This window comes from Hyperolius riggenbachi, chromosome 2 (genome assembly GCF_040937935.1).
Source record: "Hyperolius riggenbachi isolate aHypRig1 chromosome 2, aHypRig1.pri, whole genome shotgun sequence".
NCBI lineage: Eukaryota > Metazoa > Chordata > Amphibia > Anura > Hyperoliidae > Hyperolius > Hyperolius riggenbachi.
Genome location: NC_090647.1, coordinates 511,956,884 through 512,245,241, shown reverse-complemented (window position 1 = coordinate 512,245,241; position 288,358 = coordinate 511,956,884). Strand labels below are relative to the sequence as shown.

Sequence of the window (288,358 nt, the reverse complement as noted above, 5' to 3'; positions counted from 1 at the left end):
ATCGAGAATCTGTGACAAGATCTGAAAACTGCTGTTCACAAAGGCTATCCATCTAATTTCACTGAGCTGGAGCTGTTTTGCAAAAAAAGAATGGGCAAGTATTTCAGTCTCTAGATGTGCAAAGCTGGTAGAGACATACCCTAAAAGACTGGCAGCTGTAATTGCAGCAAAAGGTGATGCTACAAAGTATTGACTCAGGGGGCTGAATAATTACGCACACCTCACTTTGCAGTTATTTATTTGTAAAAAATGTTCGGAATCATGTATGATTTTCGTTCCACTTCTCACGTGTACACCACTTTGTATTGGTCTTTCACGTGGAATTCCAATAAAACTGATTCATGTTTGTGGCAGTAATGTGACAAAATGTGGAAAACTTCAAGGGGGCCGAATACTTTTGCAAGACACTGTAAATAGTTACCTTAGGGACTGAACTCTTTAAATATTTATGTCAAGAGGGTATAACACTGTTACTTTATAAACTATGGGCTTGTAATTAGGGATGGACGCAAAACTGAAAAAAATGCACCTTTATTTCCAAATATTGGCGCCAAACATTGTGATAGGGACATCATTTAAATGGTGTAATAAAGGGGACAAATGGGCAAATACATTTCATGGATTTTAATTACAGTAGCATGCATTATTTAAAAACTATAATGGCCGAAAACTGAAAAATAATGATTTTTTTCCCACATTTTTTTCCTATTTTCCCATTAAAACACATTTAGAATAAAATAATTCTTGGCATAATGTCCCACCTAAAGAAAGCCTAATTGGTGGCAAAAAAAACAAGATATAGTTCATTTCATTGCGATAAATAATGACAAAGTTATAGACGAATGAATGGAAGGAGAGCTGAAAGGTGTAAATTGCTTTGGTGCTACAGGGGTAAAACCCCTCAGTTGTGAAGTGGTTAAAGTGTGAGGACCTGCTGGGGCTCAGTAAATATTTTTTTCACCCTGTAGTGTAAAATAGTCTTTGTCTAAAAACCTAAAAACAAAATGCTGTGGTGTCCTTGGCTCAGAGAGTATGCCTGCCTACCCATGTCCTGGGTGGTACTTGAACCGCTAAACTTGTGATTAGCAGGCACTGACATTTACTCTCTCAACCATCTCATCCACCTGACATCATCATCAGCTAAACTGCCTTATGGCAGGTGAAAGTGACAGTTGAAATTTTCCAACTGCTGTCACACTCAGTTTTGAATTTTTGCTCAGTGGCATAATTTAATCACAAAAGTATTAATGTCAGAGTCCAATTACTTTGTATAGTTAATCACAATGCCACAGGGGAAGGGGAGGGGTGTGTGTAAAATGTTGAAACTGTGTGAACAACACCCAATCAAATTTCACCTATTGTTTTTCAATGGAGAGATTCAAACTGCTCCCATTTTTACATTACTGATGCCAAGAACCCCAAAGTTAACACAGTTGGTTATTGGTTGACTTTGTTTTAGGGTACGTTTCCACTTGTGCGTTGCGTTTTTGACACGAAAATCGCGTCAACGAATTCACATGCGGATTCGTTCGCGTTTCCATGCGGATTTTCACACGAAATCGCTTGCAGTTTGCGCTATGCGATTTTAACCATGTCAATGCCAGTAAGCATTGACATGGGTTTTTATGCAACGACGCACGCGAAAACGCATGGAAAACCGCAAGACAAAAACGCTTGCGGTTTTCCTATTAAATTACATTACCAGCGATTCACGTGCGGGTGTGCGGCATGCGAAATCTGACGGGTCTGCCGAACAGATTTTTTTCTGCACAGCAAACCACACAAACTTCCTGACAAGTGGAAACAGACCCATCCACTTGTATTGGTTATGCAAATTTGCATGCGGACAACGCATGCGAATTCGCGTTAGTGAAAACATGCCCTTTGGGCCTGAGCCCACTAACGCAGTTTTATCCGCTTCTGTCCGCTTTTCTGCATCTGTAACATTGATGTGTAACTGAAAAGCGGACACGATTGCATCAGTGGGCTCTGGCCCTCAGAGTTAGCAAGTGGGCGGAGCCACCAACCAATCAAATTTCACTCATTGCTTTTCAGTTGAGAAAGGAAAACTGCGGCCATTTTTACACTTTGAACTCCTGGCTTCCCAAACTTTAAAGTGTTGGTCACTGGGTGACTGGGGCTAATAGATTGGGAAAAATAAAAAGGTGGGCCAATAAAACAGCCAATCAGATTTTAGTCATTGACTTCAATCAGAAAAAAAGTACTGCTGCCGTTATCACATTTGAAATGCCAAGCTTTCTAAACTTTGCACAATTACTCACTGGATGTCTGTGGTCAAAATTTAGCTATACACAGTAGGTTTTCATCAACTCCTGTGCGACCGCCTAATGCCGCAGAGTGGCTCCTCCAGGACCGCCAAATGCCGATTGGTGTCAAGTCCTGGAGGGCGGAGATTAGCAGGGAATGCACACGCGCATGCGCACGTGTTCCCTGCTCGTAAACAGAGCGGGGATCCGTGATTAGAGATGTGGCGAACATCTCTAAATCCATGGGCCTCTTACTACTTCTGGGTCGCAATGACCCGGAGTAGTACGCCTGCGCTGCCCGGCGGAGCGCGTCCTAGATCGCGCTCCCGTTGCCGGGCACTCTCTGCGCATGTGCGTGACGTCATGAGTGACGTCACGCTCATGCGCAGAGAGTGCCCGGCAACAGGAGCGTGATCTAGGACGCGCTCCGCCGGGCACGCAGGCGTACTACTCCGGGTCATTGCGACCCAGAAGTAGTAAGAGGCCCAGAGAGGTTCGCCAGGCGAACTGTTCGGCCCAACACTATCCGTGATCAGCCAGCCAGCCACGACTGGAGCGTGTAGTGATTGGATGTACATTATCTTACTCATGGATCTACATTATCTTACTCAAATTATGTTGTGGTTGGATCTCGAGGGAGGGAGACAAAAAAAAATAAAATTATTTTTTTTAAAAAAATTGATATCGCAGCAGCAATCAGATACCACCAACTGCAAGCTCTGTTGGTGGGAAAAAAGGAGGCAATATTAATTTGGCTGCTAAGTTGTATGGCCGAGTAACTGTTAAAGCTGCAGAGTGCTGAATTGTAAAAAAAAAAAAATCGCCTGGTCACTAGGGGGATGTAAACCTGTGGTCCTCAAGTGGTTAATTTCCACCAGCAAAGGCAAAAGAGCGCTCATATGGGGTACTGTGGAAGAACCCCATATGCAAATTTTAATTTAACCACCTTACCCCCACAGGTGCAGATATCTCCGCTCCTTTTTCCATCCTTTCACAACCAGGGACGGAGATATCCGCACCCCCCGCTGCTACCGCCGCTGTCCGCGCTCCCGCTCGCTCGTGCGTGCGCTCCCACGCGCCGCCGCTCGCCTGGAGATCAGTGAACGGGAAAAACTGTTCCCATTCATTGATCTTAGCCCCCCGCAATGATCGGCTGTTTCTATGAAAAGCAGCGCGATCATTGTGAAGAAAAAAAAAGTTTCCCAGCCTCATTGACCTTCCTCTAAGCGTCCTTCTGACGCTCACAGGACCATTCACAAAAAATTACTGTGGCCATCTTGTGGCCAAATAGTAAAACTACACCCGAAAGCATTTTTTCATATATAACTATATAGTTTTACATTATAAATAAACTCATTACCCCCCACACTCCCCATATTTTTTTTTGTAATAAAAAAAAATTACAATAAAAAAAAATACATACAGTGGCTTGCAAAAGTATTCGGCCCCCTTGAAGTTTTCCACATTTTGTCACATTACTGCCACAAACATGAATCAATTTATTGGAATTCCACGTGAAAGACCAATGCAAAGTGGGATACACGTGAGAACTGGAACGAAAATCATACATGATTCCAAACATTTTTTACAAATAAATAACTGCAAAGTGGGGTGTGCTTAATTATTCAGCCCCCTTTGGTCTGAGTGCAGTGAGTTGCCCATAGACGTTGCATGATGAGTGCTAATGACTAAATAGAGTGCACCTGTGTGTAATCTAATGTCAGTACAAATACAGCTGCTCTGTGACGGCCTCAGAGGTTGTCTAAGAGAATATGAGAATATTGGGAGCAACAACACCATGAAGTCCAAAGAACACACCAGACAGGTCAGGGATAAAGTTATTGAGAAATTTAAAGCAGGCTTAGGTTACAAAAAGATTTCCAGAGCATTGAACATCCCATGAAGCACTGTTCAAGTGATCATTCAGAAATGGAAGGAGTATGGCACAACTGTAAACCTACCAAGACAAGGCCGTCCACCTAAACTCACAGGCCGAACAAGAAAAGTGATGATCAGAAATGCAGTCAAGAGGCCCATGGTGAATCTGGATGAACTGCAGAAGTCTACGGCTCAGGTGGGGGAATCTGTCCATAGGACAACTATTAGTCATGCACTGTACAAAGTTGGCTTTTATGGAGGAGTGGCAAGAAGAACGCCATTGTTAACAAAAAAGCATAAGAAGTCCCGTTTGCAGTTTGCCACAAGCCATGTGGGGCAGTAGCGTCCCTACCATAGGGTGGCAGGGGGCGCCCCGCACCGGGTGTCGGGCGCCCCAGGGGGTGTCATCAAGGCCTCCCACAGAGGCCTGTGCAGGACAGGAGAGGGAAGCAGCACGGAAAGAATGGGGGGCGGGGAAGGCGGCGGGTCCCCTCCTTCTGGCGCTTCCCCCTCCTAATTAGCAGCAGCGGGCAGCAGCGGGCAAGAGGACTTACTCACCTCCTTCCTGCGTTCCAGGCGATGGCAAATAGCGTCATCGTCACGTGACGCTGGTCTCCGCCTTCTCCACCGCTCACTGTGCTTCCTGATTGGCGGAAGCACAGTGAGCAACAGAGAAGTCGGAGACCAGCGTCGCGTGAGGATGACGTTATGCGCCGCCGGTATCGCCAGGAGCAGGTGAGTGAGTCTTCTTCGCCGCTGCTGCCCGCTGCTGCTAATTAGGAGGGGGAAGCGCCAGAAGGAGGGGGACCCAGGTGAGGGAGGTGGGGGGTCCTGCCCCCCTCCCCGCCACCCCTCCTTCCAGGCTTTCCTCACACTGGGGGCAACTATACTAGCTATACTGGGGTCGGGGGCAATTATACTAGCTATTCTGGGGGCAATTATACTAGCTATTCTGGGGGCAATTATACTAGCTATTCTGGGGGCAATTATACTAGCTATTCTGGGGGCAGGGGCGTAGCAATAGGGGGTGCAGAGGTAGCGACCGCATCGGGGCCCTTGGGCCAGAGGGGCCCCGAAGGGCCCTCCCTTAACTACAGAATTAGCTCTCTATTGGTCCTATGCACATAATAATGACTTCTATAGATACTTTGAATAGTGGTAATCATTAACAAGCTGTTCCTCATCCCCTTCTTGCACCTCTGACACTGTAGTTGCCATTGGCAGGTTTTGGTACGCCGTATCAATTGTTATGTACAGAGTGCTTGGGGGGCCCCAATGTAAAACTTGCATCGGGGCCCACAGCTCCTTAGCTACGCCACTGTCTGGGGGCAATTATACTAGCTATTCTGGGGGCAATTATACTAGCTATTCTGGGGGCAATTATACTAGCTATTCTGGGGGCAACTGTACTGGCTATACTGGGGGCAACTAAACTAGCTATACTGGGGGCAACTAAACTAGCTATACTGGGGGCAGCTATACTTGGGGCAGCTATACTAGCTATACTGGGGGCAACTAAACTAGCTATACTGGGGGCAGCTATACTGGGGGTAACTAAACTAGCTATACTGGGGGCAACTAAACTAGCTATACTGGGGGCAGCTATACTAGCTATACTGGGGGCAGCTATACTAGCTATACTGGGGACAGCTATACTGGGGGCAGCTATACTAGCTATACTGGGGGCAGCTATACTAGCTATACTGGGGGCAGCTATACTAGCTATACTGGGGGCAGCTATACTAGGGGCAGTTATACTGGGGGGCAGCTATACTAGCTATACTGGGGGCAGCTATACTAGCTATACTGGGGGCAACTATACTAGCTATACTGGGGGCAGCTATACTAGCTATACTGGGGGCAGCTATACTAGCTATACTGGGGGCAACTATACTAGCTATACTGGGGGCAGCTATACTAGCTATACTGGGGGCAACTATACTAGCTATACTGGGGGCAGCTATACTAGCTATACTGGGGGCAGCTATACTAGCTATACTGGGGGCAGCTATACTAGCTATACTGGGGGGCAGCTATACTGGGGGCAGCTATACTAGCTATACTGGGGGCAGCTATACTAGCTATACTGGGCGGCAGCTATACTGGGGGCAGCTATACTAGCTATACTGGGGGCAGCTATACTAGCTATACTGGGGGCAGCTATACTAGCTATACTGGGGGCAGCTATACAGGGGGCAAATATACTAGCTATACAGGGGGCAAATATACTAGCTATACAGGGGGCAACTATACTAGCTATACTGGGGGCAACTATTGACGATTGAAGTGTTTTGTGGACAGGCCTGCCACACGATTGCATGTATTTTCTGGGCAAATCTGCCGACATGATTGCATGTATTTTCTGGGCAAATCTGCCGACATGATTGCATGTATTTTCTGGGCAAATCTGCCGACATGATTGCATGTATTTTCTGGGCAAATCTGCCGACATGATTGAACGTATTCTCTGGGCAAATCTGCAGACATGATTGCATGTATTTTCTGGGCAAATCTGCCGACATGATTGAACGTATTCTCTGGGCAAATCTGCAGACATGATTGGATGTATTTTCTGGGCAAATCTGCAGACATGATTGAACGTATTCTCTGGGCAAATCTGCAGACATGATTGAACGTATTCTCTGGGCAAATCTGCAGACATGATTGCATGTATTTTCTGGGCAAATCTGCAGACATGATTGAACGTATTCTCTGGGCAAATCTGCAGACATGATTGCATGTATTTTCTGGGCAAATCTGCAGACATGATTGCATGTATTTTCTGGGCAAATCTGCCGACATGATTGAACGTATTCTCTGGGCAAATCTGCAGACATGATTGCATGTATTTTCTGGGCAAATCTGCAGACATGATTGAACGTATTCTCTGGGCAAATCTGCAGACATGATTGAACGTATTCTCTGGGCAAATCTGCAGACATGATTGCATGTATTTTCTGGGCAAATCTGCAGACATGATTGAACGTATTCTCTGGGCAAATCTGCAGACATGATTGCATGTATTTTCTGGGCAAATCTGCAGACATGATTGCATGTATTTTCTGGGCAAATCTGCCGACATGATTGAACGTATTCTCTGGGCAAATCTGCACACATTACGTGTATTTTCTTGAGAAAACCTGCACAATTATGTGAATTTTCTGGGGAAAGGGTCACCAAAACTTGTGCCCACTGTCTTTGCATTGCACTTTTAAAGGGAACCCGAGGTGAGAATAATATTGAGGCTGCCATATTTATCTCCTTTTAAGCAATACCAGTTGCCTGGCTGCCGTGCTGGTCCTCTGCCTCTAATTCTTTCAACCACAGACCCTGAACAAGCATGCTTGTTTCTGGTGTGATTCAGTTCACTACTGCAGCCAAATAGATTAGCAGGGCAACTAGTATTGTTTAAAAGGAAATAAATATGGCAGCCTCCATATCACTCTCACCCGGGTTCACGTCAAATTACAGTTAGCTCCGCCCTCAACCGGTCGTGGCCACGCCCATTTTTTTTGCCATGTTGTAACGCCACCCATTTTTTGCCCCTTTTTTTTGGGGGGGTGTCTTATAATACCCAGCACCGGGTGTCAAATGCCCTAGGTACGCCACTGATGTGGAGGACACAGCAAACATGTGGAAAGAAGGTGCTCTGGTCAGATGAGACCAATATGGAACTTTTTGGCCAAAATGCAAAACGCTATGTGTGGCAGAAAACTAACACTGCACATCACTTTGAACACTTTATCCCCACTGTCAAATATGGTGGTGGCAGCATCATGCTCTGGTGGTGCTTCTCTTCAGTAGGGACCGGGAAGCTAGTCAGAGTTGATGGGAAGATGAATGGAGCCAAATACAGGGCATTCTTGGAAGAAAACCTCTTGGAGTCTGCAAAAGACTTGAGACTGAGGCGGAGGTTCACCTTCCAGCAGGACAACGACCCTAAACTTAAAGCCAGGGCAACAATGGAATGGTTTAAAACAAAACATATCCATGTGTTAGAATGGCCCAGTCAAAGTCCAGATCTAAATCCAATCGAGAATCTGTGACAAGATCTGAAAACTGCTGTTCACAAAGGCTATCCATCTAATTTCACTGAGCTGGAGCTGTTTTGCAAAAAAAGAATGGGCAAGTATTTCAGTCTCTAGATGTGCAAAGCTGGTAGAGACATACCCTAAAAGACTGGCAGCTGTAATTGCAGCAAAAGGTGATGCTACAAAGTATTGACTCAGGGGGCTGAATAATTACGCACACCTCACTTTGCAGTTATTTATTTGTAAAAAATGTTCGGAATCATGTATGATTTTCGTTCCACTTCTCACGTGTACACCACTTTGTATTGGTCTTTCACGTGGAATTCCAATAAAACTGATTCATGTTTGTGGCAGTAATGTGACAAAATGTGGAAAACTTCAAGGGGGCCGAATACTTTTGCAAGACACTGTAAATAGTTACCTTAGGGACTGAACTCTTTAAATATTTATGTCAAGAGGGTATAACACTGTTACTTTATAAACTATGGGCTTGTAATTAGGGATGGACGCAAAACTGAAAAAAATGCACCTTTATTTCCAAATATTGGCGCCAAACATTGTGATAGGGACATCATTTAAATGGTGTAATAAAGGGGACAAATGGGCAAATACATTTCATGGATTTTAATTACAGTAGCATGCATTATTTAAAAACTATAATGGCCGAAAACTGAAAAATAATGATTTTTTTTCCCACATTTTTTTCCTATTTTCCCATTAAAACACATTTAGAATAAAATAATTCTTGGCATAATGTCCCACCTAAAGAAAACCTAATTGGTGGCAAAAAAAACAAGATATAGTTCATTTCATTGCGATAAATAATGACAAAGTTATAGACGAATGAATGGAAGGAGAGCTGAAAGGTGTAAATTGCTTTGGTGCTACAGGGGTAAAACCCCTCAGTTGTGAAGTGGTTAAAGTGTGAGGACCTGCTGGGGCTCAGTAAATATTTTTTTCACCCTGTAGTGTAAAATAGTCTGTAGTGTAAAATAGTCTTTGTCTAAAAACTAGTGACCTAAAAACAAAATGCTGTGGTGTCCTTGGCTCAGAGAGTATGCCTGCCTACCCATGTCCTGGGTGGTACTTGAACCGCTAACCTTGTGATTAGCAGGCACTGACATTTACTCTCTCAACCATCTCATCCACCTGACATCACCATCATCAGCTAAACTGCCTTATGGCAGGTGAAAGTGACAGTTGAAATTTTCCAACTGCTGTCACACTCAGCTTTGAATTTCTGCTCAGTGGCATAATTTAAAAAAATGCTGCCATTCACAAAAGTATTAATGTCAGAGTCCAATTACTTTGTATAGTTAATCACAATGTCACAGGGGAAGGGGAGGGGTGTGTGTAAAATGTTGAAACTGTGTGAACAACACCCAATCAAATTTCACCTATTGTTTTTCAATGGAGAGATTCAAACTGCTCCCATTTTTACATTACTGATGCCAAGAACCCCAAAGTTAACACAGTTGGTTATTGGGTGACTTTGTTTTAGGGTACGTTTCCACTTGTGCGTTGCGTTTTTGACACGAAAATCGCGTCAACGAATTCACATGCGGATTCGTTCGCGTTTCCATGCGGATTTTCACGCGAAATCGCTTGCAGTTTGCGCTATGCGATTTTAACCATGTCAATGCCAGTAAGCATTGACATGGGTTTTTATGCAACGACGCACGCGAAAACGCATGGAAAACCGCAAGACAAAAACGCTTGCGGTTTTCCTATTAAATTACATTACCAGCGATTCACGTGCGGGTGTGCGGCATGCGAAATCTGACGGGTCTGCCGAACAGATTTTTTTCTGCACAGCAAACCACACAGACTTCCTGACAAGTGGAAACAGACCCATCCACTTGTATTGGTTATGCAAATTTGCATGCGGACAACGCATGCGAATTCGCGTTAGTGGAAACATGCCCTTTGGGCCTGAGCCCACTAACGCAGTTTTATCCGCTTCTGTCCGCTTTTCTGCATCTGTAACATTGATGTGTAACTGAAAAGCGGACACGATTGCATCAGTGGGCTCTGGCCCTCAGAGTTAGGAAGTGGGCGGAGCCACCAACCAATCAAATTTCACTCATTGCTTTTCAGTTGAGAAAGGAAAACTGCGGCCATTTTTACACTTTGAACTCCTGGCTTCCCAAACTTTAAAGTGTTGGTCACTGGGTGACTGGGGCTAATAGATTGGGAAAAATAAAAAGGTGGGCCAATAAAACAGCCAATCAGATTTTAGTCATTGACTTCAATCAGAAAAAAAGTACTGCTGCCGTTATCACATTTGAAATGCCAAGCTTTCTAAACTTTGCACAATTACTCACTGGATGTCTGTGGTCAAAATTTAGCTATACACAGTAGGTTTTCATCAACTCCTGTGCGACCGCCTAATGCCGCAGAGTGGCTCCCCCAGGACCGCCAAATGCCGATTGGTGTCAAGTCCTGGAGGGCGGAGATTAGCAGGGAATGCACACGCGCATGCGCACGTGTTCCCTGCTCGTAAACAGAGCGGGGATCCGTGATTAGAGATGTGGCGAACATCTCTAAATCCATGGGCCTCTTACTACTTCTGGGTCGCAATGACCCGGAGTAGTACGCCTGCGCTGCCCGGCGGAGCGCGTCCTAGATCGCGCTCCCGTTGCCGGGCACTCTCTGCGCATGTGCGTGACGTCATGAGTGACGTCACGCTCATGCGCAGAGAGTGCCCGCAACAGGAGCGTGATCTAGGACGCGCTCCGCCGGGCAGCGCAGGCGTACTACTCCGGGTCATTGCGACCCAGAAGTAGTAAGAGGCCCAGAGAGGTTCGCCAGGCTAACTGTTCGGCCCAACACTATCCGTGATCAGCCAGCCAGCCACGACTGGAGCGTGTAGTGATTGGATGTACATTATCTTACTCATGGATCTACATTATCTTACTCAAATTATGTTGTGGTTGGATCTCGAGGGAGGGAGACAAAAGAAAATAAAATTATTTTTTTTTAAAAATTGATATCGCAGCAGCAATCAGATACCACCAACTGCAAGCTCTGTTGGTGGGAAAAAAGGAGGCAATATTAATTTGGCTGCTAAGTTGTATGGCCGAGTAACTGTTAAAGCTGCAGAGTGCTGAATTGTAAAAAAAAAAAAAAATCGCCTGGTCACTAGGGGGATGTAAACCTGTGGTCCTCAAGTGGTTAATTTCCACCAGCAAAGGCAAAAGAGCGCTCATATGGGGTACTGTGGAAGAACCCCATATGCAAATTTCAATTTAACCACCTTACCCCCACAGGTGCAGATATCTCCGCTCCTTTTTCCATCCTTTCACAACCAGGGACGGAGATATCCGCACCCCCCGCTGCTACCGCCGCTGTCCGCGCTCCCGCTCGCTCGTGCGTGCGCTCCCACGCGCCGCCGCTCGCCTGGAGATCAGTGAACGGGAAAAACTGTTCCCATTCATTGATCTTAGCCCCCCGCAATGATCGGCTGTTTCTATGAAAAGCAGCGCGATCATTGTGAAGAAAAAAAAAGTTTCCCAGCCTCATTGACCTTCCTCTAAGCGTCCTTCTGACGCTCACAGGACCATTCACAAAAAATTACTGTGGCCATCTTGTGGCCAAATAGTAAAACTACACCCGAAAGCATTTTTTCATATATAACTATATAGTTTTACATTATAAATTAACTCATTACCCCCCACACTCCCCATTTTTTTTTTGTAATAAAAAAAAATTACAATAAAAAAAAATACATACAGTGGCTTGCAAAAGTATTCGGCCCCCTTGAAGTTTTCCACATTTTGTCACATTACTGCCACAAACATGAATCAATTTTATTGGAATTCCACGTGAAAGACCAATGCAAAGTGGGATACACGTGAGAACTGGAACGAAAATCATACATGATTCCAAACATTTTTTACAAATAAATAACTGCAAAGTGGGGTGTGCGTAATTATTCAGCCTCCTTTGGTCTGAGTGCAGTGAGTTGCCCATAGACATTGCATGATGAGTGCTAATGACTAAATAGAGTGCACCTGTGTGTAATCTAATGTCAGTACAAATACAGCTGCTCTGTGACGGCCTCAGAGGTTGTCTAAGAGAATATGAGAATATTGGGAGCAACAACACCATGAAGTCCAAAGAACACACCAGACAGGTCAGGGATAAAGTTATTGAGAAATTTAAAGCAGGCTTAGGTTACAAAAAGATTTCCAGAGCATTGAACATCCCATGAAGCACTGTTCAAGTGAGCATTCAGAAATGGAAGGAGTATGGCACAACTGTAAACCTACCAAGACAAGGCCGTCCACCTAAACTCACAGGCCGAACAAGAAAAGTGATGATCAGAAATGCAGTCAAGAGGCCCATGGTGAATCTGGATGAACTGCAGAAGTCTACGGCTCAGGTGGGGGAATCTGTCCATAGGACAACTATTAGTCATGCACTGTACAAAGTTGGCTTTTATGGAGGAGTGGCAAGAAGAAAGCCATTGTTAACAAAAAAGCATAAGAAGTCCCGTTTGCAGTTTGCCACAAGCCATGTGGGGGACACAGCAAACATGTGGAAGAAGGTGCTCTGGTCAGATGAGACCAATATGGAACTTTTTGGCCAAAATGCAAAACGCTATGTGTGGCAGAAAACTAACACTGCACATCACTTTGAACACTTTATCCCCACTGTCAAATATGGTGGTGGCAGCATCATGCTCTGGTGGTGCTTCTCTTCAGTAGGGACCGGGAAGCTAGTCAGAGTTGATGGGAAGATGAATGGAGCCAAATACAGGGCATTCTTGGAAGAAAACCTCTTGGAGTCTGCAAAAGACTTGAGACTGAGGCGGAGGTTCACCTTCCAGCAGGACAACGACCCTAAACTTAAAGCCAGGGCAACAATGGAATGGTTTAAAACAAAACATATCCATGTGTTAGAATGGCCCAGTCAAAGTCCAGATCTAAATCCAATCGAGAATCTGTGACAAGATCTGAAAACTGCTGTTCACAAAGGCTATCCATCTAATTTCACTGAGCTGGAGCTGTTTTGCAAAAAAAGAATGGGCAAGTATTTCAGTCTCTAGATGTGCAAAGCTGGTAGAGACATACCCTAAAAGACTGGCAGCTGTGATTGCAGCAAAAGGTGATGCTACAAAGTATTGACTCAGGGGGCTGAATAATTACGCACACCTCACTTTGCAGTTATTTATTTGTAAAAAATGTTCGGAATCATGTATGATTTTCGTTCCACTTCTCACGTGTACACCACTTTGTATTGGTCTTTCACGTGGAATTCCAATAAAACTGATTCATGTTGGTGGCAGTAATGTGACAAAATGTGGAAAACTTCAAGGGGGCCGAATACTTTTGCAAGACACTGTAAATAGTTACCTTAGGGACTGAACTCTTTAAATATTTATGTCAAGAGGGTATAACACTGTTACTTTATAAACTATGGGCTTGTAATTAGGGATGGACGCAAAACTGAAAAAAATGCACCTTTATTTCCAAATATTGGCGCCAAACATTGTGATAGGGACATCATTTAAATGGTGTAATAAAGGGGACAAATGGGCAAATACATTTCATGGATTTTAATTACAGTAGCATGCATTATTTAAAAACTATAATGGCCGAAAACTGAAAAATAATGATTTTTTTCCCACATTTTTTTCCTATTTTCCCATTAAAACACATTTAGAATAAAATAATTCTTGGCATAATGTCCCACCTAAAGAAAGCCTAATTGGTGGCAAAAAAAACAAGATATAGTTCATTTCATTGCGATAAATAATGACAAAGTTATAGACGAATGAATGGAAGGAGAGCTGAAAGGTGTAAATTGCTTTGGTGCTACAGGGGTAAAACCCCTCAGTTGTGAGGTGGTTAAAGTGTGAGGACCTGCTGGGGCTCAGTAAATATTTTTTTCACCCTGTAGTGTAAAATAGTCTGTAGTGTAAAATAGTCTTTGTCTAAAAACTAGTGACCTAAAAACAAAATGCTGTGGTGTCCTTGGCTCAGAGAGTATGCCTGCCTACCCATGTCCTGGGTGGTACTTGAACCGCTAACCTTGTGATTAGCAGGCACTGACATTTACTCTCTCAACCATCTCATCCACCTGACATCATCATCAGCTAAACTGCCTTATGGCAGGTGAAAGTGACAGTTGAAATTTTCCAACTGCTGTCACACTCAGCTTTGAATTTCTGCTCAGTGGCATAATTTAAAAAAATGCTGCCATTCACAAAAGTATTAATGTCAGAGTCCAATTACTTTGTATAGTTAATCACAATGTCACAGGGGAAGGGGAGGGGTGTGTGTAAAATGTTGAAACTGTGTGAACAACACCCAATCAAATTTCACCTATTGTTTTTCAATGGAGAGATTCAAACTGCTCCCATTTTTACATTACTGATGCCAAGAACCCCAAAGTTAACACAGTTGGTTATTGGGTGACTTTGTTTTAGGGTACGTTTCCACTTGTGCGTTGCGTTTTTGACACGAAAATCGCGTCAACGAATTCACATGCGGATTCGTTCGCGTTTCCATGCGGATTTTCACGCGAAATCGCTTGCAGTTTGCGCTATGCGATTTTAACCATGTCAATGCCAGTAAGCATTGACATGGGTTTTTATGCAACGACGCACGCGAAAACGCATGGAAAACCGCAAGACAAAAACGCTTGCGGTTTTCCTATTAAATTACATTACCAGCGATTCACGTGCGGGTGTGCGGCATGCGAAATCTGACGGGTCTGCCGAACAGATTTTTTTCTGCACAGCAAACCACACAGACTTCCTGACAAGTGGAAACAGACCCATCCACTTGTATTGGTTATGCAAATTTGCATGCGGACAACGCATGCGAATTCGCGTTAGTGGAAACATGCCCTTTGGGCCTGAGCCCACTAACGCAGTTTTATCCGCTTCTGTCCGCTTTTCTGCATCTGTAACATTGATGTGTAACTGAAAAGCGGACACGATTGCATCAGTGGGCTCTGGCCCTCAGAGTTAGGAAGTGGGCGGAGCCACCAACCAATCAAATTTCACTCATTGCTTTTCAGTTGAGAAAGGAAAACTGCGGCCATTTTTACACTTTGAACTCCTGGCTTCCCAAACTTTAAAGTGTTGGTCACTGGGTGACTGGGGCTAATAGATTGGGAAAAATAAAAAGGTGGGCCAATAAAACAGCCAATCAGATTTTAGTCATTGACTTCAATCAGAAGAAAAGTACTGCTGCCGTTATCACATTTGAAATGCCAAGCTTTCTAAACTTTGCACAATTACTCACTGGATGTCTGTGGTCAAAATTTAGCTATACACAGTAGGTTTTCATCAACTCCTGTGCGACCGCCTAATGCCGCAGAGTGGCTCCCCCAGGACCGCCAAATGCCGATTGGTGTCAAGTCCTGGAGGGCGGAGATTAGCAGGGAATGCACACGCGCATGCGCACGTGTTCCCTGCTCGTAAACAGAGCGGGGATCCGTGATTAGAGATGTGGCGAACATCTCTAAATCCATGGGCCTCTTACTACTTCTGGGTCGCAATGACCCGGAGTAGTACGCCTGCGCTGCCCGGCGGAGCGCGTCCTAGATCGCGCTCCCGTTGCCGGGCACTCTCTGCGCATGTGCGTGACGTCATGAGTGACGTCACGCTCATGCGCAGAGAGTGCCCGCAACAGGAGCGTGATCTAGGACGCGCTCCGCCGGGCACGCAGGCGTACTACTCCGGGTCATTGCGACCCAGAAGTAGTAAGAGGCCCAGAGAGGTTCGCCAGGCGAACTGTTCGGCCCAACACTATCCGTGATCAGCCAGCCAGCCACGACTGGAGCGTGTAGTGATTCGATGTACATTATCTTACTCATGGATCTACATTATCTTTCTCAAATTATGTTGTGGTTGGATCTCGAGGGAGGGAGACAAAAGAAATTAAAATTATTTTTTTTTAAAAATTGATATTGCAGCAGCAATCAGATACCACCAACTGCAAGCTCTGTTGGTGGGAAAAAAGGAGGCAATATTAATTTGGCTGCTAAGTTGTATGGCCGAGTAACTGTTAAAGCTGCAGAGTGCTGAATTGTAAAAAAAAAAAAATCGCCTGGTCACTAGGGGGATGTAAACCTGTGGTCCTCAAGTGGTTAATTTCCACCAGCAAAGGCAAAAGAGCGCTCATATGGGGTACTGTGGAAGAACCCCATATGCAAATTTCAATTTAACCACCTTACCCCCACAGGTGCAGATATCTCCGCTCCTTTTTCCATCCTTTCACAACCAGGGACGGAGATATCCGCAGCCCCCGCTGCTACCGCCGCTGTCCGCGCTCCCGCTCGCTCGTGCGTGTGCTCCCACGCGCCGCCGCTCGCCTGGAGATCAGTGAACGGGAAAAACTGTTCCCATTCATTGATCTTAGCCCCCCGCAATGATCGGCTGTTTCTATGAAAAGCAGCGTGATCATTGTGAAGAAAAAAAAAAGTTTCCCAGCCTCATTGACCTTCCTCTAAGCGTCCTTCTGACGCTCACAGGACCATTCACAAAAAATTACTGTGGCCATCTTGTGGCCAAATAGTAAAACTACACCCGAAAGCATTTTTTCATATATAACTATATAGTTTTACATTATAAATTAACTCATTACCCCCCACACTCCCCATTTTTTTTTTGTAATAAAAAAAAATTACAATAAAAAAAAATACATACAGTGGCTTGCAAAAGTATTCGGCCCCCTTGAAGTTTTCCACATTTTGTCACATTACTGCCACAAACATGAATCAATTTTATTGGAATTCCACGTGAAAGACCAATGCAAAGTGGGATACACGTGAGAACTGGAACGAAAATCATACATGATTCCAAACATTTTTTACAAATAAATAACTGCAAAGTGGGGTGTGCGTAATTATTCAGCCTCCTTTGGTCTGAGTGCAGTGAGTTGCCCATAGACATTGCATGATGAGTGCTAATGACTAAATAGAGTGCACCTGTGTGTAATCTAATGTCAGTACAAATACAGCTGCTCTGTGACGGCCTCAGAGGTTGTCTAAGAGAATATGAGAATATTGGGAGCAACAACACCATGAAGTCCAAAGAACACACCAGACAGGTCAGGGATAAAGTTATTGAGAAATTTAAAGCAGGCTTAGGTTACAAAAAGATTTCCAGAGCATTGAACATCCCATGAAGCACTGTTCAAGTGAGCATTCAGAAATGGAAGGAGTATGGCACAACTGTAAACCTACCAAGACAAGGCCGTCCACCTAAACTCACAGGCCGAACAAGAAAAGTGATGATCAGAAATGCAGTCAAGAGGCCCATGGTGAATCTGGATGAACTGCAGAAGTCTACGGCTCAGGTGGGGGAATCTGTCCATAGGACAACTATTAGTCATGCACTGTACAAAGTTGGCTTTTATGGAGGAGTGGCAAGAAGAAAGCCATTGTTAACAAAAAAGCATAAGAAGTCCCGTTTGCAGTTTGCCACAAGCCATGTGGGGGACACAGCAAACATGTGGAAGAAGGTGCTCTGGTCAGATGAGACCAATATGGAACTTTTTGGCCAAAATGCAAAACGCTATGTGTGGCAGAAAACTAACACTGCACATCACTTTGAACACTTTATCCCCACTGTCAAATATGGTGGTGGCAGCATCATGCTCTGGTGGTGCTTCTCTTCAGTAGGGACCGGGAAGCTAGTCAGAGTTGATGGGAAGATGAATGGAGCCAAATACAGGGCATTCTTGGAAGAAAACCTCTTGGAGTCTGCAAAAGACTTGAGACTGAGGCGGAGGTTCACCTTCCAGCAGGACAACGACCCTAAACTTAAAGCCAGGGCAACAATGGAATGGTTTAAAACAAAACATATCCATGTGTTAGAATGGCCCAGTCAAAGTCCAGATCTAAATCCAATCGAGAATCTGTGACAAGATCTGAAAACTGCTGTTCACAAAGGCTATCCATCTAATTTCACTGAGCTGGAGCTGTTTTGCAAAAAAAGAATGGGCAAGTATTTCAGTCTCTAGATGTGCAAAGCTGGTAGAGACATACCCTAAAAGACTGGCAGCTGTGATTGCAGCAAAAGGTGATGCTACAAAGTATTGACTCAGGGGGCTGAATAATTACGCACACCTCACTTTGCAGTTATTTATTTGTAAAAAATGTTCGGAATCATGTATGATTTTCGTTCCACTTCTCACGTGTACACCACTTTGTATTGGTCTTTCACGTGGAATTCCAATAAAACTGATTCATGTTGGTGGCAGTAATGTGACAAAATGTGGAAAACTTCAAGGGGGCCGAATACTTTTGCAAGACACTGTAAATAGTTACCTTAGGGACTGAACTCTTTAAATATTTATGTCAAGAGGGTATAACACTGTTACTTTATAAACTATGGGCTTGTAATTAGGGATGGACGCAAAACTGAAAAAAATGCACCTTTATTTCCAAATATTGGCGCCAAACATTGTGATAGGGACATCATTTAAATGGTGTAATAAAGGGGACAAATGGGCAAATACATTTCATGGATTTTAATTACAGTAGCATGCATTATTTAAAAACTATAATGGCCGAAAACTGAAAAATAATGATTTTTTTCCCCACATTTTTTTCCTATTTTCCCATTAAAACACATTTAGAATAAAATAATTCTTGGCATAATGTCCCACCTAAAGAAAGCCTAATTGGTGGCAAAAAAAACAAGATATAGTTCATTTCATTGCGATAAATAATGACAAAGTTATAGACGAATGAATGGAAGGAGAGCTGAAAGGTGTAAATTGCTTTGGTGCTACAGGGGTAAAACCCCTCAGTTGTGAAGTGGTTAAAGTGTGAGGACCTGCTGGGGCTCAGTAAATATTTTTTTCACCTTGTAGTGTAAAATAGTCTGTAGTGTAAAATAGTCTTTGTCTAAAAACTAGTGACCGAAAAACAAAATGCTGTGGTGTCCTTGGCTCAGAGAGTATGCCTGCCTACCCATGTCCTGGGTGGTACTTGAACCGCTAACCTTGTGATTAGCAGGCACTGACATTTACTCTCTCAACCATCTCATCCACCTGACATCATCATCAGCTAAACTGCCTTATGGCAGGTGAAAGTGACAGTTGAAATTTTCCAACTGCTGTCACACTCAGCTTTGAATTTCTGCTCAGTGGCATAATTTAAAAAATGCTGCCATTCACAAAAGTATTAATGTCAGAGTCCAATTACTTTGTATAGTTAATCACAATGTCACAGGGGAAGGGGAGGGGTGTGTGTAAAATGTTGAAACTGTGTGAACAACACCCAATCAAATTTCACCTATTGTTTTTCAATGGAGAGATTCAAACTGCTCCCATTTTTACATTACTGATGCCAAGAACCCCAAAGTTAACACAGTTGGTTATTGGGTGACTTTGTTTTAGGGTACGTTTCCACTTGTGCGTTGCATTTTTGACACGAAAATCGCGTCAACGAATTCACATGCGGATTCGTTCGCGTTTCCATGCGGATTTTCACGCGAAATCGCTTGCAGTTTGCGCTATGCGATTTTAACCATGTCAATGGCAGTAAGCATTGACATGGGTTTTTATGCAACGACGCACGCGAAAACGCATGGAAAACCGCAAGACAAAAACGCTTGCGGTTTTCCTATTAAATTACATTACCAGCGATTCACGTGCGGGTGTGCGGCATGCGAAATCTGACGGGTCTGCCGAACAGATTTTTTTCTGCACAGCAAACCACACAGACTTCCTGACAAGTGGAAACAGACCCATCCACTTGTATTGGTTATGCAAATTTGCATGCGGACAACGCATGCGAATTCGCGTTAGTGGAAACATGCCCTTTGGGCCTGAGCCCACTAACGCAGTTTTATCCGCTTCTGTCCGCTTTTCTGCATCTGTAACATTGATGTGTAACTGAAAAGCGGACACGATTGCATCAGTGGGCTCTGGCCCTCAGAGTTAGGAAGTGGGCGGAGCCACCAACCAATCAAATTTCACTCATTGCTTTTCAGTTGAGAAAGGAAAACTGCAGCCATTTTTACACTTTGAACTCCTGGCTTCCCAAACTTTAAAGTGTTGGTCACTGGGTGACTGGGGCTAATAGATTGGGAAAAATAAAAAGGTGGGCCAATAAAACAGCCAATCAGATTTTAGTCATTGACTTCAATCAGAAAAAAAGTACTGCTGCCGTTATCACATTTGAAATGCCAAGCTTTCTAAACTTTGCACAATTACTCACTGGATGTCTGTGGTCAAAATTTAGCTATACACAGTAGGTTTTCATCAACTCCTGTGCGACCGCCTAATGCCGCAGAGTGGCTCCCCCAGGACCGCCAAATGCCGATTGGTGTCAAGTCCTGGAGGGCGGAGATTAGCAGGGAATGCACACGCGCATGCGCACGTGTTCCCTGCTCGTAAACAGAGCGGGGATCCGTGATTAGAGATGTGGCGAACATCTCTAAATCCATGGGCCTCTTACTACTTCTGGGTCGCAATGACCCGGAGAAGTACGCCTGCGCTGCCCGGCGGAGCGCGTCCTAGATCGCGCTCCCGTTGCCGGGCACTCTCTGCGCATGTGCGTGACGTCATGAGTGACGTCACGCTCATGCGCAGAGAGTGCCCGGCAACAGGAGCGTGATCTAGGACGTGCTCCGCCGGGCACGCAGGCGTACTACTCCGGGTCATTGCGACCCAGAAGTAGTAAGAGGCCCAGAGAGGTTCGCCAGGCGAACTGTTCGGCCCAACACTATCCGTGATCAGCCAGCCACGACTGGAGCGTGTAGTGATTGGATGTACATTATCTTACTCATGGATCTACATTATCTTACTCAAATTATGTTGTGGTTGGATCTCGAGGGAGGGAGACAAAAGAAAATAAAATTATTTTTTTAAAAAAATTGATATCGCAGCAGCAATCAGATACCACCAACTGCAAGCTCTGTTGGTGGGAAAAAAGGAGGCAATATTAATTTGGCTGCTAAGTTGTATGGCCGAGTAACTGTTAAAGCTGCAGAGTGCTGAATTGTAAAAAAAAAAAAAATCGCCTGGTCACTAGGGGGATGTAAACCTGTGGTCCTCAAGTGGTTAATTTCCACCAGCAAAGGCAAAAGAGCGCTCATATGGGGTACTGTGGAAGAACCCCATATGCAAATTTCAATTTAACCACCTTACCCCCACAGGTGCAGATATCTCCGCTCCTTTTTCCATCCTTTCACAACCAGGGACGGAGATATCCGCACCCCCCGCTGCTACCGCCGCTGTCCGCGCTCCCGCTCGCTCGTGCGTGCGCTCCCACGCGCCGCCGCTCGCCTGGAGATCAGTGAACGGGAAAAACTGTTCCCGTTCATTGATCTTAGCCCCCCGCAATGATCGGCTGTTTCTATGAAAAGCAGCGCGATCATTGTGAAGAAAAAAAAAAGTTTCCCAGCCTCATTGACCTTCCTCTAAGCGTCCTTCTGACGCTCACAGGACCATTCACAAAAAATTACTGTGGCCATCTTGTGGCCAAATAGTAAAACTACACCCGAAAGCATTTTTTCATATATAACTATATAGTTTTACATTATAAATTAACTCATTACCCCCCACACTCCCCATTTTTTTTTTGTAATAAAAAAAAATTACAATAAAAAAAAATACATACAGTGGCTTGCAAAAGTATTCGGCCCCCTTGAAGTTTTCCACATTTTGTCACATTACTGCCACAAACATGAATCAATTTTATTGGAATTCCACGTGAAAGACCAATGCAAAGTGGGATACACGTGAGAACTGGAACGAAAATCATACATGATTCCAAACATTTTTTACAAATAAATAACTGCAAAGTGGGGTGTGCGTAATTATTCAGCCCCCTTTGGTCTGAGTGCAGTGAGTTGCCCATAGACATTGCATGATGAGTGCTAATGACTAAATAGAGTGCACCTGTGTGTAATCTAATGTCATTACAAATACAGCTGCTCTGTGACGGCCTCAGAGGTTGTCTAAGAGAATATGAGAATATTGGGAGCAACAACACCATGAAGTCCAAAGAACACACCAGACAGGTCAGGGATAAAGTTATTGAGAAATTTAAAGCAGGCTTAGGTTACAAAAAGATTTCCAGAGCATTGAACATCCCATGAAGCACTGTTCAAGTGAGCATTCAGAAATGGAAGGAGTATGGCACAACTGTAAACCTACCAAGACAAGGCCGTCCACCTAAACTCACAGGCCGAACAAGAAAAGTGATGATCAGAAATGCAGTCAAGAGGCCCATGGTGAATCTGGATGAACTGCAGAAGTCTACGGCTCAGGTGGGGGAATCTGTCCATAGGACAACTATTAGTCATGCACTGTACAAAGTTGGCTTTTATGGAGGAGTGGCAAGAAGAAAGCCATTGTTAACAAAAAAGCATAAGAAGTCCCGTTTGCAGTTTGCCACAAGCCATGTGGGGGACACAGCAAACATGTGGAAGAAGGTGCTCTGGTCAGATGAGACCAATATGGAACTTTTTGGCCAAAATGCAAAACGCTATGTGTGGCAGAAAACTAACACTGCACATCACTTTGAACACTTTATCCCCACTGTCAAATATGGTGGTGGCAGCATCATGCTCTGGTGGTGCTTCTCTTCAGTAGGGACCAGGAAGCTAGTCAGAGTTGATGGGAAGATGAATGGAGCCAAATACAGGGCATTCTTGGAAGAAAACCTCTTGGAGTCTGCAAAAGACTTGAGACTGAGGCGGAGGTTCACCTTCCAGCAGGACAACGACCCTAAACTTAAAGCCAGGGCAACAATGGAATGGTTTAAAACAAAACATATCCATGTGTTAGAATGGCCCAGTCAAAGTCCAGATCTAAATCCAATCGAGAATCTGTGACAAGATCTGAAAACTGCTGTTCACAAAGGCTATCCATCTAATTTCACTGAGCTGGAGCTGTTTTGCAAAAAAAGAATGGGCAAGTATTTCAGTCTCTAGATGTGCAAAGCTGGTAGAGACATACCCTAAAAGACTGGCAGCTGTAATTGCAGCAAAAGGTGATGCTACAAAGTATTGACTCAGGGGGCTGAATAATTACGCACACCTCACTTTGCAGTCATTTATTTGTAAAAAATGTTCGGAATCATGTATGATTTTCGTTCCACTTCTCACGTGTACACCACTTTGTATTGGTCTTTCACGTGGAATTCCAATAAAACTGATTCATGTTTGTGGCAGTAATGTGACAAAATGTGGAAAACTTCAAGGGGGCCGAATACTTTTGCAAGACACTGTAAATAGTTACCTTAGGGACTGAACTCTTTAAATATTTATGTCAAGAGGGTATAACACTGTTACTTTATAAACTATGGGCTTGTAATTAGGGATGGACGCAAAACTGAAAAAAATGCACCTTTATTTCCAAATATTGGCGCCAAACATTGTGATAGGGACATCATTTAAATGGTGTAATAAAGGGGACAAATGGGCAAATACATTTCATGGATTTTAATTACAGTAGCATGCATTATTTAAAAACTATAATGGCCGAAAACTGAAAAATAATGAATTTTTTCCCACATTTTTTTCCTATTTTCCCATTAAAACACATTTAGAATAAAATAATTCTTGGCATAATGTCCCACCTAAAGAAAGCCTAATTGGTGGCAAAAAAAACAAGATATAGTTCATTTCATTGCGATAAATAATGACAAAGTTATAGACGAATGAATGGAAGGAGAGCTGAAAGGTGTAAATTGCTTTGGTGCTACAGGGGTAAAACCCCTCAGTTGTGAAGTGGTTAAAGTGTGAGGACCTGCTGGGGCTCAGTAAATATTTTTTTCACCCTGTAGTGTAAAATAGTCTGTAGTGTAAAATAGTCTTTGTCTAAAAACTAGTGACCTAAAAACAAAATGCTGTGGTGTCCTTGGCTCAGAGAGTATGCCTGCCTACCCATGTCCTGGGTGGTACTTGAACCGCTAACCTTGTGATTAGCAGGCACTGACATAGGGACAGGACAATGGCAAACAGGCAAGACAAGACAGAACAGGCAATACAGATAATACAACCTGACTGGGCTAGAAGGGGAGCTTAAAGCAACCCCCAGAAATTAACTATACTAGATAGCAATGGCTGACACTCCAGCAGTGTCCATCAGGAACAGACCATGGAAAGGAAATGACCAGCGAAGCATTGTGGGAAAGACATAGTACTTATAGTACACGCCTCCAATGAATGTGGCCAGGCAATTTGCATGACAACGTATGCAAATTCCTCTGCAAGCACAAGCTGCAAAACTGACAGACGCTTCTTTCCAGAGTCCTGCAGCATGCAAACCTACACAATGGTCAAAGGGCTGCCTGCCTGCACAGGCAGCTGAGCAAATCATCACACAAATTCAACGTACAGACAAATGTGCTCTCAGAGAAGTATATAGGTACAGTACAAGGGAGTAACTACAAATCATGTCCCAAAGAGTCCTGGAGCTGGTAAATATTAAACTGCTCCACTGTGCTACTCTGCAGAAGGGAGAGGAGCAGGTCCCCCACAGTCTCTAAAATTATGCCTCTTAGTTTGAGACAATACATGTTAACTCTTAAAGGACACATCAGAGAACTGAAAAATAAAAAAAAATCCACTTATCTGGAGTTTACTCCAGCACCTTGCGCCTTCCTGTGCCCTCGCCGCAGCTCCGCTCCCTGCTGGTTGCCCGGGGTCCCCTCCAGTACAAGCTGTCCACTGCGCCTGCGCAAGCGGCTCTTAGCAGGGTCGGACTGGGACACTAAGGGCCCTGCGAGGAAGTTTCAGCCTGGGCCCCCCCCCCTCCCCGCCACTCTGTGTGCCCACTGCCCCCCCTACCAAGCTGGGGGGGATATTAGACCTACCTAACTGGGGACACCTGTGACCTGCCTACCTAAAGGGGGGGGGAGCTCCAGGTGAGGGAGGGGGGAGCTCCAGGTGAGGGAGGAGGGGGGAAGCTTCCCCCCTCCCCGCCGCTCTGTGTGCCCAATTTCCCCCCTTCCTGCGCTGTGCCGGCTCTGGGGCCCCCTGGGGCCCCCAGGAGGCGGAGCCCACCGATGGAATCATTTGCAGTTCGGTGGGTCAGTCCGAGGCTGGCTCTTAGAGTCGTGCTGACATCATCCGGACTGTACTGCACAAGCGCAGTAGTTCTGCTCCTGCGCAGCACAGTCCGGATGACGTCAGTACGACTCAGTGAGCCGCATTGGGAAGCGCAAACAGATGCCGACCTAGCGAGGTCGGCATCTGCACCAGAGGGGACCGGGAGCCACCTGAGCTGCAGCGAGGGCACAGGATGGCTACAAGGGGCAGGAGGAATCCCGAGGTAAGTGGATTTTTTATTTTTCAGGTGCTCGAACCTTCACTTTAACCTATTTGGCCCGCGACTTGCATGACTGTGTTGGACACCCCTGCCCTATAACCATGCGTGGCAAAGCTATAGCGATTTGGCGGAGGCTTCACAGAAGCATGGGTGCTGCCACGTCGGATTTAGAAACATATGCGGCACCCAGTGAAAATAAGCCCTTAAAGTGAGCTGAGTACCATTTTTTAGCACACATGGCATCTCAATAGCACATTAAAAATGCATGCTAACAATATGGCTCATTACAAAAAAAAAATCCATTCTACCTATTCCTTTTAAATTTAAATGTTTGTTAGAGGCTTTCATTGCCCTACTGCCGTCTGCAGAAAGGGACTGCTGTAATTAGCAGTAGCAATGAGCAAAAGCTTTCATCAGCAGGGGTAAGGGGTGGGGTGATAGGACACTGTGCTTCAAACACACACTTTATTACCTTCACACCTTCCCCTTGATAAATAAGGGCAGACACAAGGGGAGGAGGGAAAACGGCAGCTCCTACAGCTATTAGAAACCAGGAAAAAATACTGCTTGGGTCCCCATTGGTCCCTAAATATCATTGATAATGATCAGTCTTATTAAAAATCTGGTGACTGTAACAGTCAGTCAATTCTGTAATACTGGCCGGATGGAAGCCTAGCTGCACATTAAATTGTCTGATGCAAAGATCGATCCATGGTCACCAGATAAGATTGGATTTTTCTTTATGCCTACCCTAAATTCAAACAAAAAAATCCGACTTTGCTAACAATGCTGATGAAACAGGTGAAGTTTAATTTACTACATTATGGCACTACTTTTAAGCTCTTAAAAAGTCAAATTTAAAGCCCAGAGACAGATGGATGTGCTCTTTGTTGATCATATTTCATACTACATCTTGGCTATTTGATCTCTGCGACATAAGAAATCCATATTTTTATCATAAATCCTCCCCAAAGCGCTTAGTAATTCAATTTGATTGTCCCCGATCATTCCTCCGAAGAGAAGAGATGCCGCGGAATAGGTTTGGTTTCCAGTAGAACATGTGCCGCTATAGTTCTCGGCTTCGAGATTATCCCACAAATCATTGCAAAACTCTTCTCCTTCCAGAGTAATTCACTTATAGAAATTCTCTGACAATCCCTTTAGAGCACAGAGCTAAACTTCCCCAAATGAAAGAATAAGTCCACCAACATTTTTTACAGCTAAGTGCAACGTAAACCCAGTAGAATTTCCACCTTTATTGTTTGCCTTATTTTTCAATTTTCTTGAATTAAGGTTTAAGGCCATCCACAGAACTGAGACAGCTGAAGCTCAATTCCATCCAAATTTATTATTATTATTTTTTTTTTCTATTTTGGGCTGGAAAGGGTTAGAACTACACAAAAGTCCTTATTCCATTCACTTTGTCTCCTAAAGGTGGCCAAACATTTCCTGATTTTACAGCCCGATCAACCTTCTGATTTGATAATTTTAACAAGTCTTGCTGTAAGATATTTGGATTGAATTTGGGCTGAAATTGGTTAAAAGCATGAATCAGATGTGCTGGAACATTTCGTTTGCATGTGCTTGATTGGGTGCAAGGTGGTAACACCGTGCGATATTGCAAAGACCAATGTACAGCAGGGGCAAACCCAGGATTTTCAAGGGGGAGGGGGGGGGATTCTTGAAAGGTCTCAGTTAGCCACACATGATACAGTATAATAATATGGTAGGATATCATGCTGGGTACACATAATGCAATTACCCATCCTACCGACCAACCAACAACGGGATCGATCAGGAGCAGTTTGGATGCAGATTGATAATAATGAGGACAGTCGACATTGCTAATGAAGGGGAGAGTGAATAATTCACACAGCAGGGCACAGGGCTGTGCTCATACCTGACTCTGTTAAGTCCCACAGAGCTGCTCCATGCTCTGTACATGCGCTGATGCTCCATGCTCTGTACACACTGCTGCTCCATGCTCTGTACACACGCAGAGACGGATTTCTACTCTTTACCGCCCTAGGCCACTGTCACCAGCCGCCCCCCTTCCAGTATAGGTAGCGAGATGACCCCTCACCCTTTCCTTCTAGTATAGGAAGCCTGATGACCCCCCCCCCCCCCCCAGTATAGGTAACCAGATGACTCCTACCCACTTTCCCTCCAGTATAGGTAGCCAGATTCCCACTTCCCTCTAGTATATGTAGCCAGTTGACTCCTCCCCCCTTTCCTTCCAGTATAGGTAGCCAGATGACTCCCTTATTCCCTCCTTTTCCCACCCCCCACCTTCTAGTATAGGTAGCCAGCTCGCTTTCACACCGCAGCAGCCATCTGTGTTGCTCATTTCTCAGCTCATCTCCAGTGCCGAAGTTTCCTCTTCCTTTCCATCTCCAATGCTGCCCAAGTCCATAGCCGCTGGCCACAATGCAAACTTGCACAGAGAGCAAGGTGGCTGCTGCAGAGGCGGCTAGCAGCAGAGTACCGCGGTCAGGCGCTTGCCCAATCTCTATGCAATGCAGCATTTGCATGCTTGCAAATGCTGCACCAGTTTAGCCTGCTGCTTTGGTGTCCTTTCCCCTGTGGTGCCAAAGGCCATGGCCTAGGTGGCCTTGGCCAAAATCCGGCCCAGTACACATGCTGCTGCTCCATGCTCTGTACTAGTGTTGGGCGAACAGTGTTCGCCACTGTTCGGGTTCTGCAGAACATCACCCTGTTCGGGTGATGTTCGAGTTCGGCCGAACACCTGACGGTGCTCGGCCAAACCGTTCGGCCATATGGCCGAACTAAGAGCGCATGGCCGAACGTTCCCCGAACGTTCGGCTAGCGCTGTGATTGGCCGAACGGGTCACGTGGTTCGGACCCGAACGCGCTCTGATTGGCCGAACGGTCACGTGGTTCGGGTAAATAAATACCCGAACCACGTCATATCTCCGCCATTTGTCTGTGGGTTTAGCTTTGGGTAGGCAGGCAGGGTAGTTCGCGCTCCAGCCACGCTAGCCAGGGTCCCCCCTGTCATTGTGTCACTGCTGGGAACAGTAGTACACCGCTTGCTCAGCCACACTATATAGCATTCTGTTTACTGCCACTCTGTGTACCTCGCTCAGCCACACTATATAGCATTCTGTTTACTGCCACTCTGTGTCTGCTGGGAATAGTAGTACACCGCTTGCTCAGCCACACTATATAGCATTCTGTTTACTGCCACTCTGTGTACCTCGCTCAGCCACACTATATAGCATTCTGTTTACTGCCACTCTGTGTCTGCTGGGAATAGTGGTACACCGCTCGCTCAGCCACACTATATAGCATTCTGTTCACTGTTCTGTGTCTGCTTGGAATAGTGGTACACCGCTCGCTCAGCCACACTATATAGCATTCTGTTTACTGTTCTGTGTCTGCTGGGAATAGTGGTACACCGCTCGCTCAGCCACACTATATAGCATTCTGTTTACTGTTCTGTGTCTGCTGGGAATAGTGGTACACCGCTCGCTCAGCCACACTATATAGCATTCTGTTCACTGTTCTGTGTCTGCTGGGAATAGTGGTACACCGCTCGCTCAGCCACACTATATAGCATTCTGTTCACTGTTCTGTGTCTGCTGGGAATAGTGGTACACCGCTCGCTCAGCCACACTATATAGCATTCTGTTTACTGTTCTGTGTCTGCTGGGAATAGTGGTACACCGCTCGCTCATCCACACTATATAGCATTCTGTTCACTGTTCTGTGTCTGCTGGGAATAGTGGTACACCGCTCGCTCAGCCACACTATATAGCATTCTGTTCACTGTTCTGTGTCTGCTGGGAATAGTGGTACACCGCTCGCTCAGCCACACTATATAGCATTCTGTTCACTGTTCTGTGTCTGCTGGGAATAGTGGTACACCGCTCGCTCAGCCACACTATATAGCATTCTGTTTACTGTTCTGTGTCTGCTGGGAATAGTGGTACACCGCTCGCTCAGCCACACTATATAGCATTCTGTTTACTGTTCTGTGTCTGCTGGGAATAGTGGTACACCGCTCGCTCAGCCACACTATATAGCATTCTGTTTACTGTTCTGTGTCTGCTGGGAACAGTAGTACACCGCTCGCTCAGCCAGAGTATATAGCATTGTGTTTACTGCCACTCTGTGTACACCGCTCAGCCAGACTATATACCATTGTTTACTGACACTCTGTGTACACCGCTCAGCCAGACTATATACCATTGTTTACTGACACTCTGTGTACACCGCTCAGCCAGACTATATACCATTGTTTACTGCCACTCTGATTCTGCTGGGAACAGTAGTACACCGCTCGCTCAGCCAGACTATATAGCATTGTGTTTACTGCCACTCTGTGTACACCGCTCAGCCAGACTATATACCATTGTTTACTGACACTCTGTGTACACCGCTCAGCCAGACTATATACCATTGTTTACTGACACTCTGTGTACACCGCTCAGCCAGACTATATACCATTGTTTACTGCCACTCTGATTCTGCTGGGAACAGTAGTACACCGCTCGCTCAGCCAGACTATATACCATTGTTTACTGACACTATATAGCAGACTATATAGCATTGTGTGTACACCGCTCAGCCAGACTATATACCATTGTTTACTGACACTCTGTGTACACCGCTCAGCCAGACTATATACCATTGTTTACTGCCACTCTGATTCTGCTGGGAACAGTAGTACACCGCTCGCTCAGCCAGACTATATACCATTGTTTACTGACACTCTGTGTACACCGCTCAGCCAGACTATATACCATTGTTTACTGCCACTCTGATTCTGCTGGGAACAGTAGTACACCGCTCGCTCAGCCAGACTATATAGCATTGTGTTTACTGCCACTCTGTGTACACCGCTCAGCCACACTATATAGCATTGCGTACTCTGCCAGTCAGTGTGTATATTGCTGGGATCAGTAATACTCCACTCACCGTCAACCACTATATGAGCTCAACATGAGTTCCCCAGAGACCTCCGCTGTGAGCAGCACTCCCAACAACAGCAACAGCCAACGCCCCACGCAAGCTATAACATCCACCCCAGCAGCCAGTGGTCAGCAGCAGCCCTCCCCGGAGGAGAACGTTGTGTCCATCAGTCCGTCGCCAGAGCGATTAATGAGGGCTGCCATTGAGGAGATGATGGGGCCTGATGTGGAGGAGGAGGTCTGGCTCAGGCCAGCATCCCAAGTTAATGTTGAGGACGATGAGGGGTCTGTGTCTGGGGATGTTGGGGTGGCAGAGGTGGTGGGTGGGTCAGACTCAGGAGAAGAGTTGTATGATGAGGATGATGATCGGGACCATCTGTATGTGCCTCAGAGTCCGACCCCGGAAAACATGTTGTATCGTGTGTTTAGGTACTAAAATCTGCGTTCCCTCCCAGTAGTGTTGGGCGAACAGTGTTTGCCACTGTTCGGGTTCTGCAGAACATCACCCTGTTCGGGGTGACTATATAGCAGACTATATAGCATTGTGTTTAATGCCACTCTGTGTACACGGCTCAGCCACACTATATAGCATTGTGTTTACTTCCACTCTGTGTCTGCTGGGAACAGTAGTACACCGCTCACCCGCCACTGTATAGCATTGTGCTCTGTGTCACTGCTGACAATAGTGGTACACCGCTCACCCACCACTGTATAGCATTTCTGTACTGCCACTGTACTGCTGCCAGTCAGCGTGTACTTTAAGGATAAGTGAAATGAGGAAGAAATCCGGTGAAAGAGGGAGGGGCAAGGGAAGAGGTGTTTCCCCTGACGGTTCACGTACAGGCCACAGGGGAGCACCCAAGAAAACCCACTCAATACTGCCCATGTTGTCCAGGACAACAACCCTCACAGATCCAAAAGAACAGGACCAGATAATTACTTGGATGACCTCTCAAGCGTCCAGCAGTGGGTTAAGCAGCACCAGCACATCACGCACGAGGTCCGAGTCCTCAGCCAGTTAAAGTCTGGGCTTTCTTTGAAGACTGCACTGAGGATGTTACCATGGCGATTTGCAAGGTGTGCAAGACCCGCCTGAGCAGGGGGAAAAGTATTAACAACCTCTCCACCACCAGCATGAGCCGCCACATTCTATCCAAACATCCCACTCTGTGGGCAAACGCGGCAGGACAGGGTACCACCAGCAACACTGCCTCCCTTGGGTTCACCAGACTCACCACCAGACCCGCCTCAGCAGCAGCAGTAGCCCAGCCATTGCGTGGTTCACAACATTCACAAACATCAGACGATGCTGACACTGTCACTTTCCGGACTAGTGCTCTTGAGGTCTCCCAGTGTTCATCAAACACAACAACCAACAGCCCTTCGGTGTGCAGCGCTACGGTTGAGTTGTCTGTCTCTGAGATGTTTGAGCACAAGAGGAAATTGCCAGCAAATGACCCCCGGGCCGTGGCAGTAACAGCCAGCCAGCATAGCCAAGCTTCTGGCCTGCGAAATGCTGCCATATCGAGTGGTGGAGACAAACAGCTTCAAGGGCATGATGTCAGTGGCCATCCCACGTTACGTGGTTCCCAGCCGCTACCACTTTGCGCGCTCTGCAGTGCCTGAGTTGCATGAGCACGTGGTCAGCTAAATAACCCGAAGCTTGAAGAATGCCGTTGCCTGCAAGGTTCACCTCACCACTGACACCTGGACGAGTGCGTTCGGCCAGGGTCGATACATCTCCCTTACCGCGCACTGGGTGAACCTTGTGGAGCCTGGCAGCGATTCCTCACCTGCTACGGCGCGGGTGTTGCCCACGCCGCAAACAGCTGGATAACAACAGCAGCACCTACCTCTCTGACTCCTTCTCCTCCAACGCATCTCAAAGCTGTACCTCATCCGGAAATGCTAACCCAGCACCAGCAGCAGTAGGATCGTGGAAGCAGTGCAGCACAGCTGTTGGCATGCGTCAGCAAGCGTTGCTGAAGCTGATCTGCCTTGGGGATAAGCAGCACACAGGGGAGGAAATTTGGAGGGGAATAAAGGAACAGACGGATTTGTGGCTGGCACCGCTGGACCTGAAACCGGGCATGAAGCTAGACACCTGGCACGAACTGGCAATGTACGCAATAGAGGTGCTGGCTTGCCCGGCAGCCAGCGTTATGTCGGAACGCTGTTTCAGTGCTGCCGGAGGCATCATCACAGATCGGCGTATCCGCCTCTCCACAGAAAATGCAGACCGTCTGACTCAAATTAAAATGAATCAATCCTGGATTGCAAACGACTACGCAACACTCCTGGACCCCAACCAAGTAACATGACCGATGAACATCTGGGATGGTTTAGCGTTTCCGGTCCCTGTTTATTGAACCTCTCATCTGTATTACATTTATGACTGCATGGCGGCAAAAAGCATTGCTGCTATATCCGCACGCTTTTTGTCCTCATGCAAGGCCTGGGTTGTTGTGTCTCACAAAGCGTGGCCTTCTCCTCCTGCGCCTCCTCCTGTTCCATCACGTGTGCTGCTGCTGCTGCTGCTGCTGCTGGGTTACCGTTGCCGGTCCCTGTTTATGGAACCTCTTATCTTTATTACATTTATGACTACATGGCGGTACAAAGCATGCTATCCGCACGCTTTTTGTCCTCATGCAAGGCCTGGGTTGTTGTGTCTCACAAAGCGTGGCCTTCTCCTCCTGCGCCTCCTCCTGTTCCATCACGTGTGCTGCTGCTGCTGCTGCTGGGTTACCGTTGCCGGTCCCTGTTTATGGAACCTCTTATCTTTATTACATTTATGACTACATGGCGGTACAAAGCATGCTATCCGCACGCTTTTTGTCCTCATGCAAGGCCTGGGTTGTTGTGTCTCACAAAGCGTGGCCTTCTCCTCCTGCGCCTCCTCCTGTTCCATCACGTGTGCTGCTGCTGCTGCTGCTGCTGCTGCTGCTGCTGCTGGGTTACCGTTGCCGGTCCCTGTTTATGGAACCTCTTATCTTTATTACATTTATGACTACATGGCGGTACAAAGCATGCTATCCGCACGCTTTTTGTCCTCATGCAAGGCCTGGGTTGTTGTGTCTCACAAAGCGTGGCCTTCTCCTCCTGCGCCTCCTCCTGTTCCATCACGTGTGCTGCTGCTGCTGCTGCTGCTGGGTTAGCGTTGCCGCGTGGTCCCTGTTTATTGAACCTCTTATCTTTATTACATTTATGACTACATGGCGGTACAAAGCATGCTATCCGCACGCTTTTTGTCCTCATGCAAGGCCTGGGTTGTTGTGTCTCACAAAGCGTGGCCTTCTCCTCCTGCGCCTCCTCCTGTTCCATCACGTGTGCTGCTGCTGGGTTAGCGTTGCCGCGTGGTCCCTGTTTATTGAACCACTTATCTTTATTACATTTATGACTGCATGGTGGTGCAAAGCATGCTATCCGCACGCTTCTTGTCCTCATGCAAGGCCTGGGTTGTTGTGTCTCAAAGCGTGGCCTTCTCCTCCTGCGCCACCCTCCTCCTGTTCCATCACGTGTGCTGCTGCTGGGTTAGCATTACCGGTCCCTTTTCCTGGAACCTCTTATATGTATTACATTTATGACTGCATGCCGACAAAAAGCATGTTACCTGTGCAAAGAAAACAGACATTTCCCGCATTTAAAAGACAGTTTTCCCTTTGAAACTTTAAAATCGATTTTCTCAAAAACTATAAGCTCTTTTTGCTAAATTTTTTTTTCCTCTTGTACCCACTCCCAAGATGCACATACCCTGTAAATTTGGGGTATGTAGCATGTAAGGAGGCTTTACAAACCACAAAAGTTCGGGTCCCCATTGACTTCCATTATGTTCGGAGTTCGGGTCGAACACCCGAACATCGCGGCCATGTTCGGCCTGTTCGGCCCGAACCCGAACATCTAGATGTTCGCCCAACACTACTCTGTACACACTGCTGCTCCACACTCTGTACACACACTGCTGCTCCATGCTCTGTATACACGCTGCTGCACCATGCTCTGTACACATGCTGCTGCTCCATGCTCTGTACATACACTACTGCTCCATGCTCTGTACACACACTGCTGCTCCATGCTCTATACACATGCTGCTGCTCCATCCAAAGTCAACTGTAGCCGTAAAAGAAAGAGGGTGGTGCTGTGAGCTGCAGGACACCTGCAGATATTCTGGTGTCTCAACTTGTTCCTGTCCCCAGACACTGCACTGGTCCTGGTCTGAGGCGGGATTCTGGGCAACTGCAATCCCCCCTGTGTTTGCCTATGGTGCAGGACGGACCACCGGTGGCTGTCCCTCCAAGTGTCAAATGCTGCCCAGACCCCCCTACCCCCCCCCCCCCCCCCGTAGCCATGCTCTGTAAATTCTCACTTGTCCGATGGTGCGACTCCTGGCCTCCTCTGCCATTGCTCCCATGGCCACCATTACCATGGGGGCCTATATCACGTGGCTCCAGGTGTGTGTGTACAAGCACTCATGGTAACGTCTGTTAGAAGGGAAAAAAAACAAGAAAATGAATACTTAAAGATTTTGGAAGAAGGAGTCCAAGCAAAATGGAAGCCAGCCTTGGGTTCTCTGCTAGCTTCAGTGGTGGTCAAAATGGAGAACTGTGCTGCACCTCAGCCTCTCTGCTCTTGTAAGATGCTGCTCTGGGGGGGGGGGGGGGGGGGCAGACTCAGGCACTGTCCCTGGGCCCAAGGCTGGACACCCCTGAAATTTGGGGGAAAAGTCAATCCCAAATATAGGACTTGTCTATATCTCAGGTAATATTCATCGCACACAAATAATAATAGCAAATTCTAAAACCTCAAAGAATATTGATTACATTTATACCATACATAAATCGTGCGTGACATTCCCGTCCTGAAAGTTTAATTGCGCTGTTGCTGTTTATGTCAGCCCCCTGAAAGAGATATGAAAATGCTCGTCAGGTTACTAGCAATCAAACTATATACTTTTCATACAGGTCAAAAGTACAGCATCTCAAAAAGGCACAATAACAAAGTTCAGTTATTGAATGTGACCAGGCTCTGTCTCCTCTTTGTCTGTCACTTGCTGTGCTTTAGGGCTTCCTTGGCAGCAGGAGAGCCAAATGATCCTTTTCAAGCAGGGTGTTCACGCTGTCTGACTGAAGAATGCTCTTTTACTCTAGGTAATTAAAGGGAATCTGAAGTGAAAATAAACTTATGAAATAATGAATTTAATGTGTAGTACAGCTAAGAAATTAAGAAATACAACATTAGTAGTAAATGAAAGAGTCTCAAATTGTTTTCATTACAGGAAAAGTTAAGAAACTTCATTTATCTATGCAAAAGAGCTTCTCTGAGCTCTTAGATCGAACTTGGGTTGGAGGCAGTCCTATTTTCTGAAGCACTTATACATCAGAAAGAAACAGGGAGACACAGCTTCAGATAAGGTTTTATTGCAGGGGAGTTCAAAGGGTCATTAGCTCTGCTCAGTTTCATAGTTTAAAATACAGAGTGTGGTTTGTAATTGCTAATTTGTAAAAACACTGTTACTTTATAAACTATTGGCTTGTAATTAGGGATGGATGCAAAACTGAAATAAATGCACCTTTATTTCCAAATAAAATATTGGCGCCATACAATGTGATAGGGACATAATTTAAATGGTGTAATAACCGGGACAAATGGGCAAATACATTTCATGGATTTTAATTACAGTAGCATGCATTATTTAAAAACTATAATGGCCGAAAACTGAAAAATTATTTTTTCCCACATTTTTTCCTATTTTCCCATCAAACCACATTTAGAATAAAATAATTCTTGGCATAATGTCCCACCTAAAGAAAGCCTAATCGGTGGCGAAAAAAACAAGATATAGTTCATTTCATTGCGATAAGTAACGATAAAGTTATAGACAAATGAATGGAAGGAGCACTGAAAGGTGAAAATTGCTCTGGTGCTCAAGTGGTGAAAGCAAACCTGAAGTAAAAAATATATGATATAATGAATTGTATGTATAGTACAGATAATGTATAGAACATTAGTAACAAAAAAAGTAACATTTTTATTTTCACTTATGAAGCTAATTTTTATAACATTGCATCATACTGTCATATTTGCAGTCTTAAACCATCCTCTGTATTTTAAAGAGAGCCCGAGGTGGGCTCAAAAAATGAAAAAAAAAGTAGGCTACCTATTCCAGGGGGTGAGGGGATCAGGTAGCCACAAAAAACGCTGCTCCCTGCCACTCCCATGGACCGCAATGGACCACTTTCACTTTTGTGACCTATAGGTCACAACGCTGCACTGAGAGACTGTGTGTCTCTCATAGCGTGCAGGGAGGCAGGGGGAGTGGCAGGGGGCGCAGCCAGGGAGAGAGAGCTGCCCAATGGCAGCTCTGGAAACCCTGCAGGAATGCCCATGGCGAGATATTTGAACAGGGAATTCCTCTCCCCTGTGTTCACCTCCGAGTTTGTGACAAATATATATTGCTAATCTCAAGGGCAATAGTGCAGCAGTGGGGGGGGGGGCAGAGAGCAGTGGTTGGGGGGCGCTGAGACATGTCATGATGCAGAGAACATGCCTCTGTGTCCCCCCCCCACCTCACAAATAACCACCTCATGTTCTCTTTAAGATATATAAGATTAAAAACAAAGCAGAAATAATGACCCTTTGAACTTTCCTGCAGTAAAACCTTATTTCAAGCTGTCTCTCGCTGTTTCTTGACTGTGTAAGAGCTTCAGAAGACCAGACTGTAAGCGGATCCACCAAACCAAACATTTTTTCAATTCAAAATATTTAGTTGCACCACTCTGACACATACAAAGATAAATAAACACTCCTTCAAGCCTGTGAGCATTTCAGCACATGCTTTTCACCCTTTTCTTTTCATAACTAGAGTTATATAGGTGGCAGCTATTACTTCTGAGCTTAGTAGGAGGTTTAAGCTCAGGGGTGTGTTTGTCATCAGCTACCCTCTTTCACAGGGGCGTCGCCTATGTGAAATCTCACACAAGCTGAGATCACCTCCCCTGTGACATCATCAGTAGCAGCCTGTGTTTTGTTTTTGTTTTTTATCTCCTCCACTAGTCTGCCGGATTCTGTCCCGGCAATATGAAAGGAAGGGAGGGGTTCCTCCAATAAATGTAAAATATTTATTTTATATGTGTCATCATGCAGCTGAAAAAGGCTGCTATTTATTATTATAAGTTAGAAAATGGATTTTATTTCTGAAATGTTGTATTTTTAAGGGTTTTTTTTAACTCTCCATGCCATGGAATATGTTGGCGCTTTATAAATCAATAATAATAATAATAATCACTCTGAACTGGAAAACAATACAAGACTCTTTTCCTTGCTACTAATGCTGTTGTTTTTTTTTTTTTTTTTTCTATTAAATTCTTAGCTGTACTACAGCAGTTGCTTGAACTGCTCCAGCATATAAACCACTGCACTGTGCGGTAATACAACACATTAATGAATGCAAACACAGTGCCCCTGTAATTCAGTGGGCACGTTCACAACTTTGCATCAAAACGATCCGGATTTCATTAACCTAATGCCCTGTCTACAGTGCAGAAAAACTAGCTGATCCCCATAAGTGACATGAACAGCTGGGCAGCCTCTGGTATTCAGGAGAGAAGGGGGCAGAAGGTGATTGGTTAGTCAGATTTTGGGGGGAATGACATCAGGATGGATGGATTCCTGACATCTAAAAATATCAGAGCATATGAACGTTGGAGTTCACAGCTTTATGTGTAAGTTATCTTTTGTTGGTAAAGTTGTTTTTCCTCATGCGCTGAGGGGTATACAATAAATCTTTGCTGTGCACATTCAGAGGAAAGTCAGTGTAGTGATTAAGTGCTACATGGATTAAGTGCCCAGCGAGGATAGCTAGTCCACAGAAAACAGATTTACTGACACATTGATATCACTATTATTTTAGATGTCAAGGAAATTCTAAGTTTTAGAGGGAGTTCTGTGGGCACAATATTTGTGCCAACTACCGATGGGTGTTTGGTGTTACAAATGCACACATTTAAAAGGATATGCAGTACAGTTCTTTTTTATATAAATAGCAGGCTCCTTAAAGTGGTATAAAACTCAGCATTTCTTTGCTCTAAAACAGGGGTGTCAAACTCAAAACACAAATTAGGCCGAAAATGAGCTGTTGTGACCAAGTCACGGGCCAAACTCAATGTCTAGTAGCCACCTCTCTCCCTTATAAAGTTTCCTGGTGTCTAATAGCCCCCCCCCCAACTCCTATACACCTCCCTAGTGTCCAGTCCATCCCACCTTCCATTATATTATTCCCTGGTGTCTAGTGGCCGTCCTTCCTTCCTCATCTATACAGTTCCCTGGTGTTTAGTGGAATTCCGTCCCTCCCCTATACTTTTTACTGGTGTCTAGTGGCCCCCTCTCTTTCCTCTATACAGTTCCCTGGTGTCTAGTTGCCCCCCCCCCCTCTCCTCCACAGTTCCTTAGTACCTATGGTTTTTCCCCTCCATGTATGGCTTCCCTGGTGATCTAGGGCTAACCCCCAATATAGCTTCCCCGGTGGTCTATAGTGGGCCAAACATAATGCAAAGTGGAGAAACCACTGGTGGGCCAAATTTGATGTCTCCGAGGGCCAGATTTGGCCCAATGGTCGGAGTTTGACATGTATGCTCTAAAAAATTATTTACAGCATATAATATACTTTTTTTAAAAATGTTTTTATTTTTTTTAGCACAACAGCATTCAAACTGTTAAACACAGGACTTTTTTTTAATAGAAAGCTCCCTGCAGTGAGATCAGAATCCGAATAGGTGATAACATTATCTTGTGTTTACTTAAAGCCAATGGGTACCGCTATAAAAAAAAAAGTCAGATACTCACCTAAGGAGAGGGAAGGCTCGGTCCTAATGAGCCTTCCCTCTCCTCTCCCGGTGCCCTCGGTGCTGCGCTGGCTCCCCCAATTTGCGTCCGCCGCCGCAGGGACTTCGGAGGTCTTCGGGAGCACTCGGGCTTCCGAAGACGGGCCGCTCCATACTACGTACGCGCGAGCGCGTCATAGAGGGCGCTCGCGCATGCGTAGTATGGAGCAGCCCCGTCCTCGGGAGCCCGAGTGCTCCCGAAGGCTTCCGAAAGCTCCCTTCGGCATGCGGAAGTGGCAGTATTTGACCGAACTGGTCGAATACTGCCACGGGGGATCCTGCGCGGGACCGGGCACCGGGAGAGGAGAGGGAAGGCTCATTAGGACCGAGCCTTCCCTCTCCTTAGGTGAGTATCTGACTTTTTCTTTTTTGAAACGGTAAACATTCACTTTAATTGTGGCAAGAGAGGAATGTAAACATTCCCTGGCAGTGCTGAAACTCCTTCTAATGTGTGCAGATCTGACACAGCTCAGAAATAATCACTGGCTACATAACAATATATAAATACTGTAGCTATGAATAAAATGCAATGGCAGTGTTCAGAGCACATAAACTATACTTTGGAAACGTGTAATTTCTAAATGAATAATAATAACTGTGCACAAAAGCAAATATGATAACTGTATGGGTTATAAAAAGTAGGAAAGCACATTTTTATGAAATGTTATGTCAGAGTTAAGTACCGCTTTATTTTATCCATCTTTGGTTCTCCTGACCCGCATGTTTGCTAACCCAAAAGTCAGGAGAGACATGAGGGCAGTGGTGTAGCAATAGGGGGTGGAGAGGTAGTGACCGCACCAGGGCACCTGGACCAGCGGGGCTCAGTAGGGGCTGTCCTTAAACCACTTTATTAGCTCTTTATTGGTGCTTAATAGCAAAGCCCTTATACATGCTATCACCAAAATTGCGACAAATGTTAAGGAGAATAGTGGGTAGTGGTACAAGTCAAAGTAAAAAAAAATGTCAAAAAGACCTTGTTGTTTTTAGGGTTGCTCGTAAGAAGCAAACTACGATCACGTTTAATTACGCATAATTTTCCGCAATTACGTGTAGTGGAATTATGTAGGTGTAACCAGCCTTCACCTACGGTCAGGGCCGGGCTGAGGCGAGAGAGGCTCCAGCCTCAGGGCGCAGTGTAGGAGGGGGCGCACAACTCGCGCAGCTATCTGTTTGAAGCAGAGAGAAATAAGAAAAGGGGATAGATCATGGCAGTGACTGCCAGCCAGATAATTAGAGATTAAGGTGTTGGTGGCCCTGGGGCACCTCTTAGTCTAATAGCAGTCAGTGTGTGACGGCTGGGGAGGGTGGGATGGAGGGGCACACTTTGGTGTCTCAGCCTTGGATATATGCATATAGCCAGAGCCGGATTTCTACTCTTTTACCGCCCTAGGCCACTGTCACCAGCCTCCCCCCTTCCAGTATAGGTAGCGAGATGACCCCTTACCCCTTCCTTCTAGTATAGGAAACCTGATGACCCCTCCCCCCAGTATAGGTAACCAGATGACTCCTACCCACTTTCCCTCCAGTATAGGTAGCCAGATTCCCACTTCCCTCTAGTATATGTAGCCAGTTGACTCCTCCCCCTTTCCTTCCAGTATAGGTAGCCAGATGACTCCCTTATTCCCGCCTTTACCCACCCCCCCACCTTCTAGTATAGGTAGCCAGCTCGCCTTCACACCGCAGCAGCCATCTGTGTCGCTCATTTCTCCGCTCGTCTCCAGTGCCGAAGCTTCCTCTTCCTTTCCATCTCCAATGCTGCCCAAGTCCATAGCCGCTGGCCACAATGCAAATGTACACAGAGAGCAAGGTGGCTGCTGCAGAGGCGGCTAGCAGCAGAGTACCGCGGTCAGGCGCTTGCCCAATCTCTATGCAATGCAGCATTTGCAAGCTTGCAAATGCTGCACCAGTTTAGCCTGCTGCTTTGGTGCCTTTCCTCTTGTGGTGCCCTAGGCCATGGCCTAGGTGGCCTTGGCCAAAATCCGGCCCTGCATATAGCACATTCATAAGTGACTTCACAATATACTTGTCAACTACACGTAACAGCCGTAATTACGCATAGCGGTAGATTTTATGTGGAAATTCGTAAGCGTAATTTACAAACTTTGCTTTACAATTATGATGAGTTATTACTAGGAATTACGATGCGTAATTAGGAATTACGATGCGTAATTACGTTTGGGCGTAGTTTCTGCTCACCCCTAGTAGTTTTTGAGAAAATAGATTTTAAAAATACAAAGGGAAAATGGTTTTCCCTTTGTAATTTGTAAACTGTAATTTTCCTAAATTTAAAAAATTCCTGAAAGGTCTCCCTCAGCCACTCACAATACAGTATAATAATATGGTATGACATCACGCTGGATACACACAATGCAATTTCCACCCAACTGACAGAATCTGACGATTATTTCCGACATGACCTATCTTCTCCCGATTGACAAAGGGATCGATCAGGAGCAGTTTGGATACAGATAATAATGAGGACAGCCAGCATTGCTAATGAAGGGTAAAGTAAAGCATTCAAAGAGCAGGGCACAGGGCTGTGCTCATAACTGACTCTGTTAAGTCCCCCGGAGCTTTTCTCTGTACACACACTGCTGCTCCTTGCCCTGTACACACGCTGCTGCCCCATGCTCTGTACACACACTGCTGCTCCATGCTCTGTACAAACGCTGCTGCTCCATGCTCTGTACACCCGCTGCTTCTCCATGCTCTGTACACACGCTGCTGCTCCATGCTCTGTACACACACTGCTGCTCCATGCTCTGTACACACACTGCTGCTCCATGCTCTGTACACACACTGCTGCTCCGCGCTCTGTACACATGCTGCTGCTCCATGCTCTGTACATACGCTGCTGCTCCACGCTCTGTACACACGCTGCTGCCCCATGCTCTGTACACAGGCTGCTCCTTCATGCTATATACACACACTGCTGCTCCATGTTCTGTACACAGGCTGCTGATTCATGTTCTGTACAAACACTGCTGCTCCATGCTCTGTACACACACTGCTGCTCCATGCTCTGTACACACACTGCTTCTCCATGCTCTGTACGCACACTGCTTCTCCATGCTCTGTCCACACACTGCTGTTTCATGCTCTGTACGCACACTGCTTCTCCATGCTCTGTCCACACACTGCTGTTTCATGCTCTGTACACACACTGCTTCTCCATGCTCTGTACACACACTGCTGTTTCATGCTCTGTACACACACTGCTGCTCCATGCTCTGTACACACACTGCTGCTCCATGCTCTGTACACACACTGCTGCTTCATGCTCTGTACACAGCTACTGCTACAGCCAAAGTCAAGAAAGGGGGCACTGCTGTGAACTGCAGGATGTCTGCAGATATTCTGGTGTCTCAACTTGTGCCTGTCCCCAGACACTGCACCGGCCCTGGTGTCTGAGGGGGGATTCTGGGCAGTAGTTCTGAGCCTGCGCAGTAAAGCCCGGAGGACGTCCGATGACGTTAGCGCGCCGCCGTGAGGCGCATTTTGGAACGCGGAAGGAGCCCGACCTGGCCGCCAGCCTGGCCAGGTCGGGTCGGCCACCGGAGACCACCGGCAGCCTGCAGAGCAGCTCCGAGGGCAGCTCCTGCCTGCCACGGGCTGGAGGAAGCCCCAGGTAAGTGGATGCGGATTTTTATTTTTTTTAACAGTCCCTAAACCTTCCCTTTAAAGCTAATGGAAACCAGTTTTTTTTTTTAAAGTCAGATACTCACCTATGGAGAGGGAGGCTCTGGGTCCCATAGAGCATTCTCTCTCCTCTCCCGGTGCCCGCTGCTGTCCTGGCTCCCCCCATAGCGGTATTCGACCGTTTCGGTCAAATACCGCTGTCTCCCGGCCGAAGGGAGGCTTCTGAAATGCTTCGGGAGCCCGAGTGCTCCCAAAGACGGGCCGCTCTACACTCGGACGCACTCACGTGTGCGCCGCCTGTCTTCGGGAGGACTCGGCTCCCGAAGACTTCCAAAGTCCCCTTGGCGGGGGATACGAACGGAGGAGCCAGTGCAGCACCGGGGGCACCGGGAGAGGAGAGGGATGGCTCATTAGGACCGAGCCTACCCTCTCCTTAAGTGAGTATCTGCCTTTTTCTAAAACAAAAAACGGGGTTACATTAGCTTTAAGGGACATTTGTGATGAAGTTTTCTCAAACAGAAAATGCAATGCGGGAAATGTCACAAGGACAATGCGCAATTTTCATAAGCGCCAAGTGGTTTCGCCAAGCCCCCTGTCAACTTTTTGGTCTATGTAAAGCTGAATTTAAATTATACAATGTGTAACATAAACAGTTTTTTAATGTACATTTCTTGGGGTTGAGATAAATGATAAATAAAGGAACTCCTGAGCATTCCCTCATGAGGAGATGGACTATTCCAAAACCAGTCAGATCTGTCAGATATTGACTACGTACTGTAAGCGACAGGAACATAGGAGGATGTTAATTTATAGTGCATTTTGTTCTGTGAGAAGTGTACGTTTTTAAGTATGGGTAAGCCTATGTTTTAAGTTTTCAAATTTTTTGTTATAGTGGTCCTGTAACCTCCTTAGCGGTAACCCCGTGTGTGACACGGGGTAAGCCGCCAGAGGGTGCCGCTCAGGCCCTGCTGGGCCGATTTACATAATTTTTTTTTTTGCTGGACGCAGCTAGCACTTTGCTAGCTGCGCCAGCACACCGATCGCCGCCGCCCCGCGCCCGATCGCCGCTATCCGTTGCGGCGCACCCCCCCCCAGACCCCGTGCGCTGCCTGGCCAATCAGGCCGAGGGGTGGATCGGGACTCCCAATGACGTCCTGACGTCGCTGATGTCGGTGACGTCATCCCGCCCGTCGCCATGGCGACGGGGTAAGCCCTCCAGGAAATCCCGTTCTTTGAACGGGATTTCCTAATCGGAGATCGCCGAAGGCGATCGAAGCGGGCGGTGGGATGCCGCTGAGTAGCGGCTATCATGTAGCGAACCCTGGGCTCGCTACATGATTTAAAAGCCACAGCCGGATTTCTACTCTTTTACCGCCCTAGGCCACTGTCACCAGCCTCCCCCCTTCCAGTATAGGTAGCGAGATAACCCCTTACCCCTTCCTTCTAGTATAGGAAACCTGATGACCCCTCCCCCCAGTATAGGTAACCAGATGACTCCTACCCACTTTCCCTCCAGTATAGGTAGCCAGATTCCCACTTCCCTCTAGTATATGTAGCCAGTTGACTCCTCCCCCTTTCCTTCCAGTATAGGTAGCCAGATGACTCCCTTATTCCCGCCTTTACCCACCCCCCCACCTTCTAGTATAGGTAGCCAGCTCGCCTTCACACCGCAGCAGCCATCTGTGTCGCTCATTTCTCCGCTCGTCTCCAGTGCCGAAGCTTCCTCTTCCTTTCCATCTCCAATGCTGCCCAAGTCCATAGCCGCTGGCCACAATGCAAATGTACACAGAGAGCAAGGTGGCTGCTGCAGAGGCGGCTAGCAGCAGAGTACCGTGGTCAGGCGCTTGCCCAATCTCTATGCAATGCAGCATTTGCAAGCTTGCAAATGCTGCACCAGTTTAGCCTGCTGCTTTGGTGCCCTTCCTCTTGTGGTGCCCTAGGCCATGGCCTAGGTGGCCTTGGCCAAAATCCGGCCCTGCATATAGCACATTCATAAGTGACTTCACAATATACTTGTCAACTACACGTAACAGCCGTAATTACGCATAGCGGTAGATTTTATGTGGAAATTCGTAAGCGTAATTTACAAACTTTGCTTTACAATTATGATGAGTAATTACTAGGAATTACGATGCGTAATTAGCACTTTGCTAGCTGCGCCAGCACACCGATCGCCGCCGCCCCGCGCCCGATCGCCGCTATCCGTTGCGGCGCACCCCCCCCAGACCCCGTGCGCTGCCTGGCCAATCAGGCCGAGGGGTGGATCGGGACTCCCAATGACGTCCTGATGTCGGTGACGTCATCCCGCCCGTCGCCATGGCGACGGGGGAAGCCCTCCAGGAAATCCCGTTCTTTGAACGGGATTTCCTAATCGGAGATCGCCGAAGGCGATCGAAGCGGGCGGGGGGATGCCGCTGAGTAGCGGCTATCATGTAGCGAACCCTGGGCTCGCTACATGATTTAAAAAAAAAAAAACTGCTGCACTGCCTCCTGGCGGAATTTTTCATACCGCCAGGAGGGTTAAGGGACATTTGTGATGAAGTTTTCTCAAACAGAAAACGCATTGCATTGTGGGAAATGTCACAAGGACGATGCTCAACTTTCATTAGGGCCGAATGGTTTTGCCAAGCTCCTTGTCAACTTGTTGATTTATGTAAAGATGAGTTTAAATGACACAATGTGTTACAGTCAGAAACTGTTTTTTTAATGTAAATGTCATGGGGTTGAGATGGCGCTTTAATACAGCCATTGATAACGTTCACTTGGCTACAAATTCTGGGTTCCTAAAATGAGTTGGAAAGACGCAGCGATTTGATACAATTTCTTAGCGAATATATCAGTCTACATTTCAGATGATTGGATTTAATCATCTGTACAGTATTCAATGATCGCACGGCAAGGCTCCATGGCCGGCTGACATTTATTGCTTAATAGTTTTCACTAGAATGCCAACTTACAGGATTGATTCGCTGTTATAAATGTCATCTCCTCCTGTCATGTCACCTTTCCGCCGCGCGCTCCGTGATAAAGAGTCCGGCGGATCTGATAGTCCTTGTACAGGTGAGAGGGGAATGTATAATCTGTTAAGCGTGTAACTGAAAGGGTTCCGCACACCTGCTGTAAAGGACAAGTTTGGAGTTTAGAGAAGATATGCAGATAGTTGTTGTTTTGTATTATTGGCCACAAAAAGCAATTTTGATTATTGTTTTTATTCTTTTTTGGAGGGATAGGAAAGGGGGGGGGGGATTTGGTGGGCTGCTAGATTGATTTAAAGGGAACCTGAGACGAGAAGCGTCTCAGGTTCCATACTTACCTGGGGCTTCCTTAAGCCTTTTTAAGGCCTCTCGTTCCTCGCCATCTCCCCAGGTGGCTCTGGTACACCGCTCTTCAGCCTAAAATCCTGGCCGAGTCGCACTTCATTTCACATGCACGGCCGGCCAGGAATGCTCCCCCATCACGCTCCCGTCCCTGGAAGCATTCTGCACCTGTGCAGTACTTCTTCAAGAAGAGAAAAACTGTGCCCCTGTTCCTATTACTATGGTGATTCAGGCTATAGTGCCTCCTGGAGTCCTGGTAATGAGAACATATTGCAATGTTTAGCTTCAACGATCAATAATGTTTTAAATGCTTTTTATATTAATGCAAATTTGCAATGCATTTTTTTGTTTAGGACAGGGGTGTCCAAACTTTTTAGGCCAAGGAACATATCGCCATTCTTGAGAATCCTAGGTGGGGGTGGGGGGGCAACTGGCAAAATTAACCACAATTTTTGTCGTTTGCTATTAGGTACACTATTCCTGTGACATTCTGTCAAATAAAAACTTTCCATGGGAATAAACCCATATACCATGTGCGGTTATCACAATGGCAGCTGCGAATCAGTGGCTGGCCCCCTGCATGCGGCACCTCAGCTATGGCAAATGGGCCCAGTTCACACTTTTATTGAAGTGGAAAACGGATCAGTGAAAACTAATCTGATCGCCGGACAATCTGTTTTCACTCCATTGCCACTCCATTTCTTTTCCGCTGCTTCCGTTCCAATTCCCTACATCCCCCCCAGACCCCCACACCCAAAGTGGATTTTGCCACTTAGAACTAGTGTGAAGAAACGTTTTGTTTTCTACTTGCCCCAAATGCAATGCTTTAGCTTCCGTTTCAGCGGTCCAGAAAAATTGCTGCAGAACCAAAGTTGAGGTCCGTTCAGTGGATCGTGCGGAATGGATCTGTTTGAACGGGCGGAGGTGAACGGATCCATAGGCTAACATTGGATCCATTCACATCCGTTAGGATCCATTCTGTTCCGATCCACGAACGGACCATTTTTTACCGCCAGTGGGAACCGGGTAAACCTGCATGCAGCACCTCAGCTACGGCCAGCATGGAATTAACAACAAGAAAGCTTTGGGAGCCATCAGAAATGGCTCAACGGGCCGCATTTGGCCCCAGACCCAGACTTTGGACAGTTTTTTTTAATTTTTATTCAAAATTAAACATTTTAATTTAGCCCTAGTAAGCAAAAAGTATAAAAAATAGTCTAATCATTGTGCACATGAGTTCAAGCTCCCAAAAAAATGACAAAAAAAGGGTCTTAAGTTAGAACCGGACTTTGTTATGCAGACTATTATCTGTCCATGTTTCCCAGTCTGTCTGTGTACATCTATATGTGCCATTATTATGCTTCTGTCAGTCTGCTGTCATCGGCTGTCTTCTTCTGTTAATCATTATTATTATTTTTGTTTTCCCCCTGGATGAGCAGATTCGGCTGGGATAGCACCAGATAAGAGCCACAGGAGAGTGTTTTGGCTAGATGTGAAGTCTGTCGTCTGGTTTCCAACAGCGCTGAGATGAAACAGTATGTGATCACTTAATCTTGTTAAATGTAGCACAAAAACTCTAAGTGTATTAGACCATGTATTTGAATGATAATAAACCCTACGGTGGCAACTGATAGAAAAGTTCAATTTTCTCTTTAAGCTCCCAGCATGTCCCATGGCTACAGATATTACCATTCAGATAAGATGTGGAACTTCCTGGAAAAGGGTGGGGGGATGGGGGACTCTACTAAAATTAAAATGCAAGTGCAATTGCAGGCCATCACATGTACATGCAAGAGGGGTGCTCGGAATTTTGGGCGCCCAGAGCTGGGTTTAAAACAAGGCCACATAGGCCATGGCCTAGGGCATCACAGGATTAAGGGCAGGTGGGAAGCAGGCTATACCAGGGGTGGAAGTGGGTGGGAATGGTCACCTGGCTACCTGTACTGGAGGGAGGGGGTCATCAGGCTATCTGTACAGAAGAGGGGGGAGAGCTTCTTATACCAGAGGCAGTCCAGGATTTACCTCACAGGAGGCTATAGGCACAGCTGTGCCGGCAGCCTAGAATTCGCCCTCCAATTAGAGTGACCAGACGTCCCGGATTGCCCGGGATGCGTCCTGGATTCGGGGTCTGCTGTCCCAGGCTGCATGAGGTCCCGGGAAACGTCCCGCTTTTAGCAGCGGGACGTCCCGGCCTCGGGACTCTGGTCACTGTATTGCATGAACTGGCTGCGGTGTCTATAGACGCCGAGCCAGTTCATTGCCCGCTCCACCCTCCTTAGTCTTCCGGTGTCTGTTCCGTCACCGGCAGGCGAGCAGGGCTACGGCAAGATGGCTGCCAAAGCCCTGTACTGGAGACTATTTGTGTCTCCAGTACAGGGCTTCGGGCGCCATCTTGCCGTAGCCCTGCACTCTAAGCGCGGGACACTGCAGGAGGAACAAGACGGTCCCAGGAGCAGCGCGCCAGAGGAGACTTCTGCCAGGTGAGTAAGTGCTTGTTTTTCCAGGTGAACTGTGCCCCCATTGCGTTTATTTTCTGGTGACCTGTTTGCCCGCAGTGCATTTATTTTCTGGTGACATGTTTGCCTGCAGTGCGTTTATTTTCTGGTGAAATGTTTGCCCGCAGTGTCTTTATTTTCTGGTGACATGTTTGCCCGCAGTGCGTTTATTTTCTGGTGATGTGTGCCCGCAGTGCGTTTATTTTCTAATGACGTGTGCCCGCAGTGCGTTTATTTTCTGGTGACATGTTTGCCCGCAGTGTGTTTATTTACTGGTGACATGTTTGCCCGCAGTGCGTTTATTTTCTGGTGATGTGTGCCCGCAGTGCGTTTATTTTCTAATGACGTGTGCCCGCAGTGTGTTTATTTTCTGGTGACATGTTTGCCCGCAGTGTGTTTATTTACTGGTGACATGTTTGCCCGCAGTGCGTTTATTTTCTGGTGACGTGTGCCCGCAGTGCGTTTATTTTCTGGTGTCATGTGTGCCCGCAGTGCGTTTATTTTCTGGTGACATGTTTGCCCGCAGTGCGTTTATTTTCTGGTGACATGTTTGCCCGCAGTGCGTTTATTTTCTGGTGACATGTTTGCCCGCAGTGCGTTTATTTACTGGTGACATGTTTGCCCACAGTGCGTTTATTTTCTGGTGAAATGTTTGCCAGCAGTGCGTTTATTTTCTGGTGACATGTTTGCCCGCAGTGCGTTTATTTTCTGGTGACATGTTTGCCCACAGTGCGTTTATTTTCTCTGGTGACATGTTTGCCCGCAGTGCGTTTATTTTCTGGTGAAATGTTTGCCCGCAGTGCGTTTATTTTCTGGTGACATGTTTGCCCGCAGTGCGTTTATTTTCTGGTGACATGTTTGCCCGCAGTGCGTTTATTTTCTGGTGAAATGTTTGCCTGCAGTGCGTTTATTTTGTGCTGACATGTTTGCCCACAGTGCATTTATTTTGTACTAACGTTGCCCACAGTGCATTTATTTTGTGCTGACATATTTGCCCACATTCATTTATTTTGTGCTGACATGTTGCCCGCATTGCGTTTATTTTGTACTGACATGTTGCCCACATTGCGTTTATTTTGTACTGACCTTGCCCACAGTGCGTTTATTTTTTGCTGACATGTTTGCCCACAGTGTGTTTATTTTGTGCCCGCAATGCGTTTATTTTGTGCTGACATGTTGCCCACAATTTGTTTATTTTGTGCTGACATGTTGCCCATTGCGTTTATTTTGTGCTGACATGTTGCCCATTGCGTTTATTTTGTGCTGAAATTTTGCCCACATTGCGTTTATTTTCTGGTATCTGGGGTAACTGTTGCTGCATCTATTATTTAATGGTCATAGTTGGCTATGTTTGCTGCTTTGGAGTTACGGTATACTATTAAATAGCATCACACAGTTTCTGCACACCCATGATGCGAAACCTCGTCTGACCACATCATGGCGTAAACACTGCCTCACTGTTACATCATTATGTTAGCTCCGCCCATACAATGTCATGGCCATACCCATTTTTCAGCTACGCGCGCCGCATCCCCCATTTTTCAGCGCGGCACGCTGCGCCCCCCCCCTTCCTCCCCCATCCCAGGGTGAACCAACAAAAAAAAGGTCACTCTACCTCCATGAACCTACAAACCCCCACCAAAACCCCCACCAAATTGCACCATTAATGTGCTAGCTGTCCCTGCTGTACGTTCTCCTTTACCTCCCCTGCCCAGTGTAGGTAGCCATAGGTGCTCCTTAGTATTAGGTAGCCAGAAGTACCCTTAATATTAAGTAGCTAGAGGTGCCCCCAAGTATTAGGTAGCTAGAGGAATCTCACCCACTTAAGGACCGGGCTCGTTTCTTCAGATCTGTGCTGCGTGGGCTCTCCAGCGACCAGACTTCCCCCCTTTTTTCCCCACTAGGGGATGTTATGCCGGGGGGGTCTGATCGCCGCCGGCTATTTGTGGTTACCGGGGGGGGGGGGGGGGCTTCCTCCGCAGCGATATTGGGCTCCCCTCTCTTTCCCTCCCTCTGCGTCGTCCCCTGGGTGGCACAGGACGGCGATGCGTCTAGTCTACTCTTCAGTGTCTTTCTCCTGTCCCGCATCCTGTTTGTTCACTGTGATCAACGGAATTTTCCATCCTCCATTTTGAAAATGGCCCTTTACCCATAACAGCTTTCTGGTCAGCACACAGTTAAACTGTAACATCGCCCACTTGAGCCATAGGGAAACATGGACATTACCTGGTACATCAGTTTTCCTCTCAGCTATAACTGACAGCAACTGATATTTTATTGACAGCAACTGATATATTTCAGATCTGACAAAATATTGTCCGAACTGGAAGGGATTATTGTCAGAAGAAAATGGTTCTGAGCTTCTGAGAGGAACTGATGGCAAAGTAACTGTGTAATGTTCATTTGAAGTTACCTCATGTGTTTATTTTAAATATTTTTACTCAGTACAGGTTCTCTTTAAAGCAATACCAGTTGCCTGGCTATCCTGCTGATCCTCTGCCTCTAATACTTTTAGCCCTAGACCCTGAACAAGCATGCAGGAGATCAGGTGTTTCTGACATTTTTTTCAGATCTGACAAGATCAGCTGCATGCCAGTTACTGGTGTGATTCACACTACTGCTGGCAAATAGCTCAGCATGGCTGTCAGGCAACTGCTATTGCTTAAAAGGAAATCAATATGGCAGCCTCCATATACTACAGTTTTCCTTTAATGCTTTTTATTTTAACCATTGAACTTTTCTTCTCCTAGTTTTCATGAAGGATTGCTGCTTTTAGCAGCTGTCATTACTGATAAATGAATGCACGAGTGTGCATGAGCATGTGCACCTGCGGGAACGATGAGAGCGCACACGCATGAGCATGTGTAGGCGATTTAACAGCAGGACGTGAATGCACAGGAGGGCCAATTAGGACGTGAAATTTACATCCTTAAATCATAAAGGAAACATCCAAGGCCAACATTCCGGGTCGGCTTCTTGTGCCCTCCACGGCGCGGATCACGTGGTCCGGCAGGCGCAGTATAATCCTGATGAAGTCAGCCAGACCACGTGACCCGCGCAGTGGAGCGCAGAAGAAGCCAACCCGGAACCCGACCTGGCGAGGTCGACTTCTGCAGCGGGTAAGACCGGGAGCCACCGCAGCTGCGGCGAGGGCACAGAAAGACTGCCAGGGGCTGGAGGAAGCCCCAGGTAAGTCGAGTTTTTTTTTTTTCTGCTTGGACCTTCACTTTAAGAGGTTAAAAAACATTTTCTCAAAAACTACAAGGGGCTCAATAACACTTAGCACGGCAGTGATAATCCACTTTGCACATGATATCATGTGCTAAGTATCATTATCACGTGCTAAGTATCATTATCACGTGATGTCACTGCAGATCACGCAAACAGAATGTAGATCATGAATTATTACTGTATACAGTACATAAAGCGACGCGCGTTAAACTTTTCTGGCGCCGTATTACAGTAACTCACATGTTAATGTAAGCACCATTGCTGATTTCATTACCAAACTCTATCTTCTGATCGTGCGAAGCGCCGTAGTTTTCAGTAGCAATCCGCACTTAGCGTGAAGTGTAACGCCGTTCGCGCGATAAAACAAAACGCAAACGGTGGAAACTGTTCACGTGCACAATGGGCTTGATTCACTAAAGCGTTATAACTCAGATGTCACGTGTAAAGGCTTTGCGTGTGCAAACACACGTGTAAAACATTGTGCGCGTGAACAACAGTTTCCACCGTTCGCGTGTTAAGTTTTATCGCGCGAACAGCGTTATGCTTCATGCGCTAAGTGCGGAATGCCTTTGAAAACTACAGCGCTTCGCACGATCAGAAGATAGAGTTTGGTAATGAAATCAGCAATGGTGCTTACATTAACATGTGCGTTAATGTAATACGGCGCGCGCAAAGTTTAACGCGCGTCGCTTTATGTACTGTATACAGTAATAATTCATGATCTACATTCCGCTCGCGTGATCTGCAGTGACTTCACGTGATAATGATACTTAGCACGTGATAATGAGACGTTGCACGTGCAAAGCCTTTACACGTGATAACTGAGTTATCACGCTTTAGTAAATCGAGCCCAAAGTCTTTTTGAATTTTTTTTTTACTTGTTCCCACTATGATGAGAACTTTTCTATTAACCGCTAAAGTCAGCACAAAACTACATTAAATTACGCATAATTACATGAAATTACTAATGGTTTACGCAAAATCAATGATGTGTGGCTATAATTGTGACATTTTATATAAAAAATTCTGCATAATTGTAATTAGCAGATTACAATCATCACTAGTACTACATTTTGTATCTAGTTTTGTTATATGAATGCATAGCTACCTCTCCTGGCTCTAACTTGCATCTTTGCTCCTCCCTGGCAGCTCCTGAACTGGCCACTAGAGCTCCAGACTCACTGTCATGTGACTGCAGTGAGCCTGTAGCTCTAGTGGAAAGTTCAGAAGCTGCCGGGGAGGAGAAGCAAGCTGTCGCAAGGAAAGGTAGCTATGCATTAATCAGTACATGCCAACGTGAGCCCTGCATCGGAGTGCCCTGCACATACAGTATCTATCACCAACAGATAAGCCAACCCCCACTTTACGCCCAAAAATTGGGTGTAGAAATGTCGGCGCATCCGTGTTGATATACTGTATTTATTGCATTGCTAAGACTTAAAGAAAACCTGTAACTAAGTTCCCCTGGGGGGTACTCACCTTGGGTGGGGGAAGCCTCCGGATCTTATCGAGGCTTCCCCCGTCCTCCTGTGTTCCACGGCAGTCTCGCAGTGCCCCTTCAAATAGCGGGGATGTCAATATTTACCTTCCTGGCTCCAGCGCAGGTGCAGTATCGGCTCTCCACTCAGAGATAGGCGGAAATAGTCGATCGCTGTTGGTCCGCTCTACTGCACCTGCGTAGTAGAGACCCGACGGAGATCGGCTATTTTCGCCTATCTCCATGCTGAGAGCTGCAACAGCGCCCCCCTGGAGACAGGGAAGGTAAATAACTCAGCGCTTGTCAGGCTTGTCGGGGGAGGATTCCGGGACACTTCGGGGAAGCCAGCGCTGGACTGCCTGCAGCTACAGGGATAGGGAAAGCCTCATTGGGACCCTGAGGCTTCCCCCTCCTGGGGCGAGTACCTCTTTTTTTGTTACAGAGTCTCTTTAAAGACGACCTCCGGAGTAAACAACAAAATCCTGCAGCTTCCTAGTAAAAATAGTTATAGTTACCTGAGCAGCGTTGTTCTGCGAAGCCATCCCATCTTGCTTTTTCTTTTTTCTCCGGGAAAAGAGGGGAGGCGGGCCAGGCGCCGGAAGTTGGGTGATGCTCGGTCTTCGGGCTGGCTTCACGGGACAAGGCTGCTCAGGTAATTATAACTTTTTCTTACTAGGAGGCTGCAGGATTTTGTTGTTTACTCCCTGGAGTTCCTCTTTAAAGGTGATTTAAAAAAAAAAAATAAACAATACATGCCATGTTAAAAAAAACTCCTTTTATTTCAGTGCTTAAAATTATCCATAAAGAAATTATATATATATTTTTCAATACCTTCTATTTTAATATCCATTTTAATTTATTTCACCTTCGACTTTGATCGGTTACTTTGACATTTCTTCATAACATTATGAATCGTATGACATTATTTCTAATAGGTTTTCCATTAATTAAAGCAAGAAGGTGCTGTATGGCCTGACATATTTATATCAGTTTTTCTATACCATTAATTATGACTCAACTGTTGGCACAATAATTTCATCTTTTCACAAATGTACGCTTCCAAGACGTATTATTCACACTTGTCAGATGGAACATGGTATATTTTCTCATTACGCTTCTTTATATAGAAAATTCCAAGATTCAGACTTCTATTTCGCCATCTTTCAGAGACCGGGGTCCATTTATACGGGGAAGGATTGGCAGATCCAGGCTCTGTCCCCAATCAGGGTCTGTTGCCTTGCAGTTGGCAGAAATTCTGAGAATAAGCAGAAATCTGTGTATAAAATTAAATTCCATTTACCCACTGCTCTGTGTTTATTATGCAGTCTACATCCTGACCCTGAATTGCAAGTTTTCCAATATAATCATAAATGTTTCTGCCGTAACAAATCTTATCAGTCAGCCTGGCTCTATTCTGGTACATTGTCTGTGAGAGGGAAGCTTGTTAATTTGCCCTCCCATATTACTCCTCTTCACTGATTAGCTGAGGGCAGTTCAGTGTGACACAAGGCTGAGTAGAGAAATACACTTCATCCCTCTGCAGAAGCTGCTGAAATACGATCTATGCTTTCCTCGCATGTTTTTACAAAGCAAGCTAGATATGACAGTGCAGTCTCTACAGAGCTCAGTGGGGAGGAGGGCTGGCAATGAATACAGCATTTCAGGCAGAAGAATAAAAAGAGGGAGGAAATTACATCAAGATTGGCTTCAGGGCCGGATTTGTACTTTTTACCGCCCAAGGCCCATTACCTCCAGCCGCCCCATGACAACAACGTGGTTAGGATAGGGTTATCGGCCATAGAAAAGGGGGGAGGTTAGAAATACTAATAGATCAAGTTATTAGGTTTAGGTACTTACAAAAAAAAAAAAGTGCTTAGGAAAGATTAAAAACTAGGGCTTTTGGCAATTTAGGTTGAGGCTAGGAATTTGAGAATAGCATTATGGGAAAAGGGTTAAAATTAAGTATCAGGTTAGAGTGAAGCTGGCCATACGACTATTGATTTCTACCCAATGTTCCAAAGCTAGTTCAGAAGGAACTGATTCCTACCACACACAGCACATTCATTTTTTAATAGATTCCAGCAGGGAATCTATTGAAGAATCTATTAACTGATCGAGCCCCAACGCTGCACTGTTTGATATAATGCTATGGCCTATCAATCATCTGCCACTCCTGCTCCACCCCCAATTGACCCAGGCGTCCTGTTTGATTGATACTTTAGATGAATTTTTGGTCAAAATCAATGAAATATAAATGAATTGATTTCCATTTGATTTAATCAGAGTGAACGAATCAGCAGGGAATCACATTAGAAATGTAATGTGTGTGTATGGGGACCTTTGCTGATCACAATACTAAGGTGATTAAAGGACCACTATCGCGAAAAAAGTAGGCAGTTACAATCTGACAGGTTTTAGGCCAGTCCATCTCCTCATGGATGATTCTCAGGGTTTTCTTTGTTTTCAACAGGATTTCCTGACCAGCAGTTTAACTGCCAAAATAGTAAGACACCAGCCGGCCTCCCTACTCACTTGCACACTATTTTGTCAGTTAGACTTTGCAACTGCTGTTCAGGAAATGCTGTTGAAAACATAGAAAACTCTGAGAATCCCCCATGAGGAGATGGACTGGCCCTGTCGGTTCAGTCAGATATTAACTGCCTACTTTTTTTATGATAGTGGTCCTTTAAAGTGCTGCAGAAGATGTTAGCACTATATAAATACATAATAATAATAATGTAGGACATTAGACTATGACTATGGTAGGATTAGACTGTGAGCTCCTCTGAGGACAGTCAGTGACATGACTATGTACTCTGTAAAGTGCTGCAGAAGATGTCAGTGTTATATAAATACATAACAATAATATATTGGTAGGACATTAGACTATGACTATGGTAGGATTAGATTGTGAGCTCCTCTGAGGACAGTCAGTGACATGACTATGTACTCTGTAATGTGCTGCAGAAGATGTCAGTGCTATATAAATACATAATAATAATATGGTAGGACATTAGACTATGACTATGGTAGGATTAGATTGTCAGCCCCTCTGAGGACAGTCAGTGACATGACTATGTACTCTGTAATGTGCTGCAGGAGATGTCAGTGCTATATAAATACATAATAATAATATGGTAGGACATTAGACTATGACTGTGGTAGGATTAGAGTGTGAGCTCCTCTGAGGACAGTCAGTGACATGACTATGTACTCTGTAATGTGCTGCAGAAGATGTCAGTGCTATATAAATACATAATAATAATAATATGGTAGGACAGACTATGACTATGGTAGGATTAGAGTGTGAGCTCCTCTGAGGACAGTCAGTGACATGACTATGTACTCTGTAGTGTGCTGCAGAAGATGTCAGTGCTATATAAATACATAATAATAATAATATGGTAGGACAGACTATGACTATGGTAGGATTAGAGTGTGAGCCCCTCTGAGGACAGTTAGTGACATGACTATGTGCTCTGTAATGTGCTGCAGGAGATGTCAGTGCTATATAAATACATAATAATAATAATATGGTAGGACAGACTATGACTATGGTAGGATTAGAGTGTGAGCTCCTCTGAGGACAGCCAGTGACGTGACTATGTACTCTGTAATGTGCTGCAGAAGATGTCAGTGCTATATAAATACATAATAATAATATGGTAGGACATTACACTATGACTATGGTAGAATAGATTGTTAGCTCCTCTGAGGACAGTCAGTGACATGACTATGTACTCTGTAATGTGCTGCAGAAGATGGAAAGACAAATGACTGTGGGGGGAGGAGAAGGGAAACAATTCTACCTGATAAAAATGATGAAAGGAATAACAGGGGTGCATGGAGAGAAGAGATGGAAGCTAGGCTACAGGAGGACAGAGGAGAGCACCAGGCAGCCCTGTTTTAGTAGCTACTAGCTTCGGGAGTCACAGGCTCCCGGGAAGGAAGAAGGAGGGGGAGGGAGGGGAGAGAGAGGGGGATCCCAGCTGGTCACGCATTGCACAGGATCAGGCAGGCACAGCGTGATTCTAGTCTGCAAAATGCTTGCTGTTCTGCAGACACTTCTCCTCCCTCCCTTCCCTCTCACAGCGCTGCCACCATGCACAGATACCTGTATGCTGTGCTGAGAGTAGCCGCCCGTCTTCTTCCTGAATCTGAATCTCGCGGCTTGGCTTCTCTGCTCAGCCCCTCCTCCCTCAGTGTCAGAGCAGAGAGGAAAGGAGGGGAGGGGCGCTTTCCACCGTGCACTGCAGAATGCAGATTCTAGGAGAGACTGGGGACAGCGCAGCTGCCTAGTGTACAATGTGCGACAGCCGCCCCAGCTTTTCTGACGGCAGGTTTCCGCCCTAGGAACGGGCCTAGGTGGCCTGTGCTGAAATCCGGCCCTGATTGGCTTCAGTTAAAAGCAGTAAAGACTGAAAATGCATGGAACAGTTTTCACTTTATTTACTATATAAAATTCACTGAAATCAAAACATGGACGGTACAATATCCATGTCATGTAGGTAGAACACGTATTTTATCTACTTATATACAAGGTTTTTTTTTTTCCTGTGATAGTATGGTTGACCCTGCTGCTTTAAAAAAAAGGTTACATTTGTCAGAAATATTAGCAATTAGGCTTAGTAAACAGAAGTGATTTTATGATGCTAAATTATGCTGCAACCTTAAAGTGAACCTCTGGACTAAAAATCTGCTCAGCAGAACTGAAAAGGCTTGGTGTTTCTTTAACAGTTTTACAGCATCAAGACTTTCTTACAAAAGCATCATTTTTAGCTGCATTTTTAGCTAAGCTTCACCCATCAAAGAAAACTGCCCTGGCTTTTTTTCCCTGATGCTGTGCAAAGCATGATGGTATTTGCTAAGTTGTTATTCACGTTGCCTAGCAACTAGGAGGGGTGATTAGCACACAGGACAGTTGGAACTGTGTCTCATGCTCCCTGTCACCTCCTTTCAACCAAAAAGATGGCTGCCCTCATGAAATCAAACATTTGCCTGTTCTTTTAAAACAGGGTGGGTAAGAGATTATGGCCTCGATTCATCATTGTCTTTGAGATAACTTTTTCCAGTTTGTTAAATTACCGAATTCGAAGTTTAGCGATTTCTAGTTGTATTCATCAAGGTTTTTCCTCATTCGGTGTGAATTCGATAACAATTCGGTAACCATTCGGTAACGTGTCGATATTTCCATTTTACAGTGGTACTTTAACACAAGGCCATAAGATTCCCATGGAATTGTAAAGGGCAGTCCTTTGAGCACTACGTAGCAACATTCTGAATAGGGCTTAACACCTGGACCAGGATTCTGGAAGTGGTTGGGACAATCCCACAATTTGATAGGAGCCTTTTCTAAAAAATTATAGTGCAGCTAGCAAAATTAGTTAACCCTGGCACTGCCTGTGTTCTCTTACAAGATGATTCAAGAGAAATGCAGATGTCGTGTTATAGCAAATAAATCTATTCTCTTACAAATTTATATGGTTGCAGACCTTATTCTTGCCCTTCTGCGCCTTTGAATCACTCTCAGCTGATACATAACCACTTCAAATGGCTCCATCTTCTCTGTCAGCAATGATCTGACAGGAATAACGACAGAGCAGTGAAGGAGATAACTAATCCTAAATGTAACGCTAAACCACGCCCACTTTCTTTTTCATGAATTGCACTGTCTTCCGTTTTAGCGAATCGTTACCGAATCGTTAACGAATGTTCGCTAACAGCTGTAGATAACTTTGATGAATCCTGAAATGAAGTTAACAAATTCGGTATTTTACCAAACTGTTGTTAACAAATTTGCTAAGTGTTGATGAATCGAGGCCATATATTACCTATCTATTTTAATTAACATAACTAATGTAACTTAATGACAGTATGTTTGTTTAGGCTGAAGTTCCTCTTTAAGGTAGGACTAATCTTTAGATTTTTGTTTTCTATTGAAATGTTCTTTCTTGACTGTCTTGGGCAAAACTTTAATCAGGGTGCTGCTCACTTAACCTCTCCTCCTCTCCCTTCTCCTCGCAATAGAGCATACGGCCAATAACCAAGAAGCATGTCTTTGCAGCATTCATAACTAAACTGACACCCAAAATGGCATACATATAAAAAAGGCACAGGTAAAACGGATACCAGATCTTGGCCTCGATTCATCATTGTCTTTGAGATAACTTTTTCCAGTTTGTTAAATTACCGAATTCGAAGTTTAGCGATTTCTAGTTGTATTCATCAAGGTTTTTCGGCATTCGGTGTGAATTCGGTAACAATTCGGTAAACATTCGGTAACGTGTCGATATTTCCATTTTACAGCGGTAATTTAACACAAGGCCATAACATTCCCATGGAATTGTGGGTAAAAGGCAGTCCTTTGAGCACTACGTAGCAACATTCTGAATAGGGCTTAACACCTGGACTAGGATTCTGGAAGTGGTTGGGACAATCCCACAATTTGATAGGAGCCTTTTCTAAAAAATTATAGTGCAGCTAGCAAAATTAGTTAACCCTGGCACTGCCTGTGTTCTCTTACAAGATGATTCAAGAGAAATGCAGATGTCTTGTTATAGCAAATAAATCTATTCTCTTACAAATTTATATGGTTGCAGACCTTATTCTTGCCCTTCTGCGCCTTTGAATCACTCTCAGCTGATACATAACCACTTCAAATGGCTCCATCTTCTCTGTCAGCAATGATCTGACAGGAATAACGACAGAGCAGTGAAGGAGATAACTAATCCTAAATGTAACGCTAAACCACGCCCACTTTCTTTTTCATGAATTGCACTTTCTTCCAATTTAGCGAATCGTTAACGAATCGTTAACGAATGTTCGCTAACAGCTGTAGATAACTTTGATGAATCCTGAAATGAAGTTAACAAATTCGGTATTTTACCAAACTGTTGTTAACAAATTTGCTAAGTGTTGATGAATCGAGGCCCTAGCCACTCTAAAATTGTAGATTTTCCACTAGTTAATTCTGATACAATGTTGGTAATATTTTACTATGACCTAACCCTACTCTCACACAGAACCCTAAAATACCTAACCCTAACCCCTCTCTGGTAGTCCCTACCCCCCCCCCCCCCCCCCCAGTGGTACCTAACCTTAACCCCTCCTAGTGGTACCTAACCCTAACCCCCCATGGTGGTGCTTAACCTTAACCCCCTTCACATGCACTATTTGTAGCCACTGTTTGTATGGCGGATGGCCCTACCTTCTGCACCCTGTGTAATGATAGTAGTTGCCATTGTGTTTAACATTATTTTCCATGATTAGTAGTGGCTAGTTCGGCAACCGCTATTACCACCATAGGGTTACATGTTAATTGGCATGATGTGTAGCTAACAGCGATAAAATAAGCGCCAGAGCTGTCCCAATAAAATAGTGGGTTCCAAGGCCGCCCGCTATGCAAAGTGCAGCAACAAATAGCGCCCGCTATTCGTAGCTGCACTTTACATAGCTGGCAGCCCCGGTGCTAACTGTTGTTTTGGTCCTGCAGCTCCACAGTGGTGTGAGATTCTTCTTCGGATTACTCAATAAAATAAGAAGTTTTAAATCAGGATGATTCCTGATTTAAAACTTCCTATTTTATTGAGTAATCCGAAGAAGAATCTCACACCACTGTGGAGCTGCAGGACCAAAACAACAGTCAGTAGTAAATCCAGAAGATCCGCACACTCACATGTAGGCCAAGTCTGCTTTTTATTCCATAAACGTGACACAATTCCATTCCATAACCAACGATTCGTTTCGGGGCCCCACGGGGTCCTCTTTGTCATTCTGTGTTCTTACCTTGACAAAGGGGACCCCTTGGGGCCCCGAAACGAATCGCTGGTTATGGAATGGAATTGTGTCACGTTTATGGAATAAAAAGCAGACTTGGTCTACATGTGAGTGTGCGGATCTTCTGGATTTACTACTCATTATTTTATTGGGTGCCTCTGGCACCCTTTTTAACTCAAGGGGTTCCTACTTCATATATTAGTTTAACCTTTTAAATTGAATTACTAAAATAAATGGACTTATGCAAAATATTATAATTTTTTTAATTTCACCTTTATGCTTCTTTACCCAGCTCCCTAGAGTATGTCATGTGATTAGGAGTTGGGTATGCAGAATAAAGCAAGTGGCTGCCAGGAGCAAGAAAGGGAAGGAATCAGGTCCGGATATACCATAAGGCACTGTAGGGACTTGCCTACAGGCACCTAATGATAGAAAGGCGGCTCACTCCCTTCCCCAAGTGCTTCCCTCCCACCTTCCCTATGCGGAATCCCGAGTAGAGTGTAAATGAAAGGTTACTGACCCAGATCTCGCCATTCTACTGACCAGATCTCCCTTGTCTGGGGGCGCCTCTAGCTACCTATTACATGGGGGCACCTCTAGCTACCTAATACCGAGGATAGCTCTGGCTACCTAATGCTAAGTGGCACCTCTAGCTATCTATGACAGGCAAGAGAACTAAGAGAGAAGTGACAGCTGGACCAGACAGCACACTAGCGGTGCGGTGGGTGTTTGTAGGCTCATGGAGGGTGAAGTCTGGGGAGCCAGGACATCTGTGCCTACAGGCTTCTGTGATGTAAATCCGGGCCTGGAAGGAATGGATGTGTGTTGCTTCTCATGCATGGGCTAAAGTGGGCCACCATAACAATTTTGCTTGTGACCCTGGGCACTTCCTATTACGCCCTTGAAGGGCAGGAAAATATCTTTTAACATTGCTCCAATATAATAAGCTATGATTGGGCTTATCTAGCAAAAACAAAACTTTTATGGGATCCCCCAAAGCTCACACTTCTTTCACTGTCTTCATTTAGTTACCCCCACAGCCTGAGGGTCAACCTGGCGGGGCTCATATAAAAAGAAAATGGCCATCAAGGTTCCCGGACCCATAACACCTGATCTGGAGGATGGACCCCTGTATTAGTGGTGGAAAGGAGGTTTTGTAATTGGGCCCCACAGCTCCGGGGCCCCCTTTCAGACACAGGAGCTGCTCCCCATTTTATTCTATATCTGGAGATTGCCTGAGACCATGGTAATACATTGATATTTATTTGATATTCAGAAAGAGCATCGTTGTTCTATCCTTGGTGCAAACAGCAGATCCATTTATCTTGCGTTATAAAGGCCACGTTAAAACAAAAAAAAAGCCTGTGTTTTCCAGGAAGCCATAAATACTTCCCAAATAATCTTTAGTGTCATCAGTTTTTTTGTTGAGCGGGTTTTTGAGTCTACCGGAGCCTCTGTTCAATGTAATATCAGAATGAGCGCTAATACTTCACATAAACTTACAAGATCATAAAACACTGACATCTTTGTTGAAGGTCGTAGAATCTCACTCTGTTTCTTGCCACAAAGCCTATTGTAGAGGCTGAGCCATTTCCAGAAGCCTTGGAGTGAGTGTGCGTGCTGCGCTGTATGTCACGCACCGTGTACCTGGCTCTGATACATGAATAGGGCCGTCAGTTCATTGTTTCTTGTGGGATGATCAATTCATTCGGACAAGAAAAGGGAAAAAGCTTTGAAGCTATGACTCGCTTTAAGGTGGCACTTAAAAAAATCTTTAATGTAAGCGGAGTCCGAATTATTTCATGTTCTCCTATATTAAGATGATAAAGGAAACCATAAAGATGAAATTTCCATTAAAGGGGAAGTATTAAGCAGAATATGGAGGGCGTCTCTTATTAAAGCCTACTGGTAGTATGTTTGCTAGTAGTATCTCCCGGATCCGCATTTGAGCAGCCCTACTCATAAGGTCACAACCTTATGAGTAGGGCTGCTCAAATGCGGATCCGGGAGATACCCGGATAGTTGCTATCCGGATATCTCCCAGTAAAGTTGTGCGGGGTGGGCGGGGGAGGGTTGGGGTCAATCTTACCTGTTTGACGTCGTCTTTGTCCGTCCCTCGGTGCATCCAAAGATGCGCTCCACGCGCGTCACGTGATTACAAACACTTCCTCCTTCAACCCGGAAGGAGGAAGTGTTTGTAATCACGTGACCGGCGCTTGGACTGCATCGTGGGAGACGCCGAGGGATGGACAAAGAAGACGTCAGACAGGTAAGATTGACCCCCCTGCCCACCCCGCACAGGTAACTGGGAGATATCCGGATAGAACTATCCGGATGTCTCCCGGATCCGGATTCGAGCAGTCCTGCTTATGAGAGAAATCCTGGATCTACCTGAATTTTGATTTAAAAATGTCGATCAGTTGATCAGCTTTAAAGGATATACGAGGTGACCGAGCTTAAAAAAAAAAATTAAATACCTGTGAAGGTGCATAATCCTTCTGGGACACGGCCTGCAGTTTTACCCCAGATTGCCTCCAATCTCTATGAAAACAATCTGTACCGGGACCATTCCCCCCCTCCCCCCCGGGCATCCTTGACCAAAAAACATAATTCCTTCATAACCCCTTCCCCCTCCCCCCATCTGCATTGTTCATCTTGCCTACGCTGGTAGCGATGTCTCTGCCACCAGGCTATGGAGGAATTCTGGTCCCTTGGGTGACATTGTAGCGCTGAGGATGTGCACATATGTTGCTCACTTGCTCTGTTTTATGCAGGGGGGGGGGGGGGGGAAGGAGTGGCAGAGCGGTATGGAAAGTGATGTCGTGCAGTGGGCAGGATAAGTGGGGAAGAACAACGCTATCAACGCTGTCAGGACAGATCACTGGCTGAGTGGTCGGGGTCATCAGGGGTTGCTATACACATGCTGGATTCTCGGCAGAGGCGGTCTCATCTGGCATGTGTACAGGCCTTGAAGCTTTTATACCTAAGTAACTTTTATTGTAACGTATTCAGATTTTCTCCAACACCGAACCGCACACAACTGGCTCAGTCCATTTTCACATTAACATCTATCCCTGTTAAAGTGATCCAAGCAGCTTTCTTTTTCAGCACTTTTGCCTAGTTTCTAATAGCTGTAGGGGGTGTCACCCTCCTCCCCCCTTTTCTCTGCCCTTATTTGTCCAGGGGAAGGTGTGAATGTAATCAAGTGTGACTCTCTGAACTGTGTAATTACAGTGTCATTTTTCCCCACTCCCTTGCTGAAGAAAGCTTTTGTTTGCTCATGGCATTGGCTACTGCTAATTACAGAAATATTTATCTGCCTGCTCTTTCTGAAGATGCCACCAGGCCATAGAAGTAGACCAATAACAGCATCTAACAAACATTTAAATGTAAAAAGAAGAGGTAGAATGGAATTTTTTAGTAATGAGCCACATTGCCAATATGTATTTTGAATGTGTTATTGAGATGCCTTGGGGGGCTAAAATGGTGTTCAGTTTACTTTAAAGGCTGTAAAATATACAATTTAATACTACTGTGATTTATTATTTTATGAAAATAAAAATATATCTATCATTAGAACAAAGGCAGTGTAGCATACAAAACACTCCCAGGTATGTGGAGGGGTTAAACTTGTTAGCCGCAGTCACCATTCATCGCTGTATTGATTAAATGTGCGTAACGGGGGCCATCTCCACCTCTCAGGGCCAGCTCTCATTTGGAGAAAGAAATGACCCCAGAGGTCAATTGCCCCCTTTCCCATTTGCCGAGCCCTCTGCTGAGAAGAAAGCAAAACAAAGCCTACTGTACAGAACCTGGCAATTCAGCTTCAAAGGCTGGAACTAATCCATTTGTGTGTGTGTTTCTGGGTCCTGGAACACTCTTGTGTTATGGTAAGAAGCATTAACACCAATCTGTCACAATGCACTGCGCACTGATATACGGCGTTCATGCTGCTCTCTACATTCAGGTCGCTAGATGACATTCAATCTTAAAACTGTATGATGCCACACAGGAGATGATGGTGATTTATAAATAATAAGAATGAAAACTGGATAGCAGTCAATCTGATTCTCTCTTGTAATAAGGCCTAAGCGATTGCTATGGCTCATTGAAGCTGAACTGCAGGCGTAAAGCATAAAAAAAAATTACTTTTTGTTCCAGAATTTGGTACTGATGCTGGTGGAGGAAGGCGGTATTTACATTAAAGAATAAATGTAATTTTACCAGAAATCATAGCTTTCAGGACTGATGTAAAGATCTATGTGAATATTCATATTTTTCTTCTTAAAATGTGTTTAATTGACTCTAAACTTTGCGCAAAAGGTGGATCAGCGCAACACCAGGCCGCCTCCGAATGGCCTCCATCAGAGATGCGCTGAGCCCCCCCAGGAACTACAAACGCACCTTGAACCCAAACAGAAGCTCTGCATATACACCAAAAGCATGGCTGTTAAGTGGGAGCAGCTGACCAAAAATGAATTACATTAGTACATAGCAAGGAAATGAGCAGCGCTACTTAAAAACAGACTAGTGCCTACCTGCAAAAGAGTGCAAGCCCCACTTGTGGGGTCTAATACACACCGAGCATACACATGACCCGTCTACCACTAGAGGAGGATGTTGGTTTCCATTAACAGCTTGCATGCAACCTATTAAGTACTCGTCCCTCCCACTGCGAAGAAGTCAATCCTCCATGGGAGGGGCCTAACACTAACTAAATCCTAACCTATGTATATGCATAGCCTGGGTGCGGCTAATCAAATAAAATCGAAAATTGAAAATTGCGCAAAAGGTGGATCAGCGCAACACCAGGCCGCCTCCGAATGGCCTCCATCAGAGATGCGCTGAGCCCCCCCAGGAACTACAAACGCACCTTGAACCCAAACAGAAGCTCTGCATATACACCAAAAGCATGGCTGTTAAGTGGGAGCAGCTGACCAAAAACGAATTACATTAGTACATAGCAAGGAAATGAGCAGCGCTACTTAAAAACAGACTAGTGCCTACCTGCAAAAGAGTGCAAGCCCCACTTGTGGGGTCTAATACACACCGAGCATACACATGACCCGTCTACCACTAGAGGAGGATGTTGGTTTCCATTAACAGCTTGCATGCAACCTATTAAGTACTCGTCCCTCCCACTGCGAAGAAGTCAATCCTCCATGGGAGGGGCCTAACACTAACTAAATCCTAACCTATGTATATGCATAGCCTGGGTGCGGCTAATCAAATAAAATCGAAAATTGAAAATTGCGCAAAAGGTGGATCAGCGCAACACCAGGCCGCCTCCGAATGGCCTCCATCAGAGATGCGCTGAGCCCCCCCCAGGAACTACAAACGCACCTTGAACCCAAACAGAAGCTCTGCATATACACCAAAAGCATGGCTGTTAAGTGGGAGCAGCTGACCAAAAACAAATTACATTAGTACATAGCAAGGAAATGAGCAGCGCTACTTAAAAACAGACTAGTGCCTACCTGCAAAAGAGTGCAAGCCCCACTTGTGGGGTCGAATACACACTGAGCATACACATGACCCGTCTACCACTAGAGGAGGATGTTGGTTTCCATTAACAGCTTGCATGCAACCTATTAAGTACTCGTCCCTCCCACTGCGAAGAAGTCAATCCTCCATGGGAGGGGCCTAACACTAACTAAATCCTAACCTATGTATATGCATAGCCTGGGTGCGGCTAATCAAATAAAATCGAAAATTGAAAATTGCGCAAAAGGTGGATCAGCGCAACACCAGGCCGCCTCCGAATGGCCTCCATCAGAGATGCGCTGAGCCCCCCCAGGAACTACAAACGCACCTTGAACCCAAACAGAAGCTCTGCATATACACCAAAAGCATGGCTGTTAAGTGGGAGCAGCTGACCAAAAATGTGTTTAATTGACTCTAAACTTTATTCCTATCCTTTAAATCAGGGGTGTCAATCTCAGTCATGTAAGGGGCCAAAATCTAAAACATAGCGTAAGTAGTGGGCCAAATTGTTCATTAAAGAGAACCTGTACTGAGTAAAATTATTTCAAATAAACACATGAGGTAACTTCAAATGAACATTACATAGTTACCTTGTCATCAGTTGCTCTCAGAAGCTTGCCATTTTCTTCTTATAATGATGCCTTCCAGTTCTGACAACATTTTGTCAGAACTGAAATATATCAGTTGCTGTCAGTTATATATCAGCAGCTGTCAGTTACAGCTGAGAGGAGAACTGATGTGTCCATGTTTCCCTATGGCTCAAGTGGGCGATGTTACAGTTAAACAGTGTGCTGACCAGAAAGCTGTTATGGGGTAATAGCCATTTTCAAAATGGAGGACGGAGAATTCCATTGATCACAATGGACAAACAGGATGCTGGAGAGGAAAAATAGATTGAGGAGTAGACTACACAGGAGGTAAGTATGACTTGTGTATGTTTATTTTGACTTTTAATGTTCAGTTCAGGTTTTCTTTAAGATTTATCATTGATTGAACAGTCTCAAACTGTAACTATAGCGACCGTTGGGTGCCTGCCCCTCCCCCTTTTGCAGAGTAGCACAGTGGAGCAGTTTAATATTTACCGGTACCTGCTCCAGTGCTGCTTCAGGTCTCCTCTGATCTTCTGTTCACTACTCTGCTATGTGGGAAGAGGGTGTGTGAGGATGGTGTGTAGGTGTGTTTGTGTCTTACCAATTATCGTGGGGGGGGGAGGGGGGGGAGCAATGACAATTTTGTTAGGTGATGTCCCTTGAGTTAGCTATGTTTCCACCGGCGCGGTGCGATTCCGTTGCGTAAAACACGTAATCGAATTTGCGTACGGATGCAAATTCATAGCGTTTGTATGTGAATTTTCATGCAAAAACACACGCATTTTCGTGTATTTTTGTAAGTATGCAAATTTAACCATGTCAGTGCCTGTGTGCTTTTACATTAGCTTTATGCGAAAACGTACGGGAATTCGCATGGAAAATTCGCATGGTGAAAATGCATGCGATTTTCCTATTGTATTAATTACATTACAGGCAAATCGCACACTAGCCTTGCGGTATGCGAATTCTGATGGCTCTGCCATGCAGATTTTTTTTGCACAGCACACTGTGCAGATTTTTGGGCTAGTGGAAACAGGCCCATTGACTATTATTGGCTATACAAATCTGCATTCAGAAAACGCATGCAGGTTCGCTCTAGTGGAAACGGGCCCTTATTGCTGCACCCTTGCTCTGACAATGTTTCAATCAGAAACACTGTTGCAAGTTTGTTCTTCTGGACAGGAAGGCGCTGTCTTTCTTTTGCTGCTTGCAATGATGCACATTGGAAGCTTTTGAAGGCCACATAAAATGGCAAGGAGGGCCGCATTTAGCCCAGGGAACTTGTGTTTGACACCTGTCCTGTGCTTTAAAAGGATACATTTCTTATTTCCAAATGTAAATATTAAAGAACACGAATGATGAGAGATTCAAAAACCCAGTGCACATTATAACTGCATTAACCGTGTAGGAGCAATTTGGGGATGATTTAATACATTTATATTGTCAGCACTCTTATCCTTTAAAAGCACATCATTTCTGTACTTGAAGTAAACCTTATTTTTATCTTGGCTCTGTTCCCTTGTCTACACACTACTGCAGCAGTCATAGTGCTCAATCTATAGTGCTGCTTGTCCTTGCCCACGCCCCTGAATAACTGCCCTCCCTGTGACCTGTTATGCTGCAATTTGTTTTTTTTTGCAAGCCACCGGTGTCCACGATTCAATTGGGTGCCTCTGTCCACAAAAAATTGCAGCATCTTGCCACTAATTGGGTGCCAAATTTTACCTTTATAGCCACATAGCATAGCTTTGCGAAAGTGGGGTAAGGCTTTAGGAGGGGTATTTAGGGTAAGCGCCACCGGGGAGCAGATAGGTTTAGGTACCACTTGGGGGTAGGGTTTAGGCTCAGGCATGGGGGGGGGGGGGTGTCTTAGAGCTAGGCACCACCAGGGTGAGTCTTAATGTTAGGCACCACCAGGGTGGGGCCTTAGGGTTAGGCACCACCGGGAGAGTGTTAGGGTTCCCCAGTGGTGTTGATCCAGGGACTTTATCTGATTGCCATCTGGAGTCGGGAAGGACTTTTTTCCCTTTTGGGGCTAATTGGACCATGCCTTTTAAGGGTTTTTCACCTTCCTCTGGATCAACAGGGATATGTGAGGGAGCAGGCTGGTGTTGTACTTTATTTTCTGGTTGAACTTGACGGACGTATGTCTTTTTTCAACCCAAATAACTATGTAACTATGTAACTATCAGGGAAGGGTTCTGTGCAAAAGTACGGTTAGGTTTAGCCATAGTAAAATATCAGTAAATATTACCGATATTTTACTATTAAAATCCGGTAGTAGAATATTGCTAATATTAATGATATTTTACTAGCGGCAATCTTTTGTGTTCTTTTCTGTGGGTGCCTTTTATTCATGTATGCAGCTTTAAGGCGTGGGACCCACTACAAATTGCAAAGCGCTATCGCAATTGCCAGCTTTTTGTGGTAGCGCTTTGTAAGTGATTTTAGAAGCAATTTCCTTGCTCCTATACAATATGCCAGTTGTATATTAGTCATGGAGAGAATCCGAAGATATAACAACAAAAGTTGTTTAGCTGGTGATAACTTTAATGACTAACTGTACAAGATTTCTTTGCAAGCTTTCGAAAATGTAAGTTTAATGGTTCTGATCCGGGCCTGAAACATACCTGAAGAAGAAACTTAAAGTTTCTAAAGCTTGCAAAGAAATCTTGTACAGTTAGTCATTAAAGGGATCCTGAGCAGTGGGTTAAATTTAAAATTGGTACTCACTTGGGGCTTCCTCCAGCCCAGGCTGCGAGGTCCCCCGGTGTCCTCCTGGCTCCGTTCTGGGTCCCTCTGGTGGCTCCGTTACCAGTGACACTCCCATTAAATGTCGGCCCTTGACTTCCTGATCGGTGAAGCTCCTCATCATCACGTTGGCCACTACGGGTCATCACGGCGGCCAGCGTGACAGTACTGCGCATGCGTGGTTCATAGTTAGAAAACCGGACATGCGCAGTTCTGTCACACTGGCTGCCGCGATGACACACATTGCAATGCACATTTTCAATGCAAGTGTAAAAGGAGCCTCAATGTATCAAAGCTATCTAAACATGTCAACGAAAATAAGTCACCATTAGCCATGAGTTCTTCTAAACTGCTATTTTTTTCAATAACTTGCTAACTTCCTTCAAATAATAAGCATTGTTTTAAATGTAGTATTTCGAAATCAGCAGTAAAAGGTAAAGAGGATACCTGCCTGACCAGACAAATACATTATACGCGACATTGTCTCTCCATGCCAGAATTATGTCTGTACAGCAGAGATGCACATGTTCCATTCTGCTGTTCTGATGACATCACAAGCGTTCTTCTAAGTGTCGCCTCACCTGCCAGCGATCAGCGGAGGAAATGGGGTCACCCTGTTGATTCCCGCCGCGGCGGCCTCTGCAATTTCCCCCTCATTTTCTCGCTCCTTTCAAGCCTTTGAGATGAGTTTAACCTTTTTGCCAGCCTCACAGTAAGCAGAAAAATATAGAAATTCAAAATACAAATAGTAGGTTTCTAAGTAACATGCAATTTATTGAAGCAAAATATATGATAGTTTAGTGGCAGATTAACGACGCTATTTGGAAATCAGCGGGCTGCCCTGCTTGCCAGCTATTTCAATTGTTTCTGGGTAATTTGGCACATTTCTGCTTGGTAGTGCTGTTTCCTCTCGATCGACTTAGAGACTTGATTGTCCCCAAATGTGCAGAACGTGTCCAAACATCGCAAGTGTAATGAATGTCAACTCGCAGGCCTATAATTCACCTTATCATCTAATAGAGGCAATTGAACATATTTGAAGAAGACGGCACAGGCTTTTAGCGCTAGTTTTATTTACACTGATCTTTATCTGTTTGCCGGGGATGTCCGTTCATTTCCCCGCGGCCGAGTCCCATTTTCGACTTGTGTCAAGAAGGACTATACTAAGTACTATTAATAAGTAGGGTTCCTCATGTTGAGTAAGTTCGCTTTTGTGAATTTTCACGCAGTTTTCACATTTCCGATTTTGAAGTTAATTAAGATCAGTTTCATGGGTAATCTTCATTTCACAACATTTTCCTAATTTACGCACAATTTTGTTCAAGGAATCCACTAACGTGAGCATGAGAAAACACATTTTCGCATACATGTATTGAAGTCTGTGGGCATGAGAACGTTATATTTTTGCAAAGTTATGAATCATTGAAAAATTAGGTTCTGTAAGTATGACTATGTGCAAAATTTATTTCACAGTAGTTTGAATTTCAGATTTCGCATCATCAAAATTCAAGCTTGTAACTATTTATAAGTAAAAATGACCATAAGGCCCGGTTTACATTGGCATAAAAAAATGGCACGTTTAGCAGATTACAACCATCACTACATAGGATTCGTTCACATCTCTAATTAGGATTACACAACATTTCACATAAATTGATTTTGAGTAATATATCCATACTTTCGGGTAATTTTTTGCCAACTTTAGCAGTTAATAGCAAAGCCCCCAAACAAGCTGTCATCACCAGGGATGCTCAAATCCTAACTTTGGATGAATCCGGATAGTTGCTATCCGGATTTCATCCTTTTAATTGCAATCACCTGTGCGGGCTGGGCACCTCCTTCCTTTCGGGTTGAAGGAGGAAGTGTTTGTACTCACGTGACTGCCGCTTGGACCGCAATGTAGGAGGCACCGAGAGACATACTGTGATGATCCGCTCAGCTGGCTGCACAGGCAGACAGCTGTTTGTCCATTCCTCTAGTCTGTGGGCTGCAGGTCTCTGGAACAGAGACCTGTCTTTCCATTGCAAGTTTCTGGTCTGTTCTCTTGCTGGGGAATTTGCATACATTCGTTATGCAAATCCCCTACCTGCCTTCTTTGATGACTGGCACTATAAGAGCTTTATGTTTCCCAGAATGCTTTGATGGACATTTCCCTTCCATGCTCTGTTCCTGATGGACACTGCTGGAGTGTCAGCCATTGCTATCTAGTATAGTTAATTCCTGGGGGTTGCTTTAGGCTCCCCTGCTAGTGCTGTTAGGATTGTATTATCTGTATTGCCTGTTCTGTCTTGTCTTGCCTGTTTGCCATTGTCCTGTCCCTATGGTGGTTGACAGGAAATGGTTCTGATCTCTGTTCTTGGAGTATAGCTGGTGCAGCGGTTGCTACCAGCTATCTCTTCTGTTCTGTCTCCTGGGATCGCACTAGCTACTTTTTGCTAGCGCTGGGGATCCTTCTGTTCTGTCTTCTGGGATCGCGCTAGCTACTTTTCGCTAGCGCTGGGGATCCTTCTGTTCTGTCTTCTGGGATCGCGCTAGCTACTTTTCGCTAGCGCTGGGGATCCTTCTGTTCTGTCTTCTGGGATCGCGCTAGCTACTTTTCGCTAGCGCTGGGGATCCTTCTGTTCTGTCTTCTGGGATCGCGCTGGCCACTTTTCGCTGGCGCTGGGGATCCTTCTGTTCTGCTACTCTGTACTTGGATCGCGCTAGCCACTTTTCGCTAGTGCTGTGGATCCTATCTCTCGCTTGTCCCTGTTTTCGTGTGTCTGTCTGCTACGCTTGCTGGAGGCTCGGTGAGGTAACCGTTAAGCAAGCGCTCGCGTCCTCTGTTTCATGTTTGTCTGTTAATGGTTAGTTAGGCGTGCTTGTCTCTATTGTGCTTATCACATGGAGACCGCGCATAACCGCGTGCACTGTTGCGAATGAGTGCAGTGTTCGCGGTTAGCTAGCATTTGTTATTTTCCGTATCTCCTCATTGTATTATTTGCTGTGCCTTTGCTAACCTCGTATTCTGTTCTGATCTGCCTTGTGTCTTGTCTGGCGATCGCACCTCTGGCGATCGCATTCCTATTTCATATCTGCTGTTGTGTGTGTGTGTGCGGTTGCGGGGTGGCGATTGGATTGGCACACACACATACAACCTGTCCCTTTGCTCATTCTCATTCGCAATCGCCTCTCTTGCGATTGCGTTCTGCGTTTTGTACAATTCCTGTCTGGCATTTGTGGAGGTACAGAGGATTGGTTCCTCTGCACTCCCCAGCGCCATCTGCCGACAGGAATTCTCCCTCTACGGGTGCGTAGCACCTTTTGCTGGGTTCCTGCAAATTATACGCTTGTGGAGGATTTCCGCCGTGTCAGCGCACGCGTTGTGCGCTGATCACGGGGAAAGTTCCACAATCGTTACAGAATGTCCAGCCCAACCCAAAACCCCAGTGTAGACGGAATTTACGATTTTGTCGAATATGGCTCTTGTACCTTTAAGAGATTTAAAAAAACTTGAACCTGAATCAGCAGACGAATTTTTGTCTGAGTGTACGAAACTGTTAGCGAACCCTGAATTCCAATGCACGCCAGTGTCTACCTGGGCCCCCCAAATGGTCTACATTCTGTTGGGGGGTGAAATGTCAATGTGGGGTTATGATGTGTTAAATCATACCACCCTGAGTCAAAGACCCCTGGAATTCTTGGCCTTTTTAATTCACAATTGGCTGAGATTACCTCAATTACCATACCCCCTTAATGAGTTGTTGTCAGCAGCTCAATCAGCTGTTCCATCTACTCTTTCATCCACAAAGCAGCCATCCAAAGCCTCTAAAGGTGCATACACACATCAGACTATAGTCTTTGGAAAATGAAAGATCACAGACCAATCTTACCACCCTTCATGTAGTATGAGAGCCATACCTACACAGTCTTTTCTATGGAGCTGAACTCCCCACCAGATAAAATCTTTGCAAGATGCTGCACACAAAGATGCCCGTACACACTCAAAAGATCATTATCTGCAAAAGATCTGTTCCTGCAAAATATCCATTCCTGCAAAATGCATTCATAGTCTATGAGATCTGCAGATCATCATACACACTTGGTTTAACAGACTTCATCTGCATATCTGGCAATCATCTGCAGATCTGAAAATCCATCCTGGTGGATCTGATCTGCAGATGATCTGCAGATGATTGTCTGTTAAACCAAGTGTGTATGATGATCTGCAGATCTCATAGACTATGAATGCATTTTGCAGGAATGGATATTTTGCAGTGACAGATCTTTTGCAGATAATGATCTTTTGAGTGTGTACGGGCATCTTTGTGTGCAGCATCTTGCAAAGATTTTATCTGATAGGGAGTGCAGCTCCATAGAATAGACTGTGTAGAGTATGGCTCTCATACTACATGAAGGGTGGTAAGATTGGTCTATGATCTTGCCTTTTCCAAAGACTTTTATCTCAAGTGTGTATGAAGCATAAGTCTAAACGTAAAAGATCTAGGAAGGCTTCCCAGCGGAAAGATCCGTTGCCCCTAGCAACCACAAATAAAGAGGTTATTTCTGTCAAGTCTGAAATGGGCAAAACCATGCAGTATGATAATGATGTTTATAATGCATCTGCTGATCAGTTTCCAGTTTTTTTGCCCCAATCCAAAGCTTATGTGGATCCTGCTATAGGTAGGATCGCACACTACATTAAAGCAGTTAAAAAATCTGTTCTTGTTCCTGAACTCCACCGCTATGGAGATTATTTGGATACTGGCCTGTTTGAACCCCCATTTGTTTCCTGGGATATTGGGGCCTTGCTGGAAGAATTCGATTTTGATTGAAAAGCCTTTTGCGATTTTTACATCGCAAAAAGCGAAGATGTCTTGAATGCTTGTCTCGATTCTATGTACCTTTTGATTGATTCCGATGAATGTGACAAGGATTATGTGGATCTGGTGATCTATGTATGGCAAACGATTTTGGATGAGTTGCACACACACCAACCAATTGATTCCAATAAAGAGACATCTTTGTCGGATGATTGTTCCTGCCTTTCTGGGGTAAAGCATGAGAGTCTTGACTTTGTGCAATCTGAAATGAATGAGTGTGCCGCTGTGGTTGATTCCTGTGCGAATCCTGAAGGATTCTCTCCTGACAGTGTGCAGTTTGAATCTGTGCGATCTGATGCCTGTTTCTCGGATGTTCCTGCAGATTGTGATCGGCATGAGTCTGCCGGTTTCCTCAAGGATGTGTGGGATCCTTTGTCAGTTAGAAACAGATCTTTGAGATCTTCTGTCTGTGACCCTGCTATGGGGAAAATTTCTCGACTATGCAGCGTCAAAAGTAAAATTATTATGCCTAATAAAGTTTATCCTGTTGATGTCGCCATTTCTTCTGCAAATGAGTCTCTATCTCACCCTGTTCACACCTGTAAGGGCCCGATGCCTGGGGACAGTTGCTCCAGCGTTTCGGTCCTAGATGCCTTGCAGTCTGCTCCGCAGATCGCAGAGGTTTGCGCTATAGAAGCGTCAGTTTCACAACCTAAAGTGAATTTTGATTCGCAGGTTTTGCGTTCTGATTCCTCGGATTCGACATTGTTAGCCGAATCTAAGAGTGAGACAGCGCTTCGGTTTTGCGAATCTGATGCTGAACCCTCTTTGCCTTATTCAGAGACGCTTTCTCTGAACCTGCCCTGTACCATGAATAAAAACATGTGTTCCTTTTACACTGACGTTTGTGAGCCCCTTTCTTGCTCTGAGGGAAGTTCTGACTCTCCACCCTGTACTCTGGATGAGTCAATATTGCCTTGTACAATATCTCCTGCCCTGCCCCTAGAGGCTCGTCTAGGTATTGCTGCTATTTTTACCTGTCTTTCTGCAGTTTTGGAATTGCAAGCTAGTTTGACTACTACGCAGAGTTCTGGGTGCAGCGAGATTAAAGTTAGGGAGTCAGTGTGTGGTCCAGTGAATATTCCTGTACGTTCCACTCATGATGATGAAATTCAGTCTCAGTTTATGGTGGAACCTTCCCTGGGAAATCTGCCCTGTTCTCAAAATAAAGTTCCAGTTTTGCCCTGTAACATGGATAGTACAGAATCCTTCTTAGACAACTTGAAAAATGATGTTCCTGAGGTCTTGTTTGATGATCTAAAGGTCTCCGAGTTCCTCCCAAAGGGTGCAGAACTTGTAGGAGATGTCTCCTGCCCCCCAGGTCCTTCTGAGGTGTTGCCCACTTCAGTAGGCATTGCTGCCTTGCTGACTACTTTTGCAGCTCTTGTGGAGCTTCATTCATGTGTAGTCAATGATGATATTACAGTTACAGAAAATTCTGAATTTGAGTCCGAGTCTTCTTTTGAAAGACCAGTACCTGTGACCTTTACTCGTGATGATTTTCTGCCTGGTTCTGGTTTTGGCCTTGTCGTGTCGGACTCTGAGGTTGGCAGTTCCCCGACATGTCCTGAGGTTTCTCCTGTACTAGTGCACCCCGATGTGCTCTGTGACCCAGAAAGCCCAAGTGTGCCTCGGTTACCAGCGTACTCAGATGCTTCCTCAGTGGAGACATGTTCTGATATAGCCTGCCTGCTTGCATGCCCAGAAGTGGTCCCTGAAAGTCCTGATCTTGATGGGTGTCCTGCTAATTTTGAGTCTGGAATGATCATAGGTAGAGTTGGGCCGAACGGTTCGCCGGCGAACGTGGTTCGCGCGAACTTAGGTGGTTCGCGTGCGGGTACCGCACGCGAACGTTTTGCGGAAGAAGTTCGGTTCGCCCCATAATGCACTGAGGGTCAACTTTGACCCTCTACATCACAGTCAGCAGGCCCAGTGTAGCCAATTAGGCTACACTAGCCCCTGGAGCCCCACCCCCCCCTTATATAAGGCAGGCAGCGGCGGCCATTACGGCCACTCGTGTGCCTGCATTAGTGAGAGTAGGGCGAGCTGCTGCAGTCTCTCATATAGGGAAAGATTAGTTAGGCTTAACTTCTTCCTGGCTGCATACCTGTTCTGTTCAGTGAGCCCTCAGCCCACTGCATACCTGTACTGTGATCCTGCCACTGCATACCTGTTCAGTGATCCTGCCACTGCATACCTGTTCTGTGAACCCACCCACCACCACTGCATACCTGTTCAGTGATCCTGCCACTGCATACCTGTTCTGTGAACCCACCCACCACTGCATACCTGTTCAGTGATCCTGCTGCCACTGCATACCTGTTCTGTGAACCCACCCACCACTGCATACCTGTTCAGTGATCCTGCCACTGCATACTTGTTCTGTGAACCCACCCACCACCACTGCATACCTGTTCAGTGATCCTGCCACTGCATACCTGTTCTGTGAACCCACCACTGCATACCTGTTCTGTGAACCCACCCACCACTGCATACTTGTTCAGTGATCCTGCTGCCACTGCATACCTGTTCTGTGAACCCACCCACCACTGCATACCTGTTCAGTGATCCTGCCACTGCATACTTGTTCTGTGAACCCACCCACCACCACTGCATACCTGTTCAGTGATCCTGCCACTGCATACCTGTTCTGTGAACCCACCACTGCATACCTGTTCTGTGAACCCACCCACCACTGCATACCTGTTCAGTGATCCTGCCACTGCATACTTGTTCTGTGAACCCACCCACCACCACTGCATACCTGTTCAGTGAACCCGCCACTGCATACCTGTTCTGTTCAGTGGACCCGCCACTGTATACCTGTTTAGTGAACCCGCCACTGCATACCTGTTCTGTTCAGTGGAGTTTGGTGTGTCAGTGTGAAGCAGTACCTTAATTACACTACCTGATTGATGTATACACATGCAAGATGTTTTAAAGCACTTTAGGCCTGTCATTTAGCATTCAATGTGATTTCTGCCCTTAAAACGCTGCTTTTCGTCAAATCCAGATTTTTCCCGGGGACTTTTGGCGTGTATCCCACTCCGCCATGCCCCCCTCCAGGTGTTAGACCCCTTGAAACATCTTTTCCATCACTTTTGTGGCCAGCATAATTATTTTTTTTTTCAAAGTTCGCATCCCCATTGAAGTCTATTGCGGTTCGCGAACTTTAACGCGAACCGAACCTTCCGCGGAAGTTCGCGAACCCGGTTCGCGAACCTAAAATCGGAGGTTCGGCCCAACTCTAATCATAGGTTCCATAGGGGTTCTTGGTGGTTCTCCATGTGAGCCTGGTGAGCGTTCTGGCTTCTTGGGATCTCTGCGGAGCTTCAAGGCGTTCTGGGAGATTCCGGGAAAGGTTTTGCTTGGTGCCCTGAATACGATCAGCAATGGCTTTGGTGTTGTAAGGGACACTTCGAACAGGTGTTGCGGCAGGTTTGGTATTCTTGGACGCTCCTTGGAAGGTGGTGGGTATTGTCTGGAGGGTGTCGATGGCTTCTTCTCTGGTGTCCACAGTCCTGATGGGTGTTAGGCCACATACACACATCAGACCATAGTCTTTTGAAAATGAAAGATCACAGACCAATCTTACCACCCTTCATGTAGTATGAGAGCCATACCTACACAGTCTTTTCTATGGAGCTGAACTCCACATCAGAAAAAAATCTTTGCAAGATGCTGCACACACAGATTCTGTACAGACACAAAAGATCAGTATCTGCAAAAGATCTGTTCCTGCCAAAAATCCATTCCTGCAAATTGCAATGATAGTCTATGAGATCTGCAGATCATCATACACACATGATTTAACTGACATTCCTCTGCAGATCAGATCCACCAGGATGGATTTTCAGATCTGCAGATGATCGCTTGATCTGCAGATGAATGTCAGTTAAATCATGTGTGTATGATGATCTGCAGATCTCATAGACTATCATTGCATTTTGCAGGAATGGATTTTTGGCACGAACAGATCTTTTGCAGATACTGATCTTTTGTGTCTGTACAGCATCTGTGTGTGCAGCATCTTGCAAAGATTTTTTTCTGATGTGGAGTTCAGCTCCATAGAATAGACTCTGTAGGCATGGCTCTCATACTACATGAAGGGTGGTAAGATTGGTCTGTGATCTTTCATTTTCCAAAGACTATAGTCTGATGTGTGTATGAGCCTTTACGCTGAGACTTGTAGTGCTGATGGGCATGTTTCGGTGGCTTCTGCTTCTGATGAGGTCGGTTTCGGATGGACTGACTCTGGAATTGGGCCTTGTCGGGCTGTCCTGACCTTCATGAGTCTTCAGTTAGAGTTTTGTGATGATACCAGTTTTGAGGGATGTCTGGAATCCATCCCTAGAAGGGGGGGTACTGTGATGATCCGCTCAGCTGGCTGCACAGGCAGACAGCTGTTTGTCCATTCCTCTAGTCTGTGGGCTGCAGGTCTCTGGAACAGAGACCTGTCTTTCCATTGCAAGTTTCTGGTCTGTTCTCTTGCTGGGGAATTTGCATACATTCGTTATGCAAATCCCCTACCTGCCTTCTTTGATGACTGGCACTATAAGAGCTTTATGTTTCCCAGAATGCTTTGATGGACATTTCCCTTCCATGCTCTGTTCCTGATGGACACTGCTGGAGTGTCAGCCATTGCTATCTAGTATAGTTAATTCCTGGGGGTTGCTTTAGGCTCCCCTGCTAGTGCTGTTAGGATTGTATTATCTGTATTGCCTGTTCTGTCTTGTCTTGCCTGTTTGCCATTGTCCTGTCCCTATGGTGGTTGACAGGAAATGGTTCTGATCTCTGTTCTTGGAGTATAGCTGGTGCAGCGGTTGCTACCAGCTATCTCTTCTGTTCTGTCTCCTGGGATCGCACTAGCTACTTTTTGCTAGCGCTGGGGATCCTTCTGTTCTGTCTCCTGGGATCGCGCTAGCTACTTTTCGCTAGCGCTGGGGATCCTTCTGTTCTGTCTTCTGGGATCGCGCTGGCCACTTTTCGCTGGCGCTGGGGATCCTTCTGTTCTGCTACTCTGTACTTGGATCGCGCTAGCCACTTTTCGCTAGTGCTGTGGATCCTATCTCTCGCTTGTCCCTGTTTTCGTGTGTCTGTCTGCTACGCTTGCTGGAGGCTCGGTGAGGTAACCGTTAAGCAAGCGCTCGCGTCCTCTGTTTCATGTTTGTCTGTTAATGGTTAGTTAGGCGTGCTTGTCTCTATTGTGCTTATCACGTGGAGACCGCGCATAACTGCGTGCACTGTTGCGAATGAGTGCGGTGTTCGCGGTTAGCTAGCATTTGTTATTTTCCGTATCTCCTCATTGTATTATTTGCTGTGCCTTTGCTAACCTCGTATTCTGTTCTGATCTGCCTTGTGTCTTGTCTGGCGATCGCACCTCTGGCGATCGCGTTCCTATTTCATATCTGCTGTTGTGTGTGTGCGGTTGCGGGGTGGCGATTGGATTGGCACACACACATACAACCTGTCCCTTTGCTCATTCTCATTCGCAATCGCCTCTCTTGCGATTGCGTTCTGCGTTTTGTACAATTCCTGTCTTTCATTTGTGGAGGTACAGAGGATTGGTTCCTCTGCACTCCCCAGCGCCATCTGCCGACAGGAATTTTCCCTCTACGGGTGCGTAGCACCTTTTGCTGGGTTCCTGCAAATTATACGCTTGTGGAGGATTTCCGCCGTGTCAGCGCACGCGTTGTGCGCTGATCACGGGGAAAGTTCCACAATCGTTACACATACCTAGAAAGACGTCAGAGAGGTAAGATTGACCCCCCCCCCCCCCCCGCCCAGCCCGCACAGGTGATTGCAATTAACAGGATGAAATCCGGATAGCAACTATCCGGATTCATCCAAAGTTCGGATTTGAGCATCCCTGGCCGTCACCAATATTGCTACATATGTTAAAGGGAAGAGTGGAAACGACAAAAAAACTATTTTTCAAAAATGCCTTGTAATTTAAGAAAATCCTAAAATATATAATTTTTAAGCTCAGAAAGGGGATTTTTTATTTTTTTAAAAACTACAAAGTCTTTTTGAAAACGTATGTTTGCCTTGTTCCCACTATTACAACATACCTAGCAATTTTGGTGATGATAGCATGTAAGTCAGCAAAAATTACACGAAAATGATGGAAAAAATGCGAAATTACGTTTGCTGATTATGTCTACATATGAAATTAATTATGATTTATCCCGAAATTTTGCATTACGATTTTGCATTGCAATTGTGAATTATAATGCAAAATTATGCGAAATCCGTGCTCTCCACTCATCCTAATGTCAATCAATAGAATCCATTCACATTCGTATGTCGTATGATCGTATGTTTTGACAGGGAGCAATTTTTCTGGATTGACAGATGTGTCACATTCATGGATCAAAAAACTGATAGCCAATAAAAACTGATCTATTTCACAGATCGGTTTTTACATAGCAGAGCCGGGACACGGTCCTCCAGCACCCAAGGCTGAGACAAAAGTGCGCCTCTCCATCCCTCCCATTCCGGCAGTAACACACTGATTGCTCTAAGACTAAGAGGTGCCCCAGGGCCCCCAACACCTTAATCTCTAGTTATCTGGCTTGCAGTTACTGCCATGTATCCCCTTTTCTTTTTTCTCTGCTTCAAACACAATAGGGGAATTATAGCTGAGTGAGTTGTGCACCCCCTCCTACACTGCGCCCCGAGGCTGGAGCCGCTCTCGCCTCTGCCTCGGCCTGGCCCTGTTACATAGATCAGGTTTTTTATCCATCCAGTGTAAACTGGCCCTATAGCATACATTCATCTGAGATAACTTTTTTTAATAATTGCTTTGCAAAACATTAGTGTAGTTGTATTATAAATAAGGTATGATCGATAATGAAATATCCTTTCCTCATGGATTTTTTCATTTTTTTAAATTAAATACTAGCTAGCTAGTGATTCACATTGTTTGTTTCCAGCTTTTATGGCTGGAAGTGCACCGTGTGCCCCAGCAGCTCTATAGGGTGAGCATCATCTATGCTAATTTGTTGTGTCTTTTGCATTGTGCTCTGTACTCAGTCTTTGCTAAAGCGCTGAAATGATCTGTGGAGGGATGATAAGTGGAACAGGGTTACAGGGTCAGATCTGTCAGTATTATGTATTTATTTTAAAGAGAACCCGAGGTGGGGTTCTTACATAGCAATCCCCATACAGAGACTGGGTCTGCCTATAGAGCCCATCCTCTGTTGCTATTTAGCTTCCTCCAAAGCCCCCCCCTGCGCGCTGTGAGACCCCATAAAACACAGCCGCGCTGGCAACATGCAGCGTGTTGCAGGGGGCTGTGTTTCTCTCTCTAATGTCAGTCTCCGCTCTCCCCGCCTCCTGAATCGCTCCGGTCCCCGCCCACGCCCCTTCCCTCGCTGCTGATCGGAGGGAAGAGACGCTGGCGGGGACAGGAGCGATTCAGGAGGTGGGGGAGAGCGGAGACTGACATAAGTGAGGTAAACACAGCCCGCACAGCGCGGATGTGATTATTGGGGTCTCACAGTGCGCAGGGGGGCTTTGGGGAAAGCTAAATAGCAACAGAGGCTGGGCTCTATAGGCAGACCCAGCCTCTGTATGCGGATTGCGATGTAAGAACCCTGCCTCGGGTTCTCTTTAAATGTGACAATTTTTTATGATAGTGGTCCTTTAAAGGTAAGGTTTATGGGGTATTTGGATATATGAAAGGGAAAAAAAATACAATGGATTTAAACAGAAGTTTTAAAAGTAAATTCCCACTTTGGCTTCACGTTGTAAGGGCTGATGGCAGATAGGAATGCTGTGTTTTTATGTGTATATCAAACTTTATATTCACAGTGCTGAAACAAGTAGACTGGAGTGTTAAAATCTGAAGTCAATGGATTAGTCCAGGCAGGGCGGGATTTATCACAAGGCACTGTAGGCTTGTGCCTACAGGCGCCTGATGATGGAAAGGTGGCTCACTCCCCTCCTCCCCTAGTGCCTCCTTCCCTCCCTCCTTCCCTATGCAGAGTCCCTACCAGGATGTAAATAAGAGGTTACTCACAATCAATAAGGAAAAGGCACTCCACAGGCTTCAAACTTCTGTTTGTTTTATTGCGAGCAAGGACACATACATGTTACGGGTCACCTGACCCTTCCTCAAGTATGAGGACCCGTAACATGTCAGGTGACCCGTAACATGTGTCCTTGCTCGCAATAAAACAAACTGAAGTTTGAAGCCTGTGGAGTCCCTTTTCCTTATTGATTGTGGATCTTATGGAGCTGGAGTGAACCTGCAGGGAAAGTGCACCGGCCAGCTACCTTATTCAGGTGAGCTACTTTTAAGAGCATCAAGGTGATCTTTTGAAGTGTAAATGAGAGGTTACTGACCCCGTTCTCGGCATTCCGCTAGCAAGATATCCCTTCAGCCAGGGGCACCTTTAGATACTTAATATTGAGGGTTCTTCTGGCTACCTAATACTAAGGGGCACCAGTAGCTACCTCTGATGGGCAGGAGAAGTGACAGCTGGGACAACCAGCACACTTGCAGTGTGGTTTGGCGGGGGTTTGCAGGTTCATGGAGGGCTAGGTCTAGGGTACCAGGACATCTGTGCCTATAGGCTCCAGTGATGTAAATCCAAGCCTGAGTCCAGGGCCCATATGCAATTCACTTTTTCACCTGAGTTTTCTCCTAGGAGATAATTTTTCATCTTCTATTTAAAACAACTTTTCAGCACTTTTCAACTAAAAAATACCAAAAAGTAATTGAAAAAGTACTATCAAAATTATTTTGAGTATTTTCTTGCTTGCTGATGGCTTAAACTGAATTTTATTGACAAATTTAAAAATATCACCTAGGAGAAAAGTCAGGTGAAAAAGTGAATTGCATATGGCCCCCGGTGTTGAAAATTAAAAACAATGGCTTCTGGCCTTGGGGCGTCTCATTACTCCTGCAGCAAGGTGGGCGTGTCTGAACACCCTCTTAGCAACAGTAAGCTAAAAAGAATTCTGTTTCCACAATGTGCAATCTGAAACTATTACAAATTAGAAAAAAAAAAATTAGCTGGCTGCAGGTCAAAACAGAATGATCATTTTTAGTAATGCTAAAAAACAATCTATATTTATGACAATTTTAAAACAGAAGGGAAAGTTCCCTTCAAACACCCGATTATTGCTGAAGGATTGTGTATAGGAAATTATTTATTCATTGACAGACAGGAAATGGCAATTTCTAGACATATTTTATTGTTGCACACTATACTTTAGTTACAGTAATTATTGCTGTGAATCATTCCTTACAATGCTTCTGACAATTAACGATAATTAAAAAAGGTTCCTCGCAAATTGTGAAATTGACATGATAATATTTTTTTTTCCAAAGTGTTTTTAATATTTTAATTTCATATTCACATTAGTGGGTAACCTGTACTCATTGACAATGGACATAAAAATAACCTATGATAATTATAATGCAACTTTGCTGAGAAAATGGGATGGCATTATAATTATTGTAATTATTATAATGTATTTATACACTCCTGGCAAAGCAATGATATACATTAATTGCATTCCTGTAATTATGCTGCCCGAAATAAATTTAAAGGGATAGCACATTCAAGATTAGGCCACCAGAAAACTATTAACATCATTATTGTAATGCTTTAAATAAAATTCCATTTTAATTTAAATTGATATCACATTTATAACACACACACACATGCATGGAGGTTTTTTTTTTGTGTGCATTTTTTTCCACTTAAACCTACATTTGTTTTGGTTTCACTACATTCACACTGAAGGATGGTGACACTTAAAGGACATCTGAAGTGAGAGGGATATGGAACCTGCCATATTTATTTTATTTTTAACAGTACCAGTTGCCTGGTCTTCTGCTGATCTTTTATGCATTTGTAGTGTCTGAATCCCAAACCTGAAACAAGCATGCAACAAATACAGTCAAACTTCAATCAAATACAGTATCTGATCTGCATGCTTCATGAGTGAAGGTTTTAGACAAAGAGGTTGGGCAGGAGAGCAAGGCAATTTGTACTGGCAAAGACAAACTTAACCCCCCCCCCTTCATTGAAAAGTGTGCCTCACTGTATTTTCAAGACTGTTGCATAGCCATTGCAGAAGCAGAAGCAATGGCAACAGATGACAGCACGGTGGCGTAGTGATTAGCGCTCTCGCCTTGCTGCGCTGGGTCTCTGGTTCGAATCCCAGGCAGGTCAACATCTGCTAGGAGTTTGTATGTTCTCCCCGTGTCTGCGTGGGTTTCCTCTCATCCCAAAAACACACTGATAAGTTAATTGGCTTCCCCCTTAATTGGCCCTAGACTACCATACATACACTACACGATACATACATAGACTTTTGACTATGCCAGGGATTAGATTGTGAGCTCCTCCGAGAGACAGTTAGTAACACAACAATATACTCTGTACAGCACTGCGTAATATATCGGCGCTATATAAATACTTAAATAAATAAATAAAACAGATATTTCAAGTGTGGAAGGAGTGTAATGGTTCCTTTGAAAAATACCTATTTCCATCTTGCTTACAAGCAGAGATGGCCGTAGTCAGCCAACTTCGCTACGCTGGAAACTACGCGTAGTTTTATGCAATTACGCTTTGCCTAACTACGGCTTCGAAATCAAATATTTGCTTCGTATGCATTTCGTAGAATACGCGAAGCGTAGTGTATGCGGACGCATATGCCTGTATGCAGAAAATTTTACGCATTAATTCCTCTGCGAATGCTTGTACCAGGAACTCTTCTATGCGTACATTCCCCTTTCCAATGCATAATTTTGTAAGTATACAATCGTACGCAGAAAAATAGACGCAAATAAGGCATTCGTAGTTTACTTCGCAATACACATGTGATCTAAACGTAGGGGGGCGTAAACTATGCGTAGTGGTACTTCGCTATGCGTAAAATCGTAAGCGTAGTTTTGAAACTTCTCCTACGAACTACAATGCGTAGATGCGAACTACGATGCATAAATTCGGACTGGCGTAGTTTCTGCTCATCCCTGCTTACAAGTCTATATTGAGAAGTAAAGCATTTTTTTTAGGTTATAAAAGCCCCCTACAAAAGAAAAAAAAAAGAATCCATACATAATTAATTTGCAGTTTATACTGTGGCACCAAATCCCTGCATCCAGAGAGTTGGTGCAATGAAAATGGCCATACTGAAGTGCTAAGCAGCCCACTTCTTCCCCTATGTGACTGCACTCCTGTTCAGTCTTTTTTGCCCATTTGATGCCACATGCACCCTTTTGATTAGTGCTCAGGGTGGGTGGGGGGGTCGGAGTGATAACATTTTGGTAGCCTCGATGCATGGCGCTTTCAATTATGTGCATGCACATGGGCACCAGAATAAATGAGTCAAAATGAAAAGAGGCAGTGGAGGACCCCTTTAAGGTAAAGAATTTATGGTATGCTGAAGGAGACCAGGCAGATACAGATATTGAAACATTCGCTAAACTTACCTGAGTCTTCTTGCAGCCCCCTGGAGTCATCCCATGCCCACACCGTCCTTCAGCAACACTGCAGCAAGCAGCAGTGACCCCCTAAAACCTGGCTGGTCGTGGGCAGTCGGAAGCTACTACGCATACCTGGTTCAAGCCGTGCGCACCCTGATTGCGCTACCATTGCCAGGCATGCACAGTAGTAATTTTCACATATTGTGCATGCGCAGGACGCTCCTGGAAACAGACACGCGGCAAGGAAGTCCGTGGGCGGCCAGCTGTACGGGGTTGCTGCTGTTGGCCCGGAAGGTCTGCGAAGGACAATGACTCCAGGTGGCTGCAAAAAGCCCCTGGTAAGTTAAACTGATTTTTTTTTGTTAGCTTAAGTGTCCTTTTAATTTTAGTACATGTTGCCCAATTTGAGTGACCCGCCATTACCTAGATCGCAGTGTTCTCTCTGCGCATGGCAACTTTACCTATGTTTTGTGCGCATGCCCCCCAGTGAGAAGATACTGACTTAGCTGCTGCACCTTTCACATAATAGTGACATGTGACTGGATTTTCCAGTAGTGTGGGGGAGGCTCTGTGAACAGACACCCCTTCATTAATGCGCCTCTACATAAGAGTCTCCTAACAAGAGCACCTAAAGCTCGGTTGTTGAGCACTAGTTCTCGATTGCCATATCCATGCCAGTGTTTAGGATGTACTGAGGGATGCATGAAAAAAGGGCGCCAGGAAAAAAGGGCCAGCTGGATAATGAATTGGCACTGGATGATAGCAAAATCTTAAAGAGACTCCGTAACAAAAATTGCATCCTGTTTTTTATCATCCTACAAGTTCCTAAAGCTATTCTAATGTGTTCTGGCTTACTGCAGCACTTTCTACTATCACAGTCTCTGTAATAAATCAATGTATCTTTCCCCTGTCAGACTTGTCAGCCTGTGTCTGGAAGGCTGCCAAGTTCTTCAGTGTTGTGGTTCTGCTATGAACTTCCCCTTCCAAGCCCCTCTCTGCACACTGCCTGTGTAATATTTAGATTAGGGCAGCTTCTATCTTCTCTCTTATCTTTTACAAGCTGGATAAATCCTCCTCTGAGCTGGCTGGGCTTTCACATACTGAGGAATTACATACAGGCAGAGCTGTTTGCACTCTGCAGGAAGAAACAGCCTGACACTTCAGTGGAAGATAGCTGCAGGGAGAAAGAAACACACAAATGATCTCTTGAGATTCAAAAGGAAGGGTGTATACAGCCTGCTTGTGTATGAATGTATTTTCTATGTGTGGACATACTGTACATCAATCTACTTCCTGTTTTGGTGGCCATTTTGTTTGTTTATAAACAAGTGTCAAAAATCTACAAGTTGTGGCGCTGAAATGTCTAATAATTCTAGTAGGCTGCAATGGTAATCAGGAGGTTAACTCTCATCCCCAACAAGGAAAAACTATGCAAAATTTAGATACCTGCGCCTTCAATAGTGAATACTATAATGTTTTAATGATTCCACATTTAAAATTGTTAATTACAACAATAAAATGCATACAAATTCATAAAATGCATATAACTTCATAAAAAATGACCCTTCATGTCCCTCAAAGGAGCTCACAATCTAATCCCTACCATTGCCATATGTCTATATTATGTAGTGTAAGTACTGTAGTCTAGGGCCAATTTTTAGGGGGATCCAATTAACTTATCCGTATGTTTTTGGAATGTGGGAGGAAACCGGAGTGCCCGGAGGAAACCCACGCAGACACGGAGAGAACATACAAACTCTTTGCAGATGGTGCCCTGGCTGGGATTCAAACCAGGGATCCAGCGCTGCAAGGCCAGAGAGCTAACCACTACGCCACTGTGCTGCCCTTTTAGAACTGAAAGACTGAAAGCTATAAATTGGCTGTAATTAAAGTTTTGATTGACTATAGATAAAGAGCTCTTTGTTGGACCACTTCAAAAAGTAATTAATCCCGTAAATGCAAAAATGACTTTTGCTTCCCAGAATGACCATCTTTCACTTGTTATGGAATTTAAAGGAAAACTCTAGGATGTGTCAAACAAAGTATCTCCCTTTATAGGCTATTGAAATCTTTTTTTTTTTTTAAATAAAAGGTAAAGAGGTTTACTAAAGGTAAAGTTAGTTTATAGCAAGTATACAAGTAAACTTCTGTAACTGACAACAAACATAGGAGAAAAGTAATTTATGCCTCCATAATTAAAACTCACGTATTGTATTTGCCCATATGTCCCGGTTATTACACCATTAAAATTATGTCCCTATCACAATGTATGGCGACAATATTTTATTTGGAAATAAAGGTGCATTTTTTCCATTTTGCATCTATCACTATTTACAAGTTTAAAATAAAAAAAATATAGAAATATTTCATCTTTACATTGATATTTAAAAAGTTTAGACCCTTAGGTAAATATTTACATGTTTTTTTTTTTTTTATTGTAATGGATTTTTTTTTATATAGTAAACATTTTATTTAGGTACTTTTGGGAGGGTGGGAGGTAAACAATAGATTTATAATGTAAATGTGTGTTAATTCTTTTTTTTTTTTTTTCAGGTGTAGTATTACTTTTTGGCCACAAGATGGCGGCCATGAGTTTGTTTACATGACGTCACTCTAAGCGTAGCACGCGCTTAGAGTGACACATCGGGAAGGGAACGGCCAGAAAAGGCGCAGCTTCCGAGAGAAGCTGTCGCTTTTTCAGTGGGGGAGAGGAATCAGTGATCGGGCTCCATAGCCCGATACATTGATTCCTTGGCTACCGAATCCACGGCCGGGAGTGCGCGTGCACGCGCACGATCGGCCGCGGGAGCGCGCGGTAGCACGCATGGTTCCTGGATGTAGAAACTACGTCCAGGAACCAAAATAGGTTAATGAGAATAAAGGCAGATTATTACTCGATATTGCGGGTTGATGAAACTAAAGATTCAATAATTTTATCAAAACCGTGATGCAACATGACACCCCAATTGATCTTTTAATCGATTTTCATCCAACATTGGTCAAATGGATCAATCAGGAATGACAGTAACATCTCAGTTGCAAGGGCTTGACTTGGTGAACGGCAGTAATGGTGTTCAATATCGTGATGACCTATACAATCCTTGTCCCCCACCCAAAGTGTAGGAGTATAAGTGTCTCCCCTCTGTGCCCATGTGCAGTGTAAGGTTTCACCTCTCCGCTATGCATATGACCAAGGTCGGATTTACCATAAGGCACTGGAGGCACATGCCTACAGGCGCCTGATGATGGAAAGGCGGCTCACTCCCCTCCCATAGCGCCTCCCTCTCTCTTTCCTATGCAGAGTCCTGAGCAGAGTGTAAATGGGAGGTTACACACCCAGCTCTCTGCATTCCACTGACGAGATCCCCCTTCATTCAGCGGCACCTCTAGCTACTTAATACTGAGGTTCCTCTGGCTACCTAATGCTAAGAGACACCTGTAGCTACCTATAATGGGCAAGGGAAGTAAGGAAGAAGTGACAGCTGGGCCAGCCAGCACACTTGTGGTTCGGTTCAGCAGGGGTTTGTAGGTTCATGGAGGGTGAAATCTAGGGTGCCAGGACATCTGTGATGTAAATCCGGGTCTGCATATGACCATGTCGGCTTACTCTGCCGCAGTGTCATATGATTGATGTGCGTTGCGATGCGATGGGGCAGGGCATTGCACCACAAATGCATCGGCCAAGTATAAAGATTACAGGGGCAGTGTTTATAGCATATACAGCTTTATTTGTAAGTGTCCTCTATAATAATCCCCTACTGTCGCTGCGTCCAGCAGCTGTCCCTGTGTCCCTGTTATGCGCAGTAACGAACAGCTAGACGGGACCAGGGAGCAAGGTGGGTGGGCGGGCTGTTGTGTGCGTGCGCGTGGCATGCACGCAGTGGGCGCATGCGCAGTGACCGGCGGTGGTAAAAAAAGACCTAGAGCCCATTTTTAAACGGGCTTAGGTCCACTAGTATAGTATATAATTTAGTATATATCACCGATAATATTTCTGCCCATTTCCTCATCCAACAACCATTTGTGAGGTTCTCATTTAATACAGAAAGTGGCCAGAGCTCTATTACACCCCTGCAACGGTGAAATGAGTCTCTTCAGCCTCTAGAGGGAGCTCCGGCTACTAACCCTCGTTCCAAGACATTTTAATATAAATCACTTTATTGGTTTGTACATCTGAATAAAGGATGGCATTTCCCTTCTGTGTTTTCATTTTATTATGTACATGGCTTGCATGCCTTGGTACAGTGTGTCATGACATTTAAAATTCAATAAAGTGGCTGAATTCAGCAGAATTCACTCATGGCGGTGATAAGAGCTTGCAGTACAGTTTTATGGGCATTTAAATTACATTACTCTGTAATTACTGGCAAGGCTTCTTGTTATCCATAGTCTTAAATAATCTGAATTCTCTTTTTTTCCTCCTCTGGTAAGAGGTTTTAAGTATATTTATATATTATAATGACTGGAGCGATGTCTTGTGTTATGATGTAATGATGATGGGGATACAATAGTGCAGAGGAGGCTTATGTCCTTACGCCAGCGGTAGATAGGCTGGTTATGATTCGTGAAGGTTGGAGAGACTGGCCATGATTCATGTAGTGCCGGTAAAACCGCCGTGAGCTGCCGGTACTAAGTACCGCAAGTTGCACAATTGAATTAGCGTGACCTGCAGTACATGGGTAACATGAGTGTTGCTATGGTAAAGCATGTTATGTTGCAAGTGTACTCCATGCTACCATAGCAATTCTTGCCTCACCTATGCACCAACACTGATTACGCAACCTGCAGTCCACGGATGGTGTTTGTACCGGTAATATTGCCGTGTGCTACAGTTTTAATGGCAAAAATTGGCAAACCAAAATAGGTAAATACCACTAGTTGCATGAACTCATGGCTTCTTATTTTCCCTACCGCAAGCAGGTGCCTGGTCCCTCCCACCTTCCCTCTTCACAGCGAGCCCAAAGCCATGATAGGATATTAGTCACTAGTCAGAAGGGCGTAGTGGCTTCATCTGACAGACTTAAAGGGTGGGGTCACCTGAGTGGTGAAGAAAAACAAAATCTGCACTTACCTGGGGCTTCCACCTCGCCGCCGGTTACCGGAGCTGCCAGCCGGACCAGTAGAGGGGAGAAGAGGATGCCGGAGGACCTAGTGGGCTAGAAGCCTAGAGGAAGCCCCAGGTAAGTCAAAATGTTGTTTATTTTCACTGCTCAGGGTCCCTTTACCCACTTGTATATAAAGGTGAGTGTTTCAGGCTGGCTGGGTGTGATCAACCAGCTCTCAGTCCATGAGATTCTCTAAACTTCTTCAGCAAGTGGTTACCTTGGTGGGCCATTCACACTTTTTCTAGCGTATTATGCATTCAATTTTCCACATGGCTCCAGATGTCACATGATGTCACGTGATTAGGAGCTATGCATGCTGCCGGGAGGAAGAAGAGACGCGAGGCAGGGAAGATTAGGTAAATATACCGTGTTTCCCCTGAAAATAAGACACTGTCTTGTATTCATTTTTCTTCCAAAATATGTGCTAGGGCTTATTTTCAGGGAGGGTTTTATATTTTGTGGTGCTAGCCAGATCCCCCCTGTATATAGGCAGGTCCCCCCCCCTGTGTATATAGGCAGATTCCCACCTGTGTATATAGGCAGATCCCCCCCCTCCCCCCTGTGTATATAGGCAGATTCCCCCCCCCCCTGTGTATATAGGCAGATTCCTACCTGTGTATATAGGCAGATCCCCCCTCCCTCTGTGTATATAGGCAGATCCCCCCCGTGTATATAGGCAGATTACCACCTGTGTATATAGGCAGATCCCTCCCCCCCTCTGTGTATATAGGCAGACCCCTCTCTGTGTATATAGGCAGATCCCCCCCCCCCTGTTTATATAGGCAGATCCCCCCTCTGTGTATATAGGCAGATCCCCCTCTGTGTATATAGGCAGATCCCCCCTGTGTATATAGGCAGATCCCCCCCCCTGTGTATATAGGCAGGTTACCTCCCCCCCCCCCACTGTGTATATAGGCAGATTACCCCCCCCCCCCGTGTATATAGGTAGATTACCCCCCCCCCCCCCTGTGTATATAGGCAGATTCACCCCTGAGTATATAGGCAGATTCCCCCCCTGTGTATATAGGCACATCCCCCCCCCATGTATATAGGCACATCCCCCCTGTGTATATAGGCAGATCCCCCCCCCCCCTGTGTATATAGGCAGATTCCCCCCCCCCCTCCCTGTGTATATAGGCAGATTCACCCCTGAGTATATTGGCAGATTCCCGCCAGCTTTACTTCCTTTGTGCCGGCTCCTGTCCCCCTCCTTAAAGAGACTCCGTAACAAAAATTGCATCCTGTTTTTTATCATCCTACAAGTTCCAAAAGCTATTCTAATGTGTTCTGGCTCACTGCAGCACTTTCTACTATAACAGTCTCTGTAATAAATCAATGTATCTTTCCCTTGTCAGACTTGTCAGCCTGTGTCTGGAAGGCTGCCAAATTCTTCAGTGTTGTGGTTCTGTGATGAATCTCCCCCTCCAGGCCACTCTCTGCACACTGCCTGTGTGTTATTTAGATTATGGCAGGTTCTCTCTTCTCTCCTATCTTTTACAAGCTGGATAAATCGTCCTCTGAGCTGGCTGGGCTTTCACATACTGAAGAATTACAGACAAGGGCAAAGCTGTTTGCAGGAAGAAACGAGCAGCCCGAAACTTCAGTGCATGAGAGCAGAAGGGGGAAAGAAACACACAATGATCTCTTGAGATACAAAAGGAAGGGTGTATACAGCCTGCTTGTGTATGGATGTATTTTCTATGTGTAGACATGCTGTACATCAACCTACTTCCTGTTTTGGTGGCCATTTTGTTTGTTTATAAACAAACTTTTTAAAACTGTTTTTAACCACTTTTAATGCGGCAGGGAGCGGCGAAATTGTGACAGAGGGTAATAGGAGATGTCCCCTAACGCAGGGGGGGGGGGATGTTGGGGGGGGGGGGGCGTGGTTAGTGGCGGCGGCAGCCCCCCCTCTTTATTCCCAGATTTTGAGTGTAGTATATAGGTAAGTAGGTGTCTAGGTATAGTTGCCCCCAGTATAGGTAGCTAACACAGTTGCCCCTGTATAAGGACTATAGTTGCCCCAGTATAGTTAGTTAGGTAGTATAGTTACCCCGATATAGTTAGTATAGTTACTCCAGTATAGCTAGTACAGTTACCCCAGTATAGCTAGTACAGTTACCCCAGTATAGCTACTACAGTTACCCCAGTATAGCTACTACAGTTACCCCAGTATAGCTAGTACAGTTACCCCAGTATAGCTAGTACAGTTACCCCAGTATAGCTAGTACAGTTACCCCAGTATAGCTAGTACAGTTACCCCAGTATAGCTACTACAGTTACCCCAGTATAGCTAGTACAGTTACCCCAGTATAGCTAGTACAGTTACCCCAGTATAGCTAGTACAGTTACCCTAGTATAGCTAGTACAGTTACCCCAGTATAGCTACTACAGTTACCCTAGTATAGCTAGTACAGTTACCCCAGTATAGCAAGTATAGTTACCCCAGTATAGCAAGTATAGTTAGCCCAGTATAGCAAGTATAGTTAGCCCAGTATAGCAAGTATAGTTAGCCCAGTATAGCAAGTACAGTTACCACAGTATAGCAAGTACAGTTACCACAGTATAGCAAGTATAGTTAGCCCAGTATAGCAAGTACAGTTAGCCCAGTATAGCAAGTACAGTTACCACAGAATAGCTAGTACAGTTACAACAGTATAGCAAGTATAGTTAGCCCAGTATAGCAAGTACAGTTAGCCCAGTATAGCAAGTACAGCTACCACAGAATAGCAAGTACAGTTACCATAGTATAGCAAGTACAGTTAGCCCAGTATAGCAAGTATGGTTAGCCCAGTGTAGCCAGTACAGTTAGCCCAGTATAGCTACTACAGTTACCACAGTACAGCAAGTACAGTTACCACAGTATATCAAGTATAGTTAGCCCAGTATAGCAAGTACAGTTAGCCCAGTATAGCAAGTATAGTTAGCCCAGTGTAGCAAGTAGTTACCCCAGTGTCCCAGGGTCAGGCTCCCAGTGACCGGCTTCCAGTGTCCCAGAGTCAGGCTCCCAGCGTCAGCTCACACCTCTAATGGCGCCCAATTGCATCTGTATCTGTGACCGAAGTCGCTGCCCGCAGTGATGCCGCTTGAGGAAGAGCAGGATTGGCCACAAGTATGGAGGGGGCGTGGCTGAAGGCCTCCGAGCGCTGCGATGATTGCCCCACTGATGAAGGAGGCAGGACTGGCGCCTCCGAGATTAAGTTCTTCGCCGGTGCTTCAGGGGGGTTGATTGGCCACAGATTGAGGGGGCGGGACAGGCGAACTATGACGTGCACGGCCGCGGCCGTGCATAGAAACTAAAAATGACACTGATAAAGTTAAAAATCAGTCTGAAGCCACGGCCCACTGTAAAATGTCCTGCGGACCACTAGTGGGCCGCGGACCACAGGTTGGGGACCCCTGCCCTAACGCACTGGTATGTTTACTTTTGTGCGATTTTAACAATACAGATTCTCTTTAAGGAAGTTGGATCCACTTGCGGTTTATGCCGGGCATAATGCAAACTACAGATCAGCGGCGACCAATGAAGGCAGCTAATGCACTCCAGTTAATAGGTCTGTTTTTTTTTTTTTTACTTTGTTTACGCCCCCACCCTGAGTTCTCCTTTCAGCTTGTCATAAGCCTGACTGAGCTAACTGCCACTTTCTTCTTCTTCTTTCTTATGGTTGTAGGGTCACTTATCTTCTAAGCTTGAAGTAAGCTAATTTCACAAAGCTGATTTTTCTGGTTCTTTAAGCGCATCATCCTCAGCCCTAAGGAATAGGCTTTGCTTGCTCCAGTGCCTGTGTGTCTGAGGATCAGCCGAGGTGATGCAGGTGGTGCACATCTGCAGTACGCCACCGCGTAGGAGCTGCCTTAGGAGTTTATGAGTCTATTACTATGGAGAACTGGCACAAAGTGTCCTGCACCAGGCAGTTAAAAAGGGGAACATTCTTATTTTAACTTTGTACTGTATTATGCCTACGTAGTTATTTTCAGAAAAGGAACAATGCACAATCAACAATGATCCTTCTAGCAAAGCCGGATAGGAATTACACGGTGGCAGCAAATACAATTTTAGTTTATTTTTAATAGTATGGAAAAGGATCAGATCTGCAGTGCATTTGGCTATACATTAAATGACTTACGAGGCCAAAATGACGAAAATTACACTTTACCTTTTTATCAGCAGAATACAAGGAGGACGCCCTCCGCGTCCTCCGCTCCGTTCCGCCGTCAATCTAGACCTTTTAGTTCCCCCAGGGCTTGTCCCGACCCCACCGAATGGGTCGCATCCATTCCACCCCTAAGATGGCCGCCGCCTTGATCCGCTGCTGCGCAGTACACTTTGCCGCGAGTGCGACTGCGCAGCCTTTAGCCCGCCTCCAGCCGCGCAGTGGTTCCCGGCATCCTCCTGAAGCGTACGTCGGGCGCGGCTGGAGGCGGGCTAAAGGCTGCACAGTCGCACTCGCGGCAAAGTGTATTGTGCAGCCGCGGATCAAGGCAGCGGCCATCTTAGGGGTGGAATGACAATGCAACCCGTTCGGTGGGGTCGGGACAAGCCGTGGGGGAACTAAAAGGACTAGACTGACGGCGGTACGGAGCGGAGGACGCGGAGGGCGTCCTCCGTGGATTCTGCAGATAAAAAGGTAAAGTATAATTTTCGTCATTTTGGCCTCGTACGTCCTTTAAAACAGTTTGGGGTGGATCACGTGAAAGTTATGTATCTGTCATATATCAATCCAGCACGATGGCGTAGTGGTCAGCACACTCATGCTGGGTCCTTGGTTCGATTCCCAGCCAGGCATATCTGCACGGAATTTGTATGTTCTCTCCATGTCTTTGTGGGCAGGCCCGGTTCTAGACTTTTTGCTGCCTGAGGCAAACCTGTGAGGATGCGTTCCCCCCGAATTGGAATGATCACACAGCACCCGACAATTTGTACCGCATGTTATAGCTGCGGTGAGCCCCCAAAAAACACCCTCAGTATAGGTAGGTAGCCAGGTATAGGTGCCCCCGGTATTGGTAGCTAGGTACAGTTGCTCGCAGTATAGGTTAGCCAGGTATAGGTGCCCCCAGTATAGGTTGGCCAGGCATTCTTTTCACTTCCTGTTTCTGCTTGGTGCTGCCCCCAGACTTCTGCCGCTTGAGGAAGTTGCCTCACTTGGCATCGTGGGCGGCCCAGGCTTTGTGTGGGTTTCCTCCGGTCACTCATGTTTCCTCCCACATCCCAAAAACATACAGATACATTGATTGGCTTCCCCCTAAATTGTCCCTAGACTACGATACATACACTACACCAGGGGTCAGGAACCTTTTTGGCTGAGATAGCCATAAACGCCACATATTTTAAAATGTTATTCTGTGAGAGCCATACAATATGTTTCACACTGGCAGTGTGCATGCGCAGCAAAGGGCTCATGATCCTGTTGCCATGGCTATGTATATACAGTTGATCCTCCGGGCAGCGGAAGTGTCAGACACGTCTTCAGCTTCTCTCGGGTTTCAGCAACATCTGCAACTTCCCCGAGAGCCAGACAGGAGAAATACCGACTAACAGCTTATACAATTAGCTAGCTGACTTTGTAGGACAAGATCCCCGCACTTTGGCCCAATAGTCTGCCTATGAAGTGACAGGCAGCCTGTTGGGCCAATCAAAATGCAGGGATCTCGTCCTACAAAGTCACTGGACCTGACAGGATCCAGGGTGGGACAAATGGAGCAGCCATTCGTTTTGGGGAGAGCGTGAGTACATTAGTAGTGCACGCTACAGCAGTAGCATGCACTACTTAGAAAATGTTACTTGTGCTGCCACACTAAGCTGCGCTGCTTGAGCAGTGTAGCTTAGTGAATCAACCCCTAACTGTGAGCCAGATGTAGCCATCAAAAAAGCCACATCTGGCTACTGAGCCATAGGTTCCCTACCCTCGCTCTACACGATACATACATAGACATATGACTGTGGTAGGGATTAGATTGTGAGCTCCTCTGAGGGACAAGACAAAATACTCTGTACAGCTCTGCGGAAGATGTCGGCGCTATATAAATACTAAATCATACAAATAATATCTATTCTGCCACTCTGCACTGTTTGATATCTATTTCACTAATCGAAGATCATAAGTATGCACAGATGCACAGCTGTCGCCACACTAAGGCACCATCCGCAGCAAACGGCCACCCTCTACTGCACCACCGCCCACAACGGCATGGACACATCAGGGGTGAGGACCTCAGTGGTCGGATGCACGGGGGAGGGGGTCTGGGCTTTACATTTTAGAGATTGGATCATGGCTGCACCTGGAGGGGGCATCAAATGGGGAGGGACGGGAGGGGGTTGTTTGGAGTATCAGGGCTTTACAAGTTTCTATAGAAAATCTGAGGTTTTCTGTTTAGATTAGACAAGAATCAGATTCCAGCATAAATCTGTCCAATATGGGGACCAATGTTGCAGACACTAGTTTTGTATTGCCTGTTGCAGTAAAAAGCTATGATAAAACTGCACGTTGTTGCAGCCTCCTCCATGCTCAATCCCTCTAATGGGGGCCATTAAGGATACGATTCTTTAACCGTTCGGGCCCACAAAAGGATAGCTGCTATCCAATTGTGATCAATCAGAGTTGTACAAAGAATCATATTGTTAATAGCTACCTTTAGAACTGACACTTCTAATTTATATACAATCAATACGGCATATGCAAAAAGCATCGGCATCAAAGTCATGGTGCACAGAGAGTGCACAGCAATTTTACTGTTTATTATGCTGTCAAGGTAACGCAAGCTTTGTAGCAACACTCCTGCTACTTAGGTAACGCAAGTTGCGCTAACTGCACAACTTGTGATACCATATCAACGCAATTAACTGCAACATTGCTGCAGGGGCGGCGCTACCATAGAGGCAAAGGAGGCAGCTGCCCCAGGGCCCCAGAGCTTGTAGGGGCCCCCAGTGGCTACAAGAGGAAAAAATTTTTCAAATCGGCCTTATAGTTTTTGAGAAAATCGATTTTAAAGTTTCAAAGGAAAAAAAATACACATTTAATAACCTGCCGACTTTAATGGTTAATAGCAAATCCACTTTAAATGCTAGAAACCCTAAATTTGCAGGATATGTTAAGGAGATCATTAGGAATAAGAGGAAAAAACTATTTTTCAAAAAGACCTTATAGTTTTTGAGAAAATCGATTTTAAAGTTTCGAAGGAAAAAAGTATACTTTTAAATGCGGTAAATGTCACTTTTAGTAGCAAACCTAACGGTAGTGTAATTTTACATGTATCAAATGAAAGCGCAATAAATTTCCTGACGGGGTTTCCAGGGGGTCCATACGCAACCGCAGCGCTTTGGCCAGGGATCGCTATACAGCCGCAATATGGCTGTATGAAGATCCCTGGCATTTTTTCCTATTTTCCCAATTTTTTTTTATGTTTAGAGTGTGGGAATTAAAAAAAAAAAATTATGTGGGGTCCCCCCTCCTGAAACTTTTTAACCCCTTGTCCCCCATGCAGGCTGGGGTAGCCAGAATGTGGAACTCCGACCAATTGGGACTTCACACCCTGACTATACCAGCTGCAAAAAAGGTCACCTAATGCCGATTTTTGTTCCGTGGTATATGTTGGGGGGGCCCACCAGGTTTATTTTGCCCTGGGGCCCCATTGTTGCTTAAACCGGCCCTGCATTGTTGTGAGCTCTCTGCACATGCGGCAACTTGATGTTTTGTGTCAATGGCCCAATATTTGTATTGTACAATTGAAAAAGGCCATGGTTTAATGGTTTTGATGTCTGATGTCCTTTAGATTTTGTATGTATGTATGCAATTTGTTATACATTTTATTTATCATTTTTGTACCAGTGTCTAGAAATGGTGTACACAATTGTCTGTAAAATGATGTACCCCATGTTTGTTTTTTACTTGGTACAGCACCCCCATATAAATAGCCAGATGACCAGCGCAGTATAGGTAGCTAGATGAAGCCCTCTTTCAGTATTGGTTGCCAGATGTCCCCACAGTATAGGTAGCCAGATATTCCCTTAGTATAGGCAGCCAAATGTAACCCCCTCAAGTGAAGGTAGTTAGATAGTCCCCACAGTGTGCAGTCAGAGCCCCTCATCATGCAGAGTGCAGCCTCTCCCTCCCTATAGATTTCCCTGGTGTCTAGTGGCATGGGGAGATGGGGTTGACTTTTATGCTCCTTCCCCTCTTTGGCTTCCATTCCGTCAGCGCTGGGCCGACCATGACGCCAGGTGAAACTTTGGCATCAGGCGGCAGTGTGGCTGGAGCTGCATTTCGCCTGCCTTCCTCCCTCCCTGCGACCGCTGCTCATCTAACCTTTTTGCTAGCCTCTACACAAGACCTTAGATCAACGACGACCTGCAGCACCGCTGTGACAGGAGAGCAGCTCCCGTAGCTGTGCATATACACCTGTATACGCCCATTACCAGGGGAACTGATCTTCTGTTACTTCACTATGCGGCGCCACTGATCTATCGTCTTGTGTAGTGGCTAGTGAGGGGCAGGGGACTGTAATAGAGGAGGCGGCCACTGAGAAGGTAAGACAAGTTGTGGCCACAGGGAGAGGAGAACGAAGGGAGAAGCAGGCTCGCTACCTACTGGGGGCAACTATACTGGCTCCCTTACTGGGGGCACCTACCTGTCTAACCTATATTGGGGGCACCTACCTGGCTACCTATACTGGAGCAACTATAGTGGCTTCTTATACTGGGGGCACCTACCTGGCTAACCTATACTGGTAACAACTAAACTGGATACCTATACTGCGCCTGGGGGCACCTATACTGGCTACCTATACTGGGGGCAACTATCTGGCTAACCTATACTGGGACAACAATACTGGATACCTACACTAGGGGCACCTACCTGGCTAACCTAGACTGGGGGCATCTACCTGGCTAACCAATACTGGGGGCAACTATGCTAGCTGTCTATACTCGGGGCATCTATACCTGGCTGACCTATACAAGGGACACCTATACCTGGCTACCTACCTACCTTTACTGATGTTTTTTTTTTTTGGGGGGGGGGGAGGACATTCTCACAAGTTTGCCTCAGGCAGCAAATCTAAAACTAGCCCTGCATTCTGTGCACCCCCCCCCCCCCCCCTTAACTTGGATGATGCACATGAAAGAGGGGGCTGCACATGGAATGAGAGAGGCAATGCTGTACATGAAAGGGGAGACATAGCATAGTTGGCCTAGATGCAAAAAAAGTATAAATCGGATCTTGACTTCTTCCCAAGTATATCACTAGGGGGGGGGGGGGGGGCTATGCAAATGACAGGGCACAGGGTCATATGTAGGCTGATCTCAGAGGTGCGATGTGGCGCTATTAGGTGCTCAACGCCGCAACCAACCTTGATGCACAGGATAACGTTTTACCTTCTCATATTACATTAATTCTGTCCTCCCCAACCAAGCTCCAACCTTTCCCAAAGCTGCTGTAAGGAAGGAAGTGGGCAGATTCTTCTCAGCCAGCCGTAATAGGAGCCGACAATAAATACTTTTCCTCAGTTTCTCTTCCTAAAGCATCTTGTAATTGCCATTGATTTTACCTGTTCTCTACCTCATATATATACAGCTGTAATAAATTAGAAAAGCGTTGCCATTTGTTAACTATCGATTTTGTTAAAATTTGAAGTCGGCTTAATTTTTCACCATATTCAGCACTTCTTTCAATTTAAATATCCACCATTGTGTATAAAATAGCAGCCGGTGCACCTGCCTGAGACCGGGAAGTTTTCAGATGCTTTGCAGTGGAATTAACACAACGGATTGAACTGTCCACAAAGCTGGAAGTATACTTGGAAGTTGTACTGCCCACGCTGCTGTATGCCTGTGAGGCGTGGACTGTGTGTGGGCGTCATGCTAAGAGGATGGTCGTAGTCAGTCAACTTCGCTACGCTGGAAATACGCGTAGTTTTATGCAATTACGCTTCGCCAAACTACGGCTTCCAAAACAAATATTCGCTTCGTATGCATTTCGTAGAATACGCCTTAAAATACGCAATTACGCGTAGTGTGAAGCGTAGTGTATGCTGATAATTATGCCCGTATGCAGAAAATTGTACGCATTAATTTCTTTATAAATGCATATACTGGGAACCCTTCTATGCGTACATTCCCCTTTCCAATGCGTAAATTTGTATGCATACAATCGCATGCGGAAAAATAGACGCGAGTAACGCATTCGTAGTTCACTACGCAATACACATGTTAACTACGCATAGTGGGCGTAAGCTGCACGTAGCGGTACTTCGCTACGCGTAAATTCGTAAGCGTAGGTTTGAAACGTCACCTATGAACTACGATGCGTAGATGCGAACTACGATGCGTAAATTCGCACTGGCGTAGTTTCTGCTCATCCCTGTTAAGAAGCTGCATCGCTTCCACAGGAACTGCTTGAGAAGGCTGCTGAAAATTACCTGGCAGGACGAGGTTGTAGACATAGAGGTCCTCTCTCAAGCTGGTCTGCCAAGTATCTACGCGTACATTTGAAAACGCTGCACGCTAATTTGGGCTCAATGTAAACTGAAAAAAAATTCAGTTAAGGGCGCATAAAATAGCTATAGTAGAGTATTTGTAAATTTACAGATTATCTTTACAGTAAGAGTGATTAAGATGTGGAATGCATTGCCACAGGAAGTAGTTACGGCAAATTCTATACCTGCATTTAAAGAGGGCTTAGATGCTTTCCTTGTATTGAAATACACCCATGGCTATAATTACTAGGTAATGCCCAGTTGTGTTGATCCAGGGATTTTATCTGATTGCCATCTGCAGTCGGGAAGGAATTTTTTCCCTTTTGGGGATAATTGGACCATGCCTTGTAAGAGTTTTTCGCCTTCCTCTGGATCAACAGGGATATGTGAGGGAGCAGGCTGGTGTTATACTTTGTTTTCTGATTGAACTTGATGGACGTATGTCTTTTTTCAACCCAAATAACTATGTTACTATGTATCTTTTGCTTTATTGATATAGATAGATATCGGTAATATTTGCCGATATCTCACTATGACCTAACCTCTTTCTACTCTCACACAGAATTCTCCCCGGTGGGCAACTAGTAACCAACCCTGCCCTGGACAACTAATAATCGCTCCTCTGTACAACTAATAACCCCCCCATGGTGGGCAACTGGTAACCCCCCCTGGTGGTGCCTACCCTTTAACCCCCCCCCACAAAAAAATGGGCGCCTTCGTGCCCATTATTGGCAGTCATTGTCCACATACTGGGCGGTCCCGAATAACGGGCGTCCATTTTTGTAAGTATGTAATATTCATTTGCAGGTACATAATGTGTTTTTTTTTAATAATTCTACTCAGTTCGGGTTCCTTTTATGGGCTTGATTCACAAAGCAATGCTAACCTACTTAGCATGCCTAAAGACTTTTGGGCGTGATAAGCATTGCACCAAGTAGGTTAGCACCGCTTTGAGGGAAAAACTCGTGCTCAAAGTTTTGCGCGTAAAGTCCGGTGCGCACGAAATGTCGCATAGGGTTTAATGGCGTTGCGCACGTAAACTTTGCATGCAAATTTATTTTATCACGCCTAAACTGAGTTTAGGCGTGATAATGGGCTTTTCACAAGCATGCTAACAGTTAGCACGGCTTTGTGAATCAAGCCCTAAGTATTTTATTTACGGCTCTATGGGTGTATTCAGTGAGTGTTGGTAAAGACCCCACCCCCACAGAGAGCACACAGCAATTTTACCAGTACTCCTTTCATAATGGGTGCTGCATAATTACTGCAACACAAGTTACCTTGGTATGTTACCAAGGTAGTGCACTAATGAATTGTGTGTGTAGTACAGCTAAGATGTCAGAATGTAAATCAGGGAGAGGAAAGATTATACAACCGACAAACAATGACTAAATCATTTATACATAATTATTGTAAAAATAATTACATTATTTTCATTAGAGTTCCTCTGTAAGTAACGCAGGTTGTGCTAACTGTTCAACGTGTGTTACAGAGATGAGTAATATAAATATTTATAAGTCCTTTTTGAGAGTATATAGACACACACACACACACACACACACACACACACACACACACACACACACACACACACACACACACACACACACACACACACACACACACACACACACACACACACACACACACACACACACACACACACACACACACACACACACACACACTCCTTTTAGTGACATCAGCACTTGGCTACATTATCCAGAAATATCCACTTCGGAGTGGTCCAGTCTCTTTTGCCTCCCTTAGCGTCTCTCTTTAATGAAACTCTTAAGGGTTATGACATTTTATGTGGAAAAGCAAATTCAGCAAACAAGGCATAGAAGCACATCTCTTTTCATGACAAATGTTTGTAGAATATGACATGAGGAGAAATGTTTAGCCGGTGTGATTTGCAGAACTGCTCCTTGGCGAATAGATGGCGAGGAGGACGAGACAGCAGCAGCAGGCACCGCGGCGACGCACACACACATATCCCGCTCCCTCCTAGTTCCCCCAGCTTAGAGAGATGACAGGATGTCATTGGATGAATGCATCGCGTTTGAGCTGTGAAATCTGGCGGAATAAGTACAGCCACCAATATCCCACTTCAAATATTCTGTAAACACAAATATACACCTAGATACGTGGTCGCGATTCTTGACAGCTGTCAGACTTCAGTTCCAAAGCAAATAATATTTCCGGACAGAACCTGGAGTTGCCCATAGGTGTGTGGTGCTTAATATTTGCTACAGCTACAGGATAGCTCTCCTGGGCTTAGTGTCATTTTGGTGCATAGCACGCTGTGCTCCGCAGCAATGAATGGGGCACCTGAGAGAACTCTCTGTGCTACAATATCACACCGCTTGACTTATTAGATTCTCCTAGGCTGGAGGAAAGTGCAGAATGTTAAAGAGGAGCAGTAACAACATATAGTGGAATGCAGTAAAGGATTCAGGATACCCACGTATACATTCAATATCCTGGTTTCAGCATCAGAAACCATTCCTAAAGCTTTATATTGCTGTATATTGATATGAAGCCCCGCCCTCCAACGGAGGCTTAGCCTAAGCTGTTTATTATGCGGAATCTCCCACTTCTTCCTGATTCTGAACTGGGAGTCCGGCTATATTTTGTACTAGCTTTTAGAATTCCCAGTAAACAAACATTCTGCAGAGATCACCTGCCAGTACTAAAGATGGCACCATGTGATACATTTCAGAAAGTAAATCGGGGAGAGAAAAGATTTTACAATGGGCAAATGCACACTAAATAATTGATAAATTAATATTGTAAAAAAAAAACCAAAAACAAAAAACAGTTTTATTCATTATATTATTTGGACTACAGTTTCTCTTTACAAACTCTATGAAACCTGGCCTGGAGTTAATAAAATCCTTCTGCCATGAGGTGGAATAGCTATTCATGACCGGGTCATAGCAGATCATAGCCAGGAACGGTAAAATGTTAGTATAAAAGTGTTGGGCTGGTTACAGTTCTGTGTATGCCTTCACACAGCAAGAATTTTTCCTTGTGACACATCCTGGTTGTTCTGTGTCTATTATGACAAACAAAAACTTTTTGTTGCAGGTTTGGGTATGGGGTTATAACTGTAAGCTCGCAAGGGCAGGGCTCTCTTCCTTTTGTATCTTGTAAAATGATGCATTTTGTTAACTAGCTTAAGACTGCGTCACACCAACGGGCGTGACTGCGGCAGCAGCGCCAGGACCGCCTAACACCTATTGTTGTTAAGTCCTGGGGCCGGCTACTGCAGGAGATCACACATCTCCGCTTGGAAGGAGGAGCTCCGCCCTGCCTTCAGTCTTCCAGCGGCACTCGGCGCTGGGAGACTGTTAGATGGCATAACCGCCATCTATAAACCTTGTACAGCACTGCGATCTGCAGCAGCTCTGTCCTGTGACACAGCTGCCCCCTCCATTGGCTCAGGAGTGATCCGCTGTTAATAGTAAAAAATGTCGTAAAAAAGAGATTAATATTTATAAAAAATAAATAAATAAACATCTGGGGACGATCAGACCCCACCGACAGAAAGCTCTGTTGGTGGGGAGAAGGAGGGGGGGTCACTTGTGTGCTGAGTTGTCCGGTCCTGCAGCTTGGCCTTAAGGCTGCAGTGGCCCAATTAACTAAAAATGGCCTGGTCTTTAGGGGGGTTTAGTACTGTGGTCAGGGGCGTAGCAATAGGGGGTGCAGAGGTAGCGACCGCACCGGGGCCCTTGGGCCAGAGGGGCCCCGAAGGGTCCACCCTCTATCACAGTATTAGCTCTCTATTGGTCCTGTGCTGGTAATCATCACTTCTATAGATGCTTTGAATAGTAGTAATCCTTAACACACTGTTCCCAATCCCCTTCTTGCACCTCTGACACTGTGGTTGTCCTTGGCAAGTTTTGGTGCGCTGTATCAATTGCTATGTATAAAGTTCTTGGGGGGCCCCATGTAAAACCTGCACCAGGGCCCACAGCTCCTCAGCTACGCCACTGACTGTGGTCCTCAAGAGGTTAATCACTGTACATTTGTCTCTACATTACTATCATAGTATGTTCTATTTCTGCATTTTGTACTAATGTGTGTATTGTCATGTTGGCACTGGCGCCCTTTACTGTATACATCAATGATAATAAAGTATACCAACACCTGTCTATTACCCATTTTTGTGATGGCGCTACATGAATAATTCATAATAATAATAATAATAATAATAATAATAATAATAATAATAATTGTATGGCCACAGCTTGTCCATTACCGCCATGGTGGATTTCTCAGCCCCTGGAGGGTCTTTTTACACCAAATTTTTGGAGGGGGTGTAGCTAGCACTTGTCTAGCTACATCACCCCTCCGATCGCTGCCGACCCGCTCTGATCCCCTCGATCGTGCTGTTTTATACATACCCCCCCCCCCCCGGAGCCCGCGCCAGCTTAGCCTTTCCATAGCCTCCAGGTGTCGCTATGGCAGCGATCGGAACTGCGCATGACATCATGCCCGATTGTCGCCATAGCAACACCTGAAGCTATGGCGGAAGTCTCGGCCATCGCAGGATTGCGGCAAGGTAAATATCGCCGGTGGCGAGCGGAGGGAGGGGGACAGATTCGGGGACTTGGAGGCAAAGTGTAGCTAGCCTAGTGCTAGCTACACCAACGTAGATAAATTTTTTTTTAAAAAAACACCCGTGGCCGCATGGCCGCAATTAAAGGAACGCCAGGGTGGTTAAGCCTTGTAATAAAAATAAAAGCCAAGGGAAAACAGGCAAGTTTGAAGTAGGATTGGCAGTACAGCAAAGTGCCCATTATCTGGAATTCAGGCAACTGGAAGTCTCAACTAACCGTCCTGAGGGATAACAGTGACCTCTTTTGGGGGCCTTCCTGTGAATGCTGGCAGGCTTTTAAATACTTACCGAGCCTTCAGCAATGCGTAGCAGCCTCCCTCTATCTCCCCGTAGGCTTTGAGTGGCTTCCGGCATCAGTGTGCCGGAGTGTCACATGACCCGATGCGGGTCAGCTGACCTTCCGGCTTCCGTGCACTGAGGAAGCCAGAAAGCCGCTCTGAGCCTGCGGGAGATAGAGGGAGACTTCCAGACACCACTGGAACCCCGGGAAGTATTTGAGGGGGAAGTCAGGCTCTATTTGGGCTGGTTGCTCAAGCAATCGGCTAGCACAGGTCTCTGGCATCAGGCTATCCCGGCTGGTGCCGGATACCAGGGACTTTGCTGTATCTGTTCTCATGCTCATCTCTTCATACCACATGTCACTTTAGGTGCACTCTAAGAACACTGAACAGTAAATGTACGCATATTTATAGTGCCCTTTTTTCTCAAGACTGTGCCAAGTTACAACTTCTTTTGACTTGCAACCTTCTGCTAAAAAATAAAAGTAATAATTTTGCAAGCCTGAGTTACTGCGTTTCTGCAGATGGACACACGACGCTGAGCATACTCACCGTGAAGATGTGGTATTTAAAGAAGGATTAAGTTAATCCTTAATATAGGAAGACTCACATTTGGGTCACGGTAGGTTACGCCATGCCAATCTTACAGATTCCATAAGACATATTTATATATCTAGCACCAAGTCTGTAATATATTCTTTTAATAATACAGATAATGAAAAATATTGCCCTGTAGACGCTACATTAAAATATTATTTCATCTTTTTGGTAACTTTAATATTGTACGGCTTGTCAGTGAAGAGTATTTCTTCAGTATGCCTTGATGTTGGTTCAGATTTTGAAGTTTCTATCAACCTTCATTCCCAATAGCAAATTTTCAAACTTTCTTCTTACTGTGTGTACAAATGGCTGCCCGATAACTCGCTGTTTGTGTAAAGAGGACCACAATCCAACAGTTCTCCTATTAAATGAATACAAAGGGCAGAAGTCTACTTCAAAACTAAGGGCACAGTGGCAAAGTGGAGCGAACTCCGCCTTGACAGCTCCAGAATCCTCAGTTGGACCTAAAGTATACCTGAAAGAATCAGCTACTCTACTTTAATCCTATGTAGTATCAAATTGGTTTACTACTCCCACATTGGGTGCCCAGCTCACCGCCAACTCACCGCCCAATTACGACACTCGTCAGATAGACACCTGCTGAGTTGTGCACCCAAATTACCTGCGGGGGGGGGGGGGGGGGGGAGGAGGAACTAGGTAATATATAGCCAAGCACCAACTACAAGATACAATAGATAAATTAATTGGCAACACTTGGATATATAAAAGCTTAGTGCTATACTCAATTTATACTGTATATTATACACGAAACCTGGTTTACAGCTGTATAAAAGGGCATAGATTTCAATCAGATTTGTCCGGAATCGATTAAAGTGGGGCAGAACTATCCATCAACTCCATTTGCGCTATCTGCTTACATACATTTTAACAAACTTTTGAGAATATCCCCTTTACTTTATAGAAAGTAGCCTTCTATCATTGATCTTATTACTTCCTTTTCATGCTGTTGTTGGCTTGCACGGACGACCTTGGTTCCCCCGTGTTTCCATGGCCTATAGAATATAAGAAATGGAATTTTGCTTCTTCGAAGCATGTTTTGTGCCACAGCTAATGAGGTTGTTTTGGTCCTTTGCACTAATGTCTGTAAAATCTGCTGCTGGGAATATCTTAATTGCAATAACTGAGGAAATGAAGATTCCATTTAAGTATTTTAATGTAGGTAATCTTTATTCTATTAGGCTTTCAATTTGGTCTTGCAGATACAATTTTACAAAGTTTTTGGGAGAAAATGAAAACTTTTCTCATAATCCGGTGCACCCCACAGCCTTAATTTTGAGATGTAGTTTTATAGTTCACTTTTTTAATTTCCTTTCTGAAGTTTACTGTTTTTATTAGTACAGATAATTGCTTCTGCAACCTCATAAGTCAATGATTTATGACTCTGCAATATATTTTTTTTAATTTGAACATTATGCAGAAGAATAAAGAAACCTGCGCAAAATATAAAATAGGAGGTCACACTCCGAAGGATACTGGGGGTCTTATTTACTATTAAGCCACAGCGGCATTGATCCTAGGTGATCTACCGGGAAACAGGAAGTTTGGTATCGCCGCTGGCACAGTATTAATAAGCAGCAACCGGGCACCCAAGCAGAAATTTGGATGCCCCAAAAAAGTATCATTAATATTACTGTTTACCATTTATATTATCGTTTCTGTAGTAACTCAGGTATTTTTAATTTTTTGCGGATTTGTGTTGGAGGGAAGACGGTTAGGTTAGGTGTCAGGAAGGGGGTTACTCCTGGGGCAGGTAAGGTTAGGTGTCAGGAAGGGGGTTTACACCTGAAGCAGGTAAGTTTAGGTTTCAGGAAGAAGGTTTACTCCTGGGGCAGGTAAGGTTAGGTGTCAGGAAGGGTGTTTACACCTGGGGCAGGTAAGGTTAGGTGTCAGGAAGGGTGTTTACGCCTGGGGCAGGTAAAGTTAGGTGTCAGGAAGGGGGTTTACACCTAGGGCAGGTAAGGTTAGGTGTCAGGAAGTGGGTTTATGCCTGGGGCAGGTAAGGTTAGGTGTCAGGAAGGGGAGTTATGCCTGGGTCAGGTAAGGTTAGGTGTCAGGAAAGGGGTTCACATCTGAGGCAGGTAAGGTTAGGTTTCAGGAAGAAGGTTTTCCCCTGGGGCAGGTAAGGTTAGGTGTCAGGAAGGGGGTTTGCATCTGGGGCAGGTAAGGTTAGGAGGGAAGTGGATTTGTGTCTGCGGCAGTTAAGGTTAGGCATTAGGAAGGGGGTTTGCGCTGGGGGGATAGTTAAGGTTAGGCATCAGGAAGGGGGTTTGTGCTGGGGGCATGTTAAGATTAGGCACCAGGAAGGGGTTTGAGCCAAACACTTAAGGTTAGGCGTCAGGAAGTGGGGTTTGTGCCGTAGGGATGGTTAAGGTTAGGCATTAGGAATGGGGTTTGCGCCGGGGGGGCATCAGGAAGGGGGTTTGCACCGGGGGTATACTTAAGGTTAGGCCCCAGGAAGGGGTTTGCGCCGGATGCACTTAAGGTTAGGTGTCAGGAAGTGGGGTTTGTGATGGGGGGATGGTTAAGGTTAGGCACCAGGAAGGGGATTTGCACTGTGGGGGGGGGGGGAGTTAAGGTTAGGCATCAGGAAGAGGGTATTTAGAGCAATCACAGGACTAATTACCAATTTTCCGATTTCCATTTTTCCAATTTCCGTCTTTTTTTTTTTTTTTTTTTTTTTTTTATATATTTTCAATTTTTGCATTCTCTAATGCAAGAAATAACTGATAAAACACTCTTCGGAAATCAGAAAAACTGAAAATCGGAAAAACAGAAATTTGGCAAAATGGAAAACGGAAAATCAGAAATCGGAAAATCCAGAAATCGGATATTCGGCGGAAACATGAATCGGCATTTCCCATCACCCCTCCTCCAGATGGATTAAGCCGAGGGGTTTGGTGCTACTGTATACATGCAGGTTTCTTGGCAGAGGCAGTCCTCATCATCCGCCTTGGCCGAGTTTCATCTAGCATGTACAGGGCTTTAGCCTTCCAGTGACATTCTATCAGTCTTTTACTCTTCTTTTTTCTGTGATTCATATTTTACAGCAAAAATGTAGTTTACCACCTTAAAGCGGACCTGAACTCAGAACTTCATCTCAGCTCTAAAAGGTAAGTAACAGCATAATACCCTTTAAATAATAACATTTCTTTTTTTTTACAGCTGATACAAATACTACAATAAATCTGCAGTTTGTCTACTTTCTGCTTTCATGGAAGCAGACATATTGTTAACATCCTGTGCTTATAAATGAGCTCTCTGCCATGGCAGCTAAGGGATCAAATTACAACAAGTCACAGATAAGGGGGAATTAGACAGGCTATACTCACTAAATACATCCAGGGTGCATTTCTATATGTTTTTATTCTGTTTAGTGCCGACATCACAATATCTTCAAGGGAAAAGAAGCAACAGTCTGTTGCATGACATCAAGATGCGGATTATGTCATTTTTCTTTGAAGTGTGCTTTGTTAGTAAAGGCTTGCTTTAAAGAGAGTCTGAAGCGAGAATAAAACTCGCTTTAGCTCTTATATTCAGCAGGGGCATGTGTGCCCTTGCTAAAACGCTGCTATCCCGCGGCTGAATGGGGGTCCCTTACCTCTCAAATCCCCTCCGTGGTCCCCGGGGATCTCTACTAGTGTTGTTGGGCAAACAGTGTTCGCCACTGTTCGGGTTCTGCAGAACATCACCCTGTTCGGGTGATGTTCGGGTTCGGCCGAACACCTGATGGTGTTCGGCCAAACTGTTCGGCCATATGGCCGAACTAAGAGCGCATGGCCGAACGTTACCCGAACGTTTGGCTAGCGCTGTGATTGGCCGAACGGGTCACGTGTAGTGTTGGGCGAACATCTAGATGTTCGGGTTCGGGCCGAACATGGCCGCGATGTTCGGGTGTTCGAGCCGAACTCCGAACATAATGGAAGTCAATAGGGTCCCAAACTTTCGTGCTTTGTAAAGCCTCCTTATTAGTGTTGGGCGAACAGTGTTCGCCACTGTTCGGGTTCTGCAGAACATCACCCTGTTCGGGTGATGTTCGAGTTCGGCCGAACACCTGACGGTGCTCGGCCAAACCGTTCGGCCATATGGCCGAACTAAGAGCGCATGGCCGAACGTTCCCCGAACGTTCGGCTAGCGCTGTGATTGGCCGAACGGGTCACGTGGTTCGGACCCGAACGCGCTCTGATTGGCCGAACTGTCACGTGGTTCGGGTAAATAAATACCCGAACCACGTCATATCTCCGCCATTTGTCTGTGGGTTTAGCTTTGGGTAGGCAGGCAGGGTAGTTCGCGCTCCAGCCACGCTAGCCAGGGTCCCCCCCAGTCATTGTGTGTCACTGCTGGGAACAGTAGTACACCGCTCGTTCAGCCACACTATATAGCATTCTGTGTACTGTTCTGTGTCTGCTGGGAACAGTGGTACACCGCTCGTTCAGCCACACTATATAGCATTCTGTGTACTGTTCTGTGTCTGCTGGGAACAGTGGTACACCGCTCGTTCAGCCACACTATATAGCATTCTGGGTACTGTTCTGTGTCTGCTGGGAACAGTAGTACACCGCTCGTTCAGCCACACTATATAGCATTCTGTGTACTGTTCTGTGTCTGCTGGGAACAGTAGTACACCGCTCGTTCAGCCACACTATATAGCATTCTGTGTACTGTTCTGTGTCTGCTGGGAACAGTAGTACACCGCTCGTTCAGCCACACTATATAGCATTCTGTGTACTGTTCTGTGTCTGCTGGGAATAGTGGTACACCGCTCGTTCAGCCACACTATATAGCATTCTGTGTACTGTTCTGTGTCTGCTGGGAACAGTAGTACACCGCTCGTTCAGCCACACTATATAGCATTCTGTGTACTGTTCTGTGTCTGCTGGGAACAGTAGTACACCGCTCGTTCAGCCACACTATATAGCATTCTGTGTACTGTTCTGTGTCTGCTGGGAACAGTAGTACACCGCTCGTTCAGCCACACTATATAGCATTCTGTGTACTGTTCTGTGTCTGCTGGGAACAGTAGTACACCGCTCGTTCAGCCACACTATATAGCATTCTGTGTACTGTTCTGTGTCTGCTGGGAATAGTGGTACACCGCTCGTTCAGCCACACTATATAGCATTCTGTGTACTGTTCTGTGTCTGCTGGGAACAGTAGTACACCGCTCGTTCAGCCACACTATATAGCATTCTGTGTACTGTTCTGTGTCTGCTGGGAACAGTAGTACACCGCTCGTTCAGCCACACTATATAGCATTCTGTGTACTGTTCTGTGTCTGCTGGGAATAGTGGTACACCGCTCGTTCAGCCACACTATATAGCATTCTGTGTACTGTTCTGTGTCTGCTGGGAACAGTGGTACACCGCTCGTTCAGCCACACTATATAGCATTCTGTGTACTGTTCTGTGTCTGCTGGGAACAGTGGTACACCGCTCGTTCAGCCACACTATATAGCATTCTGTGTACTGTTCTGTGTCTGCTGGGAACAGTGGTACACCGCTCGTTCAGCCACACTATATAGCATTCTGTGTACTGTTCTGTGTCTGCTGGGAACAGTAGTACACCGCTCGTTCAGCCACACTATATAGCATTCTGTGTACTGTTCTGTGTCTGCTGGGAACAGTAGTACACCGCTCGTTCAGCCACACTATATAGCATTCTGTGTACTGTTCTGTGTCTGCTGGGAACAGTAGTACACCGCTCGTTCAGCCACACTATATAGCATTCTGTGTACTGTTCTGTGTCTGCTGGGAATAGTGGTACACCGCTCGTTCAGCCACACTATATAGCATTCTGTGTACTGTTCTGTGTCTGCTGGGAATAGTGGTACACCGCTCGTTCGCCACTGTATAGCATTGTGCTCTGTGTCGCTGCTGGGAATAGTGGTACACCGCTCACCCGTCACTGTATAGCATTGTGCTCTGTGTCGCTGCTGGGAATAGTGGTACACCGCTCACCCGTCACTGTATAGCATTGTGCTCTGTGTCGCTGCTGGGAATAGTGGTACTGTATAGCATTTCTGTACTGCCACTGTACTGCTGCCAGTCAGCGTGTACTGTAAGGATAAGTGAAATGAGGAAGAAATCCGGTGAAAGAGGGAGGGGCAAGGGAAGAGGTGTTTCCCCTGACGGTTCACGTACAGGCCACAGGGGAGCACCCAAGAAAACCCACTCAATACCGCCCATGTTGTCCAGGACAACAACCCTCACAAATCCAAAAGAACAGGACCAGATAATTACTTGGATGACCTCTCAAGCGTCCAGCAGTGGGTTAAGCAGCACCAGCACATCACGCACGAGGTCCGAGTCCTCAGCCAGTTACAAGGAGCCAGTGGGCACAAAGCTGACACAACCGGCAGCGACACCACGCACACAACTGCCAGATAACCAGTCCGATGAATTACCTCAGGACACAATGGGGTATTCGCAGGAGCTATTCCCAGCCCAACAAACTTCCACCTTTCAAAGGTCAATGGAGGAACAGCCAGAAATGTTGTGCCTGGATTCACAACCGTTAACTGTGGGAAATGCACCGCGCACTGAAATACAAGGCGAGTCCGAAGAGGACTCGGAAACCCAAATCCCAGAGCAATTTGGGCAGGAGGGGTTGCAATTGCAGGAGGTCGGCCGACAAGATCTGGAAGACGACGTTGGAGTGTGCTGCGCAGAGGTTGTTGTGGGGAGCTCTACTCCACGGCGGTGGCCCACAATGACATATGACGAGTTTGAGGAGATGGAAGAGGAGGGTATGGACAATGTGGACAGAGACCCAGATTTTGTTTGTGAACGAGAACATCGCCGTCGTAGCAGCAGCACAGATGAGTCTGTTGAAGAACACACTGCTGCACGAGTTCGCCTTGTGCCACAAGGTAGGCGGCGCGCAATTTCAGGCACCACAAGCGTGGAAGTTCAAGTGAGAGGCAAAAGAGGAGCAAACAGAAATCGCCAGCAAGGAGGCAGGTGCTCCAAAGTCTGGGCTTTCTTTGAAGACTGCACTGAGGATGTTACCATGGCGATTTGCAAGGTGTGCAAGACCCGCCTGAGCAGGGGGAAAAATATTAACAACCTCTCCACCACCAGCATGAGCCGTCACATGCTATCCAAACATCCCACTCTTTGGGCAAACGCGTCAGGACAGGGTACCAGAAACAACACTGCCTCCCTTGGGTTCACCAGACTCACCACCAGACCCGCCTCAGCAGCAGCAGTAGCCCAGCCATTGCGTGGTTCACAACATTCACAAACATCAGACGACGCTGACACTGTCACTTTCCGGAGTAGTGCTCTTGAGGTCTCCCAGTGTTCATCAAACACAACAACCAACAGCCCTTCCGTGTGCAGCGCTACGGTTCAGTTGTCTGTGTCGGAGATGTTTGAGCGCAAGAGGAAATTGCCAGCAAATGACCCCCGGGCCGTGGCAGTAACAGCCAGCATAGCCAAGCTTCTGGCCTGCGAAATGCTGCCATATCGATTGGTGGAGACAAACAGCTTCAAGGGCATGATGTCAGTGGCCATCCCACGTTACGTGGTTCCCAGCCGCTACCACTTTGCGCGCTCTGCAGTGCCTGAGTTGCATGAGCACGTGGTCAGCAAAATAACCCGAAGCTTGAAGAATGCCGTTGCCTGCAAGGTTCACCTCACCACTGACACCTGGACGAGTGCGTTCGGCCAGGGTCGATACATCTCCCTTACCGCGCACTGGGTGAACCTTGTGGAGCCTGGCAGCGATTCCTCACCTGCTACGGCACGGGTGTTGCCCACGCCACAAACAGCTGCACCGCCGTCCCTCCCACTGGATAACAGCAGCACCTACCTCTCTGACTCCTTCTCCTCCAACGCATCTCAAAGCTGTACCTCATCCGGAAACGCTAACCCAGCAGCAGTAGGATCGTGGAAGCAGTGCAGCACAGCTGTTGGCATGCGTCAGCAAGCGTTGCTGAAGCTAATCTGCCTTGGGGATAAGCAGCACACAGGGGAGGAAATTTGGAGGGGAATAAAGGAACAGACGGATTTGTGGCTGGCACCGCTGGACCTGAAACCGGGCATGGTTGTGTGTGATAATGGGAGTAATCTCATTCGCGCTTTAAGGTTGGCTAAGCTGACACACATCCCTTGCCTGGCGCACGTGATGAACCTAGTAGTTCAGCGGTTCCTGAGGACATACCCAGGCGTGCCCGATCTGCTGTTGAAGGTGCGTCGAGTGTCCAAACATTGTAGAAATTCCAGTACTGCTTCGGGGGCACTCGCCAAGATGCAGGAGCGCTTCAATCTCCCCCACCATCGCTTGCTGTGTGATGTCCCTACGCGCTGGAATTCTACGCTGCACATGCTAGCCCGCTTTTGCGAGCAGAAGAGTGCAGTGGTCCAGTACATGACGGCGCAGTACCGAGGCGCATCCGGCCAGCTGCCAAGCTTCTGTGGATCCGATTGGGCCAACATGTTGGACCTCTGCCAAGTCCTCCAAAATTTTGAGCAATCCACGTTGCTTGTGAGCAGTGACAACTCTTCAGTCAGCATTACCATACCACTGCTGTGTTTACTGAAGAGGTCGATGTTAAAAATCAAGGAAACAGCTGTCATGATGCAACTGGGGGAATCTGAAGGAGAAAACGATCAGCGTGATGGTACCAACATCAGGCCATCCGCCTCAGGGAACGCTGGCCCCAGCAGCTATGACGAAGAAGAGGAGGAGGAACAGCTGGAGTTGGAGCAGGAATTTCATGCCACCACTGACGAGGGCCAGAGCGGTGCACGTTGGACTTCCACAATTCAACGCGAATGGTCAGCAGAAGCAGACCAGGAGGAAGGTGACGACTATGATGCATCACAACAACTATCACAACGCTCACAAGAGGATGATGAGGATTCTGGTAGGACTCTGGCACACATGGCTCAATTCATGCTAGACTGCATTGAACGTGACCCACGCATTGTGCGCATTCTGGACAACACCAATTACTGGGTTTATACCCTTCTGGATCCACGGTACAAACACAATGTTCCAAAACTGCTTGAAGAAAGAGTCAGACAGGTCAAAATGGAAGAATACCAGCAGGCCCTTGTGGAGACTTTAGAGAGGAGATTGACATCCTCCCCCTCCTCTAGCCAGTTGTACGCAGACAGACTGACTTCCGCAAACCCAGGACGACCAGGAGGGCAGCAAACAACGCAAGCCGCAGCTAGTACCCAAAAGGGAATGGTATCGGCAGTGTCCTTGGAGTGGGAAAATTTTCTGACACCCATGCAGCCGCAGCCCACTGAACAGCAAGCGTGCAGATCCACCTCCAACACCGATCGCCTGGAGAAGATGGTCAAGGACTACATGTCAGATGGCGTAGCTGTGTCGAACCATCCATCTGCACCCTTCAACTATTGGGTATCGAAGCTAGACACCTGGCACGAACTGGCAATGTACGCAATAGAGGTGCTGGCTTGCCCGGCAGCCAGCGTTATGTCGGAACGCTGTTTCAGTGCTGCCGGAGGCATCGTCACAGATCGGCGTATCCGCCTCTCTACAGAAAATGCAGACCGTCTGACTCAAATTAAAATGAATCAATCCTGGATTGGAAATGACCACGCAACACTCCAGGACCCCAACCAAGTAACATGACCAATGAACATCTGGGATGGTGTTGCGTTTCCGGGCCCTGTTTATTGAACCTCTCATCTGTATTACATTTATGACTGCATGGCGGCAAAAAGCATTGCTGCTATATCCGCACGCTTTTTGTCCACATGCAAGGCCTGGGTTGTTGTGTCTCACAAAGCGTGGCCTTCTCCTCCTGCGCCTGCTCCTGTTCCATCACGTCTGCTGCTGCTGGGTTAGCGTTGCCGCGTGGTCCCTGTTTATTGAACCACTTATCTTTATTACATTTATGACTGCATGGCGGTACAAAGCATGCTATCCGCACGCTTCTTGCCCTCATGCAAGGCCTGGGTTGTTGTGTCTCACAAAGCGTGGCCTTCTCCTCCTGCGCCTGCTCCTGTTCCATCACGTCTGCTGCTGCTGGGTTAGCGTTGCCGCGTGGTCCCTGTTTATTGAACCACTTATCTTTATTACATTTATGACTGCATGGCGGTACAAAGCCTGCTATCCGCACGCTTCTTGCCCTCATGCAAGGCCGGGGTTGTTGTGTCTCACAAAGCGTGGCCTTCTTCTCCTCCTGCGCCACCCTCCTCCTGTTCCATCACGTGTGCTGCTGCTGGGTTAGCGTTACCGGTCCCTTTTCCTGGAACCTCTTATATGTATTACATTTATGACTGCATGCCGACAAAAAACATGTTACCTGTGCAAAGAAAACAGACATTTCCCGCATTTAAAAGACAGTTTTCCCTTTGAAACTTTAAAATCGATTTTCTCAAAAACTATAAGCTCTTTTTGCTAATTTTTTTTTCCTCTTGTACCCACTCCCAAGGTGCACATACCCTGTAAATTTGGGGTATGTAGCATGTAAGGAGGCTTTACAAACCACAAAAGTTCGGGTCCCCATTGACTTCCATTATGTTCGGAGTTCGGGTCGAACACCCGAACATCGCGGCCATGTTCGGCCTGTTCGGCCCGAACCCGAACATCTAGATGTTCGCCCAACACTACTCCTTATATGCTACATACCCCAAATTTACAGGGTATATGCACCTTGGGAGTGGGTACAAGATGAAAAAAAAATTAGCAAAAAGAGCTTATAGTTTTTGAGAAAATCGATTTTAAAGTTTCAAAGGGAAAACTGTCTTTTAAATGCGGGAAATGTCTGTTTTCTTTGCACAGGTAACATGCTTTTTGTCGGCATGCAGTCATAAATGTAATACATATAAGAGGTTCCAGGAAAAGGGACCGGTAACGCTAACCCAGCAGCAGCACACGTGATGGAACAGGAGGAGGGTGGCGCAGGAGGAGAAGGCCACGCTTTGAGACACAACAACCCAGGCCTTGCATGAGGACAAGAAGCGTGCGGATAGCAATTTGCGTTTTGTCGCCATGCAGTCATAAATGTAATACAGATGAGAGGTTCAATAAACAGGGACTGGAAACGCTAACCCATCACAGATGTTCATTGTTCATGTTACTTGGTTGGGGTCCGGGAGTGTTGCGTAGTCGTTTCCAATCCAGGATTGATTCATTTTAATTTGAGTCAGACGGTCTGCATTTTCTGTGGAGAGGCGGATACGCCGATCTGTGACAATGCCTCCGGCAGCACTGAAACAGCGTTCCGACATAACGCTGGCTGCCGGGCAAGCCAGCACCTCTATTGCGTACATTGCCAGTTTGTGCCAGGTGTCTAGCTTCGATACCCAATAGTTGAAGGGTGCAGATGGATTGTTCAACACAGCTATGCCATCTGACATGTAGTCCTTGACCATCTTCTCCAGGCAATCGGTGTTGGAGGTGGATCTGCACGCTTGCTGTTCTGTGTGCTGCTGCATGGGTGTCAGAAAATTTTCCCACTCCAAGGACACTGCCGATACCATTCCCTTTTGGGCACTAGCTGCGGCTTGTGTTGTTTGCTGCCCTCCTGGTCGTCCTGGGTTTGCGGAAGTCAGTCTGTCGGCGAACAACTGGCTAGAGGAGGGGAGGATGTCAATCTCCTCTTTAAAGTCTCCACAAGGGCCTGCTGGTATTCTTCCATTTTGACCTGTCGGACTCTTTCTTCAAGCAGTTTTGGAACATTGTGTTTGTACCGTGGATCCAGAAGGGTATAAACCCAGTAATTGGTGTTGTCCAGAATGCGCACAATGCGTGGGTCGCGTTCAATGCAGTCCTAGGCCGAAGAGGTCATAGCCTAGGGTCACAAAAACCTGTTTATTTGGGCTATTTCAATGGTAGTAATGGTGACGTACATAAATCTCAGCCATGGCCGTTAGCAACGTCTGAATTTCATGAAATGTCTCATGCAGGTAGAAGACATATTGTTAGACTTGGATTCCAAAGATGGGGTCCCTACATCTCTGCAAACCAGAGTTACAGGGGTCCAAAATTGGTAAAATCCCCCATAGGCTTTCATTGGGCCTCATATTTACAGTTCCAAAATCTCACATCTTTTCAAAGGGCAATTGATCAGCAGTGGCAAATTTTCTAGCATTGTAGGGACCCTTAAGGGGGAACATGACTGGTGAGTTTCGGGCCCCTAGGCCAAAGAGGTCATAGCCTAGGGTCACAAAAACCTGTTTATTTGGGTTATTTCAATGGTAGTGATGGTGACGTACATAAATCTCAGCCATGGCCGTTAGCAACGTCTGAATTTCACGAAATGTCTCATGCAGGTAGAAGACATATTGTTAGACTTGGATTCCAAAGATGGGGTCCCTACATCTCTGCAAACCAGAGTTACAGGGGTCCAAAATTGGTAAAATCCCCCATAGACTTTCATTGCCTCCCTATTTCACTTTCCAAAATCTCACATCTTTTCAAAGGGCAATGGCTCAGCAGTACCACATTTTCTAGCATTGTAGGGACCCTTAGGGGGAACATGACTGGTGAGTTTCGGGCCCCTAGGCCAAAGAGGTCATAGCCTAGGGTCACAAAAACCTGTTTATTTGGGCTATTTCAATGGTAGTGATGGTGACGTACATAAATCTCAACCATGGCCGTTAGCAACGTCTGAATTTCACGAAATGTCTCATGCAGGTAGAAGACATATTGTTAGACTTGGATTCCAAAGATGGGGTCCCTACATCTCTGTAAACCAGAGTTACAGGGGTCCAAAATTGGTAAAATCCCCCATAGACTTTCATTGCCTCCCTATTTCACTTTCCAAAATCTCACATCTTTTCAAAGGGCAATGGCTCAGCAGTACCAAATTTTCTAGCATTGTAGGGACCCTTAGGGGGAACATGACTGGTGAGTTTCGGGCCCCTAGGCCAAAGAGGTCATAGCCTAGGGTCACAAAAACCTGTTTATTTGGGCTATTTCAATGGTAGTGATGGTGACGTACATAAATCTCAGCTATGGCCGTTAGCAACGTCTGAATTTCACGAAATGTCTCATGCAGGTAGAAGACATATTGTTAGACTTGGATTCCAAAGATGGGGTCCCTACATCTCTGCAAACCAGAGTTACAGGGGTCCAAAATTGGTAAAATCCCCCATAGACTTCCCCCTAAGGGTCCCTACAATGCTAGAAAATTTGGTACTGCTGAGCCATTGCCCTTTGAAAAGATGTGAGATTTTGGAAAGTGAAATAGGGAGGCAATGAAAGTCTATGGGGGATTTTACCAATTTTGGACCCCTGTAACTCTGGTTTGCAGAGATGTAGGGACCCCATCTTTGGAATTCAAGTCTAACAATATGTCTTCTACCTGCATGAGACATTTCGTGAAATTCAGACTTTGCTAACGGCCATAGCTGAGATTTATGTACGTCCCCATCACTACCATTGAAATAGCCCAAATAAACAGGTTTTTGTGACCCTAGGCTATGACCTCTTTGGCCTAGGGGCCCGAAACTCACCAGTCATGTTCCCCCTAAGGGTCCCTACAATGCTAGAAAATTTGGTACTGCTGAGCCATTGCCCTTTGAAAAGATGTGAGATTTTGGAAAGTGAAATAGGGAGGCAATGAAAGTCTATGGGGGATTTTACCAATTTTGGACCCCTGTAACTCTGGTTTGCAGAGATGTAGGGACCCCATCTTTGGAATCCAAGTCTAACAATATGTCTTCTACCTGCATGAGACATTTCGTGAAATTCAGACGTTGCTAACGGCCATGGCTGAGATTTATGTACGTCACCATCATTACCATTGAAATAGCCCAAATAAACAGGTTTTTGTGACCCTAGGCTATGACCTCTTCGGCCTAGGACTGCATTGAACGCGACCCAGGCATTGTGCGCATTCTGGACAACACCAATTACTGGGTTTATACCCTTCTGGATCCACGGTACAAACACAATGTTCCAAAACTGCTTGAAGAAAGAGTCCGACAGGTCAAAATGGAAGAATACCAGCAGGCCCTTGTGGAGACTTTAAAGAGGAGATTGACATCCTCCCCCTCCTCTAGCCAGTTGTACGCCGACAGACTGACTTCCGCAAACCCAGGACGACCAGGAGGGCAGCAAACAACACAAGCCGCAGCTAGTGCCCAAAAGGGAATGGTATCGGCAGTGTCCTTGGAGTGGGAAAATTTTCTGACACCCATGCAGCAGCACACAGAACAGCAAGCGTGCAGATCCACCTCCAACACCGATCGCCTGGAGAAGATGGTCAAGGACTACATGTCAGATGGCATAGCTGTGTTGAACAATCCATCTGCACCCTTCAACTATTGGGTATCGAAGCTAGACACCTGGCACAAACTAGCAATGTACGCAATAGAGGTGCTGGCTTGCCCGGCAGCCAGCGTTATGTCGGAACGCTGTTTTAGTGCTGCCGGAGGCATCGTCACAGATTGGCGTATCCGCCTCTCCGCAGAAAATGCAGACCGTCTGACTCAAATTAAAATGAATCAATCCTGGATTGGAAACGACTACGCAACACTCCCGGACCCCAACCAAGTAACATGAACAATGAACATCTGTGATGGGTTAGCGTTTCCGGTCCCTGTTTATTGAACCTCTCATCTGTATTAAATTTATGACTGCATGACGACAAAACGCAAATTGCTATCCGCACGCTTCTTGTCCTCATGCAAGGCCTGGGTTGTTGTGTCTCAAAGCGTGGCCTTCTCCTCCTGCGCCACCCTCCTCCTGTTCCATCACGTGTGCTGCTGCTGGGTTAGCGTTACCGGTCCCTTTTCCTGGAACCTCTTATATGTATTACATTTATGACTGCATGCCGACAAAAAGCATGTTACCTGTGCAAAGAAAACAGACATTTCCCGCATTTAAAAGACAGTTTTCCCTTTGAAACTTTAAAATCGATTTTCTCAAAAACTATAAGCTCTTTTTGCTAAATTTTTTTTCCTCTTGTACCCACTCCCAAGGTGCACATACCCTGTAAATTTGGGGTATGTAGCATGTAAGGAGGCTTTACAAAGCACAAAAGTTCGGGTCCCCATTGACTTCCATTATGTTCGGAGTTCGGCTCGAACACCCGAACATCGCGGCCATGTTCGGCCTGTTCGGCCCGAACCCGAACATCAAGGTGTTCGCCCAACACTAAATTCTCTACCTGGTGAGGCAGGGCTAATGGCCGCAGCCCTGCCTCTCAGCGCGTCTGTCAGCGTGTGTCTTCACCTCTAGTCTTCCTTCACTGAGAGGGGTGGGGGAGAGGCAGCGATGCGCCGCTGACAGACGTGCTGTGAGGCAGAGCTGCAGCCGTTAGCTCTGCCTCCAGCAGCAGCAAAATCTACGACCAAGTTGGTCATAGATTTTGCAAAGGTGGATTTGGGGGGTAAGGGGCCCCCGTTCAGCTGCGGGATAGTGGCGTTTTAGCAGGGGCACACATGCCACTGCTATATATAAGCTCTGAAGCGAGATTTATTCTTGCTTCAGAGTCTCTTTAAATGTACACACACACACAGAAAAGGAAATATTGTAATGTAAGTGGTTACCGGATGCTGTCTCATTCCTAACAATGCCAGCTAAACTTAGGAAAAGCATCAGTAATGGTATTTGTGATTTTTGTGGTCTGAGAAAGCATCGGGAACATCCTTACCTTGCCTCACAGTAGAATAAGCATCAGAATACATTACGCCTAACATAAAGCAGACAACAAGAAGCATTATCAGAGAAAATAATTCATTCATCCATAAAAAGAAAACTTATAAGCTGGGTTCACATATGACATAGCGTGAAAGGATGCCTTTTATGTCATGTTTTATGTCAATGTTGTGTGCGTTTTTACAGAGTTTTTGGTGCATTTGCGATGCGTTTTTGAATGCGTTTTAATGCATTTGCGGTTCACATATACAAAACTCATATGCATTTTCCATGCATTTTTATATTTCCATTTATGCAAATCACTTGGAAGACGGCAGGAAGTGAAAATACAGGAAAAAAATAATATTTTGGGGGAAAACGCATATAAAAACGCGTGGAAAACGCATGAAAAACGCATACCATTGCATTCCCATTGACTTTCATTATGTGCGTCTTAGGAATGTGTTCCTGCATAATATGCAACAAAATCAGTGTTTTCAAAAACGCAGGTTTGAAAGAGCATAGAAGACGCATAGGCGTTTTTATATACGTTTTTTTCCATAGGCTTCGATTACCTGCAAAAATGCAGCATTTTACGCAACACTAGCGTTTCTACAATGTGCACATCCAGCCATAGACTGCAGCACAGGAATGTAATAGTGCATAGTTTTGCCGTTGTTATTTTCTTTTTTGGGGGGTGGGGGGCTATTAAGGACCGTGCTTGAATTTGAAACTTAGGCTCATCATACAGACCTGGAAAGGAGAACAATTAAGGAAATTTGTATGAATATTTTATTTTTGCCTTTATATTAGGTACCAGATGTTGCAATTGGTGCCGTTCCAATTTTCTGTATTTTTATCTCTGTCGGGGGAACCGTGGGGTGCTCCGCGGCATTCTCCTGCAAGAAGCAGCATTGATTGACAAACATTCGGCCCGCCGCATTGTGCGCCTTTGGTTTACTCAGCTCAGAAAGCAGCCTCAAAACAGATGTGAAATGCTTATCAAAACCACTGATGTAGCATAAAGACAAAGAATAACAGGCATTTAAGGAAGTGTACATAACATCAAAGGCGAACGGCAAGAAATATGAAAAAGTACTTCTGAGCATTTTCAAGGATAAATATGGCTTAGATGTGAAAACTCATTATGTTTACTATCCTGTCTGGAGCCATTTATTCACATTACTGAAATCCAAAAATCCACCATTTAGAGAGAGTATGTGGTGCTTTATATTATTTGCTTTCATTTGCTGTTGAAAAAGTGTTTTTAACAAGCTAAATATGACATGCTACCTATGAATATTTTTATATTTGCTATATCAGTCCAGTAGGTGGAGCTCAGCATTTTAGACTGAAGACAGAAAATCTCAATTTATAGCTTACTAGGTGACAATGCAGAATGGCAGGGCAGACTAAAGGCTCGTACACACGCTTGAGTTTATGGAACGACGGGTCCTTCAGACCCTCCCGCTGGGCGGGCGTTCCAGCGACAGGCAGACTCAGGCAGACTCATAATGCTGTCTCTGAACGATCCGCCGGGCGGATCGTTCAGAAACAGCCTTATCAGTCCGCCGACAAACTGTACACACGCTGGACTGTCTGCTGAAAACCTACCCAGCGGAAGGACCCGTCGTTGGCTGCAGTCAGGCGTGTGTACGAGCCTTAATAGGCACTGTAGGCAAGTGCCTACAGGCGACCCATGTGTGAAAGTGCTCCCCTTCTCTCCCTCCCTCTGCAGAGTGCGATTGGGGCGTATATAAAGAGACGGCACTGTAGAGGGGAGGGGAGGGAAGGCTAATTGTACTGGTCGGTGGCTATCTATTAGGGAAGGGGAAAAAGGGGGCACATCTGGTTGGTGGGTCTGCAACCAGACAGAATCAATGCTAGTCTATGAGAATGGACTGTGATACTCATCTGTTGCAAAAATGATGCAAAAATTCACTAAAGCAAAATTACTTGCTCACCCCCCTGCCCAGTGCCCTCTCTATAGAGCAGAACAGGTTGCTCAAAGGGGTAACTAATGTATATGGCAGCCTCCACACTTATCCCTATGATTTCCAAATGTATTTTTCTGTGATTTTTCATATTTGTGATTCTGTGTGTGTTCTGTCTTTGTGATTTTTAGATTCTGAGTCATTTCTTGTGTGTGTTTTGTATGGGATTTTTCTTGTATACGAATGAAGTTAATTTGCGTGAAAATGTTTATCAACTTCAAAATTGCATTTGATTTTTTGCATTAAAAACACAATTTTTCTGCTTTTCTATTGGCTTACATTACACGAGTAGGATAAAAAAAAATTGTAGCACTGCTAGCCCCAGAAAATTGCAAAATGCAGACCGCCTAAAAACGCATGAAATATAAGAAAACGCAGATCAGATACAATGCCATTGGAATATATTAGCTGTGTAATGGAACATTAAATCGCAATCCTGTATGATGCATGCAAATTCTGTTAAAGGACCACTACAGCGAAAAAAGAAGCAGTTAAAGACTGACAGAACTGACAGGTGTTGGACTAGTCCATCTCCTCATAGGGGATTCTCAGGGTATTCTTTGTTTTCGAAAAGCATTCCATGAACGGCAGTTGCCAAAACAGTGTGCAAGTGAGTAGAGAGGGTGGCTTAGCAACTGCCGTTCAGGAAATGCTTTTGAAAACAAAGAAAACCCCGAGAATCCCCCATGAGAAGACAGACTAGTCAAAAACCTGTCGATTCTGTCTGCTTACTTTTTTCACTGCAGTAGCCCTTAGGGAACCGGCTGCCTAACCCTGTAACCCGTTTTATCCTTAGCACTCGGCCCCGGCTGAGAGGAATCCACCAGACACTGACACAGATGGATTTTTTTGTGACCTAACAGTGGTCAACTGGTAACTTTTCTCAACCAGTAACTCTCGACACAAAAATACACTTTCCTTGCACATCACAGGTCAAAAAATACAATCTTCTCCTCTTCACAGCCGGTGCACTGGTAAAAGCTGCGGAGTAAAAAGGTTAAGTTACACAGAAACTTTTAAATAAAATTGAGCTACAACAGATCTTCTTGTACAATCATCAACCAATTTACAGTACAACACCTTTTATCACAGTACCATTCACTGAGGTATAGGGGCTTGGGTAGGGACAGGTCTACTGAGCAATTCAGTTCCTATACAGTCTCAGTCCCTTATAGCCAAGTCCAAGCTATATTGCTCAACAAAACCTTTGGGAACTCATGGCTCTCGTTACTATGGTACTGAAGCAATTTCCACAGTTCATTGGTTGGCAATATGGCATCCAAATGAATGTTCACTTTACTCACATCTCTCAGACTTTTACTCTATACACTGCAATACTCAAACTACTGTATCTTAGGCACCACTTGTTTGGATAGGGACTTCCCAAAATAATAAACAAAATAAAGAAAGAATCAATTAATAAAAAAGGGTTAGAGAAATAAAAAGAAAACAAAATAAAAGCACAGAATTGACCAATGCACCCAGCTATACCATCAATATTTCACTCCTTCAATAGAACTCTTTTCTTATGCTATTTGAACTTTATGCTGAATAAGCTCTACTTTTTATATGTTGCAAAACTTGTATCTCCACTCTTTTGACTCTTTAATTATCTCTGACAGATGTTACTCCACTTTTCACTGTAGTTCACTTAGTAACGCAAGGTGCAGAAACTCCTCCTCCAATCTCCTTCTTTAATGCTGACAGGTTAACAGACTTAATTATTTCTCACTGACAGGTTCTCTTTATCTCCACGGCTTTTGCTCACCTTCTCTGTCTCAGGCCATGCACTCCAGCAACGCAAAATAACACTTTGGTTCACTTCTTAAATCAGGCTTTTAGTAAACACTGCTGAACAAATCAACTGATGAACTGATGACTATTGAACTGAGCAGACTGACAGGAAAAATGTCTTTGAGTCAGGATCACTGCGAGTGGCTGACTGTGTTAGTTCTGAGGGAGTAATAAGAGGCTGTTCACTATCCTGATGACAAGAAGGCACTCACACTTAAGGTACTTAGTTACAGTCTCTGTTATCTGGCAGGGCAGCACCATCTTGCATAAACACACTGATTATCATCACAATGTCACTGTCTCTTTAAGGCTTTATCAGACAGGCAGATTTTAGTCACACCACTTTCATCAGAATATGCCCTTCTGTAACTTGGGTTAACTATCTTCAGAAAACCTCCACTGAACGCTGGCCCTTTCTGAACACACTTGTGGCTTATGCTGGCGCAAGGCCTATACTCATCTGGCCTGACAGGATCTCTCTCTTTCCGCGCTAGCTCAGATCTTGCCTGCTGTCTTTTAACTTAGCCTCTGGTCACTGCCTGGGCTCTGTCACTGCTGCACCCGCTTTGCTGGTGGTCTGGATGTTGCCGCCGGGCCCCCTCTTTGCCTCATGGGGTGACTGCTGCGGCTGCTCTCACTGGCCTCCTTCCCCCCTCACTGCTGCCTCCTGACTGACTAAAAATCTGTGAGGAGAACTGGTATCAACCAGTTCCCTCAGGCTTGGCCACGTCCCCTCTGCCTCTGCTCTGTCACCGCTCTGAGCTTCCAGAACCTTTCCCCTCTCTGTTTATGCGGTTCCCTTAGCAACCGTGCTATGCGACTATCTGACAGCTTAGGCCTATCTAATGCACCGTTTTGATTCCACAATACTGCTGTTAAAGGCGCAGTACACACAGTATGTCAATTTCACAGAAATACTCTTTTTTAAAGGCACAATTCACTTATGCTAATTTCACATTACACATGTACATTACACTCCCACATTACAATACTCTCTTTTAGAGGGTTACAACCCCCTTTAAGGCCATTTTACATGCGGGAGGGGGGGGGGTGCATTTGGGAGGTCAGGCAGCCGGATCCCCAGTCTAGCTAGTTGGGCATGGTGTCCCCCTTGTAGCCAGGTGTTCCCCCTGTAGCCAGGTGCCTTTACTCACCTCCCAGGCTCCAGCGATGAGCGGATCTAGACCCCTCCGCTCCAGGCGGCCTCCCCACTCGCACTGCCGTTAAGTTCCGGGTCGCTGCTTGATGACGTCATCAAGCCAGGACCCGGCATTTACATCTGAGTGATCGGGGATTCCGGCTATAGCCGAGGGGAGTGACGATCGCCAGGGGAACGTCAGGAAGGTGAGTGGATCCTCTTCTTATCTTCCCTACCGCACAGCTCTAATAGTGATCACTACGATCTGCCGGCTATCGTAGTGATCATGTGATCAGGAGCCAATCGCAATGGCTCCTGATCACTGAGGGGAGATGTCAGCTGTCATATGACAGCTTAATCTACCCTCTCAGGTGTGCACGATTGCAAATTTCAGGAGTGAAAATGACAGGTGGCGTAAATCCTACGCCGCATCAGCAGGGGCGTAGCAAGAGGGGTGCAGAGGTTGCAACCGCATCTGGGCCCTTAGGTCAGAGGTGCCCCGTAGAGCCCTCCTTGAACTTCAGTATTAGCTCTCTATTGGTCCTGTGCTCATAATAATTACTTCTATAGATACTTTGAATAGTGGTAATCATTAACAAGCTGTTCCCCATCTCCTTCTTGCACCTCTGACACTGTAGTTGCCATTGGCAGGTTTTGGTGCGCTGTATCAATTGTTATTTATAGAGTGCTTGGGGGGCCCCAATGTAAAACTTGCATCGGGGCCCACAGCTCCTATGCTACGCCACTGTGCATCAGGCTTAGACAGCCACAAGTGCGGCGTAGGATTTACATGCAGTGGTTCCCAAAAGGTTAAAGTAACCCTGACCTTGTTTTTTAATAAAATGTATTTAATGCTTAACCACTTCGGGACCACAGTCTTTTCGCCCCTTAAGGACCGGCCACTTTTTTTCCATTCAGACCACTGCAGCTTTCACGGTTTATTGCTCGCTCATACAACCTACCACCTAAATGAATTTTGGCTCCTTTTCTTGTCACTAATAAAGCTTTCTTTTGGTGCGATTTGATTGCTCCTGCGATTTTTACTTTTTATTATATTCAGCAAAAAAGACATGAATTTTGGCAAAAAAATGATTTTTTTAACTTTCTGTGCTGACATTTTTCAAATAAAGTAAAATTTCTGTATACATGCAGCGCGAAAAATGTGGACAAACATGTTTTTGATAAAAAAAAAAACATTCAGTGTATATTTATTGGTTTGGGTAAAAGTTATAGCGTTTACAAACTATGGTGCAAAAAGTGAATTTTCCCATTTTCAAGCATCTATGACTTTTCTGACCCCCTGTCATGTTTCATGAGGGGCTAGAATTCCAGGATAGTATAAATACCCCCCAAATGACCCCATTTTGGAAAGAAGACATCCCAAAGTATTCACTGAGAGGCATAGTGAGTTCATAGAAGATATTATTTTTTGTCACAAGTAAGCGGAAAATGACACTTTGTGACAAAAAAAAAAAAAAAAAAAAGTTTCCATTTCTGCTAACTTGCGACAAAAAAAAATGAAATCTGCCACGGACTCACTATGCTCCTCTCTGAATACCTTGAAGTGTCTACTTTCCAAAATGGGGTCATTTGTGGGGTGTGTTTACTGTCCTGACATTTTGGGGGGTGCTAAATTGTAAGCACCCCTGTAAAGCCTAAAGGTGCTCATTGGACTTTGGACCCCTTAGCGCAGTTAGGCTGCAAAAAAGTGCCACACATGTGGTATTGCCATACTCAGTAGAAGTACTATAATGTGTTTTGGGGTGTATTTTTACACATACCCATGCTGGGTGGGAGAAATATCTCTGTAAATGACAATGTTTTCACTTTTTTTACACACAATTGTCCATTTACAGAGTTATTTCTCCCACCCAGCATGGGTATGTGTAAAAATACACCCCAAAACACATTATACTACTTCTCCCGAGTACGGCGATACCACATGTGTGGCACTTTTTTGCACCCTAACTGCGCTAAAGGGCCCAAAGTCCAATGAGTACCTTTAGGATTTCACAGGTCATTTTGCGGAATTTGATTTCCAGACTACTCCTCACGGTTTAGGGCCCCTAAAATGCCAGGGCAGTATAGGAACCCCACAAATGACCCCATTTTAGAAAGAAGACACCCCAAGGTATTCCGTTAGGAGTATGGTGAGTTCATAGAAGATTTTATTTTTTGTCAAAAGTTAGCGGAAAATTGATTTTTATTGTTTTTTTCACAAAGTGTCATTTTCCACTAACTTGTGCCAAAAAATAAAATCTTCTATGAACTTACCATACTCCTAACGGAATACCTTGGGGTGTCTTCTTTCTAAAATGGGGTCATTTGTGGGGTTCCTATACTGCCCTGGCATTTTAGGGGCCCTAAACCGTAAGGAGTAGTCTGGAAATCAAATTCCGCAAAATGACCTGTGAAATCCTAAAGATACTCATTGGACTTTGGGCCCTTTAGCGCAGTTAGGGTGCAAAAAAGTGCCACACATGTGGTATCGCCGTACTCGGGAGAAGTAGTACAATGTGTTTTGGGGTGTATTTTTACACATACCCATGCTGGGTGGGAGAAATAACTCTGTAAATGGACAATTGTGTGTAAAAAAATCTAAAGATTGTCATTTACAGAGGTATTTCTCCCACCCAGCATGGGTATGTGTAAAAATACAACCCAAAACACATTATACTACTTCTCCCGAGTACGGCAATACCACATGTGTGGCACTTTTTTGCACCCTAACTGCGCTAAAGGGCCCAAAGTCCAATGAGTACCTTTAGGATTTCACAGGTCATTTTGCGGAATTTGATTTCCAGACTACTCCTCACGGTTTAGGGCCCCTAAAATGCCAGGGCAGTATAGGAACCCCACAAATGACCCCATTTTAGAAAGAAGACACCCCAAGGTATTCCGTTAGGAGTATGGTGAGTTCATAGAAGATTTTATTTTTTGGCACAAGTTAGTGGAAAATGACACTTTGTGGAAAAAAACAATAAAAATCAATTTTCCGCTAACTTTTGACAAAAAATAAAATCTTCTATGAACTTACCATACTCCTAACGGAATACCTTGGGGTGTCTTCTTTCTAAAATGGGGTCATTTGTGGGGTTCCTATACTGCCCTGGCATTTTAGGGGCCCTAAACCGTAAGGAGTAGTCTGGAAATCAAATTCCGCAAAATGACCTGTGAAATCCTAAAGATACTCATTGGACTTTGGGCCCTTTAGCGCAGTTAGGGTGCAAAAAAGTGCCACACATGTGGTATCGCCGTACTCGGGAGAAGTAGTACAATGTGTTTTGGGGTGTATTTTTACACATACCCATGCTGGGTGGGAGAAATAACTCTGTAAATGGACAATTGTGTGTAAAAAAATCAAAAGATTGTCATTTACAGAGGTATTTCTCCCACCCAGCATGGGTATGTGTAAAAATACACCCCAAAACACATTATACTACTTCTCCCGAGTTCGGCAATACCACATGTGTGGCACTTTTTTGCACCCTAACTGCGCTAAAGGGCCCAAAGTCCAATGAGTACCTTTAGGATTTCACAGGTCATTTTGCGGAATTTGATTTCCAGACTACTCCTCACGGTTTAGGGCCCCTAAAATGCCAGGGCAGTATAGGAACCCCACAAATGACCCCATTTTAGAAAGAAGACACCCCAAGGTATTCCGTTAGGAGTATGGTGAGTTCATAGAAGATTTTATTTTTTGTCACAAGTTAGTGGAAAATGACACTTTGTGAAAAAAACAATAAAAATCAATTTTCCGCTAACTTTTGACAAAAAATAAAATCTTCTGTGAACTTACCATACTCCTAACGGAATACCTTGGGGTGTCTTCTTTCTAAAATGGGGTCATTTGTGGGGTTCCTATACTGCCCTGGCATTTTAGGGGCCCTAAACCGTAAGGAGTAGTCTGGAAATCAAATTCCGCAAAATGACCTGTGAAATCCTAAAGATACTCATTGGACTTTGGGCCCTTTAGCGCAGTTAGGGTGCAAAAAAGTGCCACACATGTGGTATCGCCGTACTCGGGAGAAGTAGTACAATGTGTTTTGGGGTGTATTTTTACACATACCCATGCTGGGTGGGAGAAATAACTCTGTAAATGGACAATTGTGTGTAAAAAAATCAAAAGATTGTCATTTACAGAGGTATTTCTCCCACCCAGCATGGGTATGTGTAAAAATACACCCCAAAACACATTATACTACTTCTCCCGAGTTCGGCAATACCACATGTGTGGCACTTTTTTGCACCCTAACTGCGCTAAAGGGCCCAAAGTCCAATGAGTACCTTTAGGATTTCACAGGTCATTTTGCGGAATTTGATTTCCAGACTACTCCTCACGGTTTAGGGCCCCTAAAATGCCAGGGCAGTATAGGAACCCCACAAATGACCCCATTTTAGAAAGAAGACACCCCAAGGTATTCCGTTAGGAGTATGGTGAGTTCATAGAAGATTTTATTTTTTGTCACAAGTTAGTGGAAAATGACACTTTGTGAAAAAAACAATAAAAATCAATTTTCCGCTAACTTTTGACAAAAAATAAAATCTTCTGTGAACTTACCATACTCCTAACGGAATACCTTGGGGTGTCTTCTTTCTAAAATGGGGTCATTTGTGGGGTTCCTATACTGCCCTGGCATTTTAGGGGCCCTAAACCGTAAGGAGTAGTCTGGAAATCAAATTCCGCAAAATGACCTGTGAAATCCTAAAGATACTCATTGGACTTTGGGCCCTTTAGCGCAGTTAGGGTGCAAAAAAGTGCCACACATGTGGTATCGCCGTACTCGGGAGAAGTAGTACAATGTGTTTTGGGGTGTATTTTTACACATACCCATGCTGGGTGGGAGAAATAACTCTGTAAATGGACAATTGTGTGTAAAAAAATCAAAAGATTGTCATTTACAGAGGTATTTCTCCCACCCAGCATGGGTATGTGTAAAAATACACCCCAAACCACATTATACTACTTCTCCCGAGTTCGGCAATACCACATGTGTGGCACTTTTTTGCACCCTAACTGCGCTAAGGGGCCCAGAGTCCAATGAGTACCTTTAGGCTTTACAGGGGTGCTCAAAATTTAGCACCCCGCCCACTTGCCAGGACAGTTAACAAACCCCACAAATGACCCCATTTTGGAAAGAATACACGCTAAGGTATTCCATGAGGGCCATGGTGAGTTCATAGAAAATTTTATTTTTTGTCACAAGTTAGCGGAAAATGACATTTTGTGAAAAAAAACAAAAAACCACAATTTCTGCTAACTTGTGACAAAAAATAAAACATTCTATGAACTCACCATGCACCTCACGGAATACTTTGGGGTGTCCTCTTTCCAAAATGGCATCATTCGTGGGGTCTGTCCTGGCATTTTAGGGTCTCTGCAATCATTACATGTATGGCCAGTATTAGGAGTTTCTGCTATACTCCTTATATTGGGCATAAGGGTAATGCACTGTGGGCTGAAAGGAAAAATGAACGTCAAACAATCAATCAATGTGGATGAAAAAATATCTGCCAAAAAATTTGAAAAAAAAAAAAAAAAGAGAGGAGGAAGGCGTCTGCCAGGACATAGGAGCTGCCGCCCCAAAAATCCAAACCCACCAGCTCGTATGCCCTGGCAAACCTGATTTATCCATTCACACCGATCGATGTGGATGAACAAATCATTGCCAGAGTTCTTTTTTGATACAAAGTGTTTGCCAAAGCATATGAATCCCCAACACCACTCCTCGGCCCATATGCCTCGGCAAACGTATCTTTTTGACTGCGGAGGAGAAATCTCGTCCTGCAGCGCTGCATGCACCGACTTGTGTGTAAGCTGACAGACGCGCAATGTTCTGTCAGGATGCACCATCAGTGCTGCAGCTGATTGGTCAGTCTGGATAGAAAAAAAGAGAGAAGAAAAAAAGACAAAACAATACAAAAAGGAGGGGAAGGCGTCTGCCAGGACATAGGAGCTGCCGCCCCAAAAATCCAAACCCACCAGCTCGTATGCCCTGGCAAACCTGATTTATCCATTCACACCGACCGATGTGGATGAACAAATCATTGCCAGAGTTCTTTTTTGATACAAAGTGTTTGCCAAAGCATATGAATCCCCAACACCACTCCACGGCCCATATGCCTCGGCAAACGTATCTTTTTGACTGCGGAGGAGAAATCTCGTCCTGCAGCGCTGCATGCACCGACTTGTGTGTAAGCTGACAGACGCGCAATGTTCTGTCAGGATGCACCATCAGTACTGCAGCTGGTTAGTCGTTCGCTCGGTCCACCTGGAAGGTTATTGGATGGAAAAAGAGAAAAAAAAATACAAAAAAACCCAAAAAACAAGCAAGCAGCAAAGCAATTACTTCATTAACATTAATAACCTTTGAACTTTTTTACTTAAAAACTTAACATTGCAAACCAAACATTAACTTCTTTGCTTACCTGTTTTTTGTTTTTTTTTGTTTTTTTTAACTTACCTCCCGAGGACAAACCTCTCCTCCCCCATGGAACAATGTGCGAAGTGCAAATCGCACAGAGTTGTGGCGAAATACATTACGCAATTTGTCCCAAGTGAAAGGAGAGGTTTCTGGCAGCCCTGTGTATTAGGGTCCCTGGAAACCCGATGTTTGGTTTCACACTGCATATTGACATATCCGGTGGGTCGAGCCCGCCGCACCGTATCGTCCAAAACAGACCTTCAGACAATACCACAAGAGTAGCATTCGGCCTAGTAATGGACTGCGTCGCCATAGACTAACATGACTTCCGGGCCGATCGATATTGCCACAGAAGCCACGCAGTAACGTAGGCATGCACTAGCGTTAAGTCAAGCACTTCCGGCGTAGGGGGGGACCGCAAAGTGTGACTTTTGCTAGGCATTTTGCCCCAACGCATCGCAGCAGTGTGAAATAGCACTGAGAGACCCTTGTGTGCCTACCGCTGTGTGTGGAGTTCCCTACTCTCTAATAGTGTACCTGCTCGTGGTACCTCTCAAAACACTCCCCTAGGCATAGGCCAGGCTGGTCAGGACAGGTGGGACAATAAACGGTGGTGTCACGCCTTATTCCAGCCCTGCTGCAGACACGACAGCGTTTTCTTCGGATTCGTTGACCTGGGGTAGTCGGAATTGGATAGGCGTAATGCCTTCCATGCAGCCGGCTAGTTGCATCTTGGGGTTGGGCCACGGCACCTCCTGGATACAGGAGTTCCATCATGATCTGTTTATTAAATTGAATAAACGATCCAGTTCTCCCAGCCTTACTGTAGAGAACAAAGCTGTTGTAAATTGCCAATTGAATGAGGTAAAAAGACACTTTTTTATACCAGCGTCTTGTTTTTCGGGAAACTAAATAGGGCGCTAACCTCTGGTCATTGAAGTCCACCCCTCCCATGTTAGTATTATACTCGTGGACGACAAGGGGTTTTTCAATGACCTCAGTTCGCCGTTGAATTTCAACTGTCGTGTCTGCGTGAATGGTGGACAGGAAGTAAACCTCCCTCTTGTCCTTCCATTTCACCGCGAGCAGGTCGTCAGCACACAAGGCGGCCCTCTGCCCCCGCTTAAGTCTGGTGGTAATGAGCCGTTGGGGGAAGCCCCGGCGACTAGGCCGCACGGTGCCACAGCATCGGATTTTTTCTATTTTTAAGTGCTGAAAGAGGGCCACACTTGTGTAATAATTGTCCACAAAAAGATGGTACCCCTTCTGGAACAAGGGTGACACCAAGTCCCACACAACCTTTCCACTGCTCCCCAGGTAGTCAGGGCATCCGACCGGCTCCAATTTGGAGTCTTTTCCCTCATAGACCCTAAAATAAGATGTATAGCCTGTGGCCCTTTCACAGAGCTTATACAGTTTCACCCCATACCGGGCGCGCTTGTTTGGGATGTACTGTTTGATGCGAAGGCGCCCGGTAAAGCGTATGAGGGACTCGTCTACGCAGATGTCCTGGTCAGGGGTATAAGCATCTGCAAATCTGGATGACAGGTGGTCTATGAGGGGTCGAATTTTGTGGAGCCGGTCAAAATCAGGGTGGTCACTTCGATGACAGGTTTCGTTGTCATTGAAGTGCAGGAAGCGCAGGATGTTCTCAAATCGTGTCCTGGACATGGCAGCAGAGTAAGAGTACAGGGGAACATGATGTGCTGGGTCCGTAGACCAATAAGACCGCAACACATTCTGCTTTACTAGTCCCGTGTGAAGGAGAAGGCCCAAAAAAATTTTCATTTCGGAAACTTGGACTGGTTTCCACCGAAAAGGCTGGGCAAGGAACTTTTCCGGATTGGCGGTTATATATTGTGTGGCCTTACGGTTGGTCTCTGCCACAATTAAGTCCAAGAGATCCTGGGTGAAGAACAGATAGAAAAAGTCTAGGGCCGATCCTAGATTATCTGTCTCCACCTGGACTCCAGACTGGGCGGTGAAAGGGGGAAGTACGGGTGCGGCGGAATCAGGGGATTGCCAATTTGGGTTTGCCAGCACCTCTGGTAAATTAGGGGTAGTACGGGCCCGTCTTCTTGGTGGCTGCGACTGGGATCTTACTGCACGTGCCACCGAACCAGTTTCAACTTCCATGCTGGTGCTCGCCACTTCACCAGGGTCTACGGAAGTACTGGTTCTAGGTCCAGGAGATGTTGTGCTGCTGGTGCCTGCCCCACCATGAAATCTCAGACCAGCACGAACACCACTCTGCTGCCCTTGAGGCTGATCCTGCGCCACCTGCGGTCCAACAACATGGGGTGTGGTACGCCTGGCTTTAGCCGGGACCTCAACCTCATCATCACTATCGGTCAGTGAGCCACTGCTCAATTCAGGTTCAAACTCTGACCCGGAAGATTCATCAAATGAGGCGTCCCAATCGTCCTCATCCGACTGGGCCATGTACCTGAGAACCTCATCATCGGAATACCCCTTTCTTGCCATGGTGGGCTGCTAAATTTAGGGGGTATTCCTCTGAGACTACCCAGAAAAAAAGAGCACCTACCTAGCAAAAGGGAGTATTTGAGAGGTAGAAAGCTGTGGTCACTGAGTTTTGATAAAAAAATAAATCAAAACTGAGGTTTACAGTGCCACAGCTATTGTACAGTGTTTTTTGCAGTGATCAGAAAAAAAATTCTGTCACTGCGGTGGGGCGGGCTGAACGCAAGTGCAGGCGAACGATCAGGCCTGATCGGGCAAACACTGCGTTTTTTTTGTGGATCCTAGTGACCCTAATAGATCTGACTGCGATCAGTAATGATCACTTACAGATACTATATAGTACCAATGTTGATTAGCGACAGTGATGACGCTAATTAGTGACTGTGGTGCAGTGGGCTGAGCACTAACTGACACTTACAAAGGGGCCTAGCTAACTGGCCTAACTGCTAACACTAGTGATACTAAAAAAGTGACAGTTTTCACTGATCACTGTTTTTAGATCACTAGGATAGTGACAGGGGGGTGGTGGTGAGTGGGGAATCAGAGGCAATCAGAAACAATCACAGGACAATCAAAGGCAATCGCAGGCCAATCACAGGGCACTCAATTCACGGGACAATCAAAGGCAATCACGGGACAATCAAAGCCAATCACAGGCCAATCAAACCAATCACGGCACAATCAAAGCCAATCACGGGACAATCAAAGCCAATCACAGGCCAATCACAGGCCGATCACGGGACAAAGCCGATCACGGGACAATCAAAGCCAATCACAGGCCAATCAAAGCCAATCACAGGCCAATCAAAGCCAATCACAGGCCAATCACGGGACAATCACGGGACAATCACGGGACAATCAAATACAATTACAGCACAATCAAATTGAATGTCAGCACAATGAAATTGAATGTCAGCACAATCAAATGCAATTACAGCACAATCAAATACAATGCACTGGGAAGGTGATTGGGGGGGGGGGGAGGGGGGGGGGTCTGAGGGCGATCAGAGGGTGTGGGGGGTTGACTAGGTGTCCGCACGGGGCAGACTGGGTCCTGATCTGGTGGGTGGCAGACACAGGGGGTGACGATAGGAGATCAGTGAGGGATTACAGGGGAGAATAGATGTAAACAATGCACTGGGGAGGTTATCAGCAGGGGGGGGGGCTGAGGGCAATCTGAGGGTCTGGGTGGGTGATCAGGTGCCCCCAAGGGACAGTTTAGGGTCTGCGCTGATGGGTGGTGGTGACAAGGGGTGATAGACAGGTGATAGATGGGTGATAGACAGGTGATCAGTGGGTAAGGCAGCTATATAGCTGTATACAGCATACAGGGGGGTGGTCTGGGAGGGGGGTCTGGGGGGGATCTGAGGGTAGGGGGGGTGATCAGGGGACCCTAGGGGGCAGTTAGGGACCTAACCTAGAGGATAGCGTCCCTAGATAGTGACAGGGAGTGATTGATGGGTTTTTAGGTGGGTGGTGGGGTGCAGATACTGGTGTGCTGGGGTGGTCAGGGGGGGTTCTGAGGGCTGGGGTGGGCGATCGGGGGGTCTGTGTGGGGCAAAGTGTGATTTTTTAGCACTTAGCTAATGGCTGCCGTCCTCTCTGATGGTCGCACGACGAGTGACCATCAGCGGAGGAGGCAGCCAGTATAATACACTTTGTTACCATAACAAAGTGTATTATACACTCTGATTGGCCGGATCGCGGAGGTTTGAAACCCGCCGGCGCTGCTGATTGGCCGGCGGGTTTCCGAGTAGGGTGGGCGGAGCCTATTGCCGGCGGCGATCGCGTCATTGATGACGCGATCGCCGCACAGCCGCCGCTGATGCCGCCCCCGCCGATGGGCGTATTGCGGTCGTTTGGGACCGGTCTTTGCCGCCGCCCATCGGCTGGGGGCGGTCGTTAAGTGGTTAATTTATTTGCTGTGCTGAGACATAAGAGTCATAGCACCATTCTCTTCCTTTAGCACCTCCCCCCTTTTCCCCCACTCTGCTATTCTGTAATGCAGAGCTCACTGATGGACGGGGAGGAAGTGTCAGTGCTCCCTCCTCTCTGCCCGTCATCTGGAATGCCCCCTCTATTTAGCTCAGAACGATAGTGTACTAATAGCTGTATTAGTACACTATCATTCTTAGCTTAATTACCTTAAGATCGCACACAGCGCAGCTCCCAGCGCGCTGTGCAGATAGGAACTATTAGCGGTGAGTAGAGGGGATGTTCCTGATGACGGGCAGAGAGGAGGAAGTACTGACACTTCCTCCCCACCAATCATCAACGTTCTTAAAGTCGAAGATTTCAGCTGAACACAATGGGGGGCAGAGGGGGGCGCTAAAGGGAGAGTAATGTGCTGTTATTTATGTCCCAGCACAGCAAATAAAATATTACAAGTATGATATTTCATAGTAAGATCAGGGGTATTTTAAGTGAGAAAAGGGCCTTAAGAAGTACCTCTGGTAAAAAAACAAAACAAAAAAACACCTGCAAGATTGGGGGGGGGGGGGGGATATCTTAGCATTATTTACCTGATCCGGCGTAATTGGGTGACAGGCGACACTCCTCCTCTAATGTTTCCAAAGTCTGTCAAAGATCTTTGGAAACCTCCACCTGCTTTGCCATGGCCCTGCTTTGCTGTTGGCATAGCCTTGGTAGAGGTTTTGAAGAAAACCCACCACAACAGCAATTTCGAGAGGGGAGAGGTGCGATCACCTGCTTGCACGAATTTGGCTGATAAGGTAGGTATGAAAGGCTCTGCCTGTTCTACCTAAAGTGCTCTTTAAAGTTCACCTGACCGATCCAGGCTACCTAAGGTACGCAAGTTGTTCATTCTGGATCCACTTACCTTTGTTATTAGCTTAGGTAGCTTTGCCTTGGGTCATGTGTCCTTTAAAGAGGATCTGTAATGTAAAAAAAAATCCCCTGGGGAGTACTCACCTCAGGAACGGGAAGCCTCTGGATCCTATTCAGGCTTTCCCCATCCTCCTGTGTCCCACAGTGGTCTTGCTGCAGCCCAGTGAACCGCGGGCATGTAAATATTTACCTTTCCGGCTCCAGCGCAGGCGCAGTAGCGGCTCTCCACTCGGAAATAGCCGATCCCAGTTTCACTCTACTGCGCAGGCGCAAGTCTCCTGTGCAGTAGAGCGATCCCAACTGAGATTGGCTAGTTCTGCCTTTTTCCGAGCCGAGAGCCGCAACAGCACCCCCACTGGAACAGGGAAAGGTACATATTGCACAGCCTGACAAATTGTCTGCTGTGCATTCAGTGGGCTGCAGCGAGACCACCGTGGGACACAGGAGGACAGGGGGAAGCCTCGATGGGATCCAGAGGCTTCCTCCTACTGAGGTGAGTACCCCCGAAGGTAACTTTTTTTTCATTACAGAGTCTCTTTAAGTGTCTACAAACCGGCAGCAGAGCGAGCCTTATTTTTAATGCTTTTATATCAGACCTGCAATTCATGAAATGACTAACAAAGAAAACACGCTATTTGTTTTGTAAGGTTTAATGCCAAAGTGAAAATTAATTGCTTTCTTAAATAATTGTTGATACACATTCTGTTATTATGAAAAAATGTTGTAATTAGGACCGCTGAATGCCATTTATCTTGGTAATTAAAACAAATTATTTTATTTTTATTTTCTCAGCCACCTTTTCCAAGCGTGATGGCGTTTTGCGTGATTCTTTCTGTTCTGTAGGTAGTAACACAGTGTTCAAATCATCTTAATCACTTCCAGTGAATAGCTCTTAATGAGCTAAGAAGAAATGAACAAATCACAAGAGTTTGTTTCTTCTTATAATCGTATAATTTGTGGCCGTGTTTAACATAATGCAGTTTATTTAAAGGTTTCTATTTATTACGTGCTGAGTGCAGGTTTTTCCGAGAGACATCAGGTTTTCATTCTGCAGAAAATAAGTGGTTTTATTTACTTAATGATGTCAGTACGATGTAGATAGAGGTCTTTTGTAGGCAGATGTGGTCTCTTTGAAGATTATACAGGGGAGTATTTGGTTTAGCAACAACTAGTAAGAAAGACTTTACTTGTGGATCACCAGGGATCACGGCAACAGAATAAGATCATTTTACACAGTGGAGAAACCAACTTGAAATACAATAGAGTAGAGTAGCATAACAGCCAATGGGCATATTGGATATGCCGTAGCGCAGGGCTGGGCAAACTATGGATCACAGCCGCTATGAAGTCGGCCAGGTGTTAGAGGGCGGGACTCCGCTCCTATCCCTTTCTTCCTCCTGCCGTCCTTTCAAAAAAATGTATGTACAAGAGAAGCAACTTACCCCAATGCACACTCTGGCACAGATCTCATGGCAATGGCGACGTGATGTTACCTGTCTTCTGACCTGCCAACCGTAGATACCAGCGTGTCACATGACGCCATTGTCACCATGGAGATCGCCATTGGAAAGTGTGATTAGGTGAGTTACCACCTAATCTTTCCCTGTGCGCTCATTTTCCAAAGGGAGGAAGCAAAGGAAGGGAGGGAGAGAGACAGACACTCAAACTGCAGGCCACATTCTAGAGAGAATTTTGCCCACATTTGCCCTAACCTATTATCTGGGGTATGACCTAATTTGCAGCACAAATATAGAAAGTTCATCACCTTGGCGTAGCTAATAGGAGCGGAGTTGGGCTTTGAACTGAGGGAAACCGAGTGGGATCAAAGAAATTCAAAATACTGTAAGTACCGACTATAAGACGTTCCTGACCATAAGACGCACCTAGGTTTAGAGGACAAAATCCAGGGGACAAATATATATACAACGCCCCCTTGTACTTCTTGTGTCTCCCTGTGTCCTCCCCTGTCCCCCTTGTGTCCTCCTGTGTTCTCCTGTATCCCCCATGTGTCCGCCTCTTTCCCTCTCTATGCCCCTGTGTGTCCTCACAAGTTTGCCTCAGGCAACAAAAAATCTAGAACCGGCGTTGATATTCACTGTAACATTTCCACTGCTACCTTTCCACAGCTTATTGCAATGTAAAGCCATACAGCCAGTAACCATATTCGATGCCCCCACAATCGCCCCCCGTGCTCTGTGATTCTCACATGGGGGATCTTCTGTTATAATGAATTGTAGTTAAACTTCACACTTCATTCATCTCTGCAGTACTGGTCACATTTGATCTTATTTTCCTGTTTTGCCTCTATCAACCCCTCATCATGCTAATGAGTCTCACCTATATATAGATTACATCTTGGTGGAAGATTTCCCCCCTGCTATATATATATAGGTTTTTAAAGCCATGTTGTATTTCAGCCTATTTTAGGAAGGTCTGCTGTCTGAATGATAAATCAGATGGGAATATGAAAGTGACGTCCCCTCAGGCTTCCAGCTCCAGCGATATCTCTGTCCCCGTATGATTTACCACGCCGGTAATTTCACTTTCCAGATTTTAGTCATCTAAATTCATTTTTTTTGTTGTTGCTAGAGTCCGTAGGCCTTCCATTACCTCACATTTTTTTCAGATACAATGAATAAAATATTGTTGCAAATACGTTTTGTGAAGTAGTCCGGGCCAGATTTTCATAAGGCACGGTAGGCACGTAACTACAGGCGCCCAATGATGGAAAGGCAGCTCACTCCCCTCTCCCAAGTATCTCCCTTCTGCCCTATACAGAGTCCTGAGCAGAGAGTAAATGACAGGTTACTCACCCAGCTCTCGGCATTCCACCGACGAGATCTCCCTTCAGTCAGGGGCATCTCTAGTTACCTAATACTGAGGTTCCTCTAGCTACCTAATACTTGGGGACACCTCAAGCTACTCAATACTCAGGGTACTTCTTATTACCTAATACTAAGGGGCACCTGTGGGCTGTGGCTGCCTACGCCAGGCTGGGGTAGTAGGGGAAAGTGAAAGCTGGGACAGCCAGCACACTCGCAGTGCAGTTGGGTGGGAGTTTATAGGTTTGTAGAGGGAGAAGTCTAGGGTGCCAGGACATCTGTGCTTATAGCCTCCTGTGATGTAAATCTGGGCCTGGAAGTAGTTGAAATAATGGTCACATTGTGTACCCCCAAAATCCACTTTCCTGAATTGTCAGCACCATTCACACTGCAAATCTGCACACCCCCAGCAACAACGTCTGTGCTAAGGGGGCCTCTGCTGTTGAACATTGGTAAAGCATTGGTAGAAATACCGTTTATCCCATGCTTTGGATTCCAGAGTTATCTGTAGTATACAGTATAATTTATAGGGCAGGGGCGTATCTAGAGGGAAGCAGCCACTTCAATTGCAGGGGGGGGGGGGGCAGAGTTGTGGGGGGTTCGAACTACTAACGATACAGGAGGCTATACTTCAAATCAGGTGTTTTTGTGGCCACACTTGTTATGGGTGTTAAGCTCATGATGCCCACACTTGTTTTATGACCCTTATAAGATGGGCTCTATGGCCGTGAAGGGCACCAAGGGGAGGCAAGGGAAGGGGTGGGAACATTAGTGGGGCCCCATCAAAGTTTTGCTGGGGGGGTCCCATAAATTGCCACTGCCTAAATCATCGGCAAGAAAGAAGAAATAATGACATATCGGACAGAAGATATCAATGATCTTATATAGAAATATTGGGAACACATGTGCTTAAAGAATATCCGAGCTGAACAAAAAAAACAAACAAGTTAAGCTTTACCTACCTGTAATGGAGTTGCTAAATAGCTAGGTGCCCCAGTGCAACTTTTACATTGGGCCCCTCTAAAGCAATTGACATGGAGCACCACAATCTGCCAAAACAGCTGCAGTAAGGCCTCGTTCACATCTAAAATTTTAATCGCAAGCGTTTTGCGATTTTGTGCGGCATTTCTTTTTTACCCTTCCGGCGCTCCACTGTGTGCTGTGTTTTTGGTAAAAGCGCTTTTCTAAGTGCGGTTTTTGGATTCACACCCTGACGCAAGTCAGGAACTGAACTCTTTAACCCGGAAAAGAATAAATACAATGTATTTATTCTTAAAAACGCAATGCTGCACAAAGCAATTTTGTGAGTGTTTGCATTTTTTGTATACCTTCCATTGATGCAAAATCGTTTAAAAAATGGTACAGGCAGCGCTTTGCTGAGCGGATCGGAAACAAACCACTCAGATGTGAACTCTCTCATAGGGAGTCATTGCACAAGTGTTTTTAGGGCAATTTTGAAAATCGCCTGCGCTTGAAAAAAGCGCAAAAAACGTCCTTAGTGTGAACGAGCCCTTACAGTGTTGACTGTTGTAAGCCAGAGGAAGAGAGCAATATGATTACCACCAGTGGCGTAGCTAAGGAGCTATGGGCCCCGGTGCAAGTTTTACATGGGGCCCCCCCAAGCACTCTATACATAACAATTGATACGACGCACCAAAACCTGCCAAGGGCAACCACAGTGTCAGAGGTGCAAGAAGGGGATAGGGAGCAGCTTGTTAATGAGTACTACTATTTAAAGCATCTAAAGAAGTGATTATTAACAGCACAGGACCAATAGGAAGCTAATATTGTGCTTGAGGGAGGGCCCTTTGGGGCCCCTCTGGCCTAAGGGCCCCGATGCGGTCGCTACCTCTGCACCCCCTATTGCTACGCCACTGATTACCACTATTCAAAGCACATGGCCTCAATTCACTAAGCTTTATCAAACACTTTATCAAACGTTTGATAATTTACCTCATGGGTAAAATCTAATTTTTAATTCACTAAGGTGTTATAGATTTATCAAATGTTTAATCGATAAAACATTCAATAAATCTAACACCTTAGTGAATTCAAAATTAGATTTTACCCAAGAGGTAAATTATCAAACATGTGATAAAATGTTTGATAAAGCTTAGTGAATTGAGGCCATAGAGGTGATCATTACTAGCATAGAACCAAAGAAGAGCTAATACATCACTTGCAGCAGTTGACTTACATTGCACTCATGGCCCCTTGTGGTAAGAAAGGGTAACGCAACGCGGGTTCACAATGCCAGTGTGCAAGGGGCCTGAAGTAAAATCTCCTTTTTAGCATTGAAGGTGGCCTATAAGCATTCTTAATGCTGAGAAATCCATCTGGAGGCATGCCCCTGATGAGTCACTCAAGGTGATGAAACATCAGGAGGAACTTCAACATGGAACTGAGGGAGAGACAGTGTGGGGCAGCTCTGCACAGGCGTCCTTACTAGCGACGCATGATGGAAGCCAGTATGGGGGAGAACCCAATAAAACTCATGCTGTTTTAAACTACTTTTAAATGTATGTGTACACATGTATTTAAAATAAATTTGGATACGGTTTTTCGCTATGGAGAGCGTTACAGTTTGTATTTGAGGTGATTGGTGCATGCAATACCAGTGAGAGTAGAAGGAGGTCACCAGGAATATGTTTAAAGGCAGAGGGGAAGCCTATTGACTGCTAAAGCACTGCAGACATAGTTGACCTTTGACCTAAGCGACTGGAGCGGTCACTGAGGGCGCCGGCTTCCAAGGGGACACCTATAGCTGGCTACCTATACTGAGGGCACCTACACCTGACTTCCTAAACTGGGGGCACCTATAGCTGGCTACCTATACTGAGGTAGGGCACCAACACATGGCTACTTATACTGGAGGCACCTACGCCTGGCTACCTATGGGGGGAGACCTACACCTGACTTCCTATACTGGGGTCACCTATGCTTGGCTAGCTAAATTGAAGGCACCTACACATGAGATCCTATACTGGGGGCACCTATACCTGGCTAACTATCTATACTGAGTCTGAGGGCATTTTTTTTTTGGGGGGGGGGGGGGGGGCGCACTGCAGCTATAACGCATGGTGCAAATTGTTGGTGCTGTGCTATCACTCCAGATTGGGGGGGGGGGGAGGGGGAGGGTCTAACTGCCCTACTGATTGCTTTTATTAATATTCCTGAACCTGAAAGGTGTGCACACACGAAGAGGATGAAGGGGGGCACGATAATCAGGTTTCGCTCAGGGCGCTGTGAAACCTAAGGCCGGCCCTGACTGCAGACCCATATAACTTTATGGTCCACATAAAATGATGAATTGCCCATTGAATGTGTGTGGTGGAGGTGCTCAATGACAATTTAGGAAATCCACTGAGAAGGAAAATAAGCTTGCGATCTACCAGCTGACCTGCACTGTCCAATCAGCGAACTGAAGGAGGAGCTTTGTCCAGGTTTTGCTCACCTTCAGAGAGGAGGAAATGGATGGGCACAGAGCTGCTTATGCTGGGTGTTCTGTGCTGCTGGGCTGTCTGAATAACAGGATTGTGAGAAATTCGAAAAGCTTTTGGCATGTGAGATGTTTTCCATACAGGGCATTTTACCTGATAGTGAGCTAGCCATCTCAAATTCCGCTTTAATCCTATTTCACCTTACCAAGACAATTACAGGAATTGTTTTCCTAATAAGAGAATTTAATTGCAGTCTTAGAGAGATTGAAACTATGCTTTGTATTCCACATTTGGAACAAAAATGTAATTTTGTATTAATTTATATCTCCATCTGTCCACGTTTTCTTTGTCAGCTAAAAGCCAGCCATGTTTGACTGATGAAGATGTTTATGAGTCTAGAAAGCATTCCCAGTCAGTATCTTTCAATTACAGAGCATTGTTAATACCTGAAATTTTCAACTGATAGGCAAAACCACACGATTGCCCATCTGCTGCTGCCTTGCGTAAAAGAGGCCTTCTGACAAATATCCAAGCCTGATGTAAAGTACGAATAGAACAGACACACCCCACAACAAACCTTTTATTACTGTCAGTTTGAGATAATTGTTATAGATCCAGATATATTATCCTGGTATTCTATAGAGAGGATACACATCCCCCCAGCATACCTGCTTCACTTCCTGTGGGAGGGGAACCAATGCACATGCTTCTTGGTGGGGAACATTTCTTGGTTACACTGTCTGTGCCATAGTGAAAGGTTGTCCTCCATTTCATTCCAGGTGTAATGATTTTTTTTCTAAGTTTTAGCTTGCTAAACTTTACTCCCTGATTTTTCCTATGCTAGAGAAATGGATGAGATCAATGTAGTCACAGAACAGCTTCCATGATACTCATTACAGCAAGCCCCCAAGTGTCCCGAGTCCTGCAGGACTGTCCCGACTCGGGGTGGGGGGGTGGGCGTTGTCCCGCGCTACCCCCCTTGTGTCAGGCCAGCTGGGCAGAGAGGGGGGAAAAATGATCGCGGCACCAGCCACGCCAATACAGTTTGCGGGGCCGGCAACATATTCCCCCCTCCCTCCGAATGTGTCCCCCCCTGTGTACCCCTCTGCTTGCAGAGTAAGTGTGCGCAGCGGAGCACACGGTCATCTTACCATTCATCCACATGTACCGGCAGCTTCACTCCGCTTCCTGTGACGAAAGCAGAGAAGAGCGCGCTGCCGGTCGCGTGGATGAATGGTAAGATGATAGCTCTGCAAGCAGGGGGGGGACACGGGGGCATATTCAGAGGAAGGGAGGGAGGAATGTGATGCCAGCCCCGCATACCGCATTGGCTTTTTTTCGCCTCCTCTCCAGTGGCACCTCCCTCCCCAACCACGGGCACTTTACTCCCCACCCACAGGTGTGTGGTTAGGGGTGTTCCGCTTTCTGATTTCAAAATGTTGGGAGGTATGTTGCAGTGCTGTTAGGACATCGCATGTGGCAGACATGATGAGTGCAGGTTACTCAGACCCAGACTTACCCACGTTACTTACAGCTTGGGGGCCCAGCTTGCAAGTGATTGCCGAACCCCAAACTACTTCTTCCTCTGAGTTGCTACAACTCAGAGGGGGGATAGTAGGTAATGCCGCCCAGAATATCACCTATAGCAGGGTGAGCATAATTCGCTCACCCTGGGACAAAATGAGCGGGCGTCGAATGCCATGTATGCTACTGCGTCTGAGCCGAGAACTGCTCAGATTTAACTATTGTCGAATCAGTGCATTGTATTCATTTAAAGAGGAACTGTCTCGAAAATCTTAAAATGTAAAACACATACAAATAAGAAGTACATTTAATTCAGAGTAAAATGAGCCATTACTTTTTTCCTATGTTGCTGTCACTTACAGTAGTGTAACAATCGGTGTAACACAGAGAGGGTCTGATTACCGGTGATCTGCAGTATCACTGAGAATGCAGATATATACCCGATTATTGATGATCTGCAGTATCACCGATAATCAGATATATCTCTAACCTCTGGACACCTGAGTGATAAGAGTGTTTTGGTGTAACAGTAATACTTTGAGGACTGCACCTGGAGAACAGATGCGAGGGCAGTAAGGAGTACTGCACAATATCAAGTTCCTTCCGTTGGCCTGGACTCTCCTGAGGGAGGAGTCAGGCTGAGAGTGGGAAGGACAGAACGTGAGTGACACAAATAGGGGAGTGTCACTGACAGATCTGTGAACTATCTCTAACTGGGAGATAGTTCTCGAGGTCGGGCAGGCCAGGTCGTTAACACACAGACAAAAAAAGTACAGAGACAGGAGGCAGATGCGGAATCCAGAGACTAGCTGAGTTTGGCAATAGAGTATCAGATATAGCGGAGTACCAAATCAGAGATCAGAAGAGTAGTCAGGAAAGCAGAAGGTCATAACAGATAAACAATGCAGTTAGTACTTTAAGCTATCAAGAAACTGACTCAGTGTGGATTCCCAGCTCCACCCGGTTCTGGCACACTGTCGGATCTAGCTAAGGTCTGAGAGCTAGCACATAAGGTATTCCCTAGACTGAGGTGTGAGGTCCTTGATCATCAACACCTAGGGACTGGTCTAGATAATAACACAGAAGATATCACAGATAATAACAGGATTCCTAGACTAAGGTGTGAGCTCCTTGATCATCAACACCCTGGCAACTGGTCTAATAATAACACAGATACTGACAAGGTCTGAGTGCTACCACGTAGTGATCGCAACGCCAGACACCAGAGAAATGACCAGCACCCAGTATATATAAACCAGCGCTCCCTAGCGCCTCCCCTAAGTGCTGGACCAATGGAAGTTGCTGAAATTGTCAGCTGACCGGCTTGGTCAGCTGACTCCTTTCTGACTGTCATAAAGGCCCTGCCTCTCTGCGCGCGCGTCCTCCTGAACCAGTGTGAACTATCAGTCCCAGCTACACCAGACATGTGTTGTAATGTGTCAGCCTGTTCGAGCACGGGGGCAGCCGCACCGCCAACCGAGCATGCGGCGGTTTCCCCGCACTCAGCCACTGTGTCAGTAGTGGGCCTATGCGTACCGACTGCCGCATCGGACGCGGACTCCGCCGCCCTGACCGCTGGGCATGCGGCGGTTTCTCCGCATTCCGCCCCGCTAGTGGATGCGTGCCAAAAACACTCCAGATGCCATGCTAGACGCGGAATCAGCTGCCTCACTCTGAGTATTTGCGGCGGGTCTTCCGCGTTTTCTCACAAGTAGGTAGTGGAAATCTAACAGAACCGACAGGTTTTGGGTTAGTCCATCTCTTCATGGGGGATTCTCAGCATGACCTTTATTCTTTATAAAGACATTCCCTGAAAAAAGATTTATACAAAGATGCTGGCCAGCCTCCCTGCTCGCTGTACACTTTTTTGGCAGTTGGACGGAGCAACTGCCATTCACTAAGTGCTTTTAAAAATAAAGAAAACCCTGAGAACCCCCCATGAGAACATGGGCTAGTCCAAAATGTGTCGGTAATGTCAGATTTCTACTACTTACTGTAAGTGACAGCAACATAGGAAAAAAGTAATTCATGGCTCATTTAGTTCCGGAAGAAACGTGGTTCTTATTTGTATATGTTTGCATGTATTTTAAAATGTAAGATTTTCGTAACATACAGTGGTGTGAAAAACTATTTGCCCCCTTCCTGATTTCTTATTCTTTTGCATGTTTGTCACACTTAAATGTTTCTGCTCATCAAAAACTGTTAACTATTAGTCAAAGATAACCTAATTGAACACAAAATGCAGTTTTAAATGATGGTTTTTATTATTTAGTGAGAAAAAAAAACTCCAAATCTACATGGCCCTGTGTGAAAAAGTGATTGCCCCCCCTTGTTAAAAAGTAACTTAAAGGTGGTTTATTACACCTGAGTTCAATTTCTGTAGTCACCCCCAGGCCTGATTACTGCCACACCTGTTTCAATCAAGAAATCACTTAAATAGGAGCTATCTAACACAGAGAAGTAGACCAAAAGCACCTCAAAAGCTAGACATCATGCCAAGATCCAAAGAAATTCAGGAACAAATGAGAACAAAAGTACTGTAATTGAGATCTATCAGTCTGGTAAAGGTTATAAAGCCATTTCTAAAGCTTTGGGACTCCAGCAAACCACAGTGAGAGCCATTATCCACAAATGGCAAACACATGGAACAGTGATGAACCTTCCCAGGAGTGGCCGGCCGACCAAAATTACCCCAAGAGCGCAGAGAAAACTCATCCGAGAGGCCACAAAAGACCCCAGGACAACATCTAAAGAACTGCAGGCCTCACTTGCCTTAATTAAGGTTAGTGTTCACGACTCCACCATAAGAAAGAGACTGGGCAAAAATGGTCTGCATGGAAGATATCCAAGGCGCAAACCATTTTTACGCAAAAAGAACATTAAGGCTCGTCTCAATTTTGCTAAAAAAACATCTCAATGATTGCCAAGACTTTTGGGAAAATACCTTGTGGACCGACGAGACAAAAGTTGAACTTTTTGGAAGGTGCGTGTCCCGTTACATCTGGCGTAGAAGTAACACAGCATTTCAGCAGAAGAACATCATACCAACAGTAAAATATGGTGGTGGTAGTGTGATGGTCTGGGGTTGTTTTGCTGCTTCAGGACCTGGAAGGCATGCAGTGATAGATGGAACCATGAATTCTACTGTCTGCCAAAAAATCCTGAAGGAGAATGTCCGGCCATCTGTTCGTCAACTCAAGCTAAAGCGATCTTTGGTGCTGCAGCAGGACAATGACCCAAAACACACCAGCAAATGAATGGCTGAAGAAAAACAAAATGAAGACTTGGGAGAGGCCTAGTCAAAGTCCTGACTTGAATCCTATTGAGATGTTGTGGCATGACCTTAAAAAGGCGGTTCATGCTAGAAAACCCTCAAATAAAGCTGAATTACAACAATTCTGCAAAGATGAGTGGGCCAAAATTCCTCCAGAGCGCTGTAAAAGACTCGTTGCAAGTTATCGCAAATGCTTGATTGCAGTTATTGCTGCTAAGGGTGGCCCAACCAGTTATTAGGTTCAGGGGGCAATTTCTTTTTCACACAGGGCCATGTAGGTTTTGAGGTTTTTTTCTCACTAAATAATAAAAACAATCATTTAAAACTGCATTTTGTGTTCAATTATGTTATCTTTGACTAATAGTTAACGGTTTTTGATGAGCAGAAACATTTAAGTGTGACAAACATGCAAAAGAATACGAAATCAGGAAGGGGGCAAATAGTTTTTCACACCACTGTAGGTCCTTTAAATAGGCAAATCTGTGACTCGGATAGACATTACTGTGAACAGTGCACTGTGTTTATTCTGATGGGGCATTTGTGATTGTCAGACCCTCACTATATTCCGGGTGCCCTGATGGGACAGAACCACTGTTCTTGTCAGTGCATTGCATTTATCCCTATAGGGAAATCAGTGGCAGATACTGCCGATTCCACTTACATTATTTCAGTGCAGTGTACCGATGGGTGCTTTTTCATGCAAGTTCTCAAACCTCATATCTGGCAACACTATGTTTTCTTTTGCACTTGCACTTTTTGATAGTCCTCTAAGTCTTAAATATAACCAAAAAAACCCTGAGATTTATGTTACCAAGTCGCTTCTAGTCTTCAGACATTGTTTTTCTACAGACACTGGTACATAATACAAAAGTGGTAGACAACATAATTATTATAATGTGAAACATATGGGGCTTGATTCACAAAGTGGTGCTAACTTAGTTAGCATGCCTAAAAACTTTTGGCGTGTTAAGTAGGGCGCTAACAAGGTTAGCACTGTTTTGAAGATCAGTTTGCGCCCAAAACTTTGTGCACGCAAAGGCCGGTGTGCGCGAAACATCGCATCGCGTAGTGCGACGTTAAGGTCGCACCCATGTGACCTTATAAGCGCAACGGGTGCGCCGTTTTCGTCGCACCGTGATGCAATGTTTCACGCACACCAGCCTTTGCGCACGGGACTTTGCGCGCGAGCGCTGATTATCACGACCTAACTGGCTTTAGGCGTGATAGAGGGCTTTTCACAAGCGTGCTAACAGTTAGCGCCGCTTTGTGAATCAAGCCCATTGTGATTAATTAAATGTACATGTCTTACAAGACACAAAAGGAGAGAACCCTGCCCTTGGGAGCTTACACTCTAAAGGAATAGAGAGGAAACAAGAGGTAAGGCAATACATAAGGTCTTTATCCAGGGTTGTTGTGTTTTTAGAATATATTCAGACAGGAACACAGCTTGGCCCAAGGCTTGAAGTGGAATGGCCTAAGCTAGATTGTATGCTTGTCTGAAGAAGAGGTACACTTTAAGGATGTGCTGGAAGACGACAAGAGTTGGACACAGTGAGTGACTGATATGTTTTTGAAGGGAATTCTATAGAAAGGGGAGTAGCTCATGAGAAATCCTGTGTACATAAATGGGAGGAAGTAATACTAGGGGTAGAAAGAAAAAGGTCGTGTGCAAAGTAAAGGCTGCAGTTGGGATAATATATGGAAACAAGTGAGGAGATAGAAGGAGAAGAAAGAATGTGGAGATATTTTGTAGATTAGAATATGGAGTTTATGGCCAGATGTCCAAAAGAGATTTACATTGGGGAGGAGGAGAATTAAGCCAAGTACACATCTTCAATTTTGATTGGCCAATCACTGACCAATTTTACCACACCCATGTAGTGTGAGAGCTTACCTACAAATGTGTTATAGTTTTCAAAATCTGTTGGCCCTTCTACTACAAGGAGGTGATAAAATTAGCCAATCATTGGCCATTCAAAATCAAAGTGTGTACCAGGATTTAGGATTAGGAATTAACAAACTTAAAGCCTTGTATACACTTTCAATTCTCATTGACCAATCACTGACCACCTCCATGTAGAATGAGGTCAAATGATATTGAATACTATGAGCAGATTGTGTAGGTAAGCCCTCGTACCAGTGGTGCTCAAATACCCCTTTTCAAAATTCGAGTTAGGTCGAATTCGAATAGTAAATTATTCGAGGTCAGTCGAATATTCGAGTCGAATAATTTTTACTATTCGATTCGACCTCGGAATTCGAGCTCACTATTCGAGTCGGTATTCGAGCTCATTATTCGAGCTGACTATTCGAAATGGCCTTAAATAGCTTCCAACACTTGTTTTGAGGGTGAATGATGCAAGAAACCTCTTTTTTTCCAAGTAACAACAGCAAGTGATTATGTGGGGATGTTCCTTTAAAAAAAAAAAGTTGAAAAGAGAAGTTGTGTCCAGAAATTTGTTCAGTACTGTATATACTTCTTCTTCTTCTTCTTTATCTTCTATATCTTCTTCTTCTTCTTCTTCTATATCTTCTTCTTCTATATCTTCTTCTTCTATATCTTCTTCTATATCTTCTTCTTCTTTTATATTGTCTTCTTCTTCTTCTTCATCTTCTTCATCATCATCTTCTTCTTCTTCATCTTCTTTTTCTTCATCTTCTTCATCTTCTTCATCATCTTCTTCGTCTTCATCTTCTTCATCTTCTTCATCTTCTTCTTCTTCATCATCTTCATCTTCTTCTTCTTCTTCATCTTCTTCTTCTTCATCTTCTTCTTCTTCTTCATCTTCTTCATCTTCTTCATCTTCATCTTCTTCATCTTCTTCATCTTCTTCTTCTTCATCTTCTTCTCCTTTTTTTTCTTCTTCTTCTTCTTCTTCTTCTTCTTCTTCTTCTTCTTCTTCTTCTTCTTCTTCTTCTTCTTCTTCTTCTTCTTCTTCTTCTTCTTCTTCTTCTTCTTCTTCTTCTTCTTCTTCTTCTTCTTCTTCTTCTTCTTCAATATCGTCTTCTTCTTCACTTATTTCTCTTTTCAAATTTTTTTTTTTTAAAGAAATGCAGCTATTTTTGAGCGTAACAAATAGCTGGTGGCGCACGCATGTTGGAAGCGCCATTGTATGTGCTCCCTGGCAGTGGAAACACACAGACAGCAGGAGGTAAATTCAGCAGCAGGAGGAGGAGGATGAGTGTGTGGCAGCAGGCAGTCAATGAGGCAGGCAGCGTGACATAATAGCCCTGGTACCTAGCGGTGATACCAGGGCTGTAAATAAACACAGCAGGCAGGAGGTCCCAGACAGCGGTCGTGCAGCCCACATTGTGTCCAATACACAACTGGGACAACACAGTTTTCAACCCGGGCACCTCAGAAAAATTAAACCTTTTTTTTTTTTTTGGTTTTTTTTGTTTTGTTTTTACAACAAATTACACAGATATAGCTATTTTTTGACGTAATAGCTGAGTGGCAGCAGAAGGTAAATCTGTGTACCCTGGCAGTGGGAAACACAGACAGACAGCAGCAGCAGCAGGAGGAATGGAGGAGTAATGTGAGCAGCTATTGTTTGACGTAATAGCTGGTGGCAGAGTGGCAGCAGAAGCTAATTCTGTGTACCCTGGCAGTGGGAAACACAGACAGACAGACAGCAGCAGCAGCAGCAGGAGGAATGGAGGAGTAATTATGTGTGCAGCTATTGTTTGACGTAATAGCTGGTGGCAGACTGGCAGCAGAAGGTAATGCTGTGTACCCTGGCAGTGGGAAACACAGACAGACAGCAGCAGCAGGAGGAATGGAGGAGTAGTGTGAGTGTGGCAGCAGGCAGGCAGCGTGACATAATAGCCCTGGTACCTAGCGGTGATACCAGGCCGTAAATGAACACAACAGGAGGTCCCAGACAGCGGTCGTGCAGCCCACATCGTGTCCAATACACAACTGGGACAACACAGTTTTCAACCCGGGCACCTCAGAAAAATTAAACCTTTTTTTTTTTTTAATGGTTTTTTGGTTTTGTTTGTAAAACAAATTACACAGATATATAGCTATTGTTTGACGTAATAGCTGGTGGCAGAGTGGCAGCAGAAGGTAAATCTGTGTACCCTGGCAGTGGGAAACACAGACAGACAGCAGAAGGGCAGTACACAGCAGCCCACTGTAGGTGTAAAATGTGTGGCTGCAGGCGACGTAATAGTCAAAGTGAACCAGGCTGGCTTAGTGAGCAGGAGCCAGGAGGTGGTAAAGGGTGGTAAGGCACATTAACGATGGTTCTTAGCCAGTTCATGTCCCCCTCTCGCCGACAACAGGGGCCAGGAACTCGCCTTCCACCCACGCCTGGTTCATCTTGAGAAACGTCAGTCTGTCCACAGACTTGTGAGACAGACGTGAGCGTTTCTCGGTGACCACACCACCAGCTGCACTGAAGCAGCGCTCGGACAGCACGCTGGAAGGGGGGCAGGACAGCACTTCCAGGGCGTACTGCGCCAGCTCGCTCCAGATCTCCAGGCGCTTGACCCAATACTCCATGGGATCAACAGGGGCATCGCTGTCAAGCCCGCTGTAGGACCCCATGTAGTCAGCCACCATGCGGGTCAGGCGCTGGCTGTGACCGGTGGAGGATGCTGCTGCATGCACCTCCTCTCTAGTCACTGCTGCCGGAGCCTCTACAGTCCTGTAGAGCTCATGGCTGAGAGACAGCAGGTCTGTGGGGCGCTTGCTGCTGGATGCAGGCACCTGCTGCTGCCTCTGTGCTGGCTGCTGGACAGTGGGGGTGGAAGGCTGGGGGAAGGCTTCCTCCAAGCGCTCAACAAGGGCCTGCTGCAAGCTCCTTATTTGTTGCGCTGGGTCTCCTCCTGCAGGCGGCAGGAACTGGCTCAACTTCCCCTTGAGGCGTGGGTCCAACATCATGCTGATCCAGATGTCCTCCCTCTGCTTCATCTGGATCACCCTGGGGTCTCTGCGCATGCACGTCAGCATGTGCGCTGCCATTGGGAAGAGGCGGGCCACGTCTGCTGGCACATCGACGGCAGTGCTGCTGTCCTCATCCTCCTCCTCTGCCTCGTCAGCCTCATCCTCTCTCCACCCCCGCACCAACTCAGCTGCACTGTGCTGCTCCCCCTCATCAGCAGCAAGGTCAGGGACCTCCACCAAGTCCTCCTCCTCCTCCCCCTCAGAGGTGGACTGTGCAGCTGCTTGCCGCTCCTGCTGGTCCAAGGCTGCCGCTCCCTGTTCCAGCAAAGCATCGAGGGCCCTGTTCAGCAGACAAACCAGGGGCACCCACTCGCAGACCATAGCATGGTCCCTGCTCACCATGTTAGTGGCCTGCAGAAAGGGAGCCAGCACTAAGCACACCTGCTGCATGTGCCTCCAGTCATCATCGGGGACGATGGATGGGATGTTGCTGGTCTTGTCCCTTCTCTGAGCGGTGGAAACAGTGGCCAGGGCAAGGTACTGGTTGACAGCGTGCTTCTGTTCAACCAGACGCTCCAACATCGCCAGGGTGGAGTTCCAGCGAGTCGGAACGTCAAGGATCAGCCGATGGCGTGGCAGATCCAGCTCCTTTTGCACGTCTTCCAGGCTCGCACAGGCTGCAGCCGAGCGCCGGAAGTGACGCACAACGTTCCTTGCCGTTTCCAGCAGTTCGCCCATCCCCTGGTAGGTGCGCAAGAACTTCTGCACCACCAGGTTCAGCACGTGGGCAAGACAGGGGATGTGGGTCAGGTTTCCCCTGTCTATTGCGGCAACCAGATTGGCCCCATTGTCGGCCACCACCTCTCCGACTCTGAGGCCTCTGGGGGTCAGCCAAATCCTCTCCTGCTCCTGGAGTTTGGCCAACACATGGGTTGCCGTCAGCTTGGTCTTCCCAAGGCTGACCAAGTGCAGCAGCGCTTGGCAGTGGCGGGCCTTCACGCTGCTGCTGAGGCGGGGGGTTTGGCCAGGTGTGCCGGAGGATGGCAGAGGATCGGAGGAACCTGCTGCAGTTCCCCTGACCCTGCGGGGTGGCACCACCCACTGTGTTGCTGCTGCTGCTGTGCCCGCTGCTGCTCTCCCATCCTCACCCTCTTCCACCAAGCTGACCCAGTGGACAGTGAAGGACAGGTAGCGGCCTGTCCCGAAGCGGCTGCTCCAGGAGTCCATGGTGACGTGGACCCTTTCACCAACCGCGTGCTCCAGCCCTCGCTCCACATTGGCCATCACAAAGCGGTGCAGTGCAGGAATGGCCTTGCGGGAGAAAAAGTGTCTGCTGGGGAGCTGCCAGTCTGGGGCTGCGCAAGCAAGCAGCGCACGAATGTCGCTCCCCTCCTGCACGAGCGTGTACGGCAGGAGTTGGGAGCACATGGCCCGTGCCAGCAAGCCGTTCAGCTGCCGCACGCGACGGCTGCTGGGAGGCAGAGCCCTAACCACCCCCTGGAAGGACTCGCTCAAAAGGCTCTGGCGTGGCCTTTTGCTGGCACGGGAATCAGCAGACACAGCGGAGGAGGCCACTGAGGACTGGCTGCCAGAACAGGCCTCAGTGTCGGCGGCAGGAGTTGCAGAGGGGGGGAGGAGCAGTGCTGCTGCTGCTGAAGGCTGTGCAGTGATGGGTGTGGTGCCACTGCCAGCACCAGATGCCTTCAGTCTCTGGAACTCCTCATGCTGGTGGAAATGTTTCGCAGCAAGGTGGTTGATGAGCGAGCTGGTGCTGAACTTTAAGGGGTCTGCACCTCTGCTCAACTTCCGCTGACAGTGGTTGCAAGTGGCGTACTTGCTGTACACAGTGGGCATGGTGAAATATCGCCAGATTGGTGACAGAAACATCCCCCTACGGCATGGAAGCGCTGCTGCCTGTCTCCCTGTGGTGGTTGGGGGGGGGGGGCTTGGGGGGCTTGGGTGCGGCTGGTGGTGGTACTGGCAGATGCTGCTGCTGCTGAGCCTGAGATACCAGCAGGCTGTGGGACCTGCCTACTGCTGCTGCCAATGCTTGCAATGATGCGCCTCCTTGCAAGGCCCACAAGAGCATCCTCCTCCTCCTCCTCCTCAGAGCTGCTGAGGACGACATCCCCTGGAGGTGGTGGCACCCAGTCTCTGTCTGTCACCGGGTCATCATCATCCTCCCCCTCCTGAAACATGTCCTGCTGGGATGAGGACCCCCCAAACTCCTCTCCTGATGCATGGATGGGCTGCTTGACTGTCGCCACAGTCTTGCTGTCCAATCCCTCATCCCCCAAAGTGCCCATCACCATCTCCTCCTCAAAATCGCCAACAACAGCAGACAATTGACTCATGATGCCTGGGGTCAAAAGACTGCTGAATGACAGGTCGCCAACTGACGGTGAACTGGCCTCCTCCCCAGGCCCTGCTGGGCGGCTGCTGCGAACAGGGGTGGTGGTGAGGGTGGAGGCCTCGGATGCAGAGCTGATGGCGGGCTGCTCATCCTCCGTCATGAGTTGCACCACAGTGTCTGCATGCTTTTCCTCAATGGGACGTTTCCGACCCGGCTGGAGGAAAATCGGAGCAGGTGCTACACGCTGCTGCTGCTGTGTCTCTGCAGCGTGAGTTGCAGATGCTCCTGCTGGGCGGCGCCCAAGGCGTCCACGGCCAGTGGCTATGGGAGGAATGTTAGCCACTGACGCTGCTGCTGCTGCTGCGGAACTGTGCATGGTGGCGCGGCCGCGGCCTGCCACAATGCTGCTCCCTCTCCTCCTGATTCCCTTGGTGCCCTTTCCCTTGCCCAAACCGCGCTGGCTGCCACTTCCAGACATCTTCGATGTTTTGGGCGTATAGACAAAAGTTTTTTAAAAGGGCGGGTGAAAAGTGGGGTACTTTAATGGAGTGGGTTGGTGGGTGAGGTGACTGAGTGAGTGTCCCTAGTACAGTAAGTAAGTAGTAACAGTCAGGAAGTACAACTAGCAGTTACAATAATCAGTAGTAATCACAAGTAAATTTAGTGTGTGTACACTACAGACAGTGAGTGCACGCACGCACGCGCAAACACGCACAGGAGCTAGCCTATGAACAGTGACTGAGTGAGTGTCCCTAGTACAGTAAGTAAGTAAGTAGTAACAGTCAGTAAGTACAACTAACTAATTACAATAATGAATCAGTTATCAGAAGGAAATAGAGTGTGTGTAGTGTGTGTACACAGACAGTGAGTGCACACACGCAGGAGCTAGTAGCCTATGAACAGTGACTGAGTGTCCTAGACTCCTAGTACAGTAAGTAGTAACAGTAAGTACAACTAACTAATTACAATAATCAATTACAATAATCAATCAGTTATCAGAAGGAAATAGAGTGTGTGTAGTGTGTACACAGAAAGTGAGTGCACACACGCAGGAGCTAGTAGCCTATGAACAGTGACTGAGTGTCCTAGACTCCTAGTACAGTAAGAGTAAGTAGTAACAGTAAGTACAAACAACTAACTAATTACAATAATCAATCAGTTATCAGAAGGAAATAGAGTGTGTGTAGTGTGTGTACACAGACAGTGAGTGCACACACGCAGGAGCTAGTAGACTATGAACAGTGACTGAGTGTCCTAGACTCCTAGTACAGTAAGAGTAAGTAGTAACAGTAAGTACAACTAACTAATTACAATAATCAATCAGTTATCAGAAGGAAATAGAGTGTGTGTAGTGTGTGTACACAGACAGTGAGTGCACACACGCAGGAGCTAGTAGCCTATGAACAGTGACTGAGTGTCCTAGACTCCTAGTACAGTAAGAGTAAGTAGTAACAGTAAGTACAACTAACTAATTACAATAAGCAATCAGTTATCAGAAGGAAATAGAGTGTGTGTAGTGTGTGTACACAGACAGTGAGTGCACACACGCAGGAGCTAGTAGCCTATGAACAGTGACTGAGTGTCCTAGACTCCTAGTACAGTAAGAGTAAGTAGTAACAGTAAGTACAAACAACTAACTAATTACAATAATCAATCAGTTATCAGAAGGAAATAGAGTGTGTGTAGTGTGTACACAGACAGTGAGTGCACACACGCAGGAGCTAGTAGCCTATGAACAGTGACTGAGTGTCCTAGACTCCTAGTACAGTAAGTAGTAACAGTAAGTACAACTAACTAATTACAATAATCAATTACAATAATCAATCAGTTATCAGAAGGAAATAGAGTGTGTGTAGTGTGTACACAGAAAGTGAGTGCACACACGCAGGAGCTAGTAGCCTATGAACAGTGACTGAGTGTCCTAGACTCCTAGTACAGTAAGAGTAAGTAGTAACAGTAAGTACAAACAACTAACTAATTACAATAATCAATCAGTTATCAGAAGGAAATAGAGTGTGTGTAGTGTGTGTACACAGACAGTGAGTGCACACACGCAGGAGCTAGTAGCCTATGAACAGTGACTGAGTGTCCTAGACTCCTAGTACAGTAAGAGTAAGTAGTAACAGTAAGTACAACTAACTAATTACAATAATCAATCAGTTATCAGAAGGAAATAGAGTGTGTGTAGTGTGTACACAGACAGTGAGTGCACACACGCAGGAGCTAGTAGCCTATGAACAGTGACTGAGTGTCCTAGACTCCTAGTACAGTAAGTAGTAACAGTAAGTACAACTAACTAATTACAATAATCAATTACAATAATCAATCAGTTATCAGAAGGAAATAGAGTGTGTGTAGTGTGTACACAGAAAGTGAGTGCACACACGCAGGAGCTAGTAGCCTATGAACAGTGACTGAGTGTCCTAGACTCCTAGTACAGTAAGAGTAAGTAGTAACAGTAAGTACAAACAACTAGCTAATTACAATAATCAATCAGTTATCAGAAGGAAATAGAGTGTGTGTAGTGTGTGTACACAGACAGTGAGTGCACACACGCAGGAGCTAGTAGACTATGAACAGTGACTGAGTGTCCTAGACTCCTAGTACAGTAAGAGTAAGTAGTAACAGTAAGTACAACTAACTAATTACAATAATCAATCAGTTATCAGAAGGAAATAGAGTGTGTGTAGTGTGTGTACACAGACAGTGAGTGCACACACGCAGGAGCTAGTAGCCTATGAACAGTGACTGAGTGTCCTAGACTCCAAGTACAGTAAGAGTAAGTAGTAACAGTAAGTACAAACAACTAACTAATTACAATAATCAATCAGTTATCAGAAGGAAATAGAGTGTGTGTAGTGTGTACACAGACAGTGAGTGCACACACGCAGGAGCTAGTAGCCTATGAACAGTGACTGAGTGTCCTAGACTCCTAGTACAGTAAGTAGTAACAGTAAGTACAACTAACTAATTACAATAATCAATTACAATAATCAATCAGTTATCAGAAGGAAATAGAGTGTGTGTAGTGTGTACACAGAAAGTGAGTGCACACACGCAGGAGCAGCTAGTAGCCTATGAACAGTGACAGTGAGTGTCCTAGTACAGTTACAGTATATAACTACAATACTAATACAATCAGTAGTAAAGGACAGCAGAAATATATAGAATAGAGAGAAATAAACAGAGGACAGGAGGACAGCTGCCCACACAGGCAAGGCCCTGAGGCCTAAAGCTGTAAGCCTGCAGCAGCTGGCCTGTCTCTATGTAACACAAATGCTACTAACTAAAATACAATGTCTAACTAACTAACAACAATATAGGTGTGTATAGGAGGTGTATGTGAGCAAAAACGCTAGGTAAATGACCACAATAGAGCTCTTGCTAAGCCAAAGCACAAAGGAGCAACTCTCTCTCTGTACAAGTCTCAGGCAAGCACGGAGAAACGTAACATGGCGGCCGCTATTTATAGGGTAGGGGCTGGCCAGGGTCCCCCTCTGTGATTGGCTGCCGTCAGAGGGCCTGGGAGCCCTCTGATTGGCTCTAAGGACATCAATCTGGGCTATGACGCTATTCGAGCTCGGTACCGAGCTCGAATAGCGCCGTTTGCTCGAATAGCTTGAATAGTGAATGGGCTATTCGAGTGTACGCGAATAGCCCATTCGAATAGCTACAGCTATTCGGAGCTCGAATACCGAGCTCGAATAGCTGGAAAAGAGCTCGAATATTCGAGCTACTCGAATATTCGAGCTCTGCTGAGCACCACTGCCTCGTACTACATGGGGGTGGTACAATTGGTCAGTGATTGGCCAATCATAATTAAAAGTGTGTACCAGGCTTAAATCTACCAGTGCTGAACGCCTGAACCCATACATACTCCATCCACAATACCGACATAACTATTATTATAATTATTATTATTATTATTTTGCAATCATTAATATTATATTTAAACCTGCAACACATCTTTCTGGACCAATTTATTACTGAAAGGGAATCATAATGTGTTCGCTTGAAGTCATAATGTATGAATTAAATTTTTTTATTATTTAATAAAATAAGTTTGCAAGCATCCATGACCAAACAATACAGATTACCACGAGTTTTTGTCTTGACATTTGTTCTCTCTTAACGATACACTAAAAAGAATAATGGCGTTAATGCAATTTACGATTATTATTAGGACTTCGCCAGGAGTCCAGGCTTTAAAACAATCACAATAATGATGATGCTAACATGTTTTCTAGGGAAGTTGCATTAGTTTTATCAAAGGTTATTTCTATGGCCAGCCACGCGGAATGCAGGTTAAACATTGATTCAAATATGAATATAATTAAAAAGCAGTCTGATGTTTTAGAATGAGGAATATTCCATACCACAATGTATAACTGTAATTGTAATTGAAAAGAAAAACCATCAGTGTGCTAAATATAGGCGCTACATTTATTGGTCCCCTTTTAAAGTGAAACTCGGCTAAAAAATTGCTACACACGGATATCTGGCTATAGAACTTCAAAAGACGTACGTGTAAGTAAAGTGGGTTTAAACTCTAACAAAATATTCAATAAAAATGTGTTTTCCTACTTTTTATAACCCATATAATTATCATATTTGCTTTTGTGCACAAGTATTGTTATTTATTTAGAAATTATAAGTTCCCAAAGTTCAGTTTATTTGCTTTGAAAGCTGCTGGTGCATTTTATTCATAACTGTTGCAAAAAGTTGCTTGACCCAGCACTCTAATTGGAGACCAGCATGCTATAGCTGATTAGAACTCGTTGCTCATCAAGTTCAAAAATAGCAAAAAAGAAGTATCAGCAGCACCGCTAAAGTGAAAAAGATAGCTCTTTTATTTGTGCAATAAAATCACATAACAAAAATAGAGCTGAAGGCAACTACAGCCCGCTGTTTCGAAGCGACATGCTTCTTCTTCAAGTTGCAAGCTCATAATGACAGACAGTGTTCACATACCTCCTTTTATATGGCTACACATTCAAATGTTAACCAATCCACAAATAGAACTTGAGAAGTTCTATTTTTTTCCGGCAGCAAAATAAAACAAGTAAGACAGCCTGGTTATTAATATGTTTTTTTACTATAGATACATGTTTATCTCATCATGTCACATGTCACCTCGGGTACACTTTAATTCCAATAGTAAAATATCTGTAATCTATACTTATATTTACAAACTAGATTGAATGTGGCTGGATGGTGTAATGGTTAAGGGCTCTGCCTCTGACACAGGAGACCTGGGTTTGAATCTCGGCTCTGCCTATTCAGTAAGCCAGCACTTATTCAGTAGGAGACCTTGGGCAAGTCTCCCTAACACTGCTACTGCCTATAGAGCGTGTCCTAGTGGCTGCAGCTCTGGCGCTTTGAGTCTGCCAGGAGAAAAGCATGATATAAATGTTCTGTGTTTGTTTTATATTTCACTGTGATCTAACCTGACCCTACTGTCACACAGAACCCTCCCTCTCCCTATGTCTAACCCAGGGGCGTAGCAATATGGGGTGCAGATGTTGCGACCGCATCAGGGCCCTGAGGGGCCCTACCTCAACCACAGTATTAACTCTCTATTGGTCCTGTGCTCATAATAATCAATTCTGTAGATACTTTGAATAGTTGTAATCATTAACAAACTGTTCCTCATCCCCTTCTTGCACCTCTGACACTGTAGTTGCTATTGGCAGGTTTTGGTGTGCCGTATCATTTATTATGTATAGAGTGTATGGGGGGCACCAATTGAAAACTTGCATTGGGGCCCACAGCTCCTTAGCTACGTCACTGGCCTAACCCTTAACCCTCCCTCTACCAATGCTTAACCCTTAACCTTCCCTCTACCTATGCCTAACTAATGTCAGAAACCCCTGATCTGCTGCATGCTTGTTCAGGGGTTATGTCTAAACGTATTAGAGGCAGAGGACTCTGTATAGAGAGAAATACACACACCCACACAGAGAGGGAGGGAGAGAGAAACACCAAGCATAGACACACACACACACACACACACATTTCCCACACAGACACAGAAACACACAGACCCAGCCACGGACACACACAGCCTCTCTCTCTCCTTCCCTGGCTGTAATCGTCCTGGCAGCAGGAGGGGTGGAGCTACATCCCGCGTGCGTGTGATCCTCCGCTCCCTACCTACTGTATGTGAGAATAACTACAGAGGTGGTAATAACTTAAGGACTGGAGTGACAAGACAACACTCTCACTGTGAAAGCGTATCACTACATGTTAATAAGTCAAGCATTATTCAAGTAGATTATAGAAAGATCGCAGCGCTTAGATTTATACAAATAAATGAATGATGGGCTGCAAAGAGAAAATGGGCTGGCATTCCTGGGCCCACCAAGTAAAATTGTAGTGATAAAGAAGAACTCTTGCGCCTCAGCTGTTTAAAAAGCTAGAACTAATTTATTGACAAGCAGTGTATAGCAGAGAATTGATCTATGAAAATCAATACCAGCAGATCCACCTAGCTCATGTGCAGCATGCGACCAAACCCACGGTCACTGGTTCAAATTGGCCCGTTTCAATGGAATAGAAAACGGCCATAACCCAGTGTCCTGATTGGCAACCAGGCTGCACAATGCAAGTGGAATCTTGCAGTAATCAATGCCAAATGACAGAGCAACAACACATAAATAAATGTGAATACAACAGCAAATTCCCACTAAAAACAATAATAATCTCCAATGGATTTATAATAGGTGACGTCTCACCAGAAAAATGAAATAAAAAATGAATGAAAAATATATATAAAAATACTGATGCAGTATAACGGAGCAGTTAAACATAGGTTGTATTTCCACAGAATTGGACGTTCATTGTCCTCATTAGATCAGAAAGTTCTCAAAATGATGGCTTCTATATGAATAGCAATAGCGGATACTCACGCTTCCATAGCGCAGGGCCGGATTACCGACCAGGCAACAAAAGCAGTCGCTTGGGGCCCCATTCAGAGTCAAAGGGGCCCCATCAGCACATAAACCAGCCCTTGCCATCCTGTCAACGGTGGCTGGATGGTATAATGGTTAAAGGGACTCTGAGCAGTGCAGTAACTATGGAAAGATGCATATCATTTTAAAGCTCTCTTTCTCCTCTTTCCAATGATATATAAACAGCTGCTCTATGCCTTTTAGTTTTCGATATTTTCGCGATCGAAATCGCTGCCACAGGACGACTTTTCTCCAAAGTCAGCGGTGGCTGGATGGTATAATGGTTAAAGGGACTCTGAGCAGTGCAGTAACTATGGAAAGATTCATATCATTTTAAAGCTCTCTTTCTCCTCTTTCCAATGATATATAAACGGCTGCTCTATGCCTTTTAGTTTTCGATATTTTCGCGATCGAAATCGCGGCCACAGGACAACTTTTCTCCAAAGTCAGCGGTGGCTGGATGGTATAATGGTTAAAGGGACTCTGAGCAATGCAGTAACTATGGAAAGATGCATATCATTTTAAAGCTCTCTTTCTCCTCTTTCCAATGATATATAAACGGCTGCTTTATGCCTTTTAGTTTTTGATATTTTTGCGATCGAAATCGCTGCCACATGACGACTTTTCTCCAAAGTCAGCGGTGGCTGGATGGTATAATGGTTAAAGGGACTCTGAGCAGTGCAGTAACTATGAAAAGATGCATACCATTTTAAAGCTCTTTTTCTCCTCTTTCCAATGATATATAAACGGCTGCTCTATGCCTTTTAGTTTTCGATATTTTCGCGATCGAAATCACGGCCACAGGACGACTTTTCTCCAAAGTTGGCAGCTCGATTCAGCACAATGCAATGAAATATAAGGAACCCAGGGGGATATAATTACAAACATCATGCTGGTAGGTGTGAGGATGTAATGAATTAGTTGTGGGTATGCTTAAAGGCACATCCACAGGCACTGCTTGGAGTCCCTTTAAGGGCTCTGCCGCTGACACAGGAGACCAGGGTTCGAATCTCAGCTCTGCCTGTTCAGTAAGCCAGCACCTATTCAGTAGGAGACCGTAGGCAAGTCTCTCTAACACTGCTACTGCCTATAGGGCGCGTCCTAGTGGCTGCAGCTCTGGCGCTTTGAGCCCACCAGGAGAAAAGCGCGATATAAATGTTATTTGTCTTGTCTTGTCAAATGATGCCGTGCGCTGCTGATTGTCTTCAGAGCCAGGCTCTCCTCCTAGGTCCCCCTCCTGCTACTGTGCGCTCTGCCTCCCTTCCCACAGAGAACCACAGCTGCAGCAAGAATGATAGCAGCAGATGGCAAACGCTCACTCACCTATCCATGATCCAAGCGATAGAGATCCCGTCATCTGAAACCCATCTGTCTCTTCTACAGTGCAGCCGCTCGTTCTGAACTTCCTGATTCTCAGATCAGACAGGAAGTAGGAAGTAGTAATAGTAGTAGTAACAGAGCGGCAGCACTCTAGAGGAGACAGATTGGCTCCGGATGACGGGACCTCTATTGCTTGGATCGCAATAGGTGAATGTGATTAATCTGGTGCTGTCAGTCTCCCCAACTGCGGCTGCCTTCTCTGCTGGACTATCGTATTCACTGGGATGGAGGCTGCATGGTGGCTGTCTAGTTTGGGAGGAAATTGGTTGTTCGGTGGTGGGAGTGGTTATGTAATTCTGTCTGGGGAATGGCTTCCGGTTTGGCGGTGTCCAGAGCTTTCTGCTATTGCCAGGCTGGAGATGCAGGGGGAAAGTGCTGCTGCTGTGATATCTGGCGCCCTCTTCACAGGGGTGCCCCAGCCCCTGAGTGCAAATGTCCCAGCCATTCATCTCTCACTCTGCATATTCCCTGCATTGTGCACCCACAGAGGAAAGCGTGCTGTTGCCCATAGCAACCAGTAGCTCGGCTGCCCGGTGTGTGCAGCATATTGCTGTGCAGCTGCATCTTCTGATTCTATTACGACATGATGGGGGGGGCCCAAATCAGTTACTTTGCTTAGGGCCCCATTTAGCCTTAATCCGGCTCTGCCATAGCGTGTTTCAGTAAATGGCCGCCACGATAGTCCAACCTAGTCTGGATAGAGGAGGTGGAGAGGAAGTTGGATCCGGCTTTTTGCTCAATCCAGCTTGGCTGCGGCCGCTTGCTCAAAGCCGGAGAGTCCGGTGGAAAGTTAAAGTTGTTGCGGGAAGGAAACCCGTAAGCCGGAAGTGCTACTGTGTATTTTTATATATATTTTTCATTCATTTTTTATTTCATTTTTCTGGTGAGACGTCACCTATTATAAATCCATTGGAGATTATTATTGTTTTTAGTGGGAATTTGCTGTTGTATTCACACTTATTTATGTGTTGTTGCTCTGTCATTTGGCATTGATTACTGCAAGATTCCACTTGCATTGTGCAGCCTGGTTGCCAATCAGGACACTGGGTTACGGCCGTTTTCTATTCCATTGAAATGGGCCAATTTGAACCAGTGACCGTGGGTTTGGTCGCATGCTGCACATGAGCTAGGTGGATCTGCTGGTATTGGTTTTCATAGATCAATTCTCTGCTATACACTGCTTGTCAATAAATTAGTTCTAGTTTTTTAAACAGCTGAGGCGCAAGAGTTCTTCTTTATCACTACAAGCATTATTCAAGCCTTTATCACCAGCATGATTTTAGTGAATTGTGGACATTGTTTGAAGAGATCCAGAGGCAGATTTATGAAATCTTAATAGGACACAGAGGCATGTCCTGTGTACAATGACATGCCTCTGTGTCTTTATGCATTGGCCCCAGTCCCCACCCCCCGGGCTCTGCTGTCCCCCCCGAAAAATACCACCAGGCTAGCGACAATCTGCTTTTAGCTAGCCTGCTATTTACCTGCACTTGTCAATCAACTTCTCCTCCATAGCGTGGCTCCCCCCACGCCCCCCTGGCCACTCCCTGCCTCTGCTAGCTTCCTCCAATTGGAAGCTAAGCCTCTACCCAGGAGTACTTCTGATTGGAGGAAGCTAGCAGGGGACAGCAGAGCCCGGGGGAGAGGGGAGACTGGCGCTGGCTGGATAGTTTACTAGTTAAGGGCCTTTGACATTGGAGACCAGGGTTCGAATCCTGGCTAGGGTCAGTACCTATTCAGTAATGAGTTCAAGGCAAGACTCCCTAACACTGCAGTGGCCTCTTGAGCGCGCTCTTAGTGGCTGCAGCTCTTGAGAGCTTTGAGTCCAACAGGAGAAAAGCGATATACAAATGTATGGATTATTATTATTATTGGTGTAGAAAGAGACAGAGGCATGTCATTGTCCCCAGGACATGCCTCTGTGTCCTATTAAGATTGCATAAATCCGCCTTGGGTTCTCTTTAAAAGGAAATAAATGTCACCCTCCATATCCCTCTCCCTTCAGGTGTCCTTTAATGCGTTCAGTGTAACTGCAAAATCTTCCTTTGACACAAAAGGGACCATTTCGGCACCCTGCTTACTGAGCAGATCCGCACGTGGCGTCAGGTTTTTTTAAGAGATAAACTTGATTGCGAGGCCGGGGTTGCAGTCATGCCATTTTTATTTCACACGGAGTAGATCTGCCAACAGCTGCCTGGCAGCAAATGAAATATTGACTGAATTATTGTGTCATTTCATTTGTAATGATTTAAAAATGCTTCTGAAGGGCTAGATAGGAAATTTGATTCAGAGCTATTTGTTGTAGACTGGGAGAAAAAAAAAAAGACGAAGTGTGACACGTCTAACATGGAAAAGCTAATACCGATTTTGCAAATTGTAAATAAATGTCATATCAGAGGCTTGAGCTTGGTTTTGAATATACAGTATATATATATATATATATGTTCACTCTTATTTGGGTGGAGGTGGGGGTGACAGGGAGTGTAATGATTTATGACTGCGGATACTTTGCTGAACGAGACTTTCCTACAAGTTATAGGTTATTTCAAAGTGTATCACGGCTCTGCGTTCACCAGATGTAGGCAGGGTGATGTATTAGACCGACTATTTCGTTACGTTTTTTTTTTTTTTCTTTTTTGCTGAGCTTGTGTTTTCTCTCTAGAATGTATGCGGTGCAAGAGTTTATATAGAGATCTGTTGGCTTTAGAAAAGTATGGCCTGTAAAGTTAAAGGAAACCTGTAATGACTTAAAAGAGTTTCACTTACCTGGAGCTTCTGCCAACCCCCTGCAGCCTCCCTGTGCCCGTGCCATCTCTGAACGATCCTCCACGTTTCGTTATCGCTGACTTGTCGATGGCCCTCTTTTTGCGCTCCCATTGCCGGGAGAGTCCTGCACAGGAGCAGGTGCAGTATGCTTCCGGTGAGGGGGATGCGAACAAGGACGCACATGCCAGATCCAAGCAAGCGCAGTGGCCACTGACTTGCGATAATAAAACTTAGCCGTGGTGGGGGACAAGAGCTTCGTTCAGAGACGGCAGGGGCACAGGGAGGCTGCAGGGGGCTGGCAGAAACCCCAGGTAAGTGAAACTTTTTTTTTTAAGTTATTACAAGTTTCCTTTAAAGGGGTATTGTAGCAAACTGGGAGCATTTAAGTTAATTAACCTATTAGCAGCTTCAAACAAAATATTTTGCTTCCACCAAATGAGCAGGAAGCAGTGATAGTTATCTGTTACACACGGCTTCTTCTCTTCCTCCACCAGCGGCTCTGAACGTCTGGCTGGTCTTCTGGGTCCCAATCGCATCCGATCACATGATATGACGTGATCGGGATCCAGGAGACCTTATCAGCATCACAGAGCCATCCAGTAGTGGAAGAGTGGTGAAGGAAGAGATGAAAGAGACTCTTACATCACCCCTCTTCCACCACCGGGTGGTGCTGTAACGCTGGATCCCGATCACATGTCATATCATGTGATCAGAACCAAGAAGACATGTTGAGTTTACATCTCTGCCGCGGTGGAGGAAGAAGAAGCCAATCCAGCCGTCCGGACAGGTAACTATAAAAGCTCCCTGCCGCCCACTCTGCATACCCTGCCAGGCTAAGGGAGGCACACTTCCCAAGGGGCAGGAAAAATTCAGACCTGCAGCCAAATAAAGTGTTATTTGGCTGCTAAAGGGTTAAATAATTAATATCTGCCAGAGGTCTGAGTTTTAAAAACATGGTATGACGCCGGAATCGGAAATAAAGTTACTGACGAAGGTGCAGACCAGCTCATTCATCAGTTTTGGGGACAGCTGCAGCTTAAAGTTTGTCCATTATTCCTCCACTGGTGATGTTTCTGGTGCCTGGGGACTGGGGACCCAGCGATGCAAGGCGATGCAAGGCAAGAGCGCTAACCACTGCGCCACCGCTTGCCTCCAAAAATGAAGTTATAGCTCTTTTATTTGACACAAGGCCATAGGCCGTGCAATTTGTGAAAGGGCAGCTTTGCCCAAAACTATAGCTATAACTTCATATCGGTAGCACCGACCCATCTTTGAGCTATAATACATTGTACCCCTGGAGGCGCTGGGGTAGGGGTCTGGGAACATTGCCTTTTTCATTGGGTGCTCCTTTACCCGTTTTCGTTTGTATAGCTATCACGATATGTGAGACCCCCTGCAGACCTACAGGCTCTGCAGAGGACACTTCATTCAGTCCAATCATCCAGCAAGAGGAAGAGTTGACCTGCACCTCTGTCAGTAACTTGAAATCCAAAGACTTTCCCACAGCTAATGTTCTGGGTCCTTTAGAGCCGCCCCGCTCCTCATGGATCCCTTGTCCAGCTCTGGCTCCCCCAGTAGCAGTGACCAAATTGGTCAAATACTGCTTTCTGCCGCCAATTTGCCAAATGAGGCTTCAGAAGTCTTTGGGAGCCGGAGTGCTCCCAAAGACGGATGGCTCCATTCTGCGTCTACCCGAGCATGCTCTCTCACGTGCTCACAGGGCGCAGTACAGAGCTACCTGTCTTTGGGAGAACTCGGCTCCTGAAAACTTCCGAAGCCTACTCCAGCGGGGGACTCAAACAGGGGAACCGAGCACTGCAACAAGGGGACCGAGAGAGGAGGGGGAAGGCTCTATAGGACCCAGAGATTTCCCTCTCCTAAGGTAAGTAACCCACTTTCCCTGAAAGTAAGCCCTAGCAGGAATTTTGAGGCAGCTCAAAATTTAATCCTTACCTCGAAAGTAAGCCCTAGTGGCAGTAAAGGGAAAAAGTATGGCAACTTGTGTTTCTACTGAAGCCGATAGTCTTGCAGGTAGAATCATGACTCCATCATTGGGCCAATCCCTGCACTAGCTGCTACTCAGTGAGTGCAGTGATAGGCACAATAACAGAGCCATGGTCCCCCCTGCGAGACCATCAGCTTCAATAGAAATACAAGTTGCTGTACTTCTTCCTCATAGGCTGAAGCTCAGGGACGCAGCGGCATGGAGCTGGGGGATAGACGATGCGGGTGGACGTCATAGGACACAGGGACAAAGTGGCAAGGATATGGGTGTAAAAGGAGGATGCAGGGGGACATTGGAGGGCATGAGGGACACCAGGAGGACACAGGAGGACAGGGGATATAGGAGTACAACGGTACAGAGAAAGACACCAGGAGGCCACTAACGGTACAAGGGCATACAAGAGGTGGATCCAGCAGATGAAGAGGTGGCACAGTGGGGAAGGCAGGACACACACCTCAGGAACTTGTGTTTTCATAGAAATATAAGACATCCCCTGAAAATAAGCCCTAGCACATATTTTGATGCAAAATTTAATATAAGACACTGTCTTATTTTTGGGGAAATACGGTATGTGTTTTTTTTTTTCTTTTCAAGTTCCCATTAACTTTAATTACCCTAAATGCTCCCAGTTTGCTATAAGCACCCTTTAAATATAGAAAGTACTCCAGTATGTTTGGCAGCATGGTGATGTAATGGTAGGTCCCCGGTTCTTATCTGGGACTCAAAAAAAAAAAAAGAGAAAAAAGTACATATGACTATGGCAGGGTTTATATTGTGAGCTCCTCTAAGGGACTGTTAGTGACAGCACTCTGTAAAGTGTTGGGGATGATGTTAGCGCTATATAAATATGAAATAAATATAGCGAAGTCACTTGTGCTACAATAATAAGAAACACATAAAGTAGTCCTATGGGTAAAATGTTTACTCCTCCAACCCTTTGTACTCCCCTTATCATCTTAGTAATGAAGTCAGACTGTCCTCTTAAACATCGTATTATTCGTTTTTACCTGGTGATCATGTGGCAGCTCTTCCACCTGGTTTTTTTCTTGCCTTGGAGTGGGCTATGGGAGGGGTGTGTCCTGGACTGACTCCCATCCTCTCGTGCTACAGAGACCAATAAAAGGGGGTGTGGCCTGGACTAGCAGGATTGGGAGTGTGGGTCCTCTCTATACAAGGAATCTGTCACACCTGTTGCTTAGGTGATCGTGATGCAAGGAATTTGCTAGTAGTATTCACTCGCCTCAGGGTCCCCATACATGTATATTGCGGGCCAGCTGATATTCCAATTCAATAATTTTATTGAATTAGAGGGGGCTGCCCCCCTAATTACACCCTTGACCATATTTCTAACCTTCCTAAATATGTTTTCCGTCTCTCTAAGCATGCCATCCTCACAGGAAACTCACAATGAACCTTTCGATGGCGGATTACGCATCTCTGCCAAATCCTCTTATTTCATTTAACTGCTATTTAATCCAGAAATTTGATGTAAGAAGAAGTTTAAAGCTTTTTGTCAGGACCTAAAAAAATGAGAATTTGTATTAAGACCCCTATTAGCAATCACCAAGTTCATTTCTTTAGCCAGGAGTAGTCATCAAGTAAATGGAAATAAATATTTGATTGTTCAGTACAAATAATTGAAGACATTTTCTCTAAGACTAAGTCTTCCGTCTCGGGACATTAGAAAGCCTGTGAAGTTTGCGCACATCTTGTAATAAATGTTTGTGTTGAAGAAACTGAGGATTAAATCGCTAAGTAGGAAAAAATAAATAAATAAAGAAGATAAAATCAAAGAAATATTGATGTTTAGCGTGTGTGAAGGTTCTCGCTTTCCAGGTCACGGTTTATCAAAAGGATAAAAAAATAAAGGTGTTTTAGCTGGAAAGCTTTTTGCGCTCCAGACGATATTTTGTGCTCTAGTAGAAAAGTCTTCTTCAGTTCACATGAGGTAACGGAAACACCAAGTATTGATATTTACAGATCGTTCGCTTACCCCAGGCATCAAGGAGAGTAGAATTCAAACACATGATGCATATGTCAGGCTGGATTCACAGTGGTCTGTTGCATGACGCACGCATTATGATGAGTGTGAGCTGCAATGGCGACTGGACATAGATTTTAACCCTTTGTGGCTGTCTAAGCCTGATGCGGCGTAGGATTTCTGCCACCCGCTATTTCCGCTCCCGATGCGAACGTGCACACCTGAGAGGGGAGATTAAGCTGTCATATGAGAGCTGACATCTCCCCTCAGTGATCAGAAGACATCGCGTATGGCTCCTGATCACATGATCACTATGATAGCCGCCAGTTGGTAGTGATCACTGTTAGAGCCGCGGCGGTGGGGGGAAGGAAGAGGATCCACTCACCTTACTGACGTTCCCCCGGCGATCAGCGCTCCCCTCCACTCTGGCCAGCATCTCCACTCGCTCTGCGTTAAGTGTCGGGTCCCAGCTTGATGACGTCATCAAGCCGCGACCCGGAACTAAGCGGTAGTACAAGCAGGGATGCCAGGAAGAGGTGTTCACAGCTGCTCGTCGCTGGAGCCTGGGAGGTGAGTAAAGGTTGCTGGCTATAGGGGGGGACACATGCCTAAAATAGGGACCCCATGCCCAGCTAGACCTACCATTGATCTGGCTGCCTGACTCCACCAAATGCGCCCCCTCGCATGTAAATTGGCCTGGTCCTCCTCAAGGGGGGTAGGCAGCCGGTCCCCAAAAGGTTAAAGTACTCCTGAACCGTATATTGACTAACCTGTTTAAAAAAAAGCCACTGCAAAACTCACCTACTCCAGGTTCCCTTCAACTGTCTTTTCTTCCCTGGCAGCTCTCCCTGACCCAGATGTAACCTGGAAGTACTTTTGTGTCAGCAGCATAGCGGTGAAAATGCTGGCAGATACTAGAGGACACGGTAGCGGAACGGGAAAGCTGACAGGGAGGAAAAGGCAGTGAAGGAAACCCAGAGTAGGTGAATTATGTGGTGGCTTTTTTTTTAACAGGTTAGTCCATTATGGCAGTACAAGGGGGCATAGTCGGGGGTGTTCCTAGGGAGGATAACTGCCACTACCTCCCCGGCCATATTCTATGTTCTAGTCAGTCAAAAATTTTGGCTGTGGACACCTGGGGCATTAGCATGAGTGGATGGTGCTGTGACATAAGTCACAGCACCATCCACAAAACGGTACAGGCAGCAGTCAGACCTCCTCTCAGTTCGGGGGTACTTTAATGCAAAACCTGCACGTGGTGAGCTAGAATAAAGAGATCCGTTACAACGCAGTACTATGAACAGGCCTATAGAATTGTATGGCCAGTGAGTTGACATGCAGCTTTATTCTGTATAAATTGCAGAACAAAAAATAGACATCACACCGCATGCTACCCTGATATATATCCACAGCTGCCTCCTTTAGCTAGACGTTAATACGAATACTAGCTTCCTGCCAGCCCCTACTATTTGGACACAGGGCTATGCCTGTTTTAAGATCGTGCTGCCCTACTTTATGTGGGTACTCCGAGCATCTGGAAGCATAGTATTGTGCTATGTTTGTATGATGTTATGATCTTATCTCCATCTTCATGGACATCTACTTGCAATCCTATGCCTCTGAAGAAGTAGCAGTGTAGCTACAAAACGCCTCTCGGCTGTATATTGTACTGTTGGATCGACATGATCATGGAATCTATGTTTTAATGATTATACAGTACTAGAGGGGAAAAAACACAAAGACAACGGGAGCCCAAATGGTGCAGTATGTCTCAATAAATAGGTGTTCAAAAAAACTTCTGAAAAAGGGGTACTCACAAAGGTGGGTTGCACACGGGGCGACCGCTTCAAGCAAGTGGAGTGTTTAAACCTGACTCCACTCAGGTATACCAGCAATCCTTGGTCTGGTCGCTCTCTTAGTAAAAAGATCCTGCATACCTTGATTACCACAGGTGGTGGGATCCCACCTTGGTTCAGGTGCGTAAGGTTCCCCACCCAGGCAAGTGGGGGGGATATAGCAGAGAAGTGGTAAAGAGGAGCCCAATTTCTATAAAATACTCTAAAATCAATAAAATAACAAAAATGAGGTGGCTTACTTCACCTCTTTACCACTTCTATGTTTTAATGATGTTTATGTACCTGATTTTTAGAAACGGTCAAAAAAATTTACTTTTTATAACGTACTTGCAAGATTTAAACAAAGCCAGTAAACCATTTTTTGAGCTCCAATTTATAGGAGCTAGATATAGGCATGGCTATCATTGTGACTGATTTTGCTAATTGCTATATTATAATATACAGCTTTATTCTGCAACACAACTGAGCACTGCGAACTAGCCCTCAACTGTTGAAGTTACCTGACTGGACTGTGTATTGTCTTTAAAACATCTGAATAAATATGCATTATACACAGATATACAGCATTATATGGTGATGAATGATAAATGGTGTCAAAGACCCTTCTTCGTTTGAACTGAAGAGATGTCTTGTATTATTGACAAAGAATCTTGTAGAACACATTAGTGGTCCTTATTCAATCCACCTTTTCTTCTACGTTTCTCCTAAGAGATCATTTTTCATCTTCTGTTTAAAATAACTTTTCAGATCTCTACAACTGAAAAAATTCCAAAGAAAAGGTGAAAAGTACCGTAAAAATGTATTCTGGTCATTTTCTTGCTCGCAGGTGGCTTAAATGGCATTTTAATAATAAGGTGTGAAAATATCTCCTAGGAGAAAACATAGGAGAAAAACTGATTTGAATATGGGTCATGTCAAATTGAAGATTTCTTATTTTTATATATTTTGGATATTGATGTTTATGGATTCTCAAAATATGTACTTTTCATTTATGGTCTGGAAAGCTAGAGCTCGCCAGAACTCTGGGCAATAACTAGGCCTCTATAATTCCTAACCCCATTAGTAACAACACATGCTGCCATCTTTCGAGGCAATTTCTGGGCAGTTTTCACCTTTATTGTATGAGGGCAACACTATTAACCCATTCAAAGCGGGATTGTCAGCCTCAAAATCAAATTCCATTTACACATTGTTCTGTGTTTATTATGTAGTCTACATGCAGTCTGCATTGCAAGCATTCCAATATAATCATAAATGTTTCTTGTGTAATGAAACGTATTTCAGTCAGCCTGGCTCTATTCTGGTACATTGCAAAGGAGAGGGAAGCTTTTTGTCTCCTCTCCCACATTCCTGCTTCTCACTGATTGGCTGAGGGGAGTTCAGTGTGACATGAGGCTGAGAAGGGAAATACACCTCACCCCTCTGCAGAAGCTGCTGAAATACAATCTATGCTGTGCTGACATGTATTCCCAAAGCAAGTTAGATATAAACATACATGCTGGAAACATAACAGTGCAGTTTCTAGGAGAAAAAAGAGTAAGGGAGGAAATTACATCAGGAGCGCTGACTTCACGTGATAGACCAATACAAAGTGGTGTACACGTGAGACGCGGAACGAAAACCATACATGATTCCAAACATTTTTTACAAATCAATAACTGCAAAGTGGAGCGTGCATAATTATTCAGCCCCCTTTCGTCTGAGTGCAGTCAGTTTCCCATAGATATTGCTGGATGAGTGCTAATGACTAAATAGAGTGCACCTGTGTGTAATCTAATGTCAGTACAAATACAGCTTGTTCTATGATGGCCTCAGAGGTTGTCTAAGAGAATATTGGGAGCAACAACACCATGAAGTCCAAAGAACACACAAGACAGGTCAGGGATCAAGTTATTGAGAAATTTAATGCAGACTTAAGCTACAAAAATATTTCCAAAGCCTTGAACATCCCACGGAGCACTGTTCAAGCGATCATTCAGAAATGTAAGGAGTATGGCACAACTGTAAACCTACCAAGACAAGGCCGTCCACCTAAACTCACAGGCTGGACAAGGAGAGCGCTGATCAGAAATGCAGTCAAGAAGCCCATGGTGACTCTGGACGAGCTGCAGAGATCTACAGCTCGGGTGGGGGATAGTGATGTCGCGAACCTCTGATTTTCGGTTCGCAAACCCCGCTCGCAAACCTTCGCGGAAGGTTCGGTTCGCGTAAAAGTTCGCGAACCGCAATAGACTTCAATGGGGAGGCGAAAAATAGAAAAAATTATGCTGGCCACAAAAGTGATGGAAAAGATGTTTCAAGGGGTCTAACACCTGGAGGGGGGCATGGCGGAGTGGGATACATGCCCAAAGCCCCGGGGAAAAATCTGCATTTGACGCAAAGCAGCGTTTTAAGGGCAGAAATCACATTGAATGCTAAATTGCAGGCCTAAAGTGCTTTCAAACATCTTGCATGTGTATACATGAATCAGGGAGTGTAATTAGAGTACTGCTTCATACTGACACACCAAACTCACTGTGTAACGCGCCGCAAACAGCTGTTTGCGTAGTGACGGCCGTGCTGGACTGATGCGCAACATGGCCAGAGTGCAGGCTGTGGCAGTTTTCCAGCCCATATGGTCACCGGGCTGTGGTAGCTCAATGATAGAACAACAGTCACTGTCCAGCTGATCAAATTTGGTCTGTCCACAATGAAGCAACGACCTTATTATCTTCTTGTATGTAGGTAGGCATAGGTAGGCGTCCCAGTATAAGTAGGTAGTCATAGGTAGGTCCCTCAGTAGTTAGCTAGACATAGGTAGGAGACCCAGTATAGCTAGGTAGGCATAGGTAGGTGTCCCAGTAGTTAGCTAGGCATAGGTAGGAGTCCCAGTATAGGTAGGTAGGCATAGGTAGGAGTCCCAGTATAGGTAGGTAGGTAGGCATAGATAGGAGTCCCAGTATAGGTAGGTAGGCATAGGTAGGTGCCTCAGTAGCTAGCTAGACATAGGTAGGAGACCCAGTATAGCTAGGTAGGCATAGGTAGGTATCCCAGTAGTTAGCTAGGCATAGGTAGGAGTCCCAGTATAGGTAGGTGCCTCAGTAGTTAGCTAGACATAGGTAGTAGACCCAGTATAGCTAGGTAGGCATAGGTAGGTGCCTCAGTAGTTAGCTAGACATAGGTAGGAGACCCAGTATAGCTAGGTAGGCATAGGTAGGTGTCCCAGTAGTTAGCTAGGCATAGGTAGGAGTCCCAGTATAGGTAGGTAGGCATAGGTAGGAGTCCCAGTATAGGTAGGTCGGCATAGGTAGGAGTCCCAGTATAGGTAGGTAGGCATAGGTAGGTGCCTCAGTAGTTAGCTAGACATAGGTAGGAGACCCAGTATAGCTAGGTAGGCATAGGTAGGTGTCCCAGTAGTTAGCTAGGCATAGGTAGGAGTCCCAGTATAGGTAGGTAGGCATAGGTAGGTCCTCTAGTATAGGTAGGTAGGTAGGTGTCCCGTATAGGTAAGTAGGTGCCCCAGTAGTTAGGTAGGCATAGGTAGGTGTCCCAGTATAGATAGTTAGGCAGGGCCTGGCTGGCACAGTAATAACAATTACCAAGGTCCAGCTGCAACAGATAGGGCTGTATAATGTCAGTGTCAGTGAGCAACACACACAAAAAAAAAAAAAAAACACATCAGGAAAACATTAGCTCTCAAAAGAGCTGTTGAAGGGTGCTATTTTAGCAATAACAATCAGCCAGGAGCAAGCCAAGAGCCTAACTAATCTTTCCCTAGGAGAAAAAATCTGCAGCAGCTCTCCCTAGTCTGTTTATTTGCAGCAGGCACACGAGTGAGTGTCATGGCCAGTGAGCCTGCCTTATATAAGGGGGGTGGGGCACCAGGGCTTAGTGTAGCCTGAACTGCTACAATGTGCCTGCTGACTGTGATGCAGAGGGTCAAAGTTGACCCTCATAGTGCATTATGGGATGAATTGAACTTCCGCAAAAGTTCGCCTGGTGCAGGCGAGCGCGAACCACCAAAGTTCGCCTGGAACCGTTCGCCGGCGAACCGTTCGCTACATCTATAGTGGGGGAATCTGTCCATAGAACAACTATTAGTCATGCACTGCACAAAGTTGGCCTTTATGGAAGAGTAGCAAGAAGAAAGCCATTGTTAACAGAAAAGCACAAGAAGTCCCGTTTGCAGTTTGCCACAAGCCATGTGGGGGACACAGCAAACATGTGGAAGAAGGTGCTCTGGTCAGATGAGACCAAAATGGAACTTTTTGGCCAAAATGCAAAACGCTATGTGTGGCGGAAAACTAACACTGCACATCACTCTGAATACACCATCCCCACTGTCAAATACGGTGGTGGCAGCATCATGCTCTGGGGGGGCTTTTCTTCAGCAAGGACAGGGAAGCTGGTCAGAGTTGATGGGAAGATGGATGGAGCCAAATACAGGGTAATCTTGGAAAAAAAACTCTTGGAGTCTGCAAAAGACTTGAGACTGGGGTGGAGGTTTACCTTCAAGCAGGACAACGACCCTAAACATAAAGCCAGGGCAACAATGGAATGGTTTAAAACAAAACATATCTCTCAGGGGGCTGAATAATTACGCACACCCCACTTTACAGTTATTTATTTGTAAAAAATGTTTGGAATCATGTATGGTTTTCGTTCCACTTCTCACGTGTGCACCACTTTGTATTGGTCTTTCACGTGGAATTCCAATAAAATTGATTCATGTTTGTGGCAGTAACGTGACAAAATGTGGAGAACTTCAAGGGGGCCGAATACTTTTGCAAGCCACTGTAAATGTGTTGTGGTTTTTTCCTGGGATAATATAGCTGTCCCTGCTGCTTTAACCACTTGGCCCTATCTGGACAGATATATCCGTCCAGATAGACTGTGCTGCTCCTGCAGCGTGGTGCGCGCGATCGGGCGCGCTCACATGCGCGCTCACGCTGCCTGCCGCTAGTCCTCCGATCAGTTAATGGGAATATAATTCCCATTCACCGATCTAAGCCCCCCGGAGAAATACCGACGCTTTCTAAGCAGAGAGCGCGGTATTTCTGCCCGGTAAAAAAATTTGCAGCCTCCCAATAGTTCCTGGCAGCCTGATCGTACGCTCCAGGAACTTATTTGACTGTGGCCATCTTGTGGCCAAATAGTAAACTGCACCCACATATATTTTTTAAGGTCTGTGGCGCGTATCGTGACCTTAAGACTGCACTGTGTGTACTCCTGTTAATTATTGCCTGAGGAAGCGGTAATATACCCGTGAAACACGTTGCGAATATACCCTGGAGTGTACAAATAAATCTACTTTGTTTTTTGAATACACAGCTTGTTGTGTCTGCTTACAGGAGGTAAGTCCAGCACTGCCTCCTAAGCTTTTTTAAACTTTTTAACAATTGATGTTATCCTTTTGGCGCCTCTGTTATCCATTACACTAGACATAATATCCACCCCTGGTGGAAGTGGATACCCCTTGTTCTTCCTATCTACAGAGAGCAACTTCTTAACCCTGAGTGAGGACAGGACAATCTCCTCACCTGTCTATTACAGTGGTTGCCTGGGGGTAACCCTGGTTTGTGATTATGACTTTGTACTCATTTCTATTTTACCCATTTATTAGTACCTACTACACTATATTTGGCTCTCGGTTCTCTCTTTTTATATATACTCTTACACACGTTTGCTTATTTTCTCTGATTACCATTTTTGCTGATAATTGCCAATAAGTGACATTCCCATACCTTGTAAGATGGCAACCAGCAGGACTGCCACTTTAAGCCGCAATCAAAGTAAATGAAAGCCACTTGTTATAAATGGTCCGTTCACCACCTCTGGTCTGAAGCTCCATTAAAGGGAATAGGGCTTTGTAAGGCCACTTAAGGGTAATTACTTTAGGCAATCAAAGCACTGACTGCCTCTCTATAAATATGGAGATCATACAGGAAAAAACTGAAAGAAGAAAAAAACCGACGACGGGTTCACAGAAGTGGTCATCTATGAGCACAGGAAGTGGATTAAGTGACCTTGATAGAAAATGGAACACACAAAAGGAGGAGCCCAATATGGTGTAGTATGTCAAAAAATGGAGTAGAAATCGATCACTTTTTGGTTTTGGTACAGTATATCTATATCTGTTCCCATTCCACTATGGGATTGTGCACTGCGCTTCCGCATGCATTCTCATTGCCGCCCATTAGTACAGTGATCAGAGGATGGCAACACAGTTCTCATTCACCGATCAAAGTGCCTGGGATCAATGACCACCAGCATCAGTGAAATACCAGTGATCATTCACACACCACTTCCTGTCTACTGTTCACAGTACACAGGAGGAATGAAGGGGGGGAAACCTATTGGCTAAATAGTAAAATTACCCTCTAATACATTAAATTAAATAAAAAACCCTCCCTGGACCCAGATGCAATGACCAGCTACAGACCTGTCTCTAACCTCCCCTTTCTGGGCAAGCTAATTGAAAAAGCTGTATACCTCCAGCTAGAAGCCAGAATCCTACAAAATAACAGTTATGACCCATTCCAGTCTGGCTTCAGGAAACACCACAGCACTGAAACTGCCCTCATCCAATCATGCAACCACCTGCTCATGGCAAGAGACAGAGGAGAGTGCTCGATCCTCATACTGCTAGACCTTTCTGCAGCCTTTGACACAGTTGACCATGACATCTTGATAAACAGGCTACAGGAATACTGCGGCATTGATGGCATAGTACTTCAGTGGTTCCAATCCTTCTTGAGTGGCAGAACCCACAAAGTGTCTATGGGGCCCTTCCTGTCCACCCCTGTAACACTTAAGTATGGGGTGCCCCAGGGCTCAATCCTCTCTCCCCTGCTTTTCACGATTTACATGCTACCGTTGGGAAAACGAATCCAAAAACATGGCCTGACATACCACTGCTACGCAGACGACACCCAACTATATCTTTCCTTCAAGCCTGGTGTGACAGACCCAACTCTAACTATAAATGCCTGCTTACGTCAACTACAGCAATGGATGAATGACAACTGGCTGAAACTAAATGCAGACAAAACTGAAGTCCTTTTGATTGGAGGGCAGAGCATGATAACAAAACAACTTAACTTGCAGTCTTCACCACTGGGAATAGGAGGCACGGATCTACGCAGCTCTGATCATGTGCGTAGCCTGGGAGTTCTAATTGATGGGGATTTAAACTTCAGAACTCAAATCTCTGCGGTGGTGAAATCATCCTATTTTCACCTGAAGAACATTGCAAAAATCAAGCCCCTCATACCCCCAGAAGATCTGCCAACCTTAGTCCACGCCTTCATCACATCCCGACTGGACTACTGCAATGCTCTCTACACTGGCCTTCCAAAAAAGGTCTTGTACCGCCTACAGCTGATACAGAATACTGCTGCCAGACTGCTAACCAACCAACCCCGTCACTGCCACATAATGCCAGTCCTGCATTCCCTTCACTGGCTACCTATAGAATGGAGGGTCCTATTCAAGATCGGCCTACTGACATTTAAATCCCTGAATAATCTAGGCCCTGGATACTTGAAAGATATGTTACAGCTGCGTAGCAATCCCCGCATTCTCAGATCCACAGGTTCTAATAATCTAGTCATACCCAGAGTCCACTTGGAAACTTTTGGTCCCAGAGCCTTCTGTCATGCTGCCCCTATGTTTTGGAACTCCTTACCTCAACAGATCAGGACAGCCCCATCCCTGGATGTGTTTAAATCCAGACTGAAAACCCACCTGTTCAGTCTGGCATTTGCAGAAATATAACTTTTGTTGTGTGAATACTTCATCCTACTAACTACTGAATCTGAGAGAGCCTAAGCGCTTTGAGTCCTATGGGAGAAAAGCGCTATAGAAATGTTATTGTATTGTATTATTATTGTATTGTATAAATTCCCATTAAAATTAACCCCTTACCTCCCCCATTCTCCCATTGTTACCAAAATAAAACATTTATATAAAAAATGACATTTAAAAAAATATATAAATACTTACCTTAAGTAGAACTTTTTAATATGTATGTCAGAGGGTATATTACAGTTATTTTGCAAATTAGGGCTTGTATTAAGTGATGGATGCAAAACTGAAAAAATGCACCTTTATTTCCAAATAAAATATATTTTGTCATACATTGTGCTAGGGACATCATTTAAACATAATAACTGAGACAAATGGAGACATAAAATGTGTGAGTTTTATCCACAGTACATTTTTTTAAAAACTATAATGGCCGAAAACTGAGAAATAATGAATTTTAAAAAATGTTTTTCTTATTCATTTATTCCCATTGATATGCAGCTACACTACTTAGCAAAATGTACCACCCAAAAAAGCCTAATTGGTGGCGAAAAAAACAAAATACAGATAATTTCATTGTGATAAGTAGTGATAAAGTTATTAGTGAATGAAAGGGAGGAGCACTGGAAGGTGAAAATGGTTTTGGTCCATAAGGGGAAAACCCCCTCAGTGGTGAAGCGCTTAAGTCAGAAAAAAGTACTCACAAACCAGGATTGCCAAACAGCAACAACCTGCAGCGTGTGTGGAGGGCACTCGGGTTGACAATTGGTCTCTCTAAGGTGTGGTTGCTCTCTCTATAAATATAGAGACTGCTGTCTCTGCCCTCCTCAGGAGGGTGGCATGTGATACAGGGGATTGAGAGGCACCGAAAATATATAAAAATATTTAAAACAGTGGCATGTTGAATAAAATTAAGGTAAGCGTGTATGCTTGAAACAAGAATTTACAGCACAAAAACGCATTTCTTGGGCTAAAATCCCACTTCCTCAGGTCAATAAGGTGCCTGAATTGCAAAGAATGTAGCTAGGAGTGCCTCTATTTGTGCAATAAATTCTTCTTTCAAGCATACAGGCTTAAGGGGCCCATACACTGGTCGATTTCAGCCATCGATCGATTCTATGGAATCGTTCGATCGATCAGAAATCGATTCTATCAAATCTATTGAGTGATCGATTTGCAGCCGATTTCGATCGATGGCCCATAGAGTTGCATTGGATCTAATGGTGCAATAATGCATTTAGATTTATTCCCAACAGATTTCCAATAGACTTCATTCTAAAATCTATTGGAAATTTGTTTTTAGTGTGTGGCACGCATCAGATTCCTGTCAGATTCGACTTGACAGACATCTGACAGAAATCTATCTGATGGTCGAATCTTCTGCAAATCTGTAAGAGTATGGCCACCTTTAGACCTTCAATAATAGGTAAGCTGCTCTTACTTTAATTTTAATCACCATACCAATGTTTTAAACATTTTTCATATTTTGGGATCCTATCAGACCCCTGTATCATGTGATGTGTGAGCAGCTTCTTTAAAAATAGGCCCCATAGCATTGTTCATGGCTGGAGAGAATTGGGGAATACGGCATGTACATTTGAGCAAATGGCAACCACCAAACACTACATGCAGCGTTTATAAACTACATGGTAACCATGCTGCATGCCAACCACTGACACCCAGTGCGTTTATGACCTTCTGTTCAGTAGTGTGAGTCATGCATTTAGCTTTCTAGCAGCTCATTACACCTCAAATTTTTTATAGTCTCAACTCTCAAACTTGCCATAAAAATAATTTAAATGTTCAAATTCAAGAAACTGGGCCACAAAAAATTACCTTAAACTCTATGAACATCATCCTTTCCACTGGTGTTAATTGTTTAGAACTCTAGGGGAATAACTTAGTATTTTTTTATTTTATTTTACATATCTCCTTACTATCTTGAGAAACCTATTCCATTTTTTAAGATGGGAATCCAGGATACCCTCTACCTATGCCTAACACTTAAAGCCCCTCTGGTGTTGCCTAACCCTTAGCCATGTCCCCTGGCGCCACCTCACCTTAAACCCCCCAGGTGGTGCCTACGCCTGCGCAGGACACCCCATATGACGTCATCGAGCGAGTAGATGCCGGCCTGGCGAGATCGGCATCTGCAGCGGAGGGGCCAACATCTGGGAGCGGAGTTGCAACGAGGGCACAGGACGGCTGCCAGAGGCTAGAGGAAGCCGTAGGTAAGTAGCGTTTTATTTATCTTGCATCTTTCCTATAACCTCCCTCGCTACTGCAGAGCTATGACAATGAGAGAAAAGTTGGGCGAAGGGATAAAATAGCAGGCGCTGAGTCTTTTTTCCTGTTTCGATTATGGGCATTTCATTGGCCAGTGTTATTATTATTATTATTATTATTGATTTATAAAGCGCCAACATATTCCAGCGCCAATATACCAACATGGTGCTGTACAAAGTAAGAAACAAACATGGGGTACATAATAATTAGTGTTGGGCGAACAGTGTTCGCCACTGTTCGGGTTCTGCAGAACATCATCCTGTTCGGGTGATGTTCGAGTTCGGCCGAACACCTGATGGTGTTCCGCCTTGTAGTTCGGGTTCGCCCGAACTGCTCAATGCCCGGCCGAACAGGGCCCCTGTTCGGCCGAACAGGGCCCCTGTTCGGCCGAACAGGGCCCCCTATGGGGTCGCAGGCATAAGGGGGGAGCATGCCCCGATCGCGGGGGGGGTCGGAAATTCCCCCCACCCCCTCCGCTAGCGCTCCCCCCTCTGCCCGCTTCCCCATAAAAAAGTTTGCGTAAAGTTAAATAGTACCGGTGGTGGCTGCTGCAGTGGCTGGCTGGCAGTGGTGTGAGTGAGGAGGAGGAGTCCGAGTAGGACGCGTTGAGGGCGCGCAGCGGGCGGTTCAGCGGTAGTACCCTTGTGGTACTTCCGCCCTTTCACTGATCTCACGTCCTCTACGTGCTGACGCATACGAGGGTACGCGTGACGGGAGAGAGGGAGGGGGGAGTTAGGGGGGATTTAGTTAGATTACAGCCGCGGGGATGCGGCATTTTAGTTAGGACAGTACTGTTAAACAGGATTTTGTAATAAAAAGATGATTTTTAAGAGACTTCAGTGTCTCTTTAAATGTTGCAATAACCAAACAAATGGGAAAATAAAATGTGTGGCTTTTATCCACAGTTTTACATTTTATTTTAACCACTTAATGACCAGCTAACGCCGATAGGCGTACCCTCGTATGCGTCATCACGTAGAGGACGTGAGGTCAGAGAAAGGGCGGAAGTACCACAAGGGTACTACCGCTGAACCGCCTGCTGCCCGGCCTCAACGCGTCCTACTCAGACTCCTCCTCCTCACTCACACCACTGCCAGCCAGCCACTGCAGCAGCCACCACCGGTACTATTTAACTTTACGCAAACTTTTTTATGGGGAAGCGGGCAGAGGGGGGAGCGCTAGCGGAGGGGGTGGGGGGAATTTCCGACCCCCCCGCGATCGGGGCATGCTCCCCCCTTATGCCTGCGACCCCATAGGGGGGCCGTATTGCGGCATGTTCGGGTCCCCATTGACTTGCATTGAGTTCGGGGTTCGGGCCAAACATGCCGAACATCTGGCCCATGTTCGGCCTGTTCGGCCCGAACCCGAACATCCAGGTGTTCGCCCAACACTAATAATAATACAGACAATGGTGTACACCAATATACAAGATACATAATTAGTGACAAAATACAAAGAATGATACAAAATACAAATTATAGAATTGGTAATGACAGTGATAAAATTCACATGATGAATAAAATGTATAATGGTTACCAAGACACAAAAGGGGGAGAGAGCCCTGCCCTTGCGAGCTTACAGTGTTACCAATAAGTTATCAGTGAGGGTTATGCAACAGCCAGACTGCAGAAAAACTGTGATTTAGAGCCCTGGATTTTTAAGCCATATAGTAAATAAAAGGTGGAAAAAAAAGTAACATAGCCTAGTTCCTAATAAGATTGGGACTTTACCTGCACATGTTTATTATTATTCTTGATTAATAAAGCACTAACATATTCCATGGCGCTGTACAAAGTAAGAGATATACATGGAGTACAAAATAATACACACAATGGTATACACCAATATACAAAATAGATGGTTGGTACAAAATACAGAATCAATACCAAATACAGAATTGGTAATTACAGTGACAAAAGTAACATGAAGAATAAAATGTGTAACTAATTCCAAGACACAGAAGGGTGAGAGAGCCCTACCCTTGCGAGTTTACAATCTAAATGAATGGGGGGGAACAAGAGGTGGAGTACTATGCAATATTCATACCCAGAGGCAGTGTGTTTTTAAGATATCTAGTAGGGGTACAACTTGGCCTTTGGTCAAAGGTCGAATGGCCTAAGGTAGAGTGTATGCTTGTTGGAAAAGTGAGTTTTGAGAGAGTGTTTGAAAATATCAAAGGTTGTAGAGTGACGGATGTGTTGTAGCAGGGGATTCTAGAGGAAGGGTTAAGTACGTGAGAAATCCTGTATACGTGAATGCAAGGAGGTGATTCTAGAGGAGGACAAAAGAAAATCATGTGCATATCTGAGATGCTGATGTTTATCTCATCATGTCAGATGTCACTTCAAGTACCCTTAAAAATAATTCCAATGGCTTTGCCCAGCTGAGGTCACATTAAAAGACTTTGCTCCAAGATGGATAGCAACGAGCCTTCATTGAGTGATACATCTAGATTCTTCATCGATTCTCTCTTCATTAGTAATCTGACTGGAGGCACAAAATTAACCATTCCAGATTTCAGTTAGCGGGTTGTTTTTACCTTATGGACGAGAGGTATTTTCACATTTCAGCGCTTCTCCCATTCATTCCCCAATAACTCTATCAGAACTTATCACAACAAAATGATCTACACCTTGTTTTTCTCGCCACCAATTAGGCTTTCTTTGGGTGGTACATTATGCTAAGTATTATTTTATTCTAAATGCATTTTAATGGGAATAATTGGAAAAAAAAATCATTATTTCTCAGTTTTCGGCCATTATAGTTTTAAAGACTTAAGGACTGGGCTGTGTTTGGCTGATCTGTGCTGCGTGGGCTCTCCAGCACAGATCGGCTTTGAGGTAGGGCGATCAGACTCCCCCTCCCCTTTTTTCCCCACTAGGGGGATGACCTGCTGGTGGGGTCTGATCGCCACCGCTCCGTGTGGCCGAGCGGGGGGGCTCCTCAAAGCCCCCCTCCGCAGTGCGATTCCTCCCTCTGCTTCTCTCCCTACCTCTCCCTCCATGGGCAGCACAGGACGGTGATGCGTCCTGCGCCGCCTCTGATAGGCTTCAGCCTATCACACGGCGGTGATCCCCAGCCAATCAGAGGCCGGGGATCGCCGATCTCCTTTACGGCGTTGCTGCGCAGCAGCGCCGTATTGATGTAAACAGCGGGGATTTCTTCCCCGCGTGTTTACAATTAGCCTGCGAGCCACGATCTGAGGCGCGCAGGCTTATCACGGAGACAATGACATGGAACAATGACATGTGAACTGACATGGAACGGACGTTTCCATGTAAAACCACAAACGACCAGCCGCCGCCTATCGGCGTTAGCTGGTCGTTAAGTGGTTAAGAAAGAATGTAAAACTGTGGATAAAAGCCACACATTTTATTTTCCCATTTGTCTTGATTATTGCAACATTTAAAGAGACACTGAAGTCTCTTAAAAATCATCTTTTTATTACAAAATCCTGTTTAACATTACTGTCCTAACTAAAATGCCGCATCCCTGTAATCAAACTAAATCCCCCCCTAACTCCCCCCTCCCTCTCTCCCGCAAAATCCACAACTTTCTTGGTGGTGGATTTTGCTGCTGTTGGAGGCAGAGTTTTCAGCCGCAGCTCTGCCGTATTACGCGTCTATCAGCCGCGTATCTCCGCCTCTCCCCCACCCCTCTCAGTGAAGGAAGACTGAGAGGGGCCAGGCAGAGGCGGCGATCCGGGCTGACAGATGCGTGTAGAGGCAGAGCTGCGGCTCATAGCTCTGCCTCTCACTGAAGCGCAACACGGATTGCCCCCCGGGGAGTTTGGGGGGATTTAGTTAGATTACAGAGGCGGTGATGTGGTGGTTTAGGTAGGGCAATAATATTACACAGGATTTTGTAATAAATAGAGGGTTTTTAAGAGACTTCAGAGTCTCTTTAAATGACATCCCTAATACGGTGTAGTATGGTGACAATATTTTATCCTTAACAATAAAACGCAAGTGTCTCTGCGTCTTTCCCTGTATCAGTGCTTTGCGCTACTGCGCATGTCAAGCACTGACAGACGTTGGGACAGGACGCAGGGTGGGTGGGCCAGGTGGCCGAGCAGGGCGGACGTGTGTGCGCGCGTGCGGTGGACAGGTCCGCGCGCTTGGTGAACGGGTGCACGTGCACGGCGGACAGGTGCGCGCGCACTGACTGGTGGTGGTCAGAAACCTTAGGTCAACTAGTTTGGAAATAAAGATGCATTTTGTCAGTTTTACATCTATCACTAATTACAAGCCCATAATTTAATTAGCATATACCCTCTTGACATACATATTTAAAAAAATGTAATCCCTAAAGTCTGTAGGTGTAATTTTCTATTTGGCCACAAGATGTCCTCGCACATTATTTCCTATTACATACAATAATGCGTACAATAATTATGCTAAATAGGAAGTAATGCGTAGCTTTGCTACTTCGGAAGTGACACAGGAAACCCATTGGTGCCGGCGATCACGTGGATCTGGAGGGGAGATGAATAAATGGGAAATTTGTTCCCATTCATTCATCTCACGATCAGTAATGGGAGAGGTGGAAATGAGCGAGGGGGAGCAAGTACAGCGGTACGATCAGAGAATGATCACTAGAGATGGCCCAAACATCAAATTTTGGGTTTGCGAACGCGAATTTCCGCAAATGTTTGCGAACATGCGAACCACCACAGACTTCAATAAGCAGGCAAATTTTCAAACCTACAGGGACTCTTTCTGACCACAAAAGTGATGGAAAAGTTGTTTCAAGGGGTCTAACACCTGGACTGTGGCATGCCGGAGGGGGTGCATGCCAAAAGTCCAGCCAAAATTACGTAGTTGATGCAGAGTCAGTTTTTAATCCCTAAAGGGCAGAAATCACATTACATTCAGAACAAAGGTATGGGTGCACACAGCTGTGCACAGCAATATGTGTCAGTGGGCTGTGGTGTGTTACACACAGAGAAATGCAGTAATACTATCAGAATACAGTGAAAAATAATGCACTGGGGTAGTACTATGCTTGTTACTAATGTGGCAAACAATAGCAGTAGTACTGTGCACTACTCTGAATGGGTGCCGGTGAGCTGTGGAGTGTCACACACAGAGAGAGATATGCAATAGTTCTGTCAGAATACAGTGAAAACAAAACATTGGAGTGTTACTGTGCCTGCAACTTAATATGGCAACACAATAGTGTGCACACAGCTCAGGGTGTCAGTGGGCTGTGGAGTGTAACAAACTAAAAAAAAAACAGGAGACCAATGTACTAGCCCTCAAAAGGGCTATTTGGGGTGCTTTCAGCAAGTAGTCCGTGAGGAACAAGAACACAGGCTTAGCTAATGCTTTCCCTTTCCTATCTGCAGCAAGTCTGACCCTGCTCTCACTAACAGCAGCCAGCAGAGATTGAATGCAATATGGCATATTAAAATATGCTTTTTAATAGGGGGGTGGGGGTCCAGGAGGGGGTACTAGCTCATTGGCTGCCATGTGTCTGCTGACTGTGAGGTAAGGGGTCAAAGTTTAGCTTCATGATGATGTATAGGGGGCAGGTTGAACATGCCAAATGTTCGTTGTTTGCCGCAAACAGCAGAAATTCACCGGGAACTGTCCGCCAGTGAAACTGTTCGGGGTATCTCTAATGATCACTGTTTTTGAACAAAAGCAACTTCTGCCTGCCACCAATCCCCCCTGTCCCCGGGACCATCGCGATCGCAGGCTTCTGCCAGCATGATCACGTGCACAGCCCCGCAGACTGTGCAGACGTGAGTCTCACGTTCCTGCGGCTAGAGCAGCACCTGCCGCGGACGTGAGACTCACGTCCGTGCAGCAGTAATGGTTAAATAAAATGGCACCCTCCACATTCCTTCGAGATTACCATTCCCTCTCCTGCGGAAAATGAAGTAACAGATTTTGTTGGACTCACCCATTACTATACAATCAATTACTGAAACACTTTGACAGCTGGACCATCCAACTGCCACATATCTATCTATGACTTGCCTGTGACCAAGACGTGCCGATGTGCTGCTGGATCTGCTTCTGATAGAAAAACAAGAACATATTGCAGATCAGTCATCACACTACCATATCATTACTTCTATAAACAGGACATCACACAGGTCCTGCAAATGACTCCACATTCGGAGGAACGTCCACTCCCAACCTCTGGAGTGTGACAAATGGAAGAGGAGAGGTGATTTTCTTTGTGTACATGAAACGCTCCTGCATTTCACAGGCTGATCTCACAAACATAATTGACAACATGCTCGGCAACAGTGTTGCAGCCGCTCCGTAATAACTCTGAATATAAATTCACATTAGTCAAACACAGAACAATGCTTGGAGCGGCATCCAAGTCTCATTACCTCAATGCACATCTGAAAAACTATGATAAATGAAACGCCATTGGCACAATTCATTAAGTGCTGCTACTTGTGAATGTTGAAATAAACCCTACAACTCACTGCCGAGGTTTACCTAAGCTTCAGCATCAGCGACGGGAGGAAAGTTGTGCTGTAATATATGAATTACCTGAAAACTACTTGCTGAAAATTAAGTGTGCCGCAGTAAGTTACTTCTGTTTCTTTATGCGGTTTAAAGGAGAAATCATGTTATATGATTTAAAGGATAAGCAAGGCGACAAAAGAAATGTAGTTTTACTTACCTAGGGCTTCTTCCATCCCCGTCATTTGTGTCCCTCACCGCAGCTCCGTCTTCTCCGAGGTCTTGCTGGCAGCCTCTAAGAATCAGCTCCCCATGATGGGTTGGTGTCTTCTGTGGATGTGGGGGGGGGGGGGGGTGCCCAGCCCCCGCGCGAGAATGTGCCCATGTCACCAGGGATGTACTGCACCTGTGTAGTAGTACTGTGCTCCCAATGACGTGCGTTCGCAGAAGACACTGACCCATCGGGGGTCGGCAATTCTTAGAGGCTGCCGATGGGACCCCAGAGAAGACCGGAGTTGCAGCTGCAGTAAAGCTACATTTCTTTTGTTGCCTTGCTTATCCTTTAACCACTTCCCCTCCCCTGGGATGAGTAACTATGTTGCTGCAAAATTCCTCTTCTCCTTGCAGGGACATAGCTACTACATCGCCGACGACCATTAGATGGGAGATCAATGAATGGCAACTCAGTTCCCATTCATTGATCTAAGTCCTCGTGTGAATGACCGTCTCCGCCGCCATCAATGAGAAAACTGATAAATAATTATTTTTTTTCCATTTTTTCAGATTTTTCCTGCTAAAACACAAAATAATTCTTAGCAAAAAGTACCCCCCAAAGAAAGCCTAATTGGTGGCGAAAAAAAATCAAGTTATAGATTATTTTGTTGTGATAAGTAGCAATAAAGTTATATGCAAAGGAATGGAAGGACGCTGACAGGTGAAAATTGCTCTGTTTTTTTTTAAGGGGAAAAACCCTTGGAGGTGAAGTGGTTAAAGTACAAATGGGGAAAAGAGTCCTAGGTGTGAAAAAAGCGTCTAAAAACAGCTTAAAAAACGATAAATAACATGAGGTAGCTCACCTCAATGATGAAATTTCTGTAATTATACAAAAGATTTTTTTTTTTGTATAATTAAAGAGATTTTGTCATTGAGGTAAGCTACCTCATGTTATTTATCATTTTTAAAGGGACTCCGAGCTCACCCAAAAAAAGAAAGTTGTACTCACCAGGGGCTTTCTCTAGCCCAGTGCTGGTCGGGAGGTCCCACGCCGGCGTCCTGGCTCCTCTCCTTCTCCCCGCTCCGGAATGGCTGACAGGCCGCAGCCCGGGCGACACTCGGCAGAGTGTCGGGCTGCTCCTTCCGCGTATGACGCGGCTGACGTCACACGCCGGCCGCCTCGCGTCATCACGGCGGCCGGCGTGAAAGTACTGCGCATGCGCGCTTTAATCGCGCATGCGCAGTACTTTCACGCCGGCCGCCGTGATGACGCGAGGCGGCCGGCGTGTGACGTCAGCCGCGTCATACGCGGAAGGAGCAGCCCGACACTCTGCCGAGTGTCGCCCGGGCTGCGGCCTGTCAGTCATTCCGGAGCGGGGAGAAGGAGAGGAGCCAGGACGCCGGCGTGGGACCTCCCGACCAGTACTGGGCTGGAGAAAGCCCCTGGTGAGTACAACTTTCTTTTTTTGGGTGAGCTCGGAGTCCCTTTAAAGTGATCCTTAAGTCGATTAAAAAAAAACGAGATTTACTCACCTGGGGCTTCCCTCAGCCCCCTGCAGCTGATCGGTGCCCTCGCAGCCCCGCTCCGATGCTCCAGGACACGCCGGCGAACACTTCCGGTTTGGCCGTCACCGGCCGACAGGCATGGGAACGCGAGTGATTCTTTGCGTTCCCAGCCATAATATCGCCCCCTATGCTGCTATTGCGGCTCACAGCAATGAAATCCGTTAGAGTATACTGCATGAGTCCGCTATTGTTCCTAGCCACATGGCTAATTAATATTCACTGCACATTAGTGTTGTCCGGATCATGAACCATTAGGATCTTTGATCCTGATCTTTTTTGTGAGTCGAATCGTCAGGAAGCAAGGTAAGGGAGGATATTACATCACAATTGGCTTCATACAAGACAGACAAACATGGAACCTGCCATGAGCTGTCAGGAGCATCATTCTCTGCAAATACTATATAAAAATTCTGTGAAATTCAAACGTGGACTGTGAAATGCATATGTAGTGTAAGTACAGCCAATATTTAGCTACTGATATATGTGTTTTTTTTTCTCTGAGACCCTATACCTAACAGCTCCTCTTTAAAGGGCAATGTGTAGTTTTTGAGAAAGTTCTTTTTGTAAAAAAAATGTTTATATTATTATTTTTACTAGTCCCCTTAACATAACCTTGCAATTAGTGATGACCAAAAATGTCGATATTGTTTTCGCATTCATTTTTGCACAAAATAATGTTACATTCTACTTTCGAGAGAAATTGTTATCGCAAATCATGTGATATTTGGCATTTTTCACAAATTTTTATGCTAAAATAAATGATTTTTTGGTGTTTTGGTGCTAAAGTAAATGTAAATTTCACATTTTCACTGTAAAAATAATTATTTGTTGTGTTTTCGCAAATTTTTGCCGTATTGTGAAAATTTGCATACAATACAATGCAGAATTTTTTTTTAAATCAAAAATACAATTTTTGATGCGAAAATTACTTTGCTGAAAAATCACAAGCAACACTGCTTGCAATTTTGGTAACAATAGCATGTATGGAGCTTTTCTAATAACAGCTTAAGTTGTCACCAAATTAGGTGAAAATTATGTGAAATTGCACAAAATTAATTGAATGTTAAATTGTAATTACGTATGGCCATAATTGTGAAAATTTATGAGAAAATTCACATAATTCGTAATTAGCAGATAAGGATCATCATTAAAGGGACCCTGAGCAGTACCCTACAATCAAAAATGTCACTTACCTGGGGCTTCCTCCAGCCCACTGTAGGCCGCGTCCTCCTGGATCCTCTCTGTGTCCCGCTGGTGGCTCCCGTTATCGGCAACACCCGGGGCGGGTGTCGGGCCGACTCTACCTGGATCTTGACACTAGGCGTCATCACGCCGCCCGCTACGCGTCATCAGAGCGGCCGGCGTGACAGTCCTGTGCATGTGCGGTTTTCTAACTCTAAACCGCGCATGCGCCGGACTGTCACGCCGGCCGCCGTTATATCTTATACCCTTTAATATCTCTCGCCTCAGGTTCCTTTTTATGCTGCTTTCTCTGTTTCCAGTGAAAATCTGAGCTTTCTATTCTCAAACTCCGATATATCCCAGAGACGAGTGAGATATAGACTGTAATTTTTTGCAGGCAGCTTTGCAGAATTAATGATAGATTTTTTTCTTTTGCTGTTTCGTATTCACAAAATGTAAAACTCACATAAAGATTTCTTCTGGGGACCTATAAATGATTTTCAGTTGAATAAACCAATGTTGTTTCCTAAAAGGTTGCCAACGCCTGGCAAGTATATGCTGGCTCAGGTTTTTCTCCCCATTAAGCTGCACTGACATCAGGTTGGAGGAGTTAATGCAGACATGATCAGGCAAAACAACTTTTTGGTACTTACAGTCCAATTCCTGGAAAAATAAATATTCTAGCTTTGAATAGTTTGAGAAGGGATTAGAACCTCATCTGGATTTTTATAGCTAAATGGTGTCCCCATTCGTAAGAATTTCTATGGCGTCCTGTCCAACCAGGAGGTGGGACTATCTCTTCCAGAAAGTAAAAGCATTTCTATTTTTGGAACTCAGGGAACATTTGGAAAATTTGCCTAGTTATTGTTGCCCTGCCCTTATCTTTTGTTCCTGTGACTGACAGTTTTCATATTTAGATCACAAAACTCTGAGGAGGTCCCAGAGACAGTGAAGAAAAATCAGTACATTAGAGACGCTGACAAAAGACAAAAATGAAGGCCCCCTTCTTTACTGTTCAAAATGAAATATTTTTTTTTTTACCAGAGACTTGGCTTTAAAGTGTACCTGTAGGGAAAAAAGTGCCTCTACAGGGTACTAACCTGTGGAGGTTGAAGCCGCTGGCTTCCCCCATCTTCCTCCACCGGCCCATTCCAGTCCGGGGACCCCCTAAAATTAGCTTGTCAATGCTTTTTGACAGCTCACGCATGAGCACAAGCATAGACCCGCTCGAGCTCTGGCAGCAAAAGCCGACCCCAAAGTGCTGCCATGGATCAAGCCATTGGAGAAAGACGTGGGGAGCATCTCCAGGATCCGGAGGCTTCTTTGTCCCGAGGTAAGTATCCATCTGCTGCCATTGCACACCTCCCAGGTTTGCTTTAAAGAGGAGCTGTCATACTATCTCTGAAAAATTCTATTGGCTGGAAAAATGATAGAAAACATGTTTCAAGGGCTCTAATACCTGGAGGCCCTCCACCCTCCTCCCTCCACCCTCCTCCCTCCACTCTCCTCCCTCCTCCCTCCACCCTCCACCCTCCTCCCTCCTCCCTTCACCCTCCTCCCTCCACCCTCCTCCCTCCACCCTCCTCCCTCCACCATCCACCCTCCACCCTCAACCCTCCTCCCTTCTACCCTTCTACCTATTCTCTCCACCCTCCTTCCTCCACCCTCCATCCTCCACCCTCCTTTCTCCACCCTCCTCCCTCCATCCTCCTCCCTCCACCCTCCTCCCTCCACTCTCCACCCTCCTCCCTTCTACCCTTCTACCTATTCCCTCCACCCTCCACCCTCCTCCCTCCACCCTTCTCCCTCCACCCTCCACCGTCCTTCCTCCACCCTCCTTCCTCCACCCTCCACCCTCCATCCTTCTCCCTCCACCCTCCTCCCTCCACCCTCCTCCCTCCACCCTCCTCCCTCCACCATCCTCCCTTCTACCCTTCTACCTATTCCCTCCACCCTCCTCCCTCCACCCTCCACCCACCTCCCTCCACCCTCCTTCCTCCATCCTCCACCCTCCTCCCTCCACCCTCCTCCCTCCTCCCTTCTACCCTTCTACCTATTCCCTCCACCCTTCTACAAGTACACCCTCCACTACAAGTTAGCTAGCATTAGGCTAGCTAGTACTGTATAGTTGTCCACAACTCCCCGATTTCCCTCGATTCCCCCAATCCAGCTGCTATATACATAAGAAGCCTCTATCCAGTGATCGCCGCAGCCTCCCCGCACAGCTCTGATCTTCTCAAACCCCTCCCCCCAGATGTTGAATACTTTTGCAAGGCATTGCAGATTGTCTCAAAACATTTATATTATTAAAGCCTTTGTATTAATAAAAATTAGAGCACATTTCGCTTGGAATGTTTTGTATTAAGTGTAGAAGGAATTTCTTTTGCTCGATGCATTGGCTGCTTCAACTTTGCAGGCATCATTTTCACCAAAGGAGAGATCATAGCAACTGCCAGAGTTGTCTGTGGAAGTTGTGAAGCAACTTATTAAAATAATTGAATATATATTAATTACACTTTATAAGGTATGATTTACCTTGGGGAAAGTGGTATTTTAGAAAGTACGTAAGTAAGTTTTTTTTTAGGTTCTTGTAGAGCCGTTCTTAAGGTTCAGGAGGTTTTGGTTTTTAGGTTAAGTTCTTTAGGTTCTGGTAGAGTGGTCCTGTAGGTTCTGGTTTAGGTTTTTAGGTTAGGTTCATGTACACTCGTTCTTAACCACTTAAGCCCTCAGTCGTTTTCACTTTATGCATCCGAGCAATGATCACCTCCCATTCATTAGCCTATAACTTTATCACTACTTATCACAATGAACTGATCTATATCTTGTTTTTTTCCGCCACCAATTAGGATTTCTTTGGGGGGTACATTTTGCTAAGAGCCACCTTACTGTAAATGCATTTTAACAGTAAGAATAAGAAAAAAACTGAAAAAAATCATTATTTCTCAGTTTTCGGCCATTATAGTTTTAAAATAATACATGCCTCCATAATTAAAACCCACGTATTGTATTTGCCCATTTGTCACGGGTATTTCACCGTTTAAATTATGTCCCTATCACAATGTATGGCGACAATATTTTATTTGGAAATAAAAGAGCATTTTTTCCATTTTACATCCATCGCTATTTACAAGCTTATAAAATAAAAAAATATAGAAATATTTCATCTTTACATAGATATTCAAAAAGTTTAGACCCTTAGGTAAATATTTATGTGTTTTTTTATAGCAATTTTTTTTATTAAACATTTTATGTGGGTATTCTTGGGAGGGTGGAATATAAATAGTGTTTTATTTGGGGAAATATTTGTGTATTGTAATGTTTTTTTACTTTCAGATGTAGTTTTACTTTTTGGCCACCAGATGGCAATCTTGAGTTTGTTTACATGACGTCACTCTAAGCATACAATGTACGCTTAGAGGGACATAGAGTCAGAAAAAGCGTAGCTTCTGAGAGAAGCTGTCGCTTTTTCTGCGGGGGAGAGGAATCAGTGATCGGGCACTATAGCCCGATACAGTGATTCCTGGGCTAATGAATCCGTGGCCGTGAGTGGGTGTGCACGCGCGCGATCGGCTGCGGTAGCGCGCATGCCCTCTTTGACGTTTTTATACGTCAAGGAGGACAAAGTGGTTAAAGAGACTCTATAACAAAAATGTCATCCTTTTTTCTACCATCCTACAAGTTCCTAAACCTATTTGTACCGATTGGTGTCAGCAACACAGGTTTTTTCTGATTATTGGTGATCTGCAGTATCACCAATAATACAGATGCTATACCTGATTATGTGTGATCTGCAGAATCACCAATAATGCCAGTATAGCTAGACACAGGACACCCAATGTGATATAGTGTTTGGTGCAACAGTAATCAGAGAAGTTATCTCCCGTGAGGCGGGAGATACAGACACAACTGCAGCCAAGGATTCCCTGAGGGGCAGGGAACCAGGCTGTACTGCAGCTAGTGGATACCTGAGGAGCAGGAATCACTGTCTGGAGTAATAGTGATGATGATTGGTCTGCAGCTAGGGATTCCCTGAGGAGCAGGGAATCAGACTGTACTGCAGCCAAGGATTCCCTGAGAGGCAGGGAATCAGACTGTTCTGCAGCCAGTGGACCTTGGATAGTTAGAGACCCTCTGACTGTGCTGCACGATGGTCCCCAGTGGAGCTGGTGACCATAGGCCTGATATAGCAGCTAATAACCACCTGAAGAGCAGGCGTCAAAGGTGTACAGTAAGGCTGATCACCCAGGGGCTAGGTGACAACCAGAAAGGTCAGACAAGCCAGGTCGGCAACACACGGACAGACAAAGTACAGAAGCAGAAGACTGATTCGGTATCCAGGTACAGGCAATGTTGGCAACAGGTAATCAGATGGGCGGAAGTACCAAATCAGAGAACAGGAGAGTAGTCAGGAAAGCCAAAGGTCATAACAGGTAACAGAAATCTCTCTCAATCCTAGTCTTAGGTGTGAGGTCCTTGGTCTCAACACCTGGGATCTAGTCTAACAGATGATAGTAACAATATAGCAATATCCTAGTCTTAGGTGTGAGGTCCTTGGTCTCAACACCTGGGAACTAGTCTAATGCTAGGTACACACCATACAATTTTCTGTTAGATTTTCTCTTAGATTGACCTGCCAGATAGCTTTTTTTCCATGTTGTAGGTACATCTAACAGAAGAATCTAACAGAAAATTGTATGGTGTGTACCTGGCATTACAGGTGGTAGTAACAATATAGCAATCTCCTAGTCTTAGGTGTGAGGTCCTTGGTCTCAACACCTGGGAACTAGTCTAACACATAAACAGTAGCAAGCAATAGTACTTTAAAGCTATCAATGGAATCTGACTGTGTGAATTCCCAGCTCCGGCTGGTTCTAACACACTGTGGGATCTGACTCAGGTCTGAGTGCTCACACGTATATGTTTGCAACAGCAGACAACTTGCAAGTGACATCCTAACACCAAACAAAAAGGGCAGCACCAGTACATATATCCTAGCTCATTTGTATATCAATGATCAATTATAGTGTGTGCAGAAAAGGATTCAGACAAATGTATAAACCTACCAACAAAGATGAATCCTATAGGGACCACACCACACAAAGTATAGCTTGATCGGTAGAAGCCGCTGCAAGCGGCGAATCGCGAAGGCAGACGTCCCAGGCTATCGCATCCCTTCCTCCTCCCGCTCTCCACATTGGTGAGTCTTCCTCTGGCGCACTTTTCTCACTCGGTCACACTGACCAGTGTTTCACTTCACTTCCACTTTCTATCTCCTTGTCACACTTTCCGGTCTTGTACATCTGAATTGGCAGGTTCATCGCACTCTTCAGCATTTCTACCTCAATTTTCATTGCACTATTTGCACTTTATTACCCTCCTTGTCCATACATTGTTTAGGAGGCTTCAAGCACTTTGCACTTGTCACTTTCCCATCAATGTGTATACCGATTTTGTATTTGGGGATTGAGTGAAGGGTTGGGCTTTTATCATTGATGTTTCATTCATTATTCATTATTATAGCCATTGGCTACATTATTCATTGTGACTACCTGGGGTCTAGTGTTTTTAATTGTTTTTATAATCGTGTGCAATCATATTTCAATAAAGTTCATTTTTCTTGACCTATTATACTTTGTGTGGTGCGGTCCCTATAGGATTCATCTTTGTTGGTAGGTTTATAAACTTGCAAGTGACAAGCGAGTAGTGTTGGGCGAACAGTGTTCGCCACTGTTCGGGGTTCTGCAGAACATCACCCTGTTCGGGTGATGTTCGAGTTCGGCCGAACACCTGGTGGTGTTCGGCCGAACTGTTCGCGTTCGTCCGAACGGCTCAATTCCTGGCCGAACCTGGCCGAACAGGGCCCCTGTTCGGCCGAACAGGGCCCTGTTCGGCCGAATACGGCCCCCCTATGGGGTCGCAGGCATAAGGGGGGAGCATGCCCCGATCGCGGGGGGGGGGGGTCGACCTTACGCTCGCTGCCCGGCCTCCCTCAACGCGTCACTCTCCGGACTCCTCCTCCTCACTCCACAGTGCCACTGCCAGGCCATCCACTATTACAGGTACTTTGCTTAAACTTTTGTATGGGGAAGCGGGCAGAGGGGGGAGCGCTAGCGGAGGGGGTGGGGGGAATTTCCGACCCCCCCCGCGATCGGGGCATGCTCCCCCCTTATGCCTGCGACCCCATAGGGCCCCCAAAAGCAGGATGTTCGGGAAGTTCGGGGTTCGGCCCGAACATGCCGAACATCTCGGCCATGTTCGGCGAACTTTCCCGAACCCGAACATCCAGGTGTTCGCCCATCACTACAAGCGAGTCCTATATATACTAAAAGCGCTCCACAGCTCCAGTCACTCAGCCAATTCGGAGCATAGCTGGAGTCAACTGATCGGCATGATCAGCTGACTCCTCTTCTAGCAGCATAAAGGTCCTGTCGCCTGGCGTGCACGCGCGTAGTTCTCCATCTGTGTGCACTAGAAGGACCAGGCAAGGCAGCATCACGCTGCTGCGCGGCAGCAGCCACCGGCTGGGACGCGGAGATAGCCGCCATGCCGTTCTCCCATGAGGCGGCATCTCCGCTATTCATTACACTATTCTAATGTGCTCTGGCTTATTGCAGCACTTTCTACTATCACCGTCTCTGTAATAAATCAATGTATCTTTCCCCTGTCGGACTTGTCGCCCTGTGTCTGGAAGGCTGCCAACTCTTCCGTGCTGATCTGTTATGCACACCCCTCTCCAGGCCCCTCTATGCACACTCCAGTGTGTGTTTTTTACATGAGCCAGCAGCGTCTCTGCTCTCTTATCAGTGAGAGAAGAGAGCTGGATAAAAATCCTCCTCCGTTAGGGTGTGAAAGGAGCTGTCTGACACATACTGAGGAATTACAGATAGGGCAGAGCTGTCTCCAGGAAGAAATGATCAGCCTGTCACTAGTATTCAGTGGATGAGAGCTGCAGGGGGACAGAAGGTAAACACACAAATGATCTCTTGAGATTCAAAAGGAAGGCTGTATACAGCCTGCTTGTGTATGGATGTATTTTCTATGTGTGGACATACTGTACATCAACCTACTTCCTGTTTTGGTGGCCATTTTGTTTGTTTATAATAAAAACTTTTTAAAACTGTTTTTGAATATTTTTAATGCAGCGGGGAGCGGCGAAATTGTGACAGAGGGTAATAGGAGATGTCCCCTAACGCACTGGTATGTTTACTTCTGTGCGATTTTAACAATACAGATTCTCTTTAAGGTGCAGGTTTAGGGTTTTTTAGGTCACGTCCTTTGAGTTCTTTAGGTTCTTATAGAGAATATTTTTAGGTTCAAGTTTAGGTTTTTTAGCTTAGGTTCTTTAGGTTAACTACAGTGGTTCTTTAGGTTCAGGTTTAGTTGTTCAGGTTAGGACCTTTAGATTCTTGTACAGTGGTGCTTTAAGATTTCAAGCACTGTGGACAATTTTTGGCTTCCTTTTGCCTACCTTACCCAAACCTGCTGTTTCTTTGTAATCTGTCTGCCTACAGCAATTTTAGCGGCACCGAAACACAGCTAGCTTAATTGTAATATATCATCCGGCAAGTCAAGAGAAAACAATCCTATTTCCACAGAATTATCCATGCAGCCAGTACAAAGCTTTATTTTTAACCTGCCGGTTTCATCACAATTAAAAAAAAAATCATCTCCATAAAGCAGAAGACAGACAAGAATGTAAGAAGTGAACCCGATATAATTGGCATGGAAATAATTTCATAAAATGTTCCAGGTACACGGAGAATGTGAAAGTAATAAGAGCCGAATGAGTTAGTGATGGCTGTCATAAAAGCGGGCAAGATCTTCTATTTACTATATGTAATAAAAGTGTCATATACAGAATTTATCAAAGCGTTTGCCCCGGGAAGCTAAATCTTTTTTTCGCCAAGGGCAAGTTAATAACCTCTCCGGTTTATTTGAATGTATAGGCAGATTGATATTTAGGTTAATAGAGCATCGCAAGGTGAGCAGCGGGCAATCTGCGAACCTCGGTGATGATGGAATCACGCAAACAGTAGATGATGAAGAGCATGTGCTGGAAGATAATTAGAACATGTTTATTCTAAAGTAAGGCTGTTTATTATGTGTGCCGTAAATCCCTTCCAGTAGGCAGTGTTATCTCACCCGTGAGTGCTGAGAGATAAGGAAAAATTCTGACATTTTTGAAAGTGGAATTAAAGTCCTACTCTGATCTGTAGACTTTCCACAGTGGTACAAATACTCCTGTTCAAAACATAAAAGGTGCCTAAAATTGTTAATTAGTCTACAGGTGACCATACACTGATTCATGTGGCCAACACATAGATCCAGTGGTTTAAATACAGGGAAGAAGCACCTGCAATCAGTAGGGGGCCCAGAGCTGTGGGGGTCCCAAATACTCAGGTGATGAATTTCCCTTCCTCCGATACAGGGGACTATACTTCCGATCAGGTGTTTTTGTGGCTGCACTTGGTATCGGAGAAGTTCATGATGGCCACACTTGTTTTATAACCCTTGTGAGATGGACCCCAAGGCCATGAAGGTCACAAAGGAGAGGAAAGGGAAGGGGTGTGAACATTTGTGGGGCCCCATCAAAGTTTTGTAAATGGGCCCCATGAATTGTAGTTACGCCATTGCTCAGATCCTTATTTGATCAGAGAGGGATCTCATCTGATTGAATCCCTCCACACACTGTACAGAGATTTTTTAATAGATTCCTGTATGAAATTGATTGAAAATATATCCTCACTCCCTGCTGGGTACCCAGGTCTCCCAGTCGTCTCCTACCCCCGGGTCATGCAGAGTGTAGGCAGCAGAGCTTACACTCACCTGTCCAATGGCGTGTGTCTTCTATTCTCCGCCAATGCTCTAATGCGGAGCTCCTCCCTGTCGCGTCTCTCCTGGGGAGCTGTGTGTCCTCTGGCAAATGCGAGGCCAAACATTAGAAACTCTCTACCTTTTATGAGCTCTAGAGGCCTCTTGTGTTTGGCCTATAGCCAAGTCAGAGAGAAGAGATAGGGAGGAGCACCTGGCTGCGGAGAGAAGACATGCGCTGCAGGATAGGTGAGTAAAGGCTTTGCTGTCTACACCACTCGTCACTCGTGGAATCGAATACCGCTAGTGACGTGCTCCCATCTGCCATCATGCTTCCATCTGGCATGATCGAACAACTTGATCATTTTCAGATAATGATCGCCTGGGAAACGTCAATTTGTAGCAGATTTGACCACATTTTTGAATCAGCTGGATATCGATGAAAATTGAATCGAATCATGAATCGGACATGTCAGATTAAATCAAATCGAATCAATTAATCGAATCAAATTGAATCGAATCTGACAAAGAATCATATGGTGTAGATGGGACTGATTCTGGCTGATTCTCCCAGCAGCTTATGACTCTTTGCACAAACGACTCTCTGCACAGACCTCGAGTCTGGTTGCCTAGCAACAATGTAAACACATATTGAGGAGCTTAGCTGTTACAGCTGTAATGGCAATTCTTGGCGGAAGTGGATTATACCACTAAAAACTAGGTAGGCAAGAGTTATGGTTGTGAAATGAAAGTAAAAAAAACAAACACCCCTAACAAATGTATTAGCCTCCCAGTCCGTCATCCGTCACTGTTTACATTGCATGTTGTATTGATGAAACCATTAATTTAAAAAAAACAAAAAACTTTTGACACTATTTTAGAAGGATATTTAATAGTTTATGCATAAACCACTTTTTATTGTTTTCATCATTCGCGAAAGAACCCCTTTAAAATAACATTTCATTATTGGCCTCGGATCAATATCTTTAGAATTATGGATGCACACTGAAAAAAATGTGCCATGCCCAATAGGGATAGTTGGAAATACCGATAATATGTTGGCGCTTTATAAATAAAATAAATAAATAATAAATAAATAATTACGACAAAATTAATTAGGAGTTTGCTGAAAAGTATGAATTATGATTTTGCATGGTAATTGCAAATTGGAATGCAACATTACACATATACAACAGAGTCCCAGTTTTTTCAGAACTCAACTAACCAGAAGTCTCAACCAACCAGAACTAATCGCCAGCAGTACTACAGTGGTGAAGGCCAACTTTTTAGGCTTTTTGTAGGCTCTGCTGTGCTTAAAGGGCCCTTACAAGGTTAATATACTTTCAATTACTGTACATTTAATACAGAGTTCATGTGTAACGATAGGTGTCAGCAACCAGAGAGAATCTGATTATTGGTGATCTGCAGTATCACCAATAATACAGATCTATACCTGATTATGGATGATCTGCAGAATCACCAATAATACAGATATAGTACTAACCTCTAGACACCTGAAGCGTGTAAGTGTTTGGTGTAACAGTAGGAATTGAACCACCAGGGTAGCAGGTGGTCCAATTAGTAGAGGGCCCCCCCTCTGAGGAGCAGGGGACCCCTGCAGGAGGACTGAGCACCCAAAGGTTGGGTGACAGCCAGAAGGGTCGGGCAAGCCGGGTCGGCAACACACAGGCAGATAAAGTAGAGACAGGAGACAGACTCGGTAACCAAGGACAGGCAGGGTCGGCAACAGTAGATCAGATGTGCGAAGGTACCGAATCAGAAAACAGAAGAGAAGTCAGGAGAGATACAATTCATAAACAAATATCCAATAATGCCTAGTCTTGAGTGTGAGGTCCGTGGTCTCACACCCTGGAACTGGTCTAAGGAATAACACAGATGATATACAATATTCCTAGTCTGGTGTGTGAGGTCCGTGGTCTCTACACCCTGGAACTGGTCTAAGGAATAACACAGATGATATACAATTCCTAGTCTGGGGTGTGAGGTCCGTGGTCTCTACACCCTGGAACTGGTCTAAGGAATAACACAGATGATATACAATTACTAGTCTGAGGTGTGAGGTCCGTGGTCTCTACACCCTGGAACTGGGCCAAGGAATAACACAGATGAGATACAATATTCCTAGTCTGGGTGTGAGGTCCGTGGTCTCTACACCCTGGAACTATGCTCGAGAATAACACAGATAATAATACAGTGAACTGGCTAAGTGTGGATTCCCAAGTCCTCCTGGTTCCACCACACTGAAGGATCTGACTAAGGTCTGAGTGCTAACACATAAGTATTCACAACGCCAGACAACCAGCAACTGAACAGCAAGAGCTATATATAGTAAAGCGCTCCACAGCGCAGCCCAGCTTCCATCAACCATTCACCTGCTGAGCTGGGATCAGCTGACCGCCTCGATCAGCTGACCCTTCTCCTATTGCATAAAGAGCCTGTTTTGCGGCGCGCGCGCGCGTAGCTCTCCATCTGTGTGCACTACTAGGTCCAGACAAACCAGAAGCATGTTGCTGCGGAGAAACCGCCGCTCTGTGCGCGGATTCCGCCGCTCTGCGCGGATTCCGCCTCCTCACTACCAGAACGCGCGGCGGCTTTTCCGCAATCCGTCACATCATGGTATGTATACAGAGTCAGGAATTGTAACGTATTAACTAGGCCTATTTTTAACATTCAGTCTCAAGCAAACAAAAAGCCCACTTGTCCAGCATAACAGCACCCTGTTGGTGGTGCCAGATAATGGAGACTTTGCTGCATGAAAAATTCAGCTTATCACTACTAAACAATTGTAGGGTAACCAATGGAGAGTTCTGTTTAAGATTGGGTTATTGACATCCAAATCCTTGCACAATCTGGGCCCAGGATACCTGAAGGACTTGTTGCAACTGCATCATACTCTCAACAATCTTAGATCAAATGGATGTAATAACTTGGCCACCTCCAGAGTCCACCTCAAAATCTTTGGCGGCCTGCCACACCCAATCAGAGCATTCCCATCTAGGGGCGTATCTGGGTAACATAGAGCCTATAACAAACACTGAAATTGTGCTCCCCCCCCCCCCCCCCCCTTCCCGGTCAGAGCCCCTTTCTTTCTTTCTAAGAACAGCATCCCTTCTCGCGTACATGTGTTAGGGTTGCCTGTGTTTTTGGTCTCAGGATATTGCTGAAGTTACTTTTTTGAAAATATCTCTTCTTATTCCCTCTCTGTCTTCTTCTCTAACACTAAGCCAAGTGTGCCCTACATTATGTATATAAGTTAAGTAGCCATGTTCCCCAGATAACAAAATACATTTGATATGAGGTCTGAGTGATGAGGGGGCATCGGAGTAGGCATGGCAGTGCAGCACAGGGGCAAGCAGGGTGGTACAGCACAGGAGCAGGCATGGCACCCATGGTGCCATGGCGCCCATGGCATGAACCATGCCTGCACCCCTCTAGATACACCTGTCCCCATCCCTGGAAGCATTTAAGTCCAAACTGAAAAACCACCTCTTTCAGGGCTGGATTTACCATAAGGCACTGTAGGCACATGCCTACAGGCGCCTTATATGACAGAGGCGGCATTCTCTCCCCGATTTTCCCCGCTATGCAGTGTGTGATGTGACGTCACTCACTACCCTGCCTTGCACCTGGCTCTTAGCGTGACGCTGATCAGGGAAGCCGCACAGTGAGAGGCAATGCATGGGAGAGGGGGAGACTTTCCGGACTGGAGCATTCCCAAGATGCTCCATTATAGCAGCTGCAAAGTCGGCACAGCACTTCATGTATTTTTTTTAGGAGTGTACGCCTCTAGGACTGAGTTGCAGAGCTCAGCGCTGTCTTCTTTCCTCCCAGATGCTCTGCGTGTGCGTCACACATGGGCGGCTGTGGCGGGACATTTGATCTGTGAGAAGGAGCACTGGAGCGTGTCGTGCAGGAGAACAGCCGGCCAGAAACACATGGAGGAGGAAAAGAGCAGAGACAAGACAAGAAATAGAGGAGAGGAGACAAAGTAGTAGTCAGCTACTTCAATAGGAGTCGCAGGGACACACACAATGATGCCTCAGCCAGCAGTGTATGACGGCCATCTAGCCCGGACCAATGACAGAGAGGAAGGAAGTAATGTACTCTGTCTGGTCTCTTCACTTTTCACTTCCCCATTCTCTCTCTTTTTTTCTGTTTTTACTACTCTTTATACACACTCTATGTGCATTCCTCCCAGCGCCCACTCTCTGTGCCCCCCTCCTAGTGCCCACTCTCTGTGCCCCCTCCCTGTGCTAACTGCGTATCTCCCAGTGCCCGCTCTGTGTGTCCCTCCCCGTGCCCAATCTCTGTGCCCATCTCCCTGAGCCCACTGTGTCCCTCCCTGTGCCCACTCTCTGTGCCCCCCTCCTAGTGCCCACTCTCTGTTCCCCCTCCCTGTGCTAACTGCGTATCTTCCAGTGCCCGCTCTGTGTGTCCCTCCCCGTGCCCAATCTCTGTGCCCCCCTCCCTGAGCCCACTTTGGCCCTCCCTGTGCCCACTCTATTAGCGTCCCTCCCAGTGCCCGCTCTCTGCGTACCTCCCCGTGCCCACTCTCTGTGCCTCCCTCCCTGAGCCCACTGCGTCCTGCCAAGTGCCTGCTCTGTGCGTCCCTCCCCATGCCCACCCTCTGTGCCCCCTCCCTGTGCCTACTGCATCCCCCCCGATGCCTGCTCTGTGGGTCTCTCCCTGTACCCACTGCATCCCTTCCCTGTGCGCACCCTCCTTGCATCCTTCCCTGTGTCCACCCTCCGTGCGTCCCTCCCTGTGACAATCCTCTGTGTGTCTCGTCGTATCCACCCTCTGTGCATCCCGTCATACCCACCCTCTGTACGCCCTTGTAAATCCTACCATAGATAGTCTAATGTCCTAGCTTTTTATTATTATTTAGTATTTATATAGCATAGACATCTTCTGCAGCACTTTGCAGAGCACATAGGCATGTCACTAACTGTCCTCAGAGGAACTCACAATCTAATCCTACCATAGTCATATCTAATGTCCTTCCATATTCTAATTATGTATTTATATAGCATGGACATCTTCTGAAGCTCTTTACAGAGTATATAGTCATGTCACTGACTGCCCTCAGAGAAGTTCACAATCTAATATTAGCATAATATCTAATGTCTAATATCCTACCATATCATTATTATGCATTTACATAGCATGGACATCTTCTGCAGCACTTTACGGAGTACATAGTCATGTCACTGACAATCTAATCCCTACCCAAGTCAAAGTCTAAAGTCCTACCATATTATTATTATGCATTTATATAGCATTGACATCTTCTGCAGCACTTTACCCAGTACATAGTCATGTCACTGACTGTCCTCAGAGGCGCTCACAGTCTAATCCCTGCCATAGTCATATGTCCTAACATATTATTATTATGTATTTATATAGCACTGACATCTTCTGCAGCACTACAGAATACATAGTCATGTCACAGACTATCCTCTTTACCTTAGATGTGCTTGTTGATGGTAATATTGGTCTATATTTGGTAAATTCCTCATATTATTTATAATATCTGCATATTGTTTGTATCCGGTTCTTGTCTTTACTAATCTCTACCTTACCTTGCTCTATTTTACTTAATAAGAGTAAACGGTGTAGCTTGGGGGTGTGGCCTGTGCTGAGGGAGGAGTTTAGGGCGCCAGATCTTCTGTGCCTATAGGCTCCTGAGCTGTAAATCCGGCCCTGACCTCTTTAGTCTGACATTTATGAACACCTGACTATTTCCTCTGTAACACAGTCCAGCCTGCAACCTTGTATTTATCTGGGACATATCTATGCGCTTTGAGTCCTATGGGAGAAAAGCGCATTACAAATGTTATTGTATGTACAGTATTACCTATTGTGAGGATCCACTCGGCTGCCTGCGCAGGCAGGCAGCTTTTTGACCACTGTTCAGGTCTGCATTCTGCAGGTATCTGGAAGAGAGACCTTTTGTCAGTTTTGCAGCTTGCTGCTGAGGAATTTGCATACGTTTGTCATGCAGATTGCCTAGCCACATCATTTGAGGCTTACTCTATAAATACCATGTGATATCACAGACCTGGGCTAGTCATAAGGGTTATTCCTGTGAAACACTCCTGGAGTGTCAGCCTTGCTCTTTGTTTAAAGATTAGCTTAGAGTAATTCCTGGGACTGCACTAGGCAGGTTCCCTAGTGCAGTTAGGATTGCATATCTGTTTTGTTTGTCTGTTGCGATTGTCCTGTCCCAGCGGTGGTCGACAGGAAGTCGTTCTGATCTTTGTTCTTGGAGTATAGCTGGAGCAGCGGTTGCTACCAGCTATCTCATCTGATCTGTCTTGTCTGGATCGCACTCGCCTTGCGCTAGTGCTGTGGATCCGTCTGATCTCCATCTCTCTTGCTGTACTTGGATCACACTTGCTCTGGCGGAAAGAGCAGTGGATCCAGCTCGCTCTGTTTCTATACTTGGATCGCACTCGCTCTGGCGGAAAGAGCAGTGGATCGTATCTCTCACTTATTTCTGTTTTCGTGTATCTGTCTTGTCTGCTACGAACGCTTGCTGGAGGCTCGGTGAGGTAACCGTTAAGCAAGCGCTCGCGTCCTCTGTTTCATGTTTGTCTGTCGGTGGTTAGTTAGGCGTGCTTGTCTCTGTTGTGCTTAACATGCGGAGATTGCGCATAAACGCGTGCACTGTTGCGAATGAGTGCGGTGTTTGCGTTTAGTTAGCGTTTGTTATTTTCCTTATCTTCTCATTGTATGATTTGCTGTGCCTTTGCTACTCTCATGCTCTGCCTTGCTGTAGCCTTGTGTCACCTCTGGCAATCGCCTCTCTTGCGATTGCATTCTTACTTCATATCTGCTGTTGTATGTGCACCGTCGCGGGTTGGCGACTAGATTGGGGCACATACATACATTCTGTCCCTGTGCTCATTCTCTTCCGCGGTCGCTTCTCTTGCGATTGCGTTCTCGCTTGGTTTCTTCTGTTGTGTGTCCACCATCGCAGGTTGGCGTCTAGATTGGTGGACATACATACATTCCTCATCTGTGCTTATTCGGTCTTGTGTCGCTGTTAGCAATCGCCATCTCTGGCGATTGCCTTCTCACTTTATCTTCATGGTTGTGTGTTCATCGTCGCAGGGTGGTGACTAGATTGGTGGACACACATACCCTCTGTCGCTTTGATCTCTCTCTTTCAGGGCTATCTTGCCCTCCGTTTCTTCCCTTCGTACAATTCCTGTCTGGCGTCTGTGGCAGGGCAAAGGAGCTGTTCCTCTGCACTCCACAGCTCCACCTGTAGACAGGAATTTCCCTCTACAGGTGCATTGCACCTTTTGCTGGGTTCCCTCAAATTATACGCTTGTGGAGGATTTCCGCAGTGTCAGCGCACGCCCTGTGCGCTGATCACGGAGAGAATTCCACAATCGTTACACCTATATTTTAGGTTTGTTTTAATACCCAGGTACACCAGCAGATGACGCTTGGAATGAAGACTGCCATTGCACATCTCCGCGTTCATAAATCTGGAGGCCCTGTATTTTTATAGAGGAGGAAGGAAGACAAAACAGGCAAAGGATTTTTGTTTCTTAGAATCACATTGGTGATGCTGTTGAGCGATTCAGCATCCACCAACAGCTGACAGACCAGCTCCGAACGCACTAACCTTTCCTACCAATATTGTGACACACAGCCGCGGTCTTTTGTATGCCGTGGGCAAGGCATCAAAAACCAGGGAAATAAAGAAAAAAAGAATCCAGGGAGGTTATTCGGTGAGGATTAATAGGCAGGGCCGAGAAACAGAAGAGATATTATGGACAGGTGATGATGAAACACTTCAGCAGAATGGGAAGGTGTAAGATAGATTGTCGAGGACTTACAAGTTACAACATGGAAAACCCGCGTTATGAATCTTGGGCTTCACAGATAATTGTTCCATCCCAGGCCGGCACCTTCCCTTCTACCTCCACCTCAAAGCAAACACTATAAATTGAAGTGACATATCAGTAGGAAATAAATTTGTGATTACTGGCGATATCAATATTTCCTGCTCTCTCCCAGTCTATTTTGCATATTTTCTGTCTCTCTTTCCCATTGTATGGTATGATGCATGAACTCGCCAGTAATGTGTTGGCTGTGTTATCGTAGACACAGGATTACCAGGGTGAATAAAACACGGACGTGAAATATGGTCCATTTTCCTCGCAGATTTCCAGGCTCTCCCGGCATTCAGCTGCGCAGTAATCAGAAGGTGTATGGATTATAGGCCTGCTGGCAGATCATCTAAGAGAACATAGATGAAGAACATAGCCAAACAGTGCTGCTGCCAGTGGGCATATACAGAGCTGGATTTCTGGAAAGGCCACAAAGGCCCGAGCCTTGTGCAGCCGTAGCCCAAGGAGGCACCTGGACATGAAAGAGGGGTTGCTACATATGAATGAGGAGGCCAAAAATGGGGAGCAGCACATGAAAAAGGGAAACCGATGCTCAAAGGAGCTGTTCATGAAAGAAAAGGGGTGCTGTACATGGATGGTACACATGAAGAGGGTCTGCACATGGAATAGGAGGGGAGCTACTGCACAAGAAAGGGGAGCCACAACATTCTTGGCGTAGGGCCCACAAAGTATAAATCCAGCAGTGGGTACATACAGTAGAGACGGTACAAGGTCCTCCAGCACCCAAGGCTGAGACACCAAATTGCGCCCCTCCATCCCTCCCACACCATCCGCCACATGCTGATTGCTATTAGACTAAGAGGCACCTCAGGCCCCCAATCCCCCCTATACCTTAATCTCTAGTTATCTGGCTTGCAGTCACTGCCATGCATCTTCTTTTCCTATTTTTCTCTGCATCAAACACAATAGGGGAATGATAGTTGAGTGAGTTGTGCGCCCCTCCTACACTGCGCCCTGAGGCTGGAGCCTCTCTCGCCTCTGCCTCGGCCCGGCCCTGACATACAGTATGGCCACTGACCAGTGGCGTAGCTAAGGAGCTGTAGGCCACAGTCCAAGTTAGCACCCCCCCCCCCCCTTTCAGGCTATCATTTAACAATCCTTTCTCTTTCTTACTGCTTAACCCTAAGCTTCTTTTCCTCATATTTTTTTCTTACTAATGCATAGTTCTAATCCCTCCTCGCCATCCTGATGTCTTACCCTATCCCCCCTGCAATGGAATCACCCTCCTGATGCCTAACCCTAAACTCTCTTCAATGTGATAGCTAACCACTCCCCCAAAGCATAGTCATCACTGACATCTAGGCCTAACCTGTTAACCCTAATTGTTGGATCCAACCCTATCCCCTAACACTAACCATCCTGAAAAACCTTTTTCTCCGAATCACAACAAACCAAAGTGGACAGATTGCCCAGCAAGCTCATGGTGAACCAAAACTCCTAGAAGTGTGTAAGGGGATAAAAAGGATGAAAACACTATGTACAACAGATGTTGTATGGACTCGGACGCCACGGCCACAGGGCTCCGGTCTTCTTTACTCTTTTAGAGATGTAACCTCTCCTCCACTCACCTCTGAACTCCTCTCCATGCCGGGGAGAGATGCGGAGGACATGGACACGATGGTCTCGCTCTGCTGCAGCCACGCGCCGCGGTCTGCAGGTCGGCGAGGGAATCAGCTGTTTGGGGCCACGTGCAGTGCGCAGGCATGGAGAGGTGACTCGAACCTGTCGATCCTCTGCCGCTGCCTCCGCTGCCTCCAGACCACCAGCGCCGCCACCTGCGCTGATCCCACCACGGCACCGCAGCTTGTGTTCCGGTACGGCTCCCAGCAGAGAGGCCCCCGTCCTTCACACGTTCCAGCCTGCAAAGAACACTTTGCAGGCCTCCCCGCTAGCCCGGGGCGCCTGCTAGCTGCGGCCGACAGCTGATCAGCTGTTTGGGTACTCCCGCTGCTCGCTGCCTGACTCCTGCTGCTCGCTGCCCGACTCTTGAGCCAGCCCCTCTGCCACCGCACATCTCCATCCCTGCTGGCTGCTATATCGCCTTCAGACCATCGTTAGGAGGGACAGGATTCCACGTGGGGCAGCCACAACACTGCTGCCGGGGCAACCAGACGCCGCTCACGGAATGCAGCTGCTATCAGAGGACCCGGGGACTGGAGCCTGTTGATCCTCTGCCGCTGCCTCCACTGCCCTGCCCTGACACCATCTGAGGACCCGGAAGATGCCTGATCCGCCACTCCATGTGGGGCCACTACACCACCGCCACCCGGGGATGCCTTCACAGTAACAAGCAGGCAGCTCCACCGCCGCAGCCCGGAGAGGTATGTGCACCAACACTCTATCTGCTCCCTCACGACCACCGAGATTCAAGGCTGCTGTCGCCCCTGCACCACTGCTCTCCTGCTCCATACACTCCACTGAAAACAAGCCAGGCCCTGCTCCCCACCACCGAGCCTGCAGTCCTCAAACAGCACAGTGCAGCTCTGTAGTCCCCTCTGCTCTCATCCACCAGGCCACTCAGACCAGCCTACACAGCAGCCCTAGTTCCCCGTAAGCCCTGGAAGGCCCACCAGAACTGGCTCTGTGTTCTTTTTGTTCCCAGGAGCACCGGGCCCCTCTCGGCCTGCAACCACCATCAAATGGATTCTTCTGGTCCTGACCAACTCAGATTTGGTCAGCAAGCCAGGGCTTGCTTAAACGGGGCTCAGCACATGGTTTCGGACTGATTGTCGGACTGTACCCAGGGGTGTCAATCTGCAGCCCTGAAGGAACTCTCTGCCTCTCGCCTCGTGCTTTGGTTCTCTCTCTTTCAATACTCTCTTTAGCTATCCCTTCTCTCTCTCTCTTTTCTCTATCCACTCTTTTCCAGGCTTTCTCAGCTTTCTCTACTTTCGTGGACAATCGGTAGCACCTGTCTTGTTGGGAGCGTGTCGCTGTGTAGCGTCCAGTGCCGAAAATGGCAGCGCTCATATCAGCTCTCAGGCTGCTCCTCCAGTCCTACTCTTTTCTGTTCCTGCTATTGTGTATGCTTTGCTATGCTTGCATTACGTTATGCCGTAATATGCGTGTATGCCCTAATGCTCTCTCTTTTTTTTTTTGCGTTTATTGTTTTTATTGTTTATATGTATGTACCATGCTTAACTGTATGCAATGCTGTACTCTGCTTAATTGTACGCACAAGCTGTAATGTTGTCCTGAGTATGCTGTCCCATGTCTATGTATGTGCCATGCTTTAACTGTATGCTATTTCTTGTTTCTTCATCAACGACCCTGTATCCACCAAAACCAATTCCGGGTACAATCCACCGTTGTACTTGCCGATAATAAATTCTGATTCTGATTCTGATTCTGATGTTTGCCTTCTTTAAGCAGAAGCAGTTTGAGATTATTCAGGTTGTAGTGAGCATATGAGGCTAAACACACCTCCAAAAACTGGTGGAATGCAATGATGTGCCAGTTTGTTAATTGTACAGGGCCACAATGATCTAACATGCATACAGACGGCTTTGGATTGGTCGATCCTCATCAGTGCATGCCAAGGATTAAAATGGCTCTATGGGGTTGGAATTGAAACACCCAGAGTCACAGCAGATTGCCCTGCAATCTCACTGTGAACCAGAATTCCTAGGAGGGTGTTTCAAATCCTACCCTACAGAGCCATATTAATACATGCCATGCACTGATGAGGATCAACCAGTCCAGAACAGCCTGTATGCATGATAGATTGATAGATTAGTGTGTGTGTATGTATATATATATATATATATATATATATATATATATATATATATATATATATATATATATATATATATATACTGTATATATATATATATATATATGGGGGGGGGGGCTTGGGATGGCCTAACACCTTATTCTTCACTAAAACACAGGTGGGGGAGTGACTTTTGGGTAGGAGGGTGCTGGCTCGGATTAATCAAGTTAATTGGAAAGAACAAGGTGGCACAAAACTACGGGTAAGAAATGGACTGTTCGATGAAGATGGGGGGAGGGGGGAGTCTAGAAGGAAATAGGATTTTGGCAAATAATTATGTATAATATATTGTAAATATAGCCCAACTCCCAGGAAAGCTACCGCTAGTCCTATTATTTACTCTGCTATTTCTTCTTTTTGGGGACAACGGTGACAGAGGAGCAGACCCTTCTGCTACACCTTCTGAGCTGGCCGCCACATCCACACCCTTCATGTAACCAGTGATATGGGAATGTAAAGTAAATGACTTTGGTTCATGGCAACCATACCAGATACCAACTTACCATTACTGGGACTGATAGCAATACGGTTGACAGACATCAGAGGATGGGAACACTTTCTGGACACCTCACAGCCATGCTAGGGAGAAGAAAAAATATGACCTTTCCTGTTCTTTGCTTCAAATATCCAATAACAATTGAAAACAGTCAGTGATATATATTTATTTCTGTCTTTATAGCACAAGTGAATGTACAGAAGGCAAAGCCTGGAGACCTGTAGAATTATTCTATTGAGGAGATGATCTTCTTTTCTTCAACAGGTTTATTTATATCTTTCTCCCGAAGTTAAAGGGGAACTTCAGCCTAAACAAACATACTGTCATTAAGTTACATGTGTTATGTTAATTAGAATAGATAGGTAATATAATCTCTTACCCTGTTTTTAAAAGAACAGGCAAATGTTTGTGATTCATGGGGGCTGCCATCTTTGTCATGGGGGCAGCCATCTTTTTGGTTGAAAGGAGGTGACAAGGAGCAGGAGACACAGTTCCAACTATCCTGTGTCCTGATCACCCCTCCCAGCTGCACACGCTAGGCTTCAAATGTCAAATTCAAAATGTAAAAAAAAAAAAATTGCACCAAAACAGCAGAACGAGAACAACAACATCAGAAATCCCATCATGCTTTGCACAGCATTAGGGGAAAAATGCCCGGGCAGTTTTCTTTTGTGTAGCTAAAAATGAGGCGTGTATAAGAGAAACAAAGTTCTGATGCTGTGAAACTGTTAAAGAAACACCAAGCCTTTACAGTGCTGCTGAGTCGATTTTTAGTCTGGAGGTTCACTTTAAGTCCAATTCTAAGATCAAACATTGGCTCTGCTCCGTAGCCCAATTTTTTTACAATAGTCCTTGAAACATCATCGTATAAAACAAGGTCTTCACAGGAAAACTCCATTTCGGCCATAAAATTTCCATAAACATAGATCAATGCTGCACAAATATTTTTGTCATTTTATGTAGTTAAACACTATCTCTCTTTTTCCGTTCTCACTTCTGTGAACAGGAAAGCTCAGAGCTTGGAGCTAGACATTTAATATTAGTTGATGTAAACAATCAATAGCCATGTGATATTGATCGTTTACCTGCTGGAAACCCTGCACCACTCAATATTAGACCAGATCTCAAAAGAGACAGGATCTAACAACCATTGTACTTTAGCTCAGAGCTAATAAAGCTCACGCACTTCTCCACACTCCTGCTCAGTTGGATAAAGAACAGCCTTTCCCAATCAATGTCCAGTGTTCAACTGACAAAACAATCAGATAGAGGGGGCCTTTATTTTTAATAGATTTTTGTTACTCATCTATTAAAGCATCTTCTGAGGGGGGCATGGTGGTGTACTGGATAGCACTCTCGCCTTGCATTCCCCCTCAGGAACCCTATTCTAAATCTGGGCCAGGTCATTAAGTGCATGGAACTTGTATGTTTTCTCTGTGTTAGTGTTGGTTTCCTTTGGGCACTCCAGTTTCCCACTACATTCTAAAAAAATACATTCAAGTTAATATGCACCCCTCAAAATTAGCTTTAGACTATGATAGGGATATCGGATCCGGAATATGGTAGGAAGTAGATTGTGAGATCCTCTGAGAGACAATGTGCTACACACCAGGGAAACGATATGCATGCTTGGAGATGCAGTTTCCATTCATGTGGATAAATCTGGCATGCATTGTGGGTCCCTGGCATGCGTTGCACAGCAGGCGACACACAAATAACCAGAAGGGACATGCAGCTGTGCGGCAGAGGAGAGAGAAGATGGAGGCTTCTGTATGGGCATGGGAGGGCTATGGAGCCGCCACCCTAGGTAAGTAAATGTTTTTCTTTCCCCCCACAGTGTGTACAGTTTACAAATCTCCCTTATGGGGAGGGTTGTTTGGCAATATGTTATATAATGCTGCTCAACTCTCTTTAAAGGGATACTGTAGGGGGTCGGGGGAAAATGAGTTGAACTTACCCGGGGTTTCTAATGGTCCCCAGCAGACATCCTGTGCCCGCGCAGCCACTCACCGATGCTCCGGCTCCACCTCCGGTTCACTTCTCAAATTTCAGACTTTAAAGTCTGAAAACCACTGCGCCTGCGTTGCCATGTCCTCACTCCCGCTGATGTCACCAGGAGCACACTGCGCAGACACAGACCATACTGGGCCTGCGCAGTATGCTCCTGGTGATATCAGCGGGAGCGAGGACACGGCAATGCAGGCGCAGTGGTTTTCAGACTTTAAAGTCTGAAATTCCAGAAGTGAACCGGAGGCGGGGCCAGAGCATCGGTGAGTGGCTGCGCGGCACAGGATGTCTGCGGGGGACCATTAGAAGCCCTGGGTAAGTTCAACTCATTTTCCCCCGACCCCCTTACAGTATTCCTTTAAAGAATACCTGAAGTCTTCTGAAAAATAAAATTGCATAGTCACCTAAAAAGAAGGAAGGATCTGGATCCTGTAGGGCCTTCCAGGCCCTCTCTCAGTCTCATCCTTCCCCTCTGTACCCAATTAAATTTTAGTCTTCTTGGAAGGCTTCAGAAATACTTGGGTCTCTGAGTACTTCCAAAGACGAGCGGCTCTGTACTGTGCAGTATGAAACTGCTCGTCTTCAGAAGTACTTCCAACATACTGAGAAGACCTGAAGGTTCCTTCAACATTAAAGTTGGGCCGCTGCAACGGGGACCGACGGGAGACAGGGGCCAAATGGGACACAGAGAGGACCGGGACGTGATCTTCTCTCTTCTTAGGTGACTATGGCCACAATTCACTAAGCTTTATCAAACACTTTATCAAACGTTTGATAATTTACCTCATGGGTAAAATCTAATTTTGAATTCACTAAGTTGTTATAGATTTATTGAACATTTTAGCGATAAAACATTCGATAAATCTATAACACCTTAGTGAATTCAAAATTAGATTTTACCCATCAGGTAAATTATCAAACGTTTGATAAAGTGTTTGATAAAGCTTAGTGAATTGAGGCCTATGTAACTTTTTTTTACAAGGAAACAGGCATCTTTTAAGTTTACCAAGCTTTTGTGAATATACCTATGTGTTTGCTTCTTTCTTGGTCTCAGAACATGATAACGCTATATAAATCAGCAGTAATGATACCAGAAATACAAATATCCGGACAGATACAGTCAGAAGTATTCATAGCGCAATGACACTGGAATGTGGGTCACACAGCATAGGATCCTATATGGATAGAGAGGTTTTTGAGCTGCAATTTCATTAAAACTATTTATTTTGCTTTTAGATTTCAGCCTGCCTGGGCTGTTGTATTTCTGTTATTTATGACCTTGTATTTCTTCTTACACTGCATACAGTATGTTCTTCCAGAGTGTATGTTACGGCCACGTTCTCCTGTGTTTTCTGAATACAACCATCGCCGTGGTCAACCCTACCTGTCACTCACTGCCTGTTACCCTTTTCCCCAGCACCACTTTTTTCTAATCAGCATTTTCCTAGACTATTTTTGATTTTTTTTGTATAAAGAACATTGTTGAATGTTGTCTCAGTACCTGGAAACCACACTTTGCTAGAGAAATAGATCTTCTCTGGATTTGAACTCAGGAATGGTAAAAACACCTTTTTTTTTGCTCAATATCAAAATTTACACTGTTGAGCCTCTATATTTCTGCCGTTTTTTTCAATATAAATAACCCATCCTTCACTCCCTGTATTTTTCATATCGTAAAAGATTACACTAAGAAATGATTTGTCATGTGATGTCTGAGGAATAGATGAACTGCTAATCGGTGCCACAATCTGTGTGCTCAGGTAAAATTAAATTTTCACCTAAGATGAATGAACTGCTGCGTAGAATCACTGAGCCACAAAGCATGTTCATAGACCTGTGTGGATTTATATGAAAATCAATGCCCTAAGAGTGACAAAGCAATGATAGTCCCCAATTCCCCTGAGCAGTGTTTTTAAATCAGAACGGAGTGACCTTTCTTATTCGATTTGCAAAGAAAAGAAAAAACAAAAAAACGAAAAGTTAAAGGGAAATTACAGTGGTTTGCGTTCTGTTTTCTGTATTTGACAACGTTTACAAATATAATTGTTTTCAACTTTTTTTTTCAAATATTTCTTAAAACATTTTATTTTTACAAATAAACATTTCAAGTGAAACTCCACTGTAAAATAACAAACCCACTTAGACCGGCTCTATACATTACAAAAATACCCCACCAGTAGAATGCGCAAATTGGCAAAACCGGTCAGATTAGATACAAGCAGCACCTGATTTTATTAAAAGAGCACATTCTACTGGTGGGGTAACCTATACAGGACCCCAGATGTAAGTCTTGCCTTTCATTGATGATTTATATAGTTCATTTTATCTGTTTTATTAGAGATTGTAACACAGTTTCTACTGTATTTTGTTCTACTGTCCATGTGGTAATGTAAAACTGTGGTTTTAAGGAAGAAGAAAAAAAAATTGGGGGTATTTAGTTACATAGTATGGTTGAAAAAAAACATCCATCCATCGATTTCAACCAGGGGATAAAAATCACTGTCCTAAACGCGCACATATCCCACCTGATCCAGGGAAAGGTGAAAAACCTTTACAGGCTTTTGGGCAAATTAGCATTAAAATGGAAAATATCCTTCCCGGCTCCAGGTGGTGGTCAGATAATTCCCTGGGTCAACTCTGCCTGGAATTACCTAGTAATTATAGCCATGGATGCACTTCAATGTAAGGAAACTAAAGCATCCAAGCCCCTTTTAAATGCTGATATACTGTAGAGTTTGCTATAATAACTACTCCCTGAGGTAAGATATTCCAGATTTTAACCATTGTTACTGTAAAGAAGCTCTTTCTAAGTGACTGTCAAGAACTTTTTTTCCTTAATAGACTGATCACGTCCCCTTGTCCGTTGTACAAGCCTAAGAACAAAAACCTCACCTGCCAAGCTTTTACAATGCCCTCTGATATATTTATACATGTGAATCAGGTCACCTCTTAGTTGTATTTTTTTTCCAAGCTAAATAAGCCCAGTTTGCCCAACCTTTCTTGGTAAGTGAGACCTTCTATCCCTCTAATTAATTTAGTTTCCCGTCTTGAAAATTCAGTGAAGTTGTGTAGAACAACACACAACCTGATAGTTTTGATTGTCATCAACAACTAAGCCTTTCACTTCTTATATAGTGTGCACCTTGAAAATAGTTAAACACCAGGGTAAATTTGTAAATCATCATGCACTCAGATGATTCTAAAGGCAAATACCCCCCCCCCCCTTCTCACAAAGTGCTTTGCTAATTCCTGATTGGAGCTTCCATGTCAGGGTGCTTGCTAATGAAATTCCTATAATGGAGAAAGCAGATAACTACCCTCACTCCAGCCAGTGAGTAAAAGGGTCATTGTACAGACCATAGTCCATAGACCAATAGGGTAGGAATGACCAAACACTTCTTTATGTTGATAGGTTCTTCTACCAATACTTAATCTTAAACCCCTAAAGGCGCATACACACGCCTGATTCCTTCAAACGACAGACCCGCACGCGGGGTGGTCGCTCCACCGAGCGGATCAGTCAAAACCAAACTTTTGGCTGAACGGCCGCCACGGGAGCGGGTCTTACGACCTGTTGTTTGATGGAATTAGGCGTGTGTATGTACACTCCTTAACTTGACTAATACCACGCCTTATCTTGATAGCTGAATGGTTTTCTGTGGTCTTCTGGAAATTTGGATATTTGATGTAGGATATACATTACGTCAAGCTCCTCCTACTCATGCTACACCCAACCATGCCCTTCCCACTTCATTCACACCCCCCCATCTTGCTCCTTCAACATAGTCTGACCTTTACACCAGTGCAGAAACCAAGCAGTGGTCTGGTCACACAGTTGGGGATATGGGCCAAGTACTTTCTTCCAGAGTCATATTTATCAGGGCCAGGTCTATCTTCAATCGGGCCCTAGGGTAAAATTAACCGGGGGGGGGGGGTCCCCTGCGTAAATGGTAGGGCTGCATATTGTGCAACATTAACAATGGTTAAGACTACAGAGATCCACTACAGGAGTGCATTCATGCTTAAAAAAATGGATCATATGTTAATATGCCCAGACACACAGCCAGGAGAAAGAAATAGTTATATAAATTGATATAATTTATTATTACCACTTCTCATTTTCTCACTTTATATTCAGGTAGCTTAAATTCTCTATACAGTGGTCAATTTAATATTATTCTCATCAAGCCTAATCATTCATTGTTTAAATTCTAAAGAGGATTAGATATCTCAGCTGCACGTTCCCCATACTAACACCGAATGCATTTATAAATAGCAATTAAGCATTTTTTCCTTCTATCAGACAAGTCCAAAGAGAGCAATTCTTGCAATATAATAGATGAGCAGTGTACTTTCTGAGATATCCTTAAAACAGAATTCTCTACCGCCTGTGTATGTACATAATAGAGCATGATACTGCTTTGGCTCTCTTATATGGTTATGCAAGCATACATGCAGCTGCTATGAATGCGTAGGAAATTAGGAATATTGTGCCAAACGAACTGAGCTTTGGTAAAATAAGTGTGTACAACTAGCGCACCACAATTTTACTGTTACTTATGCTATACAATATAGCGCATGCTGCGCAATTAGCGCCGCTCACGTTGTCTGCGTAATTCAAGCATAGCTAGGTTAACCACTTCCCGACCGCCGTATTGACAATTGGCGGCCGGGAAGTGGACCCCGCAAGGATCGCCGTATTGACAAATGGCGGCGGTCCTTGAAGGGGCATGGGCGGAGCGATCGCGTCATCCGTGACACGATCCTCCGCCTGGCTCCGCTCACCCGCCGCAACATCCCGCCGGCCATACGGAATCGCCGGCGGGATGTTAACCCGACGATCGCCGCATACAAAGTGTATAATACACTTTGTAATGTTTACAAAGTGTATTATACAGGCTGCCTCCTGCCCTGATGGTCCCAGTGTCCGAGGGACCACCAGGGCAGGCTGCAGCCACCCTAGTCTGCACCAAGCACACTGATTTCCCCCCCCCTCCTCCCCCCTGATCGCCCACAGCACCCTTCAGACCCCCCCCCCCTGCCCACCCCCCAGACCCATGTTTACACCCAATCACCCCCCTAATCACCCATCAATCACTCCCTGCCACTATTCACTATCTGTCAACACTATTTTTTTTATCCCCCCCTGCCCCCTGCTCCCTCCTGATCACCCCCCACCCCTCACATTCTCCCCCCCCATGTACTGTATGCATCTATCCCCCCTGATCACCTGTCAATCACCTGTCAATCACCTGTCAATCACCCATCAATCACCCCCTGTCACTGCCACCCATCAATCACCCCCTGTCACTGCAACCCATCAATCACCCCCTGTCACTGCCCCTTGCGGGCAATCTGATCACCCACCCACACCAATAGATCGCCCGCAGATGCGACATCAGATCACCACCCAAGCGCAGTGTTTACATCTATTCTCTCCTCTAAACACCCACTAATTACCCATCAATCACCCATCAATCACCCCCTATCACCACCTGTCACTGTTACCCATCAGATCAGACCCTAATCTGCCCCTTGCGGGCACCCAATCACCCGCCTACACACTCAGAATGCCCTCAGACCCCCCCTTATCAATTCGCCAGGGCATTATTTACATCTGTCCTTCCCTGTAATAACCCACTGATCACCTGTCAATCACCTGTCAATCACCCATCAATCACCCATCAATCACCCCCTGTCACTGCCACCCATCAATCACCCCCTGTCACTGCCACCCATCAATCACCCCCTGTCACTGCCCCTTGCGGGCAATCTGATCACCCACCCACACCAATAGATCGCCCGCAGACCCGACATCAGATCACCACCCAAGCGCAGTGTTTACATCTATTCTCTCCTCTAAATACCCACTAATTACCCATCAATCACCCATCAATCACCCCCTATCACCACCTGTCACTGTTACCCATCAGATCAGACCCTAATCTGCCCCTTGCGGGCACCCAATCACCCGCCTACACGCTCAGATTGCCCTCAGACCCCCTCCTTATCAATTCACCAGTGCAATATTTACATCTGTTCTTCCCTGTAATAACCCACTGATCACCTGTCAATCACCTGTCAATCACCCATCAATCACCCCCTGTCAATGCCACCCATCAATCACCCCCTGTCACTGCCACCCATCAATCAGCCCCTAACCTGCCCCTTGCGGGCAATCTGATCACCCACCCACACCAATAGATCGCCCGCAGATCCGACATCAGATCACCACCCAAGCGCAGTGTTTACATCTATTGTCTCCTCTAAACACCCACTAATTACCCATCAATCACCCCCTATCACCACCTGTCACTGTTACCCATCAGATCAGACCCTAATCTGCCCCTTGCGGGTACCCAATCACCCGCCTACACGCTCAGATTGCCCTCAGACCCCCCCTTATCAATTCGCCAGGGCATTATTTACATCTGTCCTTCCCTGTAATAACCCACTGATCACCCATCAATCACCTCCTGTCACTGCCACCCATCAATCAGCCCCTAACCTGCCCTTTGCGGGCAATCTGATCACCCACCCACACCAATAGATCGCCCGCAGATCCGACATCAGATCACCTCCCTATTGTCTCCTCTAAACACCCACTAATTACCCATCAATCACCCCCTGTCACTGCTACCCATCAGATTAGACCCCTATCTGCCCCTATGGCACTCAATCACCTGCCCATACCCTCAGAACGCCCTCAGACCCCAGCCCTGATCACCTCGCCAGTGCATTTCTTGCATCTATTCCCCCCTCTAATCACACCTTGAGACACCCATCAATCACCTCCTGTCACCCCCTAGCACATCTACCCATCAGATCAGGCCCTAATTTGCCCCGTGTGGGCTCCTGATCACTCAGCCAAACCCTCAGATCCCCCTCAGACCCCCTTCCGATCACCTCCCCAGTGCATTGATTGCATCTATTTTCCCCTCTAACCACCCCCTGAGACACCTATCAATCACCTCCTGTCACCCCCTAGCACTCCTATCCATCAGATCAGGTCCAATACAACCTGTCATCTAAAAGGCCACCCTGCTTATGACCGGTTCCACAAAATTCGCCCCCTCATAGACCACCTGTCATCAAAATTTTCAGATGCTTATACCCCTGAACAGTCATTTTGAGACATTTGGTTTCCAGACTACTCACGATTTTGGGCCCGTAAAATGCCAGGGTGGTATAGGAACCCCACAAGTGACCCCATTTTAGAAAAAAAAGACACCCCAAGGTATTCTGTTAGGTGTATGACGAGTTCATAGAAGATTTTATTTTTTGTCAAAAGTTAGCGGAAATTGATTTTTATTGTTTTTTTTCACAAAGTGTCATTTTTCACTAACTTGTGACAAAAAATAAAATCTTCTATGAACTCACCATACTCCTAACAGAATACCTTTGGGTGTCTTCTTTCTAAAATGGGGTCACTTGTGGGGTTCCTATACTGCCCTGGCATTTTAGGGGCCCTAAACCGTGAGGAGTAGTCTACAAAACAAATGCCTCAAAATGACCCGTGAATAGGACGTTGGGCCCCTTAGCGCACCTAGGTTGCAAAAAAGTGTCACACATGTGGTATCGCCGTACTCAGGAGAAGTACTATAATGTGTTTTGGGGTGTATTTTTACACATACCCATGCTGGGTGGGAGAAATCTCTCTGTAAATGGACAATTGTGTGTAAAAAAAATCAAAAGATTGTCCATTTACAGAGATATTTCTCCCACCCAGCATGGGTATGTGTAAAAATACACCACAAAACACATTATACTACTTCTCCTGAGTACGGCGGTACCACGTGTGGCACTTTTTTACACCATAAGTGCGCTAAGGGGCCCAAAGTCCAATGAGTACCTTTAGGATTTCACAGGTCATTTTGCGACATTGTTGGTTTCAAGACTACTCCTCACGGTTTAGGGCCCCTAAAATGCCAGGGCAGTATAGGAACCCCACAAATGACCCCATTCTAGAAAGAAGACACCCAAAGGTATTCCGTTAGGAGTATGGTGAGTTCATAGAAGATTTTATTTTTTGTCACAAGTTAGCGGAAAATGACACTTTGTGAAAAAAAAACAATTAAAATCAATTTCCGCTAACTTGTGACAAAAATAAAATCTTCTATGAACTCACCATACTCCTAACGGAATACCTTGGGGTGTCTTCTTTCTAAAATGGGGTCATTAGTCGGGTTCTTATACTGCCCTGGCATTTTAGGGGCCCTAAACCGTGAGGAGTAGTCTTGAAACAAAAATGACCTGTGAAATCCTAAAGGTACTCATTGGACTTTGGGCCCCTTAGCGCAGTTAGGGTGCAAAAAAGTGCCACACATGTGGTATTGCCGTACTCGGGAGAAGTAGTACAATGTGTTTTGGGGTGTATTTTTACACATACCCATGCTGGGTGGGAGAAATCTCTCTGTAAATGGACAATTGTGTGTAAAAAAAATTAAAAAGTTGTCATTTACAGAGATATTTCTCCCACCCAGCATGGGTATGTGTAAAAATACACCGTAAAACACATTGTACTACTTCTCCTGAGTACGGCAATACCACATGTGTGGCACTTTTTTGTAGCCTAACTGCGCTAAGGGGTCCAAAGTCCAATGAGCACCTTTAGGCTTTACAGGGGTGCTTACAATTAGGCACCCCCAAAATGCCAGGACAGTAAACACACCCCACAAATGACCCCATTTTGGAAAGTAGACACTTCAAGGTATTCAGAGAGGGGCATGGTGAGTCCGTGGCAGATTTAATTTTTTTTTTGTCGCAAGTTAGAAGAAATGGAAACTTTTTTTTTTGTCACAAAGTGTCATTTTTCGCTTACTTGTGACAAAAAATAATATCTTCTATGAACTCACTATGCCTCTCAGTGAATACTTTGGGATGTCTTCTTTCCAAAATGGGGTCATTTGGGGGGTATTTATACTATCCTGATATTCTAGCCCCTCATGACACATGACAGGGGGTCAGAAAAGGCATAAATGCTTGAAAAGGGGGAAAATTCACTTTTTGCACCATAGTTTGTAAATGCTATAACTTTTACCCAAACCAATAAATATACACTGAATGGTTTTTTTTAATCAAAAACATGTTTCTCCACATTTTTCGCGCTGCGTGTATACAGAAATTTTACTTTATTTGAAAAATGTCAGCACAGAAAGTTAAAAAAATCATTTTTTTGCCAAAATTCATGTCTTTTTTGATGAATATAATAAAAAGTAAAAATCGCAGCAGCAATCAAATAGCACCAAAAGAAAGCTTTATTAGTGACAAGAAAAGGAGCCAAAATTAATTTAGGTGGTAGGTTGTATGAGCGAGCAATAAACCGTGAAAGCTGCAGTGGTCTGAATGGAAAAAAAGTGCCTGGTCCTTAAGGGGGTTAAAGCCCACGGTCCTCAAGTGGTTAAAGAGGGACTGAAGTGAATTAAACAAAAAAACAAAAAAAACAGATACTTACCTGAGGAGATAGAAAGCTCTGGGTCCTAATGAGCCTTCCTGTTCCTCTCATAGTCCCCACATTCCAGCGCTGGCTCCTCCTTTCAAATCTCCCACCGCGGGAGGCTTCAGAAGTCTTCAGGAGCCCGAATGCTCTTGAAGACGGGCTGCTCCGTACTGTACATGCACGAGCATGCTCTCTCATGCATTTGCGCATGCACCGTACAGAGCCGCCCGGCTTCAGAAGACTTCCAAAGCCTACTGCTGTGGGAGATTTGAATGGAGGAGCCAGCCCTAGAACGTGGTGATTGTGACAGGAACGGGAAGGCTCATCAGGACCCAGAGCCATCCCTCTCCTTAGGTAAGTATCTGTTTTTTTATTCACTTCAGATTCTCTTTAATGCATGCTACACTACTTGTACAGTGGGAATTACTCTTACAGCTAGTGTTGCTCGCAAATATTCGCCAAAGTCGTCTTTGCACCGAAAATGCAATTTTCGATTTCAGAAATGTATAATATGGCCAATGAAAATGGATATAAGAAAGCAGGCATAAAAAAACTGCAGGCATAAAAAAAACCTGTGAATTTTTCGTTTATGAGTTAACAGCAAATTACACCTTTTAACCACTTCACCTCCAAGGGGTTTTCCCCTTAAAAACCAGAGCAATTTTCATCTTTCAGCGCTGCATCCATACATCTGCCAATAACTTTATCAGTACTTATCACACTGAAATGATCTATAAATTGTTTTTTTTTTCGCCACAAAATAGGATTTTTTGGGTGGTGCTTTTTGCTAAGAATTATTTTACTCTAAATGCATTTTAATGGGAATAGTAAGGAAAAAATGAAAAAAAAAATCATTATTTCTCAGTTTTTGGCCATTATAGTTTTGTCCTGGTTATTGTAGCATTTAAAATATTACCCTAGTACAATGTATGGCGCCAATATTTTATTTGGAAATAAAGGTGCATGTTTTCAGTTTTGCGTCACTGATTACAAGCCCATAATTTAAAAAGCAACAGTAATATACCCTCTTGACATACAAATTAAAGTGACACTGAAGCGAAAAAAAATATGATTTAATGAATGTTATAAGCAATATTAAACGTATAATGTTTGGCTCGGTTTACTGACTTCATTATGCATGAGCAGATGCTGAGAGTTTATCAGACACAGGGGATGTTGAGAAAAGATAATTGTTTGAAGAAATAACAGTAAGGAGTTTTGAATCAGGATGATATCATGTATTGGCTAACTAGAGATGGATAAACAGTGAGCTTTCGGCTTATAAAAAGCCTTCGTCGGATTGGTTCCTGACAAACACTGAAAAACACAGCTTATATACACTGACATACAGAGGAGAAACATTCTTTAGCAAACATAAATGTAATTAGATGCCTCAACTGTTACTGAGGAGGCTTTCTCAGGCATCCTGGCTAAATTGATAAGATCAACAAATAGAAATAACAGTGAAAGGTGTGTCTAGAAATTCATTTCTGTGACACAGTCCAGACCATAAAGAGACTATGAAAGGTAAAGCAGTGGATCTATGCATCAGTATGTCAGGATATATTAAAACAAAAATCATAAGATTTTGGTCTGGTCACAATTGGATGCTTAGAAAGCCAGTTATTATGCACAATGGATTAATTGTTGACCTGAATAGTGGTGGAAAAATTGGGCACTGGATGATTTGCAAAAATGCTGGTAGCTTAAATTGAAGGAAGAGAATAATATTACAATTGAGCTTTCCCAAAAAAAAAAAAAAAAAACAGTATGCACAAAACAAAACAACAAAACAAAAACACACTTCCAATACTAGCCACTAAGAAGTTTTGAATAGGCAAGTTACTAATAATAACTCCTATGTGACTAAGGAGCCGGCCATTTCAAATAGAGAGAAGCAAAACAAACAAAGCAAGTTCGGAGATTCTAGAAACTTGCCTTTTATTCAGATTCCAAGCATTTTAACTCTTTATCGCTTTCCAAACCAATGTAGAGATCACCCCCTAAGCACCTACTATTTTTTCTGCGGTGTGGGGACTCGGGAGGAGCACATGTGGGTGATCAGTGTGTGCCAAAAAAGGAAAAGCCGGAGGGATCTCCATCTCCTCGCACTAGACCGTGGAGGCCACTCCAGCATTCACCAAGGGACTAGGCTGGCACCAGCTTGTGTACTCTAGCTCCACCCCCATTGCACTTGCACCATCATAATTCCGTAAAAAGTGTGGAAATTTGATCCACAAATGATGATGCCATGCCTGTCTAGATCCAGCAATGGTGCCCCAAGTAATGAGCCAAAATGCACACACTATCTAATTTATGTGACACAGTGGCCATTTTGAAGGCCCTGATGCTATGCCTGCAGCCTTATTTTCCTATGCTGCACTATGTCCAACATTACGCAATAGGTGACCCTTCCTCAACCTCCTTCCAGGGGAACTTTCCACCTGGATGCCGGTGCTTACCCTCTGTGGTCCACCACTCCACACAAGAACGATGGATTCAAACAAACAGACAAGGGAAGCACTCTTGCATGGCAATATACCTTATATTGTACACAACAGTACACACCTGAGGAAGAGCGAGTAGCTCAAAAACGTTTGTGTACTGTTCTGCACAATATAAGGTATATTGCCAAGCAAGACTGTGTTCCTTGTCTGTTTATTTCCAACATTGGACCTATACTGGAAAAGGCAGATGTTGGACATAGTCCGACATAGGATTGGAAAGCGTTAAAGCACACCTTAACTGAGAGGAATACGGAGTCTGACGTATTTATTTTCTTTTAAACAAAGTTATCCCACACCATACTTTTAGCTATAGAGCATTAAAGAAGCATGCAGATCAGGTGCTTTTGACTGACGTCTGACTGGATTAGCCACATGCTTGTTTCAGATGCGTGACGTAGACTGAACCCAAGAGATCAGCATGACTGCCAGGCAACTGGTGTTGTATAAAAGGAAATAAATATGGCAACCTCCTTCTCCCTCTTAGTTCTGGTGTACCTTAAACCCAAAGCAAGTTTAAGTGTTTAGTGCTGCATCAGTTTAACTACTAGCTAACTAACTAATTAACTACTTAACTTACTTTTCACTCTTTGAGACTTTTTCTTTCCTGACAAATAGAGCTTTATTTTATATCTAAAATCAAATAAAAAAACTGTATGTTTTCACAAGTACATTTAGCAAAAATAAGCACAAAAAAAAAAGTTGAGAATCACAAATAATTTTGAAAAACAAAAATAAATAAACGCAACCAGAATAAAACCACTGAATATTCAGTATTTATTTCCCTAAAAAGTTACAGTTACTATAATTTTATACAGCCAAAATTACTCCTTTAATTAGTTTAGGGAAATAATTAAAACTTCTACATTATTGGTACTTAAAAAATAAATAAATCTAATCACCACTCAAACTCTAGCCCTAAATATTGTTTCATTGCATGCCACGAAAATTAGACATATTCAATTGTTAACAGTCTTTTTAAAAAGGAAATAATATAAACTGAAGATATTTAAAGAGAAGTTTTGCCAATGAAAAGTTTATTTTTTAAGTACATATTTGTTTATTTTTTTTCTCACTGTGATCACAGACACTTATATGTGTGCAAAAAAAAAAATCAAGTCAGTGCTCTGTACTTCTCTAAATCTTAACCAGTTCTCCACTGAGGTTTTTTTTCCCTTATGGACCAGTGCAATTTTCACCTTTTAGCACTCCTCCCTCGACAATAACTTTATCACTGCTTATCTCAATAAAATGATCTATATATATTTTTTTGCCACCAATTAGGCTTTCTTTGGCTGGTACATTTTAATAATTTTCTAAATGCTTTTTAATGGAAATATTATGAAACAAATTTAAAAAATCACTATTTCTCAGTTTTCAGCCATTATAATTTTAAAATAATACATGCTACTGTAATTAAAACCCATATATTGTATTTGCCCATGTATCCCGGCTATTACATCATTTAAATTATGTCCCTATCACAATGCATGGCGACAATATTTTATTTGGAAATAAAGGTATATATTTTCAGTTTTGCTTCCGTCACTAATTACAAGCCCGTTTTTTGCAAATCGAACAGTAATATACCCTCATGACATACATATAAAAAAAAAAATTAGACCCTAAGGTAACTATTTATGTACTTTTATGTAATTTTTTGTTCAATGAAAATGTTTTATTTTGATAACTAGGGGAGGGGAGGTGAGGGGTTAATTAATGGGTATTTTTTTAATGGAATGTGTGTGGGATGTGTATATAGGTGTAATTTTACTATTTGGCCACTAGATGTCCCCCACTTTATTCTGATTGAGTTAGTTTTACTGCATACATGTGTTACAGGAAGTAACGCATGTGTGCTTTCACTTTCTGTTTAGTCAATGAAAATGACATCTGACTGATGACAAATGACTGATGCCGGTTTCATTGATCACAGGCAGTTAGATTTTGTGTTCCCGTGATAGTGAGTTAGAACTCACTATCATGGGAACACACAATTCATGATGTGTGTACTAGCGGGCAGCGATGTGAACACAAGTGGGAGCGCGCCCAGGGCTGAGCGGGAGCACGCACGGTGGCGGTTGAGTCGAGATATTTATAGTTACGCCCCTGGAGCTAGGATTAAGTCTCCAGGGGTGTAGATATACCATATCCAAAACATTTACTGGTTAATCTAAGAGGGGAAGAACATGTACTTTTTGGAGGTGTTTAAGAATTACACTCTTATCTTTTTGACTTTTTAACAGTACTATAATCTAAATCATTAGTGATAATAGCCACAAGTTAAGGTCCTCTTGATTTTATGTCGTCCATTGGGGATTTGGAGCTAATTGCCTAGGACGTCATCACTGGCTGGCCTGTACAGACGCATGTCAGCTGTGTAGCTGATGATGTGTTCTGTTGGCGCAGACAATGCAACCAACCATAACGGAGGGCGAGTTGATCCGCCAGGCAGATCACTCACAAGTTGGAGGTTGGTAACCATCTGCATGACACACGTTTACATAGCGGTTGGCTCTGTTCAACAGAGTGTAAACTGTGGACCACGTGTATAATTTTTTTTTTCTGCAACAATAAATTTTTTTTTATTAATTTATATTGAAATATTGCACAAACATGACAATTCATATTACTAGGGATGTTCTTCAGTTTGTTACACTCTCAAACCTGTTTTCATGCAGTTGTCTGACAAGTGTAAAACTCCCCATATCGCTACAATTTGCTAAACATGATTTACCAGCCTGTGGAGTAATTGTGTTTTTTTGTTTGTTTTGTTTTTTAATAAAGAACCATTGTTTTGAAATTACACAACATGTGTCTGAATTCTGAAGGTAAATTCACCACTATCTCCATTTATAAATGGATTTTAAACAGTTTTATTCTTATTGGCGCCTCTGTATCATTGATCTCAGTTTCCTATATCGTCCACCCCGATAGAGGGGTGTATTCCTGTTAACCTTCTACAACAGAGAGCAACTTTTAGCCAGAGTGGGGTTCTGATTGTGAAGCCCATACTTTTTCCCAGTGGTCATTACAGAGGTGACTCAGACTTTTGAGTATAATAAGCTAAAATACATTTTAGCTTCTTGAATCAACATATTGCAATATTGGGGCTTTCGGTTTCTGTCTTATTCACCTGGAATGATTTTTCTTTGCTCTGTAAGAATTTAATTTAAAGGATACCTTTAGTGAGAGGTATGTGGAGGCTGCCATTAGTGATGATCGTCATCTGCTAATTACGTGTAAATTTTCGCAATTATGCATACACGTAATTACAAATTCTTAATTCAATTGACTTCACATAATTATTGACTTACACATAATTTTGTGACGACTTTGGCAGTAAATAGCAAAGTCCCCATACATTCTATTGCTACCAAAATTGCTACATATGTTAACCTCCTTGCCGGTTATCCCGAGCTCAGCTCGGGGTAACCTGCGCAGGAGGATTTCGCAGGCCCCGCTGGGCCGATTTGCATAATTTTTTTCCCTACACGCAGCTAGCACTTTGCTAGCTGCGTGTGGTACGCAATCGCCACCGCTACCCGCCACGCCGAGCCGCCCCCCCCCTCCCAGACCTTTGCGCAGCCTGGCCAATCAGTGCCAGGCAGCACTGAGGGGTGGATCGGGATTCCCTCTGACGTCCCGATGTCCATCCCGCCCCGTTGCCATGGCGACCGGGGAAGCCCTGCAGGAAATCCCGTTCTGAACAGGATTTCCTGCTTACTCTGATCCCCGGGAGGCGTTCGGAGTGGGTGGGGGGATGCCGCCGCTCAGCGGCTATCATGTAGCGAGCCCTGGGCTCGCTACATGATTTGAAAAAAAAAAGTGCTGTGCTGCCTCCTTGCGGCGGGAATTGGACCGGCAAGGAGGTTAAGGAGAATATTGGGTACAAGTAAAAAAATATATATTTTCAAAAAGTCCTTGCAGTTTTTGAGAACAATCTATTTTATAAATGCAAAGAAATATGTGTTTTAAACCTAGAAAAATAAGTTTAAAAACCTTTTTGTTTGTATTTTTAAAATAAATTTTCTCAAAAACTACAAGGTCTTCTTGAACAATTTTTATTGTAACTTGTACCTAGTATTCTTTTTAACATATGTAGCAATTTTGGTAGCAATGGCTTTGCTATTCACTGCTAAAGTCGGCACAAAATTACGCATAAATTACGCGTAAATTCATGCATAATTACAAATGGGAACAGTTAACTACAAAATTGCTTACATTGTTCCCCCCCAATTTTTCATTACAATTATGATGCGTAATTGCATATTACGATGCATAATTATGAATGGTCGTAATTTCTGCTCATCACCAGCTGCCGTATTTATTTTCTTTTAAGCAATACCAATTGCAGGCTGTCCTACTGATCCTTTGCCTCTAACACATTTAGCCATAGAACCTGAACAAGCATGCAGATCAGGTGTTTCTGACAAAAATATTAAGTCTTAAAGAGACACTGAAGCGAAAAAAAAATGATGATATTATGATTTGTATGTGTAGTACAGCTAAGAAATAAAGCATTAAGATCAGATACATCAGTCTAATTGTTTCCAGTACAGGAAGAGTTGAGAAACTCCAGTTGTTATCTCTATGCAAAAAAAGCTATTAAGCTTTCCGACTAACTTAGTCGTGGAGAGGGCTGTTATCTGACTTTTATTATCTCAACTGTAATTGAACTGTTTACTTTTCCTCTGCTAGAGGAGAGTTCATTACTTCACAGACTGCTCTGAAAGACTCATTTTGAATGCTGAGTGTTGTGTAATCTGCACATTATAGAATGATGCAATGTTAGAAAAAACACTATATACCTGAAAATAAAAATATAAGAATATTTTCTTTGCTGCTAATCTTCTAGTAATTATTCATAGTACACAACCAATTCATTATATCATTTTTTTTTTTCGCTTCAGTGTCTCTTTAACCAGGACACTATTTGCATTGAGTTTGTATGTCCACCTTGTATAGTGCAAGTCTATGGTGGACTATGACTATTGAAGGGAAATTTGTTAACTCCAGTGAGGAACAGTTAGTGCCATGACTTGTTCAATGTACTCAGTAAAGTGCTGCAAAAAATGTCAGCGCTACATGAATGCATAATTATTCTAGTAATAATAATAATATTCTATTGTACACACTGTTCCATCTACTCCTCCATTCCATTTACTTATTTATTGATGACATCTTTTCACACTCTAACCTATTGTTTAGCCATGACCTTTAGGCCTTGTGTACTTATTGTACAATATCCATTAGTGATATTTGCTGTCTGAGGCTCCCCTAAGCACTTTACGTCTGCCCTAAGATTTATATTCGCCATATCGCAGGTCCATTCTGAGCCATTGAAATCATCTCAGCTACCAATATATTTTAAGTTATTGATGGGCTAGCTGTTCCACTCTAAAAGATACAGTGTTAAAGTTTTTATCAAGTTATTTTCATTTATTACATTTTAAAAATGTGATGATTTCATTAATGTTTCTCTCTGCTCATTTATATGCTTAACTGTGCTAGAGGTGGGCGTGGTTATGGACGCTCACAGGGGAAAATAATATATGTCAGGAGATGAACAACACAAACCAAATTTCATGCAATACTATGCAAAACATGCACGCAGCACTGAAGAACCCTAATCTCCATAAGAAATATATAAATACAGAGGAGCTGCAGCACACAACAGTAAAACAGTGACAGGGGCTCTTGGTTACGCTTTAATGCAATTAAGCTCACCAACTGCGCCAAAGTGTCCCCGATCTGGTGAGTCCTACTCTAACCAGATCGGGGACACTTTGGCGCAGTTGGTGAGCTTAAACGCGTTAAAGCGTAACCAAGAGCCCCTGTCACTGTTTTACTGTTGTGTGCTGCATCCCCTCTGTATTTATAGATTTCTTATGGAGATTAGGGTTCTTCAGTGCTGCGTGCATGCTTTGCATAGTATTGCATAAAATTTGGTTTGTGCCGCTCATCCCCTGACATATATTATTTTCCCCTGTGAGCGTGCATAACCACACCCATCTCTAGCACAGTTAAGCATATAAATGAGCGGTGCTCATAGTTCAGTTAGTAGCTAGTAGAAGGTGAGGTGTTTTTCATTTAATTTCTCCCATTTAGTTGACCCTTGGGTTTTGGTATGGTTCCCACTAGAACGCTGATTAAAACTAGCATTTTTGCCTGCTTAGAGTAGGACTCACCAAATCGGGGACACTTTGGCGCAGTTGGTGAGCTTAAACGCGTTACAGCGTAACCAAGAGCCCCTGTCACTGTTTTCCTGTTGTGTGCTGCAGCCCCTCTGTATATATATATATATGTATATATATATATGTAAACAGACTGGACTTTCTGGTTCAGACAGCCTGCCATGGGATCACCACACCACTAGGGATCATCAAAAATGCAGATTTCTGATTCCACCCAAATTCTGATTTCTGCTAATGCCTATTACCGATTCTGCGGATTTCCAGTTTTCGATTTCCGAGTAGTACTGGTATTTGTCATTTTTTGCATTCTCTGCTTGGCCAAATACTTCTGAGTTGACTCTGCATTCTCTGATTGGTCCAAAGCTTCCGAGTTCTGTGACTGGGCTAAAATGACCAAGTAGCGGTAATGGAGTATTTCCTCAGAAATCCAAGTTCCAATTTCCGTTTTCCGAGTTCAAATCGGAATTGCAGATTTTTGATCAGAAATGCGGGAATTTCAACTCTGCAACATCCGAATGAGCATCCCTACGCACCACATGAATCAGTATTTTAAATGAACCTGTGGCAGAGTGCCCCGACAAGTTCATATGCATAGACCTGCCTTCTTCTGTGATGCACTTCCTGCTGGAGAGGAAGTACGTTAATGAGATCCCCGTTGGTCCTCGCATGCTCGCTGAGTCGCACCACCCTCCATTATAGACCTACATCTTCCCAGTAGAGAAAAAATATTAGAATGCTAATTACAACAGAGAGAGAACATGTGTGCATCAACCAAGTGAACCTGACAAATCTGGCTTTGCAAATTTGGCCTATTGGCTAATCACGAGACATTGCTCATGCAAATAAGCATTTGCTTTCACATGCCTAAATATGCAGGGTCAAAAACCAAAAACCGCAAAACAATCGCCCTGCAGGAATTAGTTCATGCTATATAGCACTATCCAGGGGCGCCACGAGGAGGCTTCCCATTGCCCCCATACAACCGGGGGGCCGCGGGGGTCCCAGGCACTCTTACCACCTGGAACCCACACAGCGGCACCCCGGAGGTGGAGGCTGGGGGGTGCAGGCGATCTCCCCAGCGTAGCCAGCGCCGGGAAGAGCCGCCCGCACACACCTCCCAAGATTAAAAACAGGCATTGTTTAAAGAGGAACGGTTGCAGAAATCTTAACATATAAAACACATACAAATAAGAAGTACATTTCTTCCAAAGTAAAATGAGCCATAAATTACTTTTCTCCTATATTGCTGTCACTTACAGTAAGTAGTAGAAATTTGACATTACCGACAGATTTTGGACTAGCCCATCTTTTTATAGGGGGGTTCTCACGGTTTTCTTTATTTTTAAAAACATTTAGTGAATGGCTCTGTCCAACTGCCAAAATAGTGTGCAGCGAGCAGGGAGGCTGGCCAGCATCTTTGTATTAATCACTTTCAGGGAATATCTTTATAAAGAATAAAGGCCATGCTGAGAATCCCCTATAGAGAGATGGACTAGCCCAAAATCTGTCGGTAATGTCAGATTTCTACTACCTACTGTAAGTGACAGCAATATAGGAGAAAAGTAATTTATGGTTCAATTTTCTGTGGGAGAAATGTACTTCTTAATTGTATATGTTTTAAATTTTAAGACTTTTGTGATGGTTCCTCTTTAAAGAGAAAGTCAACAACAACACCTTCCACTTCCCACAGGTTCTCCTTTAATACCACACACAAATTTGCATCTTCTCACTCCATGAATTGCCCAGCGATATGGCACTAAAGCTCTTCAGCCTGGATTAGCTCCTGGGGACTTGTAGCTGTATAGTTAGAGAATTGCGCAGACATGCCCCGGTATATTGTGCAGTACCACCGCTTCTTCTGTCAGCCATTCTCTATAAGAGGGACAGGAAATGGACCCGAGATAAAAGCTCTGCTATCTCACTCTTGCCTATTTTTAGGTTGAGTGGCTTGAAAAGTTATATTTATTGATACACATTTATCACTGATGTACCATAAAGTCCTGATGGGAGAGTTTTGCAGAAGAGGGGCACAGATCTTCTTTACCTCGGCACATTTATGATGATTCTAACCTGAGGAGTGGAGCGATTTGAATTTTCATTTAGGAATTCATCGGAGACTCGTCATTGGAGACCAGGTTCCTTTACAAGGAACGTCGGAAGAATAAGAATGCTGTGTGCGGCGGAATGACAATCTTTCCTGTGTAGCTGAGTCTACAGAAAGACAAAAGTGTGAACACCTGCACATTGACTAAACTATGCTCATTCCTGCAAATAACAAAACAAACTGCTTTATTCACATATTGTTATTCTGGCAACATGTCTTTTAACCGCTTCCGTAGCCCCTTAAAGAGACTCTGAAGCGAGAATAAATCTCGCTTCAGACCTCATAGTTAGCAGGGGCACGTGTGCCCCTGCTAAACCGCCGCAATAGCGCCGCTAAACGGGGGTCCCTTGACCCCCAAACCCCCCACTGCGAGACTTGGTCGCAGACTTGGTCGCTCCTGGAGGCAGGGCTAACGGCCGCAGCCCTGCCTCCAGTCGCGTCTGTCAGCGGCGCATCACCGCCTCTCCCCCGCCCCTCTCAGTGAAGGAAGACTGAGAGGGGCGGGGGAGAGGCGAAGATACGCACTGACAGACGCGCGTGGGGCAGGGCTGCGGCGGTTAGCCCTGCCCCAACCAGGAAGTGCTCCCCCGCATTACGGAGGGGATTTGGGGGGACAGTGACCCTCGTTAAGCCGCGGGATAGCGGCGGTTTAGCAGGGGCACACGTGCCCGTGTTATCTATGAGGTCTGAAGCGAGATTTATTCTCGCTTCAGACTCTCTTTAAGGACCAGAGAATGCTGGTTTAAAAAAATGGTGCTTACCGACGTCATGCCACACTGACCCGCCACTACCACCATTCATTAGGTGGTCGTTCGGATTCCGCGTAAATGTAATTTCCACATTTTTGATCGGAAATTGCATTTCCGCATCGGAATTTGGAAATCGGTAATGCAAGTGCGAAAGGTAGATCTTTGCGGGAATCGCAGAAATTTCTGATGACTTTAACATTGATTTTCTCAAAAACTACAAGGTCTTTTTGAAAGTTTTTTTTCCTCTCGTTTCCACTCTTTTGCTTAACATACCCTAAATTTTTTTTATTCTGATGCGTATTTTCTTGGAAATTTCCACCGACTTTAATATCGATTTCCTCAAAGACTACAAGGTAACATACCCTGAAATTTTGGTGTATGTAGCACCGACGGGGCTTTGCTTTGCTATTAACCGGCGGCTTTGCTATTAACTGGCGGCCATTGACTGCAATGTAAAATGCAGAAAATCTGCATTACAGATATACGGTACAATACCAACTTTAGAGGTTAATAGAAAAGCCCCCATAGGTGCTAGAAACACCAAAATTTCATGGTATGTTAACTTGTAGTCTTTGAGGAAATCGATGTTAAAGTTGGCAGAAATTTCCGAGAAAATTTGCATCGGAATGTGGAAATCGGTAGCAGAGAACAGAATCGGTAGTGGTAATCGACAATGGCGGAAAATGACCCTTTCCTGCAGCAAAACCTTATCTCAAGCTCTCTCACACTGTTTCTTGGCTGTTTAAGTGCTTCAAAAAAACAGAACTGTATAACTCCCAGTGGGTTGAAGAGCTCAGAGAGGCCCTTTTGCATAGATAACAACTGAAGTTTTTCCTGTACTGGAAAACAATATGAGACTCTTTTCTAATTTTCTATTTCTTAGGTGTACTACACACACAATTCATTATCTCCCTTTGCCCAATAGATTGTGCTATACAGTCTCTTGGTAGTTACCAGGAAGTGTATTATCTTATGAGGCATGTTGATTCATTTGCAGGGGCTTCGGTTGGCTCGGGGAAACACTCGTTCTTCTTCTCCAATCGATCCTCTGTGATAGCCAGCGGAACTGGGCGCACACCTGCCAGGAACGGGCGCGCAACCGCCGCAACACTGCTGGATGGACATATCTGTCCAGATTGCATGCCCCTGATGAGTCACAGGAATTGATGAAACCAGTAGAGCCAGGATGCGTGGACGTGGAATGCAGAAGTAAACAGCGTGGAGCGGCATCACTGGAATCTTGGCGAGCTATAGCACACCAGAAGCCAGCCAGACGGCCCAGGATCAGGGTTAAGCCCATTAAAACTCTGTGTCATGTTTTAAAGCAAGATTGGCTTCAAAACTGGGAAGAGGTGACTTCGGAGAGTTTGTGACAGGCAGGGGGAGGCCTAAATTGCTCAGCAGTTTCTGAGGACCTAATCTAGCAGAAGGTCAACAACATATAGGGGTGAGTGATCCATCTTCTGGGTGTGTTGGTGGTTTTTCACCCGTCAAGGCTTACCTGGGTTACAAAACTTTCTGGATACTCCAAAAGGACTTTAAAGTCCCAATTGAGTTGGACTTTGTCTTTTTGACCATGTTCTTGTGCATATGTGCACTACTAAAAATTTAATTTCATATTTTCAGCTTGATCTCCAGGCTCACTGTCACTGTCATGTGACCACAGTGGAACTCTAGTGGTGAGTACAAAGCTGCTGGGGAGACGAGTGGGCCGGAGTAGGAGCGAGGACAGGTAGCTAGGATCTCAAGGGTGCTTCCGCTTTGTTCTGTGGGATACGGCTCCACATTGTAGGGCTGCCCTATTGGAGGGTCACCGCTTTTGACCTGTTTTTTAGGCCAAAAGTGTGTGTGGGGGAGAGGGGGATATGGGTCTATGTGTGGATTAGCCTATCCGCCAGTATACTGTATATGGTAATTCATGAGATACATCATAAGTTCAGATTAATCATAAGTAGGGATGATTAAAGATATACATATTCTTCTGAGTTAAAGTGAATGTTTACCATTTTAAAAATAAAAAAGTCAGATACTCACCTAAGGAGAGGGAAGGCTCGGTCCTAATGAGCCTTGCCTCTCCTCTCCCGGTGCCCGGTCCCGAGCAGGTTCCCCTGTGGCAGTATTCGACCAGTTCGGTCAAATACTGCCACTTCCGCAGACGAAGGGAGCTTTCGGAAGCCTTCGGGAGCACTCGGGCTCCCGAAGACTGCCACTCCATACTACGCATGCGCGAGCGCCCTAGTATGGAGCGGCCCGTCTTCGGAAGCCCGAGTGCACCCGAAGACCTCCGAAGTCCCTGCGGCGGCGGACGCGAACGGGGGAGCCAGCGCAGCACCGAGGGCACCGGGATAGGAGAGGGAAGGCTCATTAAGACCGAGCCTTCCCTCTCCTTAGGTGAGTATCTGACTTTTTTATTTTTAAAGTGGTACCCACTGGCTTTAATGCAAATTTATGCACATTTTATGTAAATATATGCAGCTTGAAAATGGAGCTATCAATTAAAACTTGGGTATAAATTGATTGGTCCATTTTCAAACTGCATACATTTGCATAACAATCTGCATAATTTTGGAAGAATTTGCATCTCATTGATCATCCCTAATCATAAGGCAGATTAAAGGAGCATATTCAGCAAATGCTAGTAAAATTACCATGCGCAGGCAGTGCAGTGCAATTTTTTGGGTACTTATGCCAGTAAAAAAGCACATGCCCTGCAAATAGCGCAATTCATGTTGCTTGGCAAATGTGCATTATGCTCAAGCCTAAGTAATGTGGGTTGCCCTAATAGCGCTTAATCTAGCAGTTGTGCAGTTTAGATGTGTGCACAATTTAATTTTCACTATTACACAATATGCCAGGATAACACACCAGGGGCCATATGCAATTAACTTTTTCTCCTGAGTTTTCTCCTAGGTGATATTTTTAAATGTGTTGATACATAATGCCTTCTAAGCTACCAGAAAGCAAGAAAATACTCAAAATAATTCTGACAATACTTTTTCACTTACTGTTCAGTACTTTCTCCGTTGAAAAGTGCTGAAAAGTTATTTTAAAAAGAAGATGAAAATGTATCTCCTAGGAGAAAACTCAGGTGAAAAAGTGAATTGCATGTGGCCCCAGAGGTGCTGCTAAAATGGACAGCTCTATACTCTCCAAAATATCAAAAATGCATGAAAGCCAAAAGTAAAATACACCACATCACATGCAAACCGTATATTACCTCTAAAACTGCATTTATTTATTTATTATTTATTTATTGTATTTGTATAGCGCCAACATATTACGCAGCGCTTTACATTAGTTAAGGTTACAGACAATATTTAGGGCATTAAACTGTAAAGGCCTGTGTAAGACCTTAGATAGTTAGAAAGTACTTTGTTATAGTGGACTGCTAATTGTCTTAATACAGCTGCGGGCCCTTTTATATTATCGTGTTGATTCACAGACCTTTTCTCCTGAATTATCTCACCTTACTTATTTTTCTCTTCAACTATAAGAAGAAATATGAAATTGATATCAAAACATAACTAGGTACTTATACTGACTGTACTTGAAAAAAATCCTTTTACAAAGTAAAGCTTGAAAAATTAGAATATTGTGCAAAAGTTAATTTATGTCAGTAATTTAGCTTAAAGTGGTATAAAACCCAGCATGTCTTCTTTGCTCTAAAAGATTATTTACAGCTTATAATTTACTACCATAATTTTTTTTAAGCAGAACAGCATTCAAAGGGTTATAACACAGGACTTACTTTTTCAATAAAAACTCCCTGCAGGGAGATCCACATCTGAACTGGTGATAACAATGGCCTAAATTCACTAAGATCATGCTGGAGATAATAAGGCAAGAGAAAACTTACCTCCACACAGTGAGAGAGTTATCTTATCCCTTTATTCCTTAAGTTACCTCCTCTATAATTAATTTACCTCCTCTGTAGTTAATTTACCTCCTCTGTAGTTATTTTCACACGCAGTTAATTAACAGCCTGTCTTTAACTCTGGAGTTATTTTAAGGATTGGAGAGTTAACTTAAAGACAGAAGAGTTAACTTCTCTTCTGGTTTGCCTGAGGTAAAATGTTTCCTGAATACTACATGCCTTATCACCATGGTAACAACTCTAGAAACGTTATTAAAGACAGGAGATAAGCTTAGTGAATTGAGGCCATAGTTAATTAACAGCCTGTCTCTAACTTTAGAATTCTGGAGTTATTTTAAGGATTGAAGAGTTAACTTAAAGACAGAAGAGTTAACTTAAGGTTTGCCTGAGGTAAAATGTTTCCTGAATACTACATATAGTTATCACCATGGTGATAACTATAGAAACGTTATTAAAGCAGAATATAATCCAGAATTTCTTCTTTGCTCTAAAAGATTATTTACAGCATATAATATACTAACACAATGTTTTTTTTTAGTAAAACATCATTCAAAGGGTTACATCACAGGGCTGACTTTTTCTTCTGCAGGGAGAACCCGCATCCGAACTGCTTATAATCTTATCTTGTGTACACATTCTTTACTTGATACATTTATGTAAACATTCTCTGGCTGCGCAGGACTTCAGCTGATGAGTCTTGGGGTGAAACACAGATCAGAAATAACTGCTGGCAGCATTTAAAACAGAATGACAACAGATATAAATAAAATGCACCAGCAGCTTTCAAAGTAAATTAACTGAACATTGGGAAGTTATAATATCTGAATGAATAATAATACTTGTGCACAAAAGCAAATATGATAATTGTATGGGTTATAAAAAGTAGGAAAACACATTTTTGTTGAAAATTTTGTCAGAGTTTTAAACCGCTTTAAAGACAGGAGATAAGCTTAGTGAATTGAGGAGATTATCTTGTGTTTACTTAATTGTAGCAGAGAGGAATGTAAACATTCCTGTACAGAAACTTCTTCTAATGTGTCTAGAACTGATACACTGCTCAGAAATCATTACTAGGTACATAACAATATAAATACACCAGTTATGAATAAAATGCAATGGCAGCTTTCAGAACAAATAAAACTGTACTTTGGGAACTTGTAATTTCTAAGTGAACAATAATACTTATGCACAAAAGCAAATATGATAACTGTATGGGATATAAAAAGTAAGAACACACATTTGTATTGAATATTATGTCAGTAGTTAATACCGTTTTAAAAAGTGAAACAAATATATTATGAAATAGACTAATTACATGCAATGCGAGATATTTCAAGCCTTTATTTGTTATAAGTTTGGTGATTTTGGCCTGCAGCTTAAGAAAACCTCAAAAATCCAGATCTCAGTTACAATATTGTGAAAAGGTGTAATACTCAATAGGCTAAACTAGGCTCAATTACAATAATATTCATCTAATAATAAGATGCTCAAACTGTCAGACTCTAATCAGCTAATTAATCCAAAACATTTGCAAAGGGTTCCTGAGCCTTTACATGATCACTCAGTCTGGTTCAGATTTACTGACATAAATGAACTTTTGCGTGATATTCTAATTTTTTTTTGAGTTTCACCTGTAATTATATCTTCAGTTTTAGTTTTTATGATTGTTTATTTACTCTACAATCTTAATTGCAACGTTGAGGGTCCCAACGCTCCCGTCCCCCTCCATTTTTTATTCCCATCCCCCAACTTCCCAACAAATGGAAGTGAGCATCACGTCAGTTTTCTATAACTTCAACAACATGCCATGTCCTAATGGAAGGCAAAGCCGTGTACATAATTGATGCATATAGCTATACATTAGAATCCACAAGAAACAGAAGCATGATCGTAATGCAAAAAAAGTCAAGCAATAACGTCTTCGCGTCTTTAAAGAATGATTTAGTAATAATGCCTATCGACTCTTGTAATTGACCATGTTCAACCGTGATTTGATTAGTAGCCATCACTGTAAATTAGCCAGACATTAAACATTCAGTAGCTTTCCTGGGCGCGCGAGCACGTGCTGCACACACGCCACCACACACTGTCCACCGATCACGTGACTCAGCTAAATCAACTGTACAGACACCCCCCTCCCCCCTTAAAGAGGTACTTTAGCAAAAAGGGGAAAATAAGAAAGAATTACATTGCAAAATGAGAAGGTAAAAAATAGAAGAGATCAAGAAATTATTTTATACTCACCGTGTAATTTGCTCATGTTGATTATCATTGTCACCTGGAATTTGTTCATGTCGCCTGCGCGACATCATCTTTATTACTGTAGCAAGGTTACAGAGGCACCAGTAGTGTAAAAAACATTAAAAGGTTTAAAAACAGAGGCGCTAAGCTGACTGATCATATAGCCTGATGAAGTGGGTTGAGCCCACAAAACGCGTTGCAATTAATTGGAGTATGTATTTTTAGTGTGTTGAAAACTCGACATTGTCTTGTGTCCACATTGGGGAGGTAAGTCCACCTACTGCCTCCCTATTTTTAAACCTTTTAATATTTTTTACACTACCGGCGCCTCTGTATCCTTGCTACAATTTGTGTCCACCCCTGGTGGAGGGGATTTGGCCCCTTTCTTCTGATCTACAGAGAGCAACTTCTTAATCCTGAGTGGGGACAGGTCTAATCTCCCCACCTGCCTATACAGTGGTTACCTGGCAGGTAACCCAGATTTATGAGTATTACTCCTATACATCACGCCTTTATTCTAACCTACCAGTACATACTGCACTATAACGGGCTCTCTGTGTCTCCCTCCCCTATTCATCTTTACTACTAATGGACATGAAAACAACAGACAGCACCACCTGCCATTATCTATAACCCCACCCACTAACTTTGTAATTGGCTAAAAAGTTGTTTTTATACATATACAGTATATATGCACTGAGGGAGATAATGGTTGCTTGGCTGTTGGAAACAGCTGCTATTTCCCACAATGCAACAAAGTTCACAGATAGGAAACTGTCAGGACCATGGTCCTGACATCACACTGTGGGAGGGGTTTCACCACAATATCAGCCAAACAGACCCCCCTGATGATCTATTTGAGAAAAGGTAATGATTTCTCAGGGTAAAAGAGTTCTCAGCTGCTGATTGGAATGAAGTTCAGTCCTGGTTTACAGTTCCTCTTTAATTCCTTCCCCACCCCACTCCTCTTCCCCAAACAGTTAAGCTCCCGGAACTCTCAATAGCCACAGAGCCACTCGTGAGGAAGTGCCTGAGATATGTAGCGGAAGCCTACAGAGCACATTAAGGCTGGAGAGGACTCTTATCTGGTTTGCGTTTCATGCAATATAAAACAGAACAAGCATGTACTCTCCCTCTCATGGATAAATAATTGAAAAGGTGGCATCAATAATTACTGCAAGCCAGATACATAAAATCTATTTTTATATCACCAAATGATCCAAAAAAGAACTCGTACAATGGAGCCTAGCCTGAGAACTGAACATTTTACACTTTACAGTACCCAGCATCCCAACATCCTCCTCTGCCTAATAGGAAATGCAATAGATATCCTAGGTGCTTAGAGTCTCGGAGACCTTTTGCAGCCCTGCTCTGCATTGATCTCATCCGGGCTTCATGGCGATTTCATAAACCCTGCACTTTCCACCCAAGTGCCAGAGACATCAGCTTTTTACTGAAACCCTATTACTCTTAAAAGAGCAATTTAGTTGCCTGCACGGCTATTAGGATCAGGCAGGCAGAGCTCTGAGCTGTCAGGACGCAACTGCCGCTATCTTCTGTTGGTGGACATAGCGCCGGCAATATTTTCTCTCCTCTCCTGGCTGGACACGGTCATTAGAGTTTTTATATTTGTCAATCAATCTCTTGGTGAAAACAAAAGCGGGATATATCTCCTGAATATAAGCAAAGTGGCGAGAGAGAGAGAGCGTGAGAGAGAGAGAGAGAGAGAGAGAGAGGATGTGTGCATTTGCCTGCGTGAACTAGCAGCACAGTGCTCACAGCAGCCTTGCTCTGTGTGTTGCTGAAGCAGGAGGATTGAGAAATGTGCTTTTTCCTGAGGGCTACATCTTTGAGATATTGCTTCTACACCCAGCCATGGCAAAGCAACTGTGTGCTCTGATTCTTCAGTGATTAATGACATTGTGCTAAGAGAGAGAGGGAGAGAGAAAGAGAGCACTGGGGGAAAAGGGGATACTGTGGAGTCAAAGGAGATGTTGGCAATGGTGTGAAATGATCATCCGGACATGTTATCTTCACCGAGACACAGGAATATCACCCCTGAACTTATCCTACTCATCTTCATGCTCTTCTTTCATGGTGGATCTCTAAGCAAGGTTAGCAGGACCAAAGGCAAGAACTGGAAAGGTGGTAAGTGGCTGAGAAACTTTCCTACTATCGGTATAGCACCTTGCTGTTGCTATGGGCTGTTTTGGTCGTTGGCAGACATCTGTGGACTTTTAGAACTTTTGTTTGAGTGGTTTGCTGACATTTTGGCTGAACTCTTGAGCTAAGCGGAGACAGTCTTGTAAGCGTGCCACGTGCAGGTTCATCGGCGTGTCATGTATGGGTTCTTTTTTTTGGAGGCCAGCTGATTGGTTTGTGTTTCTGGCATTCCAGGTGTCCTATAGAAGGTGATGGTTTGATGATTACGGTTTGAATTAGGACAGGGACCACTGCGGAATCTCGTATGCTGTCGTTTAGGAAGATGCGAGATGCCAACGCCAGTGGCAAGATTAATATTCTGCCGCTGATGTGATTATAGAGGTAAATTAGATTGACCTTATTAAAAGGAATTGCTTATAGAGAAAAGGGACGGAAAATGCTTTGTGATATTACAATCACAGTCAGCTTAAGTTTGGCTGAAATGGGAAGTAGCTGGAAGATGACAGATAGGAGGCGGCTGGCAAATGGCAGATGTTAAAGTTTTTGCGTGTCTGTCATTAACCCCTTGTGGGCCACAAGAGACAGAGATGTCAAGACAGGCGGCTGTGGTTCCTAGGCATGGGCGAGTTAAGGAAGGAGTCCGAGGTGTGAGACCTATGGAAGCTGCCATATGTATTTGCTTTTTAATCATACCAGTTGCCTGGCAGTTCTGCTGATCTTTTTAAAATCACACACACCTGAAACAAGCATGCAGGTAATCTCGTCAGATTTGTCATAGACCTCTGATCTGCATGCTTGTTCAGGGTCTATGGATTAAAGTATTAGATGCAGGGGATCAGCAGAAAAGCCAGGCAATGTGCATTATTCAAAAGGAAATAAACATGTCAGCCTCCATATCCCTCTCACCTCAGGTTTCCTTTAAATACATTTGTCCCTGGAAAGTTTTGTCCTTAGGTTTTTGGTTTTTTTGTAAATATGAAGGTAACATTTTTGCTTTTATGTAAATTCAGGAATTTTGAAAAGTTATAAGAATGCCTGGATTGATTTTTATATCAAAGTATCACTCAGATATAGGTTGGAGAATCAGTACCAGATCCACTGGTTTTCCACTGCTGATCACTTGGCAATATCAAAATGAATTTGAAACATATAAGTACCCGTAGTTTCTGTGTTTTATCTACATAACAACATGGCAAGCTGATGTCACACGTGACAGGTTCACTTTTAAGTTCATTTTGAGGATTTTTTTTTTCCTTCTTAAATCTCATCCCACATTTTAGCAAAGTAGCTTAGTGCCAATGTATAAAAATCTCTGTAAACGCCTGTTTTAGTTTCCAGGAACTGTACACCTTTTGGAAAGAGGTGTGTCCCTATGTGCCAGGGGGCCAATCATTACCTGTCAGGCTGGAACTTAGGGAGAGGAGGAGGTAACTATTAGTCACATGACAGGCATTTACAGATATTTGATGCTAGGATACCTTGCTAGAATGGGAGGAATCATTATTTACAAAATCCTAAACAAAGGACTGTAATACTTTAAAGGACTATTAATGCAAAAAAATGGAACGTTCAAAAATACATGTAAACACATACAAATAAGAATTCTGTTTCTTCCAGAGTAAAATTAGCTATAAATAATTTTTCTCCTATGTTGCTGTCACTTACTGGTTATTGACAAGTCCATCTCTTCATGGGGGATTCTCAGTTTTTAATCTATTCTTTAAAAAAACACTCACTGGAAAGGATCTATATAAAGATGCACCCCTGCCCCCGCCCCTCCTGTCTCGACACACACACAACTGTGTGCACACTATTCTGGCAGTTGGACTGAGCAACTGCAGTTCATTAATTGCTTTTGAAAATAAAGAAGACCTGAGAATTCCCATGAGGAGATGGGCTAGTCCAAAACATGTCAGATCTGTCAGATTTCTACCACCTATTGTGAGTGACAACAACACAAGAGAAGAGTGATTTATGGCACATTTTACTCTAGGACTTTTCATTTATGTGTTTTCATGTATTTTAAATTTTATCATTTTATACAATAGTGGTCCTTTAAGAGACATTTTCAGAATATAGGATAAAAAGTATTTTATGATCTAGCTTGGTGTCAATGGTCTTGTTTTTCTCACTTGCTATTGCTGTATAGATCCATGTTTAGCAAATATCTCTGAAGGTGGTTTTAGAATTGCTGGTAGCCATGCAAACACTGCCATTCTGGGGGGTATGGTGTGTGTATGTTTGTGTGTGTGTGTGTGTGTGGGGGGGGGGGGGGGGGGCTGGCGTTCTCTTGTGCCCAGGTGGCATCCTATCTTGTATAACAGGATATCTGACTGACTGTTCCTTTTTGCATTCCTGCAGATACTCCAAGTCATTTGGTAGTAATGTCTTTTTGTCAGCGAGAGGCTTTGTAATCACAGTTGTTACCATGGCGTGTGCTGTTTTCCTCTTCCTGCTGCTCTGTGTTGTGATATGAGGTTAACGAGCAGCATCAACATATGAAAAAAAAGGGAAAGTTTAAATAATTGATAGTAAGATCCCAGTAGCAGCATCACCAGTGGCAGCCACTCAGCCCATCCTTACTGGGTCTCCTTTGTTGCATTAAAGGCACTGCTATATAGTACTACTATGGAGAACTTCCAGCAGCCACTTATCCTGGGCTGCCAGGGCAAAGGGATAATCAGAGCAATAAAAAGATAGACCTGCGAATGGCTGGGAAAGTTCTGCTTTTACAGCAGTACATAAACAAATGGAGGCATTATGTGTGAAGCCGTACAGGGTTTATGTGCGCTTTATATTTCGGTTTAAATGTCTGCCAAGGCTGCCATTGTTCGGATGGTGCTGTCCTTTGCAGTGCATTATTGCTTTTATGCTATGCAGTGGAGGGGAGGGGGTCTGGGACAGTAATGGCATGACTAAAGGGTACCTGTTGCTCTTAGTCAGGCAGGACTAAGCGTGAGAAAAGGGGGAAGAGGGTGGAGGGAAAGGTGATGGTGTTATGGCTAAAAGTGGGTGTGGGTACTAATAAGAACACAGTAACTACCCCCATCATTATAGTGCCCTCTTCTGGTGCTCTTTTCTTTATAGTGCCCCCCCCCCCCCCCATTAATGCCCCCTGTGTTACAGTGATTCATTTTAAGCCTACCTTATTGCTATTGCTATATCACAAAGGCAGCCAGGTGTGACTCTGACATTACGCTGCTGTGTACTCCTATTTTCACTGCCTGATGAAGCGGGTGTAGACCTGCAAAACGCGTTGTACTAAACCCCTGGAGTGTACCATTAGATTTACCTTTGTTGAATAACACAGCATTCTTGTGTCTGTTTGAGGGAGGTAAGTCCACCACTGCCTCCTAAGCATTTTTAAACATTTTAAATATTGTTTTTATCCTTTTGGCGCCTCTGTTCAGTTCATAATTCATTGCTATAGTATTTTCATTAGGATATTTTGAATCACTCTACCCAGCTTTATCAGTGCCCTCTTCATAACTTTGCTAATACTGTACCAACCAATTCATGTATTTTATTTATTATTGTCCCCTTCCCCTTAATGCCCCCTTCAGTACTGTTCCCAACCCCCCAGAAGCCCTGGGTTGGTGTCTGCAAGATGGGTTGAGGTTATTTTCATTGTCATCGCAGCAGATGGGGGAGGGGCTTCAGAGGTCGGGTAAAGATCAGTGTTGCCAAATACCTGTCTTTTGTATAGATTACACTTTATTATGTTGTGGTTGACTTTGGGGGATCCATTTCCTTTTCCTGTGTCAGCGCAGTGTTGTCTCTCAGTCAGTGTCTGTGTTGCTTACAGACTGTGTTGTTTCCTGTTTGTGACCTTCATAGCCCCTCCCTCTGGTTGTGCTTATTCTGGGATGTTTTAAGGTTCTTGTTCTTTATGTTGATTTATTGTCATTTATTAATAGTTTTGTAAATAAAGGGCTTCTTTGGCTATTGAATTCCATTTTTAAAAAATAAAGTATTGTTTAATGAAATTCCGGTCAAGGCAAATACAGAAGAATAGCTAGGCTTAACAGTTGTATGCACTGTGTGTTCAAAAAGAAATAAATTAGCACTGCACATTGTTATGCATTCCATTTAGCAGTCTTTTTTTATGGATTCCATCTTGGAATTGTGATTGTCATGCTCCAGGCTAATAGCTTATACCACCATCCTGTGATTTCAAAACTACATTTCTTTTACATCCAATCTCTTCTGGCTGCAACCAACGGGTAACCAATCAGATGTGACCATGTGACTTTTCTGTTTTGGTCTGCAGTCCGCCACTGTATGAGTCCCAAGACAAGATAGAGAACTAAAATTAGTTATCCTTGCAGTTGTAGCAGCAGCCCACTGTAAGCAGAGGCGTATCTAGAGGCAGGGTTGGACTGGGTCACAGTAGTACAGTTTTTTCCCTCGGTGGGCCCTGCCTCCAGGTCTCTGGTGGGCCCTCCTCCTTGTCTGACAGAGCTCCAATTGCTGCCTGCAGCACAAAAATTCTCTTCTCAGTGCTGTAACCCCTCATGCTGAGAGCAGTGGCGTAGCTAAGGAGCTGTAGGCCTTGATGCAAATTTTACAATGGGGTCCCCCAGGCACTCTATACATAATTGATATGACGCACCAAAACCTGCCAATGGCAACTACAGTGTCAGAGGGTCAAGAAAGGGATAGGAAATAGCTTGTTAATGATTACCACTGTTCAAAGTATCTATAGAAGTGATTATTATGAGCACAGGACCAATAGAGAGGTAATACTGTAGTTGAGGGAGGGCCCTTTTGGGGCCCCCTTGGCCCAAGGGCCCTGATGCGGTCGCAACCTCTGCGGTCGCAACCTCTGCAAAGTAGGACATTACTTTATATTGAAGGAGGGGACTCTAGGCAAAGTTTTGCTGGGCAGCAGTGTCTCTGAATTACAATGCTGCTAAGATCATGTACATTTGGCCCTGTCCATAATACATCATGACCACGCCCACCTTCTGGTGCATGGTCACGCCCGTTTTTTCACTGCAATCATGGGATGTGTGGGCCCCAGGTTGAAATTTCTTTGGTGGGCCCCCAGTGTCCCAGTCCGACCCTGTCTAGAGAGGTTCAGGCATGGCTTGTGCCATGGGTTCCACAGCACCATGGGTGCCACATCTGCCCCTGTGCTGCGCCGCCATGCCTGAGGAACTTGGCTACTTAATGTATGTATGTAGGGGTCACGTAGCTTAGCGTTAGAAAAGAGGACAGAGAGGGAATAAGAAGATATATTTCCCCAAAAAGTACCTTTAGCAATATCCTGAGGCAACGAGAACACATGTACGAGAGAAATTATGCTGTTTTTAGAGGGGAAGGGGGCTCTGATTGGGGGAGGGGGGTGCAATTTCAGTGTTTGCCATAGGCTCTATTTTACCTAGATACGCCCCTGCCTGTAAGTAGAGGAAATTACCCCAAATATTTACTTCTCTGTTTTATGATTGGCTTCAGAAGTAGATTAAGCTTTTAACAGCCAAGCAAACCTTCCTAAAGTGACGCTGAACATGGAACAGTCAATGAATAGGTTACTCTGTGTAGTTCTGTTTGTTACCATTGGCAGTGTAATCTGTATTATTTTACATACCTCTGTATGCTGTTAGTGTCATTATACTTAGGGGAAGGCTGTGGAATATTTTAAGGAATCAAATAGGAGTAAGCTTTGCCTCAACTTGTTCCAAAGCACTCCCTGCTGTTCTCAGTATGCAGACAAGCCCAGCCATTGGATAGCTGGTAGGGTCATGGAGTTCACACTAAACCCTCCTCAATATACTCTGCTGGCTGCATGGAATGATTTAGGTACCAATAATGGAATGATGTCACGGCTAGGGATGGTCAGAAAATGTCTGTGGAATTCTGATTTCCGAGTTTCCAATTGGAAATGGGCTCACTGCGGCCAAAATCAGTATGCGGAAATCCGAATTCCGTGAAATTACTTCATTACTGTTACTTTAGCCCAATCACAGGAAGGATTGGACCAATCAGAGAATGCAGATTTTTCCCTCTTAAATCGGATTACTGCGAACATTTTAGACCAATCAGGGAATGCAGATTTTTTTCTTGGTAAATAAGATTACTGCGGTAATTTTAAGCCAAACAGAACTTGGTAGCATTGTGCCAATCAGGGAATGCAGAATTTTTCCATGGAAATCGAATTAGAGCGGATATTTTTAGGCTAATTACACGATTTCTGAAGTATTAGACAATCAGAGAATGCAGAAGTGTACTGTGGTTGCCAATGGGAAATGCGGCTTCCTCATAACAGAATACATCCACAAAAAATAGCGGATTCCGAATAATTTTAAATTTTTTTTAAATTTTTTACAATTAACAACATTTTATGACAAAAATAACACCTCCTCCCCCGCCCCCCCCCCCCCCCCCCAAAAAAAAATTCTTCGGGAATGTACGAAAATAGGAAAATGGAATTTCCACAAAAATGTATGGAATCGGAGAGACACTTTAGGAAAGCGGAATCGGGATTCTGCATTTCGGGCCATCCCTAGCCACAGCCAATAACCATGCAAGACCTGCTCTGTCTATTCATGTTTTCCTGCATTTCAGCTACGGTACTCTAGAATAGTTTTAATGTTTTTTTGTTTTTCAGTTTTACTTGACAGGAAAAATGTTTACCTTTTTTTCTTAAAGAAAAATGTTTACCTTTTTTTCTTAAAGAAAAATGTTTACCTTTTTTTCTTAAAGAAAACCTGAACTGAACTTTAAAAGTCAAAATAAACATACACAAGTCATACTTACCTCCTGTGTAGTCTACTCCTCAATCTATTTTTCCTCTCCTGCGTCCTGTTTGTCCACTGTGATCAATGGAATTCTCCGTCCTCCATTTTGAAAATGGCTATTACCCCATAACAGCTTCCTGTTAAACTGTAACATCGCCCACTTGAGCCATAGGGAAACATGGACACATCAGTTCTCCTCTCAGCTGTAACTGACAGCAACTGATATATAACTGACAGCAACTGATATATTTCAGTTCTGACAAAATGTTGTCAGAACTGGAAGGGATCACTGTAAGAAGAAAATGGTGAGCTTCTGAGGGGAACTGATGTCAAGGTAACTATGTAATGTTCATTTGCAGTTACCTCATGTGTTTATTTTAAATAATTTTACTCAGTACAGGTTCTCTTTAAATAAAAAAAAATAAAAAACGCCTTTAGCATTGTTTGGGATTCACAAAATAACTGTAAATAATACTCAGTGCCATTCCCGACTATTTCACTTGGGACTTTGATTTGCTAAAAGGTTGATAGCTTGACTTTTTACTCCTAATCTGCACGACTGAGTCTTGGATTTACATAGATTGGAAGATCTGGAGGACGATGAGGTAGAAGAATACCACCCCTTATTGGGAAACACAGCATTAAAAGGTGAGTATACTGCAGAGTAAAGCATAAAAGTGACCATACGCTCATTGATTTTCTGAATCGATTCTTTTCTGAAAGGAATCAATAATTTGGGAACAATGGGTAGAAATCTATAAGTGTATAGCCAGCTGAATGGAGTTAGAATAGAGGCTAAAAAAACAGTTCAGTATACTGATTCAGGTAGTATCATCTTTAAGGGACTGTTATATTTGTGTATTTTAAGTAATCGATCATGGGGATCATTTAAAACCAAAAAACAAATACTTACATAAGAAGCCGGAAGGCTCTATAGGACCCAGAGCCTTCCCTCTCCTTAGGTATGTATCTGGCTTTTTTTTTTTTAAACGATTCCCATTCACTTTGATGACTGGTCATGGATATGACCTCGTTTGTCTTTCTCTCTGTCCCCTTTCTTGTTTGTTTTGCTTTTTATCTTTTTTTCGGTCTTATCGTAGTGCTATAATTAACCTTAATAAAGGAGTTTCTTAATTGTGCCTTTTTTTCTCTAAACAATTATGCAAATTATAGCTCAACAGAGGAGAGGGTCGATGAAGCTCTTATCACAGTTGGGCCTTGTGTTGATGAGATGAGTTTGAAAAGTAGAAACAAACAAACAAACAAAAAAATCAAACAAACAGAAAAGCATAAAAAAAAAACCATCATCATAGTACTGCATAAAATAATAATGTCCACCTTACGACTCTCTTGTTCTAGATCAGGGATGTCAAACCGGTCCTTCGAGGGCAAAGTCTTCTCACATTTTTGACACAGCTCAAATTAATTGATGGGTCTGAATCAGGATAGGTGTGGTCCATCAAGTAGAACACATTCCTCTCTTTCTCAGTCCTTCCTAAATACTAGTATGGATCTGGCCCTCCAGGCCTGGAGCTCAGCACCTGTGTTCTAGATGATTGTGTAAGAACTCTTATCAGCATTTGGATAGGAGCAATTTCGAAACCTCAGACAGATCTAATGCATTGATAAGAAATAGATCTAGTGCATCAATAAGAAATCATTTGCAAGAGTTTCTTTAAAGACTTGTGGATAGTATATGCAGAAAACTACATTTTTCCACAACCACGTGCCACATGGGAATGCAGTGCCCATGTTAACCAGTGGGCTTGTGTGGGCACTGCATGTTTTCTAATTTAACATATTTTATGTGGATACATTGCAAAACGTGAGCATAACCTAAATTGCTTAGCAAACAGAGGCTTATCTCTCATCTCTGTGCATGGAATGGAATATTCTGGCTGCAGGATCATAGTGCAGTTTCTGTTGGCACCATTATGTGATACAGCTCAAGGGAAGGGTGAAAGGGTATCATTGAATGATATTCCACATTAAGGGGCCCATACACCTAACGATTTTCCCACCGATATACAGCAGATTCGATCACTGTGATCGAATCTGCTGTGAAATCGTTGCGCAAACGCTAACCGAACAATCGATTTCCATCCGAAATCGATCATTCCCATCGATCCGTCCAATGCGCAAGATTTCACTCGATCGCCGGTAGGTCGGGAGTGCGTCGATAGCGGCGTTCGAATGTCTGCCGACCGACGCTAGCAGCAATACATTACCTGATCCAGCCGGCGCGTATCCCCTCTGTCCCTGCTGCTCTTTTTCCGCTGGGTTCCGGCAGGCTTCACTTCTTCCTGTCCAGACAGGAAGTTTAAACAATAGAGGGCCCTCTACTGTTTAAACTTCCCCAGACAGGAAGTACAGTGAAGCTGCAGCCCTGGAGCCCAGAGCGGAGAAGAAGACAGCGGAGACCAGGGGGACTCGCGCCGGCAGGGGGGGGGGGGGGGCGGCGGCAGCGGCAGCTTCACAGATGGTGAATCGATTTCATGCTGAAATCGATTCACAATCTGTTTGCAGTAAAGGCAGCCATACGATACCTCTCTGATCAGATTCGATCAGAGAGGGATCTATCTGTTGGTCGATCTGATGACAAATGGACCAGTGTTTGGCCACCTTTAAGTGTTCAAAATCAACTTAAGTGAGACTTCAATTATTAATGCAATGAATTTTGTTTTCATGATGGAGGGGGTGGAGGGTTTCAGACCTCTAATGATGATTATGGACATGTGGGAGAATTTTTGCCGCTTGCACCCAACAATTCTAGCAGCATTAATAGAGTGGAAAATAGATCGTAGTTCTCTTATCTACAGAAATTAGCACATCAAGCTGTCATGCGGTTGTAAGGCTGCTCCTGTGTCACTGCGCACCAGTCTTCATAACCCCACCACCCACTTCCACATCTATACAAACTATCAGCTCTAAACACCTGCGGAATGGATCCCTGCGGCATCAAGCATCACTCAGGCATTCCTAGCAGGGTAGAGTAGATACTTGTAGTGTGTGTGGATTTAAAACCTATTACAGTAATAAATACTATTTGCAATTTCAGCTTCAGAATCGCAGCTGCAACATAAGCGAAGCAGCACTTTACGGGAACATCAACATAGAGCAAAATAAATAAGCTGAATTCTGAAATGGTGCTTATAAGAGAATACAGAAGCTGCTTGACAGGTGATGCATCCACTGCTGATGTGAGTTAGCTCAGAGCAGGATAGCGATGTGTGTTAACCCATTGCAGCCAGACTGTTTACTGTAGGTAGACCAGGAAACCGTCACTAATTTGCAATTTGTAATACTTTATTTAACCACTTAATGACAAGTTGACTTATAAAAACGTGCGCACTCCCGCATTCCTGTGCACGTGCACGTGAAAAAAGGGGGAAAAAACCACCAGAGAAAAAATACACCTTTATTTCCAAATACTATACTAAAGACATAGTTACAATCTTGTAATAACCAGGAAAAATAGGCAGATAAAATGTGTGGGTTTTATGCACAGCAGCAGTGTTTTATATTAAAACTATAGGGGATGAAATTGGAGAAATAGTGTATTTTTTCATTTTTTCCTTGTTTTTCCTTTAAAAAGCGTAGAAAATAAAGTAATTACTAAAAACAAATATCAACCCCAAAAAGCCCAATTGGTGGGAAAAAAAAAACAAGGTATAGATAATTTCATTGTGATTAGTAGTGATTAAGCTATTGGCAAATGAAAGGGATGAGCTTGAGCACTGAAAGGTGAAAATCACTCCTGTCCGTTAGGGTAAAAACGCCTTTGGGGTGAAGTGGTTAATGAATACTCAGTCTGCTGCCAGTTGTCGGTACTCAGTCTTGTGCCATAAAGTTTCCTATACTGGCCAGCAGCAGACCAATGGGCAGGCAGAATGGATCAGAAGAAGAACTGCTGCTAATGGACAATTGTGGGTGCCCCATGGGCACTATTGCAAATATCGGCTATTGGGCACCCAAAGCAGAAATTTGGGCACCTGGGCCCATCTAGGTTAGGAAAGCAGTTTTTAGGGTTAGGCATCATGGGGGGGAGGTAGAGTTAGGCATCGGGAAGTGGAGTTTTAGGGTTAGGCATCAGGAAGGGGGGTTTTGGGGTGAGGTGTCAGGAAGGGGGGTTTTGGGGTGAGGCATCAGGAAGGGGGTTTTAGGGTTAGGCATCAGGAAGGGGGTTTTAGGGTTAGGCATCAAGAAGGGGGGTTTTAGGGTTAGACGTCAAGAAAGGAATTTAGGGTTAGGTATCAGGATTCAGGAAGTGGGGTTTTAAGGTTAGGCACTGTGTGAGAGTTGGGTTAGGTTTAGATGTAGTATGCAGTGATGAGGGAAAATGCCAATATACTTTTCATATTCATTTTCACGAATATAATGTTAAATTTGGTTTTTGAGCCAAAATTCCATTGCAAATTTGTTTTGTAATTAATACATATACTGTGTTATCTGGTGCTGGGAAACAATTTTCTGTGTCTTTCTTCTGATCAAGAAAACTATTTAGCTAGACCACTTATGTGAATTTTATGAGAAAGTGTTTTGCAGCTGACAGAAGCAGGGCATGTTCTACAAACACAATTTACAGATGTCGTATTACTGAATGCATAAGTTAATGAAACTTTGCAGAGTGCTACCTTAATAAGCACAGATGTGAAACTTTCCAATGGTGCTTATTTTTAAGGCTCAGTGCAAGAAGTAATGGGGATCTGCAAAGTGTTGACTGTGTAATCAGATCAATGAGGCATTAATGCTGCTGGTTAATTGTGGTTGTAATGTATTTTGTTCCTTGTGTTACTAAATAAGCCTGGCTGTTCGGTTATATTGATCCAACTTGCTTATTTTAAAATAATACATTGGAGTTAATTTACTAAAGGTAGACAATACAATTTTAGCGATTGATCGACCTTCCGATCGATAAGATTGGTCACTGTTGATGCTGCCAATTCGAAAACAAATTAGCGATATATCAATTGATTAATCAATCCGTTTTATGGATCGATTCCATTTGTAATAATTGAATTGGTTATAATTTTTTCCCCTTTTTGGCCCAATCGATGCCTTCCCATCAATACCTTTCGATTATTATTGGATAAGAAGGTTGATTGTTCACTACAATTGTATCATTAAAGGGCTGCGTACATTAAGGCAGGAAGCACACTTGTCCTATAACAGGAGCAAATGTTAATTAGGTTTTGCCAGTGTTTCATTGACTGTTGTGAGCCTACTTGGTAAGTACATCACTACCTCCCTTTTTAAACGTTTTTTAAAACTTTTATCCTATTTTGGCGCCTGTGTTGAAATATCTTTACTGCAAACCAAGTCCACCCTGGGTGGAGGGATGTTACACCTTCTGGTAGGGGTCGGGTTTAATCTCCACACCTGCTGTTACAGTATACAGGGTATGGACACCAAGAGCTGCCGCTCCCACTCGTGCTCTCGCTGCCTGACGTTACCCCCCCCCCCCCCCCCCCCGGTCAGATCTAAGTCCCCCACAGAAAAAACGATGCTTTCTAATCAGAGATCGCTGTATTTCTAAAAAAAAAATAAAAAAATATTACAGCCTTCTTATAGTTCCTGGTAGCGTGATCGTATGCTCCAGGACTTTTTTGACTGTGGCCATTTTGTGGCCAAATAGTAAACTACACCCACATACATTTTTTACATTACATTACATTATTTTACATTTAAAATTATCTGTTTCCCTCCCACACCATTTACCAAATACATTTTTTAATAATAAAAAAAATTACAATAAAAAAAAACAACAACATAAATAGTTACCTAAGGGTCTGAAATTTTTAAATATGCATGTCAAGATAGTATCTTATTATATTTTTATAAAATTATAAGCTTGTTGATACTGTCCCCTAGGGCATTTTTACTGGGACTACTGGATGATACTCCACTGGGCAAACACCCCCAATACCTAATTAGAATATTATGCTTCTATGGCCGTAAAGAAATACTACACACCTGGAAATCAGATAAGCCCCCCTCTTTTAATCACTGGAAGTACACTATTATGAAAAGCCTACCTTTATATCGATTGACGTACAAAAGCCGTAACTGCCCCCGTAGATTCGATAAAATATGGGCCCCATGGTATAACAACGTAGAAGCTCTTCCTGCAGGCCCAGAGGACTGAACTACAGTACTAACTTAGCTATTTTCTGATTTATACTCTGCAATACCTTCATTAGCCTTGGTCTATGGAGGTAAGCACTGGACTCTCACTCCTTTCCATTCACTACACTCCATCTCTTCCTTCTTCTCCCCCCTTTTCGTCTCGTTTCTTTCCTTTAGATTCCCGTAGATTCGATAAAATATGGGCCCCATGGTATAACAACGTAGAAGCTCTTCCTGCAGGCCCAGAGGACTGAACTACAGTACTAACTTAGCTATTTTCTGATTTATACTCTGCAATACCTTCATTAGCCTTGGTCTATGGAGGTAAGCACTGGACTCTCACTCCTTTCCATTCACTACACTCCATCTCTTCCTTCTTCTCCCCCCTTTTCGTCTCGTTTCTTTCCTTTCCTAACTTCTCCCAACAGATGGTACAGTCACGATTATACTGTCCAAATTGAGGAATATGCGCATGTTTGACATGCTTTTGATGCAATCAATAATCTACTACTCAACTGCTATATATGTACTGTTATAAAACTGTATCTTCATACTGCATAAGATACTTGATGCTACTGCTCCTGTAAGATTTACCTCTTGTATATTCAGTATGTGTACCACTGTTTTTCCTTCTTATCTAATGTTCCTTGAGTACCTGCGTGTACTTGTTTGTACGTGTTTTCTAATGAAAATCAATAAAAATTGATTTGTCAAAAAAAAAATTATAAGCTTGTAAATAGTGATGGACGCAAATTGAAAAAAATGCACCTTTATTTCTAAATCAAATTTTGGCGCTATAAATTGTGATAGGGACATAATTTAAACGGTGTAATAACCTGGACAAATGGGCAAATAAAATACATCAGTTTTAATTATGGTAGCATGTATTAATTTTAAACTATAATGGCCAAAAATTTAGAAATAATGATTTTTTTCCATTTGTTTCTTAATATTCCTGTTAAAATGGATTTAGAAAAAAATAAATCTTAGCAAAATGTACCACCCAAAAAAAAGCTTAATTAGTGGCGGAAAAAACAAGATATAGATCAATTAATTGTGATAAGTAGCGATAAAGTTATTGGCGAATGAATGGGATTGCTCGGATGCATACGATTTTGACACTGTAGGCTGAAATGGTTAATGTCATAGAACACTGGAGAACATTGGTGATACAGAAAACCTGGACTGATTTTTTCTATAAATTGTTTACTTTAGATGGCAAACGTTTGCAACACTTATCCTAGGTAATATCTGAACAGAGTGTGGGTTGCCGAAAGGCAAGTAAATTAGCAAGTCAGAATTGCCAAATACTGAATCAGAAAAAAAAGTGAAATTCCACATTACCAAATTTTGCAGATTCCGAGTTTGCATTCCAAAATTGAGCAATTGTAATACATTGCCAATACATTGTGTTTTGCACTAATGATGGTTACTGCATATGTGTGAAGATGTGTACTAACCATAATAAAGATTAATTATGTTTTTTTTTTTAAATTCAATTAGTGTTTTACTGATGTTAAAAAATAGAAGCAAACAAAAATGCAGTAGCAAGCAGAGGTTCCACAAAGGTGGTTTCACATTACAGACCATGGCATAATAATAATATATCACGCGATAACAGTTAAGCTACGTACACACATTTAATAAATACCAATAAATTGCTTCTGCCCCCGCCCGGCGAGCGCTGATTGGAGGTTCTCCGCGCTTGGCCCTCTGGGTTAGTGGTCACCATGGAGACCATACTCGGGAGGCTTACGAGACCGGAGTAACGGTCAGAGCGGGTGTTCCCGCTGCTACAGCGCGTTTTTGAACTCCAATCAATTCAAAGGTGAGCTGAGTGACAGGGATATGCATGAACTTTTGTAGGAATCTCTTGGCAATCTAAGCACTTTGTGCATCCATATGACTTATAATAGTATGTACAATCATGATGCAATATGTAGCATTGATGGATTTTGCATAGATCTTGAGAAATTGATTGTTGATGTCCATAATTAGAGGGGAGGTGCATCCTCTCATTGTGGGAGTTACTGTTGTTTGTTAGTGTATTTAAGGAGGTGTATTATTTGTAACATGGTTTGTCTGCACTGTTCTGATGAAGGGGACCCTCGCTGGCCCCGAAACAATTGTTAACCTTGTGTTGACACATGATTGAAGAATAAAATACTTGCTCACTTGAGAAGCTGGAGTGCTAACCAATTCTTACTACTTTTAATAAATACCAGACTGAACTCTATTATTTTGGGTAAGCAACTGCACATGACTGACCACCACTGATGGCAACAAATGACCGATATTGGGAGTCAGTCGTGATCCATCTTTTTGGATTTTTTTTCCACCAAACATCATTCATCAAATTGAGTGTGTACAATTAATGTATTGATGTATAATGATCTTGTTGTGTACATCCCACACGCCACGCGATCGTTCATAATTGCTCATGTTTGTACTGATATTAATCATTTCAGTTAATTGCAGTTCTGACATCACTTCCGCATTACCTGCCAATTTATTTTTTCTTGGATCGTTCACGTTTGTATACAGGTTGGTCATTTAAGATTGTTAACCTTCACTGAACATTTGTCAATGTTCATTTAGACCAATTTATGTTTGAGGTGTGTATGTACCTTTTAGGATCAGGCCTTAAGGTGGCCACACACGATACAATAAAATGATCCGATTTTATGGCAATTCGATAAAACGATCGTATCTCCCGAAAACATCGAAAGCTTTTTTTTCATTAGACTGAAAAATCCGATAGGATTTCCCGTTTTCTTCGATTTTTATCGATCTGGAATGTCAGATATTTTTCTTCAATCTTTCTAAAGATTGTATGGTGTGTGTTAGATTGTCAGTTTATCAATATACACACCCAAGCAATTTTCTCAGAGTTTTCAATCATTTTTATTATAATTGGGGTAACATTGAACATATGTGTGTGGTACATTGGTCATATTTTTGAAATGTTACAATCAGTCAGAAAAATTGATTGCAATTCTTAAATTGAACAGATATTTGAAAAATTGTATGGTGTGTGGCCGCCTTAAAGAGAATCTGTATTGTTAAAATCGCTCAAAAGTAAACATACCAGTGCGTTAGGGGACATCTCCTATTACCCTCTGTCACAATTTCACCACTCCTCGCCGCATTAAAAGTGGTTAAAAACAGTTTTTAAAAGTTTGTTTGTAAACAAACAAAATGGCCACCAAAACAGGAAGTAGGTTGATGTACAGTATGTCCACACATAGAAAAATACATCCATACACAAGCAGGCTGTATACAGCATTCCTTTTGAATCTCAAGAGATCATTTGTGTGTTTCTTTCCCCCATGCACTGAAGTTTCAGGCTGCTCTTTTCTTCCTGCAAACAGCTTTGCCCTTGTTTGTAATTCCTCAGTATGTGAAAGCCCAGCCAGCTCAGAGGATGATTTATCCAGCTTGTAAAAGATAAGAGAGAAGAGAGAAGCTGCTCTAATCTAAATAACACACAGGCAGTGTGCAGAGAGGGGCCTGGAAGGGTGAGTTCATAGCAGAACCACAACACTGAAGAACTTGGCAGCCTTCCAGACACAGGCCGACAAGTCTGACAGGGGAAAGATACATTGATTTATTACAGAGACAGTGATAGTATAAAGTGCTGCAGTTAGCCAGAACACATTAGAATAGCTTTTGGAACTTGTAGGATGATAAAAAACAGGATGCAATTTTTGTTACGGAGTCTCTTTAAGCCTCACAATCTCAACAGGCCAACAGTATCCTTTCCATCCTTGTGGTTGTACTTATCGGACCAGGTGAGCCTTAGGTCTCCGACAACCACAGATTTAATCAGAGAAATTAGGGACAGTAAACATCAGTAAATACTAAGATTAATTATGGTTGGTGCAAAATTGGGAAGATATGTTCACAATGAATTACAATTTCAGATAGAATTTTTATTTTTATGTCCTTAGAGTGTACTCTGTAGGCAATTTTAGCTATTAATGCGGAAAAAAAGTTTGTGCATTACATGAACGGAATTTCTCATAACATTCGGAATTCGCACGTCGGGATTCTGTAAATTCCGAGTTTAAGCTAGCAACTTGAAATTGCAAAATTCTGATGCGTTAGTCGGAATTAAAAATTCTGCAAATCAGATTTCATCCCTGGTGACTGGTGTACAGAATGTACATGTAAATGTATTCTTTGGTAAATCCAGGCTGTTCTGATGCCGTTTTATCATAAATGAGTTCTAGGTTTTCTAGAGCTGCCTGTTCAGTAAGCCAGCACCTATTCAGTAGGAGAACTTAGGCAAGTCTCCCTAACACTGCTACCGCCGATAGAGCGCGTCCTAGTGGCTGCAGCTCTGGCGCTTTGAGTCCGTAAGGAGAAAAGCGCGATATAAATGTTATTTGTCTTGTCTTTGTCTAGATCTAGTTCTAGCTTTTCTAATAGAACTCAGGTATAATTTTTTAGATATTTTAGAGATCCAATATAGGTTTTTGCACCTCTTACTTTGTCCAAAATTTTCCACTGTTCCCCATCCTTCGTAATCATGCCTATTGATAACCTGTTATCTGAAACTCTGCTTAACGATTGCTGTAAATGTAGCACTGAAGTCATTGCTGGTATTGCCTTTGGTAATAAATGGCTTCAGTATTGTCCTCTAATCACCAATGCTAATGTACTGATCAGCAGGCCGGGTGAATACTGCAGCCTTGTGCTTAGGTAAGCAAGTTAAAGGGAAATTCCATTTTTGTTATTAAATGGCCACAAACTCAGATTGGTGATGAAAAAAAACTGAATACACATATTAAAATGTACCATCCAGTTGCTCTTCAGCCATGACAACAGTAATGTGAAATAGGGATGAGCAAGACCTTTATACGCCAAATACAACATTTATCGCACTCACAAACAAATTCTGTGTGCGATAAACGTCATACTTGGCGAATAAAGTTGATTCTGAATGTTCTCACAAAACACTTCTGCAGCATCGCACCGCAACACAGAAAGCCTCACTCATATGGCCCAGCAGCAGAGTGCGCCGACGGGGTCATATGCATAGCACCGCCCCCCGCTCAGTGACGTAACTCCTGCTGCTTCCCTTTGGTCTACTCCACGCATGAGCGGTGGGACACACAGCGCTCCGTCGTTTACACTTACTGCGTCACCCATAGACTTCAATTACCACAAGCACCGTGGGTTAAGCGGGGTGCTTGCGGTAACACTCTGCAGCCCTTGCGTCGGATCGGATACTTCTGGTGCACTGTAATGGAACGCAATAGATGTGAAAGTCTCTGTAAGCAGTGTCGGACTGGGAGCTGGAAAAGCTGAGGAAATCCACTAGCTGGCCAAGCAGCAGTAATTAGGTGTTTCTGCTCACAGTGTTGAAGTCTATTGCGGATCGCGAAGTTTGTGCAAACCCGAACTTTTGCGGAAGTTCGTGTTCGAGGTTCGTGAACCTAAAATCGGAGGTTCGAGCAATCTCTAAAGACTTGCTGCAGGTTTCTATTGGGAGTGATAACACAGGGTTACTGCTGCTTGGCCAGCAGGTGGATTTCCTCAGTTTTTGCACCTCCCAGTCCGACACTGTCCATAAGCTTTCAAGGCTTTTACCAGGGAGGACTGGGACCTTTTGACCCGGGGGTAAAAAACAATCTAGAGGCCCATTATCATGACAGCCTCAGCCCAAATGGCGTCACACACGCGCCCCACTTGCTATATTCCAGTAGTCATTTGGGGCGCCCCTGCGGAAATACAGCAAGGATACTTGCAGGACACAGTGACAGGTAAAGTTTAACTGCACAGCATTGGAGGTCACATAATACATTTGGAGGGACGACATCCAGGGTTTTTCGCTGTTCGTGATTATCACACGCCGTTACCGATCAACCACATCAGCCTGAGATTTCCCTTCATATCAGATTCGACTAATTTCCACCCGAAATCAGTCAAATTGTCGATTGGGCATGCTTTTGGCGGCACCAATTTTCATTCAATTCGATAGTAATTATCAAAACAGTTGGTTGATAGCCGAGTCGACAGCTGTATGGCCGCCTTAATTCACCAAGGCTCATCCCCCATTCCCCCCTCCCCCCACACACACACTTAGGTCCAAAGAGGGACTATCCCTTCAAAAGTGGGACAGTTGGGAGCTATGATGGTGAGAGCAAACGGATTCTTTTTTCTATGGACCCTGCAGGCAAGCCTCTGCTCTGCATCTTGCACACACATTTACCAGCTTACCCGCCTTCTAATTGCTTGGTATTAGCACTTTTATTTCCCTCAGCCAGCCTAGTGTTTCACATTGCCTAATACAAAAACCGGAATGCAGCAGGCTCTGCACCAGCCATAAATCATTATATGACGGTCAGGCCAGGGGGAAATCTCCCCCTTCCCCTCTGGCCAGTCCTCCCCTGGCTCTTGCTGCCCCTCGTAGTAAAATAGGGTAACACAATGCAGGCTTTGACTCCTAGTGTAAAAGGCCTCAGAGATGCTGTAGTTAGGATCAGTAGTTGTTGCATGCTGGATATGAAAACACTCACCTGAAGCATGCTGGACAGCTGCAAAACCATCCTACAAGCGACTTCTTTGGATTAAAGAGAACCTAATATGAAAGTAATACCGAGTTTGCCATCTTCATTTCCTATGATGCTAGCTTTGGCTTTAATTGTTCTAGAGTCACACCTGCAACAAGCATGCAACCAAAGTAGTCAGGCCAGAGTCAAGCCTCTGATCTCTGCATGCTCATTCCGAGCCAGTGATATAATGTATTAGAGTCAGAGCATCAGCACAGAAGTCTGGAAACTGGCAGATTCCCCTTAAAGTGTGCTCTGCATACAGCGACACATACAGCTTTTCAAAAAGAGTTAAATGCAACCAGAAGGAAGTAGGACTTAAAAGAAATTGCATTGCTTTTATGATGCATTGATTATGCTTTTATCATGCATTTGTGATGTGTTTGAGATGCTATAGGCGTGTGTGTACATTGCAGGGATTCTGAGCTCCACACAGTTACTGAAGCCTTTGAAATTAAGGTCCTGCATGTAAAAAAATGCAGGTGTTAAAAAAGAAGCAGGAATGCAAGCTTAACGCTCCATAATATGCAATTCAAGATTTATGATCCTTTTAAAATGCTCAGAAGAAGAAGTCAGAAACCAAACACAAACTTCCATGAATAGAACACGAGGTGATGGCCGGAGATGTTCTGATCAGGCTTCCCATGCAACAGGCTATGCATTGATGAGCGCAGGATGCGCACAGCTCCCCTAGGGGGCGATAACAGGTGCTTACACAGTCCAGCTGTTCAATCTGCTCATTGTCACAAGAGATTTCCAAGGCTGGCATGATGGAGCTGATCCTTTCTCAGTGTGAAAAAAAGAAACAAAAAAACTGGTTGCAGAAAGGGAAAAAAATGTATATATGTATTTCTTAAAGGGAACCTAAGATGATTATCAATAAAATATACATATCTGGGGCTTTCTCCTCTGGCCGGATAGTTCCCACGGTGTCCTCTTTTCTCTTTCCGTTTGCAGACAATTGGCCCAAGAAAGTCCTCCAGTCTGGGACCAACTGCGCATGCCTATCACTGCCACTTGCGCATTCCCGCCGCATTCACGACAGGGGAGCGCACCTGGCCAGACTGTGCATGAGCCATCTGGCCCCGACTGATGTATTTTCCAGGGACAGTTGCAGGCAAATGGAGAGGTAGTAGAGGATGCCGTGGGAGCAAACAGGCGGGGGGTGGGGGGTAGATCGAGGAAGCCCCAGGTATGTATATTTATTTGCGAGGGCCCCATTTCAGACACACTCTAAAGTTATAAACATGCTCCCTTGCTCATCTACAGGGATGAGTGAAAATGCCAATATCCTTTTTGCATTCATTTTTGCGAAAATAATGTTAAGTAGAATTTTTGAGCGAAAATGCTAATAAGTTTCACGGTTTTTCACATTTTCTGCGCAAATTTTGCGGTAAAATATTGTGCTTTTTTTTCACAGCAAAAATGTTTACTGTAAAAATGTAGTTTTCCCCATTTTCACTCAATTCAAAGCGAAATAATGATAGTGTATTTTTGCAAAAATCTTCTCTTAGGCCCGGTTCACATTAGCGGTCGCCGTCCGGAATCGCCGTGCCGGAGCCGGACCGCATGCAGAACGGACGGAACGGACGCACGGCATAGCAATGAAAGCCTATGCGTCCGTTCACATGCGTCCGTTTTGTCCGGCAGCCGTATCCGGAGTGGAGCCGGACTGCACCATCCGGCCAATACAAACCAATGAGAACCGGAGAGCGCACAACACACTGGCTAAAAATCCGGATGTTCTACCCCACTTCCTATGCGTATTGAAGCGGCGATTTTGGATGGGGACACATGGGCAAGCATTTTGGAGTGGAGCCGCAGTGATTTTAAACGTGCTGGAGATGTTGGCAGTATGTCGGAGGTGGAGGTGAGTGCTAAACAGCGGAGGGCCTGATTCCACAGGTCCACCTTTTGCTGACCTCCCAGACCCCAACATTTTTATTCCTTTTCTACTATCTTTTGCCAAACGGATCCGGATCGCATCCTGATGAACACCTGATGCAAACTGACCGGATCCGGATCAGAACCGTACGGTCCGTTTGGCAGAGAACCGCAAGTGTGAACGGGGCCTAAATCGAAAATAGCATTTTAAATGCAAAAAAATAAATAAATTTGCAAGCAACTGTTCTCATCTATTTTTCTTGTATTTTCCTGCAGCAGTTGTTGAAAAAAATACAATTTGTATCCACACTTCCTGTGTTGGGATGATAATGGTAACCTTCCCCCATCTATGCCTAACACTCAACCCTCTCACCCACATAAACCCGCTCCCCTGCTGCTCCACAAATAGCCTGGTACCAAAATGCATCCGTGTTGCAGTGGGGTAACTATAATTCATCAAAACTTTGATGCCCCCCCCCCCCAATGTTCACACTGCTTCCCTTGCCACCCCTTCACGGCCTTACAAGGGTCATAAAACAAGTGTGACCATCATGATTTTCACACCCATAACAAATGTAGTCACAAAAACACCTGATCTGAAGTATAGTCCCCTGTATTGGAGGAAGGGAAGGATAGTAGTTGGGGTCCCCATAGCTCTTTATTCCCCCCCTGCAATTTCAGGGGCTGCTTCCCTCTAGTTACGCCTGTCATGCCCTGTTGCTCAGCTATATTATAGCCATGTGCCAATTCCAACTCCCCATTGCTCCTTCGATAACCCTGGAGCTAAACTTACCCCGGAGTTAAAGACTTTTCATTGAGGGCTGTGCAAGAGTTCATGTCCGCTTCAATGATCACTGCTGTATGGAGAGGAGAGGGGGTTGGGGACATGCAGAAAAAATCCTGCAGGCAGAATCTACAGGAAGTTCCTCAACAAATAATTGAGGTAGACAACAAACCAGCAAAGCTTACTTAGAAATGCTTGCTGAAACATTTCCAATGTATTTAGGGATGGTCGGAAAAGCACATTTCCGATTCTGTGGAAATTCCGATTTCCGCCAAAACCAATTTCCGTTTTTCTGATTTTCAATATTCTGTTTCCCCATTTTTCCGATTTCCCGATTTTCTAGTTTCCGGTTTTCAAGGAGTATTTTATTAGTCATTTTTTGCATCAGAGAATGCAAAATATGAGAAAAAGGAAAATTGGATAAACGGAAATTGGAAAAACGGAAAATCAGTCTTGTGATTGGTCTAAAAAAACCACGTGGGGATCTGATTTTTGCAGAAAAATTCTGCATTCTCTGATTGGTCCAATGCTTCAGAGTCCTGTGATTGGGATGAAATTACCAAGTTGCGGTAAATCGGATTTCCACGGAATTCCCATTTCCAATGTCCGTTTTCCAAATTCCAATCGAAAATGTCAATTTCCAATCCGAAATTCCCTGGAATCCAAATGAGCATCCCTATAAATGTTCTAAAAAGGAAATGGTGTTTTTTTTTTTAATCAGAGTGACACTTTAAAGACAGTTTTTGCTCTACCTTCTAAGAACACTAATATAGTAAAAAAAATAAAAATAAAGACATAGCAATGCTTAGCCTGAGGAGACAAAACCATCACACAGAAGAGGCTAATCTCTCTGCACAGTGGGGAAAGCAAATCCCTTCTGACACCACAGACAAGAGTCATGCTAATACCCTAAATCACAGGAAGGCAACCATGGAGAGGTGGGGATCTGCTTTAAGGCTTAACTCCAGACAGACATTCTTCAAAGCTGGATTTACAAGGTGAGTAAAAAGTGTTGCCGAAATACCTGTGTCCTTCCAGCAGCTGCTGCTTTTGTCTGTTCTCTCGTTTTGATCCCTCAATGTGCAGCATGTATTATAGAAGGGTATTGTGGGCAGTGACACCACTATAGTATGTTGCTATACGAATAGTCAGTGGTGTGTCACCGACTCAACGCCGCCCCTTCTCTCCCTGCTGCATGTCTGAGAAGAACGTGCATCACGTTGGAGATCATGTGACCAGGCTGATGGAAAATTGCAGTATTTGCTCAATAGAAAGAAGGACAGTCCTAGAGCTGAGATTTTGTTTGCAGTTATCAGCAGCCAGGACTCAAATTTCAAGTTACTTTTCTAGATAGTTAGAAATGTTGTACCTGGTACACATCCAACCATGCAATTTCCTGTCACATAGATAGGTAAAATCGAATATTTCCAACAGGTCACAGCTGATTTCGAATCTTTTTTCTGAACGATTTCGTATAGAAGTGATCAGAAATATGATCGGAAATCAGATCAGACCTGTTGGAAATAATCGACTCGACCGGTCTATCTGACGGAAAATTGCATGGTGTGTACCAGGCATTAAAGGGACTCCGAGCTCTGATTAAAAATAAAATTTGAACTTACCCGGGGCTTTCTCCATCCCAGCCCTGGTCGGGACGTCCCACACCGGCCTCCTGGCTCTTCTCCCGGCGGCTGTCCGCATACCGCGTACAGGCCGGTCCCCCGGGCGACACTGGCTAGTGTCGGGCCTTCTCCTTCCTTATACGTCACGAATGATGTCACACGCCGGCCGCCGCGCGTCATGACGGCGGCCTGCGTGACAGTACGGCGCATGCGCGGTTTAATCGCACATGCGCCGTGCTGTCAGCCGGCCGCCGTCATGACGCGCGGCGGCCGGCGTGTGACGTCATTCGTGACGTATAAGGAAGGAGAAGGCCCGACACTAGCCAGTGTCGCCCGGGGGACCGGCCTGTACGCGGTATGCGGACAGCCGCCGGGAGAAGAGCCAGGAGGCCGGCGTGGGACGTCCCGACCAGGGCTGGGATGGAGAAAGCCCCGGGTAAGTTCAAATTTTATTTTTACTCAGAGCTCGGAGTCCCTTTAAAGAAGTTCTGTAGGGGTGTGCTGAGGGTAAAAACCGACACTTACCTGGAGCTTCTATCAGCCCCCTGTAGCAGTAATGTCCCATACCATTCTCCTCCGATCTGCCGTTCTCCGCCGTCGGCTCCAGTCTAGCGCCGCAAGCATTCCAACTGCAGCTGCGCGGCCCTACTCACTCCCGCACGCGACATCGGAAGTGTACTGCGCAGACGCAGTACAAGAAACCTTCATACTGCGCCTGCACAGTAAGCTTCCGATGACGCGATAGGGAGCCCCTGGTAAGTGTCTGTTTTTACCCTCAGCACACCCCCACAGAACCCCTTTAAGGATTTAAGGCAGGGAACACACTTGACTTTCAGTTTTCCGCGCGTTTTCTGCATACTTTTTCTGCATACTAAGTGTGTTTCCATGCAGGAAAACGCGTGCGTTTTTTCACAGCAGCTGATGTGATTGATACAGAAAACTGCCAAAATGTTCAGAAACGGGATGCAGAATGTCAGTTTTTTTTCTGCGCGCTAACAACACAGTAAGTGTGCACTAGCACATTGATTAACATGAGTTCTCAGTTTTTCTGTGCAGAAAATGCGCACGAAAACAGTCAAGTGTGTTCCCTGCCTGAATCTTCAGTTCAGGTACACATTACCTTGCACTAAGCTGCTAATAGATTACCGGTATACTTGTAATGGGTTATCATAATTAAGCAGCCAAATACAACCCAAGTGCCAGAAGTAGATGCGTACACCCCGACACTGAAATATGGTAGCTATGTGCACCCCCGCCCCATATCAGAATTAAGTATTTGTGTGCCTCAGATAATTGAATGAAATAGTCGTATGACCCCATATAGCAGGATTAGTTAGCTATGTGCCCCCAAACATCAGAATGAAGTACTTCAGTACTCATATAACAGACTTAAAGGACAACCGAGGTGACATGTGACATGATGAGACAGACATGTGTATGTACACTTCCAACCACACAAATAACTAGGCCGTGTTCTTTTTTTTCTTTCTCTGCCTGAAAAAGTTAAACATTAGGTATGCAAGTAACAGTTTCTGTCCGGGTCGGGACCGGGTCGGGACTGGGTCAGACTATAGCATAACCCTCACTGATAAGTCATTACAGCCATAAAACACTTTCCTGTCTTTAAATGGCTTCTGGAAGTAGCAAAGAGATAAAAAGGCTTACTAGTTCATAGCTTTTAGCTCTGGCATACTTCAATGAAGGTGTCATTGAGCCGAGACAATGAAACAGTAAAAACTTAAAAACTAGATTGATATGTAAAATAAAACTGTGGGATATCTAAAAATGTCATTTTTAGGAGACTGAGGATAGATACAATTGTTTTTCTCATCAGTTTATTTTCACATCGAATGTCCTTTAAGTTGTCTGGATCTCCTATAACAGGATTACATAGCTGGTAAAATAACAGAGTTAAGCAGCCTTGTTCCCCAATATCAGAATGAGGTGTCCTGCTGCTCCCATATAAGAATAAAATGGTCTCCCCCTGGCATATGCAAATTGAGGTTATGCATTGGTGGGTCATAATGGGTAAGACTTTATTAAACTTCCCAGGGAAAATATAAAAATTATTTATATATTTGCATAAATGACTGCACTTGGGACAACTGGTTGGTCAAGAGCCATACCTGCCACACACAGCCAGTAAGTGGTATGGCTGATGACAGCTATGGAGTTGGACAGTGATTCACATAAGTGGCAGTGGCAGCCACCTGGATAAACATTTCAGGCACATTTCATCTCTGACAGTTCTTTATAATAACTGAAAATAGTTGTGAACTGTTTTCTGTCCGTAGCATACTATTTTTAGGACTAGCTGGAGGCGAGTGCTATGCTGCTAGGATGCACATGCTATCTCAGTGTACATCGTGTGTGCCAACCCTTCACACACGTGTGCCATCCAGTCAGCACTGCGGTCATCCAGAAAGGGGTGGGGCAGGAGGGGGCATGTGGTGGGGTGGACACAGCACCACAGCCAATCAGAGCAGGGCAGGAGAGGGCATGTTTGGGCAGGAAGGACACACATAGACACAGTGGTCAGTATTGAAAATAATTATTATAGATGCCATAAGCTATTATGACTAATTCACAATATCAAGCACAAGCAGTATAACACTTTGTGGTACCTGTATTTTATAAAAATATTTCATGTAATTTGTAAGGTTTGTAGTAAATGATTTCCATTTACATTACAGGAGTAACAAATTACCTTTATTCTTTGTAACCAATCAACTTTTGATACCACAATAATACAAAATGATAAATTATCTCCAGTAATTGACTATTTGAACATGGTTCATTCGCTTTGTCACCTTTCTCATTATCTTTTACGGAAAAACAAAATATGCTTGACGGTAAGGAACAGTTCCTTCTTGATGTAATTGTTTTATTATCTTCAGATCTGAAAAGTAAAATTTGAAGTGTTTCAATTTTATAAGTCACATATGAAATATTTGAACACTGCACTGAACAGCATTTCCTGAACAGCAGTTTAACCTCCCTGGCGGTAGGACTGACCTACGTTCGGGCTAGCCGCCGGAGAGGATCACATGGCCCCCGGAGGAATTTTTTTAAATAAAATGTGTATTATATGGTTAAGCTAGCACTTTGCTAGCTAACCATGCCCTCCAAGTCCCTCTGCTCTCCCTAATCCCCCTTGATCGCAGCCGTTATATGGACCCCCCAGGGATCCCGCGATGGTGCAGCCTCCCAATCAGCTCCAGGCTTCACAATGGGGAGGATCGGGACTGCGCATGACGTCATGTCCGATCGTCGCCATAGCGACGAGTGAAGCTGCGTCTCTCGCGGGATCGCGAAGGGGTAAAACCCCCTTAGCCCAGAGATTAATGAATGGGAACATTGTTTCCATACATTGATCTAACGTCCCCGGTAGAAAAACCGACTGCTTCTTTTCAGAGGCCGTGGTCTTTTTGAAAAAAAAAAATCACGTCCTCCTTTGCAGTTTCTGTAAACGAGTGTGCTTGCTCACAGGATAGAAAATCAAAAAAATCACTGTGGCCATCTTGTGGCCAAATAGTACAACTACATGCTCATACATTTTTATTGTGTAAAGACACAATAAATTACATTTAAAATTAACTGTTTACCTCCCGCACCCAAAAAATACCCAAATAAAATTTTTAACTAAAAAAATACAATTAAAAAAACAACAACAACAACAACACATAAATAGTTACCTAAGGGTCTGAACGTTTTTAATATGCCTGTGAAGAGGGTATACAACTAATATTTTTTTAAATTATAAGCCTGTACGTAGTGATTGATGCAAAACTAAAAAATGCACCTTTACTTTCAAATAAAATATTGGCGCCATACATTGTGATAGGGACATAATTTAAATGGTGTAATAACTGGGACAAATGGGCAAATAAAATACGTAGGTTTTAATTATGGTAGCATGTATGATTTTAAAACTATACTGACCGAAAACTGAGAAATAATGAATTTTTTCCATTTTATTCTTAATATTCCTGTTAAAATGCATTCAGAAAAAAATAATTCTTAGCAAAATGTACCACCCAAAGAAAGCCTAATTGGTGGTGTAAAAAACAAGATATAGATCAATTTATTGTAATAATTAGTAATAAAGTTATTGGAGAATGAATGAGAGGTGAAAATTGCTTGGATGCATTAGGGGAAAAATGACTGAAGGCTGAAGTGGTTAAATGCTGTTCTACTACAGTTTTTTTTTTGTGGTAGTAAATCATCTTTTAGAGCATAGAAGAAATGCAGTTTCATACCATTCTAACTAAAGCTGGCCACTAACGGTCCAATTTCTAGCGAAAAATCAGTCGAGCGATCAGAAATTCTGATCGGATTGGTTGTAAATAATCTCCATTGGTGGACACAATCGATTATGAATGAGTGAAAAAAATGTCGCCCGAATGAATTTTCGTCGAACGAAAATTTGGATTCTCTTGGTGGTCGTGATAGATAGGAAGCAATAATTGATTAGTTGATGGCGTAGTGAACGATTTTTCGTCAGATCAGAATTTCTGATCGCTCGAACGATTTTTCGCTAGAAATTGGACCGTTAGTGGCCAGCTTTAGTTATACAGTTGTAAAATATGAATGTTTCTACTCTCACTACAAACTTTTCTAGTCACACCAGAAAAACATGTATTTGTAATCATTTATATTTTTCCAATTAACAGAAAGTATACAGTTTAATTTTTGAATTAAAAAAAAAAATCATTGTATAATCCACTTTAAAGATTAGAAAAAAAAAAGAAAAACTTTTCAGTATAATTGTTTAAATAATAAAGGTTTATACAAAATGTACCTTTTTCCTTCATTCAATTACTATATATGATATAAACAATTACTATATATGATACGACCAGGAAGCACAGCATGTCTGGGCAGGAGGAGTCTGTAGTGCAAGAATAGCAGAAATCCCTATAATGTGTTATAACTTACTTTCATTATTGTTTTGTCAGTGGCATAGAAAGGTTCAGTAGGACAAAAAAGATCAAGGTGTCTGTCGTCTATATGGGGAACGGTTTAGATAGAAATATAGCTTTAATCTCATTGAAGTGGTAAAAAAGGTCTTGCTCAATTCCAGCTGTATTAGCTTGATATCGAAAGGGCTCAGCGATAAATTGTCTCTCTGTTAATATGATCCTCAGTGTTTCTGCCAGGGACTATAATGCTGTCTGGTTATTTTTTGTTAAACTACAGCTGACCCCTCCAACAATCCAACAATTTCAGGTAGTAATAGCAAGAATAAGCATTTAAGGTATAAGAAAATTGCAGGAATTCTAATATATATACATACATATCAGGAGCAAACCCAGGACGGGATTCTTGAAAGGTCTCCTTCAGCCACATAATAGTATGGTAGGACATCATGCTAGGTACACATACTGCAATTTCCCTTCCGACCGACAACGGGATCGATCAGGAACTCTGTTATGTTCCCCAGAGCTGATCCATGCTCTGTACACACGCTTCTGCTCCATGCTCTATACATACACGCTGCTACTTTATGCTCTGTACACACGCTGCTGCTCCATGCTCTGTACACATGCTGCTGCTCCATGCTCTGTACACACGCTGCTGCTCCATGCTCTGTACACACGCTGCTGCTCCATGCTCTGTACACACGCTGCTGCTCCATGCTCTGTACACACGCTGCTGCTCCATGCTCTGTACAAACGCTGCTACTTTATGCTCTGCACACACATTGCTGCTTCATGCTTTGTACACACGCTAATGCCCCATGCTCCGTACACACGCTGCTGCTCCATGCTCTGTACACACACTGCTGCTCCATGCTCTGTACACACACTGCTGCTCCATGCTCTGTACACTCGCTGCTGCTCCATGCCCTGTACACACACTGCTGCTCCATGCTCCGTACACACGCTGCTACTCCATGCTCTGTACACACCCTACTGCTCCATGCTCTGTACACACACGCTGCTACTCCATGCTCTGTACACACACTACTGCGCCATGCTCTGTACACACACTGCTGCTCCATGCTCTATACACAGGCTACTGCTCCATGCTCTGTACACACCCTACTGCTCCATGCTCCATACACACACGCTGCTACTTTATGCTCTGTACACACACTGCTGCTCCATGCTCTGTACACAAGCTGCTGCTACAGCCAAAGTCAACTGTAGAAAGGAAAGAACGGGGGCAGTGCTGTGAGCTTAAGGTTGCCTGCAGATATTCTGGTGTCTCAACTTGTACCTGTCCCCAGACACTGCACCGGCCCTGGTGTCTGAGGGGGGATTCTGGGCAGCTGTATTCCCCCCTGCGTTTGCCTATGCATATATACAGGATCTTCTAAAAAAATTAGCATACTTGGAATCCAAAGTTTTACTTCACTTTGTAATATCTATCTATCTATCTATCTATCTATCTATCTATCTATCTATCTATCTATCTATCTATATACTGTATATACAGGATCTTCTCAAAAAATTAGCATATTGTGATAAAGTTCATTATTTTTTGTAATGTACTGATAAACATTAGACCTTCATATATTTTAGATTGAAATACACACAACCGAAGTAGTTCAAGCCTTTTATTGTTTTATTATTGATGATTTTTGCATACAGCTCATGAAAACCCAAATTTCCTATCTCAAAAAATTAGCATATTTCATCCGACCAATAAAAGAAAAGTGTTTTTAAAACAAAAAAAGTCAACCTTCAAATAATTATGTTCAGTTATGCACTCAATACTTGGTCGGGAATCCTTTTGCAGAAATGACTGCTTCAATGCGGCGTGGCATGGAGGCAATCAGCCTGTGGCACTGCTCAGGTGTTATGGAGGCCCAGGATGCTTCGATAGCGGCCAAAAAATCGGGTGAGCCAACAGATAGCAATGGTTCTGCTAGTTATAGTGAATTAACCAGCATCCTTTCATCTCCTTCACACCAGACACAATTCTTTTTAAATAGAGTGCAGGGTTATTTGTTTTACTGTATGCATTTTTACGTTATACAGTGCAGTACTTTGTATTTTTTTATATAAATGTTTTTTAATTGTGGTAAGAATAATCTGAATTCCCATAAATCCTTATGGGGAAATTTGCTTTGATATAAGAGTGCTTTGGATTACAAGCATGTTTCTGGAACTAATTATGCTCCCAAACTGCATAAGTTTGTTGTTCACATACTCGTTTTTTGCATTACGGCCTACTTTAGGTTCGATCATAATACTGAATTTGGTTTATACATTACACTTGACATGATAATGCTAAATTGGGAGAGGCAGTGAGATATTAAAAACTAGGAAGACAAAAGTGACATTTATAAATGCTAGTGAAATGTCTTAATGTATGATGGAGACAAGTAGAGGAATGTACGCAATAATAAAGAGTATGAAGTAATTCATCAAGGTTTTCAGATACCTCATTATCTGTACACTGTATTGTACTACCTCTGCAGTATTTACTGATGAACATTACCTCAAAATGAACCGAAACAGTAATCGAGGCGCCAGTACCAGGATAAAAAAAACATTAAAAGCCATTTAAAATAGGCGGTAGTGGTGGACTTACCTCGGTAGACACAAATTCTGTCAATTTTTTTTGATTAACAACAATTGATTCACAGAGAGGCACTTGGCTTTTCTTATGACCTGTTTTAGTTTCATATACTCCTGTTATTGCCCGATGAAGCAGGACTGACACTGCGAAACATGTTGCATTGTGGAGTTTTTGAATACATCATTGTTGATCAATAAAATCGACAGAAATTGTGTCTACTGAATGGTAAGGTAAGTCCAAAACTACCTCCTCTTTTAAACGGCTTTTGATGTATTTTATTCTGGTACTAGCGCCTCTGTTCCCTTTTCAGCCTATTGTCTAGTCCACCCTTGGGGGAGGAGTGCAACCCCTTTCCCCTCTACAAAGAGCGACTTTTTAACCTGAGAGGGGTCAAGTCTAATCTCCTCACCTGCCTATACAGTGGTTGCCTGTGTGGTAACGCTCGTTGGTGAGTATATTCATATGTTACTTTATATTTGTTCTACCATTTCACACTATACTACACGATTTGGGCTCTCGGTTTCCTTTTTGTGTCTCTGTATTACTTCAAAATGAGCTATAGAAGAGTGGAGAGGAAAAAAAAATCAAAAACACATTTAGATTCTAGTTCTGATCCTACCATCAAGACTTAAGGCTCATACACACATCAGTCCATAGTCTTTGGAAAATGAAAGATCACAGACCAATTTTACCCCCTTCCATGTAGTATGAGAGCCATACTCTACACAGTCTATTCTATGGAGCTGCACTCCCCATCAGACAGAAATCTTTGCAAGATGCTGCACACACAGATGCTGTAGACATTCAAAAGATCAGTATCTGCAAACGATCTGTTCCTGCAAAAGATCCGTTCCTGCAAAATGCATTCATAGTCTATGATAACTGCAGATCATCATACACACCTTGTTTAACAGACATTCGTCTACAGATCAGATCCACCAAGATGGATTTTCAGATCTGCAGATGATTGTCTGATCTGCAGATGAATGTCAGTTAAACAAGGTGTATATGATGATCTGCAGATCTCATAGACTATGAATGCAATTTGCAGGAACGGATCTTTGGCAGGAACAGATCTTTTGCAGATACTGATCTTTTGTGTCTGTGCAGCATCTGTGTGTGCAGCATCTTGCCAAGATTTTTTTCTGATGTGGAGTTCAGCTCCATAGAAAAGACTGTATAGGTATGGCTCTCATGCTACATGGAAGGGTGGTAAGATTGGTCTGTGATCTTTCATTTTCCAAAGACTATAGTCTGATGTGTGTATGAGCCTTTACTTTGTAAATCCAATGAAAAATAAAGATAGCTAAATTATAATAAGTGGACAAATTATAGTAATATACTTTTCTCCTTTTATGCAACATGTGTGATTTTAGTTCAGTTATTTTGTTTGTCTTCTGAACAGCACTTGCTTATATCGTATCAATATAATTTACAATCTTTAGCCATACAAACATTTTTCAGTTACTTTTAGGTAGGGTTAGTAAGGATCATTCCTTTCAGGTTTTTCCTGCTGTCTGTAGCTATATATTATGCAGATTTCTGTCTTATTCATGTTCCTGAGACAGCTGCTGGTCTCCATGGCTTGACCTGCATCCTGGTGACCTCTGGGACATGAAGTGAACATGAAACAGACATTCTTACTCTACCGCCCAGGGGTATAGAGAGATGATTTGCATATTCGGTAGTGGTGCATCATGGGAAACCACCGTTGCTCATTTAAAGCTAAAATATCTTCTGTTTTAAAAAGGCAAAATTACATTTAGCTTTTTCAAGAGGGCTTTTTTGGTCTCTTTTAGCCCTTTTTACCTTCCAGGTGATTTTAGGTCAACATGAGGTGTCTAGGAATTCCTTAGTACGCGATCTCCTGCAAATCCTCACCCAGGACTTTACGCAGATCTGCGTTAGGCGGTCCTGAGGCTGCTGCTGCGATCACGCCCATCGGCGTGACGCGGTTGCATACTAGTTAAAGTGGACCTGAACTCAGAACTTCCTCTGTGCGCGAAAAGATTAGCAACAGCATAATAAGTTTTAAAGAAAAATATTTTTGTGTTACAGCTGATACAAATCCTAAAATAAAGCTTTAGTGTTTCTCCTTCCTGCTTTCATGGAAGCAGATATATTGTTAACATCCTGTGCTTTCAAATGAGCTTATCTGTCGTTGCAGTAAGGTGACAGAGGGGAGAGATCAAATTACAACTTGTGATTAGTCACACATGAGGGAGAATTAGACAGGCTAAACTCTCTAAATATATACAGGGTGCATTTCTCTATGGTTTCCTTCTGTCTTGTGCAAGAGTTCAGGTTGACTTTAAATGGGATCACCACGGGAGACTGAAATCTGTCACTCTGGGAAAAATACATTATATTGTAGACCCCACTGACTTTGTTCTTGTTTTCCCTGATGTAAAATTTTTAATTGCTTTTGCCATTTTTCTTACAATTTCACTGGTGATCAATTATTTTAATCATTGTTTCAAGGGTTCGGACAGGTCCTCCCTCTGCTCTGAAAAGTCAAGAATCCAGCAATGCTGTGTGATTAGAACAACTGTACTCAAGTATAACCCGTGTTGGTCTAGCTGGTTTGAAGTAATAAATATGCAAAAATGAGGTGACACATAGATTAAAATAGGTTATTTCATAAGTGTGATTTACTTAAAGAGGAACTTTAGATGAAAAAACAAATCAATACATTGCAAAGCAAGAAGTTAAAAAATAGAAGAGAGATCAAGAAATGATTGATATTAGCCATGTAATTTGTTCATGTTGTTTTTTAACCACAGTCAACCTGCACCTAATCATCTTTGTGTAACGCTCTGCTAGTGTAGGGCACACTAGCAGACAAACAAACAACTGACACTCCCATGAGGGGACACGCCGCACTATATAGACGGTGATCAGTAGAAGGCAGCTACTGACACTGCAATATAGATGCAGAGAAGGGTCAGGCAGTTTGAGTCGGCAACAGATCAGATAGGCAGAGGTACAAAATTGGCAGGCGGAAACTAGGTGAGTAAGCAGGGAGAGGTCGGTAACAGATCAGATTGGCAAAAGTTCAATATCAGCAGGCAGAATCAGAGTGAGTAAGCAGGCAGGAGTCGGCAACAGATCAGATTGGTAAAAGTACAAAATCAGTAGGCAAATGAGGAGTCGAGATCAGGCAAAGGTAAAAAAATACAAATAATCAATCACAAATATAGTAGCCTGGGCTAGTGTGCAATCCCCGGGGTCTTGCCGGATCAAAACATACACGGAACTGACTAAGGTCTGAAGCCTCACAGATGTGTTAGCTAGAGCGGACAATGCGAGAGTGAGTGGACAGAGCTTAAAGGGATACTGTAGGGGGGTCGGGGGAAAATGAGTTGAAGTTACCCGGGGCTTCTAATGGCCCCCCACAGACATCCTGTGCCCGCGCAGCCACTCACCGATGCTCCGGCCCCGCCTCCGGTTCACTTCTTGAATTTCTGACTTTAAAGTCAGAAAACCACTGCGCCTGCATTGCCGTGTCCTCGCTCCCGCTGATGGCACCAGGAGCATACTGCGCAGACCAAAGACCATACTGGGCTTGTGCAATACACTCCTGGTGACATCAGCGGGAGCGAGGATGCAGCTGTGCAGGCGCAGTGGTTTTCAGACTTTAAAGTCTGAAATTCCAGAAGTGAACCGGAGGCGGGGCCAGAGCATCGGTGAGTGGCTACGCGGGCACAGGATGTCTGCGGGGGGCCATTAGAAGCCCTGGGTAAGTTCAACTCATTTTCCCCCGACCCCCCTACAGTATCCCTTTAAGAAGCCCGGGATGGAGAAATAAACACGCCCCCAAAATACCCAGCAATCAAATCCAGAGGTGGAGCCATGCGTGTCAGCTGACTGCCGATCAGCTGACACACTTTCTCAGAGCATAAATGGTGCGACGCTGACAGCGCGTGCGTCCACCCTCATTCGCTGCCTGCGCGTCACGTGAAGGAACCCCAGCAAGAGTGCCGCTGACGTCATCCATACTGGCGCAGCCGGCCGACCCGGAGGTCGCAGACACGCTCCCAGCAGCAGCGACGGAGGTAAGCTCCGCCATCCTGACGTTTTGCTATTGGCAGACATAAAAAAAAAACTAGACAGCACCAACTTCCATCATCTATAAACACACCCCTAACAATGCGATAGAATACAAGATTGTTTTTTTTTTTTTTTTATAGATATACATATGCACAGAGGAAGATACAGGTTGCTTGGCAGTTGGAAACAGCTGTTATTTCCCACAATGCAACAAGGTTCACAGACGGGAAACTGCCAGGACTAAGGTCCTGACATCACACTCTGGGAGGGGTTTCACCACAATATCAGCCGTACAGACCCCCTGATGATCTTTTCAAGAAAAGGTATAGATTTCCCATGGGAAAAGGGGTATCAGCTACCAATTGGGACAAAGTTAAATCCTTGGTTACAGTTCCTATTTAAAGTGAATCTAAACGCTTTCAGTGAGAGGACCAAAGGAAAACATAGAGAAATGCACCCTGTATGTATTTAGAGAGTTTAGCCAGTCTAATTCCACCTCAAGGTTATTATGCTGTTACGTAAATTTTAGAGCATGAAGGTTTCAGGTCCGCATTGTAATTTCACTGTACAGCCTTTCTAGCATCCAACTATCTCCAGAGCAGCTCCTTTGCTTTTACATTTCTCAGGACCTAATTGGATGTTTTTGATAAGGACACAGTGCAGCATCACTGCTCATAAATGGATTTTTCTTTTGGTACATCATTCTCAGTGCAGAGTCTCCGGTAAACTGGCTGCTGTATGGACATCCTAGACGTAAGTGGCAGCATATGGAGGAGGTTATTGCTGATTGCATTCTAGATCATACTTTTTTCCCCCTGAAAAGCCCCATATGCCTGCTAATAAACACACGGCTAATGCTGGTACCTGCTGAGATTCCATTGTCATCTTTCTATACAGCGCATCTAAGATGAGGCTGATCAAATAAGGTTTCCGCAATTCTGTTTTCAAATAGAATGTCACAGTTGTTCATTTTATAATGCTCATGCTGATGATTTTTTTTCTCCATTACTGTGTTTATTATTGAAGAGTGACTGACTCCTATACTTCACCTGTGACAAGATGAACAGAATTCATATTAACCACTTTATCCACCACTACTACAGTATATCTACGTCCTCTGCGACTTCATCTTAGCCACGAGTCAGTAGATATACGTCTTGTACAGAAGCAGTGCTGTGCAGGATTGGGCTTGCTCCTGTGTACATTTCTGGCACTATTTGATGCAGCACTAATTGGTGAATGGGAATATATGCTTCCTGAGCTAATGAGCTTGATTTTTACCATTAAAATACTTTTTTTCTCAGTTCATAGTGAATCATTTCAGAATCAAATATCTTCACCATAAATTGTGACAGGAACATAATATAGTTTTGTGATAAGCGGTAAGAAAAGCCAAAGAAAATTTGATTTTTTTTTAATCTACAGCAGCATGTAACGATTGGTGTCAGCACCCAGAGAGAATCTGATTATTGATGATCTGCAGAATCATCAACAATACAGATGTATATTTGATTATGAATGATCTGCAGAATCACCAATAATACAAGTATGACTAATCTCTGGACACCTAATGAGTGTAAGTGTTTGGTGTAACTGTAGGCTATCACTAGTGTTGGGCGAACAGTGTTCGCCACTGTTCGGGTTCTGCAGAACATCACCCTGTTCGGGTGATGTTCGATTTCGGCCGAACACCTGATGGTGTTCGGCCTTTTAAGTTCGGGTTCGGCCCGAACTATTGAATGGCCGCCGACAGGGCCGAACAGGGCCCCTGTTCGGCCGAACAGGGCCCTGTTCGCCCGAACATGCCGCAATACGGCCCCCCTATGGGGTCGCAGGCATAAGGGGGGAGCATGCCCCGATCGCGGGGGGGGGTCGGAAATTCCCCCCACCCCCTCCGCTAGCGCTCCCCCCTCTGCCCGCTTCCCCATACAAAAGTTTAAGGAAAGTACCTGCGGTAGTGGATGGCCTGGCAGTGGCACTGTGGAGTGAGGAGGAGGAGTCCGGAGAGTGACGCGTTGAGGGAGGCCGGGCAGCGGGCGTGAGGTCATAGAAAGGGCGGAAGTACCACAAGGGTACTACCGCTGAACCGCCCGCTGCCCAGCCTCCCTCAACACGTCACTCTCCGGACTCCTCCTCCTCACTCCACAGTGCCACTGCCAGGCCATCCACTACCACAGGTACTTTCCTGAAACTTTTGTATGGGGAAGCGGGCAGAGGGGGGAGCGCTAGCGGAGGGGGTGGGGGGAATTTCCGACCCCCCCCCCGCGATCGGGGCATGCTCCCCCCTTATGCCTGCGACCCCATAGGGCCCCCAAAAGCGGGATGTTCGGGAAGTTCGGGGTTCGGCCCGAACATGCCGAACATCTCGGCCATGTTCGGCGAACTTTCCCGAACCCGAACATCCAGGTGTTCGCCCATCACTAGCTATCACCCGTGAGGCGGGAGACACAGGCAGCTCGGCCAGGAACCACCTGAGGGGTAGGTGGCCCTCGGCTGTGCAGGAACTATCTCCTAGAGAGAGGGAATAGAGAGAACCTGGCAACCAGTGATACTAGGTGATCAGATATAGACTGTACTGCAGCCAGGGGGCTCCAGAGGAGTAGAGGCCACTGGCTGCTAGCAGGCTGGACTCTCTGAGGAGCAGGAGTCCTAACAGCTAACTGACACTTGGTGGAATAGTGTCACAGCTAGTAAAGATAGACTGAGCACTCAAGGGATGAGTGACAGCCTGGAGGGTCGGGCAGGCCAGGTCGGCAACACACGAGCAGATAAGGTACAGAGACAGAAGGCTGATTCGGTAACCGGGTGCAGGCAGGGTTTGGCAACAGGTAGGCAGATATGCAGAGGTACCGAATCAGTAAGCAAGAGAGAGGTCAGCAGAGCAAATAGTCATAACAGATATAGAACAGAGTCCTAGCCTGAGGCGTGAGGTCCTTGGTCTCGACACCCAGGAACTAGTCTAGAGTATAACACAGCAATGACACAGTATTCCTAAGCTTGGGTGTGAGGTCCTTGGTCACAACACCCCGGAACTGGTCTAAAGTATAACACAGCAATGACACAGTAATCCGAAGCTTGGGTGTGAGGTCCTTGGTCACAACACCCTGGAACTGGTCTAAAGTATAACACAGCAATGACACAGTAATCCTAAACGTGGGTGTAAGGTCCTTGGTCACAACACCCTGGAACTGGTCTAAAGTATAACACAGCAAAGACACAGTAATCCTAAGCTTGGGTGTGAGGTCCTTGGTCACAACACCCTGGAACTGGTCTAAAGTATAACACAAGCGTAATCTGGCTAAGTGTGAATTCCAAGGTCCTCCTGGTTCTAACACACTGTGGGATCTGACTGAGGTCTGAGTGCTCACACGTAAGTATTCGCAACGGCAGACAACCTGAGACTGACCAGCAAGATCTATATATAGTGCAGCGCTCCTCAGCGCCGCCCAGCACCACTCAGCCAATCACCCACTGCGCTGAGATCAGCTGATCGTCCTGATCAGCTGATCCCTCTCCTACTGGCATAAAGGTCCTGCCTCCCAGCGCGCGTGCGTAGCTCTGTGCACTAGAAGGCTCAGACAAACCAGACGCATGCTGCTGTGCGGAAACCGCCAGTCTGAACGCGGAGACAGCCGCCCCGCTGCCAGACCGCGTGGCGGCATCTCCACAATCCATTACACAGCACTTTTTATTTTTAAATTGGAATTGGTAAAACTGAGAAATCATGTGTTTTTTCTATTTTTTTCCTTGTTTTCTCATATAACATCATAGAAAACAAAATTGTTCAAGGGAAAAATGGCATACAATGAAAGCCTAGTTTGTCTTAAAAAAACAACAACAATATATATTTCATTTCTGTGTCATAAGTATGGATAAAGTTATTTCTGATTAAATAAGGACATAGCTAAACTGTCAAAACTGCTCTGGTCCATAAGTGGGAAACAAGGTTAAATGGCTTAACTGTGTATGTACAGTAAATAAAAAATCTGTAGCACTCCTGTGTCTTGTAACATTTCCGCTCATGTTGCCATTTCTGAAGATAAAAAATATCTCACCGTCTTCCACCCACTAGAGGGCGTTGCTTGGAGTAAGGATTGAAGGGATTGCCACTCTTCTGAATAGAAATGTATCTTTTTCTTACAAAGTGTGTGCGCCGCTATTCACCCAATGGAAATGATCAGCTATGTGCTGCTTTGGGTTCCAGATGTCTGATTTGGGCTCTGGTATGCATTCAGAGATGATCGTAAACAGCTAATTATGATTACGTGAAATTTCACATAGATTTTCGTATTTACGCTTATACGTAATTATGATTTGTAAATTCAATTGATTTCATGTAGTGATCTGTAATTTTGCCTAAAATTTTGCGTACTTTTTGCATAATTTCGTGCCGAATTTGGCAGTGAATAGCAAAGCCCATACATGGTAGTGACACCAAAAATGCTACATATGTTAAGGAGAATATTGAGTACAAGTCAAAAAAAGGATTTTCCAAAAATACCTTGTAGTTTAAAGTGCAAAGTGTAGTTTAAAATGCAAAGAAAAAATGATTTTTAAGCAAAAAAAAAGAAAAATGACAGTTTAAAAACCATTTTTCTTTGCATATTTAAAATCGATTTTCTCAAAAACTACAATGTATTTTTGAAAAATTATTTTTTTTGACTTTTACCCAATATTCTCCTTAACCTCCTTAGCGGTAACCCCGCTAGCCGCCGGAGGGTGCCGCTCAGGCCCTGCCTGGCCGATTTTCATAATTTTTTTTTTGCTGGACGCAGCTAGCACTTTGCTAGCTGCGCCAGCACTCTGATCGCCGCCGGCCCCCGCCCGATCGCCGCTATCTGCTGCGGCGCGCGCCCCCCCCCCCCAGACCCCAGCGCTGCCTGGCCAATCAGTGCCAGGCAGCGCCGAGGGGTGGCCCGGGACTCCCAATGACCGTCAGTGACGTCGGTGACGTCATCCCGCCCCGTCGCCATGGCGACGGGGGAAGCCCTCCAGGAAATCCCGTTCTATGAACGGGATTTCCTGATAGAAGCGGGCGGGGGGATGCCGCTCAGCAGCGGCTATCATGTAGCGAGCCCTGGGCTCGCTACATGATTTAAAAAAACAAAAAAAAAAAAACATTGCTGCGCTGCCCCCTGGCGGGATTTTTCATACCGCCAAGGGGGTTAATATACTGTATGTTCCAATTTTGGTAGCAATAGCATGTATGGGGGCTTTGCTATTAACCACTAAAATCAGCACAAAATTTTGCAAAATTGCACGCAAATTACACAAAAATGATGCGAAATTATGAAATACTACCATAAGCTAACCATAGGCTTCCGGGGCTCGGGGGGAGACTTGACAGCTTAAGACCCCATAAGTCGTTATAACTATTTATCCGTAGTTGATCAGTGTAATGTCTAATTTTAGCTGAAAAGTCTCTTTAAAGCAGATCTGAGATGAAAAACTAACTATAACAAGTAACTTGTCTATATATCTTATACAAAGTTTAGATAGTTTAGATAGTTTACACAGCTAATCTAGCTGAACACAGTTTCAACGGTTTATGATTATTTACTCCTGCGATACAATGAGAGCGGCCATGTTCTGTTTGTCACATTACACACAGGCAAGCTGCTCTGTATCTCCAGCCCTCAGCCTGTGAAAACTTCACTCCCTTCTCCTCCTCCCTCCTCCCCTCTACCTCTGAAATCTCTAGCGAGTAACACCTTCTCCTCCTCCGGCCCAGACTGAGCTCCCATAAACCCTTTGCTACTAAGGCTCAGAGTGCCAGGGCACTATGGAGAAGCTGTGGGTGAGGCTTGTTTAGTTTATAGGGAATTAGAGTATTAAAACAAAACAAAAAAAAGTATTTGGCTTGAGGAATCCCCCATAAACTATATGAAAGGAACACAATTATGCAATGAGTAATAGTTTATCTCGGCTCCACTTTAAGTCTTCTCTTTTCAACGCTAAATAAGCCCATATTATCCAGCCTTTCTTGGTAAATGAAACCTTCCACCCTTGCGATTATTTAAGTGGCCCGTCAGTGGTGTAGCTAGAGATTATGGGGCCCTTAGCAAAACTTTCATGAGGCCCTCAGATGTAGGCACTTTTAAACAATGCCACCTGCTCCTACCCTATAGATATAAATTGATTGTTTAATTTACATTCTCGTGCAATTTACACTCTACATAGTCCATGGGGCACTGAGACAACGTCAAGGGGTGGAGGATCACGACAAGGTAATTAGTGAATACATCAAGTACCACCTGGGTCCCCCTCTTCTCCAGGGCCCCATAGCAGCTGCTATGACTGCTATGGCTATTGCTACGCCCCTGTGGCCCGTCTTTGTACCTGTTCTAAATCATCATCCTTCCTATAAATTCGAAAATTCTTTTTTTTAATAAGAGTGTCGT

The 288,358-nt window shown here is 44.7% G+C and overlaps 1 protein-coding gene and 1 long non-coding RNA gene across 21 annotated transcripts in view; both read left to right on the top strand.

Annotated features, from left to right (window-relative positions):
* Window positions 1–67,741: 67,741 nt before the first annotated feature.
* LOC137545007 (uncharacterized) lies at window positions 67,742–239,684 on the top strand. Of its 2 annotated transcripts, XR_011025965.1 has the most exons (4): window positions 67,742–67,828; window positions 110,452–110,514; window positions 215,570–215,650; window positions 239,384–239,684. It is a non-coding gene; the product is annotated as an uncharacterized lncRNA (long non-coding RNA). The 2 variants fall into 2 exon arrangements; XR_011025966.1 differs by lacking the exon at window positions 215,570–215,650.
* A 6,183-nt stretch (window positions 239,685–245,867) lies between these two features.
* Window positions 245,868–288,358, top strand: part of ROBO2 (roundabout guidance receptor 2) — a 1,374,514-nt gene continuing 1,332,023 nt past the window's right edge. For 4 of the 19 annotated variants that reach the window (XM_068270520.1, XM_068270513.1, XM_068270521.1 and 1 more), the window contains exon 1: window positions 245,875–246,649. In XM_068270520.1, the coding sequence (XP_068126621.1) occupies window positions 246,526–246,649 (124 nt within the window). In that variant the 5' untranslated portion in view covers window positions 245,875–246,525. Of the gene's footprint in view, window positions 246,650–288,358 lie in introns of all 19 variants that reach the window. The other 15 variants (XM_068270505.1, XM_068270506.1, XM_068270509.1 and 12 more) reach the window with 8 other exon arrangements.